This window comes from Gopherus evgoodei, chromosome 9 (assembly GCF_007399415.2).
Source record: "Gopherus evgoodei ecotype Sinaloan lineage chromosome 9, rGopEvg1_v1.p, whole genome shotgun sequence".
NCBI lineage: Eukaryota > Metazoa > Chordata > Testudines > Testudinidae > Gopherus > Gopherus evgoodei.
Genome location: NC_044330.1, coordinates 16,991,789 through 17,266,809, shown reverse-complemented (window position 1 = coordinate 17,266,809; position 275,021 = coordinate 16,991,789). Strand labels below are relative to the sequence as shown.

At 41.3% G+C, this 275,021-nt stretch overlaps 6 protein-coding genes and 1 pseudogene across 18 annotated transcripts; 6 read left to right on the top strand and 1 right to left on the bottom strand.

Annotated features, from left to right (window-relative positions):
- The first annotated feature begins 12,609 nt into the window (after positions 1-12,609).
- SAMD7 (sterile alpha motif domain containing 7) lies at positions 12,610-29,725 on the top strand. Its single transcript, XM_030575674.1, has 8 exons — positions 12,610-12,712; positions 16,331-16,457; positions 17,821-17,957; positions 19,244-19,322; positions 20,831-21,513; positions 27,394-27,515; positions 28,274-28,384; positions 29,453-29,725. Exons 1-8 carry the CDS (start codon positions 12,610-12,612, stop codon positions 29,723-29,725), a joined length of 1,635 nt encoding a protein of 544 aa, XP_030431534.1.
- A 12,909-nt stretch (positions 29,726-42,634) lies between these two features.
- Positions 42,635-76,470, top strand: SEC62 (SEC62 homolog, preprotein translocation factor). Its single transcript, XM_030574580.1, has 8 exons — positions 42,635-42,735; positions 52,842-52,950; positions 58,445-58,550; positions 64,089-64,299; positions 64,579-64,671; positions 68,131-68,191; positions 69,987-70,106; positions 73,896-76,470. The coding sequence occupies exons 1-8, from the start codon at positions 42,700-42,702 to the stop codon at positions 74,360-74,362; spliced, it is 1,203 nt and encodes a 400-aa protein (XP_030430440.1). The 5' UTR covers positions 42,635-42,699; the 3' UTR covers positions 74,363-76,470.
- Positions 76,471-94,452: 17,982 nt separating this feature from the next.
- Positions 94,453-112,922, top strand: GPR160 (G protein-coupled receptor 160). Of its 9 annotated transcripts, none has more exons than XM_030574581.1 (4): positions 94,453-94,670; positions 108,854-108,904; positions 110,751-110,858; positions 111,494-112,922. In XM_030574581.1, the coding sequence occupies exon 4, from the start codon at positions 111,548-111,550 to the stop codon at positions 112,553-112,555; it is 1,008 nt and encodes a 335-aa protein (XP_030430441.1). In that variant the 5' UTR covers positions 94,453-94,670; positions 108,854-108,904; positions 110,751-110,858; positions 111,494-111,547; the 3' UTR covers positions 112,556-112,922. The 9 variants fall into 9 exon arrangements, with proteins under 9 accessions (XP_030430441.1, XP_030430447.1, XP_030430445.1 ...); XM_030574585.1 differs by lacking the exon at positions 94,453-94,670 and adding an exon at positions 95,603-95,899; XM_030574586.1 differs by lacking the exon at positions 94,453-94,670 and adding an exon at positions 96,187-96,209.
- A 13,717-nt stretch (positions 112,923-126,639) lies between these two features.
- On the bottom strand, positions 126,640-206,995 carry PHC3 (polyhomeotic homolog 3). Of its 5 annotated transcripts, none has more exons than XR_004001898.1 (17): positions 206,812-206,995; positions 202,573-202,729; positions 199,468-199,626; positions 196,128-196,205; positions 192,946-193,104; positions 189,656-189,751; positions 156,408-156,648; positions 154,077-154,951; positions 148,699-148,849; positions 145,835-146,088; positions 144,765-144,915; positions 140,032-140,146; positions 133,451-133,601; positions 133,128-133,359; positions 132,841-132,958; positions 130,365-130,583; positions 127,226-127,305 (listed from the first exon to the last, which is right to left on the bottom strand). XR_004001898.1 is itself a non-coding variant. In XM_030574578.1 (16 exons), the coding sequence occupies exons 1-16, from the start codon at positions 206,850-206,852 to the stop codon at positions 127,284-127,286; spliced, it is 3,000 nt and encodes a 999-aa protein (XP_030430438.1). In that variant the 5' UTR covers positions 206,853-206,994; the 3' UTR covers positions 127,205-127,283. The 5 variants fall into 5 exon arrangements, 2 of the variants coding, with proteins under 2 accessions (XP_030430437.1, XP_030430438.1); XR_004001899.1 differs by lacking the exon at positions 206,812-206,995 and adding an exon at positions 206,103-206,281; XM_030574578.1 differs by lacking the exon at positions 130,365-130,583 and having other exon boundaries at positions 127,205-127,305; positions 206,812-206,994.
- Positions 161,121-163,508, top strand: AKAP4 (A-kinase anchoring protein 4). The gene has a single exon (XM_030574579.1). It carries the CDS (start codon positions 161,121-161,123, stop codon positions 163,494-163,496), a length of 2,376 nt encoding a protein of 791 aa, XP_030430439.1. The 3' UTR covers positions 163,497-163,508.
- LOC115657175 lies at positions 177,419-181,429 on the top strand (annotated as a pseudogene).
- Positions 206,996-214,031: 7,036 nt separating the features above from the next.
- On the top strand, positions 214,032-268,441 carry PRKCI (protein kinase C iota). The gene is made up of 18 exons (XM_030574946.1): positions 214,032-214,786; positions 232,093-232,214; positions 236,669-236,758; positions 238,579-238,629; positions 240,625-240,710; positions 244,596-244,736; positions 245,933-245,987; positions 248,559-248,617; positions 249,047-249,223; positions 249,514-249,611; positions 250,866-250,952; positions 252,796-252,931; positions 258,278-258,365; positions 260,058-260,183; positions 260,977-261,056; positions 263,413-263,502; positions 263,816-263,931; positions 265,523-268,441. Exons 1-18 carry the CDS (start codon positions 214,656-214,658, stop codon positions 265,608-265,610), a joined length of 1,821 nt encoding a protein of 606 aa, XP_030430806.1. The 5' UTR covers positions 214,032-214,655; the 3' UTR covers positions 265,611-268,441.
- The last annotated feature ends 6,580 nt before the right edge of the window (positions 268,442-275,021 follow it).

The following is a 275,021-nucleotide window of genomic DNA, read 5'->3' as shown; positions in this document are numbered from 1 at the left end:
AATTCTTTAAATGGAAGCTGATCTATTTAATCCATTGTTTCTTTCACCAGTGCACCATCATTGACAACCTGGTACATTTTGCAGATACATGAGCATGTCTGAAACTTAAGACACACCAGGGCAGCCTTCTCTTTTGTAATGGCTTCAGAAAGACACTCTCCTGGGTTGTCAAGGCATCTTAAAGATAACTGACTTACATTTTTGAAGACTGCTATTTTGTTTTGATAGTCCTCTTCAAATTTCTTATGATACATAATAAAGTGACCCCCCCCAAATTATCCTCTTAGATAATGGTGACACTGACATATGTGGGAGCTTACATGGAGCAGTACTGCTCATTCCATGATCTCTGCATCAGCCTTTAAAAAGTTAAACAACAAACACTGAGAATTTGGCTGTCTGTGCAATTAAACGAGCAAAGGAACATAAAAGGTAACTGCTTGTTTGCAGCATTTTAAACAAAGGCCGTAGCCTGCCCTTGGAGTTCTGGGCTAGTATTAAAGCACTCAGTTCCTACACTAACCTCACCCAGTACTCTCCCAAACAGGTGCAAGTAAGCCTTCTTAACTGGTTACTGGCCCCTGATTGGTCAGTGTCTCCTTCTGGCCCTTCTAGTCCCCTGGAGGACTAAGTCTTGTTAGTGGCTTGGCCTGAGAGAGTTTTCCTTAAGCAGGGATGTGTCAGGGCACTGATGCCTCCAACAGGTGGCAAAGATGGACTGATAGACTCAGTCACAACATGACGTAAGAGGAGATTTCTTTCCCCCCACGTCCAGCTCATGATTACATTTGGTTCCGTTAACCATAAATTCCCCTGCATTTCTTTGCTCCCTTCCACATTTCATCCCTTGGGTCTCTCTCTTCTCTCCTTGCTGCTCTCCCCACTTCCCCTCCAATGAAGATGTACAATAGGAGTAGTACTAGAAGCATAAAGAGATGTGACGACCACTGCATGATTCAGAACTCTGTGCTTCAGGGCTGGTAAAATCCAGCCACGACCAGCTAGACCTACTACTGATAGATGTGCTTAGTGACTCCCAGGACCATCTTTAGGCCTATTTTACCAATTCCCCCGAATTGGGCCCCACGCCTAAGTGGGCCCCGCACCCAGTGAGACTCCCTTTCCTGGCTAGAGGTGCCTTTTTAATTTTTTATTCACCCGGCGGTACTCCAGGTCTTCGGCAGTGGGTACTTCACTTGCTCTGGGTCTTCAGCGGCACTTCGGCGATGGGTCCTTCAGTGCTGCCGAAGACCTGGACCGAGTGAAGGACCCAACACAGAAGAGCCACTGAAGACTCGGAGCACCGTCCGGTGAGTACAAGCCCCATGTGTTTTTTTACATGTGTTTTTTTTGGGTTTTTTAGTTTTCAGTCATCCCTGCTGGGGCCCCGTCGAAACTGTTTGAATTAGGCCCCGCACTTCCTAAAGCCGGCCCTGGTGACTCCTTCAGAAAATGATGTTACCCCACTTCCCTAAAGCATGCAATAATCCTGATTCTTCTCAAGAAACCAACTCTGGATGCCACCGATCTTGCAAAGTTACTTCCCTATCTCCAGCCTACTGTTGCTAGGTAAAATCAAAGAAAAAAGTCATAATTACGTTGCTGATTTTGTTTCAGCCTGAGAGGGTGTTTTTGTCTGTTTGTATTAAACCCTCTTTTTGAAACTTGATTCATGTTTCCCAGCAAACTTTGTGAGAGCCTCTTGATGCAAGACCCTGCTTTTGATCTACTGGGGAAACCGGCCAACTTACCCAATGTTTCCTAGTTTTAGGCTGCGGCCATGCTACTTAAAAATTGCCCAATTAGGAAAACTTTTTGCAGATTAGTTCAACTAATTACATTTCAGATGTTAAGGTTTTGCATGTGGGTGCCTGGCTGGGTGGATGGGAAATCCAGGTGGGAGAAATTATTCTTGAGCATTAGGATGCTTTCTAGCACTGTCAAGGCTTGTATGGGTTGAACAACTGTATTAAAAAAAGTTTCTCAGTCTATGCCAGCTGTTGCCTGCTGGGACAATTATGTTTGTGAAATGAGTTGCAAGATCTGATACTGGAAACTGTCAGCAGATTTTGGACCTGGCCTTCATGTTCTCATTCATTGTGAAACTACATGAAATTAATCCAGCAACCATGACAATGTCCACAACAGGGAAAATTTACGTTATGCTAACCCCTAAAAAGCCTTCAAAATTAATGGCATAATACTCTTTAGGAAAAGGCATCATTAAAGGTAAATAACCTCTCTTTATTGGTGAAAACTTCTTTCCATGAGCAATGATTAGTGGGCGTGGCTCTGTGTTTTTCCAGGTTTAGCCATTAAGTTAGCAGGTTTTTTTGACATTTTACTGTTGCTTCATTTAGATTCTCTCCCTTCCCTGACCATTAATGCAAGTGCGCAGGGGATTAACAGTCACAACAATATTAGCAAGTTTCTCCTTGACTGAAACTGATATTAGAAGAAACAAGTAGATGTCTGACATTTTAAAGTCTGCCCTTTACCAGGCATTCACTCTGAAAGGTGTTAATTCACTGACTGAGAATTAAAGAGTAAACTGTCAGCTTGAGCAGTATAACCATCTGATCCCTGTGTTAGTCTCACAATATGCTTAACAGGATTGTCATCCTCTAGTTCCCCCAAATCTAATAGGATACATAATTCTGAGCTATCTGCTTGCCAAATGGCAGAAGTTTTTAGTTTTTAAAAATCAATAGGAAAAAAAGTATTATAGATAAGAGCTGAGGCAATTCTGAACCTTCTCTTGGATTTCTTTTGGGAACAGTAAGATTTTAAGTGAATGCACCAAGCATCTTAAAGGCTAACAACAGATTAGCAGGTTAACTGTTGAAATAGGTTTATCAGATCAGCATGGTGCTCTTCTTGTAATTATGTTTTTACAGCCTCTTTAAGAGATGGTATAGGAGAAGGGCTTGTGATGTCAGAGTGGGTAGGGCTTAAAAAGAGGGATGAGAGCTAATCAAGATAAGTTGAATTTGTATTTAAAGCAAAGTCAGCGTTAGTTAAAACAGTTTTTTGACGTGTTAATCTTCATGTGTTTTAAAAACTGCCAATCATGTGACTAAGGCAGCTTGAAATGAAGACTGATGGTGAACATACAAACTCTTGGATGTTCATGGTGTTCTCCTTTATCTTGAAACTAAGGTCTTCATAATAGGTGTAAGTATACATGTTAATGGAATAAAAAAATGCTAGTTGTTTTAGCATAATGTGGCAGTATAGTCATGGTTACACAATATCAGGAAATGTATGATTTTTCAGATGCTGGTATTAAATATCCTCACATCACAACAGAAAAATCGTACATCTACTTAGTCTCCTTTATGGCATATTTAAACCATGTTAACTCTAGATACAGTAACTTTAGGAAGAAAAAGGCATATATGATAGATAATACAGATGATAAATTATGTGTGTTAGGGCATTGGCTATCTGTTAGAAATATTCTCTTGATATATACTCCTTGCACATGTGGAGGGAAGCTTTAAAATTTTTACAAAATCAAATGGATCAGCTTGAAGATTTTTTCAAAATCTTTCATAAATAGAACATGTCCTGTTTTTCTAGATGGTCCATTGTTGCATACACATTTACTCTTCTAAAAAAATGCTGCCATGCTTAGCAGAAAATCTCAAACAAATACAATAGAAAATTGAATGCCACTTATCTTAACCCAGAGGAACTAAAAATATTTAATGATAAAATATTCCTTAAAATTAACTAGCTGTTAAGCAGCTACAACTTCGTCTTCATGTTAATTTCTCTTATTTGAAGTACAGTAGAAAATCTCAATTATTTGCACTAATGACTGGGAAACACTTTATGGACTATTCAGGCTACTGAACCATAAAATGTGCTTCATTGTTTTATTTTTACAAATGTAGTTTAGGTCGATCTATCTGAGATGTCTCTAGCATGTGTAGCCTCTTGATATCTAATGGGTCCTACTGCTACTATTCTGCAGGATAATCATATTTTGTACATCTTTATACATTATATTATCTTTTGTAAAAATATTGAAGTCTAAGATGAAACTTCCTTACATACAGCTATTAAAGGGAGTGTGACCACTAAAACTTGAAGAGAATTAACGGATTTGTAGACTGAGAAAGATTGAGGCTCTACTTTATTGCCTGTAGACTTAATATTTCAAGATCTCTGGAATTTCCTTAGCATTTTGGTGAACGTGAACTACATGTTGTCTGTTTTCATGGTGAATAATTTCTCTCAAGACCATGGAAAATCAGGATAGTCTCTTCTCTCCACACTCTGTACAACATACTCGTATCTTCCAGTCACCATCTTATGGAGAGAGCACTGTACTTACTAAAGACAGTGTTGACCCAAGTTACCCATATATGGGTCTGATCCTGCACAGTACTGAGTTGAAAGCCCTCAGCTTCTGCTGAAGCCACTGAATGTTGGGCTGCTTGGTACCTCTCTGGATCAGGCCTGAAGTCTGAGATTTTATGTAGTAATTTCACTGAATAAAATGTAGTTTGGTTTAAGTCTTGTGGCTATGCATATTAACTCAGAAAATAACACTAGTCATTGTGGGCTTGGATTTGATAACAGCAGCTTATATATAATCTAAGGTGATCTCCAAAGCATTTTTTGGGGGGTTGTTCCCTTTTTACTTCATGATACATAAAGAATGCCTGAAAAGTTTTTTTTTTTTTTTTGTGTGTGTTTTTTTAATCAGCTTGTTTCATCTTAGACATACAAGAAATGTCAAGTTCAGTTTTCTCTGATTTTGCTGGAGAAGTTCTGGAAGGTTTTCGGGATGTTTATTGTGATCTCTAATACCTTAATTGAAGGGGGAGAGCATTGAATATTTACCAAAGGCTTTCTTTAGTCACACTGTTAGTTTATCACTGCAGTTGAATAGGTGTATAAAAAAACCCCAAACAACGAACAGTTTTAATCAGGCTGAATAAAAGTCCCTTCCTCTTTCAGCAGCTCAGCTTTTATTCTCTTGGCTCTGGTGATGATATTATCTGCACTTGGATAAGATTTTCAAAGGAATTTAAATCAGATGCCCAAATCCCAGTGAAATTCAATGGGATTTGGGAGCCTAACTCCCTTAGGTTCCAGTCTAATTCTCCAGTTGTCAAAGAGTTTTCCAGCTTATCCAGGACCTATATTTCCAATGTTACAAAACAGACAATATAAAAAACCCAACCTTTTCATGCCAGCTTTATAAATCAAAAAAGTGATAAGGTCACTAGGCTCCATTTTTTTTCCTCTTTGCTGGTCCCCATTAATATAGTAGACCATCCACTGCAAGGTCGTAGGTCTGAGGCATTTAGTATGATGTACGAAGCCTGGTAATTATTATTAATTTGTTTTCACTGTACCACACCTTTATGTTTCTGAATAGTTTGTGTTCAGGAGCAGCTCCTTTATTGGGAGTCCTGGTGGATGCAGAATGCTAGAGAGGATGTATACACAGAGACACAAACGTACTGTGCTCTTATTTAAAATTAACTTCCATTAGAGGTCTGCTTGAGCCTAAGTCTATAGCCCAACCTGGACCTGATCTTTACCACAATGCATCTGATTGTACCCAAGTCCAAGAAGGTCATTTTTCACGCTAACCCCTGCCCACCAAATCTGAGTCAGCACCATCACTGTCTCTGCTGTGGGGTTGGCATAATGGCTGTGTGCCCCACTCCTTCCAGCCATTGTTCTTTGCTGCGCTGTGGGTGCTACAGCTCAGCACACAGAGAGGCAGAGGCCAGCAGGAGCAGGGCACGCAGTTGCCATTGTGAGAACCCCATAGACAGGACAAGGCCATCAGAACTGACCAGATCCAAGCCCGAGAGTGTCCAGTGGCTTTCTGTCCTGACCCAAACCCAAAATTTGTAGTAGGTTCCCTCTGGGTTTCAGTTGGGTTGCAGGGCTCTTATCTTGTTTTGTTATTTCCCTTAATCTAAATATGTAATTCAGACTGATACTAGATTATACACTCTTAGGAGCAGGGCTTGTGTCTTCTTACATGTTTGTAAAGTGCCTAGCACAATGGGGCCTCAACTGAAGCCTTTCTTTGCTACCACAAATAAAAATAAATATTAATAGAGCTATGGTTGTGTGAAAGATGGTCCTGTGGTTAAAGCATTAAACTGAGACTCAAAACATCTGGGTTGAAGTCCCAGTTCTGCCATGACCTCCTGTGTGACCTTGGCCAAATCACTTAATTTCTCTATACGTCAGTTCCCCATGTGAAAAATGGGAATAATAACTCTTCCTTTCTCCCACCTTTTGTCTGTCTTATCTATTATATTGTAATATCTTCAGGGCAGGAACTGTATCTTACTAAGTGTTTGTCAGTGTGTAGCACACAGGGGTCACAGCCTGATCTTGGTCATGTCTTTTAGATGCTAGTGTAATACATGTAGCTAACGGTTGCCTTAGAAGTGTGCAGAATAATTAGCCTGCTCCTACCTCCATTAACTTCAGTGGGAATAAGATCAGTCCTAATAATAACTACTATTAAAATCAGCCACAGCATATGGAAATTAAACTCCATTTACTTCAGTAGGGGCTGCACCCACTAACATCAGGGTTGAATTTGGCTCTAGAATTATTTCTTAAGGCCACTATACCTAAAAGACTAGATGAATGAACTACAGTTTCCAATTTTGGTATTCAGATGGGTCAATAATGGCTTAACATGCTGATATTTTCTACAGTTACACACATTATAAAAATATTCAAACTTCATCGGAGACAGACACAGAGTAAATATAGTTATTTTTCTTCCTTGAGGAGGAAAATTTATTCTCAATCCAGTTTTAGGACTAGACTCTAATCTCAGTCTCAGAGCAGTTTGTGCCCACGTATCTGGGATTAGAATTTAGCCCTCTAAATCTAGTCTGTCAATTTGTACCTTACTGCAATCAAAGAAGCATGTTTTATGCTGTTGTCTGATACATCAGCATATTTTTTTCTTTATTTGTTAGAACTGCCATTTATTTTGCTAAGTGTGGACTCATGAATCCAGCCCAATTTTGAATTTTAGTAGTTATAAGGCAGTTTTAAGGCAAAAACAGTACAGATTTCAGGTTTTACTGTTGGGACTAAATTTGTTTCCTTTTAAACATAATCTAAACTTGTTATAATTGAGGCAACCAAGAAAGCTTTTCTAAAAGAAGAGGCAAAAAATGTCAGGAGAAAAATATACAATATTTACATCAATATTATGTTGAATACTATTCAAGAATAAGATGTATTTTAAAAAAAATTGTTTCCCTTTAACTTACTTGAGGATTTTAAAACTACACTTATGTCCTTCAAAAAGAGTAGAGCAGAACCATTGCAATGATATATTGCAAATTACTTTTTAAATGGTAATTCTGTATGCACATGAAGTATGTCAAAGCAGTATTTAAATTAATGAAATCTTAATTTATATAACTATAAAGAAGGATCGTCTTCCAACAAGTACATATTATACATGATATATTGTGATTGTTAGAGTAGGTTTTGCCAAAAGCAGTAGATTGCTTTGAATAAATTGTCTAGATACATATGACTGCTATACACATTTTAACACTGCACATAACATGATTGAATTTGTGAGTGCTTTTAGTTCATGAAGTTTGTGTCTTGCCACCTCTTGCCTAATAATTTGAGACAGAATTAGCACTGGGTGAGTGGTTCTGCCTGCTGCCAAGAAGGGTTTGTTGAGGGTAAGAATCCAAAGCTAGAGATTAACTTGTCTTCATCCATGTAATGTGCTGTACAGCCAGGATTTGTGCAATAGGATCAGAGAAGAGTCATACATGAATGTAGCACTGGACAGCTGGTGCGTATGCATTTTTTATATGAACCCTGCTTCAAAATTTTGAGCAGCCTTTTAGTTCTCACCAATGTTCTAGCTAATATATGAATCAGAAGTATGCTTTCTGTATTTTGAAAGTGGTTTTGTTTTATGTGGCCATTTGTAATATGATAGCTGTTAGGAGGCAGAGTGAGCCTTTTAAAAGAAACATGAATTTGACCCATGATTTAGAGCACAAGCTAATTGCTGTATGGTATGGGTAAGAATTTTCCCAAAGGAAATAGCATTACTGAGCTTGCCATGTACATTGTGTGTTTTTTTACTTCTCTCTGAGGCTAGGTCACTTCTAGTCTTGAAGCAGGCTGAACCTAGACAAACTACTGTTCTCTTTCAGTAAGGCAGTTTCTGTGTTTTCAGGTCAACTGAAACAAAACATTTAAGTTCTAATCTTCCTGCAGAGAGAAACCATATGCAAGATTGTGTCCTGTATTCAAAATGAACATAGGCCAAATTCACACTAATGATATTCTGAAGTTCAGTATAGAGAATTAGATTTGGAATTTCAAAGACAAGAGCAATTGGGAAATTTTCCAAGTATAATCAAAAGAAAACCTAATGTAAATTACATGGGATTTACTGAGGCACCAGTAAAAAACAAAATGCCTTCATAGAGCCACTAACATGAAAAACTTACATATGAGTGGAATATTCTCTCCGGCTTGTAGATTTTCAAAGCCTGGTGTTTCACTAAAAGCATCAGGCTACAGCCTTTGTGGAGGAAGCCATAGATTTATAAATGCAGCAAAAAGTCCTGCGGCACCTTATAGACTAACAGACATATTGGAGCATGAGCTTTCATGGTGAATACCCAATTTGTCACATGCATCTGACGAAGTGGGTATTCCTCCACGAAAGCTCATGCTCCAATACGTCTGTTAGTCTATAATGTGCCACAGGACTCTTTGTTGCTTTTACAGATCCAGACTAACATGGCTACCCCTCTGATACTTGACACCACAGATTTATGTTGCTCAATTACATTAGTTAAGACCACAGTGACTTGATATGGACAAAACCTAAGATTCCTGTATTGAGTGTATCAACTGATACTAGTTTGGGTCTTGGTATTTGCTGATTTTTATTCAAATGATAACCACATATCTGCAAATATTTCTCATGCTTCATCAGATTAATGGAAGCTGAATTATTTGCTGCCGTATTTGGAGAGGACATTTCCAGTGGAAACATCATCAAAAACAAAAAACAAACCAACAACCCAAAACAAAACAAAAAAAAGCAAAACAAAACCCATCCAAGTTTCCCTAACAGGTGCTTCAAGGCAGTATCTGAAATAGCCCTGGCACTAGCTCACAGAACAATTGTGCTATTTGGCAACAACATGTTTATCAGCAGATTGCAACTTTCTATACAATCCATGACCATAGTTAACTTGTCAAAATCCAAATAATTTTGCGAATGACATGGAAACCAGTGCTAATGGTCACCTGCTAACTACAGTCACCTTTATCTGGTCTAAACTGAAAAGTTTTACTGGGCTAGCTATTTTGGTTAGAGATTTTTTATTTTATGAAATAGTTACACCAGTAAAAGTTCTAGTGTGGATACAGTTTATAGTTGATGTGGATGTGCCTTATAGTTATACCAATATAGCTTAGTCCTTTTCCCACACAGGAATAGCTATGCCACAATAATGCACTTTTATACCAATACAGCCATGCCCATGTTAGGGGGTTGCAATGCTTTATTCTGGTGCAGGTAAAGCAGAACAAGTTTCCAGTGCAGACAAATCTCCTGGCAGCTGTTAATATCTTACTAATGTCAGGTTTTTGTATATAGTTTTTCTGGTTTACTAAAAAGGAAAACAAAAAGACACTTCCTGGTCTCCAAGCTCTGTCCTCACACCCAGCCCTTGCCACTTCATCTCCCACCTCCAAATACCCCACAAGACGAACCCTGAGGAGGTTACGACGAAGCTTCCCCTGTAGGCAGGCTGTTTGGTAATTGCAAAGGTTTAGTGCTTTCCTCTGAAGCATCCAATCTGGCCACTGTCAGATATAGGAAACAAATTAGGTAGACCACTGGTTCAATACAGTATGGCAATTCTACATTCCCTCCCGCTAGTTACCACCTATGCCCTGAGCCATTGTAAAAATGGTTCAGTTCAGTGCTAAAGAGCTTTAGCACTAAGGCACCTTTGAAAACGCTTTAGCATCTCAGAAGCACTTTGGCAGCTCAGATGCACTTCAGCAAACATCGAGCATCCTAAACCACTTTATGACTCAAGTGCCCTAAAAAAAGTGAATGAAAACACATCTCAAGGTGCATGTTCAAACCCATATCTTGAAAACTTGAAAGATACTAAGCTATTTATCTTCAAATTTGTCTTGATTTTCCTCCTCCACGAGGACTACTGACATGGTCAGCTTGGTGTCTAGTGTTTCAGCCATTTGTGAGTCATAAGACATTTTTTTTTAAAGTAGGTCACATTTTTTCATGGTGAGAGTAATTCCCTCCCCTGCCACCGTATACCTCAAATGGCTGAATTAATTTAATTCACATTCCTTCAGTAAAATTCACTTTGGGACTGAGACCAACTATGGGAATTGTCAGATGATGGTAAGGTTTTCTGAGAAATGGGGGCTCGAATGGAATCCCACACTCATTCCGTCTCACTGAAAAGTATTTGTGATTCAAGCATGACTCAACTATGCATATACAATTTATTACAAAATAACTAAGGACATGGTTACTCCCTTGTTTTGGAATTGGTTTGGAATCCACACAAATTCCAAGGATTGATTCCCTGAAAGAATATAGATATCTGATAATGAATTACCCTTTTAAAAATATGATTTTCTGTGGAGAGTTTGTAGATTTTGGAAGCCCATGTTAATTGTCTCTCAAAAATTTCCATAGAAAGTGGGCTCAGTTTACAGTTGAACTGCTTACAGATTGTTTTTTCTTGCTTTCATGCCATCACCAGTGCTAAAGCTTCCTCCCTGGGCCAAATTCTTCCTTCAGTGACACCTGTGCAACCCCACTGTCTTCATGGACTTTGCATAGGTGTAACTGATTGGCCCTATAATTAGATTTTAGTGAAAAATTCTGTTGACGATGACCAGACATGAATAGAATACACCTCACTCAATTTATTGGCTCAGCAGGGATACAAGAATGGCAGGGGGAAGGGGGAATATCAGTAAAAAACACATTTTAATCTATGAAGTTAGCCAGTACAGCATGACTGAATACATGCAAAGGGGTAGATCTAAGTAAGAAGTTGCCAAGACATTTTTCAGAGGAGAATGGCACTTTAATATATCAAAACTTATCACCATATGCCAAAAATAAGTTGGTTAACAAGCCATATAAAATCAGATAAACCAAAGCCCTAAAATGGTTTGGGCCCTGCCTGCTTCAGAAACTATGTCCCTTCTTGTGTGAAAACATGGCGTTTGAGATTAACTGAGGTGCCTCAGATGCCAGCTCCCTGCTTAAATGGGCATGGCTGGTGGCAGAGGATTTTCAGTGAAGATTCCTTTACTCTGGGGTTTCCTTCCCCCACTTGGTCCAGCAGCACATGATCAAGAGCTATTTCCTTAGCACATTAGCACTGGCTAAATAAATAGTAATAGTGACCTAAATCATAGCTGTAGTTTGACTACCATATTTGGAGGGGCAGCTCCAGTGAGGCCAATGGGGCTGTGCATAGAGAGGCAAATTCCATGCCTGCCTAAGGCTTGCAGTTTTTTTGGAGGGGGAGGCAATATCCCCTACACTCTCCCCCCAAACTTTACCCATGGGCCCAATCCTGTTCCAATAGTAGCTATAGCAAAACTCACAGTGAGTTTAAGGAGCAGAATCCCTGCCTAATATGAGCAATACAGCATGGACTTAACTTGTCTAGCTTTGGGCTTCATTCCCCAAGGCATTGCTGTGAAGATCCTTGAGCTGAGAACTGCTGATTTAGAATGAAGTTGGTACAGTCTTGTGTTCACAGATGAGAGTTCGGTCCGCTGAGTTTTGATTCAGCACTAGTACAAACATTTTCTGTCTTGTTTTGTCTCCCAGTGATAGAGCAGAAAACATCTGATCATTCTGAAGACCCAGACCGTAAAAAACAGCTTGTGGCACTTCAGCAACAGGTAGGGACCTTAGAGTTATTTTTAAGGATAGCTTATTAGAAGTGTAGCCTAAATTTAGTTGTTTTTGTTTTGTTTTTTTCCAAAGAACAGCAACTGTTGTGCTACTGGAGGCTCAGGCTCTGAGACAGATTCTGAAATACTCTAAACTGGCATAATTCTGGGGCACCTTCCTTCACTGAACCTGATGACGATGGACTAAGTTTACCCCATCTCTGTGTGTGTTTCTTTGCTTTATTACCTATGTAAATGTCATGATGTTTTGATTCACTTCAAAAAAAAAATCAAGGGGCTTTTGGAACACACAGGAAAATTAGTGTTGGTTTAAGTTGAAATTTTAAAAGTCTCAAAGATTTGTGTTTTTTTAGCTTTGGAAGGAAATAGTAGCACTAGAATTCTGGCACCTTTGACTTGGCTATTAGTTGTGAAAAGATTCAGAAAGGCAAAATCCCACAATATCTTTCTGTCATATGCCCTATGGTATCTACAAGCATTGCATGTTGGCCTTGCAGATCTATCTGTTTAATAGAAAAACTATATGTGGGACCTGAGCTCTCTTAACCTTTTGAATATTTTATGATCTTCTTGGGCCCTTCTGACTTCATTCTTTACATTGGAAAAGGGAGGTCTGCTGCATCACCTCATAACATGACTCCCCGAGATCACATGAGAAAGATGTCTATACTTGGGGAACAAGGGATGTTGGATGAAAAGCACTTATACCGATTAGCAAGTGGCATGGCAGCAGGAGGTAAGCTAGAACTAAAACTTTCCAAGACCATGTTTATAGTATTCACAACATGTATTCAATATGTGAGCAATAACGTTTGATAAGTCTAATATTCTGGAAAGATCCCCTCCAGATTCCTGACCAGGACTTGGGAAAAACTATATAAATGGCTTTTGAAAAGTTCACAACAAATTTTATATGGAGCCCCAGTGGGTCTTTGGGAGTTTAAAGTTTGATTCTGAGGTGCTCCAGCATCTGGGAGGGCACTGCTCCTGTAACTCCCATAGACCTAGGGCCCAATCCTGCAAGGTGCTGGGTATTGAGTGGAGCCCTGATCTTCCACCATTCTGTGGCAGCTTTGTCACTGACTTCAAAGATTGTAGGATTGTGACTTACAGGAGGTACTTATTACTTTGCAGGATCAAGTCTTTAGTCAACTATGAGCAAAGCTGATCGTTATGATCCCCAGTGCACAGTCTTTTCTTTGATTCAAGAAACTCCCAGAACTCTGCGACACAATAACAGAGCATGCACAAGCTGTGTGGTACAAACTTAGCAGCACAAAATGTGCATCTCTCTAATAATTTATGGTCATACGGGGATTCTTTAATAATAAATATACTATTAAACAATGTTATTTTATTAAGATATTTTTGTTGGTTAATTTTCCAGGGATTTTAAGCATATAATCTGAGGGGCAAATTTTCAAGGAATTGGTGTCTCTTATAGGTGCACATTGTACTACACTCTGAGAATGCTCAAGCTCTGTGGGAAAACAGGCTGCTTACTGGTGAGCCCGATAAAGGGCAAGACCAAGTCCTCGATATGTACAGATGAGGGAATTTTGAAAAGAGAGTTTGTGACTGTGCCTTTGCAGCCCCATCCTGGCAGACCTAAGAGTAGCAGAAGTGTCATTCAGTTGGCCCTGTTCTCTTCCTCAATTCTCCTTTGTTCCCAGCAGGCTGGTGGGGAGCTCAAAGTTTCCATCTGTTGGAATATGCCCCAACTAACACTCTGTATATAGTGCATTTGAACCAAATCAAACTTTAATGGTCCCACTTTATATTTGGGGGTTCTGTTTATAAAGGGTTAACAAATGGTTAATAGATGTTATAAGCATGTCATAGACATGAGCAGCATATATTACAGATGGTTAAAAGCACATAGGTAGAAAGTGGTGTGGAAGGTTTATAAGCCATGGTTATAAGCAGTCTTTTGACCTGTTGGACTCTATAAAAACTGATAACCATTTATTAAAACATCTATTAATCAATTACTATTACCCCCAATGAAAGTGTGACCACTGTAATAGCATACTTCAAATGCTAGCATCAAACATTGCAACTATTGGTCCTGCAAAATAAATGAATAAGGAAAAGACCATTTCTCAGACCCTACATCTCTGCAAGAAAAAGCAGAGGAAAGAACATCAGTGGAGTTTAACATGACAAACAGTACTGCTGCAGATGCATGTCCCAGCAGCAGAGTAAAGGACAAGTTGTAATAAAATCATCCTTTTTCCCCTCTCCACTGTCATCTGAATTTGAGTTTAGTTGAAGATACTGATACTTCAGATGCAACGACTGAGGCTGATGATGGAATCAATCAAAAAACTAGCATCACTTCTCACAGGTTCTAAGGATGTGAAGGGTCCTTGGACCCGTGGAACTTTTAATTCATTTAAAATTTAAAAATAATTAAAAACAATCAAAACAAATAGGAAAAATATATTTATCTTTTACCTGACTTCAGTGGAAACCAAGGGTGCACTGAAAATCAAGTACTTATGTCCTATTCCAGAATCCATTCAAATAAATGTGTCTTTCCATTGACTTCACTGGACTTTGGATCAGACTCTTATGCGATGCTTGTATATGGAATTCTGTATTTAGCTTTCAACACCTAAATCTGAAATAGTTCCTGACTCAAAGCCCCATGCTTATTCCATTAGATTACGCTATTTCATATCAAGACAGGTTGGCGTTTTTCTTAGCTAATTAGAGTCTTCCATTTTTTCATAGATCTGCCCTATCATTAAAAATACAAATTTCCACAAACAGCACACTTCCCATACATCACTATTCCTTCATACTTTAATAGTGGTGAGGTATGCATCAACATGGACTGTATAAACTGTCACTGTGTTTACATGAGGCTTTGCACGTCTTGTTTATTTCTGGTGCAGTTAAAGATTGTATAATATTAACGCAGTTGGTTAATTGCAGTTAACTCACATGATTAACTCAAAAATATGAATTGCAATTAAAAAAATTAATCACAATTAATCGCAATTTTAATCAAACTGATAAACAATAGAACACCAGTTGGAATTTATTAAATATTTATGGATGTTTTTCTACATTTTTCAAATATATTGATTTTAATTACAACACAGAATACAAAGTGTACAGTTCTTACTTTATATTATCATATTTGATTATAAATATTTGCACTGTAAAAATTATAAATAAAAGAAATAGTATTTTTCAATTCACCTCATACAAGTACTGTAGTGTAATCTCTTTATCATGAAAGTTGAACATACAAATGTAGAATTATGTACAAAAAAAAACTGCATTCAAAAATAAAACAATGTAAAACTTTAGAGCGGGGGTTGGCAACCTTTCAGAAGCGGTGTGCCGAGTCTCCATTTATTCACTCTAATTTAAGGTTTCGCGTGCCAGTAATACATTTTAACGTTTTTAGAAGGTCTCTTTCTATAAGTCTATAATATATAACTAAACTATTGTTGTATGTAAAGTAAATAAGGTTTTAAAAATGTTTAAGAAGCTTATTTAAAATTAAATTAAAATGCAGAGCCCCCCGGACCAGTGGCCAGAACCCGGGCAGTGTGAGTGCCACTGTAAATCAGCTTGCGAGTTGCCTTTGGCACGCGTGCCATAGGTTGCCTACCCCTACTTTAGATCCTAGAATTCTACTCAGTCTTACTTCTTGTTCAACCAGTCACCAAGAGAAACAAGTTTGTTTAGATTTGTAGAAGATAATGCTGCCCACTTCTTGTTTACAAGTAGGACTGAGTGGACTAACAGGCTGTAAAGTTTTACATTGTTTTATTTTTAAATGCAGGGGTTTTTTGTACATAATTCTACATTTGTAAGTTCAACTTTCATGATAAAGAGATTGTACTACAGTGCTTGTATTAGGTGAATTGAAAAATACTATTTCTTTTGGTTTTTACACTGCAAATATTTGTAATAAAAATAAATATAAAGTGAGTGCTGTACACTTTGTATTCTGTGTTGTAATTGAAATCAATATACTTAAAAATGTAGAAAACATCCAAAAACATTTAAATAAATGGTATTCTCTTATTGTTAACGGCGTGATTAATCGTGTGATTACATTTTTTTAATTGCACAATCACAATTAATTTTAATCGCTTGACAGCCCTATTATAATATGCTATATTGATCAATGAGATGCTCAGTGTAGCTAAGCGGGGGATATAAGTCTACATTTTTTAAAATGGCAGTAACTACTTTGTGTCTAGTTTTCCTTATTAATAGGTGGAATATAAAAGATTATATGCTAACTAATTATTATATTTCTGGTAAGGTTCATACTGGGTATAGAATCACTTACTGAACTTACAATGGAATTTTATATGCTTTGTGTTAGAACTGCGACAGCGACAAGAAGTGCTAATGAGAAACCAGATGATGGCAGTAAACCCTCAGCTAATGGGAGCAGGCCAGCAGAAAATGCAGCCAATTCCTTCACAGTTTGAACCTCGATTTGTAGACAGGTATTTCTCCCCACTTCTCCATTGGATTTAAAGAACAGCAGATCACCTTATATTCATGAATATGTGTAAAGTGTAAAGATTTGAGATTATTTTTAACACAGTCTCTAGTCCCTAAAATAGCCTTAATAACTAAGGGATGGATGAAGCTGTGTGTGTCTCCTTAGCTCTCCCCTATATTTAAATTTAATATCCCTGTCTTTGGATACAGAATACTACATTGCTCCTGCTATGCTACTATCCACCTTTGTGCATAGCCCTAAATTCCACATGGACAATTGCTGAGGCAACTGTCTAATACCAGTTAGTCTGATTTGAAACATATTTATTAAGTCCCCCTCAAGTCCTAAGGTGAACATGGAACATTTTTTGACATAACTGGATGGCCTATTCCATCAGTACCCAGAAAGACCAATATTGAAAAGACATGCAATTACTGACTCCTACTGCTAAGGACAGGAAAGTGTTTGAGTTACTTCCCCAGGACATAATGCCTTTCCTGACCACTATTGGTACAGACCAATCTGCCAGGAGAGATGTCCAAAGGACCAATGGGCATCAAAACATTACACAAACAATATAAACCAAACAGGGCAGTAATTTCTTTGACAGATGTCTGCAGCCTCTACTACCTTAAGCTGTGATCTATTCTAAGGAGACTTGTGGTATGTCTACATTGCGATAAAAAAAATCCTGGCATCAAGTCTCGGAGCCCGGTTCAGCTGATTTAGGCTTGCAGGGCTCAGGCTGCAGGGCTCTAAAATTGCACTGTAGATGTTCTGGCTCAGGCTGGAGCCCAGACTCATCAGAGTCCAAATATTTACACTGAAATTTTATAGCCCCGCAGCCCAAACCCTGTGGGCCTAAGTCAGCTGACTCAGGCCAGCTGCGGCTATGTCACAGGTCTTTTATTGCACTGTAGATATACTTTTTTGAGTTGTGACTAGTCAGTACTTGCATGGGAGACCTTGAAGAAATGCAGAGTGTTGCTATATGTGGCATGAATGATTCAGTAGATCTTTCCTCTGAGTCACTTAAAAATCTGTGCTCAAGGGGAGTGTTATTGCTGATGCTGTTTTTCAGCTGAAAGGTAAAATTGGACCTGACCACTTGGGCTTGTAAAAACCCCCAAGGCCTTTTACATGAGAATTTAGGTCTTAATCCGAGTTATTTTATTACTTTATTACTTTTTACAAAAATTTTTGAGCAAATTCTGCAAATAGCATCCCAGTTCTGCCTCAGTCAAATGTGCCAGTCCTGTTAAAGTTAAAGGGAGTTGAATCAATGTATGTGAGTGTAGAACAGGACACGTTAAGTTAGAACATATACTTTACATATCTAATTGTAATTTTCTCTCTTTCCCTAGAGATTTGTTGCCTTCCACTGAAATGATGGCACCAGCTGACCCAAGACAGATCCATGTAGCTTCCCACCTTGGACCTTCAGTCCCACAGCATGCAAACATGCCAAACATATTGTCCAGTCGGGTTTATCCTGGTCCAGGTAACAGCCAGTTGAATGATCCTGTGAAGTAACAGGGTACTACTGAAAAAGTGGATACTCCTAGTTTTTCATCAGGTTTGTCACTGATGGCAATAAATAAGTTTTATTGTATTTATGTTTTGTAAAATAGCCTTGAGAAAGGGAGTGGCCTGCCTAGCAGAAATCCCAATCTGCACCAATATGAGACTTCAGACATGCAAACTAGAATTTATTAGGCACATCTCCATCCTATATGCTTGTGTGTGTGTGCACACTCTCCCCTTGCTTTTGCATTTTCCAAATAGTATGGCATTTGTCCATCTCTCTCCATATAAACAGAATGTTCTAGCCAGCAACATTTATCTGACTGGCAATGTTCTTTGTGGACACACATTTAACTCTCTGTAATAGGATTTTTTTTTTGTCTTAGCTGTTTTAAGGGGTTGTTTCACTGGTCACTCTCTTTGATCCTGTTGCCAGGACCTATGTTACCTGGATATAATTTATTCCCATAAAATGGCTACATATTTGTTTTAATAAAGTTTAGCTTGTGGTTCTCAGTCCTAAAGCAAGGGGTGGATACAGTAGCAAATTTCATGGTTGCATAATTGTGCAACACGTCATGCTGGGAATAAGAAGTTAATAATGGACCATATCTTGAGATTCTTACTCAGGTCTGAGTAAAAACTGAGCAAGGATCCCAGATTTGGTCAAAGATGAATAAAAAGGCACTAGAAGCCACTATGGTCCAGAAACAGGAACTTTTGGCTTCAGCTTCTCACCCTTCTGTGAGTCTCTGACTTTGATTTACCATATTTGGGTCTGATACAGTTCTCAGAGAGGAAATGTTATTAAAAAATTACATGTAAGACCATTGCAGCTAGCCTGTAAATAGACTTTTAAGTAGTGTTCTTACATTTCTTTTCCTTTTTTAAACTATCAGTTATTACGTACTCAGTTGGTTCTCCATGTTCTTCAAAGACAGAAGTTATCTCATAAATGTCACTACTCTCCCTTGCCTTAGAAGTATTGATGACAGGTGTTCCTATGGTCCTGACCCTATAAACACATGATACCAAGCTTAGTTATAATTACTATTAGTCCCATTGAAGAGAGAAATGTTTGCAGCATCTGGACTGAAGTTATACCAGTGACTCTGAAAAATATTCCATAGGCTACATTTTCAACAGGCCTTTTAACTGTTTACTTTTAACAATACTTTTAGGAACATCCAACTATTTCACGGAATGTGTGAAGTGTGAGTGCAATTCTAAACTTTTCTAACCATATATATTTATTTTTTCTAGGATATAGTTTTCTCCAGCCAGAATCCATGGAAGCTGTGGCCAGAAGGCAGGAGTTGGTTCAAAAACAAAATATTGCCAGGTACCTGAATGTAAATTTTGCACTGCGGTACAGGCCTGGAGTGGGGAGAAAGGAGGCAGACTGGGATGGTTAAGCTGCAGATTTTGTAATACACAACTTTTGGTGCCCCGTTAAAGGTAATTGCAGTACTTGTTCAAACCGTCCAGATATATAAAAAATCCTCTGTTTCAGGAAGCCAGGGGCACAGAAAAACTTTCTGCTTCTCTCCCTCATTCTGCTTTTAGTTTTAAATAACCGATATAAGATATAGGCCCAAGCTGGAACATCCAGAACTTGGTTAAAGATTGGATCTGTATCCAGACTTTGCAGCTTGGAACTCTAGATTCAAATACCCTTGACCTTGGGAAAACTCAGAACCAGATCTGAACTTGGCAGTTTGGACTCATCACTCATAGTATTTTTTAAATTTGGATTGGAGGATTGGAAATCCCTACACCATGTACAGGATGCCCAGATGTCCTGGTTTAGTGAAGCAGTCTTGGTGTCATGGATGATTATATGGAAATCTGGTGATTGGTCCCAGTTTCAATGTAATCAGCTGGATTTCTTTTCCCATGTAGCGAACCCCTCACCTTTATATTGCAAGAGGAACTTGCAAGAGGGTTACCATAGTTCAGTTTCCCAAAAAGAGGACACTGCTAGAGCGGGGAGGGGAAATTTGGAGAGGTACAGTTGGGGATGCTGGAGGGAGTACCTACAGTGGGGGTACTCACTGGAGGTGGGAGGGGAGCCAGTCACAGCTTCCTGCTTCTGCACTGGCCTGTCCCCCTCAGGGATCTAGTGCCAGGAGAGGACTGGTATAGCATAGTGGAGCTTCACCTGACCTTCAGCATCTACCTCCTTTCTCTGGCAAGCCACCCTGTGCCAGATACAGTGGTGGGTGGCTGGTACAGGAACCTGTTCTGTTGGCTTTATATCAGTGGGTAGTTCCCTCCACAAAGGTAATTCTCTGATTGTCATTTACTGTCAAAATACAGCCCTTTGCACCATCTGAGCATTAGACAGAGACCAAGGTGCATTGGAGAGTTGACCCAAGATCTTTACTTACAGTTAATTGGCTCTGGCAGTATAGTCAAGGCCTCGTGCATAATACGATTATATTACTGTATCAATTGCCACATAAGTGCCCTTTTTCAAGGTGTTGTATAATTTTCTGCTTGGAATCTAAGCTTTTTAAGTCTCTAGCCCTTGTGGTGGTGAAATGAGTGTAACTGATGCTGGGATGCCCGTATTATCAACTTATAAATCATGCTTTTGTTGGAAAATATTTCATCCCTTATTATCACAAGCATAATATTCTGTGAGCTTTCTTTTATGCATTTGACAACACTTTGTGTATAGTCACTTCCTCTGTTTCCTCTGTTGTTCATATGTTTCACACACAGCAACATGGGAAAGAAATATTTTTCTATTCATGTATTATATCGTTCTAGTTTAATCTGTCATTGAAAAAGAAATGACAAGAGAACTGATCAGTCCTCACTGCTAATGCTCTGTTTACCTCTTAGGATGGAAATGGAAATGAGTGCTATTTTTCAACAAAAAGAAATTGAGAAAGCTCATCGTAAAGGGCTACTGGGTTTGGAAGCACCTTTCCTCTACCATGGAATCCCAGCTAGCCCAGTTGCTTTCCGTGGCAGGCACAGACTTCCTGAAGGCCACCTTTCTAGCGACCTATATGTTCATCGAACCACCCTTGATGACCTTCATGGCAATACCATGCTCATGGCAACCAGCCCATATCCTCCAATCAGCAACCTGCAAAGGGAGAGAGGCCGTCGGCCAGGGAGAAGAGCTGGGAATCACAAAACTGGTGATTGCAATGCCAATGGTGCCAAAAGCCAAGCTGAAGACAAAAATGCAGACTCTGCTTCCACCACTGCTGATGATGAGAAAGAGGACAAGAAAGAAACAGAGCTTGAGATGCTGAACAAACATGAGCAAAGCAAAACCCATGTTGAGCCATCTGCTACTGCTGTGAAAAGCTGTAAAGAGTATGAACACAGCCTGAGAAAAAGTTGTGTTACTCATGAAATTTCCCCTGAAACAAATGGCTGCAGCAGTGCAAATAAGAAGGATCCCAATAACTCTTGCACAGCCTTTGATGACAAGTATATGTATCCTTCTGCAATCCCATTCTCAGCACTGCCATATAGCTTCCCAGTACCCAGCAATCCATTACAGCCTCCAGGTTTGTCAAGTTGGTCTCTTTTCTTTTTTTATTGATTAGCTTTCTCATCATCCTCTTTTTATTTAAACTCCACTTACAATGATAGAGTCAGGGTTTCAAAATGTGGACTTCATTAATCAGGGGCATATGCTGCAGCTAACATGACCTGATAAGTACACATCAGTGAAGGCAAACATAGTTATTTCTCCCATTTATAGAGATCTCCACATGTTATTTGCTGGCATATAAAGGTTTCATTCTCTAAGGCAGTGATGTTCAATCTTGCAGAACCACGTGGGAAGTAGATGGAGTTACAGAGGAGCAAAGTCACAGAGTAATCTCCTGATGCAAACATCACAATAGTGTGTCTTGCCATTATGTTGTTGCAAAATGATCTCATCACATGCTGGTGGGATACTAACACATATATCATGTCAGGATAATATTGTGGTTCTCTGCAACCCTATTTGATACATTCTGTCCTCCCAGCTCTTCCAGGCTGCCTGGTGGGATCCTGGCAGCAACTGCCCATTTGAGCAACAATCCTATGTATGTGTCGGGCAGCACAGGAAGTTCTCCTATCAGCTGCCCTCTGCTTGAGACCAAATTCATGCCTCAGGTTTGCTATGTACACATGACAGCTTATGTCGGTGTAAATTATGTCACTCGGGTGTGAGTAAGGCCTTGTCTGCACTACACAGTTTTGTTGAAAAAACTCAGCTTTTGTCAATAAAACAGTGGAAGTTTACACACTGAAATGTTCCTCTCATCGATGTAACTCCACATAATAAAACTACCTTGACGAACGGCATTGAGCTTTTTGCGACATAGAGTGACACAGCAGCAGTGTAGACACCTCACTTGGTTATGTCACCCTAACTCACCTCCAGGAGATGTTCCACAATGCCCATCATGACCACTCTGGTCAGCAGTTTGAACTCTGCTACCTGAAGATACATAGGTATGCGACCTTCCTCCGTTTAAAGGCCCGGGATTTTTTGAAATTCCTCTTCCTGTTTGCTCGGTGTGAACAGTTCACATAGCATCTTCTCAGGTGACCATGCCGACTTTATGCAGCAGATGTGCTCCCATGTGGAGCACACCAGAGCTGTTGGATCTGCTGAGTATATGGAGAGAGGAGGCTGTGCAGTTGCAGCTTCACACAAGCCGTAGGAATTTCGATAGCTACGGACTGATTGCTAAAGGCATGCAGGAGAAGGGGCACGAAATGGACACACAGCAGTATCGTGCTAAAATCAAGGAGTTGAGGCAGGTGTACTGGGAGGCTAACCAAGACACGCTGCTTCCATAAGGTGCTGCACGCCATCCTCAGCAGTGACCCCACCTTCACTGTCAAGAGTCCCATGGATACTTCGAGGGCATAGAGGCAGCGGCCAGCAGACTCAACTTTGATGAGGAAGTGGTGGACGAGGAGTTAGAGCTAGAGAAATATGTGGAGCACACAGCAGGGTTGTCTGATGGTGTGGTGTGTCAGGACCTCTTTTCCACTCCGGAGGGATCTAGCCAGTCCCAGCACTCCAGCTATGGCACGCAGGATGCCAGAGAGTGGAGCTCTGGTAAGTGCTCATTTTGCTTTCATACTGCACGGTGAGAGGAGATTGAGCTGTCATGTACTTTGTTATATGGCACAGGAGGGATAAGGGACAGAGATTAACACCAGAACTTGTCCATCTACGCCAGTGGTTCTCAAACTTTTGCACTGGTGACCCCTTTCACACAGCAAGCCTCTGAGTGAGACTCCCTTTATAAATTAAAAACACTTTTTGTATATTTAACACCATTATAAATGCTGGAGACAAAGTAGGGTTTGGGGTGGAGGAGAACTCCTAATCTATGCAATGAGGTCATGGTGGGAAAGTTTGGTAATATACACGGGGATGTCTCTGGAATCCTCCATAGTGATCTCTAGGAAATTTCCCTGTAGGTATTCTGCAATCCTCTGCCAAAGGTTCCTTGGGAGAGCTGCCTTGTTTCTCCCTCCACTACAGGAAACTTTCCCATGTTACCCAGCAATTATTTCTGCAGGGGCCAATGCGGCACACAGGCCAGCAGCATATGAAGCCAGTCTGAAGCCACACAAATGCAGGAGATGCTCCTTTGCAGCCTAGGTTACCCTTAAGAGTGAGATATTGGGTTTGATTACCCTAGCCTGTGGAAAAGAGTACCAAAATTCAGATTAGGCTCCCTACCACCTTATAATAACCCCCTTCACAAACCACCCTTTGTCCCTTCTTGTCCTTTCTGCCTTGCCCACCCCATCTCCCTGGGAATGCATCATAATTGGGACTTGCAGCAACCTGTGTGCTAGCCAAGAGGCAGTGAGAAAGAGGTGTATGTGACTTTTCTGATTCACAGCTGTGAGCGTACTCACAATACTGTCTCTCTTTATTGTTTCTTTGCATTCTGCAGATGTGCCCTTGAGAACACATTCCTCCATGCCGGTGGAGTGCCTCCATCAGATAAGGCAGCAACCCAGGAGGAGTAAGGAGGATATGTTTCGTGAAGTGCTGCAGTCAAGAGATGCAGCACACAGCCAAATAACAGCATGGAGGGATACAGTGAAAGACTGAGGCTGAATAGCCAGGAAAGGACACAGGGGCAGAAGCAGATAATAAAGTTAATGGAGGACCAGACGGAGATGTTGAAGTCTCTCATTAGCCTGCACTCAGAGCTATCTGTGCTCAACTCCCACTCCAACCACTACAGAACTCCAATCTATGCCCTCCCCAAACTCCCGCACTGCATTCATCATGTGCTCCCGGTCCCTCACAGTACCCCATGCACTCCATGTCTAGGGACTGATTTCCAATGAAAATGGGAATTTCACCCAGCTGTAAGAGCCTTAACCACAAGACTGTTCCTCATTTTCATCCTGTTTGTTCAAAAGTTTGTGTTTCATCTCTTTATTAAACTAGAGTCTTTGAAATAAAATGAGTCTGTATTTGTGAAATACATACATCACTCAGTGCTAACGTTGAAACACAGTGGCTATAGGTAGGAATATTTGCTCCTTGCAATTAACGCTCATGAAACAAACACTACAGGGATAATTCATGGCAGCAAGTAAACATTGCCTGGTCAAATGCATCAAATCGACACATTACTATGAATCACTGTCAAACTGCTCCTTTAAACCCTCCATAATTTGAATTGCCTCCCACTGCACCCCTCTAATTGCCCTTGTATCTGGCTGCTCAAAATCAGCTCAGCCAAACAGCCTCAGCAGCCTATTCCTAGGGAAGCTTTTCCCCCTTTGATTCACAAATATTATGGAGAGTGCAGCAGGCTGCAATAGCCATCGGAATATTTTCCTCACTGAGGTCTAACTGGCCACCAGTGACCTTTTAATCAGCCGAAGGCACATTCAACAGTCATTCGGCACTTGCTGAGCCTGCTGTTACAGCACTCCTTCCTGTTGTGTAGGTTGCCAGTGTAAAGCTTCATGAGCCACAGGAGCAAGGGGTATACAGAGTCTCCAAGGATCACTATGATCATTTGCATAGCCCGCATTGGAATCTTCTAGTTTGGAAAGAAAGTGCCAGTGTGCTGCTTTCTACACAGTCCAGTGTTCCAAAAGATGCACCTTCCCTGGCCACCCTGCATTGACATCAGTGAAATGGCCCTGGTTGATGTGCTCTGTCACGTGATGTTTGGGGGCCAAAATTGGGACATGCATTCTATCTATTGCCATGCAGCAAGTTAGGGAATCCCATTGCCTTAAAGCCATCAATTATTTCCTGGATGACAGACCAGTAGCAGTCTGGAGTTGTCAGCTTCCACACACTGATCGCCACTTGCTTGTGCACAGTGAAGGAAGCTCTCATTCTGCTGTCCTTGCACTGCAGTACTGGAGCAAGTGCCACACACAGTTCCAGGAAGGTGGCTTTGTGCATCCAAAAGTTCTGTAGCCACTGCTCATCATCTCATACATGCATCATGATGCGATCTCCAACTCAGTGCTTATTTCCCCAGCCCAACACCGATGATCCACCATGGCAACCTGGTCCATGAATGCCAGCAGCAATCTTGATTTGTTTCCATAGCAGACAGAAAGGCAGGCATCACCAGTTCACTCTCTGTTTTTCAGCTCATGAAATACTGCAGGACCAGCCGTGTTGTGTTCATAATGCTCATCACCAGAAAGGTCAGCAGCTCAGGATCCATGTCATCAGGCAGAGATGGCGGGCACACAGTTTATAAGGGCTGCTGAAAAACAGCACAAAACAAAGTAGGAAGCCTATGGAATGATAGGATGGAAAGAACTGCATCAATGGATTGCGAGCAAGTCCCCATGATGCAGTGCAATCTTTTCCCAGAGCTCCCAGTGGCAGAGGGCAACAGAGGTTGGCAAGTTTCACTGTGGGATAGCTACCCTTGATGCAATGATCTCTCTATTGATGCAAGAGCAACGACTGTGGACGTGCTCATCTGACACAAGGGCCATTGTGTAGATGTGCTCCACTGATGTTATTAAAGAGACTTATGATTGTTGACAAAACTTAAGTCAACGTAACTCTGTACAGTAGATCCCGTGAGTGATTTAAGTTACACCAACCTAAGCACCAGCATGGACAGTGCTATGTCGGTGGGAGAGCTTCACAGGATCACTGTTCTGCAGTCATTGCTAAGTTCTCTAATAGCAATGGGTCCAATCCCGACAAAACTTCCATTCACTTAAATGGCAGCAGGTTCAGGTCTTTATCCTAAAACATCCACAAAAGCCAGTTTGTATTGCTGCAAAATGAATTCATTAGCTTGCAGACTTGCGTTACGTTTGTTTCCTGTCTGCAAAATGAATTTAGGTTAATACAATGCCAAACAAACCAAACAAAAATTGCTGCAGTTTCTGAACTAGCCTATCTCTTCTGCCCATACTCTTTCTGCATGCATTTACAGCAGATATTAGTTGTGATGGGCTGAGTTCGGGTGCATATGTAATCTGTGTATAACAGCGGTTCTCAAACTTTGGGTTGGGAACCTGAAGTGGGTCACAACTCTGTTTTAATTGGGTCGCCAGGGCTGTTTTAGACTTGCTGGGACCTGGGCCAAAGCCCAAACCTGAGGCTTCAACCCTGGTGGCAGGGCTCAGGTTACAGGCTCCCTGCCTGGGGCTGAAATCTTTGGGCTTTGGCCACCCAGCCTGGGGCAAAGGGGCTTTGGCTTTGTCCCCCTTCACCCAGGGTGGTGTGGCTTGGGCAGGCTCAGGCTTCGGTCCCCACTCCTGGGGTCCTGTAGTAATTTTTGTTGTCAGAAGGGGGTCGTGGTGGAATGAAGTTTGAGAACCCCTGGTGTATAACATGCATTCTGAGCTTTGTTATATTTTTTATGAAGTGCTGTTTTGTCATTTTACAGAAGATGTCCCTAGTACAGAGCTTCACCTAGAGACTGATGTGCCTTCAAACAGTATAGAAGATGTTGCCTTTTAGTATTTACCTGGAGACTGAAACACATAATACAGTTCATGCTTCATCATGATATGAATGAGTGTGACACAGAGCACTGTTATCTGCTTGCCTGTTTGTTCACTTGAAATATTAGTCAGTCAAGTTAAAATAGCGGTAAGGTATAACAAATCAAAAGCATCAGATAATGTAGTCTTTAGAGAAAATGCTGCAGCATGGTAGGCATGTACAGTTCCATCAGTAGAGAAAATAAGAGTAATCAAATAAAAGAAAAAATCAAACCCTTCAGAATTAGAAAGTGATGAGTGACTATTTAGTATGTTGCTTAGGACTATGCTATAAGTACGTGACCATAAAGTATTGTTAGTATATGAAGTAGGTCCTGTAGATGTGTATAAACTCTTATTTTTAATAAAGTTTTCTATTGTTTTGCCTGTTGAGATGATACAAACACAACATTTTTGTTTCCTTCTCAAAGGAGTGCATGGCCTGATTTTGAGTGGAGAAGATATTTCTTCCATTGAAGATATTCGCAAATGGACTGTTGATGATGTATACAACTTTATTATTAGCCTTCCAGGTTGTTCAGATTATGCACAGGTGACCACAAGTATTAATCATACTTACATTTTTAGATGTTTAAAGATACATGCCCTGGATTTAAAGTTCTGCTAACATCATTTTATCTACTGAAATTAAATTATTGTTACTATTTATTATTTGCAGTAGAGTATCTTGAGGCCCCTTTGTGCTAGGCAATGTGTAACCATGCAGTAAAAGATAGCAAACAATGTAGGTTAATGCTCGTTTGTGGTTGTATGCTGCAATACAGTGTTCTATCATGGTGTAATATGAGAATGTTAATAGGAGAACAACTGTATAAGGAAAGTGTTTTAATACCCCACCCTCTGCCAGTATAGCACTTGCACAACTTTCAAACAGGCAGAAGCAATTGCATGGTCCTGTGATGTTAAGCAATGTTTTAAGCAATAGTGAAATTACTTCATTCAATTTCATGAAAAATCATAAGCAGTGTAAACAGCAGGCTGAAAATCTGCATATTCATGGATAAAAAATGAATGACTAAGACATGAGCTTCCCTGTAATTGATCACTTTTGTTAAAATAATAAAACTAAATGATGTTGCAACATTACACAGCTGGAACTCTGAGAGCAAGTGGATGTGCTGAAGGCACAGATGATGACAGCCACATCCATCTGCTCTCAGAGTAATATAAAGCTGAATTATTTCCATGTTACTGTTTCCTTCCTTTATTGTCTGGGTATCAGGATTAAAATAGAAGACATAAAACAGTCTGTTTTAATAAGCCATTGTGTGCATTTTATTGTTTAATAAGGTATTTAAAGATCATGCTATTGATGGAGAAACCCTGCCACTACTCACAGAAGAACATCTGTTGGACACAATGGGATTAAAACTTGGACCAGCACTAAAAATTCGATCTCAGGTACTGAAATGCCAAATGGAGGGAGAATGAAAGATTTGTGTTGCATGGGAAGGTGACAAAATTTTGTTGATTTTCTTTGAAGTTATAACACTCTTTCACCCATAAAATATCTGAAATAGTATTGTGACAGGGTGCACTATCTAGTCCCTGTGGACAGTGCATTAACTCCAATTCAGCTTCCCTTTGCTTTTCATGCGTGCCTGGGGAAGAACTATGAACAGCTGCTTGAGAGACAGTGATGGAAGAGAATGCCTTTGGGAAGGTTGGGCTCCATAGCCAGGGTCATAAGATTGGGTTGAAATTAGAAAGACTTGTCTGATCAATTAGTTCATCTCCCCTTTTTCCCCTCCCTCCCCTGACCAATAGAGGATTGTTCTCTCCTGTAGATTCTCCATGACTTTGACCTGTCCTTTAAAATAACCCAAGTGATGACGCTTCCATCACTTTCTTTGGGATAGTATTCCACACTGTTACAGATCTCACTGATAAGAAAGTTTTCCTGCCCATCAGTTACAAATGTCCTGTTCTTAATTTCACCCACTGACTTCAAATTTGTTCTCATTTCTCTTTGTCTCATCTATCTTTCTCCTAACCCATGTTCCTTTTCTTCTTCTTCTTAACCCATGTATATCTCTCATTCTCCTCTTATTAAGCCTATTACTCTCTTTCTCTTAATCATTTGTCTTATGTACCACCAATAGCCTGCATTATGCATGCTGAAGCACACCACCTACTGGGAAGAAAGGAGCTTGTTGTCTAGATTCAAAGGGTGCTTGCTCTCCTTCCCCTACAGATTGTGCTGAGCACAGCCAAACCAATTCAGCAGAAGTTGGGCATAGCTGAAACTGAGAAGCAGGGGCAGTGGAGGACATTTCTGAATTTTTGCTAACCATCCTTAGATCTGGCCCTATGAGATGGCTGGAGGCGATACAACCTGAAGGCTCTAAGGTCATGTCCCCATCAGCCCTGTGGATAATTTGGACTACATTCAAATTTAAGGTTGAGATGAGCAATTAGTTAAATTGACATTATTTGAAGTAATTACTGTAATTGCTTATGTCTTTAAAGGTGTCTCGGCGGCTGGGCAATGTGTTCTACATGATGAATCTTCCTATGTCCGTGCCCCTTCCTTCTGCTACAGGCAAACCATCAGAGCAGCCCTCTGACATGGCCTCCCCTATCCGCTGCAATAGCAGTGGTGATACACTGGGCAGTCCCTGCTCCCAAGACCCAGAAACTTCAAAAACAGTGGAGCAGACTGTTTCAGAAAACAGGGGAAATCCATGTGACACAGCTGGAGCCCAGACTGACTTTCAGATGATCAATTTTCAGAAGAGCTGAGCTGGGTCCAACATGTACAATGTTTTCAGTAATACAGTAGAACCCCTATGTTACAAATGGTTTCAAGGAACATCTGAAACCTTCATAAAACCAGGGATAGTGAAATAACCTCCAAATGCAGCAGGACTCAGTAAGGTATTTTTAAAAGCATTTTTTAAAAAGTGCAAATACACATTAGTGCAATTAATTTCAAGTGCAATTCATACAAGTTAATATTAATGCAGTTAAAGCCTAAATTTAAATCAAAACTCCAAAAGTATCATTCAGAACTGTTAGGGATTCAAAGAATACTGTCTTAGGGCTTGATCCCGTAGGTTGCTGATTGCTGAGGAACTAGCTGTGAGAGGGAAAAGAATAGCACTGAACAACTGGCTTTTGCTCAGCATCTCTTAGTGACTTCTGCTGCGAGCCCAATTCTGCTTTGCCAGTCAATGGCAAAATTCATATGGAATTTTATGTGAGTATATGGGAACAGTTTCAAACTACAGAGAAATTTGCCTAGTGCTCTGCAATTTGAGTAAATCTCAATGCTCTCCCTGAACTGAGCACTTGTGTGTAGTGGAAAAGTAGATGCAGGGTGTGGGCATCACAAACTGGTTAAATCCTGGACATTAAAATGATGCATGGAACTGCTATATTCATTATTCTGAGATACTCCTGCTGCTGCCCTTGAGTGCTGCTTTGCCTGATTGCACATATGAGCTGAGTTTAGGAGAACGTGAGAGCAGAGGCTGTCATGAAGACAAGCCAAGAAAGAAATGTTTTCCAGTTCTTGCAGCTGGCTGGCTCAATGCCTCAGAGTCACAACCAATGATGGGCTCAGAATTCCTGCTGGCCTATTGACCTGCAGCAGCACCCATTCCCCGTGTCTTAATTTACCATATTAGACCACTTATTAAAAAGCACCACGCTCAGCAGCATACCTTTTGCATATAACACATTTCAAGGGACGTCACTCATTTTAAAGCCAAAATTATCTATGTTCTGCAATAATTTGGTGTCCCTCACTTTTTCTATTGAAAATGATCTGCAACAGAACAAACAAGGATCATGAAGCTGATGTTTTAGAAAGGGATAAATCTCAAAGCATTTTGTGATGTTTCCTGCATTAATTATTTTGTGTGTTCCTCACTGTAGGTTTTTGTCACACACTTTGTCCCATATTCAGGTCTTGGCAGGCTGAGAGATAAAGTCAGTAGCCTGCTGCCTTAATGGTGGCACTGTAATGCTCTCTCCCAGTCTCATCCGCATCCCTGCAGGACTGAGCCCTTACGCCTGGAAACATATATTTTGGATAAAATGGAGTTTTGTAAATTGAGGGTTGATAAACTGGGGTTCTACTGTATGTCATTAACAAAGAGTCTCTTTCCCCTAGTCTACTTGATGTGGCCTTGAGTAATTAAACAAAAGGAAAACTGATGCTTAGGATAGTAAGTGTCTAAGTATGTTTTTAATTTACCATGATTGTAGGGGAAAAGTAATTTAACATTTTAAATTAGGGGAACCTGTTCTTTTGTTTTATCTTTAAGTAAATCATGTTATATTATGACAGGTTTCAGAGTAGCAGCTATGTTAGTCTGTATCCGCAAAAAGAACAGGAGTACTTGTGGCACCTTAGAGACCAACAAATTTATTTGAGCATAAGCTTTCGTGGGCTACAGCCCACTTCATCGGATCCATAGACTGGAACATACAGCAAGAAGATATTTATACATACAGAGAACATGAAAAGGTGGAAGTAGCCATACCAACTGTAAGAGGCCAATCAATTGAGATGAACTATCATCAGCAGGAGAAAAACAACTTTTGAACTGATAATCGAGATGACCCATAGAAGGTGTGAGGATACTTAACATGTATCCCTATAGGTCATCTCGATTTTCACTTCAAAAGTTTTTTTTCTCCTCTTCTTTTCATGTATATTATGTCTTTGGTCTTGTAGATCACACCTTTTTCATTAGATAATGTGTGAAAGATGCTAACAGCAGCAACTAAATGAAGAAGCTTATCTTACTGTATTGTACTGTTCATACTGTGTGGCCTTTAGGAGTATTCTCTTTCTGAAACAGCAAAGTTTTGGGCTAAAAAGAGTAAGGGTCTGATTCTGCTTTCAATGGGAGTTCTGTCATTGACTTCTATTGGAGCAGGATTGGACTTTAATACTGACATATTTGTGTATTTTCTCTACATACTAGAACTAGGGTTTCTGGTTTTAGGGCTAAATTAATAAAACCCAACAAACCCTATCAATGCATGTCTGATATATATAGTAAAATACCCCAAATTTGTCATTTTTGCAGTATTTAAAACTATTTATAATGCCGATAGACCCTCCAGTCCTCTCATACTCACGAGGGCCCTGATCCTAATCCTACTGAAGTCAATGGGAGTCGTTCTGTTGACTTTGGGTTTTAGATCAGATCTTTGGAGATCATCCCTGGGAGTAAAGGGCTACAAAGGGGAACAATCTTTGATATAATTCAAAGAAAACAATGTTTTAAGCAGAGATTTAAAAAAACTTCATATTGTTTACTTCTAAAATATGAGTAAAAAATTCCCTAAAATTAAACATCTATAATGAGAAAAAAACAAAATAAAAACCTGAAGCCGGAAAACCTAAGTATAACTCCATAAGGTTCTCTAAAAAAAAAACCAAAAAACAAAAAAAAAAACTAAGTAAGTGTTATAAACTTAGAATGGTAATTAGTTCGCTGTTCAATTTTTCTCACATAACTTTAGCAAGTATTGACCTCTACCCTTTTCATTAACTCTTCTGTATTTTTCATGGCTAAAAACTTTCTAAAAAAGGATTTTGGGTTTTTCTGTAAAATAATAAAAATTTACTTTAAAAACTTTTGGATAAAAAGGCCACTGTTAACTTAAAAATCACATTCTTCCTGAAACATCTTTACCTAATACTCGAGTCAGTAGTGCCTATGATTACTAAAAGTGAAAGCAATTAGAGTAAAAAATTATTCTTCATTCTTTCATTTGCGCTCTTGACAGTTCTTTATTCATAGTAAGTTTCACTGTAGTCACACATTCCCTTTTGTTTGTGTAGTTTTTCAACACAGCAACAGGAAAGACAATTAAAAAAAATGCAATTGTAAAACCACAAAAATTGTCAGGGAGACTGAGGGACAGGTGTAGTACCTGAAGCTATTTAAATTTTTTTTTTTTTTTTGGTAAAATTGACTACATTTCCAGTTGGCAGTATCCCTTTATCTTAATGAAAACAATTAATGCAATGGTCTTCCAATCCTCCCTTCCTTCTCACTGTATGGAACATTCCGTTTGTGACTTAATTTTAAGTTGCAAGACTTTCAAACTTGTATCTTCATGAAAGCCTTACTGTTTTTCTTTTTATATAAAAAGAGTTTACACAGTCCCCATGAAATTCTCCTCCACATGGGAGAGTAGAGCTCTGCTATTCTCTCAGGTCAATTGGTCACAAGATGTCACTGCAAAGCTAAAAGAGGCTAAGGTGACATCTCTTTGCAGCTGAGAATAGCACCTTTGCAGTACCTATTAAGGATAAGGATAGGAAGGAAACCAGATTTATTTTTAAAGAAACCAGAGGGGACTTTAACACAATATATCCCATGCCCTAAAATAAGATGATTTCAGATCTGGAGCTGAATTTTGGAGTTTAGGCCTATCTTTCTAAATGGGCTCACATCTGAACAACACCAAAAGGTGGGGAAAATTGGGACCTGAACTTTGCAGCTTGGACTGTGAAAGAAACATGATCATTTTGCACATATGGGTTTATTCTGCCCATAGCTGAAAAAAAGAATTATTTATCAGTTTTCTTTGCCTGAGAAATTTCACTTAGGGCAGCCAAAATATAATGAACACAGATTTGCAGGGTGGAAATCTGTGGTGGGATAAAGTGGGAAGAAAGAGGATTCGTATAAACAGACACATCCATTCTCTTTGTATATGAGGAGAAACCTCTAGTGGCGAATGTTCTCTTCCAAGAGTTCCCTACCGCTCCTGAAATAAGAATGAAAAGCAAAAAAAATTCTTCACAGCACTACTGGACAGGGCCACATATTCAGCCCTTGCTGTGCTTTTCAGATTATTCTCATATATATATAAAAACATTAGAGGCCTTATTGATTCTCAATACCTGCAAATTCTTTCTATATTTTTAACAAATATTACATGCTGCACCAAAGGTGTAACTAACAGTCTCAAATATGTACCCATATTGGCTGAGCTTTATAACTTACTGGTGTTCCAGTGTCCATGCCACCTCCGTGTTCTTTTGTTCTGATGTGCCACTGAAATCACAATTGAACACAGATGATGCACCTGACTACATGTGGTAGCATTGGACATTATTTACTTAATATATCTGCCATATTCGGCAGCAGTGAAGCAGTTAATGAAGGGGTCTATGTCTTATATGTGTTCACATTATTTTGCCTGTGTCTGCACTAGATGTGTAAGCTAGTAGGAGCAGGGACTGTGACTTTTTGTTTGTACAGAGCCAAGCCCAATGACAAGGCTTAATAAATAAAATTTAATACTGGATGTGTTGAAAATCAATCTGTGCTAGGAATAACTGAATTAGAAATACTTCTGACAAAAGAAAAAATAGAAGTTGGAAAGTCCATCAATACCAGTCTTCTCTCACTCCATATTGCAGAATTTGATTATGTTGACTATGCCCATATAGTCTTAATAGATGATTCCATTCTTAATAGTCCAGAGTAAGGTGAAAAATCTCTAAAGGAACTCAGTATGATCAGTAAGAGGAATTCCAACCTGACCCCAAACCAGATAATTATTGTAATTCAGTGCATCAAAGAAAGAACTGCCAGTTAAGAATTACCACTGATGTTTCTGGTCATGCAGTGACCAAATAATTGCCCATTTTTAAAAAAAGAAATCCTAGAATTGTGGAATAGTCTTCACAGGACAGAGAATTCAAAATGTTAATTTTTTTGAGTATGGAGGGAAAAAAAAGAATCTGAACTTTTTAACCTAAATTTGTGTTTTCTGGGCTGTTCATATATTTTCTTACTGTGGCTTAGTTCAAACTGAGCCTCACCTAAATTTTTGAGATCTCCTTTAAGTACTGTATTATGATCCTCATAAGCTTCTCTACAAACTCTATAGGCTTCTGCTCACCAACCTGCTGTCACAGTTATGACCTTACATAACTTTTATCAGCTGAGCCGCTCTCCTTAGAATCTTCTCCAGAATTTGAGCATTCCCACAAATGTTTTACAGGAGGTTACAGAAAACTGGACACAGCACTTCACATGGTACTTCCCTCAGATGCTGTACAATGGTATAATGGCTTCTCTTGTTTTGTTTGTAATACTTCTGATGCAGCTCAGGAACTGACTTGTCTTCTTTGCTGCAACTGAGTAACACCTTCCCATACAGCTGACTTGAATCCCTATCAGCATAGGCAGCTGGTGGCTAGGGCTAGAGATCAGTCCCCACAAATTGCTCTCTGCCAGGAGCACAGGATCTTGCTGCCCAGCATCTCTGCCTCTGACCTGTTTCCCCCTGGACACAGGATCAGTCACAGGGGGCAGAGCCTGGGATTAGGAGCAGGAGTCCATGCACTGTGTTGCAGTGTCATCCACATTTGGTCTGGCTGTCCCTTCAACATGACAGCAGGGAACAATCAGCCTATGGGGAGGTGCTAACTGGAGCTGGGTGGCCTGGGGCAGAGTCGGACTCAGTGCTGATGGGAAAACAGAGCTAAGCTGAATGGTCTGAGGGAGCAGCAACTTCACTAAAATACTGTGCCCCTGAGCGCCCCTGCTCAATCTGGGGTTGCGAACCCCACCCCCTTACTTTAAGCACTTTCCTGGTGCTCAGATTTTGCTGGTCCTGGGTGCTAATAGGAATGGGCCATTGGCCAACCTGTGGCTATCCCCAACTCAGACCCAACCACAAGAATATTTGCACCCGTCATCTATGCCTGTCAGTATATTCCAGCTCTTTACACGGCATCATATGAGTTGCTTTATGATTCTTAGAACCAAAATGCCTCACTTTATATATGCATACATTAAAATCCACCAGTCATTACTGATTAAATCTCATGGAATATCCTACCAGTTTTACCATTGCTTGTATGTAAAATCTCACACATGGGATGTTACCCCCAATTCCTAGTACCTATTTACTTGTTTTTATATGTAAAATGTGCCCAACACATTGTGTCCAAGTGCAAATATAAAATTACTAAAGTCATACACAATTTATTGACCAATATAAACAAAAGTAGAATAAATTCGCACCTCCACACCGTGAACTGTGACCATCCCTCAAAATCAGCTGAGATAAAAGCCTACGAAAATAGATCCTCGAATAGTCAACAAACTCTGTTTCTGTTAGACTAACAGAAATATACATATTAGAAACAAAGGCCCCAACTCCAGCTTCAAAGATTTTTAAAGCTAAGGAAGTACCTGGTTTGCCTCGACATTCTGAATTACAAATAGTACAAGGTGTCATCTCAGTTAGGCAGATCCCAAACAGGAGTCATACATGGTTTTATAGATCAGGGGTTCTCAAACTGGGGGTTGGGACCCCTCAGGGGGTCATGAGGGTATTACATGAGGGGTCATGAGCTGTTAGTCTCCACCCCATGCCCCACTTTGCCTCAAGCATTTTTAATAATGTTAAATATATTAAAAAGTGTTTTTAATTTATAAGGGGGGGTCACACTCAGAGGCGTCCTATGTGAAAGGGGTCACCAGTACAAAAGTTTGAGAACTACTGTTATAGACCATTGTCAATAACCTGAATTTCACTTGGAAGCAAATAGGAAGCAAAATCAGTCTGGAAAACTGGTGTTAAGTTCTCCTTGGAGGTGGTCAGCTGCTTTCTGCAGCTGTTGTAGCTTCTGAGTTATATCTTGAGGGTATCCCATCAAGTGCACTGCAATAAGTAATCTTGGAGGAATGGGTAACAGCAACAAGGCCTACACCACAGAAAATGGTTACAGTTTCGGTTTCCTAACCAGACTTGGATGAAAAAAAGCATTTTAGGCTGTAGATACCACGTGAGAATTCAGGAGCAAAGTTGGATCCAAAAGTTTCCTCTGCCCAAACTGCAAACCTCATTGACAAAATGTAATCAGTCCTACTCAATCACGGAGGCAGGCACCACTCCATCTTGCCTTTTGCTAGATGCTGCCCCATCCTGCCAGCATCAACAACTTGTCTGGATTGAACTGCAACCATCTCACCCTATTCACATTCAATCCTAGCCAGGCACTGGGAAATTGATACACTACTCCATCTACGCTCAACAAAAATCAGATATAGAGCTGTGTGTCACCTGAACACTGATGGCAGCATAGTCCAAAATTTTTCACTATCTTTCTGCAATGGCCTCACATATTGAACACATTAACTAGAGCAGTGACAGAATAGTACTGGAACAGTGGACCCTATATGAGAGAACTTTTAGGCATGAACAATTCTGTAACCCCACAATTTAGGATATATTTGAGAAGAATAAAAACTTCCCATCTATCCTAGCCAGTATTTGCAGATGTGTTAACAGAACTTCACGGGCACTGGTATCAAAAACTGCTGACAAATCTTTAAAAGAAAAAAATGAAAAATTAGCTAATTTGTCTATTTCTAGGAGATCATCAACCAATGAGACCACTCTTTCTGACATAATCAGGTCCAAAGCCAGACTGAAAGAGATCATGGAATCTGACACCAGACTACACCAAAGTTGCCCAGCTATAATCTTCTTAATAACCTTCATGGAAAGAGAAGGTTAAAGACTGGGCACAATAGAGTATAATTCACTTGCAGTCATGGCCTTCTCTTTATATTTGATCTATACTTGTAACGCAATGCATAATATGCATTTTAAAATATATTTCATGTTTTTTGGCAAATCTGCATTTATTACTTCAATATCAAATTGCAAAAGGATTTTTTTTTAATATGGAGGATTACTGTTCAGGTTGTCTGGATTCTCTGATTAAAGACTCCCTTTCTATACATTGATGTAATAAAGCTTTAAAAAAGCTGGTAAGGCTTAAAGTGCCAGTGATCTGCAGATCAAGTTGTCCCAAAGTATGTGTTACATGATGGACCATACTGGTTCCATTCTTTTGTCTGGGCCCTGTATTGGGTTACTGGGTGATTTCTGAATCGTCTCTTTCAGTCAATTGTGTATTATTTGTCTTACAGGATACAGAAAGCTGTGTTAGGATTTTCCTTAAAAAGAAAGACCAGTTTGAAAGTTGGTATCATTGCAAAAGCTTTACACCATGTATAATCTGTGAAATGTATTAAAAAATAGGTTTCTAACTAAAATGGACAAATGTATGTATATGTGTAGTGATAACTGTGACAGGTTAGACCCCCTTTTTGGGATGCCACCTGATGTACTGGGGTTTCACTAAGCTCCTCCTGCTCCACCAGCCTGGCTTCTCTCTCTGTTAGGCTGAATTAGGCTCTCCGGCATTTGCAGCGCACACACACAGGTAGGGCCACACCCAGGTGCAGACACAGACTTAAGTCAGCTCTGTGTGAGAGTATTCACCTAGCACTCATGTGCACACACCCTTTGGTGAATAAACCCAAAATAATATTGTCTTGCACTGTATAGAAAGATCTGCACAGTACAAGCTCATAAAAATTCACCCTCTCCCTCAATGTGAAGAGAGATGTGCACAACTTCTTGCCCTGCCCAGTTAGAAGTTGCACAAACTTGGTTTAATAATAAACAAAAATTTATTAACTATAAAAGGCAGATTTTAAGTGTTTATAAGTGATAGCAAACAGAACAAAGTAGATTACTAAGCAAATAAAACAAAACATGCATACTAAGCTTAAGATCTTAAAGAGACTGGTTTCAATAAGTAATTTCTCACCCTAAATGTTATTTTAGGTAAGTTGCAGAGTTTCTGTAGCTTAGAGTTCCGGTTATTTATTCTTACAGACTGGACCCCTGTCTGTCTGGACTCACCTCTGCCTTTCCCCTCAGGTTAGTTCCTTTGTCCCTTCAGGTATTTTCAGGGGTATGCAACGAAGGAGAGTCCAGATTAACCCCCTCCTCAGCCTTAAAAAAGATTTACCCCAGGCGGGAAACATTTGTCTGATCTCCATCCACCTACAAAGGAAAAGTATCAACAGTGTCCCAGATGGTATTTTGTATCAGGTGATCTTATCAGCTGGCCTTGCAGTGTCAAAGCAACTATGACACCAGGTTTCTTTGCAATGGCCACGGGAAGGAATTCCAGGCCTTACTGGAAATTCACATCTTCAAAGACTCATTGTCATTTTCTAATGGCCCATTAAGGCTGATTACTTACTGTCTGATGGCCGTTTCCCAAGTATAAACACAGATGTAATTGTTACATAGTCAATATTCCTACCTTTAGATACAGAAATGATACATGCATACAAATTTGATAATCACATTCAGTAAATTATAACCTTTCCAATTATACCTTATATGAGCCACCTTGCATAAAATATATCTTAGTTATGCCATATTCGTATCATAACCACCTTTCTATGAAGAATATGGGGTGTAGCGTCACAATAGCCATCTTGATTTTTAAGAGCAGTGGTATTTGTAAAATCAGAGAACCCAGTATCAGGGATTATAAAGAAGTCTGTAAACACTGGTTCCATAGTTGTGGATATTTTACAAAGACATTGTCTGTGCCCCATGCAGCTTACTATCTAAAACAGATAGATACAATACAGAACAATCTTGACTATTTGAACATCACACATCCAAAACCCACTTTGTAAGCTGCTTGTATTCCCGTTCTACTCCTAACACAATATACAAAATTCAGAACTTAATTCCTGAAGTCCTACGCAGCTGCCAGCAGATCCAGTCTCCTCCTTACCTACAACATTTCTCTATTCAACATTGCCCTAATCAAACTCCAGCAAGGCAAGAGCATGATCCCACTCTCCTAAAGACAACAGGCCATTGGAACAAGTGAGATACTCACATTATGAATTGAGCCATCTGACTCTTTTTACTTGGTGGGAGATAACTACCACCGTAAGTTATACATCTGGAATCCACATGAACACAGAACACCTTGAAAGGTTCTGCTACCTGCAATCACTCAATTCTGACTAAGCCCTATCATACTAATGTCTGGACACACCCCAACTCCATGAAGGTTGATACCATCTCTTTCAGCTGCACTGACACAGGATGTCCCCTGGCAGCACTGGGCTTTGTGACATCTGTAAAACAATCTCTTTCCATAGCCAAGTTCCACCATGGGAAATAATTGTTTTATATTCCACATATCCACCACAATAGAAGACAATTATAGGAAAGGTCAGTAGTTCCCTCCTCGATTCTTGGTATGCATTCCTATTCCTATTTGATTAATTCCTTGGAGTTCCAAAGTCACTTAATTCTTCTCTGGGATGGCTCTACCATCTATCCAACTCTCCTTCAGTTCAAGGCTGTGGCCACAACAGTTCCTCTGTTTTGTTGGCCTTCAGGTAGTCCTCGATTTGTTGCAGAGCCAAGTTCACCTACGTCTGCATTCTTCCAGGCAGACTTTCCAAGTATTGCTCCAATACTATGAATTTCCCTACTATACAGGTTCCAGAAATTGTGTAAGATGCCTTTTAATGAAAGATCAGTATGTAGATTGAATTAAGAAACTTTGCTGTTCCACTTATTTAAATTCCTAATGTGATGATGACTCAGCTAACAAGTCTGCTGTTTTAACAGCAGATACATGCTATCTCACACCACGACAGAGAGGTACAGCACAGGACATATTTTCCTGTTCCAGGGAGTGAGAGCATTTTCTTTCTAAAGTGTTTTGTGTGTGTATGAATATGTCTCTAACCTGAGTGGCCAAAGCTTTCTTGCAGTATTAGCAGAACGCTTCTCGTAAGATAGATTTAAGCATTACATCACATGCCATTTGTCATTATTCTGCATATCAAGTCATGTTTCCACTCAGTGTCCTGTTAGCACTTGTGCATTCCATCACTTCTATGCCAAGTAAAGTGTGTTATCCGTGGTCATTCAGGAGACGGGCAAAACCTCTTTCACAGGAAAGTTAAACCAACAGCCTCAATTTGAACCTACTGTTTTGTAACTTCAAGAGCTAAGCACATTAAATAATTATTAAAAGTCTCCTGCCAACCTAAAAATCACACTTGTCTGAATATATTTTATCCATTATTTTTAGAAGAAACAACTAATTTTACTCTATCTAAAATAGATTAAAACTTTATTTCCCTATATTTTCAATTTATTTTGTGTATAGTCCCCTCTACAGTCAGCCAGTTTAACTTGTAGCTTGTGTGTTGTCCAATACCAACGGAGAGAAAAACATTTAAAAACAAATAGGAAATTGTGATTATAAAATCACAGAAGTGCAGAGTGATTCAGGGGCAAGCATATCTGAAACTTTTAAAAACTTTTTACTGTTTTCAATTGACAGTATAATTTTCATTTGCGCATGAATACAAACTGAGACAGGCTGAGCGCTTCCAGATTAGCAGGAGTAACCAGGTACAACAAGGTTTGGTGTGGGTTGCATATTCTGATACAGAACTAAACATGCTTTGCTAATATATATGGCCTATTAGTAAAAGCATGTGGTGAAACAATCTCAGGTAAAAAGGTATTTGATTTTTATGTAAGATGCATATCTGCACCTATCGCTCAAACTATGGGAAAGGGTCTGACTAACCTAAACAGGTACAATGCCTTCATAACCTGTGGACATATCAACAAGCATCTACAAACGGAGGCACGGTGCATCAACTACTGTATCTTTGCTTTAGTCTAATCTCTCATTTAGGAATGTGTAGTAAATTGTCCATTCTAACTGTATGTACCTATATTCAAAAGAAAAGGTTATTACTAACCTAGTTTTGAGGCAGACTTTCAAGACAGAGAATAACGTCTATGACCATTTACAGATACTCTTTGGTTTGTTTAATCTATTGCCTGGCATAAAATAGTGTACCTGGCAGAATATACCTGGAGTGCTGCCACACACATTTGATACATCGTGACGTGCTTTGTATTGTACTTGAATAGAACACATGAGCACAGTAGGCAGAGATGAAGAAAAACACCTGAGTAAATAAAGATTTAGGAGCTTAACTTTGGGCACTCGATTTAAAATTTTTGACCAAGGACTTTGTAGCCTTTTGGACCAAACTCTGGACCTTTTCAAAACAGGATGCCTCTAGTCGATGTGCAAAAATGCATGCACAATTGGGCACTTAAATTTGTGGGCTCATTTCAAGCAATTGTTCTAAACTGTGGTAACTGCATACGTAAGTTTGTGTATGCTGACACATAGTGGTAGTTGAAGGCCAGAAGAGAACATCCCATCAGATTCTAGGCTGACCTCCTGTTTATCAGCCGCTTATCCCTTGAATTGAACCCAATAACCTGGATTTTAGACTAAAGCATTACAGCCCTCAACAGACTAAACTATTGTGTGACACAGAAAGAGACCAATGACCCTGGACACAAGCGTGAGAAAAGAACTCCAGGGATATAGCCACACTTGAATGGTTAGTTAATTAACGTGTTAGTTAAGACGTGTTAACGAACACCACTGTGAGCGCTAGTGTAGACACCACACCAGCACCTACCACCGGTGTCCCGTCCAGGGCGCTAGGTAAGATGCAGGCACCACAGCTACGCGACCCTGCCCTCAGGCGGAGCAGCGGCGGGGCGAGGAGCGGCGCGCTACTGAAGAGAGACGCTAAGAGGCCGCCTAATCCCCAGCGAGGTGCTCGCCCCGCCTGGCTCGAGCCCCGCCGGGAGCCCGCCAAAACTGCCTCCACCCAGTCCGGGGAGCCGGTCTCTATCCCAACCCCCACCTCACCCCTCCCGTCAGTCGGGAACCCCAATTTAGCTACCAGCCAGCTCCGCCCCGCTTACATAAGGGCTCCCGCGGCCTCTCGCGAGACTCCCACCCCCACGTCACCGGCAAACCAGACGGCGACAACATGGCGGAGCGGAGGAGACATAGGAAGCGGGTCCAGGTAGTGCAGCTTCCCTCGGGGACTTGTGTTCTCCTGCCCTGTCTCTGCTCCCGCTCGAGCCCCCTGCGGCTGGCCCTGCTCCCCGCCTCCGGACTCCCGCCCACTCTTGGGCCTCTCGCCCCAGCCCCGGTCTCCCTCCCGTAAGGCCCCGCCAGAGTGCCCCTCTCCTCCCTGGAGCTCCCCTGCGCGCCCCGCCGCGTGCAGAGCCCAGCCCTGCACAGCCCCCCTGTCCCCCTGCATCCTGTGAGCACGCGGGGACCCCTGTCGTGATATCGTAGCAGTACAACACCGCCGCCCTGTCCGTGCTGGCCTGGTGCACCCACCCACCTCCTGTGCATGCTCGCAAGCCCCCCGCAAGCGCAGAGGTGCACCCCAGTGCGCTACACCTGTCGCCAAAGCGACATTGAATCAATGGGAATGACAATTCCCTTCTCTTGGAGGAGGGGATGGAAGGGGGTTCCACATTCAAGAACCAGTATTTTATAAAGAATGTCTGAATTTCTCATACCTTCTTGCAGCTTGAAGACCTATTCAGTTGTAAACAAAAATATGGGGAAGGGATTTTCTTCATAATATGATCTAAAACGTTTTGTTATTTTTCTTATAGAGACAAGGTGGGTGAGGTAATATCTCTTATTGTAACAGCTTCTTTTGGTGAAAGAGATGAGCTTTTGTGAAATTTAGACAGGTAAATGATTACTTTTGTGAATGATGGGTGTTCTTTCAGGTACAGTAAATCACCTCTCCTCCTCCCAAATCCTACATATTTAAATGTTTATTTAGACAAATACTAATGGGGAGAGAGGAGGAGCTTTTTTCCAGTAAATATTCAAGTGGGGGAATAAAGTGTTTCTTACAGCTGGAACAATAAAGGCATTTGTAGTTCAGGTTGCCAAAACATGTTGGGTGGGATCCACAAAGGTACTTAGGTTCCTAAATCCCACTTTTGGTGCCACTGAGATCCATAAAACACCCACTAAATGCTGTAGGTGTCTAAACTAATTTGGCACCTAAGTTTTCAGGGTAAAAGTTCTCCTTCGTGCCTATATTTATGTCTGAGTGTGCCTGTCTGCCTTCCTCAAGGTGTTGAGACACCATCTCCTGCCTAAACCCCAGAGTGATTCACAAGTCTGGGAAAGATAGGCATGTGGTTGCCTATCTCACATGCATGGCCCAAACTGGTAGGTGGCCTCTGAATGTGCCTACCAGATTGAGTCCCATTCAGAATCTGGCCAGAGGAGGAGGAGATGGTGCCCATCTTATAACTTTAGCCCCATGGTTAGAGCATTCACCTGGGACGTGGGAGATCCCTGTTCAGTTCCTCCTTCACTAGCAGAGGGAGAGGGAGGATTTGAACAGGGGTATCCCACATCTCTCAGGAGAGTGCCTTAGTCACTTATATGGGTTTCCCTCAAAGTCTCCTGCTGAAGCTGGTCCACTGTGGATAAATAATAAGTGAATGGAGCAGAAGAACTGAAGCTGGAGTCTCTGACTTCCCAGGTGGATGCCTTACCCGCTGAACTACAGTCATTCTTTCCCTCTGTCTCTGGCCCAATGACTACACCTCTACCCCGATATAACGTGACCTGATATAACATGAATTCGGATATAATGTGATAAAGCAGTGCTGGGGGTGGGAGGGAGAGGCTGCACATGCTAGTGGATCAAAGCAAGTTTGATATAACACAGTTTCACCTATAACGTGGTAAGATTTTTTGGCTCTTGAGGACAGCGTGTTATTGGGGTAGAGGTGTATTTAATGATTTATCCACATTTGAGAGAGTGTTTCTGAAAATTTACAAGTTATTTTGTTAAGTTAGTTTAAGTTAATTAAAGACAATCCTTTAAGAAATTAAGCAGCTATCAGTCTTTTCTCTGTCCCAAATGATCTTAACAATGGAATAATGCAGGCATATCAGACTTCCCATATAGTTAAAATTAATTGAAATCTTGTGCAGGAGCACAGGGGGAATCCTGGAAGCACAGAGTGTCACTGACTAAGGGTACAGCTACACTATGGGATTATTCCGATTTTACATAAACCGGTTTTATAAAACAGATTGTATAAAGTCGAGTGCACGCGGCCACACTAAGCACATTAATTCGGCGGTGTGCGTCCATGGTCCAAGGCTAGCATTGATTTCAGGAGCATTGCACTGGGGGTAGCTATTCCGTAGCTATCCCATAGTTCCCGCAGTCTCCCCCGCCCCTTAGAATTCTGGGTTGAGAGCCCAGTGGCTGATGGGGCAAAACTCATTGTCGCGGGTGGTTCTGGGTAAATGTCGTCAGTCATTCCTTCCTCCGGCAAAGCAACGGCAGACAATCATTTCGCGCCCTTTTTCCTTGGATTGCCCTGGCAGACGCCATACCACGGCAACCATGGAGTCCGTTCAGCTTTTTTTTTTATAGTCACCGTATGTGTACTAGATGCCGCAGACAGAGGCGATACTCCAGCGCTACACAGCAGCATTCATTTGCTTTTGCATGATAGCAGAGACGGTTATCAGTCGTTCTGTACCGTCTGCTGCCGGTGTAAATTGGCAATGAGATGATGGTTATCTGTCCTTCTGTGCTGTCTGCTGCTATCAGGGGTGCCCCTGGCTGAGATCGGCCGGGGGCACAAAGGCACAACTGGGAATGATTCCCCAAGTCAATCCCTCCTTTATGATTTCTAAAAATAGTCAGTCCTGCCTAGAATATGGGGCAAGTGTACTAGAGAACCAGTGTATCAGAGAGCACAGCTGCTCCTTGTCAGATCCCGCAGAAAAGATGAGCTTCATGCCATTCAGGGGGGGTGCCTCTGCAACAACCCCACCCGTTGCTTCCCTCCTCCCCCAACCTTCCTGGGCTACCGTGGCAGTGTCGCCCCCATTTGTGTCATGAAGTTATAAAGAATGCAGGAATAAGAAACAATGACTTGTTAGTGAGATAAAATGAGGGGGAGGCAGCCTGCCCATGCTATGACAGTCCAGACAGGACATTAAGCTGTGCGGGGGAGAGGAGCCCAGCATGCCGCTGCTATGATAGTCCAGGCAGGACAGAATCTTTTCTTTACACAGGAAAGGGAGGGGGCTGATGGAGCTCAGCCCCCAGTTGCTATGATGAGGACGGTTACCAGCCGTTCTGTACCATCTACTGGGAATGACTGAGAATCATCGCTATTTTCACCCAGGCACCCCCGGCCGACCTCACCTGAGGCAAGCCAGGAGCACTCACAAGCTGATGGTGACGACGGATATCAGTCATATTGTACCGTCTGCCACCAGGGAGGGGAGAGGAGCGGATACTGCTCTTCACTGCTGCAGCATCGCGTCTACCACCAGCATTCATTAGACATAGGGTGACGTTGAAAAAAGTCAAGAAACGATTTCTTTCCCTTTTCTTTCACGTGGTGGGGGGAGGGAGTAAATTGACGAGCTATACCCTGAACCATGCTGGACAATGTGTTTGAACCTACAGGCACTGGGAACTCAGCCAAGAATGCAAATAGTTTTCGGAGACTGCTGTGGACTGTGGGATAGCTGGAGTCCTCAGTAGCCCCTCCCTCCCTTCACGAGCGTCCATTTGATTCTTTGGCTTTCCGTTACGCTTGTCACGCAGCTCTGTGTAGCCTGGAGATTTTTTTTCAAACGCTTTGGCATTTCGTCTTCTGTAACGGAGCTGTGATAGAACAGATTTGTCTCCCCATACAGCGATCTGATCCACTATCTCCTGTACGGTCTATGCTGGAGCTCTTTTTGTATTTGGGACTGCTTCACCACCCGTGCTGATCAGAGCTCCATGCTGGGAAAACAGGAAATGTAATTCAAAAGTTCGCGGGGCTTTTCCTGTTTACCTGGCCACAGCATCCAAGTTCAGATTGCTATCCAGAGTGGTCACAGTGGTGCACTGTGGGATACTGCCCGGAGGCCAATACCGTCGATTTGCGGCCACACTAACCCTAATCCGATATGGTAATACCGATTTTAGCGCTACTCTCGTTGGGGAGGAGTACAGAAACCGATTTAAAGAGCCCTTTATATCGATATAAAGGGCCTCGTAGTGTGGACGGGTACAGCGTTAAATCGGTTAACGCTGCTAAAATCAGTTTAAACGCGTAGTGTAGACCAGGCCTAAGATATGTTACGCTCCTTCACGTATCACCAGTTTTGCTAATACAGCCCTCTCACTTAATAAGTCAATTGCAAATTAAGAGTCAGATTCTCCAGTATGCTTAATGCTGCTCTGATGATGCAAAGCAGCTGTAAAATCATCTTAACTAACTGACATGCTCTGGCTGTTTTGGTGTACTGGTGAATTTGCCCCTAAATTTAAAATTTCAAAAAAAGATTTGAGGTTGATACTGCAGATCTTCAAATAATTAGAAATGTTATATGGTAATATTCTTCTTAGGTTTCTTGTTTAGTATTCATGACTGAAAATACCCTAGAGAAATTGAGACAAGAAAATGCATTAACATGGAATTAAGTTTGAGAATATATATATCAGTAACTTCTCAGTTGAAAACATTATAGAGAAGTTGTAATTCTCCTATACCCACGCATTACAAACCCAGAAAATGATGCCATGCAGGAAGGGGAAATGTGAAAAAACCTCTTCAAAAATAAATTTAATCTGAGATCACAAATATTACATTACTTCAGGACAGAGATAAGGTTGTTTAGAGTTCTTCACCATGTATTTTTTTTTTTTTTACCTGAATATGTTTGGAGTTCTTTTAAATGTAACCTTAACTCTGAATTTCCTGGGTTTGTAATGTATCTTTTGGGAATAATTACACCATCCCTATAATGTTGTATTACTGTTAAATTACTGATATATACTCTCAGCCTTAACTTCATTTTAGCATATTTTGTCTGGGAAAATATGTGTGTATGCACATTTGTGAACTAATGGATGCAGTGTTCATGTAATGAATCGTAGAGTTGTACAATACGTGTATTTATTCACTTTGATCATCTCATGTGCCCTGTGCCCACTAATCTATCACACTCGGACTTATTCTGGCATGCCAGGCCTGTGATCAGTGTCAAACAGCCACCATTAAAAACCATCACCACCCAGCAACAAAAAAACTGTCAGAGAAATGTTTTCTCTTTCTTCCTCCCAGTGTGGAATTTTCTGGGGGGGCGGGAGGGGGGGAATCATACCTGGTTTGAGGCCCAAGAAGGACAGGATTCATTCTTATGCTTGTGACCTATTCTTTTTTTTTTAACTTTTAAAAAAATTACTATTAAAAAAAGAAGAAACTGGAAAAGTATAGATAGAACAAGAAAATAATCAGGTGCTTACAAGTTAGAACTGCATCCATGGCAATAATATGGTACAATACTCTAAAGTGTCAGTGACTTGAATTATTCTTTATATAGCAAATAAAGTACAAACAGGATTTAATACAGTCCAGGAAAACACTCACCAATAATAATTTACATATGACATTTAATGTCTGGTGTAATAGCTACCTAAGACTCCAATCCTGCAAACGCTCATATGCGAATTTAAAGCATTTAAGAAGTACTCCTGAATTTAACAGGACTATTCACATTCTTAAAGTTAAGTGTGTGTATAAGAGTTGGCAAGACCGAGACCTAAATTTGTAACACAAATACATAGATAAACATATGTTGCCTTCTTAGCAGTTTCTCCATCATATATCAAACAGAATATAGGAGATGAGTCCACAAAGAAAGTACTCTTTAATTTGCAGAGTTCTTAATTGGCCAAAATGAGTCAATTGTTTTTCTTAGCTTCTTGGACTGTCTTGGCATAGTTCAATAAGGATCACCAGTTTTCAAAGTAATACTGCAAGCTGCCTCTATTAGATAGTCAATTTTTCCTTTATTAGGGTATATCAGATTTTCTGGAACCAAGGGTGGAATCCGTGAATCAATGTGGGCTCCTAACTTCTATTTAATCAGTGGAATTTAGGCACCTTAATATAAGTTAGGAGTCTATGCTGCTTTGTGGACTCCACCCTAACTGTTTATTATAGGTCAGTGTTTAAACTTCCAATTATCTGCTAGTGAATAGCTATAAAAAAGCCTGACTTTAAACTCTGGCATCTTGTGGCCTTGCTGGGCAGTAAGTAGACGCTTTATCCCATTGAGAAGGGAGAGATTCCCAGCAATGGGACATCTAGCCATGGAAGATGCAAAGGTAACAGTGTAGTCTAAACAATTTTATGTTTAGAAAAACTATTTAAAATAACTTCTTAGAGGGGTTTATGTGTCTGACATTGAATTCATGGTAATTAAGTCAAATGACTTTACGCAAGGGGAGAGATGAGATGAAAACAAGCTCCAATAAAAACTTTTAAACTTCTGTAAAATGTTCTTAAAATAGTTCTTTGCTGGTAGCTTTCAACAGAATGCAAGGGCTAATAATATATATTCATTGGGTTTTAAAGAGGAGACTGCCTGGATATGTGGCATAGAGAACAATGTATAATTAACCATGGCACACACTAAATAGATTAAAAGATGGCTAACTGATAGGTCTCAAAATGTAATTGGAAACAGGGAATCATCAAGTAGGCGTGTCTTTAGTGGGGTCCCACAGGGATCTGTTCTTGGCCCTACACTGTTCTAACATTTTTATTAATGACCTGGAAGAAAACATAAAATAATCACTAAAAGTTTGCAGATGACACATAAATTAGGGGAATGGTAAATAGTGAGGACAGATCACTAATACACAGCAACCTGGATTGCTTGTTAAACTGGGCACAAACAAACAATATGCATTTTATTAAGACTAATGTAAATGTATTCATCTAGGAACAAAGAATGCAGGCCATACTCACAAGAGAGGGGAACTCTATCCTGGAAAGCAGTGACTTTGAAAAAGATTTGGAGTCATGGTGGATTATCCACTGAATATGATTTCCCAGTGTGATGCTGTGGCCAAAAGGACTAATACAATCCTTGGATGCATAAACAGGGGAATCTCAAGTAAGAGTAGTGAGGTTATTTTATCTTTGTATCTGGCACTAGTGCAAGTGCTCCTGGAATACTGTGTCCAGTTCTGGTGTCCACAATTCTAAAAGGATATTGAAAAATTTGAGATGGTTCAGAGAGGAACCATGAGAATGATTAAAGGATTAGCAAACGTGCCTCATAGCGATAGACTCTGGGAGCTCAATTTATTTAACTTAACAAAGAGACGGTAACGGGGTGATTCGATTTCAGTCCACAAGTATCTACATGAGGAATACATATTTTTATAGTGGGCTCTTCCATCTAGCAGAGAGAGGTATAACACAATCCAATGGCTGGAAGTTGAAACTAGACAAATTCACAGTGGAAATAGGGTGTAAATTTTTAACAATGAGAATAATTAACCACTGGAACAATTTATCAAGATTCATGGTGGATTCTCCGTCATTAATAATGTTAAAATCAAGATTGGATGTTTTTCTAAACAATATGCTCTAGGAATTATTTTTGAGAAATTTTGTGCGCTGTGCTATACAGGAGGTCAGACTAGATTACTACAGTTGTCCTTCTGGCCTTGGAATCTATTAATCTAGACATAGAACAATGAAGGAGGTTAGGCTCTTGACTTAGACAAAATAAGAAAAAAATAAGTTTCTCATATCCCACCAGGATTTATTTCCTTTCCATAGTTATGTAGTCTCTCATTTTCCCCATATCTAGTTGTGGTGTTTTTCTCCCTCTTGAAATCCCACCCTCATGTCTCCCTTTTTGCTCTGTTTCCACTCAGTGATGTTTCCCTACCACACAGCTCTCTTCTGTGTAGTGTTCTGGCAGCAAGGAGAAATTTATAAAAATTTTGGTCTTTGAAGGATCAAAAAAAGGGATTTTGAAGATAAAGATTCTAGTAAATCTTATTTGGGTGGCAGTTTAACTAAGATAGTAGGAAGAGCACTGTATTAAACAAAATGTTGAAAAGAGAAAATCTGGAGGGAATCAGATTGCTAAAAATGGAGTGATACTTAGTGATATTGAGGTTTCTGAAGACCCAAGACTTTAATTTCTCTGAGAAAGCTGTGTGTGTGTGTGTGTGTATAAAATGATGTATTTTAAAAAAATAAAAATCTTTTCCTTTACAGACTCCAGGTTAACATCTGTTTAAGAAAAAGTCTAAATACATATGGTCAAAAAAGAAAAACACCACCACAATAACTTCCCCTCCCCTCGAATACCTGTTACCTAAGAAACCTGATCCAAGGTGCTCTTTCATCTCTAGTTTAAAAAACAAACATGTTTTATAGCCTACAATGAAAGTATTCACTTAAACACAAAGTCGTCTTAGTCCAGTTCATTTGGACAGGTGTTCAGTTGAACATCACAGCTGGCACTTTGTTGGCAGTTTTAGAGACTAAGCTGTTGACTGAATAGGCACTTAAGTTGAACTGCACTGGCCAGATTCTAAAGTGGATAATTATATGGTGCCTACCTAAAATTGTACCTATACTTTCATTTGGATAAATAATTAATACTTATTAAATGTCTCTCATCTTAGTCTCACTGTATTTCACAAATATTAGTAAATATGACCACTATTACATAGATGGAAAAACCAAGGCAAAGGCTGTGGTTGGCCAATGGCTCAGTGGAAGTTGGTGGCAGACATGGGAATAGAAATCCAGATTTCTTGACTTTCAGTCAGTTTCTCTAACCACTATACACAGGCTTTTGGGATTCAACTAGATGAAAGATGTTAGTCGTTATTTTTACAAGACATTAACATCATAATCCTACAGTTGGTGGTTCTACATTTGGGTTGGAATCTGTGGGTAGGACATTGTACAATAGCTTGCACCACTGTTTCCGTGGTTTACTCCTTCGGTGGATGAATAAAGGACTGGTCTTCAGAATTGACAATAGAACACGTTTTACTGAAACTAAACCAATTTTCCTATATGCTAGGGCTCTTTTCAGTTAGTTTCATGGTGATTTTTTTAAAAAGTGGTCAGATGCTGGGTGAAGAGACAGGGAGGGAGAATGGCAAGAAGAGAGAAGGGTGTGTACGAGATTTCAGATAGTAGAGGAGGAAGAAAGTAAACAGGAAAAACAGCAGAAGTAGCAAAACAGGATATGAAGACAACAATAATTTTTTCCATGATGACAGCACTTACTGTCAGTCAGACAAGTAGTACGGTCTTCAAAAAATCGAAGTCAGGTGTGGGGAAGGGACCAAATCACCTGGCATAAGGTTAGGAGAAAAAATTAGGCATGACCTTTGCTTTTAAAATGTTGTCTCCTCCTATTTTGTCATTAATTATTAATTTTGAAATGTGATGCTTTTAGTTGTTGCAAAACAGAATTAAAGCTATGACTGAATATAATAAAGGAAAAAATAGATGATTCTTTTTTAGTGAGAGAGATTTATATGGGACACGTCAGTGATCAATAGTAGAGAGAGAGGAGTTTGGTGAGGTAATATCTTCAGTTGGACCTTTGGAGCAAGGACCATGCTGTTCATTATTTATATATTGCCATAAAAAAACTTGGTGCCCCATCCAGTCCCCTTCTCATTCCTGACTGCTCTCCCCCCAGGACCCCTGCCTCATCCAACCACCCCTTCTCAGTGACTGACCCCGGAACCCCTGCACTCGACTGCCTCCCACTGCCCCATCCAACACTCCCACCTTTCTGACTTCCCCCTGGGACTCCTGCATCCATTCAACCCCCCTGTTCTCTGCCCTCTGACCGCCCTGACCACTATCCACACGCCCGCCCTCTGACCACCACCCTGAACTCCTCTGCCCTCTATCCAGCATTCCCTGCCCCCTTACTGTGCTGCCTGGAGTGCCGGTGGCTGGCGGCGCTACAGCCACACCACCTGGCTGGAGCCAGCCATGCCATAACCACTGCGCAGCACAGAGCACCAAGTTAGGCCCGGGCTCTGCAGCTCCACTGCCTGGCCAGTCAGAGCATTTGCACCAGCGGTGTGCTGCGCTGAGGCTGTGGGGGAGGGGAAATAGTGGGGGAGGGGCCGGGAGCAAGCTTCCTGGCCCAGGAGCTCATGGGCTGGGCTGGAGGGTCCTGCAGGCTGGATATGGCCTGCAGGCCATAGTTTGCCCACCCCTGGTCTTGGCTGTGTGTTTAAACCAGCATTAATTTTATATTTTTATATTATAGGAAGTTGGTGAGCCGTTCAAAGAGGAGAAAGCTGTAGCCAAATACCTACGGTTCAACTGTCCAACAAAATCTACCAACATGATGGGCCACAGAGTTGATTATTTTATTGGTAAGATTACTTGTAACCAAATAATGATACTTCATATTTACAAATATTGTACTTTTTTTTTAAATTTAGGTTACTAGTATTTTTAATTAGTAAGCTGTATATCATTTATAGCCCAGGGAAATTAACAAGGCACTTACTAGTCAGAAGATTACATTTAGCAACCTGAAGTAGATGCAGAAAACATAGTCAGGAAAGCAGAAGTGATGTCCAGAGTAAGACACCCTGGTGAAAAGCCCTATCTGTCTTCAACTCCTATCTGCTGGTAAGGGAGGAGGACTGAGATTTCTAACGGAGTTATCCCCGCACCCTGCTTGGGGGCTCTCATGTTCAGATCAGTCACTGAGTAGTAAATGTCTGATAAATCTGACACCACATCCAACCTCTAGCTGCTGAAAGGGAGAAGTAGCTTTCTGTCTCTTCCCCATCCTCTTGAGTATCCTGGTTGCTGTGAAAGGGACAGCTCTGCTACTTTACTTCCCCAGAGCCTTCAAGCTGCTGCGGGGGAAGTGGCAACAAGTTCCCACTATACAACCTCTCTCTTAGTCTCCAGTTTTTGGGTCTTTTTTCTCTGTGAATACAGAGCTTTCTCAAACAGCAGTAGCAGCATTAAACTAACATGATTCATGATAGCTTCACAGTATTCCTGTAGGTTCTGAATGGAAGCAGGAAACTAACCAGAATCTTGTTAATTTCATTGTCTTGCTGCCTCATAGAGCTATAAGGAGTAGTAGAGGTACTGTTTACAGACTTGGCAAGACAGTACTACATCGGCTATTCTGTTCTCATCCGGAAACTTATCTTTGTAATGATAAGGGTTATAAATGATCTTTTAATATGAAATTGATGGCTTAGTCTCTCGTAATTGCCAGGGAAACCATCCCATGTGCCATGGCCAGTGATTTTTTTTCAAACCCTATTTTTAGTTTGCTTTTTACTGTGAAGTAATGTTACAATAATTCTGAGGTGTTTTCTGTGGCATTAGGATTATTAGACAAGAAGTCCTACTTCTACTTATAACTTCACACAGACTCCTTTCTGTAGTTTTGGATGAGCTTCTGGACCTTCCTGCCCTAGTTTCTCTATCTGTAAAATGGAAATGAAGGTAATAATTACATACCTCATATAGGTGTAGTGAGGCTCAATTAAGCTTCATAGTGTTTTTCAGATATAAAGGGCTATGTAAGAGCTATCTACACCTCTACCCCGATATAACACTGTCCTCAGGAGCCAAAAAATCTTACTGCATTATAGGTGAAACCGCATTATATCAAACTTGCTTTAATCCGCCGGAGTGCGCAGCCCTGCCCCCCTAGAGTGCTGCTTTACCGCATTATTTCCGAATTCATGTTATATTGGGTCATATTATGTCGGGGTAGTGGTGTACTTGTATTATAGCTTTTTTGGTAGTTTGAATGGTTATATTTTATATTTTTCAATCACTTATTTCCTTGTAACTTTTGGAGATGACACCCTATCCTCCTGATCTTGTATTCACTGGTAAAATTTTATACAAAAATAGCAGTAATATAACAGCAAATTCTACTCACATAGAATGAAAACATTTCTTGCTTGAGTGTTCAGTAAGTTGTGCTGATATTTAAAATGTTTATGCTAATCATTTTTTATTTTTTGAAGGGCGTCCATCACTTCCTTTCTCCATCCCTTTCCCATCACCACCCTTAAAAGCCCCAAGTTAAGGTGACCTTCCTGGCTGAGGAGAGCTGGATTTTGTTTCCTTCCTCCAGGGGCTAAGGATACTACTTTCACTTATACCCATCCCCTGCTGGCTTAGGGTGGTGTGGTAGCAGGATTACTCCACCTGTATTTGGTATAATGGTGCTGTAATACTATAGTAGTTCAAAGTCTCAGTTTTGCCTGGGTAGAAACAAAGTGCTCTGTTGTGTATCCTTCAGTATTATAAGGAAACCTCAATGTGGGCACCCTCCTGCTTCCAACATTAGTAGCACAGGCATAGCCTGCCTCAGTTTCCATTTCAGCCACCTATGCAAATGAATATTGTCTCTCTCAGCAGCAAATTCAGACGCTTTTATTCATATCCAGTGCCACAATCTTCACATCTCTCATGGTAAAAACAGCTTCTCCCTAAACCCCAAAGTAGAACACAGTATGCTCCAGAGTTACAACATAGCACTCTTCAGTCCCGTTCAGAGGTCACCATTCTCTGGTTGTCCACCTGAGAGTCATTAACCCTTCAACCCCAGTTTCTTTATCCCTGTTCCAGAACCCTCACTCTCCAAGGCATTCACCCGAGAGTTCCAAGACGAGTTTCTTTCCCACAAGTCGTCTTCTATAGCCGCACGTTAGATGCCTGCAGCATTCCACTCCCCAGGCCTCCTTACTTATGAGTTTTACCTCTGGTCCTGCGGATCTTCCTCTAGAGTCAACTCCTTGCATCTAGGTCTGGCTTGCACTGGTCAGACTGGTTCTTTCCCTCATTCCTAAGGCCTCTGCACAAGCTTCCCTGCAACTCATAAAGGTTCCCCAGCACTAGTCAGTCCTCCCAACAGCTTTCCTCCGAACTAGTCACCAGCAGCTCACAGTTACTGTTTCCCTACTGTTGCTTCCCTCTAGCCACTATTTGCTATTCTTTCGTTTCTCCTCTGGTCTCAGGCTGCTCATGCCTGCTGCCCCTTCCTGACTCTGACATGCTCACACTCTCTCTCTTTGTCTCTGTCTCCTCCTTTTAATATGGCCCTGCTCTGAAGCCCAATTGGAAGGCACAGGTGTAGTGAGTCCCTCTCTCTCTTAAAGAGGCAAGTCTCTCTGTGACTCCCAGAATACAGCCAAGATGATCAGTGTATTCCTAACTGATTTTTAATTCTTTTAATTCTTACTGTGGGGTATAAAACAGGATTGTAAATAGTTTATAAAAAGGATTACATTAAAAAAGGACAAATGCAAAGTATTCAGTTTACGAAGGAACAATCATTTGCACACACACAAAATGGGAAATCACTGGGGAAAGGGATCTGGGGGTCATAGTGGACCATAAGCTAAATATGAGTCAACAGTGTAACACTGTTGCAAAAAAAGCGAACGTCATTCTGGGATGTATTAGCAGGAGTGTTGTAAGTACAACATGAGAAGTAATTCTTCTGCTCTACTCCGCACTAATCAGGCCTCAGCTGGAGTACTGTGTCCAGTGCTGGGTGTCACATTTCAGGAAGGATGTGGACAAATGGAAGAAATTTTTGTTACTCTTCTCTGGACTGATTAAAGGTCTAGAAAACATGACCTATGAGGGAAGATTGACAACACTGGGTTTGTTTAGTCTGGAAAAGAGAAGACTGAGAGGGGACATAACAGTTTTCAAGTACATAAAAGGTTGTTACAAGCAGGAAGGAGAAAAATTATTGTTCTTAACCTCTGAGGATAGGACAAGAAGCAATGAGCTGAAATTGCAGCGAGGGAGGTTTAGACTGGACATTAGGAAAAACTTTCTAACTGTCAGGGTGGTTAAGCTCTGGAATAAATTGCCTAGGAAGGTTGTGGAATCTCCATCATTGGAGATTTTTAAAAGCAGGTTAGACAAACACCTATCAGGGATGGTCTAGATAATACTTAGTTCTGCCATGAGTGAAGGGAACTGGACTAGATGACCTCTTGAGATCCCTTCCAGTCCTATGACTCTACGATTGACAGAATAGTTCAACAATATATTTTGCCATGAAGCTATTGTAGAGTTCCAACAAACCTGAATTTGGAGTAAGGACTTAATTGTGTTCCATGTGATTGGACTGGATTTTGGAAGTGTTTTCATGACATTTACACTTTACTGGTATGATGCTCTGGCACTGTATGGATTATAGTTCTATGACATTATGCTTTTTTTAAAAACCCTCAATAGTAAGAGATTGTAAAACAAAATATATGTAATACACCAGACTAAAGAGTGGAAAAAATCGTAACTCTTTTCCTGGCTACACACACAAACAGCTGCGTTTGTGTTTTACACTCATTCAACCTCAAACTGGGAGATCACATGGTATAATCAATAACATTAATAGAATACTTCAGTAATGATTGGCTGAAAGCAAAGGCTTTCAGTTCTGAAGGGATAAAATTGGAATCCAGACGTGCAGCCTGTTTATGCAAGAGCTATTGTGCAAAGTGTAAATATTAAAAAAAGAAGGGGGGAAAGGATGTATGTGCCAGAGCTCCAGTCAGTGCAGCTGAAGTTGGACAAAGGTAGTTCTGCTGTAAATTACCTTCTCGCTAAATGCCTGACTGCAGCAGCCCCCACAGAAGTACCAGAGCACAGCAGCACTCCAGCCAGGCCTCGTGTTCCCAAAATGCCCTCTATGATGAGACTGGGAAGCAATGCTGTGGGGCTGGCTACAATATCTTTCTGCCATCTGAATATAACACTATGCCAGAGAAATTTCCATATAACTGGTATCTGGTTAAATTGGCTTGAAGGCTGCATTGTACTACCAGTGCAAAGTAACTTTATTGGGAGCCAGGATCTGACCTGGAGCCTTTAAATTTCTAAAGTAACTAATTGGATCACGCAGAGAATTGAGTTATGGGAGTTATGGTTTTCTTTTGTTTGGTTGTTTTAAGTTTTAAAATCTTCATTATGATTTCAGACACTCTTTCTGAGCCTGTGTGCATATGCTTACATCTTCGTACGTGTTTGGACATTTGGTATCTGCAAGCCAGTTATACGGAAGGTGTGGGACAGCAATTTCAGGGAACAGGCTAATAAGAATTGTCCAGGATAAACAAATAACTCTATGCTTGTTCTTTTTATCTTATCTACTCCATGATTAGTGTGTTGCTGTTCTTTTAGAGCCTGGACATAACAATCGGTTCCATATTTTGTGCCAGATTTTTCTTTAGATAGTCACATGGCTCCCTTTCATAGAATTTGACCAAGAATATTTAAAGATTTAACTGTAATGTTAAACATTAAATAAATTATGCCTTGAAATAAATTTTAAAAATCTGACTTTTTTTTTTAAACTACTTACATGTTGTACTTCCCGCATTTTAGCGTGGATAGTAAAAATGGACTAATCAATTTAACTTTATTTTCATTCACTAGCAGCACAAACTACTGTAGAGGATAATCTCTTTTTTAAGGTTCCATTGGAATTTCTTAAACAGAAAATCCTCACACCTTAGTTTTGGAATTATAACAAAATTCTTCTTTAGGGTAGGATTTGATCTTGCAATGTTCTGTTAAAATCGGTTTGTAATATAATATTGTAAAAAGTATGCATCTGAATCTGGATTCTTTATGCAGGCAAAGTTCCCATTGGCATCAGTGGGAGTTCTGTTGCAACACCGTGTCCTCTCTCTCTAAGAATGGGGTGTGTTTGTTTCATTATGCAGGTAGGGTTGTTCCTGTATTTAGCAAAACTGAGAACTAATTACAGATTCTGTTTTTGTAGTATTTGGGTGGATCAAATATTGAAGTGAGCTCTTTCTATATTTTATCACAGGTTTGTTTTTCCCTTTTTCCTTTCAGCCTCAAAAGCTGTGGATTGCCTTTTGGATTCTAAATGGGCAAAAGCCAAGAAGGGAGAGGAAGCCTTATTCACAACTCGAGAGTCTATAGTTGAATATTGCAACAGGTATAGCCTTCTAGTTAAGAAAAATAGTCTTAATAATAAGTACAATTTTCAAAAGCATTCAAGTCCCATTTTTTGAAGGTCCTAAATCACTTGGGCCCTTTTGAAAATGGGACAGATACTTTTGAAAAGTATTTTTCACTATTTTTCTTAACCTTTTTTGTGTACATTATTGTTACTTCAAAAGAGACTGCCAAAGCTATGTATGTTTTTGATTAGAATGTTTGAAAAAATATTTGTGGCATTGTATCAGTAACATAAAAATAATGTTTAACGACTATATAATTACAATTATTAAAAATTAGAAGAACTTATTGGGCCCAATCCTGTAATGCCACTGGAGCAGCACCCCTGGAGGAAAATGGAGACAGTAAAATAATAGCAAAGTAAATATCTTTCTCCCAATTCCACAGACATTTTAATGTTTATCTAGCAGAATGGCTGTTCTTTCAGATGAAGAAAGTATTTCTTCACACAATGCACAGTCAACCTGTGGAACTCTTTGTTGTTGTGAAGGCCAAGACTATAACAGGGTTCAAAAAAGAATTAGATACATTCATAGAGGATAGGTCTATCGATGGCTATTAGCCAGGATGGGCAGGGATGGTAACCCTAGCCTCTGTTTGCCAGAAGGTGGGAATGCGCAACAGGGGATGGATCACTTGATGATTACCTGTTCTGTTCATTCCCTCTGAGGGCACCTGGCATTGGCCACTGTCAGAAGACAGGATACTGGGCTAGATTAACCTTTGATCTGACCCATTATGGCTGTTCTTATGTAAGAATTCTTGTGGGACTGTTGATCTGAAGGCCTGGGCTCTATAACCCACAAATCTCCAGGAAGATTCAATCAAGAGCCTGTCAGCTGCATTGGAGGGCAGCAAAGATAGATTTTAAGTTCCTACTTCATGACTTGTAGGAGCAAAACGAACCTTCCAGTAAAGACTGAAATTGGGAGAAGCTTTAAATGCCTTGTTCTTCAAGTGATAGTCCACATGGATTCCACCTTATGTACACCAGATTGGATTTTTTTGGCCAGCAGTGCTTGTTGGGGGTGGGCCTGTGCTCTAGATGTCCTTCAGCCCCCACACTCAAGGGCATAAGGGCAGAGTGGGCCATACAGTTCCTCAGTTCCTACTTACCAGTCACGGTCCTACTGGGTGGTCTATATATATGCAACTATATGCCCTCAAACGAATGTCCTCTGCCCTCATGTCTAGGGTAAGATTGCCTTCCCCTAAGACGGAGAAGGCTACAATAGGCAGGGGTAGAGGAACAGTTGATCCCGGCAACAATTTCATCCTCCTCTCCTGATATGGTAGCCAATCTCTCTACCTTGTCCAAAAGATGACTTTCAAGCATTCCAAAACTGAAGAAATGTATGGCAAAGGCCCTTGACATCCCGCAGAAATTACTGCAGGAGAAATTGCAAAAGCTGCTAGACATTCTGCACCCTTCCATGTCTGGTAGACGCTATGCTTATTAACAAGGGATTATAAGAACCTGCAGTGGACTTGTGGCAGGCTCCAGCATCGATACCTGCCACTTACAAAAGCGTGGATAGATAGTATGAAGGTCCTCATAAGGGTTTCAAGTATTTTTATTTGCTTCTTAATAGGCATCAGGTTTGAAACAAATATAAGGAAGTTCTTCTTCATGCAACACACTGTCAACCTGTGGAACTCATTGGAAGGCTAAAAGTATAACTGGGTTCAAAATTAGATATGTTCATGGAAGACAGGTCCATCAATGGCTTTTAGCCAAGATGATCAGGGATGCAACCCCATGCTCTGGGTGTCCCTAAACCTCCAGCTGCCAGGCACTGGGACTGTATGACAGGAGATGGATCACTCAGAATTGTCCTGTTCTGTTCATTCCCTCTAAAACATCTGGCACTGGTCACTGCCCGAGACAGGATATTGGGCTAGATGGACCATTTGTCTGACCCACTATGCCATTCCTGTAGTGCCAAATTCACTTGTCATAGTGAAGCAGAAAGGGCCTCCAAAAACATCACCAAGGAAAAAGGATCCTAAGAAACTGGATCAGTTCAGCAGAAAAGTTGTCTTCTCTTTCAATCTCCCAACTGTCAGCTTTTGGCAAAATATAACTATCTGAACTGGAACAAATTCTCTCTGTTTATGGAAAGACTGCTGCAGGAGCATAAGGAAGAATTAAAATCCATCTTGCTAGAGGTGCAGCTGATAGCTTTAACTTCCCTGTAGACTGCTTTGGATGTATCTGATATGTTCACATGCACCATGATCACATTGGTGGTGGTTCGGAATTGGAAAGGTCCAAAACACTAATAAAAAATGGATGAGGCCCTCCACTTGTTAAAGGACTCCTGAGTCAGAGAATTCTCTGGGTTTGTACAGCTCAGCCCCAAGAAGAAAGCAAACCAGACCTCAAGATTCCCACATAATCGCTCTGCTTCATACAGTTATAACTTTCTGAGGGCATTGGAGTGAGTAAGGGAGAAGCAGAGCTTCCAGAATAGACAACCCATCGCTCCTTCCTCTGCTACAATGCACTCAATGTCTTCCTCTCAACAGCTGTTTTCATGCCATAGTTGAGCCCTTCTGGAAACTGCCTTTCCTTTTTCGGGGAAGCCTGGGCTGGGATCACTGTGGACCAGTGAGTGTGAGAGATTGTCAGTGAGAGGTACTGCATGCAGTTCGAGTTGCTTACTACCCTTCAGGTACCTTCTCCATTCCTCTTCTACTGTTGAAGCAAGAGTTGGTTTTTCTCCTGCATCTCTGAACAGTGAAAGGAGGTGCCCTTTAAGTTCAAGGGAAGGAGTTCTTATTCACATTATATTTTCATTCCAAAGAAGAAAGGTGGCTCGCATCCTGTTTTGGACCTTTGATGTCTCAACAACTTCATCCACCATTTCAGGCGCAGGATGACGACTCGAGCCTCCATTAGATCCTCAAGACTTTCATGGCTCTAACCTTTCAAGACACCTATTTTTAGATATCCGTATATCTGGCTCATAGGAAATACCTCAGATTTCCAGTAGGAACATTTCATTACCAGTACAGTGTCTTGTCTTCTGTTCTTTCCACAGCACCAGTACTGTTCAAGGACTTGGCAGTTGTAGCAGCTCACTTAAGGAGAGAAGGGATCCAGGTCTACCAATATCCCAATGATGGGTTGATCCACGAAAAATCACTGCAACAAGTGACCAACTTGATTAAAGTAGCCTTAATTTTCTTTGCCACACTGACTCAAAGCAGAGAGTTCATAGAAGTCTTGTTAGATTTCTGGTCAGCAAGAGCCATCTTCTTCCACAAAAAAGATCTTAAACTATTGTGGTCGTCAACTCTCATTTCAACTAATTGGGCTGTTTACTAGGCCTGAAACCACTTTAGCTTCCTCTTATTTCCATCAGGGTTTATCTAGCAATAATATCTGCACATCACCCTGGTATCCAGGGCCAAACTGTATTTTTTCCATCCTAGAGTAGCTAGATTCCTTAATGGCCCTATTCATTAGTTTTATTTTTTTGCTCCCTCCAGTTCAGGAGTCATCTGCCTCTTGGGACCTCAGTAAAGTTTTAACAGGATTGATGGGTCTCCTTTTAGAGTCCTTAGGTGGTATAGGGAACAGGTTGCTATCAGTGAAGACTGCCTTTTTAGTTGCCATTACATCAGCTTGAAGGGTTGGAGATTCAGACCGTTATTGTGGGGACGCTTATTCCATGGTAAAGGCTTTCAGAATGGATGCGTATCTTGGTAGGGCCGTCTTGCCGTTTTTGTTTAAGTAGGACAGCTACAAGCAACTGGATTGTTTGTTACTCACCAAGTGTAGAATCTTTGTGAACAATCACTAAAAGAAAGAGAGCTTACTTACCTTACGGTATAGTAACTGGTTCTTTGAGATGTGTTTGCCCAGGTGAATTCCACACCCTGCCCTCCTTTCTTGCTACTAAAGTCCTACTCTTCTGGGATTCTGTTTTGGCTAAGCACCAGGGTTGGGATCGCATCACCCTGATGCCTCCAGGGGGGGAGGGATGAAAAGTGAGGCGATCTAGGCCCCAATGGGCACTTGCTGGCCAAAAGAATCCAGTCTTACAGGCATGAAGAACATATGCACCGAGAGTGGAATCCATGTGGAAAACACATCCCAAAGAACTTCAGTTACTGTAAGGTAAGTAACATTTTTGTCTTTCTTTTGAATAAGGGGTTGAGAACCTGATTCTCCTGCCATTTTACATTAAATATTCCTACTGGCTTTAGTGGGAGTTTATGTGCATAGGAACTGCAGGGTCAGGCTAAAAGCAGTGTATCTTAGGATCAGATTAGCAGAACTGGACTATTTTTCAAACATATTCTTAGTAAAGTTACTCTGCCTTAAAAAGGAAAAAAGAATGAAACCATGCTTTTTCTTTTCTGTTTAATTTTTGTTGTGCCTCCAGCTGTGTGTTTTACTTTAACATCATTCTGCATATATTTTTTCCAATGAAGTAGTTCAGCTGATTTCTTTCCTTGTAAAATATTTACGTAAATAGTTCTGACAAAGGTACCTGATCTGTTGTTGTTGTAGTAGTAGTAGTAGTAATAATAATAATAATTAATAGTTTAAATGAAAGGACGAGAATCAGTTACTGGGTGAAGCAATGGCAACAATTCAAACTAACTAGACCACAAAGTAAGGGCCAGATTCTCTGGTGTTTTAATCCCTTCCTCCTGCAGCCCCAGCCTGACCTGCCCTTGTCATGGCAGAGGCCATGACCACAGTATTTTATGCTCTGGCTAGCTCAGTTGGCAAATACACCTCTACCCCGATATAATGTGACCCAATATAACACGAATTCAAATATAATGCGGTAAAGCAGTGCTCGGGTGGAGGGTTGCTCACTCTGGCGGATCAAAGCAAGTTTGACATAACGCGGTTTCACCTATAACACGGTAAGATTTTTTGGCTCCCGAGGACAGCGTTATATCGGGGTAGAGGTGTACTTGGTTTCTCAGATGTAAAAGTCTCCCCAACACTTTTCCCCTCACTTGGCACCAAGTTTCTGTTTGGGACTGCACAGAATGTGGTTGTCTTAAGTGTGTTATCTTGGTTGCATTAGTACATCTTGGGTCAACCTACAGCTCTGAACCACACAGCCTGGTAAGTTGTATGTCCACTTCCCGTATCTCCTGCTGCTATGAGAAATGTTGACATGTAATTAAAGAGAAATATTGAAAGGAAGTGTATCAAATGAGAGGATGTAAGAAAAATAATTTAAACAATGTACCCGATTTTCCTCTCTCTTGCTCCTGGTGTTGTCATTTACATCTCTGCAAAATGCAGCCAAATCAGGAAGGTAGAGGTTTTACTCCCACTTTGCACAGGCCTACAAAGAAGGCACACAGGTGTGAGGCAGAGGAGAATCAGGCCCACTATGTTTATTAATAACCAGTCCCGCTTGGTGTGACACCGTCTTTGCATCATGCTGTCGCAGATATCCAATAACATAATTGTGTTCTAAACATATAACCACACCAGTAACTCCTAAATGATTTAGTAATATAACCTTTTTATTGTAAGACTCCTAAAGAAACAGTTCTTTCACCGAGCACTGAAAGTGATGAAAATGAAGCCTGATAAGGACACAAAAAAAGAAAAAGAGAAAGGAAAGACTGAGAGTGGGAAAGAGGATGAGAAAAAGAGCAAGAAGGAAAGTGGCAAAGATGAAAAGACTAAGAAGGAGAAAGAGAAGGAAAAGAGAAAGGATGGTGAGAAAGAAGAGTGCAAGAAGGTAAGTGCAACCCAAAAAAAAAAGACAATCAAATCTATTAGCAGATACTACTAACTACTGGGGAAAACCTAGTTTTTAAAGGGTAAGGTTGTTCGATTCAAAATGGGGAGTGCTTCTGCAGTAGTATTCTTGTTGTTCAGCACTCAAAAGCAACTTTTGTAATAATGATATATGGGCAGCCAAAATTTCAAAATGGGACCTATGAATCTGGGGCCTTTTACAGTCTCTAAATTCATTTTTAATTATTCCTTCTGTTTCATTATTGATATATGTTCTTAGGATGAGAACCCAGGAACACCCAAGAAAAAGGAAACCAAGAGAAAATTTAAACTTGAGCCCCATGAAGATCAAGTTTTTCTGGATGGAAATGAGGTGAGGTTTGTGTGTAACTTTTATTTCTGCACTTCCTGTATTTATCGATGACCAGTACATTGACAATAAAATACTGAAACGGATTAATTTCTCCAGACTTTTTCCTTCTGCCCTTTTAATCGTTACCAGCATGGGTGGAAACTTGCTGGCCTCTCTTGCTAGTAGGGCATATTGAAGTATTTTTAAATACTTCAAATTCAGTTACAGGGAAGGGAGTCCAAAGTGGTTGCCATCTAGAAGCCTCATAGTCTGAACATGGGACTGGGAGTCAGGCACGCCTGAATTCTAAACTAGACTCTGCCACCAACTTTCTGTGTGGCCTTAAGTTATTTAACCTCTCCGTGCCTCACTTGCCTCTTCTTTAAATCAGATGATTTACTTCTCTAATGATACCATACCGTCTGGATTCCTGCCCTTGCACTTCTATCTTGAGACAAGAGGGAATTTCTGTACTTCTCAGTGATTTTACCCATTTAAACAGAGGGAAATGTGTCTCATACATAGACCAACTGCTGTGTCTCATTGGCCCCTGGAATATTTCCTTAAATTCCTTTCTGACGGTGTTCAGCAAAGGAGTGTCCCATTAGGACTGTGACTGTTATGACTGGTTCCAGTTCTCTGCCTGTCCTGCATACTATACATCGAGAGAAACTTTCCTTACAAAATTGGCGAGTACCTACAGTAGTGGGTTTGTATATGTCTGGTATGCAGTTGACGTAACGGTCACCTTCTTTTCAGCTGTGAAGGTCACCAGTTACTGCTGTCAGGTACTTTGAGTCTTCACTGCTAGATGAAGATGCTATCTGGCTTTAATGGCATTCATTAATCACACTAGTTCAAAGTATTCCGCACTTTGATAAGAAGCTTTTTCCTCAGAGTGAGTGAATTCGGGGTTCAAGTGGATTGTGTAGTTCCCATGAACACCTTTTGGTACAATGTGATGCAGCTGTGGGGATTAAGATGACACTGTACTGGGTATAAATTATTACTCCTAATTGCCATTTGTTTGAGCTTATCAAATAGAACTGATCTCCCTTACCTTACCTTCCTACATTTGTCTTCTTTTTAGCCTCCTGATTTGATGTCTGTTTTCCCTTGATCTCTTTCTCCTGGGTGCCTCTTGGCACCTAGAGCAGTATATTTGTTCCCTTTGGGAACATGAGTGAGTTTGTTTTTTACTGGAAGTTATGGCTTCCTGGCCAATACCTCCAAAGCTCCATAAACACTTTGATTTAGTATTATTTCTGGGGCTCTTTCATTTCCATGAGTCTGTTACCTAATGTGAACTCCTAGAGAAAACATCTTTCATAAATTATTGGCTAAAGCTTCTTTTAAGAAGTAACACTTCTAGGAATCCATTCCGGAAAGTGATTTTGTTGCTTAAAAGAAGGGGAAATTATTTACCTGTAATTCTCTGAAGATATCCTTTGATGTGTTCCTACTTCCTTACAGTTGGGAGATGAACCCTTGATGACTTACCTTTTGTCCATTTAGCTAACTTTTTGCTCACAAATGATTCTTAGAGGTTAGAGAACTCCATGCTTCCCACTCATTAAAGCATTACAAATGAATGCTCAAGTGGGCCATTGAGGCACCAGTGGTTGTTCAGTAAATGAGAGAACTACTAGCACTGGAAAATGTCAGTCTTTGAGAGCTAGGGAAGTTTATGCCAGTCTCATGCTAAACTTCAAGCCCTAAATAGACATATACAACTAAAATGGTATTTTCAACTAAGCCAGATGAAAGTAACTTTCCTTTCTTTACCTCTGATGGAGCTGTGAGGATTAATATTTGTAAGATGCTGAAAGTGTAAAGGGCTATGTATTATTAATGGGAAATAATATACTCCTGGGGGAATTCTGTGCCACTGCACATGTGCAGAATTTATGTCCCCCGCAGATTTATTTTCTTCCTCGCAGAAAAAATGACTTTCTGACAGGGAAGCCACAAGAGCGGTCATGCGACTCTCCCCAGCAATATGTTTTGGGTACCCAGGGCAGCTGGCACAGAGGTAAATCATTGTGGGGCAGAGGGTGGGACTGGGGAAGACCCCAGCTGGTGGCTTTTACCCTGCACTGCGCTCAGCTGTTAGTCCCAGCTGGGCTGGGGAGGACTTCCTCTTCCCCTGCATGGCATCTAGGGCTGTGTTAGACCCACCCCCAGATTTCTCCCCTGGCTGTAGGAAGCTCTGCAGACTCCCTGCTTTCTGCATCCATTGCTCCTCAGCTGCAGAGGGAGAAATCCCTGTACAGGGAGCTGCTCCCACATGCATCCAACCCCCATGCATCCAGACCCCCTCATACCCAGACCCTCCTGCCACGCCTCCTCCCCCCACACCCAGAATCCCAACAAGCCCCATTCCCCCTGCACCTGGCCTATCCCAACGAGCCACCTGCACCTGGGTCCCCACCTTGCTGAGCCCAACCACCTTCACCTGGACCCCTCTGCAGACTCCCATTACTGTTGCAACGAGAACCCCCCTCCCAACAAGCGCCTGTGCACCCAGGTCCCCCACAGAGCCGCCCACACCCACAGTGCCTCCACACAGAACCCACACCAAGCCCCTCCACACTTGGATCCTGCTTTGCTGCGCGTGCCTGCCTGCTCACACCTGGTGCACGTGGCACTGAGAGGCATGGTCCTGGGATGTTTCTGGGGCAGGCCCAGTCCTTGTGCAGTGTCAGGGTGGGGTGCAGCCTCGCAGCTAAGTCTGTGTCCTGGGTGGGACTGCACAGTGATCTCCCACCTCTGTGCAGCCAGTGGCCTGTGCTCCCCAGTGCCGTGCTGGAGCCTCCACATTTATCTGACAAATAAAATTTGCAGAATTTTAAAATACTGTGCGCAGAATTTTTAATTTTTTGGCACAGAATGCCCTCAGGAGTAAATAATACTAGTAAGTCATTAAAATCATTAAAATATTTTAAATAAAGGCACCAACACATACCAGGGTGTGAACAATATATTCTAAAAAGGAGCATTTATCAGATGCTGGAAGCTCCCATCCTTCATCCTTGTGCCTGACAAGATATGGCACCAGTGTAATATTAAATATTTATATTATACATCCTTCTCCAATAAAAGTACTGTGTTAGGCCTTCTGCTCACTGAGTCAGATTAAGGTCAGTGCATTGCCGAGGCAATTTGTGTAGGCTTAAAGGGGTGGTATATATCTGCTTCTGCAGCTACTTCACTGAGCAGAATTGACATAGACCTTGGCTTCATGTCTCATCCAAAAATACGGAACCTCCAGCAATGCAGTGCCCCTCACCACAATGCTGTACCATGGTGCAGTGCTGACTTGGAGGGCAGAGTGGCACCTGGTGGTGAATGTAACATAGTACTAGAGTAATATGGTAATAAAGAAACATGCAGATGAGGAAACAAATCTGAAAGCTTTCACCAAAGATCTTTATTTGGGAATATCATTTGTTAATTTTAACCTGATTATTCTTACTGCAGGTGTATGTGTGGATCTATGACCCAGTTCATTTTAAAACATTTGCCATGGGACTTGTTCTTGGTAAGTAAGAATAGATGTTAATGTTCCTCAAGACATCTGTCTCTTTCCCATGGACAAACCTTTTAGTGTTTACACTTTGCTCTAATTTGATACCTGCTTCAGCCTGGGTACCAACAAGAGAAAAGGTGCATGCAGTAAAAACCTCAGAATAGTGAGGCTCCTTATTATTCTCTCAGATTCAGACACAGAATTAACATTTTTATCAATTTGCATCTCACTTACAGTTACACCTACTAACTGATCTGTAGATTTCAATTACTTAACACTAATAGATTGTGTCCTTAATAGGTACTGAACACTCACCATTGATACCCTTGCCCTTCCACCTCCCCTTATTATTTATGTAGATCACTGGCCCAAGCCTTTTTTTTTTTTTTTTTTTAACAGTCTGGATCAATTTTAATGTTTACACACTGGTCTATTCTTCTTCATTAGCTGCTGCTGTGTAATGGGGAAATGGAAAAAGTTACGGCCTAAAAGGCACCCAACCTCCTTGATTTTAGAAGTCATGGTAGCACCTTTCTAGAGAATCGTGTTGACACTTTATGCCTAACCACTATGGTGATGGGCATCTTGGAAATACCTAAGGTAGATGGATAAATATTTTTGATCAGTACATAGAGGGCCTAATCATGTTACATGCTACAGCTGGTGGGGATGTTGTCTACAGTATGCTTTGTATATTGGATTCTGTCTACACTTACCAGGGAATACTTACTACTTATATGGTGTTTTTTATCTTGAGAATTATACAAATCATCTTTTCAAACCCTCCCTGAGGTAGGTAAATATTATTTAATCCAATTATAAGATGAGGAAAACTGAGGCAGAGAGTTGAAGTGACCTGCCAAGGCGAGGCCACATGGGTAAGTCCGTGTCAGAGCTGGCATTAGAATGTAGGAGTTGCTGGCTCCCAGTTATGTTCATATCATATCTATCAGCACAATTCTCTATGGAGATGATATAATTTATATGACCATGATATATTTAGGACGTTGAAAGGTAATGTGCTTAGCTTCTAAAGTGGTGTTGGGAGCCAGTTACGTGCTTATGCAATCTTGTAGACTTCAGCAAATAGCAGGAGAGCAGAAACTGCATAACTCTAAGGAAGACAAGGGAGGTGAGGGTGGGGACTGAAAAACAAGCAAAAAATGAAAGGGTGGGAATATTCACTTGCTCTCCAAACTTAAGCATGTTCTATTGGGCTTTTATGGCCTAAGCTGGTCATTGATATATGTGTATTTGTGGGCCAAGAGAAATCCTACTCTGTTTCTGAATGGCAATCAAATAATGGGAATGCCTGGCAGTGGTGTAGCCAGGTGGAGGGAACGGGGAGTGATAAAAAAAGGTGCCACCCACTGCGGCGCTTTTACTTACCCAGTGGTGTGCTGTATCTTCGGCGGCAGGCCCTTCACTCGCTCTAGGTGTCTTCGGTGGCACTGAAGGACCCGGCACTGAAATGCTGCCGAAGACCCACGGAGCGAGTGAAGGTCCCGCCGCCGAAGACACAGAGCGCCGCTGGGTAAGTAAAATAAAAGCGCTGCAATGGGTGGCGTCTTTTTTGTTTGTTTGTTTTAAATTGCTCCCCCGGGTTAGTACAAAGGCACCAAGAAATTGACAAGACGCCACTTGTGCTCAATGGGGGAGTGGCCACTGCCCCGTTCGCCCCTCGCTATGCTACTGATGCTTGGTCAAAGTGCTGTACAAATGTTACTACAGGCAACAACACCAGACCACTATAGCCCTTTAATTGGTATCTTATCCATGTTTCTCAAACTTTTATTTTCATTTTTAGTGATTGCGGTTATAGCTGCAACTCTCTTCCCGCTTTGGCCTGCAGAGATGCGAGTAGGTGTTTATTACCTCAGCGTAGGCGCAGGCTGTTTTGTAGCCAGTATTCTCCTCCTTGCTGTTGGTAAGTGTCATTTGTTATCAATAGAAATTAGATGCACAGGACAAGCAGGGTAGAATTTTCAGAAGTGTCCAAGTGACTTAGAACCCTGTCTAACCTGTAAAAGTGGAATAAGTACTTAGGCTCCTAAATCTGTCAGTCAGTTTAACTTTTGAAAATTTTACCCCTATTTTTTAAAATAGCCATAGACCAGTGGTCCCCAATCTGTGAGGCATACACCCCTTTGGGGAGGGCAGAGGAATGTCTGGGGGAGCCCAGGCCAGCTCCCACAGGGAAGAAAGTGCCTCCCAGCCCCACTCTGCCCTCAGCTCTGCTCCCAGCCCCGGCTTGACCTCCCCACCACAGCCCTGCTCCTGGCCAGGGGACTGTGGACACATTTCATTACTGGTAATGGGGGGGCAGTAAGAGAGGAAAAGTTTGGGGACCACCGCCAAAGATTAATCTTATGTAATTCCTTAATGGCCACTATATGTCACTATTGTGGCACTGGAAAAAAGTGTTCCTCAGGGTTCATTTCAGGCTGCAGGCTTACACCAGGGTGTGCACTCTTGATCTTGCATAGTGGAGATCATAGTCCTTAGGACAGCACAATCGCTCTGTCTTATCAGAGCTCTCTGGTCCACTGTTCGTGTTAGACTTCTTTTGCTGCTTCACTCTTGTTTTAGGCACTAGATAGTAGCAGCGGCTCTAATGTGAGACATGTTAGTAAGGTTGGGAGATGAGATAAAGGCGGTCATGGTGGGTGGGGTCTTTAAACTGGAGGAGAAACAGTGGCCAAGGTGAAGAGAGAAAGTTTGAGACAACAGGGAGGAGGGAAAGGACCATCATCTACAAATTAGAGGCAGTGCTTCTTGTTGGCCACAGAATGTCCTTCCTCCTGAAAAGCCAGTTCAGGTTTTTGGGAGAGGTGGAATCACCCAGACCTAGAAACAGTGTGTTACTTATAAACTTATGGGGATTGCTTGTAGATAGAATACAAAGGAAAGTAAAACAGCTTGTCACATTCGGGTATGTGTTGCATCTTGATATCAGAGGCCTGCATTTTGGCCACCTGCCTTCTAGGCAGAATTAGATGCAATACCATAAAGGAATAGCTCAGGACCAACACATAGGCACTTGCAAAAGAAATACCCTGAGTCATGTTCTCGGTTTTATGTCTACACTATGGGATTATTCCAATTTTACATAAACCAGTTTTGTAAAACAGATTGTATAAAGTCGAGTGCACACGGCCACACTAAGCACATTAATTCTGTGGTGTCCGTCCATGTACTGAGGCTAGCGTCGATTTCTGGAGCGTTGCACTGTGGGTAGCTATCCCATAGTTCCCGCAGTCTCCCTCGCCCATTGGAATTCTGGGTTGAGATCCCAATGCATGATGGTGCAAAAACAGTGTCGCGGGTGATTCTAGGTAAATGTCATCACTCAATCCTTCCTCTGTGAAAGCAACGGCAGACAATCATTTCGTGCCCTTTTTCCCTGGATTGCCCTGGCAGACACCATAGCATGGCAGCCATGGAGCCCGTTTTGCCTTTTGTCACTGTCACTGTATGTGTACTGGATGCTGCTGACAGACACGGTACTGCAGTGCTACACAGCAGCATTCATTTGCCTTTGCAAGGTAGCAGAGATGGTTACCATCCCTATTGCACTGTCTGCCATTGTAAATTGGCGATGAGATGATGGTTATCAATCATTTTGTACCGTCTGCTGCTGTCATGGGTGCTCCTGGCTGGCCTCGCTGAGGTTGGCTGGGGGCACATGGACAAAAATGGGCATGACTCCCCGGGTCATTCCCTTCTTTATGTTTTGTCTAAAAATAGAGTCAGTCCTGCCTAGAATATGGGGCAAGTCTAGTAGAGAGCCAGAGAGCACAGCCGCTCTGGGTCAGAGCCCCAGAGATCCCACAGAAATGATGAGCTGCATGCCATTCTACGGGGTGCCCCTGCAACAACCCCACCCATTGCTTCCCTCCTCCCACACCCCTCCTGGGCTATCGTGCAGTGTCCCCCCCCATTTGTGTAATGAAGTAATAAAGAATGCAGGAATAAGAAACACTGAGTTTTTAGCGAGATAAAATGAGGGGGAGGCAGCCTCCAGCTGCTATGGTAGTCCAGGGAGTACAGAATCTTTTCTTTAGACACGAAGGCGGGGGGGAGTGGGGGCTGATGGAGCTCAGGCTCCAGCTGCTATGATGAGGACGGTTACCCAGCATTTTGCACTGTGCCAGGAATGACAGGGAGTCATTCCCATTTCTACCCAGGCGTCCCCAGCTGACCTCACCGAGGCCAGCCAGGAGCATTCATGGGATGATGATGGTTTTCCACCATTTTGTACCGTCTGCCATCAGGAAAGGAAGGGGAGGGGATGCTGCTGTTCAGCGCTGCAGCACCGCATCTACCAGCAGCATGCAGTAGACATACGGTGACATTGAAAAATGGCAAGAAACGATTTTTTTCCCTTTTCTTTCACGGGGGGAGGAGTGGTAAATTGACAAGATATACCCTGAACCACCTGGGACGATGTTTTTGACCCTACAGGCATTGGGAGCTCAGCCAAGAATGCAAATGCTTTTCGGGGACTATGGGATAGCTCAAATCCTCAGTCCCCTCTCCCTCCCTCCATGAGCATCCATTTGATTCTTTGGCTTTCCGTTACGCTTGTCACGCAGCACTGTGCTGAATCCCTGCTGTGGCCTCTGTCTATCATAGCCTGGAGATTTTTTCAAATGCTTTGTCATGTCGTCTTCTGTAATGGAGCTGTGATAGAACAGATTTGCCTCCCCATACAGTGATCAGATCCAGTATCTCCCGTACGGTCCATGCTGGAGCTCTTTCTGGATTTGGGACTGCATCGCCACCTGTGCTGCTCAGAGCTCCACGTTGGGCAAACAGGAAATGAAATTCGAAAGTTCGCAGGGCTTTTCCTGTCTACCTGGCCAGTGCATCCGAGTTCAGATTCGTTTCCAGAGCGCTCACAATGGTGCACTGTGGGATACCGCCTGGAGACCAATACCGTCAAATTGCGACCACACTTACCCTAATCCGACATGGCAATACTGATTTCAGCGCTATTCCTCTCGTCGGGGAGGAGTACAGAAACCAGTTTAAAGAGCCCTTTATATCGATATAAAGGGCCTCGTGTGGATGAGTGCAGGGTTAAATTGGTTTAACGCTGCTAAATTCGTATAAACACGTAGTGTAGACCAGGCCTCACCTGTTAAGGATTTGGGTCCAGATCCTCACATCTGAAATCAGTGGAAGTTAGGAGCTTAATTACCTTTGAGGAGCTGGATGCAGGTAATCAAGCTTGCTTTTTGACTTGCATGGCGTGTAGCTGAGCAAAATAGTGCTTAAAAATGCAGATGGGAAATCACTGACCCTCTTATTTTTCATGGAGACTTACAAACTGTAATAGAGAAAACTTGGTCTTTGGCTAAGATCAAATGATTGTATCCCATTGCAGAGGAACAGACTTTTCTGTCTATTAGCTGTTTACCGTTTCTAACTTTTATCATCCAACTTCGTATCAGACTTTTATTTTTGGGAGGGTGTTGAAAGATGGCACCTTTTAATTTCCGCCTTTGCCGCCTTCTTGGTCACCACCACTAAGTATCAGAACATGCTGTTAGACCCATCCTTCTAGCTCAGGGATTTGGTTTCATTTGTATTTTGTGTGTTTTGTCTGTCCTCAACTTGATTTTGAGTACAGCAGGGGAGAGGCATCTAATGAACACGGTTATTATATGTTGTAAATATTTATATAAAATATTTGGGCTTTCTCTCCTTACAGCCCGCTGCATTCTCTTCCTCATTATTTGGCTGATAACTGGAGGAAGGCATCACTTCTGGTTTTTGCCAAATCTGACAGCAGATGTGGGTTTCATTGACTCCTTCAGGCCCCTGTACACACACGAATACAAGGGACCAAAAGCAGACTCAAAGAAAGAGGAGAAATCAGAGTCCAAAAAGCAGCTGAAGTCTGACAGTGAGGAGAAATCAGATAGTGAGAAAAAAGAAAATGAGGATGGAAAAGTCGAAGCAACAGGCAACTCAGGAGCAGATGGCTCTGGAGGAGAGCGGCATTCAGACACAGACAGTGATAGGCGTGAGGATGACCGATCCCAGCATAGCAATGGAAATGGAAATGATTTTGAAATGATCACAAAAGAGGAACTTGAACAGCAAACAGATGAAGGAGATTGTGAGGAGGAGGAGGAAGAGGAAGAAGAAACTAGGCCTTTACATGAAAAATCCTAACTCACTGTAGTTTTGAGACTGAATATGTGCAAAACAATTGGATTTTCTTCATTGGCTGATCACCAAAATGTAGTTACAGTAACATTCTTTCCATTTGTTTGAAATACACGTTATCCAAACAGTTTTATATCTAGTTTCTTCATTTTTAAAAAACTATTAGCTTGATTACTTGGTACAATCTGAAGTCATTAAAACACATTTACAAAAGTTTTTTGTCAATTTGACAAGTTTTCTGTCAGATTCTATAATTTGTCTAGATAGTTGTCAAAACATACAGAAGAACATAGTTTCCCTATTGTCATTTTCTGGTACTTGCATAACTTTTCAGTAAGTATAGCCTACTCAAAATAGCTTTGTAAAATGGTAAAAGTTGAATGACCAAATCTCACATTATTCCTAGTATATTCATTTGATAGCTAGTTAAGTAAAGCACTTCTTAGCTCATGGCTCTCTTGACGTTCTTCTTGATTTTTATAAAATTGTAAGAAAAAACTTTAAGACAACTAGTTTTAGCAGAAGGTAATTTTAAAGTATTTTGCTAGACATACAAGCTGGTAGTGCTTATTTGGCAGCAGTGTTTTCAGTTGTGTACAAATTGTGTACCACCAACTTAAGAAATCCAAACTGTTTTGTACATCTGGTTCAGAGAAAGATGTCATCTCGAGGAGGCAAAGGGAACAGCATAGTTTGGAAACTATGGCTGTCGTCTTTTCCCCCTCACTTCCCCCACTATCATAATTCAAGAAGAAATGATTCTGTACGTAATTTTAAAATAAAGCAACCCTTTTTATTTTAACTGTTACTTATTATTTAGAAGTTTTATCCAAATTTCAATTTGTATAATTGAAACCATTTCAGGGTGTATTTATCAGAGAAATGCAAGATGGAGGACCTCACAGAATCTGTTTGTGATTGGTAGATTTGTCCCAGGAGCTTTAGTTTCCTGCCAACATTCCATGTTTTTGAGTGAGTAAATTGATCCTTATTAAACAGAAGCAGATAACAGCAGTCTGTATGCCTTAATGTTAATCTTAACATTTTCTATATTCAGAAACTGGAGTACTATATTAACTGATGAGTAGGTACATCTTGAGAGTATTCACTTGTTCAGAAGTACAGATAACAAAAAAGCTAATTCAAAAGATGACCAAGATCAAATAGTTTTCAAAACTGTTGAAGCAATTTGAATGTTCAGTTTGTCTCACACATCTCTTATTTGCTAGACTGTTGGAGGACATTTTGTGTTTAGTTATATAAGCATTTTAAAAAGTTAAGATGACATAATTCCTCTGAATCATTCAATTTCAGACCAATTGAAATAGTGAATACAGATGATATTCCTCCCTGACATCACTGTGAGGAAAGAATGCTAGTTGTTGCTTGAATTTTCAATAGTTGACAAATTTTTTTTTCTTGAATTGCTCTTTTCCATTACCAGTGTTTTGAATGAAGATGTTAATTTTTCTGATTGTGCAAATATATACATTTTACATGTGCATTGATATGGTCTAATCTGCATACTACTTCTGAATATTTATTGTATGGGGAACAGAGATTGGATCTGTTATGCATTTTTCTATTGATACAGATGAAATTTTTATTAACCTGTTCCCTGGCAAACTTTGACATTTGTGTGTTTCTGGTGTTTACAGTGACTTGTTTTAACAGATCCGTCACTACCATCCATTACCTTAGATGTGCATGTGTAATGGGATAGTACACTGGCTCAAAACTCCTCTCTCCACTCAGTTTAGCAACTCTTTTCAACACCACACTGCCTTCAGGCAGAAGCTGATGTCTGCCATGCTTGCAGTTCCAATCTCCGTTGCTAGCATTGGGAACTGAACTGCAGCCTTTGTGTACAACAGTCTTTAGCTATTTGGTTCTGTGTTGTATCTCAGTGCACCCCTAAACACCCCCTATTATCATATATAAAATGGTACACATGCATCTTCCTTTCAGATGAGAAAGAACAGCACGGAACCCTTGCTTTTACTATAAAATGCAGGGTGGTAAAACCATTTTGTAGTCTACGCTGAAGCTAAATTTTGTCTTTATTCAAGTGAAACTCCCATTGAGTTCAGTGAATTAAAATCAAGACAGACTGATATTTGGCCTCTGTCTAGTTTTTAAAAGCCAGTTGGAGAACAGCACCTGAAGAGTGTGTGTGTGTGGGGGGGAAGTGTAATACTTCAGCTGAAGATGGTTTTACTAGTATTTGAAAATAAGGTCCAGCATTTTTCCAAGTAATTGGGCTATCCCTGTTTTGAAGCCTTTAGGGCAATGAATGTATCTCTATTTCCCCAACTAAAATGAAATGACATCTTAATAATCCTGTTGAGAAAATTAAGTTTAATCATTCTAAGTTGGAATAATATTAAATACCTTTTTAGTAAAGCGGTCACCTGCTGTCTGTGCAGTGACCTATTTGAAATGAGCTTGTGATGGCAGGCCATTTCCTAGTTAGACAGGTGTCTAGATCTCAAAACCCTTACCAACCCTGGCAGGAGAGTTCATAGTTCCATTTCCGTGCCTAGTTAAGCTATCTTCTAATCCACTGGCTCCCAAACTTTATTGGTTCATATATCACCTTTTAAAAAGGAACTTTGTGAAGTGGATGGAACATCCAGCTCATGTACACATTGAACCCCTAATTACCCTTAACCCTAATTTGCAGTGCTCAGCTCTGAGACACATTGACAAGGTAACATGAGAAAGGGTGCACTATTGGTGGGAGCTGTTCTGTGGACAGAAAGCATTTCACTGCCCAATTCTATTAGACATGTCCACAAATACTAAATTCACTGTACTTATTTTAAAAATTATTTTAGGGTTAGATAGGAGATGCTGGCATATCAAATTGTAGCCACTCAACAACAAAAAAGAAAAAGAATCAGTGGACATGTGACATTTTGCATACACACTTCCAAAACAGACACAGGGTCCAAACATAGATATGGAAATAATGAAGGTACTGACCAGCATTCAGTTCTCTTAAGATATGTGGCTACTTTTAAAATCAAAGTGTTTCAGAGTAAGTTGTTTTTACTCCCCTTACTGGTTTTGACTTAAACTTCATAACTTATATGCCTGTCTAGTAGGATGACTTTAATGGGAACAATTTTATTTATATTTAGTGGAACATTTAAACAGTTACTCTATTAAAATTTCCTTATTGCAATAAAATGTTAGTGGTCTCATTGATTTTTCTCCCTATAGCTATATAACAAGCATAATAAAGTTACTCTTTTCTGATAAAATGTGATTACTATTAGTTTAACCAGTTTTGAAAATAAATTTATTAATTTTAAACTTAAACAAAACTGCAGGTCAACATCTAGAAGTAATATTATACTGAAACCTGCTCTGGGTACAGGGTAGACTGAAATTTTCAACCTAATTTCTCTATCAACTAGTGCACATTAATTTTTTCTGATCTTTATCTGGTAATGTATAAAAGACTCAAATATTCTTCAGCTCATTCTCAAATCAGTATTGTATGCATGAGAGAGTATGGCAGTGGGGAGGAGGCTTACTAGTAGCTGTGGAAACTGAGCAAATATACGATTACTAGAAATTTAGTAGAATTTTAATACATTAGACAAATGGGACCATGACCATCCTGTGATGTCTCAGATTTTCTCATAAATATTTTAAATATTAAAGACTTTGTTGTTGCCCCATTTGAGGCCTGATCCAACTTTTAGTGAAGTCCATGGGAACTGGATTAGATCCAGAGTGTAATGTAGCTTTAAGAAGAGACAAAAGGGAAGGGGAATGACTCAAATGACTGGTAAATTACACTTTAGTTATGATCCTTTTTTATGTCTGATTAGGGAAAGAGCGTAATGGCAGAGATGCTGTAGGAATACAACATTCTGACTCCCTGAACCTACAAGTTCATAATCCAGCTGTCTTGACTTATCATAGGGGTAGGCAACCTATGGCATGCATCCCAAAGGCGGCACAGGAGCTGATTTTCAGTGGCACTCACACTGCTTGGGTCCTGGCCACTGGTCTGGGGGGCTCTGTACTGTAATTTAATTTTAAATGAAGGTTTTTAAACATTTTAAAAACCTTATTTACTTTAAATAAATTCTAAAAATGTTATGTATTACTAGCACACACAACCTTAAATTAGAGTGAATAAATGAAAATTCAGCACACCACTTCTGAAAGGTTGCTGACCCCTGACTTATTGCCTCAGCCTCTGGAGACAGTTAAGTTACTTATGCATTTTACCATATTATGCTAAAATCCAGAAACTTATCGCAAGTAACTTAATTGTTCGTCATTTCCCAATGAGATTTCAGACTTGTGCTGCTATCTGTGGTGAGGTGTTAAAAGTACCCATGCCTTGTTTCAAAGAAAAGGGAGTCACCCAGTGTCTTAACCAAACTATCCCCTCTCCCTCCCCACTGCCATTGTGCAGACCACTCAGACTTTCAACCTATTTTCAGATGTGTTTCAGGAGTGCTGTATTGGAAACCTTCCCGTTGAAAGATTTTGTGAGACTATTGTTACTGTCAGACATCTGGAAACCCCACATGCTTAACTTTTTACATTTCTGTTAATTGGAACTAAACTGAACTTGGAATCTCACTGGTATCAATCCAGAGTAGTTCTGCTGTCTTCAGTGTAGCTGAGATCAGGCTCTGCATTTGCTCCTGCATCTCAGCAACTCTGCCTCCACCTGTGATAGACAGTCAGTGAATGCTGCTTTATAATTGGTCAGAGATTGGTGCCAAAACTCATTTCTCTTGGAGGCAGCATGTTCATTTGCTAATGTGGCTTTTTAAATAATTCCCAATTACATGTTGACTTGAGTTTCATATCTGATGCCTTTTAGTACATCTTAACAGCAATCCCAGAAACACTTGCAGAGGTGCTGGAACAATTTTTAATAGTATGGTGCTGAAAACCATTAGACAAAACTGTAACCCCCTGTGCATGATGGAAACCATGCATTGAGTTGCTGCTATTACTTCAAGCTAAGGGGTGCTGTCACCCCCCCCCCCCCAGCCCTCTGTGATCTTGGGGTACTTGGAACTGTAAACTCTCACTTGTGCTGTCCTTATTGAGGAATATTTATCAACCATCCAATGTAAGGAGAGTCTACAGTTATGATCCAAAAAACTAAAATCTACTAGCTACTCCAGGCTATAATATTTTGGATTATCAATGAACATTGTAGAATTATGTTTTGTGGGTTTTGTTTTTTAATTAAAGGGTTCCTATCTCCATTGCTAGCATTGAGAACTGAACTATAGGCTTTTCTGTTCAACATTTTTCATCCACATGGTACCTTACTATTTAAAGCAGCTGTCAAACCTTTTGAATCCACAACAAAAAGGAGATAATTTCTATTCAATGTACAGAACTGGGAACTAGAAACTCCTGTATTCTAATTCCAGCTTTGATACCGACTCATTCTATGGCACCAGTTAAACTACACAGGGACAAGTTCTTCTCTGTCAACCTATCTGATACCATTGCAAGTTGGAGGCATGAGTTGCAACTCCATTCCAAGTCATATGATTGAAGGAGAAATTGAGTCTCAACCTCTCTACAACATGAGAGTAATATAGTAGTTATTCACCTGCCATAGAGGGGCACTGCAGTACGAATCATCCTTTGTAAAATACTTGGAAGTCAAAATTCATTTTATTGCTGTGCACATTTTTATTTCAGAATTGGTATGTATGTGCTTTCCTGCTGAACTCAGTTTATCATTGATTTTGATCATATGCCTTAAAGTTTGTGAGGACAATGGAATAAAATAGTGCAAGGCTGCATTGTACACTGAGTTATACTGTAGCTTTCTTATTTACAGACAAAGAGCAGGACAAAATAACCCAAGCAATGCAAATGAACAAGTCTGTTTTCAATAGACTTCCAGTAACAGCTGGTATAATTTCACAGTTGCTTCCTGCTTTACTCAATGAACATTGGATGATTTTATTCATAATGTAGCAACTGAACAAATACGAAAAGATATAGCTGCTGATTGTGTATGCAGTCCATTATTCCATTGGTTGATAGTGGTCATTAGTGCTGAACTTATGTTTATTTAATGGAAGAAATGATTTCAAAGAACATTTATTACCCCTGCAAAGAACTTTAGAAAAAGTGTTAGCATTGGTGATAGAATCATGAAATAATTCCAATATAAGTCTTGAGGGGGGGAGGGGGAGAAGTACTATACAGTAGTCATGTTTCAGAGAGAGATCAAACCACCTTGCAAGAGATCATAAATGCCACTATCCTTATTTTACAAGATGGGGAAAAAAGGCACATGGGGCAGATCCTTAGGCATTGCATTGCCTAAATCCTAGGCAACCTGCCACTCAGTGGAATTTTCAGGGCTCAACTAAGCCATTGTTGGGCTCCAAACAAAGATTTTGAAGGGACGCCCGAGGATGGCGTACCCTCCAATATCCCAGATCCTTCCCAGTGCTTCCTGAATCGTCTGTCCCACTTCTACCATGCTTGGTCACAAATAATATTGGATTGCTGGGTGCTTCGCATGGAAGAAGTGGGATATTCTCTCCAGTTCTGCTCCTCCCCTCCCTCACCCCCCTTCTCTGTCACTCTTCAAGGACTCATCTCACGAGCAACTCCTTGTTCAGGAGGTGCAATTGCTCCTTGCCATAGGGGCAGTGGAGGAGGTTCCTCAGGAGCTAAGGGGCAAGAGATTCTACTCCAGATACTTCCTTATCCCCAAGGTGAAGGGAGTTCTCAGACCCATTCTAGACCTCAGAGGATCCAACCAGTTCATGGTGAAGTTGAAGTTCCGCATGGTCTCTCTGAGCATGATCATACCTTCCCTGGATCCGGGAGACAGGTACGACATGAAAGATGCGTACTTTCACATAGCCATTCATCTGGCCCAGACATTTCCTGAGGTTTGCGGTCAGCCATAAACACTATTACTTCACGGTGCTCCCATTTGGTCTATTGACGGCCCCCGCAAGCGTTCACCAAGTGCGTGTCAGTGGTTGCGGCCTTTCTCCCTACCTCAATGACTGGCTGCTGCGGTGGTGCTCCAGGGAGAAGATGGAGTCCCAAGTCTGGCTACTCAGAGACCCCTTTGAGAGACTAGGACTCCTCAACGTGAACAAGTTCATGCTTTCACCAACCCAAAGAATAGAATTTATAGGTACAGGACAGAGCAATTCTGCCAGAGTCCGGATTTCTAGCAGTGACAGATTATCCAGACACATTATCCCACCACAACTGCAAGGGGATGCCTGAGTCTCCTTGGTCGCATTGCAGCCTGCACCTATGTGGTCAGACATGCTGGACTGAGGCTCAGGCTGCTCCAGGCATGCTCGCCTCAGCTTATCGTCCAGGTCAAGACAGCTTGGACTCGGTAGGGACAGTACCAGAGCAAGCTCTAGAAGCCCTTTGCTGGTGGCTAGACCCTCGCGTGGTCTGTGAAGCGTCTAGCATCCCTCATCCCTGCATGACCCTAGTAACAGACATGTCAGTTCTGTTTGGGAGGCCCACCTAGGAGACCTACAGACACAGGGTTGGCGGCCACAGGTCGAGCTCTCACTCCACATCAATATCAAGGAGCTCAGAGCTGTATATCTAGCCTGCCAGACCTTCCAGGCCAGAATGCAGGATCAGTGCGTGGCAATGACGACCAACAATACCACCACATTTTACATAAACAAACAGTGCGAAGCCCACTCCTCTCCTCTGTCGGGAAGCTCTCCAGTTGTGGGATTTTTGTATAGCCCACTCCATTCACCTGGAGGCATCCTATCTCCCTGGAGTACGGAACAAGCCTGCGGACCACCTCAGCAGGTCATTTTGCAACCATGAGTGATCCATCCATCCAGATGTCATACATTCCATCTTCCAAAGGTGGGGGTTTCCCCAGGTAGACCTATTTGCCATGAGGAGCAACAAGAAGTGTCCAATGTTTTGCTCTTTCCAAAAACCACAGTCCAGGCTCTATCTCAGATGCATTCATGCTACCCTGGGGAGACAGCCTAATGTATGCCTTCCTGCCAAAACCACTTGTCCACAAGGTGCTGCTCAAGATCCGCAGGGAGAAAGCAGAGGTAATTCTGCTGGCCCCAGGGTGGCCACACCAACACTGGTATACCACGCTTCTGGAGCTGTCAGTGGACACCCCGCTCGCACTGCCGCTCTACCCCGATCTGATCACACAGTCCCTCTATCTCATGGCTTGGAATCTTCATGGTTAAACCCAATGGAGCGTCAATGCATGGAATGGGTGAGGGAGGTGCTGCTTGGTAGCAGGAAACCTTCCACCAGGGCCACTTACCTAGCTAAATGGAAAAGGTTCTCACGCTGGTGTAAGCAGCGTCACGTACTTCCACTTCAAGCATCTATACCATTCATTTTTGAGTATCTACTGCATCTGAAGCAGCAAAGTTTGGTGGGATCATCCATCAGGGTACACCTCGCAGTCATCTCGGCATTCCACCCAGGAGAGTTGGGGCATTTGGTATTCACCAAACCTATGGTGGCCCGTTTCCTGAAAGGCTATATCCACTGTCCCAACCACCAGTACTTGCTTGATACCTCAATTTGGTCATTTCTACACTAAGGGGGGCCCCATTCAAACCACTGACTATACATGGTATCCCTTCTGTATCTCTTGTGGAAGGTGGCATTCCTGGTTGCCATCACATCAGCCAGGAGGGTGTCCGAGTTAAAAGTGCTAACCTCTGACCCCCCCTACACACAGTCTTCCATAAGGACAAAGTACAACTCAGGGTGCACCCAGCCTTCCTGCCCAAGGTGGTATCCCAATTCCACATTGACCAAGACATTTTTCTACCAGTCTTCTACCCCAAGCCGCATGCAAATTCACAGGAGCAGAGGCTTCACTGACTAGATGTCTGGAGAGCGCTAGCATTCTACACTGAGCACACAAAGCCTTTCAGGAAGTCGAATCAACTGTTTGTAGTGGTGGCAGACCAGGTGAAGGGGCTTCCGGTCTCCTCATAACGCATTTCTTCCTGGGTCATGGACTGCATCCGCACCTGCTATGACATCACCAAGGTCCCAGCCCCAGCTATTACCTCCCACTTGACACAAACTCAAGCCTTGTCCGCCATTTTCCTGGCCTAGGTGCCCATCCAGAGAGCTGCAACATGGCAAACTGGTCTTCAGTGCACACGCTTACCATCCACTATGCCATTACCCAGCATGCTATGGAGGACACAGCTTTCGGCAGAGTGGTTCTCCAATTGGTGATTCCTTAACTCTGACCCTACCTCTGGGGGAGAGCTTGGAAGTCACTTGATTGGAATCTACATGAACAAGCACTCAAAGAAGAAAAAACGGTTACTAACCTTCTTGTAACTGTTGTTCTTTGAGATGTGTTGTTCACGTCCATTCCAATACCCACCCTCCTTTGCCTCTGTTGAGTAGCCAGCAATTAGGAACCGGGGGAGGGTGGGTTGGGTCGGCAGGGTCATATATTGAGCCATGAAGGTGCCACTCCAGGGGGCTTCCTAGCCAACCCGACGGGAGCTACTAAGGGAAAAAGTTTCTGACGACCATGCATGCGGTGCGCGTGCACCTGATTGGAATGGATGTGAACACCACATCTAGAAGAACAGTTACAAGAAGCGGAGTAACCATTTTTTCTGCTTGCAGTGGGTATAATGCAATAGATCTCAAACCAATCTATCATCAGACAGCAACTTCAGAAACAAACAAGGAGAGAAAAGTTATTGGTAAACTAGTTATTTGAGTTAATGCTCCAGATGCTGAACAAACAGCATTATAGATAACTGCACCTCTCGTTTAGGCCTTGTCCACCTGCCAGCTCCATCTGTGTTTACCAGTATGATTCTCATTGCAGGGGAGGCAGAGACTTACAGTATGCACCTCTGCCTATCCATCTACCAAAGCAGTTACGACCAGATAAAGACAAGCGGAGAAAACTGCAGTGTCATAACATATAGGAGCAATGGTTACATCACAGATGGGGAAACATGCTGCAGTTATAAATGTTAAGGAAGCTTGCTAGTTCAGTAAATGAAATACTGATCATGATTCAAGACTGGATTTGAATATCATTTGTGATTTGTGTGAAAGATGAGCTGCAACATGTGGCAGAAAGATACACCGATGTACAGTAGGGTTTACTGGTCTTCAACTGAGTATCTGGAAACAAATTACGACAAAGAGAAGCTTTTTGAATTAAAAGTTGACAAAGGAAATTGTTGAAGTATCTACTTAAGAAAAACAGCCCAGGAAGAAATGGTAGGAAATAGGTCTGAACAGGAGCCCTAATTAATAGCAATAAGGAATCCCTTAAGAGACAGATTATAAGAAACAGAAAACATCCATTAATGGAACAGTAGTGCAGGTTTTTTTTTTATAAACACATGGCTCTTTTTTCCTCTGTCAAACAAACAGTTTATTAAGTTTACATTAATACAGTAAAACCTTTATCACTGCATACTATCTCAGCCCAACCATTTTTTTTTTTTTAAACAAACATACTAGTTTCTCATACAATACTCCTGATAGAAGTTCTGCCACTCTCTGGTCCTTTCATTTCTCTCAGTACACACTTACATTATTAATCCCTTTGGAAGCTTGAAGCTTAGATATGCTTCTGATCCTATACCTTGCTCCCTGAGGATCAGATTGTAAGATGTCCAATTGCAGGAAGAAGACTCTGTGAGCCTATGCAGAGGCCAGTCACAACTGCACTTACTGTTCTTTTCTGGGTGCAAGAACTGTTATCAACTAGCCCTTTGAAGCACAAGACACCACAAAAGGAGGGGAGGGGAGGGAGATGAGGCAGCTATGAGGAGAAAACAGCTTGCACCTTTCTAAAGCATGGCACTGCAGCTGGGCTCTTTAGGGAGTTTCAGATGTAGGGTCATAGTGCATGGAACTATTCATTACCTCCAATGTACCCCAGTGCCTAACGAGAATAACCTGGTCTGAACCAGTCAGAGCTGGGGATGATGCAGAAGCGGCACACAAACTTCTGATCATGAAAGCAGGGAGTCTGTTCTGTTTTTCTACGCTAGTCCTTCTGAGCAATTTCAGAACAGTCTCAATGAGCTGCGAAGGGAGTCTCATCAGACCAACCATCTTTTGCTGGAAAGTTGGAGGCTGCAATATAGAGCCTGGTTGGTGGAAGGGTTAAAGGGGTTGAAGACATGGAAGATGGAGCCTACTGGATAGACTTAAGTCTTGTTTCTTTTCCCCAGCGTTTTTCCTCCACTGGGGCTGCATGCTGGTTTGCTATTTGTTTAGCGGGCGGGGGAGAAGGAAGCAAACAAACTCAAAGGACTGCATGACTAATGCAGAGAAAACCTTGACTGCTTCCAAGATGGAAGGCAGAGTTCCCTGTCCATTCCCCAGCATAATCTCTAGTTCATTCCTGGGAGAGGAAGAAACATCAAGGACTCAGCAGCAGCAGGGAAGTAAACTCATTTCTACACAATGGTCAACAGGAAGCTGATCAACCACCAAACCACAGCTTTTCTCTTTCAACAGCCTGTTGTGCTCTCTGCACTCACTGCAGGACAATGACAGTTTTTAAACCACCTAAATTTGAAGATGCTGTGACATGAAACGCACTAGGGCCAGATTCACTGCAGAACCCAGGCTGCGAGCTCCCAGTAGCATGGTGTGCACGCTAACTGCAACCCTGGCTCTATCAGGGCCCTGCCTTGAGCCAGTGCAACAGTACCTGGATGATGCACTGATTCAGCACATCCCCTACTCTGCGGCTGGAAGGGTATCTGCTATGAAGCTCCAACCAACATTTAAAGCTGCTCTCCCCTGGCACAGGTGGCACCACTTCCTGCATGCCATGGGTGAATTCCCTCTCCTGTACAGCTACCCCTAACTGCCACCACCCTAAAATGTTTCCACAGTTGCAAGCAGGTGTAAATGCCAACATCCTAAATCTGGAGAGGCAATCCAGCCCATTATTTACAATACTTACTGACAAAAAGCTTGTGGGCTTTGTTACATAGTTAAAATCAACATGTTGCTAAAGAAAAGATAGTGAGGAAGGAGCCAGTCCTGTGCTACACTTAGGGCTCTCATCTCTCACTGCAATCAAAAGAGGCTAACAGAGCTCAGCTCAGCGCTTCACAGGATAGGGCCCAAAATGACCTCTCTTCTCAAGTGCAAGATATTTAGTTTTTGAGAAACTTTATTCTGCGTGATCTATTTGTTTGTTTTAAGCACTCTGACATGAGATGCTGCATTTGGAATAATAGCAATTACCAGATTAATTCCAGGGAGCTTAAATAATGAGCAATAAACAAATGTTCAAGCACCTACCACACTAACAGTTGCGGGAAGCGATGGATAGAGACCCGTGGGAAGCAAAGTGGAAGCAGCCTTGATGCTGCTGCAACCCATACTGGGGCTATAGCGCTTCCAAACAGCCCCAGAGTACATGAAATGAAAATGTGGCTTAAAGCCATCCTCCCTTGCCCCCAGCCACCAATCCATTCCTACACTCAGTACAGAGGAGGAACTGGGACCCACGTCTCTTATGTAAGTTTTATAGCACACATTCTAAACACCTATACAGGTCTCATGGATATTTCTCTCTGCAATACATAAGTGCCAACTTGTAGCAATGCAAACCTCCTGCTGGTTTCTTCCAGGAATTAGCTCTCCAGCCTCCAGAGTGCCCTCTGCAGGCCAGTGTCCCACTACTGCTTACCCCCCCCATGCCCCTCCCAGGACCCAGTGCCCCTTTATCTGGGGCACTGCCCCCTGGCAGTAACCCCTCAGTCTTAGGGTCTCCCCTCCACAGGGAACCTCCACCATCCCCACCTCCCATCAGTATACAGCTACTGCCAGTCATTGTCTAGGCCCCATGCCCTGGGGCCAACTGCAGTATCAGCCTACTCATCACTGGCAAGGTTGGGTTTGGACCTGCTGCCTTGGCCTACCTCTGGGCTGCCTTCTGCAGCCCCCAGTACCTATTTGCATTCTGCTAGGCCGCAGCCTGGGGCTTTCCAGGCTGGAGCTCCGTGGCTCCTCTGCCTTTCCCCAGCCCTGCTTCACTCAGATACCTTGTCTCTAACTCCCTGTGGCCAGGGCCATCTCCCTCTACAAACAGAGAGAGAATGCTGAGCTTCTGTATAAAGAGTGTATAAAGCACTCTTTATACAGGCCAGCTGTGGCCTGATTGGGGTATGGCCCAGCTGTGGCTGTTTCCCCAATCAGACAAGGGTTTTCTCTCTCAATCCCAGCCCTTTCCAAGGGCTGTCTTTAAACCCCTCAGAGCAGGAGCAGGTGACCACCCTGCTACACAGGTATACACAGTTAGCTCCTAGTCAGAAAATCCTCATTTGATTCCCAACTCTGTCAGTCTCCTAGTCCAGGTGCTGTGTCCCTATACCCCAATATTACATTTTCTTCCTTTCCACAATGACTGCAGCCTCTCTTAGCATGTAGGGCCCTACTTGGTTCTTATGATGAGGCACCTATGAGCTACATAGAAGGAGCATGGCAGTTGTGTGTGATTCCACAGAAATGCTGCCCACCAAAGCTCAGAGCCAGGGTATCAAGCTAGAAGCATTAAACTGTCAGAACACTCTTTGGCTGTGATTTCCCTGAAGATATCACACTTCTGCTAGCTGCCTGTGTCAGATATAGCCTTGTATAAATTCAGCCTTTGAGATGTCACCTATGCCACATCAGATAGATCTAGAGACTCAGGAGAAAAAGGAGAGAGTAAAACAAATGTCCAATATAACATTTGGGATTTTCATTTATACAGACAGCAGGGCTGCCCAGAGGGGGAGGCAAGTGAGGCAATTTGCCCCAGGCCCTGCAGGAGCCCTGCAAGCCTTGGCCCAGCAGCAGTCCGAGTCTTTGGTGGCATTTTGTGGCGGGGGGCCCTTCAGTGCTGCCGAAGATGCGGAGCGACTGAAGGGCCCCCAACTGCTGAAATGGTCCGCAAGCCCTGGCCTGGCAGCAGTCCGGGTCTTCGGAGGCGGGGGGCCCTTCGCTGTTGCCGAAGACCTGGACCGCCGCCGGGTGAGTACAAGTGCCGCAGCTCCCTCGCTTTGCCCCAGGCCCCCTGAATCCTCTGGGCGGCCCTGACAGATAGTGACATTGAAAGGTCTGAATCTTCTCTTGATTCCTCACTGAGAAGCAAGTTTTAAAATAGACTCCTGTAAGTAGGGGAGATGTCTTGGTACCTTCCCTGTTTAGGGAAATAGAGCCATTCACGAGACCGGTAAAAAAGCCACATCCAATTTTTATAACATTGTTCCTGAGACATAACACTCAAAAGCTTTAAAGGGAACCCAGAAGCCTTACGAGATCAACTTATGGAAGCACGTGGCCTATATGGCGATAACCAGTTCACACAATGAGCTGGGTCTGCATGCATAAATGAGCAGAGAGGATACCTTTTCCAAGAGGTTATCCATTGAGATCTAAAAGGGAGATGGGTCAGTAAGAATCTAAGTGATCCTCAAGATTTCTGTCTTTACAGAATCAATGCCTGACTGCAGGAAATGAGTAATGAGCAACTATCCAGAGACAGAAGTACATTTAGCTTTTGTATTTTTCTAGGTCAAAGCTATCTGTCTTAGGTACATTCCTTGATTTCAGTCCTTCAATGACGTGAGCTCTCACCCCCACAGCTGAATAAGTTGCAAGGGACCCACTAAAGAAAAATCCAAAAAAGACACACAATCAAAGAAAGAAAATCATTTTTGTTTTAAGTATAAAGAAATGCTCAAAAATAAAAAAAATCAAACATAAGAAACCAGTGGGTCTCACGTACGTTGCATTTTATTTCCCTAGAATGGGACAACATCCCAAGGTCTGTCCATTCTGAGAGCACAGTTGAGCAGATGGGGATAGAAGCTCAAGAGAGTCAGTCATTGACAACAATAGTAAGACAGAGTGGAATATGAACTTAGTTCTCTTCCTTCACGCACCAGTCCACGCACACACTAGTCCAGCCAAGTCACTAACTCAGTTGGAAGGGGGTATCTTCACTTGAGATTCTTTTTAAGGCAGATTTTAAGTGCTTCCTTATTGAGAGGAAGGATTTTGCAACACATTCCAATGAGACAACTAAAATCTCACTCATTCCAATTGTCATAATTCAATACAATAGCACACGGGTCATATTGTATGAGTACCTAGTAAGTTATAAGATGGATAATGCATGTGGCAGATCCACTGATCTGTTCCACTGGAAGGTGCCTTTCCTTTAACTCATTCCTCAGTGTACTGCTTTGTTACATTTTGAGATTTGGTAATAGGAAGCAACAGGAAATGTCACAATGCAAATAAGTCAATGTTTCAGGTGACAACAAGAAAAGCCCCACCAATTCCTGAAAAGCAAAATATCACCTCACAAACTTCCTCTGTAATTCAGTATGTTTTGTGAATTCAAGAATACAGAGAAAAAGAAACGGCGGTGAAGAGGTTTATTTACCCATCAGGGGATTTCAGCAATTTATTTACCTATCAGGGGATTTCAGAGTTCTAATCACTGATGTTATCCAGGTGTGTGCGTGCAGCCAGTTACATTCTAGGAGCTAACCCCCTAGAATGGCATGCAGCTAATAATTTCTGTGGGATCTGACACGGACCGGCTGTGCTCCCTGGTTCTCTGATGCACTGGCTCTCTAGTATACTTGCCCCATATTCTAGGCAGGACTGACTCTATTTTTAGATAAAACATAAAGGAGGGATTGACTCGGGAGTCATTCCTATTTTTGTCTTTGCGCCCCCGGCCGACCTCCGCAAAGGCCAGCCAGGAGCACCCATGACAGCAGATGGTACAGAACAACTGATAACCGTCACCTCGCCAATTTACAATGGCACAGCAGATGGTACAGATCGACTGGTAACCGTCTCTGCTACCTTGCAATAGCAAATGAATGCCGCTGTGTAGCACTGCAGTACTGCCTCTGTCAGCGGCATCCAGTACACATATGATGAAAGTGACAAAAGGCAAAACAGGCTCCATGGTTGCCATGCTATGGCATCTGCCAGGGCAATCCAGGGAAAAAGAGGGTGAAATGATTGTCTGCCGTTGCTTTCACGGAGGAAGGAATGAATGACGACATTTACCCAGAATCACCCGTGACACTGTTTTTGCACCATCGTGCATTGGGATCTCAACCTAGAATTCCAATGGGCCGGGGAGACTGCGGGAACTATGGGATAGCTACCCTGAGTGCAACGCTCCAGAAATCGATGCTAGCCTCGGTACATGGACGCACACCGCTGAATTATTGTGCTTCATGTGGCCGTGTGCACTCGACTTTATACAATCTGTTTTACAAAACCAGTTTATGTAAAATCAGAAAAATCCTGTAGTGCAGACCTACCCTCAGCCTCTCCATTCACTCTCGGTTTCTCTGTCCCGGTTTCCCTCTGTCCAGCGCCTCCCCTCACCCTCTCAGCTACTCCCAGACTGTTTCTCTCTCTCTCTTTCAGGCTCCCCCTGCTTGCCTCTGTTCCTCAACTGTCCCCTTTCTCCTCCAACTCACTTCCCCTCCTCCTGAGGGGAGGGGCCACCTCCTTTCCACAGAACAATGACATTGCATTTGCCCTGAACACACCCTAAATCATATATTCCCAGCTAGAGTCAAGTCCCATCCCTTTACCATATTTACATTCTGTTAACAGAAATATTCCTGGGGAAAATACCTTCTCACTTGTATACACAGTATTGTTACATGTAAGGGGTTACCAGCTCGATAAGACGTTCTCCTAGGAAAGAACAAATATGGTTATGAGCTTAGATAACATTTGAGCTGTTCTATGGATATGAAAACATTCTATAAAAGCACTAAGTAATGTTAATAATTTAATGCCATTGTAACCAGGACACTAAGTAGAATGTCCAAATTTGTTTCCTGGTTTTTTAATCAGTCTTAAGTGTGGAAACATGGTGCAAAAAGGTTGACTTTGTCAAGTATTCAGAGGCTTTACTCTGTAATGGGGAATAGACTCAGGGCCCGATCCTGCCCTCTTCTCCATGGCTCTAATTCCCATTGACTACACAAGAATGACAACCTCATGATCATCTTGGTCCAAATATATAGGGTGGGAACCAGTGTTATGCATTCTGGAAATCTTCAGTTAGATTTAGTTACAATTCCTACCCAACACGCTGTAGGAACAGAAGTCCCTGGCAGTCGAGCTGCCACAGGTTCCCGTGTGCTGAGGGCAGGGGGATGTGGAGAGCCCATGAATGGGATAATCACCTCATGTACCAGTAAGCCCAGTTGCCACACAGGCGCTTGGGTTTGAGCAGGCAGATTAATTGTTAATCACTAAGCAGATCCATTGGCCATACCCACTGTATACAAGACTTTATTTATGGCAACTTATTTTAAAAAGCACCTATTATGGGCTCCAGGCACTAATATTTTATAAGGGGTATGTCCTCCACTTTGATCAATCACTGTGGGGTTTTAAATTGGTCTCTTTTCATTGCCTTTAATGGACTTTGGATCAGGTTCCTACTGTGCTTCAGTAATTACACTTTCAGGATAGGAAGCAGCTTTAGCAACATGGCAAGGACCACTGAGAATTGTCTTTCCCATGTTTATGGCATTACAAAATTTTGCATTGAAAACATCAACATTGTTTCTTGCACATTCATCTACTCTTACTACAGTGTTTATTTACCATTTCAAGTTGGAATATTTTTGTTTCAAGAGAAACACTCAACCATCTGAAAATCATACAATTCTAACATCTGGATTATAGAATGCTTCCTAAAGTGTTGACAATGAGATTAGATTAAGGCTAATGGATACAGTTGACCTAGAGCAGACTGCACTTATTCTGCAGACATGTTTCTGATAATAAATTCAAGATGTGCAGATGCCTAAGCTGAGCAATTAGAGATTTGTAATTGTGGAGCTGCTAGTCTGTTTTTGAGGAACTACAGAGAGCTACCACGGGGCTATTGTGGCTGCCAGGGATTGGCCAGTCCTAACGACTTTCTGGCTACATGCTTTATGCTGGAAAGAAGCAATGGGACTTGAGCTGCTACACTGGCTTTATGTTTCCTGGTGATTTACCCCACCCTACTTATGACAATTTTTTTGCTTACACTGCGAGAGCAAGAGCCGGGCTCTGGTGCCAGTTTTTTACCCGTAAGCAGTATTTGTAGCTTCATCTTTTTAATTCTATGGATCAATTTATAAAATAAATCTTTTCCTGGACCAACATCCTCATCCCTCACTGTTTGAGTATCAACATGTTTCACTGACAAATGCTGGCAAGTTGCCTGCACTATGCAAGCTAAGGATCACTGTAACCCAGTAGGAAATAGTATCCACATTCACCTGGAAATATCTTCTCTATCAGCTGAATGCCTAGAAAAGGAATATAACAGCACACTAAATATTTAAACTCCAACAAAATCATTTCAAAACAAAACATGTACACTCCATATTCCAAACTTTAAAATTCCTGGAGCCTGATGCTGTAGGTTGCTGATTTCACTTGGACTTGACAATTCATGGGCCCCATGACTGACCCCTAGCCCACTGGTTCCCAAACTTTTTACTAAGGCTACCCCTCACCTGCATTTTGTCTTTTATTGTGGCCCAACCAGGGTCCAAATTCATAATGGTGGCCCAAAATCATAGGTCAGCCTCCTTTGCCTACTCTTGCTCCTTATCCTGTCAAGGGAGCATCCACCATGCACAACAGCACCCTGTGACTCAGCACTGCAACCCTAACCCCAGCCCACCACAGAGGGGAGGCCCCTGTATGTGGGGAAGAGAAGTGGGGGGAGAAAGTGAGCTCATCCCACAGCAGCACTCACTCAAATGTGGCCTGTTTGCCCCTTCATCATCACAGAGGGGCAGTAGTGTAACCTTGTGCTTCAGGTTGTAGTACCTGGAGTGGGGAGCAGGACTTAGACCTCAGGACTGGAGCAACTGCTGTGGGGTGAGTGCAGAGCAGTCTTATTCTAAAACTCCCCTCCCCTCCCAGTTCTCTCCTCCTCACTGGGCCTGTGACCTGTGCAGACCTAGTGCCTTCTGCAATCCACTGGTGGGTTAGGACCAACCTTTTTGGAAACACTGCCCTAGACCAGGGGTAGGAGTGCTTGGTTCCCATCTCCCACTCAGGGAGCACAAACACAGTCCCCAGTCTCTAACTTCAATCTATACAATAATACCTCCATCAGGCTCCCTTCACAATCTTCTCCTCCCAGCCCAGTAGCTTCAGCAATGGCTTAGGGTCTCCCCAAAAAGACTGCAGCTCCATGAACTCCACCCTCTGCCTCCCTGCGTGTACTTATTGCCACTGCTCTAATGGCCCTGGCTGGGCATCGGAGAGAGGGGTCACCACTACAAGGGTAGTTAAGCTCTAGAACAGGCTTCCACCGAAGGTTGCGGAATCGCCATCACTGGAGTTTTTAAGAGCAGGTTGGACAAGACCCAGAGCAAGGTTGGTCGAGGTTTAGCTAATTCTATTGATGACTTCTGCAGGTCCGGCCAGCCCTACATGTCTAGGAGTCTATGACTAGAAATAGGACAGCCCAGAGCCATGTACCCAAACACCTCTATGCTCTGACCTTTGGCGCTTGCTGGCCCTTTGCTGCTCCTGGGACCTGAAGACGTGCACAACAGTGGTAGGGTGACTAGATAGCAAGTGTGAAAAATCGGGACAGGGTGGGGGTAATAGGGGCCCATATTAAAAAAAAGTCCCAAATATCGGGACTGTCCCAATAAAATCGGGACATCTGGTCCCCCTAAGTGTGAGGAAGTTGGGCGCCTGTTTTCCCAGCACGGGGCCCTGGGGAGGGGAGAAACTAAGCAAACTATCTTTCCAGTCTGGGCCCCCACGCTGTTGACGCCGGCCGGCCGGCAGGACTGCTGCTAGCTAGGGAACGGCGTGTAATGGGTCTCATCCCCGCCCCGGGTGCAGGGGGCGTGCGGAGCCAGGGGCCCTGCGGTTCGGCTACACCCAGTTCTCGCCAGCCCCAGCCTGTTGTGCGGGCCCGCCCAGCGCCGCGGGTGCTAGGCAGGGCAGTGCTGTGTGCGCTGTTCCGCACCAGCAGTCACCTCCCTGTGGGCGGCTGCTCCTCCGCCAGGCCCGTCTCACTTCCCAGGGCGGGGCCCGGGGGGACCCGGTCAGCCGCAGCGGCCCCCCCCAGGGAAGCTGGAGGAGCAGCCCCGAGCCCTCCGCGCGCGTGGCCAGAGCGGCACGGGACAGCGCCGACCGGGGAGCTGCGCGGCAGCCCCGTGCGGGGCTGAGGGGAAGGAGGCTGGGGCGCAGCGAGCCACTTCTCCCGGGCTGCCCGGCGAGGAGGCAGCGTCTGCAGGTGAGTTTGGTTCCTCCGAGCTCAGCGAGCAGGGGCTTCCCCCCACCGGCACAAACCGCCCCTCCCAGCCTTGGGCAGCCCGTCTGCGTTCCCTGCCCCGGCCGGCTGCGGGAGAGCCCGAGACCCCGCCTGGGGTGAGACCCCCCCCGCCCCCGCATCACCCGCCGGGGGAGAGACCCTCGCCCCAAGAGCCCGCCTCGCCCGCCTGAGGAGAGATCCCCCTCGCCCTGAGACCTTGCCCCAGGACCCTGCCTCACCTGCCAGAGGAAAGACCTTCCCGCCCTGAGACCCCACCTCACCCAGCAGGGGACCCTGTCTCACCCCGGGACCCCACCTCACCCACCGGGGGACAGACCCATCCCACCCTGACACCTTCCCCCTCGCTCTGAGACCCTACCTCACCTGCCAGGGGAGAGACCCCTCCCACCCCAAAACCTGCCCCCTCGCTCCAAGACCCCACCTCATCCACCAGGAGACCCCGTCTCACCCTGGGACCCCACCTCACCCACCGGGGGAGAGACCCATCCCACCCTGACACCTTCCCCCTCGCTCTGAGACCCTACCTCACCTGCCAGGGGAGAGACCCCTCCCACCCCAAAACCTGCCCCCCGCTCCAAGACCCCACCTCATCCACCAGGAGACCCCGTCTCACCCTGGGACCCCACCTCACCCACCGGGGGAGAGACCCATCCCACCCTGACACCTTCCCCCTCGCTCTGAGACCCTACCTCACCTGCCAGGGGAGAGACCCCTCCCACCCCAAAACCTGCCCCCTCGCTCCAAGACCCCACCACATCCACCAGGAGACCCTGTCTCCCCGTGGGACCCCACCTCACCCACCGGGGGAGAGACCCATCCCACCCCACCCCGAGACCTCCCCTCTTGCTCCAAGACCCCACCTCACCCATGTGGGGAGAGACCCCTACCATCGCAAGACCTCCCCCCTCACTCTGATACCCCATCTCACCCATTGAGGAAGATACCCCCTCTAACTAACCTGCTGTGGCCAGCTCTTCTCTCTTCTTTGTCCACAGACCTCAGCTTATCTACTGTGAGAGAATTCTATCCCCCCACAACCCAGCTCACCCAGCATGAGATGCCCCTTTCCCCCAGGTCCTAGTACAGCTGCTGTGAGAGATGTCCCCTTCCCCTCCGCCCCCAGAACTCAACTCATCCAGCTGCAAGAGATGTCTCCTACCTCTGCCATGGACTTCAACTCACCCTCTATGGTAGATGTCCCCTCTCTCCTCAGTTCCCAGACCTTAGCTCACCCACTATGAGGAAGGACCCCAACCCCTTCATGCACCTCTGCCCCAGCCCTCAGCTCACCTGCTATGGGGGATGCCCCCTACCTGCCACCTTCCCTCCAGAACTCAATTTTCCCACTGTGGGAGATGTCCCCTACCTCCCACCAACATCTCAACTCACTCCTTGTGTGAGATGCCCACTGTCCCTTCCCCTCCCCCCTCACCTCCAACTCTCCTCTCTGTGAGGAAGTGGAAGGAGGGCTCTCTGATCCCCCTGGCTTGGAGAAAGCAGGTGTGTGAGACTATCAGCCCCCATCTGAGGATGAGCACGGGGGCTGGTGCAGCCTGGCGAGGAGAAGCATTGCTGGGTAGTAGGAGGGAAAACAATGGCACCAGGCAGAGAACAAACCCCCAACCAACACTCAGGCTTGTGGTGGTTCTGGGAACTAAAAGTTCAAGTTTAGGTCAGATATGAGGCTGACTAGCTGTGAGAGCAGGATGCCAACATGCTGGGGTTAGGGAACTTCAGAGCATAACTTCTGACCCCTAGCTATTAAAGTAACATGGGATTATCAAGAAACACAGTATATGGGTAGCCCAATGGTATAAAGGCCCATTAAAATAATGTTTCCTATTCTCAGCTCTGAGCTCCAGACTTTGGTCCAGTTCACTCATATAGTATGATAAATAAATATATTGTCCCGTCTGCAACCTGTTTGGGTTTCAGAACTCACAGTTATGCTGAATACAGACAAATCCTCCACATTCCAGTCTGGGCTCCTTTCTTATAATGTTGGTTATTTGCTCCAGAAAAATTTCTTTCCTAAAATAGCAGATAATTTGCCCCTCTCCATTATCCTCTGGCTGCACTTTCAGACACAGCCAATTTGGTTTGTTGTTTAAGGGGCATCTGGCTTTAAAAAATCACACTTAGAAAGATTTGTTTACCCATTTTATTTTTAATATGCTAGATTAGTAAAAAGCAATTTTATAAATATTAATTTTTTACCACTTCTGCTGCTCTTTCTTGCTTGTATTTCAGCACAGATGTGAAAATAGACTTGTTATTTCATATACTGGTTCTAGGCTTGATCAAGGATGTCTGAGTCCATGGCAATAGAAAGTTTACAAGGTTTTAATTTACTATAATGATGTTTTTGCATTAGGACTTGTAAAATATGTAATCTGCTTTGGTGGCACACACTTCAAGGGACTATTTGTTAATATTTAATTTAAAATGAAACATTTCTAGTATATTTTGAAAAAGATTATTTTTACAAAACCTAAAGTTTGGTTGGTCCATGGCTACAACATAGCTTAATTTAGGTAGTGTGAAAAGGAATTGTTTCCCCATAACTGGGCTAAAACCTTGCTCAGTCATGTTTGATAGCCAAGTTTGATTCATACTATGAATTATAACAGTTCTGTAATGTTATCACCTGACTTAGTTCTATTTGTAGTGTAGATGGGGCCTCAGAGCATTAAGGTAAGATGGCAAGCCAAGCTCTTTGCCTTTGGGCTGAATTAGAGAGGCAGACACACACAGGGTCAAGGAAACTCACTGTTGTTTCTAACTTCTCTCTAATCTTTTGATGCTGATTCCTTCCCCCTCTCCTCCAAATGTGGCTGCATCTTCCTAGTAAATGCAGATCTAATTCACGACTAGTACAGCTCCACCAATTGTCGCATTGGTGGAAGGTGTAGTTCTGTGTAAAAACACCGCAGTCCTGTTGATTCTACAGTTTCTGCTATTGCAGAATTACAGCTACAAATCTTGTTTGTGTAGATGCAGCCCTGAAGACTGAAGTCTATCTCTACAGTATAGATGCAGTACAAACTTTGTTTTGCACTTGTGCATCTATGCTGGACCACACCTTATAGATGGAAATATCTTCTAGTACCTGTGATTTCTAAGAGAAGCAATGTGTTTAACAGTCAGAACAGAGTATGCAATGGAACTCCAGGGTTTTACTCCCAGTTCTAGTGTTGATTTTCTGTGGCCAGTCACTTACCTGTGCGTTGGTTAGTTCACCCATTGTTTCTTCCCTAAACAGTCTCTCTGACCCATTGCTCTCACTCCAAGGGCTTGTCTACATCACAAAGTTGCAGCGCTGGTGAGGGGGTTACAGCGCTGCAACTTAGGAGGTGTACACATCTGCAGGGCATCACCAGCGCTGCAACTCCCTGTTTGCAGCGCTGGCCGTACTCCCGTTTTGTCTGGGGTGTAGAGGATCCAGCGCTGGTGATCCAGCACTGGTAATCAAGTGTAGACACTTACCAGCGCTTTTCTTGACTTCCGTGGAATAAGCAGGTATCCCAGCATACCTGAGGAAGCGTCTGGTAATCAAGCAGGTCTCCTTCCCCGGTTTGCAGGGGGGTTCGGGGAACGCGAGAGCAAATCGCGGCGAAGCTGGTCTCCTTCCCCGGTTTGCTCTCGCGTTCCCCGAACCCCCGTGCAAGCAGGTCTCCTTCCCTGCGGTTTGCAGGGGGGTTCGGGGAACGCGAGAGCAAACCGCGGCGAAGCTGGTCTCCTTCCCCGGTTTGCTCTCGCGTTCCCCGAACCCCCGTGCAAGCAGGTCTCCTTCCCTGCGGTTTGCAGGGGGGTTCGGGGAACGCGAGAGCAAACCACGGGGAAGCAGGTCTCCTTCCCCGGTTTGCTCTCGCGTTCCCCAAACCCCCCTTGAAGCCGCCCAACAGCGCTGCAGTGTGGCCACATCTAACACCACTTGCAGCGCTGGTTGCTGTAAGTGTGGCCACTCTGCAGCGCTGGCCCTATACAGCTGTACTAATACAGCTGTAACAACCAGCGCTGCAAAATTGTAGATGTAGACATACCCCAAGACCAAGAAAAAGAAAATATTAAGCTTTCCTATTCAATGCAACCTTCATTCCTTGTCTCAAATATATCTTAAAAAACAATGTTGTTTTGGTGGCAGTTATAATACAGTAAGGTTTGTTTTAAAGTGTTTGGCAAGCATAAGAGGGGAGGACTTCTGCCTCATACTGAGAAAGCAGGATGATCAGCGAGTTATCTTAATTGCCTATACACAAATGCAAGAAGCTTGGGAAACAAGCAGGAAGAACTGGAATTCCTGGCACAGTCAATGAATTATGATGTGATTGGAATAACAGAGACATGGTGGGATAATTCACATGACTGGAGTACTGTCATGGATGGATGGATATAAATGGTTCAGAAAGGACAGACAGGGCAGAAAAGGTGGGGGAGTTGCATTGTATGTAAGAGAGCAGTATGACTGCTCAAAGCTCCAGTATAAATCTGCAGAAAAACCTGTGAGTCTCTGGATTAAGTTTAGAAGTGTGAGCAACACGAGTGATGTCATAGTGGGAGTCTGCTATAGACCACCAGACCCAGGGGGATGACGTGGACGAGACTTTCTTCAGGCAAGTAACGGAAGTTACTAGATCACAGGCCCTGGTTCTCATGGGGGACTTCAATCATCATGATATCTGCTGGGAGAGCAATACAGCAGTGCACAGACAATCCAGGAAGTTTTTGGAAAGTGTAGGAGACAAGTGAAGGATTCCTTCAGATATGTTAGCAACAAGGTGGTCAAGGAAAGTGTGGCTCCTTACTGAATAGGGGAGGCAACCCAGTGACAAAGGATATGGAAAAAGCTAAATGTACTCAATGCTTTTTTTGCCTCTGTGTTCACGAACAAGGTCAGCTCCCAGGCTACTGCACTGGGCAGCACAGTACAGGGAGGAGGTGACCAGCCCTCTGTGGAGAAAGAAGTGGTTCAGGACTAATTAAAAAAGCTGGATGAACACAAATACATGGGACCGGATGCTCTGCATCCAAGGGTGCTAAAGGAGTTGGTGGATGTGATTGCAGAGCCATTGGCCATTATCTTTTAAAGCTCATGGCAATCGGGAGGTCCCGGATGACTGGAAAAAGATTAATGTAGTGCCCATCTTTAAAAAAGGAAGGAGAAGGATCTGGGAGGAGTATACCTCTCGATAGCATTCACCACCATGCATTTTTTTGACATTATTAGAATGTTTTTGTTTTTACGTTTGCAACCCATGTGCTGAGACAAAGGTACAAGCTCCTGTGTTTGTTTTGGGTTCATAGATTTTATTAAAATAATACAACACAGGCTGGAGCTGGAGCTTTTTTAACATTTTAAAAACAGATAAGACTAATTAGGCTAGCCAGTGCTTCATGCACTATAGTCTGCCTTAGCAAGGCTCTAGGGGTCACTCCTTCAGTTTGCTTGTTTTTTTACACAGACTTTTTTCCTAACTTTTTAAACACTGTTAAAGTTTAAAAAAATGGCAGGATTGCATTGAAAGATACTTTATGAAAGTTATAACAAGTATGTTATTCCATTTACTGATTGTAAATGACAAAAAACACCGCTTTGTGACTGCATGAAGCTTAGAGAGAGCCTATCTGAAGACTACCCTCACCCTTTGACTTTCCCCCATACTTTTAACACTTGCTAAACATAGTGTTTCATTATATAAAGGTTTTTAACATTTAACATGAAAATACAGAATTGACTGAGATGTAACATAACACGACCTTTTAAAAGGATATTCTGTATGCAGTGAGGCCTATTTGAAGCATTATGTTTTTTTAAAGCAGTGGTCCCCAACCTTTTTGGCTGGCAGGCGCCAGCTGAAGGACCACTGCGGCAGTGGAGCACCTGCCGAAATGCCGCCGAATCTCGGTGGTGACGCCGCTCGATGATGTCGCTTGCCGTCGACAAGTGATGTCATCGAGAGGCGTCCCCACCGAAATTCGGGAGCAACGCCTCTTGATGACATCACTTTTCGGTGACAAGCATCGTCATCGAGAAGTGTCCCTGCCAAAATGCCGCTGCTGCATTTCGGCGGGTGCTCTCCCAGGGGCCAGGATGCGGGTGCGTTAAGATGCCCCCATGGGCGCCATGGCACCCGCGGGCACTACGTTGGGGACCCTGTTTTAAAGTTTATTATGAAAAAGCAGTATTGCCTGAGCTGTAACAAAACAAGGCCCCCTCTTAGGGATATTTTGTAGAAGTTTAGTGAAGTTCTACGGGGAGTTTAATGGCTCCAGGCTCTTTGGTGGCGGGTCCCTGAGTCCCTCTTGGTTATTATTGCCGCCGAATAATGAATGAAGCGGTGGCGGCAGGTCCTTCGCTCCAAGGAAAGAAGAAAAAAAGCGGGGGAGAGAAAAGTGTGTGTGTGTGTGTGTGGGGCGGGGGTGAGGAAGGCTCCATATCTCTGGTAAAAAAAGAGCTAACTTTTTTTACATACGCTATTTTTTCTTGTGTTTTTTGTATAAATCCAAACTTTAAAAAGCAATCTTGGGTTGGTTTTTTTTTTTTTTTATTTTTTTTATTAAAACACTTGTGTAAACTCCCCTCAATTGCCAGTTTTCATATTCTTACCCAGTTGTTGTTTTGGTACTTTAAAAACACTATTTTTAAAAGAACAGGCTAGTATCTTAAGCCTTTTTAGTTCTTTTACAAAATATCCTTAAGAGGGGGCCTTCTTTTCAGGCAATACTGCTTTTTCATAATAAACTTTAAAAAAACATAATGTTTCAAATAGGCCTCACTGCATACAGGATATCCTTTTAAAAGGTCATGTTGTATTACATCTCAGTCAATTCTGTATTTTCATGTTAAATGTTAAAAACCTTTATATAACGAAACACTGTACGTTAAGCAAGTGTTAAAAGTATGGGGGAAAGTCAAGGGGTGAGGGAAGTCTTCAGATAGACTATCTCTAAGCTTTATGCAGTCACAAAGCGATGGTTTTTGTCATTTACAATCAGTAAATGGAATAAAATACTTGTTATAACTTTCATAAAGTATCTTTCAATGCAATCTTGCCATTTTTTAAAACTTTAACAGCGTTTAAAAAGTTAGGAAAAAAGTCTGTGTCAAAAACAAGGAAACTGAAGGAGTGACCCCTAGAGCCTTGCTAAGGCAGACTATAGTGCATGAAGCACTGGCTAGCCTAATTAATCTTATCTGTTTTTAAAATGTTAAAAAAACTCCAGCCTGTGTTGTATTATTTTAATAAAATCTATGAACCCAAAACAAACACAGGAGCTTGTACCTGTGTCTCAGCACATGGGTTGCAAACATTTAAAAATATTCTAATAATGCAACAACAACAACAAAAATCACACTTAAATCTAAAAGCCCTAGGAAAATAAAAGCTTACTATAACTTTCACATAAATTTGTTAAAAAAAGTGGGGAGGAAAATAAATTTCTCTCTAATCCACTGGATTACAAAATAAGGGGAATATAAACTAGCTGTTACTAAGATTCTGTGGTTTTCACTCTGGCGGGTTTTCTGCATGCTCTCTTTTTTTTAATTGAAACGTGCATTGAAAAATGTTAAATAAAGGGCTATGTCTTCATATAGGCTTGTCTTTTAAAGTGTTTGTTCCTTTACAAAACTTAATATAACTTTCACTTGTATTTGTTAAAAAGCAAGCAAAGAAGCAGCCTTCTTATCTCTGATCTGCTGGCTTACAGAGGTTGTTTTTGCTGACAGCTGTTTTGCTGGAAAAGCCTTCTGTCCTTACTTAAAAAAAAAAAAAAAAAAAAAAAAAAAAAAAAGACCAGTGCTAGCCTAAAACCTAGGGGAAAACTTTTATAAACAGGCTTTCTGTGTTTTTAAGCCTGGGTTGTTTCTGCAGGCTTACACGTTATTGAAACACCTATGCATAAGGAACTAAATGAAGGTATGGGTCTTCAGGTAGGCTTGTCTTTTCAAGTGTTTATTCCTTTCCAAGCCTTTCACCTCTGTTTGTTAAAAAGTGGGAAAAGAAACAAACCTCTTTTCTCTAAGCCAATGGTTAATGAAATAAGGGGTATATAAACTGTCTGTTACTAAAAACCTGGCGTTTTAAACCTGGGGTGCTTCTGCATGCTCTTTTTTATTGAAACACTTATGTCAAGGGGGCTAAATAAAGAAATGTGTCTTCATTTAGGTATGTCTTTTCAAGTGTTTATTCCCTTAAAAGCCTTAATATAACTTTCACTTCTATTTGTTAAAAAGTGGGGGAAGAAGCAATCTTCTCTCTAATCCACTGGTTTACAAAATAAGGGGAATATAAACTGCCTGTCACTAAAAACCTGTGGTTTTAAACCTAGGGTGCTTCTGCATAATTTTTTATTACAACATATACAAAAAGGGTTATGTCTTCATATAGGTTTATCCTTTCAAGTCATTATACCTTTGCAAAACTTAATGGAACTTTAACTCGTGTTTGTTAAAAAGTTTGGGAAAGAAGCAGCCTTCTTATCTCTGATCCGCTGACTCACAGAGGCTGCTTTGCTAACAGGCGCTTTGCTGCAGCTTCACATTGTTTTTACTAAAAAAATAAGCCTTTAGTTTAAAACCTAGGGGAAAACTTTAAAAAATTGTTTGTTACTAAAAGCTTATGGTTTTAACTTTTATAAAAATCCCTCTGCTTGCTCTTTTTCATTGGAACACTTATGCCAAGGGGGTTAAATAAAGAAATGTGTCTTCATTTATGCGTGTTTATTCCCTTAAAAGCCTTAATATAACTTTCACCTCTATTTGTTAAACAGTCGGGAAACAAGCAATCTTCTTTCTAATTCAATGATTTACAAAATAAGGGGTTTATAAACTGTCTTACTAAAAACCTGGGGTTTTAAACCTAGGGTGCTTCTGCCTGCTCTTTTTTTATTACAACACATACAAAGGGGATGTGTTTTAGGTTTGTCTTTTCAAGTCATTATCCCTTTGCAAAACTTAATGTGACTTTAACATGTGTTTGTTAAAAAGCAGGTAAAGATGCAAAGTCCTTATTAAAAAGCAGGTAAAGAAGCAAACTCCTTCTCTGTGATCCACTGACTCACAGAGGCTGCTTTGCTAACAGGAGCTTTGCTGCAGCCAGGGGCAGTTCTAGACATTTCGATGCCCCATGCATGGTGTCATGCTGCAGGGAGCGCTCTTCCGGTTGCTGGTCCTGCGGCTCCGGTGGACCTCCTGCAGGCATGCCTGCGGAGGGTCCGCTGGTCCCGCGGCTTCGGTGGAGCCACGGGACCAGCAGACTCTCCACAAGCACGTCTGCGGGAGGTCCACCAGAGCCACAGGACCAGAGGACCCTCCGCACGCATGGCGACTAAGGCTGCCTGCCTGCCGCTCTCCTGGCGACCGGCAGAGCGCCCCCCGCTGCATGCCACCTAGGCACGCACTTGGCGTGCTGGGGCCTGGAGCCGCCTCTGGCTGCAGCGTCGCATTGTGCTTACTAAATATATAACCGATGTTAGTCTAAAACCTAGGGGAAAAACTGTTAAAAATTGTGTGTTACTAAAAGCTTATCGTTTTAACTTTTATAAAAACTTCTCTGTAAAAGGGCTACATGGTGGGAAAATGCTGGGGGTCTGTTTCTTTAGATAAGAATAAAACAGTTAGTTAAAAGGGAGGGGGGAGAGAGAAGGGGAAGGGAAAGGAGGGAGTTGGCTATTGTTTAAAATCTTGGGACTCTAGGATTGGTTCAGGAAAGTGAATTCTATGATGCTGCTGTAAAACAACCTCTAATTGGGTTGATCCAAAGGCGGTGATAACAAGTGTGAGGGGGTCTGAACCAGGGACAGAAAGACTTAAAAGGTGAGAATTCTCTCTCTCTGACTCAACCATGTGCTGTCTATCTTTGCTCTTTGCAAAGAGGGCTCTATTTTTTCTTTTTTCTTGTCCTGTTCTTTCTTTTAACCTCTCTTTTTTCTTAACCTACACTGGTATGCCTGACTAACCTAATTGCCTTCTATGACTAGATAACTGGCTCTGTGGATGAGGGGAAAGCAGTGGATATGTTATTTCTTGACTTTAGCAAAGTTTTTGATACAGACTCTCACAGTATTCTTGTCAGCAAGTTAAAGAAGTGTGGGCTGGATGAATGGACTGTAAGGTGGATAGAAAGCTGGCTAGATAATCAGGCTCAGTGGGTAGTGATTAATGGCCCCATATCTAGTTGGCAGCCAGTATCAAGTGGAGTGCCCCAAGGGTTAGTCCTGGGGCCAGTTTTGTTCAATATCTTCATTAATGATCTGGAGGATGGCGTGGATTGCACCTTAGCAAGTTTGCAGATGACACTAAACTGGGAGAAGTGGTAGATACTCTGGAGGGTAGGGATAGGATACAGAGGGACCTAGACAAATTAGAGCGTTGGGCCAAAAGAAATCTGATGAGGTTCAACAAGGACGAGTGCAGAATATTTCACTTAGGATGGAAGAATCCCATGCATTGCTACAGAATGGGGACCGAGTGGCTAGGCAGCATTTCTGCAGAAAAGGGCCTTGGGGTTACAATGTATAAGAGGCTGGATATGAGTCAACAGTGTGCCCCTGTTGCCAAGAAGGCTAAAGGCATTTGTGTTGCCAGCAGATCGAGGGACGTGATCATTTCCCTCTATTTGGCATTGGTGAGTCCTCATCTGGAGTACTGTGTCCAGTTTTGGGCCCCACACTACAAGAAGGATGTGGAAAAATTGGAGAGAGTCCAGCAGAGGGCAGCAAAAATGATCAGGGGGCCGGAGCATGTGACTTACGAGGAGAGGCTGAGGGAACTGGGGGATTGTTTAGTCTGCAGAAGAGAAGAATCAGGGGATTTGATAGCTGCTTTTAGCCTTTCAACTACCTGAAAGGGGGTTCTAAAAAGGATGGATTTAGACTGTTCTTAGTGGTATTAGATGACAGAACAATGAGTAATGATCTCAAGTTGCAGTGGGGGAGATTTAGGTTGGATATTAGGGAAAACTTTTTCACTAGGAAGGTGGTGGAATCTCCTTCCTTAGAGGTTTTTAAGGTCAGGCTTGACAAAGCCCTGGCTGGGATGATTTAGTTGGGGATTAGTCCTGCTTTGAGCAGAGGGCTGGGCTAGATGACCTCCTGAGGTCCCTTCCAAGCCTAATATTCTGTGATTCTATGAAAACAAAATGTTATGACTACATGAATTGAGTTTCACCCCTCAGTGAACTTTTTAGGCCTTTTGAAAATAGTTGTTTATAATAGAAATGCTGACAGTACTTAACTAGTAGCTGGATAGTTGAAAATGACAGCAACAACATTTGGGGCATGGGTTATGGGCAAAAGGTCTCTCTCTTTGAATAGAAGACTCTGGTATTATTGTTCAGGAGTTAATACCACTAACCCCTTTGATGCTGATTGACCACAGGTCCTTCCTCACATGTTCAGCAGGTAGGAGAATTGATGTATGCAGAATAGTACACATTATTTTTCATCCATTCATAAGTGCTTTAATTTATATTGTATAATGTTCTTTGCCTACACAAAATTGCTCCTGCCTGACTTGCAGAGGCGGCTCTAGGCATTTTGCCACCCCAAGCACAGCAGGCAGGTTGCCTTCAACGGCTTGCCTGCGGAGGGTCCGCCGAAGCTGTGGGACCAGCGGACCCTCCGCAGGCAAGCCGCTGAAGGCAGTCTGCCTGCCGCCCTTGTGGCAACCGACAGAGTGCCCCCACTGGCTTGCCGTCCTAAGCACGTGCTTGGCGTGCTGGTGCATGGAGCTGCCCCTGCTGACTTGTGCACATGCAACAGCCAGTACACAATTACAGAGTGAACTCTTGCATGATGTGCACTTTTGAAAATGTGGGCCATGTTGCACACAGTAAATTGAGTTAAAGCCAAAAGCAAAAGGAGCTGTACAGTGAAAGGAAGCTAACAATGCTACCAGATGAGATTAGAAAAGAGGTGGAAAAATTCATGGGGTGAAGTTATAGATCTATTCCAGATAACATGAACTTCAGCAAAAAACCTCTTGCAACAACAGTGGCCAAACAGGAAGAAACTGGTACTCAGAGAGCAGAGGAATAGGAAGGGAAGTTCAAAAGACAGACTGCAGCAGAATCATAATTCTAGAATCAAAAGCAATATGCTGCGTGTGTAGTTTAAAACAGCTGAGCAACTGAAGTTCCCAGTGACTTCAGTGAGACTTATGGGTAATAAATAGTGCTGTCAATTAATGGGGGTTAACTCAAATTAACTAGATTAAACAGTAGTCATGGTTAATCCCAGATTTAATCACACTGTTAGCAATAATAGAATACCAATTTAAATTTATGATACATTTTTTGGATATTTTCTACATTTTCAAATAGTAATTTCAATTACAACACAGAATACAAAGTATACAATGCTCACTTTATACTATTATTACAAATATTTGCACTGTAAAAACCAAAAAGTTTTTTTTCAAATTGACCTCATACAAGTACAGTAGTGCAGTCTTTTTATCGTGAAGGTGCAATTTACAAATGTAGAATTTTTTTTCTCACGAATGCACTCAAAAACAAAACAATGTAAAAATTTAGAGCCTACAAGTCCAGTCAGTCCTTTTTCTAGTTCAGCCAATTGCTAAGACAGATAAGCTTGTTATATTACGAGAGAGAATGCTGCCCGCTTATTTACATCACTTGAAAGCGAGAGTAGGTGTTCGTATTACACTGTTGTTGCTGGTGTTGCAAGGTATTCATATGCCCCTTCATGCTTCAACTTGCACTATCTTTTTACAGTGCAAATATCTGTAATGAAACAAAGTGAGCACTGTACACTTTGTATTCTGCGTTGTAATTGAAATCAATATATTTGACAATGTAGAAAAATATAATAAATTTAAATTGGTATTCTGTTTAACAGTGCGATTAATTTTTAATCTTGTGATTAATTGCAATTTTTAAAAAATCATTTGACAGCCCTAATGAACATTTCTGAAAATCAGGAGAGTTATACTTAGGTGCCGAAGCATGGCTTTAGAGCATAAGTTTAAGCACTCATCACTGAAAATTTTGATCTGAAGGGTAAATTTTTCAATAGACCCAGCCCTCCTAATTTTGTGCATGCAGTTCTGAAAACACTATCACTTGTATGCACCAGTGACTAAATTTGCGCATGCAAACAACATTTATAGGTGCAGGTGATGGTGCAAACAAAATTAAGAGCCATTTATTAAGATTGGACCTTTTTTTGCCTCCTGATTTGGCAGATTTTCAGTTCATCTGTAAAGTATTTTCACTGCTGTTTGATTAAACATGGAAAGATCTGTCCAAGTGTAACCAGGTTAAATGTGTCCTGAACTTGACAATATGCTTTCAAATGTACAATTATTTTTAAAAGTATAGTATAAATGTGTGTATAGTATATTGAAAGCCTTAGGGCCACCTTCTAACCTGAGGTATATATCCACTAGCTATCACTAAAGTGGGAGACATAGTAAAATTCAAGCTCCAGATAACCCTGTCTTCTCTTCCTATTGAGAGCAGTATTTAAATTACACATAGTTCACATATGTTGTCTATTTATGCAAAATGGTACCAAAATGTGGATGGAGATTTAAATATAAATAAAGCAGGTATAAAAGAGAAAATGGAAGAATAATTCTTTATCTACCTTAATAGCCATGGCCTGAGTTCTGGGGTTTTCCCCTGCAACAGCTGATCACACCATGCTAACGCAGGGTGAAAGCTTGCAGCGCTTTTTTACCTGAAGCAGGTGAAAGTACTGACAGACAGATGAGTTTTGCAAGAGGAACATGTTACACTGACTAAAGTCTTGGCAGGTAAAAAGTTTTTCAACTCCCCTGGAAAAAAATTTGTTTTGGACAATAAATTTTTCAACTTGTTAAAAATAGAATGTTGGAAGCAGAAGTTGGTCTGTGGCAGCTGAAAAAAAATTGAGAACTGAAGAAACAACCTCTGAGGGGACTATTGGGATAAGGAAGAAGAGAGAAGGGTAAAGTGTAGGGAAGATGAATGAAAATGTTTCATGAAAATGCCTAGATTTGATATATGAAATTATATTAAGATAATTATACGTGTTACATTCGCAGTATAAGAGACTGTAAAGATTTTCTTATTTCTGGAAAAATGCAAACTGATCATTCTTACTGAATGAAAAGACAACTTATGTTCTTTCTCTCACAGGGCAACTATGGAGCATGCTTTCAAGAAACAGGAGGCTCTTTAATAATGATGGTACAGTATTTATAACCCCCTATTGCAATTTAGTAATTCAGGATTAAGTTAGAAGACTGCATATCACAGTATCTAAAAACCATGACAAATTAATGGGATCCAGAGATGAAAGTAAGCCGGTACGCCCCAGGCAGCAATTTAAAGGGCCCAGGGCTCCCAGCAGCAGCTGGAGCCTCGGGCCCTTTAAATTCCCACTGGAGCCCCGCTGCCAGCAGAAGTGGCTAGGACCGCCGGGGCTTTGGCGGCAATTTAAAGGATCTGGGGCCCCGCTGTGGTAGCGATGGCTGGGAACCCCTGGCCCTTTAAATTACTGCTGGAGCCCCACTGCTGCTACCCCAGGGCTCCAGCAGCAGGGCTCAGGTGGCAATTTAAAGGGCCCGAGGTGGTAGCAGCGGCTGGAGCCCTGGGACCTTTAAATTGCCGGCCAGGGCTCCAAGCTCTGAAGCTAGTAGCTCTGGCAGTGATTTAAAGGGCCTGGGGCTCTAAAGGTCCCGCCCCTTTCTCAGGACTCCGGCTTACCGGTAAGTCCTTTAAGTTACTTTCACCCCTGATGGGATCCTACATAGGATGAAGAATGGGATTAGATTAGTTACAATAGGGAGAATATAAAACAATCTTGGTAAAGTGGTATTTAATTTTTGTGTAAAAGCTGAGAAAGATATGTTTAAAGATGAGTTTAACTATGGAACTGGTAGCATACAAGTTCTCTAAGGAAATCGAACCACTGTTTTTAAAGGCCAAATCCTACTTACCTTACTCAAGTGAGTATTACTGAAGCTAATTCAACTAAAAAGTCCAATTCAAAATTAATTGAAATCAGTGGGAGTTGAATTGGAACCTCACTCATGTGAATATGGCACACACAATTTGGCACTAATATATGCCCACCTTTGCTGCCTCAGTTTTTTAACATGGGAAAATGCCAGTTTTCAAAATGGCCACAGCCTCCAACTGTCCCCAACAAAAATGAAACCAGGATTCCCTCAAAGTGATGGTGGACACTGACACCCTTGAGGACAGTGGGTGGCTTTAGTCTCATAGTGAACAAGAGGAGGAGATGGCTGCCATTTTGAAAGAAGGCAATTCTTTGTAGAATTCTCTATAGTGGAACATTATTCGTCCGTCTCTGCTGAAGGAGAGACTTATGAAGAATAATGTCAAAAAGTTACCATTAATCCTCCCCAAAATTCTTCAGATGTAGCCAATGCACAAAATTGGAGTTTTAATTGTTTGAAGTGTCTTAACTCTGTTCTGAAACCATTAGACACAAAAAGTCTGACACCCAATGCTAATTTTTTTTAAAGGACCCACTTTTGATTACTTAACCTAATTAATGGATTTACTTGTAAATTTTCAGAAAATTAATTCTATATTCAAAGTACTGTAATTTAGGGAAGGATACGCTCTGTTCTTCATATGTAACAAAATAGTTGAACATTGGCTGAAAGTGCAAAACTTAACTCCACCTTAACTACAACTGGTACTGCCATACTACACATGCCTCTGTGCACAAGAGTCTCAGAGTGCTCTAGACTCAGGCTGCTTCAATCTGCAAGGCTTCCTCGGCAGATCAGGAGGAGCTACTCCTGGGGAAACTGTGGCTTAAAGCACCCCACACCCTATTTTCTCCAAGAGGCAGGCAGAGGAGAAAGCAAGCGAGCAGACATCACTCACAGGGTTGTAGTGGCTTCTTTGTAGAAGACTGGGTGAGGAGAGAGAGCCACTTTTAAAAAAAAAATGAAAAAGTGATAATTATTGGCTTTGTGGGATTAGGAAGCAGATTTTTTAAATTATATTAGGTGGCAATCTAATTCATTTACTCTTATTCACTTCTTTAAACACACAGATAAGGACAGTTGATCTTACCACATCCTGATTATCTAGGAACAATGGAGGAGAGCTAAATGACTTCTTCCAGAGGACAGCCTAAGCATGAGGATGTTACCATGCCGATGTAGGTGAAGCAGCCATCCCAGGCTCACTTTGTATAGAAATGAATGTATGCAAACGAGTTATAAAAAGAAACCCAAAAAATCCAAATGGAAAACAAATAGTGAAATTGCTCAGTAAAAATAAAATTTAAATTACTTCAGATGACAGATCTTTTAATTCCCAAAACTAAGAACATGTACAGAAGATAAAGGAACTTGCTGTCAGTAAAATGGTCTTTCATTTAAGCTTTATTCACAATCAAAGACTTGTGAAAATTCAAGTAGGAATTTTATAACTGCTCGACTGACAACGGAGTTATGATAGTATGCAGTGTGGTTGTAGCTGTGTTTGTCCTAGGAAATTAGAGAGACAAGGTGGGTCAGGTAATATCTCTTTTTGGATCAATTTCTATTGGTGAGAGAAGTTTTGAGATTACACAGAGCTCTTCTTCCGGTCTGGGAAATGTACTAAGAGCGTCACAGCTAAATATAAGGTGGAACAGATTGTTTAGCATAAGTGGGTAACACATTTCAAGGGACCATTGAAAGTCAAGTGGCTCGTAACATCCCTTCCAGAGGGGAAGTTATGATTGGCTGGAGAGTTACAACAGTAATCAGTTAATATACATTCCAAGACTGTCATTAACTCTCTTTTCAGGTATGAACAACTGTGTCCTGTAAGATTTATTTTGCTGGCTCTTATCCTTGAAGAATGGCTGCCATGTCTTGTGCAAATTGTTCCCTTCACTATTACAGCCAACTCAATCAACCTCTTGAAGCTAGCTGTATGCTGCTCCTGATTATGCTTGGAAAAGTGTCGCTCAATCTCTTCATGTTGGGAGTTAGAAGATGGGATGTAAAACAAAGTTTTATGGGATATTTCTGTATTTCACTGGCACTCCTTGACTTCACACTTCTGGTGAATATAGCTTTCATCTCCTATTTTGAGGACTTTGCAGTTTGGGGTGTGAGATTTACCAAGTACCACATTTGTCTGTTCACTCAGATAATTTCCCTTATGTATGGTGTCTTGCATTACCCAGTTTGTCTCGTGTCTGTTCTGGATTATTACATGACTATAGCTCAAACCCCTAAACCTGTTAGCATAGGTCAAAGACTACTTTATATACTTGCTGTGATTTTTATGTGGATTTCAGTCCTCTTTTATATTCTGAAAGTTCCAGCTGTTTCTGCTGAATTAGAAATACAGAACCACTTTTTTACATGCCCTTTCTATATCAGTGTTCAGAGCTACCGGCTATCATTAGCCATCCTATTTGTTATAGGTGTGGCTCTGGTGATTTGTTGGTCGGAAGTTGTAACTATGGTGCGGTCTGTCCGGATTATTTCCTTTACAAGTGTGACTGTTTTAATCTTTTCATATGCATCTGACTGTGATTGCACTGTCCGTAAAAAGCAGCTTTTGACAAGACTCCTCATCTGCTTTCTTGGCACTTGGACACCTTTTGTTTTCCTTCAGATGATCATCTTGTTGCTTGGTGCTCAGATTCCAGCCTACATGGAGATGAATGTCCCCTGGCTATACTTCATAAACAGCTTTCTAATCGCAACAGCATACTGGTTTAGGTGTCATGACATTCAATTGACAGCGGGGATGTGGTCTGCAGATCCATTTGTCAGCTGGAAATTCTGCTTCATCCCATTTAACAATCAAAATACAGAGCAAGCTGAAAAGCCAGGCACAGTAATCATCTGTTAATGAACTGCTGTGTGAAAAAGATACAAATAAGAGCTGTGTATCAGAGGTGTCTGACTATGCTATTTTGATGTCCTCTGTGAACACATGTAAATGGATTATACAAGGAAATTCCTCAAACTACAATATGAAGAAAAATTCACCAAAATTCTCCAATGTATAATGGAATATTGCACTATAGTGTGGAATACTGAACTGTTTTCCAAGCTAGACTTCAAATAAAAATGGGTGCTTACTGCACAAAATATTTTAATGGAATGTGTTATATATTCAAAATATAGTTGAAAACAGATAAATAAAAATGTCCAGTACTTCTGCAAAAAACTGCCTGATTTTAACATTAAATGCTAATAAACAAAGTTGAGATTGTCTGATGCATGAACTTGAAAAAAAGAAAAGAGGAGTAAAATCTTTAGCTAACCTTGAGACTTCTACAGCTATGTACAAGTATTATTAATTGTCAAATGTTTTAGCTTTAAACACCTCCTTTATAATTTATCATCAGTTCTAAAAAGGTTTTACTATTTCCTATTAAAAATTGAAGTTTCCCTCTTTGCTTAAGGAAAGAGAAACTGTCTAAAAGGAATGGATATAACTTTTACTACCTTCTCCCTCCAGAAAGTAAATATCATATAAACTATGTTTAAAACTGTCTACAAAAAAGGAAAGGTAGGTGAGGTAATATCTTTTATTGGACCAACTTCTGTTGGTGAGAGACAAGCTTTCGACTCACACAGACCTGAAGAAGAGCTCTGTGTGGCTCAAAAGCTTGTCTCTCTCACCAACAGAAGATGGTCCAATAAAATATATTATCTCGCCCACCTTGTCTCTCTAATATTCTGAGACTGACATAGCCACAACTACACTGCATACACAAAAAAAGAAAGACCAATAAGATGCACAATTACCAGGGTGACATTAAGTGTGACAATTTAAACTTTTTGTAAGCACTAACTTATACATTCTCATCATACAATTTGCACTGTAGAAGCGTTATTTATTTGTGTTACTTCATTTCAGTCTTTACATTCCATATTTAGCGTTGCAGTAACTTTACCAGTAACATCAGAATGCAGTGGCTTTCCTTAGTGGGCAAATAAATATAAAAATTTACTTTAATGTCAAACGTTATCTTGTTTTCCATACAGTTATTTGGTACAAATAAATTAAACTGCTGATAGTATAAAAAATGTGAAAGAATGACGTATCAAAATGCATATGGTTGGTGTGAAAGATCGGCAGCTGTATGTAAGTCTCCAGAAAGAATCAATGGATAAAATAGGAGCTTTAGCAGAAAAAATATTCTTCTGCACATTGTGTTGCTTAAGTAATTAGGTGGCCAGTGAGAAAAGATAAATGGAATATCTTCACAGAACATTAATAAAAACAAAATAGTGGTCAGTGGATAAAACACATGATTCACCACTATACGATAGTAGTGCTTAATGATACCAATGGTGATTGTTCCAGGCACTCTACAAACACTATGAAGAACATCATCCAAATAGACTTCATGGACAAAGGAAGAAAGAGAAGTGACTTGGTTATAGTGACACAGTAGGTAGACCAATGGCATAGCAGATACTTACCTAATGTAAATTGTCAGAGCTGAAGATCTGGCCACTGGTGTCCTGACTCTCAGTCTAGTGCTCAACTCACTGGACAACACTGCTTCTTTGTACTGGTGAGTGGAGTTGACATAAACTTATTCCGCTTGTCCTTTACATGCACAGTAGGTATGTGTGGGATACTGTTCTGGGAAGGAGGAGTGCTGGGAAAAGATGGGGTCCAGCTAAGAAGGGGAAGAGCATCTTTCCATGGTGTGAAAGAATGAATTATATTGTAAAAATAATGGATTACAGAAATGTTGTATGTACCTTTAAGCAGAAATAAGAAATGTTGAAATACAGGTGTCAGGAAAAGAAACATTAGGCATAAACAATGAGTCCACTTAAGCTAATGGTGAAACATTAACAGAAGATCAGTAATAGTAAGGAAATCAGATATGCACGTCTAGCCCAGGTAAACTTATCAGATTCTGTTTCCTTTGTTATCTTGTTGTTAAGTTCTCACCCTTTTATCTGTATAAATAAGATAGTTTGTGTCTTGCATGGTGCTCACATTATCTGGGTGTTATTAGCAGAGCGCTGTGCTAATAAAACAGAGTGGTCTGACAAACTGAGTCCTGAGTCTAACTTTGACAACAGTGACTCACCAAGCTAGTGAGAAGGAATGTAAATTACTATAGAGTTGTATAAGCAACAGGATGGAATTAAGTGAAGGAATCTGCTCTACATCTTAGATGTATATACACAAATGCAAGGAGTATAGGGAACAAACAGGAAGAACTGAGGCCATGTCTACATCTAAAATTTTGCAGCGCTGGTTGTTACAGCTGTATTAGTACAGCTGTATAGGGCCAGCGCTGCAGAGTGGCCACACTTACAGCAACCAGCGCTGCAAGTGGTGTTAGATGTGGCCACACAGCAGCGCTGTTGGGCGGCTTCAAGGGGGGTTCCGGGAACGCGAGAGCAAACCGGGAAAGGAGACCCGCTTCGCCGCGGTTTGCTCTTGCGTTCCCGGAGCCACCCAGCAAACCGCAGGGAAGGAGACCTGCTTGCTCGGGGCTCCGGGAACTAGAGAGCAAACCGGGAAAGGAGACCCGCTTCGCCGCGGTTTGCTCTCGCGTTCCCGGAGCCACCCAGCAAACCGCAGGGAAGGAGACCTGCTTGCTCGGGGTTCCGGGAACGCGAGAGCAAACCGGGAAAGGAGACCAGCTTCGCCGCGGTTTGCTCTCGCGTTCCTGGAGCCACCCAGCAAACCGCAGGGAAGGAGACCTGCTTGCTCGGGGTTCCGGGAACGCGAGAGCAAACCGGGAAAGGAGACCAGCTTCGCCACGGTTTGCTCTCGCGTTCCCGGAGCCACCCAGCAAACCGCAGGGAAGGAGACCAGCTTGATTACCAGAGGCTTCCTCCTTCCACGGAGGTCAAGAAAAGCGCTGGTAAGTGTTTACATTGGATTACCAGCGCTGGATCACCAGCGCTGGATCCTCTACACCCGAGACAAAACGGGAGTACGGCCAGCGCTGCAAACAGGGAGTTGCAGCGCTGGTGATGCCCTGCAGATGTGTACACCTTCAAAGTTGCAGCGCTGTAACTCCCTCACCAGCGCTGCAACTTTCTGATGTAGACAAGCCCTGAAAGTTTTAGTGCATAATCTAAATTATGACTTGTTTGCCATCACACATTGGTGGGGTACATCTCATGAGGGGAATGTTGGTAAACAGGGGTATAGCTTGTTCAGGAAGGTCAGGCAGGATAAAACTGAAGGAGGTGTCGCATTATACATCAAGAATATGTACACTTGTTCTGAGATACAGAAGGTGAGAGGCAGACCACCTTAAAGTTTCTGGGTTAAGGTAAAAGGGGGAGAAAATAGGAGTGACACCATGATAGGGGTCTAAATCTGGAAGAGGGGGTGGATGAGGAATTTCTAGAATAAACAGAAATATCCAAAAACACAAGACCTAGTAATATTGGGGAACTTTAAACTACCACAGATACCTGTTGGAAAAGTGATACTGGAAAACATTCCAGAAAAGTAATACTGGAGACATTCCAGAAGACTGGATAAAGGCAAATATAGTGCCCATCTATAAAAAAGGGAAATAAGGACAACCCGGAGAATTACAGACCAGTCAGCTTAACTTCTGTACCTGGAAAGATAATGGAGCAAATAATTAAGCAATCAATTTTCAAACACCTAGAAGATAAGGTGATAAAATAATAGCATGGATTTGTCAAGAACAAATTGGATCAAACCAACTGGATAGCTTTCTTTGACAGGGAAAAAAGCCTTGTGGATAGGGGGGAAGCAGTAAATGCAGTATATCTTGACTTTAGTAAGGCTTTTGATACTGTCTTTCATGACCTCAAATACAACTTAGATGGAGCTACTATAAGGTGGATGCATAACTGGTTGAAAAATTGTTCCCAGAGAGTAGTTATCTGTGGTTCACAGTCATGCTGGAAGGGCATAATGAGTGGGGTCCTGCAGGGATTGGTTCTGGGTCCAGTTCTGTTCAATATTTTCATCAATGATTTAGATAATAGCATAGAGAGTACACTTACAAAGTTTACGGACGATACCAAGCTGGAAGGGGTTGCAAGTGCTTTGGAGGATAGGATTAAAATTCAAAATGATCCGGACAAACCGGAAAAATGTACTGAAGTAAATAGGATGAAATTCAATAAGGACAAATGCAAAGTACTCCACTTAGGAAGGAACAATCAGTTGCACACATACAAAATGGGAAATGACTGCCTAGGAAGGAGTACTGTGGAAAGGGATATAGGGGTCATAGTGGATCACAAGCTAATATGAGTCAACAGTGTAATGCTGTTGCAAAAAAAGCAAACATCATTCTGGGATGTATTAGCAGGAGTATTGTAAGCAAGCCATGAGAAGTAATTATTCTGCTCTACTCGTGCTGATTAGGCCTCAGCTGGAATATTGTGTCCAGTTCTGGGCGCCACATTTCAGGAAAAATGTGGACAAATTGGAGAAAGTCCAGAGAAGAACAACAAAATAATTAAAGGTCTAGAAAATATGACCTATGAGGGAAGATTGAAAAAATTGGGTTTGTTTAGTCTGGAGAAGAGAAGACTGAGAGGGGACGATAACAGTTTTCAAGTACATAAAAGGTTGTTACAAGGAGAAGGAAGAAAATTTCTTCTTCTGAACCTCTGAGATAGGACAAGAAGCAATTGCAGCAAGGGAGGTTTAGGTTGGACATTAGTAAAAACTTCCTGTCAGAGTGGTTAAGCACTAGAATAAATTGCCTGGGGAGATGGTAGAATCTCCATCATTGTGGATTTTTAAGAGCACGTTAGACGAACACCTATCAGGGATGGTCTAGATAATACTTAGTCCTGCTTTGAGTGCAGGGGACTGGACTAGATTACCTCTTGAGGTCCCTTCCAGTTCTATGATTCTATCAAAACAGAATTCCCAATAAGTTCTTGGAATGTATTGGGGATAATTTTTTTTTTTCAGAAACTGGAGGAAGTAACTAGGGGGATAGGCATTTTAGACTTGATTCTGACCAACAGGGAAGAATTAGTTGCAAATCTGAAGGTGGAGGAAAATTTGTGTGAAAGTGATCATAAAATGATAGATTTAATGATTCTAAGGCAAGGAGGGAGTGAGAGCAGAAGAATAAGGACATAAGACTTAAAAAAAACACTTTGTAAAGCTCAGAAAACTGGTAGGTATGATCCCATGTGAAAAAAATCTAAGAGATAAAGGAGTTCAGGAAAGCTGGCAGTTTCTGAAGGAGACAGTATTAGAATCATAGACTTTAAGGTCAGAAGGGAACATTATGATCATCTAGTCTAACCTCCTGCACAATGCAGGCCACAGAATCTTACCCACCCACTTCTGTATCAGACCTGTGTCTGAGCCATTGAAGTCCTCAGATCATGGTTTAAAGACTTCAAGGTGCAGAGAATCTTCCAGCAAGTGACCCGTGCCCCACGCTGCAGAGGAAGGCGAACCCCCCCAGGGCTTCTGCCAATCTGCCCTGGAGGAAAATTCCTTCCCGACCCCAAATATGGTGATCAGCTAAACCCTGAGCATGTGGGCAAGACTCATCAGCCAGACACCCAGGAAAGAATTCTCTGTAGTAACTCAGATCCCACCCCATCTAACATCCCATCACAAGCCATTGGGCATATTTACCACTAGTAGTCAAAGACGAATTAATTGCCAGCACATCCCTCAGCCTGCACCACTTCCCACCGCCCCCATTGGCCTGGAGCAGCGAACCGTGGCCAGTAGGAGCCGCAATCGGCTGAACCACGGACGCGGCAGGTAAACGAACCAGCCTGGCCCACCAGAGTGCTTACCCTGGTAAGCTGCATTGCAAAGGTTGTCGACCCCTGGTTTAGATGATACTGATTTATAGATACGGGGAAGGCAGGCAGGCTGATGTAAGGATCTTGGTTGCACAGAATGGGTAAAGAAACTAGAGCAGTGTTTTGTTATTTATGCCTTTTTTAAAACAATGCTCTCAGTGACATTTTTTAAATGTTCCATGATTTGCCAAGGTGTGTCAATATGCCTAGTTTATATGCACCAAAAACAACAGATATGTGCATACATTTAAAAAAACTAAATTGCAATCTGATAGTCAGAAAGGATAGTTACTTCCTGGTTAAAGCTAGAAGGAATATGAAAGCAAATGTTTTAACTAAAATTTATATTTTAAAAAGAGCAACATTAGTGGGAAAAATATTAACTTGTAACTGCCAACCCAACTCAAGTGAATAGATATTATTTGTTCTTCTCCTGTCCTTAAAGCTTTATGTAGCATTTGATTTTTAATTTTAAAGTGAAAAAGTAAAACAGATTAAATAAAGTAAACAAATGGAAGTAGCTTTTATTTCTGAAGCACTGAACTCACAATACAACATAGTATTGAAATATACTGATATCAGTAAATGATGCTGTAGGTTGGCTAATTTTCCCTTAGACCCACAGGGAGCAATGTTATCACGCAAGAATGTTCACAAGAAAATATGTGCAGATAACAAAAGGTGCAATTACAAACAAATTTAAGCAGCATAGTATAAGGTGCTTTGATTCAACATTTGTATAATCAGATTACCATTCACAGACATGTTGTTAAAGGTAAATTTTACTTCACTCTGTTACAGACTAACAAATATGAGAATCTATAATTCATTCACATGCTAGCTAATAGGAAAGTGCTTTTTCTTTAAAAATGATACACAAAGTGAAGATAATATTTTATATAGATCACTGTGCTCTTCAACTCTAAAATTTCTTTAACTTAATTTTTAGATTAACATTTACATTATTACACTTTAATTACAGACACTGATATTACACTTTAATTATAGACATTGATCTAGGTTTTGAATGTGATGCTACATATGCTAAAACTTCTGGGTAAAGAAGAATCCAGTATGATATCACTCCATGATAAGAACACATTATTCTTTTTATATATATTAATCTAAAATTTGTTTCTGCAAACAAATTCCAATTGTCAGTTTTAATACATGACTTTACCTTGTGTAAAGCTTCTCTCATCCACTGCGTGCCACATCTTTCTGAGGTTTCAATAACCAAAGTGTCCTCTTTTAAAGATGTAACTAAAAGGAGCAAAATTTTAAATATATGCAAAATGGCTGGGGGAAGTATGGTTAAAAAGCAAGTGAAATGACTGGTGTCATTTGCTAAGTTACCAACAAACAGTTGCATTTTAAGAACTAGTGCAAATAGGAAAAGGCAATATTTAACAATATGTAGTTTGAAATGTTTGGCACCACAATCACAGCTTCATCCCTTATGCTGGCTTCCACAGCATGGAAACATTATTGTATTTGATGTTAAAAATAGGAAAATAACTAAAATACCTTCAAGAACAACCCTGAAAAATACCAACCAATACACTTAATTTCTAGATACTATTTTCAAAGATATAGGGCAAACCTTGCTCTAATACATTTCTGAACACTGTGTTTCTTCAGATTCTACAAACTGGATACACATCTAAAAGGGCTGATACAATATTTACAAAAACCCAATGGAATTTAAAAATCAGCATATATCGCAAATGTATTCATGCACCAGGCATTTAAAAAGATAATGAAATAGGTAAAACTTTACCGAATCTATAGGTATATGTATGAAAATACTTCATTTTAACTTCATATGACAATAGATGGAGATTATAAGGTTATGTCCTGTCACATCCATTTTAGTAGCTCCTGTTTAATGAGGTTAATCTAATCTCTAGTCCAATAAGAATTCTGATACATCAACTTCTCAGATGGAACTGGAACTATAGATGAAATCGTAAAAAGTTAGATAAGGTTGCTAACATATTGACAAGTCAGATTTGGCTTTTAAAATCTAGATCTAATAATACATTACACACATTTTTTCTGTCCTGAGATGGCAGCATTCTTTATATTTGCTGCAATCATTTTAAAGCTAATGGTAATTTTAACAGGAAAATGTGACATCAAAGCAAATCAATTTCAATTCACAAACATTATATTACAAAGAAAACTTTTAAAGCAAGATTTGGAAAACTTTAAAATAGACTAGTTCTTTTTATTTTACCCATACACTTTGGGAAAAGGTATCAGATAGGACTTCAACCTTCAGGCTGCTAATGTATCCACTGAACAGATAACAGCAAGAAGACAAACTTCCACATACCATCCTCCTACTGTGCTTTAACCCAGTGTTGGAGGAACCATCTTTAAATATGAAATGGCCATTTTCTCTTTATGCCCATTTAATCCTTGTATTCTTATTTAAAGAAAGCAATTAGAATGTGGAAACGTTGTTCACTAAACCCTTGACTGAGATCATAGACTCATGTCATTATGATACCAGCTAAAATAATGATTTTTTTTTTAAATCATAGTTGAACCCTAGTGACTTATGGTAAAACTATGTGTATGCTATTACCCTTCCACAAGATGTGTGTGTTCAAATGAAGGATCTTGTCTCTATAGCCCACCTTCTCTTAGCTGATACTACAGCGAAGCTACAATGCTGCATCTTTAATATAACAATACAACTGCACACCATGATATAAGCAGGGCCGGCGGTAGGTTTTTTGCTGCCCTAAGCAAAAAATTTGCCACCCCAAGCTTAGGTGGGCTGGGGCTCGCAGGCGGAGCTCGAAGCGGAGGGAGTGATGTCACTTCCTCCCAGCGCCTGCAGGGGCTTTACCCTCCTTCCCCGCCCAGCCATGCAGAGAAGCCCCGATATAAGGGGTGGCACAAGGCAGAGCAGCAGCCAGTGTGCACATGAGGCGGCATGGCCCCGGCTCCCCGGCAGGCCTCGCCCTCCCCAGGTAGCAGCTGGGGCTTCCCCTTCTTGCTGCAGCCAGGGGGCACAGCACCCTCACACCATCTAAGTGGCACAGCTTCGAGAGTGCAACTGCCCCGAAAAAAAGGATGGCCAGAATGGCGCCTCTTTAAATAAGCCACTCCAAGCGTGTGCTTTCTTTGCTGATGCCTAGAGCCAGTCCTGGATATGATTAACAGGATTAATCAGATTCACTGCAGATTCCAATAGGAACAGAAACTATGCTGAGAAGGTGGTAACTGCAAATATTTTAAATACTGGCAAAATAACAATAGAAAAATCACTGCCAAATAATGTGCTTTGTGCAATACTTTATGTGCATGCTTGTGTCAGCATTAAAGTCCTCCTTTAACAGGCCACATGCCATCCAAATGCTGAATAGTCATCTAGCCATCATTATTATAAACATCCAATAAATTCATGATGATGAAGGGGCTACCCTTATTAAGAACCTTCTGTACCTATGTCATCTTAGATTCCATTAAGAAACCCACGAATTGACTCAGATGAGACAGACAGTGTAAATCTGCTCTTTAATGAGATATTCTATTTGCTTTTTAGCTCCAAATGGAAATATTAGGTATTTATTAATAAGCCTTTTATTTTTCTTACTAATTTCATCTGCAGTGCAGTTGTACATAAGAGACCATTCTATACTCGTGTCAATTATTTTTGTGCTTCTATTCATACTTCCTCATCAGGAGGCTGAAATATGCTGATTTATTATGTGTGAACAATGCTGTACTTTCCCACTACAGCTATATGAGAATACAGTTCTTAAAAAATGTTCAAGTATGAATTAAACATTGTACTTATTTAATATTTATTATCATTGTGCTAATATTTCTGCTCAAATTATCATTCAGAAAAAAATCTCTTCAAAAGGCTCCATTTCTAGATGTCTATTTCATATCTACATGCTATTTTGGATAATTTAGCAGCAAGCAGCTTGCACTGGAAGTCAGTCTAAAATTTTCACTCATCCTCGCAATTTCTCTTGAAATATATTCACACCACTGATTCTTATGCATGTGTTTTAGGAAAAGCTGAACTCATATCTATGTCAACTCCAAGTGAACTGCAAGCTTATTAAAAATTTAAATAATATGCTGCTTATATATTACCTTTCATCTCAGAATTTCAGCATTTCAACATTAATTTGCCCCATGATAGCATATGAGATGTATAAATATTACACTAAATTTATAGAAGGGTGAAAACTGAAGTCTAGAGACATTAACCAAAGTTACACAGTGATTTTAATGTAAGGGATTTGAATAGAACCCAGAGATCCTAATGATCAGTCCCTTGTTCTAACCACTACACAAGAGGCACTGGTGCACAGAGCCTACACTCATGATGTAAATATCACATTTTTTAATCTCTATGGTGATGCTTGGGGAGGAAATCTGGCATAGTTTAAAACTTCTCCTTAAGATGTCTGTTACGAGAAGACAGCACTATTTCTCTCACTCAGATATAATTATTTCTTAGACTCCAGAACATTTTAGTATTTGCAATGCAATAAGAACACAAATTAAACAAAGAGAGAGTCAAATTCTTCTCTTCCATAACCAGGTGCAACTCTATAGAGTTGAATTTGCTTATGCCAGCATTGACTAATTCACTTAATCTTTCAAGACAAATATAATGTATCTAATTTGAGTCACTTTTCCCATTAAAAATAGTGAAATTCCCCTCTCTGTTTAAAAACATACTTGGCCACGTTCTCTAAATTACATTTAAAACAAACAACGGGGGGGGGGGGGGAGAAATGACCTTTTAATCATGTTTACAAAGACATTTTTGGCAAAACTGATAAAATGTTCTTACCTTGTGGCTCAAACTTACCTGATAAGCACACTGCAAAACCTGGCTCAAACTATAACTTATTTCACTATAAATATATATACAGAGAAATCTTAACAATTAAGAGAAAAGACTTGCAAATACTGCCAGTGAGATTTCTTGACTTACTAAATTGAGGTTATTTGGTAGTGCACAGTTCAGTAGCACTTTCAAATCCTTCTCTGTTTAGCCTCAGTGAAGACCTGATCCAGCACCCATTGAAGTTAAGAGGAATCAACTTTCAAAGAGTGCTAGGCCAGCCCCTAAATGCCAAAAGGTACATCCTTTTAGCAAAATAAAGCACAAAACAACCAACTCATAAGTTATTGCAATAGTAAACAAACAATACTTGTAAAAACCCTACTATAACTGTACTCACAACTTGAATGTAGGTGTTGACAGGCCCTACTGCATAATGAGTAAAAAATAATATTAGAGTATGTCCAAAAATGTATAGAGCCTTTATAACACAAACATCTCTCCTCTGGTTCCACACTAGGCTCAATACAATTTCCCTTGTCTCCAGCGATAGTTGGATCAGGCCCTGTTACTCTTAATTTGTAAGTCATTGGTATTCTAACACTTTAACCGTTTTTTGATGTACAGTGGAAAGGTTTTAGTTCATGTGCATTCTACTGCTTTCAATCAAAATAACGGAGTTGTCTTTTAAAAGGCCTCACACATGATAAATCAATAAAGCTTTTGTTAGTATGAAGATGCAACAACACCCCTCAAACATGGGTATAACATTTCAATGTATAGAAGAATCTGAAAATGATACTGGGATTAAACTTTTTTAAATGCCCCCACATTTTCAAAGCAATCTGCAGGGATTTAACCACACAAAGTCTACTGGCGCTAATGGAAGTCACATGACTTAAACCATATTAATTTCTCTTAATATGTAGATATTTTAAATCTCTTTAAAATATTTCCAAACTGAAACTATAGCTTACTGTGCAAAAGTGACTTTTTTTAAAATTACAATTACTTCTGTAGGAACAATAAACAACATCGAAGACTGAAAAATATGAATTTAGAGCTCTGTTCAGCCCCATATCCCAATCAACATTCAATAGTAATGATTAAAAAAAAATACTCCAAAACCATACATATTAGAGAAAGCCATAATCATCTCTTCCTTTTTGATCAACTAGTTTTGAAGCAGCATCAATTAAAAAAAAAAAAAGGTCTTACTGAATACATTGTGCCAGGAAAAGCCCCAGTGTGTATGCAGTTATAGCAATATTAACTACTGTATTCCAAGATATCTTATTTCACTTTGCCAAACCAGAATAAGCGATATTTTTATACTAATATAACTGTATCTACACTAGCCTTTTTTTGTTTGTGCTGCTTTAATTATGCCAGCATAGTTAAAGCAGCAAAACTTAAGTGTGGACCAGGCCTACAATCCCCAGTTCTCTAATCCATGATATTTTAAAGTATACATAGTGTTTTGTGGGTCTCCCTGCTCTATTAGGAATTATGTATAAAAGTGTAGCTCAGCAAAAGAGCTAGAATGAACGTGTACAGAAATCTGGGTTACTTTGAGCTCCTGGCAATCTGTCAATAATTCGTCAACAAGGATTTATACATATAAAGGCTAATATATATATAAAAATCCTTGTTGACATTATATATATATATATATATATATATATATATATATATATATATATATATATATATATATATATATATATATATATAAATGTCAACAAGGATTTTTATATATATATTAGCCTTTATATGTATATATATATATATTAGTCTTTATACACGTATATATTAGCCTTTATATGTATATATATATTAGTCTTTATACACATATAACAGCTAACTGTAGAAGTGTTTTTTCTGAAAACTGTCCAGCAATTCAAGATTAAAACAATAATGAAACTAACACTACAAACAACTGTAGATCTAGGATATCAGCCTCACAATATAAGATCACACTTTCTAACATACCGTAGGTCATTATCAATTACATGTGTAACACATGTACTTTCTACATTGCCAAACAAAAAACACAATAATCAGATAAAGATTAAAAAATAACCAAGTAGTATTTTTGCATAATCAACCCTGTCTAGTTTTGACAAATCCAAGAGATAACTTATCAACATATCTTTAGTCTTCTATTAGCTTATCAAACCAGCACAGATAAGGATAAAAAAAAAAAAAAAAAGGCAGCTAAGGAGAACCCAAAGTATCCATTATTTTACCACTGAAATGAACATCGCCAAATATCTGTACAGTGCACATTCAGTTAAGGAGTTTGATTTAACCACACTGTGATTAACCAGATTAGACTGTCTTCCCCACACCATGAGGTGTGCAGAAAAAAATAAATCTAAAAGTGCTTAGCAAAAAACCCCAGCTTTTGGCTGTGTATTTTTCAAAATCTTTTGGTGCCCCACAGGGTGTTAAGCTCTCACCATACATGTTGCATTAGTAGGTAACTTTGGGCAATCCTAACTTCCAGGTTCAGAGGCTGATAGAAAATATCAGAACAGAATCTTTTGAGAGAGTCAGTTCAAGAAGTTGTAATTAAATGCAGTGGTTCTAATGCTGAGTTCTGGTAGATATCGACAGAAAGTCTGCTGATGGAAACAAAGTGTTATGTCTACTGAAGGAAAGGGAAGTAGACATTTTTCTGCAGCTCCAATTTACTCTTCAAGGTCATCTGTGAAATAGGAGCCAAATATCAGCACACCTTTGACTAATTCTTTTCTTTTAACCAGCAAGTGTGCATTGGTCTAGGTTAACTAGCAGGAAGCAAACTAGAAGTATAACAACTTAATGCCCTCTCAGTGCATACCAGCATACAAACAACAAAAGTGATGTATGTGCTTCAGTACTCTCTGGGAAGAGTGTCATGCCATCTGCATGTCAGTAGCTCTACCATTGCGAATGTAAGGATTATGGACATCCTACATACATTTTACAGAATGCTTCCACACGAAAAAAAATACTACAGTGGCAAACAGATAAGCTTTACGCTATAAGAAGAAGAGGTTTGTTACAAATTCCCTGCAAACGATATGCTCAAGTCTAAACGAAACTCAGAGAGCATGCCTAAATGCATAGCATTTTACCATAAACAGTGCTTCCACACACTTTGGCCTGGTCTACACTAGGGGGCGGGGTTGATGTAAGATATGCAACTTCAGCTACGTGAATAGTGTAGCTGAAGTCTAGGTACCTTATTTCGACTTCCCTCCCATCCTCATGGCGCGGGATCGATGGCCGCGGCTCCCCCTGTCGACTTTGCTACCACTGCTCGCTCTGGTGGAGTTCCGGAGTCAACAGGAGCGCATTCGGGGATCGATATATGGCGTTGAGATGAGATGCGATATATCGATCCCCGATAAACCGATCGCTACCCGCCAATCCAACGGGTAGTGTAGACTTACTCTCAGTGGACTCTTCTGTTATTCCATAGTCTAAAAAATGCTTCTGTGGGAAAATCTATTTTTCTGAATATATGAATATAATTTAAATGATGATCAGATTGTGTTAAAAAAACCTTAATCTTGTATGATACAGACCATGGGGTTTTTTGGGGGGAGAATAGTATCATCTACCACAACATATTACATTTTATATGTGCCATTCATCCTACTTCACCCTCTGCTTTATTCTAACGATTCCCCAGCATTGCATAAATCTGCTAATTACTGAAAGTATTGGAGGATTATATGATACAGCTGGAGGAGTAAATTTTAACGTCTTTATGTGGAAAAAAAATATTTAACAAAACATCACAGTAATAGGTATGCCATAGTGTGTATCAGTCTGTTAGAGAGAGAGGCTACTGTCTAAAGCGTCCCACTAGGACTCCTTCAATGAGTTGATTCGTGCACAAATTTTCAGTGCAGGTCCCAGCTTAATGTTCATTGCATTCATAAGGTGATCTTCCTTCAACAAGAGAAGGGCCTGTCCATCGATCTCTTGTGCTCTAAATTCATCTGCAATATCTTGACAACCTGCAATGGAATAAGAAATAGTAGGTTAGAAATAAATGCTGACAGATGCAATGGCCTTGTATACACTGGAATTTTTCTGATTCATAATTCCCAATGGCTGTATTTTTTATTGGTGGAAGTTGTAGTGTAGATGAGAATTAGACAATGATTGCAAGAGCTCCTGAGTTCAGCTGAGTTCTACCTACAGTACATCATTGACTGGTGCTACCAATGGTGCAACTGTGCCCATTAGAAATTAAAAATCCTAGTATAAAACAAGGCAATTTTTTCCTATTTTATTTACAAGAATGATTGCCATGATCTCAGGGTCCTTTGAAAGGATCTGAGATGCAGACTAAAGAAATGCCTATTAGATGAAAACACAGAATACATCTGGGTTCTCTCCAGCAAGAAAAGATGCATATTCTGCAGGTGCAAACAGCTCAAATCTCAGAGGCTCAGAAAAAATTACTTACCTGTAATTTCTGAAACATCCCCAGTTTGAGTTCCCGTGTCCAATTTTCAGAATTTTTAGCTATGAAGTTTTACTAGAACTCCCTCAACAAAAATCATTAATATTACAGGCATTGATCGAAGCGCATACTCTATGTCCGAAGGAGGAAAGATACACCTCTACCCTGATATAACGCAACCCGATATAACACAAATTCAGATATAATGCGGTAAAGCAGCACTGGAGGGGGGGGGGGCGCTGCACACTCCGGCGGATCAAAGCAAGTTTGATATAATGCGGTTTCACCTATAACGCAGTAAAAATTTTTGGCTCCCAAGGACAGTGTTATATTGGGGTACAGGTGTAGAAGATTGGCACGTCAATGGAGGTGAGCTAAGGTAGTTGGGTTCCTTGTTTGAGGAGAGCCACATAATGATGCATTTCCCATGTTTCTGTTTTGTTTTTTTTCCTTCCTTGACTAACGTTCTTGAAAGGTAACAAGCACTCAGCTCACTGATACGCGGCTGCAATCTTAACACAGAAAATTGGGCTGTTCAATGGGACAGACTGTTTCAAATAACCAGCAATCTCCCCCACAGATTGACACTGGGGGAAAGAAAATGATTCTCTGAGAGATGTCCTGATGAACAAGTTTCCTAAACCAATTAAGTGGGGAATTCTGTTATATTTCAACCTGACCTGCAACATCCTTGCTATTTCCATTCCAGCCCAGGCATCTGTTAAGCAGAAACTGTCCACTATGCCAAACTGTATGGAAGCTGTGTCCTATGGAGAATGTATAAATGTCCTCTAGCACCGAGAAGACCACTCATTTTCAGCTGTGGCTTGAAATTCTCCTTTCCCCTATAATGCATATTTTGTTTTTAAATTAACATACTTATTTTCTTAATCCACTTGTCTGACATGTATTCTTCTAGTCTTTCAGAAGTTTTCTCCCTTAACCTTCCACCCCTCCTTCCTGATTTTAAATTATTACTCATTAAGTTTTACTTTCTTGATTTCATTTAATGTTTTTGGCCTTTCCCTTTTATAAAGAATCTGTACAGTTAATGGGGAAATCCTCAACATGGAAAAGTTCCTCTTTGTGTTCCCAACAGAACTGGGCACCATTGTCCCTAGGATGAGAGGAACTGACTAATTCTGGATTTAGTTGTAACTTCATATTTAAATTCTATAAAATAATGAATATTGTCCTCTTTTCAGTCTGATTTATAAATGAGCAAAGGACAGGTAAATAGAAAGTGGTGAAGAAGTGTTAGTTCATCTAGAGTGGAGTGTTATTGCATATGAAAGCAATAAAATTCATGAGTTGAAACAGGAAGCCCTCTATGAAGAGTAAACTCACTTTCTACTTCCTTTTTAGTACTCTGTACACAGATTTGGTTATGTACCAAATCAACTGACAATTTATTAAGGAGATGAATGAGTTATGGTCCAGGGTGATGCAGATTTTAGAGGATAGTTGAGTTAAATAGTTAGGAAACAGGAATGTCTTGATGGGGAATTCCATAGCATAAACTATGTCTTCAGAAACTTCAAGATACAACTCAGTATCACAATAATTAAGATAGCTACTGTAAAGTGGCAGACTGTCTTCTGTGTTAACTGTTTGTATAGCACCTGCACAATGGGGCTTTGATACCTGATTGGAGTTCCTGGACACTAAAAAGTATAGAGTGGCATAAAAAGGGGAAAAGAAAAATTAAGCATCTCATAATAAGGACTTGTAAGTCACATCAGAGAAAGGAATACATATTCTATTATGTGCATCAACTGATAGAACAAGGGGGTTTTTTAGGCTTAGGTCACAAATTTATTACATAACTTCTGCTACACCATTGAGCATTTCACCTGTAACACAGTGATGCTTTTGTGGGCCCTATCTGACTAACAACTAGATCACAACTTGTATGCTAAGAACCATTGATGTAGTAATAACATACTTTTGTCACGGATTCTTGATGGCACAGACATATACAGAATAAAAACAACTTTTAAAAGCATCAGAAATCAATCTTTCAGCTATGAATTGAAGACAATGGCCTCAATAAGCAGAAATGAAATTAAAACAGCATAGACTACTGGTTCCCACACAAATGACTGCCAAACTCACACCCGTGAGGATACAACTATTGCAGACAGATGTGATGTTTTAGACATCACTATAAAGTTCTTATTTATTGATTGAATGCAGCTAAAACTCTCACAAGTAAACACTTCTGTGAAAGGATATCATCCTATGTCTAGCATGGGATCTGAACATGGCAGTTGACAAACATTTACATGCATTTACAGAGATGGACAAGAGCAAATGATTATTTTTTAAAAACAAAATAAATTAATCCAGTTAGAAGAGATTACCTGTTTTTTTTGTTTTTTTTTTTAAAGAGATTAGCTTTACCAGGCACCTAGAGAAGAGTTTCACTAAGAAACTTGTTTTAAAGTCAGTTTTGGAAAATTGAGGGATTGGAGTCTGGATTATTTCAATTCCCTTATTCAAATATATACTAGTATTCACAGCTACCAAAAGAGTGAATATACTATATATAGTTTGTATTGCACCAAGCTGGTAATGAGCGCTTGGGGTTATATAAAGACCACTAACCTTGGAACAGTATATGAAAGTGGAACATCTCTGGAGGAGCACAGCAGATCCAACAGTTCTTCCTTTTCTCCAGGAGAAATTAGTGGCAGTAAAAATGTCACAGAAACCAACAGTCCTTAAAAAAGCTCCAAGGGAATTCAGGAAAAGCTATGTATGGAGACCAGATGAGGAGACCCTATTCTGTGCTTAGATTTCAGTTCATGGATTCTATTTAGAAGGCTGTAAACCAAAGGTATCGAATGGATTACCAAAGACAGAAACTGACAAATCAATGCTATATAACAAGACTGATGGCCTGTATGGAGTGCATTAGATTCATAATCCAAAATAACATTGTCATAAACAGATAGTTAAGGGTTAATGCCTCTTTTACCTGTAAAGGGTTAAGAAGTTCACCTAGCCTAGCTGACACCTGACCAGAGGAACCAATGGGGGAACAAGATGTTTCAAAAGGAAGGAGGGAAATTTTCCTTTGTTTAGAGTCTCAGTTTCAGCTGGAGTGAAAAAGATCAAGGAACCAGCCTCTTATCAGAGTAGTAAGTTTTAGAAAGGGATAAATAGGTTTATGTTTATTTTCTTTGTAACTTGTCTTGGTACCGTTAAGGGAATTATCAAATTTGAGTATTCTTGTGTGTATTAAAGTTTTTGCCCAGGGGAACATCCTCTGTGTTTTGAATCTGTTGTCTGTGAGAGTAGCTGGTATGCTAATCTCTCCCAGAGGGTTTTCTTTTACCTTTCTTTTCTTTAATTAAAAGCCTTCTTTTTAAATATCTGATTGATTTTTTCCTTGTTTTTAGATCCAAGGGGATTGGATCTGGATCTACCAGGAGTTGGTGGGAGAAAGGAGGGGGGATGGTTAATTTCTCTAGGTTTTAAGATTCAAGGGGTTTGGATCTAGGTTCACCAGGAAATTGGTGAAGTCTCTCAAGACTACTCAGGGAAGAAAAGTAGTGCTTGGGGGTGGTGGCAGCGATACCAGATCTAAGCTGGTAATTAAGCTTAGAAGTATCCATGCAGGTCCCCACATCTGTACCCTAAAGTTCACAGTGGGGAAGGAACCTTGATACATATGCAGTCCAATTACTACCCCGATACTTTCCTGTACAAAGGTCAATCACCTCTGCTAATTCTGTTTGCAATCTAGGAAAACATCTTCTAGAATACTGCTTGAAAACATACTGAAGGTCTGATGAGAACCTGGAAGTGCCCAAAAAGGCAAGAAATGTAGCCATATAGTAATAAGGAGGCTTTTTGGTATGTTGGGACCATTATCTGGATATCTAGAAGACAAATAAATTTCCAAGGGGGGCAGAAAACAAGAGCTTAGACTGGACTGAAATCTAATGTTAACGCTAGAAAAAAAATTCTGAACAAGTCTCATTTAAATTCAGAAATCAACATGTTTATCAAACATATATGAGGAACAGATTCAGTATCCTGTGGAAACTTCCTAAGGTAATTGTTTCAAAGTAGAGAACTGTACATTAGGATTTTAAGAACAGTGTCCTTGTTTAATACAGTTGTACAGGAATTTCTCATGCCTAGGCTGCTCTGAATGTTTTAAACACATACTGTAGGGTGATCCAAGGTAGATAATGCAGCTTAATACACATCCACATATTATAGTCACTAGATGGAATGTACATCAAGGGTAATTTCTGTGGATTTAAAACTTCCACCTCTTTATAGAAGTGTCACTTACTGTCAGAGATTAAATTCTTCTACTAAATTCGATTTACTTCATAAAAGACTAGTGGCAAAAAGGCAAGTTTTATCACCCAGGGATGAAGATACTTTCCCACAGAAAATCATCCTACTAAAATGTTTGTGTTTCAAGAGAAATTGTTTGATATCACTATAAATCCCAGAAGCGAGTAAGCCAATAAGAACAGAGCCAACCTGAGTTTCAATGCGCGTAGATGTAAGTGGCATGTTTTGGTGAGAGAAGAATCTTAGATTGCTTCAGACAGTGAGGTAGGCCTCACCACCCGCAAAGGGAAAGATATGTGTTTGGGGAAAATGACATTCCCAAAGGGGGAAGCAGATATGGGAGCTAGTCACGGAAGAAAATGCCAAACAAATGTAAAATCACAACTATGAACACTGAGCTAAAAAGAGAAAATATGTAAATAACGAGACAGGAGACCCATCCTAGATATTAGAATGGAATATTACAATTGTCTGTATGATTTCTAATACATGCATTCTTAGAGGCTACATAGAAAAACGGCTCTCTGTATTTCAGGTCCTCTGAAAAGTCATACAAACTATGAATTTAGTTTTATATAGGAAAAAATTTAAGTCAGTCTTTTATATTATAAAAGATCTTTAATGTTAATCTTTCAATAATATATAAGGAAAGAAGAGCCCCTTTCTTGCTTTCTCTTTTAAATGAAGAACGAGTAAGGAGGGAAGAGAATAGAAAGAGAGAAGCATAAAAGGGAGGAAGTGTGTCTGATTCAATCTCTCTACTGACCTCTTGAGAGAAATCAGACTGAAGGGAGGAACACCTTTACTCTCCATCAGCTGGGATGCCACAGCAGAGGTGGGGCTAGTTCTATCGACATGGGGCTTGGAGGGGAAACCCGGTTGTGCTGAGGGAACAAGCAAGAGGAAACAAATCACATTCCAGCCTCTACTACCAATTAACTAGCATCTGAGTGCTGTTACAGTACCACTCCATCATAACCATTCTAAAAAAAAGCAAAAAGACCTTTATTGTTGCAAAACTGTAAAAAAGTGAAAGTACTCTACATTACATACCAGGCAAAGAACGTATGAAGGCCCAAACTTCATCAACTGTCCACACTGATGGGTCAGCTTGTACAGATGGTAGCAAGTCAACATTCTCTGGCATTTTCCTAATTTTCAGTTCCCTAAGTTCACGTTCTCTTTCCCTCTCACTTTGTCTTCGCAGACGAGTGGTCATGGCAGCTGGCACACCATCATCATGAGAAACCAAATCATCTTCTGCAGATGGATAAGTAATTGGAAGCTGGAAAATGTAATACAAATAAACAACAGTATTATATTCCTTTTGCAATTCCTAAAATGGTGCTCTAGTTTTAAGCAAGTATTCCACAGACCTGTCTAAGGAAGTGCTCTCGTGATGACCCATCAGAGCCACTTGGTCGACGTGCACGTCGCCCAAGACTTCGGCTATCTGACTTCCGATTCCAATGACTGTTCTTGTCTGATGTAAACAGCCCAAATTTTTTAGTGCAACTAACGTTGTGCCTAAGGAAACAAAATGTATTCAGTAGTGTCCTGATAACTCAGTAGAATTAAGTTAAAAAAATATATATATAAACAACATTTTATGCTTCCTACGGAAATGTAGTCTGCTTGGTGGAACATGTTTGTTCCAATCCTGTTTCCCTAGAAAAGTTGGAGAGCTGTAATAGGGCGTGGTCTGCATGCTAATGCTTCAGTACTCCCTGAGCCAGCAGTACCCATTATTCAGATTATTCTTAACTTTTAGTAGGTGCAGAACGCCCATTGTGGCTGTACATATAATTGCTACTATCCAGATTACAGGCACGCATTAGCACTGATTTTGCAGTGTGTACATTTTGGGGATAACCACACCACTTTTTGCTCCCTTATCAGAATTTGGCCATATTAAAAAACAAATCAACAAAATAATATTTTGAACAGGTGGCACCAAAAAAAAAAAAAAAAAAATCATGCCTTGACAACTTATGACCAGAAGTGATAGGACAAGATTACTTACCAGTAACTGAAGATCTCCAATATATTTTCTCTGCAGAGCCACACTGTAGGAGCCACAAACTTACTTCACAGATCACCGAACTATTGCCAGCAGTAGCAAAAATCATCAGTGCTCAGTGCATTTCCCACCCAGAGATGTTCTGGCAGGTAAATCTTGTCTACACTGGGAAATTTACAAGATTAACACAAGTGGGAGAAGTCCCAGTACAGACAATCACTGTCTACACTGGGGCTCCAACTGACACCATCTTTGGGTTTGAAAGGTCCTGCCTGATAACTGTCCTTCTGTTTCTCTCAATTCAGAAGAGCCTACCACAAATTCTGAAGGTGGAGGGGAAAATGTCTGGGTTCAGTATGGAGTGGCAGAGGTAATATAACTGGAGAACTTCTGTTACTATTATAAAACATACTTTTTTCACCCCTCTCATGAAACCAGCTCCACAGATCAAACAGTGAATCCTCAGGACAAAGGCTACATGGTACTACATGAACAGAGATAAAAGCACTAGTCCCCTCACATGAACATCCAACCTTGTCGCCAAATAGAGGCAATTCTTTGTAAAAGCATGAACTGAACTTCACATGGCAGCCGTGCCAATTTTCACAAATGACGTTAGTTTAGCCAAAGACCAGTGGCTACCATTCTTCCAGTGAAATGGGCTCTAATGAAAAAATGGACTCTAAGGCGTGTCTTTCCTGTGGAGGTAACTGAATTAGACACTCAAGTTGCTTCTACTGAATTAATTTAGCATGAGTGAGAGTAGCCATACTGCAAAATTAATCTCAAGTTGTTGTGTCCATATTAGCATTGCACTCGTTCACGTGTTGCACTAAGACTTGTAGAGGCATATCCCATGGTTCTTTGCACTGCATAAAGCTGAGCTGCTCTGTGACTTCTTTCCCAAATAATTGTGGGAGAACAAGTCCAGTCTTTCTGGGCACAGGAGGAAATTATGGGATGCCACTGAGGACTAGTGACACTGAAGTGCAGTATGGACTCAGACTAGCTCCAGAATGGTCATTTTAGCAGCTGTTGTGCTAACTTGAGCTGTAGCATGAACCCCTGATGAGTCAGTCAATTCAAGTGAAAAGCACCACCACACCTGAGTTTAGGGGGTTTTGTGTTTGCGCGTGGACAGGAAATACTCGAGTTATAACTCAAATTAACAGCAGTGAAGACGAACCCTAAGTCATTCTGGCACCAGAACACAACAATTCTGAACACATAACTTGATCCATTTTGATGATTTCTAAACTTCAATGGAGACTAGGTTTTCTCACCAATGCCATGGACAAATGAGGTGACTTATAGAAAGGTTTATATTTCTATCTAAATTTAAAAAGAAAGAGACAGCATCCTTGTAACATCTAACCGATGGATTCTGCATCTGGCCTCTCAACATAAATCAGAAGGTCTAGGAAATTAAAGGTTACAAACAAAATAAATGGTTTGGGATGAAATTTCCTGTAAGGTATCATAAAAAAGGATCAGCCACAAGGGCATGGATTTATTGACCATTCTAGCAGAAGTAATGGCAATAAATATGCAAGCTTCAAAGGATAAAGGCAAAAGCAGCCACTTAGCAGAGCTGGTCAAAATAGTTCAAATTTTGATGAAAAATGGCAAAGAAATTGATGAAATTTTTGTGGTTCCTGCCCCCCACTTTTTAAAAATAGCTCAATTTATCAGTACCCAAAAGAGTTGGTCGGATCAAATTGAAATCCTGAAGACTTCTACAGTTAAAAGTTAATAAATACAAGTGTGACAGCCCCTGAAGGAACAGTTTTTCAGTCTCTTTTCACCCCCTTGTATAGTAATCCACAGGTGCATGGTAAACTTAAATGACTGCCAGATATACCTTAGACAGAAATCATACCATCTTCGTCATAAAGAGAGAGTAACCAAAAGTAACTGTGACTGGACAAGTAGCAGGATCAACATTTTTAGGACCTGACTACTCCTTTAAACATTTCCACTTGGAAGTACAACAGTGCCTAATGAAATGCTTTCTGGATTTCAAAATAAACTTTCCAACCTCTGTTGAGACCAGAGATGGAATTCTATGCAGCCTATGAATGATTAGATTGTAAAGAGAATTTAGCCAAACCCCTAAAGCAGATGCATAAGAAGTCGCATAAATGGCATTATGAAAGTGCATGAAGCCATCAGTCCTATCACTCTCAACAGATGCTTACTGGGAAGTAGTGATACAACTGCCTTTCGTAGAATCAGCCTTGAACCAGACAAGCAGGGATCCTTCTGGAATCCAAAGGAGCTCCTATGAATTGTTGCATTTGAGCTGGACTTAATCCAGACTTTTCTAAATATATCAACCCAAAAGGGTTGAAGAAGCAGCATGTTACCTTGCTGATGTGACTCAAACCTGCTCTGACAGAATTCTTATGAGCCACTTGTCCAAATAAGGATACATCTGTGATCCTCAACAACAAAGGCAGACAGCCACAACTGCTCGAATCACTAGGGTGAGGAGCAGAAGGCTTTGGAGCCTCCTCATCATGAGGCATCATCTGAGGTCAGCAGAATCAAGAGGTTGACAAATATTCCTCCATTAAATGGACTTTGAGCCTACAAGTTCCATTGCCTCTAGCTTGGGAAGTAAAACCCCAAACAGACGTAGAGTTATAGTGTGTACACGCCTCACACAGACACCAAAAGGTAGCATTAGGACCTAAATTGACAAAAGAGAGAAGTGGAGGTCACATAGCAACCCCTGATGACAGAAAAAAGAACAGAGGGATGATAAAGAAGCCGGGCCTTTTACCCATACTGCTGTATTTCAAGAAAGTCTGGGATACCCATGCCCCTTAGTTTTGTTTCTACTGAAATGATTCAATGGCTTGTAAGACAAAGCAAGGCACTCCTAACAATGGATATCAGCACAAGTAATTTCAAAAGGAGACCTTTCTGCTATGAAATTGTTTTTCCTCACTGGCAAAAGCTTAGTAGGGGGCTCAGCCCAGAAGCTTTTTGTGAATGTTCATATGAATCTTTTATCAGAATCTAAACAGAATGATTGAAATTAGACATGGGAAAATCTATCTCCCACCCAGTGCAGGACTATTCCTACAGTACATATTCCAGTGCCTTATTCTATATATTTTTAAATAGCTCAAGTACTGAGGCTTCATTCAGACCACCTTGGGAGACTATACCACAGACTAACAAACCACACCACCAGGCTATTTCCCTTGACATTCAAGATTTCTTTTTTACTTTAATCTCATAGTCCCTAACTATGCCCCCTTGAAGAACATCAAATAATTTTTCTCCCTCTTTGGCTTCAAATATCTGTAACAGTTATATTCTCTTCATAATCATGGGTTAGTTAGCCAAGCTATACATGTTTAGTTCTTTTAATATTCCATCATTAATCATTCTGGTCCAGCTCCTTAATAATTTTTGTTGCTCTTCGTTCGTTTCTCTCCAATCTATCAATTCTATATCATTTTGGTAATGTTATGCTCAGAGTGTCTATTACTGCCTTGTTCCTCTGTGTACACAGCCCCAAAAGTACATGGGACATTCTTCCTGCCACATCACATTTGTAAACTCATTTAATTTACTTAATAAACCAAGTTCTCAATTTAACCTAAAGGGTTCACCCTTGTTCCACTGCTTAAGAAGGCAGACAAATAATGGAGACTGGACTTTTCTACTTTCAGCTCAACTATAAAAAATAATCACTAACTGGAAAATTTAATTCCGAGTATTTTCATTAAATTCTTAATGCTCTTTACATAAAAAGGAGTTTAAATTCTTAGCATCATGCAAAAAAAATTCTTGCAGTATTGTAATGTCTGTAGTTAGAAAAAGAAGATATTTAAGATCATCTAACATTTCCCTTACAAGTGAAGGATTGTTCCCTACATTATGGGTCAGATTCTCAGATGGTGTAATCAGTGCAGCTTCATTGATTTCAGTTGAGCTACATCGATTCACATGGACTGAGAATCTGGTCCTATATTTTCTAATCTGACAATCACGTTCTTTAGATGTAGGGTTGCCAACTTTCAACTGGCACAAACCTGAACACCCTTGCCCCACCCCTCCTCCAAGGCCCTGCTTCCCTTTTCCCATGTCTAATTTCAATCATAATGTAGGGTGCAGGAGGGAGCTCCAGGCTGAAGCAGGGGGTTGGGGAATGGGGATGGAGGGTGAGGGCTCCGGATGGGGGTGCGGGCTTTGGTATGGAGCCAGGGATGAGGGATTTGAGGTGAAGCAGGGTGCTCCGGGCTGTGGCTGAGGGGGCTCCGGGCTGGGGCAGGGGCGCGGAGGGTGAGCACTCTGGGGATGAGGGATTTGGGGGGTACAAGTGGGTGCTCCGGGCTGGGATCAAGGGGTTTGGAGGGCGGGAGCAGGATCAGGGCTGGGGCAGTGGGTTGGGGTGCGGGTGTATGTCTGTGTGTGCAGGCTCTGAGGATGAGGGGTTTGGAGTGCAGGAGGCGGCTCCGAGTTTGGGGGGGGGCTCAGGGCTGGAGCAGGGGCTTGGGGTGCAGTCTTACCTCGAGTGGCTCCCAGTCAGCAGCACAGCGGAGTTTAGGCAGGTCCCTGCCTGTCCTGGCTCGGCGCTGCATCATGGAAGTGGCCAACAGATACAGAACTGGCTTCTGGGTTGGGGAGCCAGGAGGCTCTGAGCTCTGCTCTCGCCCGCAGGCCTCCCCCCACCCCCCCGCAGCTCCCACTGGCCGCAGTTCCTGGCCAATGAGAGTGCGGAGCCAGTGTGCGGAGCCCTGTGGCCCCGACAGCCTCAGAGCCAGACTTGCTGGCTATGCCAGCACAGAAAGGGACTAGCCTGTCTCAGCCCCGCAGCACCACTGACTGGACTTTTAACCGCCCAGTCAGAGATGCTGACCAGACCCGTCAGGGTCCCTTTTTGACCAGGTGTTCTGGTCAAAAACCGGACACCTGGCAACCCTATTTAGATGCCTCTATGCCTAGAATCCTGAATCCACCAGAAATCAAAAAGGGTTTAAGTTCTAGGAAAAGTAGAGTCACCAAATCTCATCTCTCCTTGGATCTATAGTACCTATGCCTAGCCTTGAGTTTAACAGATTCTATCTGTTTACTCAACTAATTTGTGACCAGAAACTGCCTGACTTTTTTGACTCATGATGATCTCATTCCATCTTCAACTATTTCAAAAGAAGATCAAATTGGAGAAAAATTACACATACTTTTCGGTTTTAGAATGGTCAGTAGATAAATCATGCTTTCCTCTCTATGCTCTGGAATTAATGAGAGTAGTTCTATGAAAACCTGCAGTAAAATGAATTTAGCTTACTTTTTCATTTTAAATTAAAACTGGGTTTTAAATATTCAAGTCAGCAAAGAACACAAGATAAAACTTCTACAGCAAAAGATCACTAAAAGATTAATACCTCTAGCTAATTAAGTATATCTGTAGACTTCAATATTAAATTTTGAAGACCTCACAAATGAAAGTTTGATTTTTTTTAAAAAACAAAGTCAAATATAATCAGACCAGACAAGGACTTGAAACCACCTGTTTCTTTGTTATTTAAGTAAATAACTGCTGTGCAGCTTGGTTTATTTGGAGCATCAGAGCAGCTTTAGAAAACAATAACTAAACTATACTTGCTCAGTACATTTTTTATTTCCCTTTTATGTATATAAGTAAAGACTATTCCAGCTCAGTCTAACAAACATCTAAAGCCCTACCTATTCTGTGCAGCATTTCAGCTATGCCAGAACACATCACTCTATTTTCTGAATTGCTTTTTAATATATACACTGTATCCCCTCATCACTGTAGATTGTAAAATCTTTGGGGCAAAGACCCTGCTTGTTATTTAGCATGGAGGGTTTAACTGTTTTTCAGGGCCATATACAATTTTTAGTGTTATACCCTGATTAAGAAATAAATACATTAATAATAATAATAATGCAGAATACCTTTTGGCACAGGACATGGAGCAGAATCGCTTTGACCGTAGGAAATTATTAGCATATCCCATTTTTCCACAAAACTCACACTTCAGGAGATCATTTTCCATTTCATCTAGCCCCTCTAAAGAAAGGAGTGACACACATAAGAAATCAGTTTGAACAATTTAAATATGATGCCATTTAATTTCTCATCTCTTAAGGAGGCACAAAGTAAAATTCAAATATCAATATCAACACATTTAACTGAATGCCTTTAGAAAGGTAAACAGACAATTGATGCCAAACCAGTAGATTATACAAATCATTGTTAGACCAGAGTGAAGTGTTACTTAATTTATCTAATGAATTTACCCTCTCTTGTTTTGTTTCCTTTCATGAGCAGATAATGTCCTCAAATTTAATCAAGCTTTTTTCCCCCTTCTATGAACTGATCATAAACAGTTCACTGTGAGCATTTGACAATCCATATTCAAAATTCAAGCTCTGTCACATAGCTGTAATATGTCATATTGTTACAAAGTACTATTTCTCTTCCCTGAATGGATGAGAATAACTCTTATAATCAGGAGCAGGATTAAGGAAGCCACTTAGACACTGAATCTAATCTATGGAACAGATAGCAATTTAAGAAGAGAATAAGCCTACAGGAAGGGAATTATTATTATTAAGTTATTTTTCTTTTTAAGCCACACAGGTCGTGCCCAAGCCAGGATTCCTAAAAATATTAGGCTATTGTCAGATGTATTGCCTATGTTTAGTTTATTTTTTCTTTTCAGATTGCATAATGTAGTGACATATGTGATCAAATCTTTGTCAGGCTCATTTGATTGTCTTTGTGCTCTGACAAGTGGTTCGGGGAAGCCTGTTCTCTCCTGAATTAAGCAGTGTTCCCATCTTATATAAAATATACTTCATTTGCTGTTTTAATAATATTATTACTTCGCATATTTTATCACCATAGTTATTAATGCACATTGATCACCACATTCAGATCATTATATGTGAATGCGTGGTCCTGGTTACAAAGGGAGTGGTCAGAGCTGCTGAAAATTTAAACATTTTTCAGTACTATACTTGGATTAATTTCAACAGCAAATTTCCAATTTACTGACACACAAGAAAACTTAAGGCACAGAAATTATCCTTCATTATCCTTTAACTCCCCAAAATATTATAAAAGAAATCAGACTTTAAATTGTGCCTGGAAAGTTAACAAATCCAGGTTATGCTGGAACCAGGAGGGAAGCAAATTCCAAAGATGAGAACCTGTCATGCTTTAGACACTATTAGGTTGACCTAGCTACTGCCTCTTAAGGGGGTGGGTTTACTTCAGTGATGAAAAAATCCCATCCATTGCGGTACCAAGTGTCTACACTATAGTGCTGCTGCAAATGTGCTGCTGTAGCCCTTGTAATGCAGACACACCTAATGATGTAGTGACATCTGCCTGCTTTTGCAGCATTGGAAACAGCTTTTAGAGGTGCAATCTGCTCCATTCATCTCAATGGTATCCTGCAGCTTCTGGTCTCCACGGGCAGCGGGGGACCCCGGGAGCTGCAGGTGGCAGGGATATCCCACAGCCCCCAGCTGCTGCAGGAGGCTCCTAGCCCCTGCACAGCTGCCCTGCTTCAGGCAGTATGGGGACCCACAGATCCCCAATTTGTCCAGGATATTTTTAGTAAAATCACAGACAGGTCACAGCTTCCATTAATTTTTCTCTTTTGCCCGTGATCTTTTACTAAAAATATGTGTGACAAAATCTTAGCCTTACTTATTGTTAGTACGCAAAGAACCCTAGAGAGTTCTGTGAAAAATGAAACAGACAGTATTCAGTGTAACTACCAAATTTAAGATGATTTGCTAATTACTCCACTGAAACTGCAAACACTCTAAAGCATACACCAAAAGAAAAGTAAAAGCCCATAATATTTTAAAAATATCTCACATGAAGTAAAAAATTAGTAATTACTGATGAGTCAGATAATTGCCATCTTGATAGTCTAACACAGGGGTCAGCAACCTTTCAGAAGTGGTGTGCCGAGTCTTCATTTATTCACTCTAATTTAAAGGTCTCGCATGCCAGTAATACATTTTAACGTTTTTAGAATGGCTCTTTCTATAAGTCTATAATATATAACTAAACTATTGTTGTATGGAAAGTAAATAAGGTTTTTAAAATATTTAAGAAGCTTCATTTAAAATTAAATTAAAATGTAGAGCCCCTGGACCGGTGGCCAGGCCCCGGGCAGTGTGAGTGCCACTGAAAATCAGCTCGCATGCCGCCTTCGGCACACTTGCCATAGGTTGCCTACCCCTGGTCTAACAGCTTAATATAAATCAAGAAGTAGAGCTCTCCACACACAAACATGAGGTAGGAGATTTACGAAGTTGTTACAAGGTAAGTTTTGTCATTTATTTATCTAGAAGGGTACTGTATATAGTATTCTTAAATTAACAAAAAAAGTCACAAGTAACAGAACTTACCACATAACAACTATGAAAGCCTCCTGCCTCTCTTATGATGGCCAATCAGTAAAATGGCAGCTCTCACTGAGAGCTGTTGGCACCATTCACAATTATGAAGACAATTAAACAGTGATACATCTTTCTAAAAGCTTTTGTAAAATATTCTGTCACTTATCTTTTCCTTTACCATACTCCATATCCCTCAACTGTTAAGGGACATGCAAGCCAAGGAGTTATGTCACTTTCTCAGGGAAAAAGACTGGGCTCTGAAGAATCTTGCCTACATATGACACAGAAAGGCCAGGGGCTCAAATCTCATTGGTTGTACACCTTATAGAGTACAGAATGTTCCACTGATGACTACCAAATAGCTGAACATGGTGAAATGCATGTGTTTTTTAATTTTTATTTTTAAAATATGTAGGAAATGTAATTTAAAAAACAGCATTGAAAGAATGTTAAGGTTTCAAAGTGAAGTCCTCAAACATCAGGAAATTACTAAGTAAAGCCTGTCCTTGAAAAATGCAAAAAGGTTTTGGAGGACTTATGAGCCGTATCAGCAATTGTGATTTCTCAAACTAAAATCAGAAAACCCTGGACTGGAAGCTTAAAATTAATTTTGTATTTAATTTTTAGCTACTATCTCACATGTTTTGATTTACAACAGGACTTCAAGCTACTATATCTCATTTCAATAAAGTGTTTCCAAGATAAGTAAGTTATCGATGTGGGCCTGTTCCAATGTGTTACTGACATTAACTACTAAGATGAGAATTTATATGCAACTGGAATCTCAAGGCATCTGGCCCCAAATATCATTTGAGCTGTGACCTGAATCTCAGGTTTAAATAAAAATCTAATAGTGATTACATTTTCTATTATGTCACCATCAACAAATATTCCTCTTAGCTTCAGAACTGTTAGAAACACTATGCCTTTTCCCTACCCAAACACCTGCAATTCTCCTCTCTTAAGCAGTGGCAAACCATGATAATAAAAACAATTCTAATTGCTAGAGAGGTCTCTGATGCATTTCTGAGGAAAGATTAGAAAATGATGCACATATGGCACAGCTTGACTAACTAACAACTCATTTGGGGCAGAAGGGAGGACAAGGTAACAATATATGGATATTTGAAGGGCAGAAAGGAATTATGGTACAAGGAGGTATAAACTAGAAGCTGAGCTGGAAAATTAAGAAAATCATACGCTGAGTACCGAAAACAACTTCCTGATAGGGTCAGCTGTATTAGACTGTGGAAGAGACCCCCCCCAGAGGAGATGGTGGAATTTGGAACTTGAAAATTAGACTGAAAATATAAGGCAGAGAATAATACACCATTGACTGGGGCCTGGACTAGGTGGTCTAAATCTCTTCTCTCTATATCATTTATTATGCTTTCCATACTAGGGCATGAACACAGAATGTTAATGAACTGGAGAGGGTTCACAGAAGAGCGTCAAGATTGGTTAAAGGATTGGAAAACATGCCTCAGTGATAAACTAAATAGACTGAACACCTGGAATCTAATAAAGAGGAGGCTCAAGGCTGACTTAATCACAGGCTACAAATACCTATCATGGGCAACAAATATTTGATAATGGGATCCTCAGTGTAGCAGACATATGTGTAACAGGATCCAGTGGCGGGAAGTTGAAGCTATATAAATTCAGACTGGAAATAAAGCAGCAGTTTTTTTACAGTGAGGGTTGTTAATCATCAGAGTAATTTAACCAGGGCTGTAGTAGATTCAGTCTTGATTTAAAATTTGCCAGTGATGGAGAATGTTTTTCTACAAGATATGCCCTCATTCAAATAGGGATTATTTTGTGGAAGTTTTATGGCTTGTGTTATGAAGGTCAGACTAGATGACCACAGCGATCCCGTCTGGCCTTTGAATCTATGAACCATGGTAGTAAAATAATCCAAGTTAAAAAAAAGTTTGATTACCAGGCTTCTAACAAAATTGTCTGTAACTGTTTTGCAATGAAGCTATTGTCAGTGTGGTTTCTTTTTTGAGAATGGTGCTAGCCCAAGCTATGCTATATTACTTAGGTAAGTCAATGACATAGTTTCTTAAAACAGCGTGCATCCATACTGAACACCATTACAATCTGTGTTTGGCTATAACTGTTTGAAAATAGTTTCAAACATTATCACTAGATAGAGTGTCAAAAGGATCTAAGAGAGAGAAACAGTCCTGATGTACAGACTGCACAGCCTATGCCATAGCATTGACTGGAATAATGTGTATTAAATTAAATCTACAAACCTTCTGTAATTATGTCTTCTATCTCTGTGTCTGAGGAGTTCTCTGCATGTTTTGTATTGTTCTGCAGCTCTGACTCAACACTCATGACCTGACCCTCCATTAGGAGCCTTTTTTTCGCAGGCTGCTCAACCAGAAGAGATGAACGACTTACCTGTTACAATAAAAGCAGAGCACTATGAAACAACAATTAGAAGAAAATGGCACATGGTATTTAGCTGAGCCACAACAACAGTGTTTGCATCCTTTATCCTGTTCATCATTATGATACATAGTGCCACACGTGCACACAAATAAAAGGACAGGTTCCTGCCCTACAGATCTTACAACCAAAACTAGACTTAACTATAGTAAACAAAGCGAGATGAGGAAGGTGAATGAGAGCATGAGAGTTATCCAGTAAGGTGATTAGCAATGCAGAAGACATCACACTTTTCAAAACTACAGAAGTCTGGAACTGGCCATTTCTGGCTTTAAAAGTTTCCAGTGGTTAGCAACAATCTGCTCTTACAGGGCCAACTCCTGTCAGTGTTTTGTCAGTGACTTCAATGGGATCAAAGTTTGTCCAACACTTCTTAACACTACATATCTACACGCAGTAATTTTTCTATAAGATGGATAAAAGTAAAGCTAAATATTATAAACAATAATACTAAAATAATTTCATCTCACTATACACATGTCCTCACAAAAAACATATATACTTTTTAATAGCACTCTTTTTTTTTTCAGAAAAATTTTCTGCTATGGTTCTTTAAAAACCAGTAACCTGCCATTCAGTTATACAGCTGGATGAAAAAGTAGCATGAATTTGAACTATACACTTAAGATAAACCTGATTCACATATGCTGTAATACATGTAAATATGCATATAACATATGCATATATAAAATATGCTGTAAAAGTGCTGTAACAAATTGGCTACAAACAGAAGGAAAAGAAGGTCAATCCCAAAATTCTGAAAAGGTATTCAGAATATAAGGAACTTAACTATGTAATAGCCACAAATAACTGAACAAGATTTGTTTGTCTTTTAAAACGTATGTTAATAGCTTTTAACTTTTACACTTACAGGAAATGGCTCTAAACCCTCCTGAATCACAAAGCCCTCAATAACATGAGTCAGGATCTGTGGTTTAACGATAGCCTGTGGAGGTTTGTTTTCTAGGTTAGGAATGCTATTAGGCATTGATGTGATGTTACTCCTTGTGGCAGCTGCTGGAAGCAAAAGAGGAGGTGGTGGAATAGAGGCATGTGAAGGGTCTGATGGAGATTTAATTACTGAGGCACTGACTGATGATGCCACTGCAGGTAGTCCCACTTGTTCTGGAAAAAATAATTTAAAATATATTATACTCTTAATCACTGTGTCCAGATATTTTCACAGAGTAATTGAAAGCAGGGATGGAAAACACCTACATTAATGTATTCATGGTCTTGTCAATGAAGATTTTTTTCTCCTATAGTTTATATTATAAACTTTAAATTATACCAATGATAGGACAAGTTTACTTTCCGTGGAACAGTCTTCCAAGGAAAGTAAAGTTATCCTAATAGCCTGCACCATTAGGACATTTTTCCTGACATTCAACCTAAATTTCCCTTTGTTAAGTATCTCCCAGCTATACTCACCTTTGTCCACAACAAACATCTTTCAAATATTTGTATCATATAGCTCTTAGCCATCCATCTAGATTATAAATCCACAAGGCAGGAACAGAGACTAACATTTAAAACTTGGAAGTCTAAAGCTGGGCTCCTAAAACCATATTTAAGCACTTCAATAGAAATGGCCTGATTTCCAGTGCTGGTGAGCAAACCCTGTTCCCATTGAGCTGCAAATTCATAAACACATTAGAAAGTCAGGCAACTTCTATTTAGGCACCTAAATATGGATACAGGAGCCCAACCGCAGGCACCTGGATTTGAAAATTTTGGTCTGTCTCCCCCAGTGGCCATGTAAGATGTCATGCATGCTTATGGTATATAAATAAATTCACTATTATTACTCTAATCTTCATCTCAGTGGGTTAATTACTTGTTATAGTGCATCAATAATATTTACTTCTTGTCTCTTATTTTATACAAAAAAAACCCCAAAAGTAACTCAAAACCAACAAGGTGTGCATATAGCTTAAACTGAAAAATCACTAGTGCATTGCTGTTTCCTTCGTGCTTCCATGCCCTAGTCCCTCTTTACTTGTTGTCACCCACTCGCTAACTCCCTGATAAATTCAGAGGTGTAATGGTCCCCTTGCCAGATACTTCGTCTCATCTTTCCAGCCCAAGAAGCTGATTAGATTGATACAAATCTCTTAAGAGGACTTAATTAAAATAGTAGAATAACTTATAGTTAAACAGATTTGTAAATGTGTGATATATATTTGGATTTATAATTTACTCTGTGTTTAGAATAAAAGTGTTTGCTCCGAAGTTTCTCATCAAACAAATGAAGGCCTGGGATAAGATAGGGGTTGAAAGTAACAGGAAGTAAGTTAGGTGTTCTGTACCGTAGAATACTGACACCTGGCTTGATACTTTTTGAGGTTCTATAGTGGCTCTATGCGAGAAACAGACTTGTGGCTCTGAGGAAGAACACAAAGAAATAGCTGAAGGGTTGGAACCTTCTGAATGAGTGGCACTGCAGGTTTGCTTATGTAATTAACTCTTGTGTTTGCTAAAACTTGAGGAAAAACACGTACCTGAGACTATTTGGATTCCTCCAACAGACTCAGGCATGTCTGAGCTGTTTCATGACAATTATTCATAACAGTTATACAATACACACAAAGGTTGCTTTAGTTGGAGTGGGAGCAAAACAACAATAGGGCAGCCTGTGCAAAATGACTTCTTCAGTCCAGGCAGGATCTCTCCTCGCTTTCCAGGAGGGCATACTATGCTGGCTCCTCCAGGTAGGAGTAAAGTATACTTGTACCTGATGGTGGCCAGTATTTGCTTTGGACTGAGTAAATATAGTTACTGATCCTGATATCAGTCAGCATTCTCTCCTGGCATGTGGATGCAATAAATAAATCCTGTCCTGCTGCCTGAGGGAAGAGACTTTCTTATGCCACCTTCTCCCTGTTCTATTCCAAGACCTGATCCTACAATGTGCCGAGCACTTCCTGTGATGTTCAAAATGCTCTGAACTCTCTCTGATTTAGAAAGGAATTGAGGGTACTCAGCACCTCATAGGAGTATCCATCTACCTGCAGGATCAGGCACTAGTGCAACACACAAAGTATATTCTCTATAATTAAACTAAATAAAATTATTTATTGGTTGCTATTGTCTCACAATACACCATTCTCATGACCTACCAAAAAACGAAGTGAATTGTAATAATTACAATGCAGCTGATATCCTTATAGCATTTTCCAACTAGAGACCTTAATCCTGCAAGAAGATCAGCTTGTATGATCAGGGCTGCAGTGTGTTGGGGGCAGTTCACAAACCAATGAAGATTGCTACTGTTATTAATTAATTAATTCTAGTAGTGCTTATGGGCCCCAATCAAGATAGGTGTTCCATTTGCTAGGTGCTACCAAAGCGCATGTGGAAGCAGAGTCGCTGCCACAAAGACCTTGTGTCTAAGAGATCAAATGATATACAAGCTGTAAGTCATTTACCTTTGTTTTTAATATAAAAATCAATTAAATTTAATCAAAAACATTCTCATTATATAAATAGTTTTCTTAAAAATAAATATTATTTTCATATATTTCTTTATAACTGAATACATCATTCTACCATCCTGCTTTCTCGTATATTTCATGAAGCTTCATTAATTGGAGAACTATCCCATTAAACCATAAAAACAGGTGAAAGTCACATACTTTTGCTTTAAATATTTCAAGCTAGGAAAAGTACCTGATCAGAAAGAGATTCAAGCAGAAAAGCTGACCTAATTCCAACAGTCTCTGCACTTGTGCTCACCTGACAAAGGCGCCTCTGAAGCAAGCTCCTCGCCATTCCCTAAGGTTATGATCGGTGGAGACAAGGTTGGTGGGGTAGGTGTTCTAACCATACGGACGCATTCAGACTCCTCTGGCATCTCTTCCTCACACACATTCTCCACTTGGTAAATCTGCATTGAACAGATCATTGCTTTAAGAAAGATTTCCATTCTACTATAACACCCCAAAACAGATACATGAATGTAATCTTGACAAACAAGTTGTCAACTGATTTTTAAAAATATATCATCACTTATTAATAATATATTTCAATTTTTCCACACTACAGACACCCCTCACCCCCATATATCCATGACTGAATTCTGATGATACAGTAATAATGAGAACAAAACTACAGCATTTGTAATATCAGCCAAATTCTAAGACGTGTACCATTCGCTTCACAGACAGGTGGTCCAGCCCTCCCTATCTTTAATCGCAATAAAACAGAATGGCAATTCAGTACAGAGGACATGGATTGAAGTTGCAACACTTTACATTATAAGATCCCTATTTTCATTTGTTTATAACTTTGCCAAACTAACTGTTTCAGCTGAAATTTAGTGTGCCAGGTGTGTCTGCCTCAGACTGAATGTTTTTGGAAAGTTTCAGCAAACACTGTTCACCTATTTCTCAGAATGAGTTTTGCTCGTGTTAACAAAAATAAAAAATAAAAATAAAATCTTATAACTGCTTCATTGAGAAGTTCTAGCATCCCTATGCTTTGGACCAGAAGTACTAGAAATTTGGCAGGCAGGGTCACCCAGGAATGAAGGACATGACTTTTACCATCCTCATCAATGTCCAACCAAATTTGGTCAGGTTATAAACCTCTGAAAATTGCAGTTCGTACATGGCCAGTGAAGATTTGTTAAGAGTTAGGTATCTAAATTCTCTGAAGATTCTGTCTGTACTGAGCATGCTCCATCCTGGGTCTACAGGGTCTGAGTGAGACCTTCCCATCAATTTCTCCTCCCAGCTGTTGGGGCACCAGGCACAGGAACGAGCAGGATAACTCTCTCTCCTGTGCTCACAATGCTCGCCCTGTTGGCGTTCAGGATGCATAGAAAAAGAGGGGTCTTATGGGAAAAATGTGAGATAATTCCATTAAAGACTATCATAATGCATACGCACAAGGGGGTGAAATTAAAGGTGGCACAGGCAACCTTAATTCTGCCATTTCCTAACTTATGAGTATTTGACTTTGCAAATTTAACATGCTTTTAATGTCTTTTTTTGGATACAATTTTAGGTAGAGTTTACAAACGATACCTTTTCATTAAAAATACAGAGATTCACAGTAACCTATAAAAAAGGCTTCATGTCAATAAAGGAAGTTATATTTTACAATCAGTATTTCTGAACTGAGAGCAAGAATCACTTCAGTTTGGAGTCTTTAATGTACAAGGTCTCCAAAGTTATGTGCAAACACCAGAGTGCTTTTCTTCTCATACAACTGCATACTACAGTAAGCAAAACAAAGATTACAAGAGAACATGCCAAGTTTATCAGCTAAAGTTGTTATAAATGATTTTCTCCAAAACTATAATGTAAATTGAAGTGATTTACTGACAGTCAACTCAGCAGATATGGGAGTTCAACGACAAGCTGTCAAGAGACACCTTGCTTCCATCGGCGGGCCTTGTCCCTGCCTAAACTAACAGGGGACTGGGATTAACATTTTCTTCCAAATGCGTAACAAACAATAACTACAGTAGTGTTTTCCTCAGTTGGGTGATAGCCTGAAAGAAAGCCTCTGAAAGGTGTGAATTCCTCTGCACCGTTAATCTCATTGGGGTGTTATGTCTAAAGCCTAATGATGACGCTTTAAATGTCAGTATTAGCTATTTCACAACTGATCATTTTAGTAGATGGTGAGAGTGAAGATCTTGAGGGTAGAATTGAGAGTTGCTGCAGAGATGAAAATCCGGAAGAAAGAAAGAGACACGGAGTTGCAGATGGAGAAGAGAGAAAGAACAAAAACAAAAACAAAAACAGGAGGATAGAGAAACCAAAAGGAAGGAATACTGGTGGTCTTGAATACATAATCCTGAATACCTAATAAAAAATAATAATTGGTGGCCCTCCTCTAGTAACCTCCTTGGAATAGGATTTTACTCTATAAGTAGTCCTGTTAAAATCAATGGGACTATTCATAAGGAGAATGGGCACCAAAATCCAGTCCTAAAAGTCTAATGCTATATAAAGGTCATATTCTACACTTGATCTTTGTGCTAACCTCCCATTCACATTAAGGAGTTCCACTGATGGCAGTATACGGTCCCACAGATTATAATTAAAAATGGAATTCAGCCCTCCCCATGGAAAGAGTCTGATGCCCCTGTTCTGGCTTCAGGAATATTGAGCACGGTCATACAGACAGACAATAGTCCTTTTCCACATAAGAGGTCTGTAAGAAAAATGCATATAGTTTCCAAATATTTGTGGGCAAGGAAGAGGGAAAGAATTTAGACAAAGTCCACGGTATAAATAATACATGTCTGAATACATCAGAATAAAAGATCAGAAGCAAATAATACATAATCTTGTTCACATTACAGTTAGGACTATCGATTAATTGCAGTTAACTCACGCGATTAATTTTTTTGAGTTAATCACGATTAATCGGACTGTTAAACAATAGAACACCAATTGAAATTTATTAAATATTTTTAGATGTTTTTCTACATTTTCAAATATATTGATTTCTAGTACAACACAGAAAGTGTACAGTGCTCACTTTATATTATTTTTATTTCAAATATTTGCACTGTAAAAATGGTAAACAAAAGAAATAGTATTTTTCAATTCACCTCATACAAGTACTGTAGTGGAATCTCTTTCTCGTAAAAGTGTAACTTACAAGTGTAGACTTTTTTCGTTATTGAGCAGAACCTGTCATCAGCATGGATGCATGTCCTCTTGAATGATGGTTGAAGCATCAAGGGACATATGAATCTTTAGCACATCTGGCATGTAAATATCTTGCGACTTCTGCTACAACAGTGACATGCCAATGCCTGTTCTCACTTTCAGGTGACATTGTAAACAAGAAGTGGGCAGCAAATTGTAACTAACCTTGTTTGTCTGAGTGACTGGCTGAAGTGGGACTGAGTGGACTTGTAGGCTCTAAAGTTTTACATTGTTTTATTTTTGAATGCAGGGTTTTTTTGGGAACATAATTCTACATTTGTAAATTCAACTTTCATGATAAAGAGATTGCACTACAGTTCTTGTATTAGGTGAATTAAAAAGTACTATTTTATTTTTTACAGTGCAAATATTTGTAATAAAAAATATAAAGTGAGTACTGTACATTTTGTATTCTGTGTTATAACTGAAATAAATATATTTGAAAATGTAAAAAACATCCAAAAATAAGTGGTATTCTATTATTGTTTAACAGCGTGATTAAGTTTTTTTTAAATCGCTTGACAGCCCTAATTACAGTAGCACTAACTCTCTTTGGAAATTTACTTTGGAACAGATATTGTTAAATTGCTGGGCCATCAAAACTCAAGCTGTGATGGATACAAGAGACCCCTACTGAAAAACAGCTGGTCAGAGAATAGGACGCTGGGGTGGGGACAGAGGTGGGACATCTTATTTTTGTATGTATATTGAAATCTAATCTTGTACAATCCAAAGAAATTAAACACAATTCTGGTTCAAGTCAAATATTTTTCACAAGCTCATTGGGGATGATCCCAGCTGGCTGGCTGCTGAACAGTAATTTATAACGCTGCCTCTCTTACACATAATATTTAAAAGGTAATGAAGATTGTCACAGTGTTTCCCTTATATATTTTCACCATTTGTTTCAAGTATAAATAAGCTTAGGAACATTATTTATCTAATAAACTTTCTCTAAATTATCTTCCCTCCTCCACCATTATATGAGCATAGAGGGCTTATTCATTTTCCTTATGTGTACAGGTAAGCATAGATGTCTGACTTGACTTCCATTCTTAGTTTTTCACTTTTGATGCTCTTTTTGGTGTAAATCCTCACCTGTTTAATATTTCTAAGGACACCAGTTTGAAACATAACACCACGCTCTCAATATTTAATAGATGGACACATGCAACACCACAAAGAACATATAGTGTGTGAAGAAATAAATGCATTTATGAATAAATAAGAAAAGATTCCTGAATGAAAAAGAATGTTTTGTAGGTGCGAATAAGTGAAAAATCAATGGAAATGCATGGGTAGATGGTAAGTGAGTGAATGAGCAAATGTTTTAATTATGTTAGCAATAGGAGCCGTCAAGTAGGCGCACATCAGGAAAACCACATGAAAAAGGCTCTAATCCAGCAAAACACTTAAGTATGGTCTTATTTTTAAACATGTGAATAATTCCACTTTCAGTGGGACTACTCATGTTTACTGTTAAGCACATTCTTAAGTGCTTTGCTGAATCAAGGTCCAAACGAGTGAGCCACAACTGAAAACAACAACTATTAAAATAATAATTGCTAAGACTAGCAAAGAACTACTTGGTTAGGGCAGTGGCTGTGAACACAAAGGGGGCATAAACGTTCCTTAAATCTCTCTTGGTGGAGAGGCTTTTCAGTTACAGTACCAACTGAACTATCCAAAATTCAGTTACCCATAAGTTCTTTTTATGTTCCCTGAAAATTCCCAAAGCCTTGATTAGACAAATGTATTTGAATATTTAAAATTGCACTGTATTTAATATAGAAGGCCAAAATTTCATAGTCTGGGGGGGAACTTTCCACTGGCATAAACCTGGTGGAGGAAGCTCTTGCACCAACTGTTCCTCATCCTAGCATAAGGGGAAGAAGGAATTATGTTAATAACTTTCCATGGGTGGAGCTACTGATTCCCTGAGGGAGCTTATGTCAGTGGTGAAAGTTACAGCTGCTCCTGCTGTGCAGTTCTCTGTGGCCCTCCACCTCCTTCAAATGCACTCAAGTGGAATTTGGGGCAGGATGGAGAATACGCTCCAAAAAGCTGTATGGCATTTGGCTCGTATTCCTGGACTTCACTCAATTTTCACTTGGTTTTGAAGAACAACAAAACATTTTCTTCAAAGGATACAGTTTCAAAATGGAAAAAAGTCAGTTCTGCAAAGATAGTAATATTACTTGTTTATCCAGCAATAAAATGAGTGTCAGACTGGGAGCCAGCTTTTCAACCCATCACTTTGTTTAGATGCCATGCAGCAATGCCAGTTTTACTAAACCTGTAAATGATTTTGAGAACAGATTCTTCTTTCCTTATACATACAAGAGATTTTTGTCATCTATGGCCATAATAGAATGTTGTTGGAGAAAGCGTTTTTCAACTTTTAGTTAAATATCAAATCCAAAAAGAAAATTTCTGAGGGCTTACCACAGGGGTTTCAACAGGTACCGATGGTTGTACTTGAAGGTTTACTGCAACAGTCTGTGGTGGCGGAAGAGTCTGAAATGGCAGTTGGACCAAAGCTTCTGCAGCAGGAAGCTCCTCCTCAGAAACCAAAGTATTTTGCACCAAAACCTGGCCCTGGGATAGAATTTCAGGCTGCATTTGTAAAGATTGCACAGACTGCAAGGGAAGTTGTTGAATCTGGGTTGGAGATGTTGACAGCTGTGGAGGGGTTGCAACCGGGATTGGCACGGACTGTAAGGTCGGATATTGCTGATGTGGTGTTGGAGACATTGTCTGCTGGCCCGGGGACATCAAGTTCGGCTGATCTACTGGCCCAATGTGTACTACTGGGGAAGGTGGAACTGTAAGATGGGATGGAAGATTAAGCTGTTGTGCTACTGGTCGTACTTGACTAGTAGTGGGCTGCTGTGGATTCTGCTCTGACTGTACAGCTGATGGCATAAGAGGATGTGGTTGTGACTGAATAAGTGCTTGTGGATGAATGATTATGGTGGGCGACTGACTAGGTGAGTGAGCAGGCGTAGGAGACACCACTACTGACTGCTGAGCTGATGGGGATGGAGTAGGAGATATTGTTAAAGGAGGAGGATGGATGTGAACAGGTGAGCAATGTTGTGACTGGACACTATTAGGAACTGGAGGAAGACCATGGCTTTGGAGTGGAACATAGTGTTGTGATGGAGGTGGTTCCTGATCAGGCGGAGTCTGAAGTGTGATTGGCTGAACTTGCTGCTGTTGTAATATCAGCTGATGATGGGAAATCTTTGGAGGTGGTGAATGAAGAGGTATCTGTTGATGTTTTATTAGAGAATGAGGTTGAATTGCAGAATATGAAGCTGTGAGGGGGAAAAAATGACAATTAGTATTTGTTTACTTAAGTTCAAAGAACATTTCAATAAATGTTTAAATGAGGAAAATTTTCACATCAGATGACTAAAGTCTGCACAGAACTTGACCAAGCCTTTCAGACCAGCACAACTTAGAAATGCCTTAGAAAATACCCTCTTCAACCATATACAGTATCCTAAATGTAACACACAAATAGAATGCATTTATTTTGGTAAACTCCAAAGTGAAATATAGCACTGAACAATTAAACAAAACATGCTTGTTTTAGATATACAAATGCTTCTAGCGAAAGACATCTATCTTTCTGCCACTCGTTCTAAGACTATGGTTAATAAGACTTCTTTTAGTTAAAAATACTACCCTCAACTTTGAAAAGACAGCATTTGCCTGCTTTAAAATAGTTATAATATAAAAGAGGTAAGTACTTTAGAGTCAATAAGGTTGGATTAAAATTGCTAATTTTATGTCAGTCAGTGCTATTTAAAAATAGTTTTTTAAAAATAATGGACTCAAAAAGTTTTAAATTGGAACATTTAGACTAAGCCTGTAAAAACTAAGTGCCTAAAGTTATGCAACCAATGAATAACTAGGAACCTAAAAAGTGGTCTCATTTTCAGAGATGTACTCCCCTTCCTCCCAAAGGAGCCAGTGACTCCTTGTCATAACTGCCTACAAAGGGAAACTGAAATGCCTGAGATTTTCCTCTGGGGCATACCTTTCCTTATCTCCATCCCTCCTCCCAGCCCTACCTGTTTTCTCTTTCATTTGAAAAATAATCATTTGATAGCTAATTTTTTTTTTTAAGTAGGGGATGGATTACTTTCCGTTTAACAATGGGGGTCAAAAATTCAAGAGCTGTCTGCCTTGCAGCCTCTCTCTCTTGAAGCCTGAAATTAAGCAGATGTGGCTGACCAGGCCTACTCAGCCCACTTACCAGGCAAAATTTCTACTCTTTGAACCAGCAGGAATTATTAAATTATGCAATAGCCAACCTAAGTGCATAGTCTTAGCTTGGTTAACTTTATCCTCTAGCTCCCCACTTTTTTTCCTTTTGTTTGCCGCACTCATTTTCTTGACTTCTTGTAAACTAGATTATAAACTCTATGAGGCAGGCAGAGGTCTACCTATGAAGTTTATGCGCTGTTGAGCACAATGGTGTCCTGATCATGACTGGGCCTGTGGGTGCTAATGTAAAAGAAATATCGTAACTACCACCACTCTGGACAACACACAGACACACACACTCCTTCTTTAATTCTTTTTCTTTCTCTCCTGTCCTTCTCTCTGAAGGCATAGGAGAATTTTAAGATACAAATATTTTAAGCACCACTGAAAATAATTATTTATTTCCAAATGATTTATTGAGGCATTAGACACCTGTTTGTGGGCTATAAATGACAGGGTGAACTTTAACAACCTTTTTAAAGCTAAGATTCATCGCACCTGGCGCTATTAACTGATGTATACTTGATGTTCGTGTGACAGATGTACTTCGACACTCAGATGTTGGGCTCTCTCCTTTTCGGTTGCTGTCTGGAGAATCAGATTGGCTGGCCTTGGTACCGGTCACAGTTTTATTAGTACATAGAGCCAATGACTGAGCTTGACTGCTGCTCTTTGGTGGGCCATTCTGTGAACTACACAATACGCCCAACTTCTGATGGCGCAATGTTAAGTTCTGAACCTGATAAAAGAACCAAATATTAAAAGTATAGATAGAAATCTAATACATTAGAGACGAAGATAATAATAAATATTGACTTTGTATGATGCATTTCATCAAATGATACCAAGATATCTGTAAAAAAAATAATAAAATAAACTACATAAGTTAGTATCAAGGTATTTTACAAATCCCATAATTTCAGGTAAGTAAGACTACCACCATTCAATTCAGCTTTAAACCGATGACAAAGGAAATATCTTCAAAGTGCTGATCTTTAAAAGCTTTATAGCAAAGGCCTCCATTCTTTCCAGTCTTTTGAAAAGAAACTGTAATGGTTGAAAAACAACTTTACTCTAATTTGAGTTGGAGTCTGACAAATTGCTCCAATATTGCTGTTTCTTTACAATTTAAAGAGATACATTACTGCATTTTCTTGATACTGTAAAGATGCAATCACCAACATGCGTACATTAAGAGAGGTTGTTTAATTTTAGTCAGGGTCCTGTGTCACACAAGAAAACCATATCCTTCTGAAAGTACCCTTAAATTCGGCCATAATGAAATACCCTTTATTCCCAACCCAAACCACAATATACACAACTATGTCTCATGAAACATAAAATTAGTCAATGATTGTTGTCAAAATGACTGGTTTTGACAATGGATTTTTCTGTTATGTTCTCTAGTGGCCCTGTCTCCGCACAGATCTCAGCTCCCAGAATGTTATCCAGGCAATCCAGCTCAGAAGCTTTTTCTCTGCAATTAGTGCTGGAGAAGGGAGAGTTGGTAGCCAGCTTCAGTAGCTCAACTCTCCAGTTGTTGGTTGCTGTGCCATTCTCCAGGCAACCCAGCCAAATGCTCTCTGATTGTAAACTGGACTAACCTGTCTCCTCTATCCATGGCTGCCTGGATACATGCAACAATGCAAGGAACGTATTCTGTAATCCAGAGGGAAAGCTAGAAATCAAGAGGCAGCTACAGGAAGGTCTAGGCAGGGCTAGGAGACAGAACAATATGTCAGGCACATGGCTGCAGCAAAGTGGCCAATTCCATGACAAAAATGCCAAATTTTGTGGCATCTTGGAAAAATATCTGACTTTAAGGCTATGGAATCATAGAGGCCATAGCACCCTGACTGAGATTAACAGTCACAGTTCTGTAACCCAATGGCAGTTCACATTTCTCATAGCTATTTTTTCAGCCTCTCTGCAACAGACAAGCATCGACTTTAATTATTCGCTATTTTTGCCACCATGAAGGATAGAAACCATTTTAAAAAAATGAAGACAGATTCTGGAGCACAATGCTGCAAATGCCACATTTGCAGAACTGCAACCTTAATTCAGCCTTCTTGCGCATATGCGTAACAATGCACTCTTTAATTACTTGGTCACATACTATTTTTCTTCAGGAACTTGTTTCATTCAGTGCACGGGAGAGATGGTACTCAGTTAAAAAGCAGCCTTTCAATATTTTTTTCTTCTCATTATTATTCACTGTGTGGCCCCCATGCCTGAGTTACTGCACACTATTCAAACACTGCTCTGAAGAAAGAATTATTAATTTCCTCCTGGGCTTTTCTATGGTGTTCATCACTATAATATCTGCATGCTTCACAAATGATTAATCAATCTTCACAACACCCGTATGAAGTGAAGGGGTGGTGGTATCCCCATTTTACAGGTGAGGAACTGAGGCACAGAGAGATTAAGTTAAGTTTCCATTAATTTTGGGTGCCCAATTTGAGACACTTAGGAGTTGTGGTGTCAGTACCCAGCCCTGCCCACAGCAACATCCCACTCCAGATTTGCCCCTTCAATTCTGCTTGGAGCAAGGAGACTTTTGGGGGAATCTGGTTGAGAAGCTCTAGCAAGTCTCTAGTGAGAAAGTGAAATTGGGATTATTTTCCCCAAAGGTTTATACTTTGGCCAAATTTGAGTGGATTTTCACAGGGACAGCAAAAAGTTACATCCCTGATATAAAGATTACCTCTCAAGTCCCTGCTCCAAAGCATGTGTACTCTAGAGCATCTCAAAGAAAATATTTCTCAAGAATTTTTTTTACCGTTTGGACTGAAATTTCAACGAGAGCAAGAGAGAGAGAGAGAGACACACACACACATACACACACACCATGGAACATTTCAGCTCAAATGGTTAAAGTTTCGCAAAAGTTATAAGCAACTGAAACCAGGGTCTTAAAATGGGAAGTGTTATGCAACCTCAACCACAGGCAACATTACATCCCTACCTGTAATATCCAATCCTTTTGTGAATCCTATAAAGCCCTTAGCTTCAATTATATCTCATAGCAATTTTGAAGTATTTTCATTTACCTATTTCAAATGTGTTCTTTTAAACTCCATCTAATGTCTCCTTCACACATGATGCGAAAGAATAAACACACGTGACCAGTTTATCTTTGCTAAACAGTTCACTATTCTATACATCTCCATGTTCTCTACTATTCTCCTCTAAACAATCCCAAACTTTTCAATCTCTCATCCTTCCAAAAGCATTTCCATGCCTGCAGTCAATTTGGTTGCCCATCTCTGAACCCTTTCTGCTACTGTGATATTTGTTTTGAGATTCATTATGAGAACTAAATACAGGATCTCAAACAATTAGGTCACTTCTACCTGGATACCTGTACCAAATTTTATCAGTTTGACATCAACCTGAAATGGATACATGCATGGTTACCAGGCAACAAGAGGCATTTTCCACATACGCAGTGAACTAAGGTATCAAAGAAAAGGAAAAAAAATACTACTTCAAAATATAAATAATACTTCATTTAATTTCAAAGAATATTCAGTTATGTTAGTGCTCCCAGAATTTTGTCAGCTTTTAATTCTTATGGAGGCTTTTATTTTTATTTTTTTATCTCCTGTGTCTAAACTACTCTACTACCTGTACTTGACTAGTGTACCCACTGTGAACCCTTTTTCTGCATCATCGACACCTGTTATCTGTCAAATGAACTATAATCCACATATTTAGTTGGTATCTGGTACTATAGACTGAAAGTAGTTGTGAAATATTGGGCAATATTTCTGCACAAATGTTTTATACAAGGCAAACGGAGCTGGAAAAAAAATCACATAATGGAAGGAAAATTGCTGCAGTGATGAATATTCTACAAAATACTCAGCTGCAGACAGACAGTCACAGAGATGTATGTATGCAAGTATTATTTGTAGTATAATCATACCTAGAGGACCCAACCTAAATTGCAGTCCCATTTTGCTACGCATGGTACATATACGTAGCAAGACACAGCCCCAAAGAGCTTACTATCCAACTAGACAAGACAGGCAAAAGGTGAAAAAAAGGAAGAATTATCATCCACAATTTACAGATGGGAAACTTGGAATTAAGAGTCAGACTGTTTAAGTGACTTGCCCATGATTTAACAGGAGATCTGTGGTAAAACTGAGAACTGAACCCAAATTTCCTGAGTACCAGTGCAATGATTTAACTACAAAACAATCCATCTTTTCCAGAGCTACAAGGTATGAAATAATCTACAAACAGAAATGTCATCTGGAAGATTTAACATTGATCTCACATGCCTATGCTAAATATTTTATAGGAAATAATCCTGCACTGGCAGAAAGATCGATCAGATGACAAAAAGTCTTTTTTATATACAATTTCTACGATTTTATGATTTTTCAACCATCTGATAATAGGAGGTTAGGAGCTAGTTTGGTTTTATAATCTGTCACACTGCCTGTGCTTAGATTTACAGATTTTATTTTATTTCAGAGTAGAAGGAAAGAGATAGATACATAGTCCAGTCATAAAGAGAAAAAGGAAGGAAGAAAACAAAAGAAAAAATGGGGAAGAGAAAAAGAATAAGAAAAAGAGCAGGGAATAAAGAGAGAAATAAGGCTTTTCAAGTCTAGAGGTTTTTTGTTCAGCTGTTATTGGTGAGTGCTGATCTTTGTGATGTCACCACTTCAGAGAGAACATCATGAGACTACTGCCATCTTCATTCCCAACTTCCTCTTCTAATAAAAGGGTAACCTCTGTCTTATACTATCAATATATTCACTGTATATCCAGAAAATGCAGTTTAATGCTAGTTTCTTTGTTAAGTGGTGCTGACTCCTTGTTTATGAGAAAATGTTTTTGTTTATATGGAAAACAAAGACAGAGTCTCCATTCCCTCAGACCACCTATTGGAAAATACCCTCCAGATCCAAAGGGCACAGATTTAACACAGGCTAAAGGAAAAAATGTAAAGAGGCCAGTGCTAAAGCATTGCCAACACATCATAGGTTGTTGGTGAAACTGGTTCTTTGTGATGTCACTGCTGCTATAGAAACCGTGAGTCAACCCAGGTGAAGAGCCCATCTGGCAGTAGAAGAGCATGGAAAGCTGAGAGAGGAGGCAACATCGAGTCTGGCAGGGTCATCACAGCAGCTGAACTGATAAAAGAACACTCTACGGTCCTGGGTACGGTCCTATTATCAACCTGCAAAGATGTCTCAGGAAGTTGACTGGTTACACAGTCAGGCAGGTGTGTGTAAAGTAGACCTCTACAACCCTGATGAACAGAAGGACCAGGACCGGAAAGTGATCTGTTTTGTTGATGTCTCCAGCCTGAATGTAAAAGACAAAGATTCAAAAGCAAAGAAAGCTGCTAGCCAGTCCAGCAGCATCTCTGAACCTTCAAATGAACTTGACCTGGGGAATCTGGAGGAAAAAGAAGTCATTGTTATAAAGGACAATGAGAAGCATGACCATTCTAAAACTGAAGGAGCGGTATGTCTTTTCAAACAAGGCTCAACTGATGAACTCAGCATTGTGAGCTGGCTCAACAATGACCTTCAGAAATATGCAGTTGGATTCCAGCATGCACTGACCCCTTCAGATGCCCCTCAGAAATGCAAAGTTAGTGAAACCTTCAATGATCCATCGTTGTCCCAGAACAGTGACACATCTTTAAAGTCTACCGGTGCCCAAAAGGGAAAGAGAGATCCAGATGATGTTTCATACTATGTAAATAAGCTCTGTTCTTTGGTTGTTCAAATGGCACGAAAAGAGATCACAGAAAAATTGGAAGGCACTGCCAGTAAGTTTATACGTCAGGGGATTCATGGTTCAGCTGGTGAAGGGAAAAACAACAATTCCCGTGGTTCTGTGAGCAAAATCGCATCACAAATGGTGAATGAAGCTGTTGAAGCAAGCACACAGGACCCCCAGGGTAAACTACCATCCCCAAGACCATCTCAAGAAAAGACTACCAAGAAGGAAGATACTTCAGGTTCCAAGAGAACATCACTCTTCTATGGTGAGATGTCTAATCAAAATGGTTGTAAACAGGGAGGAAAGCCTGGAGATAAACAAATGTGTCAGCAAGCAAAACAGTCTGGGCAGGATGATTCTGGTACTTCTGTAAGCAAAGGGTTAATGGTTTATGCAAATCAGGTAGCTTCAGACATGATGTTCTCATTCATGAAGACCATGAAAGTCCAAAGAAAGGATGGTAAGACAACCCCAGCTTGTGTAGTTTTGAAGAAAGTAATCCTCAAACATACCAAAGATGTCATATCAGACTTGATAGACTCAACCATGAAAAATCTGCATAATGTCACAGGGGTGCTCATGACAGATTCTGATTTTGTTTCCACGGTGAAAAAGAATCTATTCAACCTAGGAAGCCAAAAGTCTACTGAAATTTTGGAAGCAATGGTGAAACGCCTGTTTAAAGCCCTAGCAGGGGATGATAAGCAGTCCAGGTCTCAAAGCCTAGCATACACATCACTTAAAACAGGCTCCCAAGACAGCAAATCTCAAGGCATGCAATTTACAGCAATGAAAAGTGAAATGCATAATCAAGGGAAGGACAAAGACCGAGGAGCCAGCAAGTGTCAATCATCATCAAGCAAAGATTCGGAAAAGCATTGCTCAATGGATAAGTATGCAAAAGACCTCATTGTGACTGCATTAATGTTGATACAACAACATCTATTACAACAGACAAATGGTAAAGACTCAGCACGTGAATCAGGCGCCACTTCATTTGGATATGTTTCTTGTGATTCTCATTTTGAAAAGGCTGGAAGCAGCCAAAGTTCCAAGTCCCTTTCAATGGCTACTGGACCAAGGAACTCAGGGGCAAAGAAAGAGCACCAACAACTTGACTCCCAAAAGGGGGACATATCAAGTATCCTGTTATCAATCATCCAGAAGGTCTTACGTGAGGCTGGTTTCAATATAGATGACAATTCCAGTGAAACACACAGGAATCATAGAGATCCTGCCACCACTGACAGCAAGTCCAGCAAAAAGTCCTTATCTAAACAGCCCAGTTCAGCCATGGATCAGTTTGACAATATGGATCAGGTGAACAAGCAATTCATTGATCAGCTGGTGGAATCTGTGATGAAGTTATGTCTATTCATGGCCAAAAACAATAGCCCAGATTTAGCTATGGGTGACCTGTTGGATGAACAAAATACATTTGGTGCTACATCCTCAAAAACGCCAGCAGTACCCAGGAGAACTTCACAATCCAAGGGTAATGGAAAACAGCTATCAGGTTCATCATCTGGTTCTGAAGTGATAGTGAACAACCAGAATTCCAACAGCAGCTTATTGAACAAAGAACTCCAGGCTATCCTCCAGTGGATGGCTGCTTCCCACTTCAACGTGCCCAACCTGTCATTCATGAATGAAAACGAAGGGGATTTGAAGAAGCTTCCTCTGTTGGCTGAAAAAGCAGCCAAGAAGGGCTACAGCGTTGGGGATATTCTCCAAGAGGTAATGAAGTACTTCGAAAAACAACAGATGGCTGCTGCTGTGGGAAACATGCCTCGATGTGGGCTGATGGACTGGTTGCTTGCTAACCTGTAAGCAAGTGCCGACTCTTCCTCCCTCTCATGTTACTGTGACCCAGCCCATGCGTCCAAATCAAATCTTTGCTGGCGCAACAAGTAAGAACATCACAACCCATTTGCAAGAGACAACACTGCACTGAATTCAACAGGTTGTTATACACTAGCTGGGCAAGATCATCAATAAAAAAAAATTTAAAAAGGAAGACTATTTTATTAAGTACTTCAGCAGTATGTGAGATATACAAGGCACTAGTCAAAGCAATAAACCTGCTTCCCCACAGGTAGATATGAAAACTAGAGTAGGGTGAAGAGGAAATGAAAAGATAGAAGGCAAAGAGAAGCAGTAAGCGGGGAGGGAGGGGGGTCCATCAGGGAGGTCCGTTGTTAGAAGCCTTTCTAGAGTAGCTTGAAAAGGATAAGTGTTGTGATTTCTATCAAGGTGTTGTCTTTGGACACTGATTGGACATTTTATCTTTCATATCAACCTGTGACTAGTAGGTGTATGATAGACTGGAAACTCCGCCCTCATCTTAGACAGAAAAGGAGCTTTCTGTGTTTTCTCCCTTTCAAAAGACTACTAGCTCCTGCAAAGAATAAGGGGAAAATGTCTCCACTTCTCTGCCACTCTCCCAGACTATTTTTTAAATTTTCCTTCCTTAACCCCAGTGTTTGCCTGTGCTGTTACTCAGAGCTCCCTCAAGCAGTAGCAGCATTAAATTAACATCATTTTTACCAATTTTACTGCTGTCCACTGTCTTCCAAACAGTAGTAGTGAAACTGACCATAGTCTTATTAATTTCGCTCTGGTACTGTTTAGCAAAGTACATGTCTTCAAAACTTAAAGAGCTACAAATTTCATTATTTGAAAAAATGAAAGTTTAGATTCTGCGGAAGATGGTATAGATCCCTTCACAGTAAGCTGCTCACTTGCTCTGGTGAGTCTCTATTTCAAAGTTCTTACTTTTGTAGATGGCATTTATTGTAAAACACTGCAAAAATGGAGTTTTGAAACACATCTGAATATTAGGAGAATGGAGAGATGAGAGAATGCAGAAACCGATTCCTACAAATCTTTGACGATTTCCCAAGTAGGAAATAATGCAAAATAAGGATTAGCTCCTGTCTTGACTTTTAAAACTAGTTTATCAGATACTTTCTAAATACTGTTCCCTACCCTGACTACTGCCTTCAAAAATCCCTTCCACTGTGTTAAAGCCTTTTTTGTGTCCAATTTTAACATTTTCTTAGCACCAGAATTTCTTTTTTATTAGTTAATTATGCAATGGATATTATCTAGTAGGCATCCAATTGGAATAAACCTGGAATACATGTTTTGCTTCCTTTTTTTTGAATATTGCATAGTTGATATTTAGGAATGAAATTAGCCTACACAGTTTATATTGTCTATTATTATTTATACTGTGGCAATACCAAAAAATGCTGGCCACTTTGCAAATACGGAGGAAGAGATAGTCCCTACCCTTGAAAGACAAAGAAAGTGTGGGGGCATAGGATATATATCATGCAAGCAAAACTATCAATGGGACAATAGGTACATGTCATATTAGTTAAAAGTTTTGTTTTCTAAATACTAAACACACTTAAATTCCCCTCCTCTCTGTACCAGTCAACCTCTTTCTGATGGGATATATACCTCACACTTGCACTAAAAAAAGTTAACTGGAGCTAAAAAGTTCAATTAAGGTACTTGGAGGGTGGGCCAGGCCAAATTGAATATGAGGCTCAGCGGGGCAGAAGTTGGGTGGTGAGCATAAAGGAAGAAAGATGACAAGGAAGGTTACAGGGAGAGAGGAGACAAATTTTGCAGTTCCTCTCTGGTTGCTAGAAAGTAGAAGAAAGATCTAAAGAAGCAGACACCAGTATGCTCACGGTGTGACTATCGGAAAGGGCCTGAAGACAGGCCAAGGTAGTAAGACGTCCAGGGAGGTAGAGAGGAGTTTGAGTGAGCAGAAATTAGTTATTTGCCACAGGTTCCTGGACCGCGACCTGAAGAAGAGGGAGGGTCTGGATTTCCCTACTTGTTCACTGGAAAAGATGGTACAGAAACACCCTGGTGCAAAGGGGAGGACGACTACTGAGTTTGGAGCTGGGCCTCCTAGGATGCATTGCTCTGCACCCGGCAGAGCCTGGGAAAGGGTGAAGAGTCTGCAGGGAATGAGCCCAGACAGAGGAAAAGAGCTATATTGTCTTTCTTTGAGTTTATTGGACTCTGTTTACCCTGGAAGGGGTCAGATTAAACATGACATGGACAGAGGGCTGAGTCATGAGAAGAGGCAGACCACCACAGAGCCAAAGCAGCTGTTGGCAGAGGAGGAAGCCTACAATGCCACTTCCAGCCACAAGGGGGTGCATCAGCAGTTAAGTCCATACCTCTACACTCCTCAAGTTCCCTCTCACAAGTCCCCATGGTCATGTCCAGTACCCTTATGCCCTTTCTCTCCAAACAAACAAGCAATTCACTCCTAAAATAAATAGATTAAAAAACAGAGTCAAGATGATGAAATATCTTGTAAGTACTGTGAAAAAAATGGGACTTCTGGAAGGATTTAAATGAGGAAAGTGGTGGTGCTCACAAGAGACATTCCATATATAGCAGTAGATATGGACGTTTTAACTTTTTTCCCTCCTCCAACGGGCAGTGTACCTTTAAAAATTACCTTTTAAAATTATAGGAATCATATGTAAGTGCAAGCACCATACAAAAGTTTTAGGAAAATGACAAGACAACCGCTTACTGGACCCTGGTTTCATAACAAATTCCTTTATTAAAGCAATAGAATATTGATCATGTTCTCTTCTGTCTGAGAGATATCAAACTGTATAATGGGGCAAAATCATTAACTTTATCACCTGAGAACCAAAGTAAACACTCTCTCCAGCCTAACAACCATAAGTTATCTCTGTAAATATGATTTTTACAACATTTAAACTCTTAACAGAGATTGAAAGGAGAGATGCTAAAGGAAAGTTGTCCTGGAACTTGAGATATTTTTCAATCCCATAAACCAGGATTTTAGGAAAAAAGTAAACGATATATTAACATTCATCTCAAAACTAATGTTAATGAAATAGTTTTAAGAAAGTTGTCATTTAAAAGCTTTTCAAATCTGTATACCAAAGGGATACTTTCTTCCCAAACATTCAGAACTACCCTCTCCCTGCCCACCCCCTCAATAATTTCAAGTAAATTACACATTTGCTTTGGTTCTGACAAGTTACACCAGTATTACCATTAACTTGACGCTATACTTAAACTACTATTTGTCATTTGGAAAGAGATTAGAATAGTACTGTTTAGAGATGTTACATATGAGGAATAGTTAGCAAACATATTAATAAAGGTTGTTTAACTTTGATACATTTTTGTCCAAGACCTTTAATCCTACTTTAAAGAAAAAATATCTCCATTTAATTAACTCCCTTTATTCTCATCTTTACGTTGCAGTACAAGTTGCTTGTCTGAATTGCAGGGAAAGAGAAACAGCAATAGTAACAACATTTAATACAGCAAAAGCTCTTAGTTATACATTAAGCTGTATTTTCAAAATGTCTGCATACTTAAATACAAAACACAAGTGTGAAGTATACCCACTGCACATTTTCAAAGAGAAGTACAATCAGAGTGCAGTCAGAAGCATCTGGTCAGATGTGCTCACTAGGAAAGGACAGGACAGGTAAAAACATTGCAATGAGGTTCCTACAGTAACTCCTCATTTAACGTCATCCCATTTAATGTTGTTTCAATGTTATGTCCCTGCTCAATTAGGGAACGTGCTCGTTTAAAACTCTGCAATGCTCCCTTAGAACGTCGTTTGGCTGCCTGCTTGTAAGATTCTGTGAAAGAGCAGCGAATTTACAAGGGAGTATTGCACAAGTTCTGCTTCGCCATCTCCTCCTCCCTCCCAGTGCTTCCCCCGCCACCAAACAGCTGTTTAGCGGTGCTTTGGATTTTCTGGGAGGGAGGGGGACGAGTAGGAAAGCGCAGCATCTATTCTCCTCCCCCTTCCTCCCAGAAAGTCCTAAGCTCTGCCAAACAGTTTGGGGGAGGGGGGCAGGGCGGGAAGGATGTGGCGTGCTCTGGATAGGAGGTGAAGTGGGGATGGGAAGAGGTGGGCGTGGAGTGGAGTGGGGACAGAAAGAGGCGGGCCTGGAGCATTTCTGACAAAGTCCAAGCCTGCCCTTCTCCGGGGAAGCTGCTGCTGATGCAGCGAAGGTGTTTCCTAGCGTCCTTGCCTGCAGTGGGCTGGGTACTTCCCAAGTACAGTACTGTACAGTATATAATGCCTTTTGTCTGCCCCCAAAATATTTCCTTGGAACCTAACCTCCCACATTTACATTAACTCTTATGGGAAAATTGGATTCGTTTAACATAGTTTCACTTAAAGTTGCATTTTTCAGGAACATAACTACAACGTTAAGTGAGGAGTTACTGTACTTAGTGACCACTTCAAACCACCGGCCTTTCAGTGATTTATTAGATTAGCTATTTTACACACAAGTCAGACACACAATCATCTGAAAGCACATCATGGCTGCTGGGCACAGCACCAACAATATCTTTACAGCTTACATGTGGGCCAATCCCTAACAGGACCAGAAAGGAAGCAGAGATGAAAACTCAGGTCTTGAATTTGGAACAACATCCAAACAAACTCCTAGCAAGAGTCACCAAACACAAGCAAGCAGAAATAAAACCAGTTAAACTGCCATTCTGAGTTTCCAGGGGGCAGAGACACACAAAGGATTTATGCTATGCCAGTCAGGGGGAGAGAAGGAGAGGAGCCATCACTGAATGTAGATAGTGATGAGAAATATGACTAATATGTGTAACTAGATGGGAATTTGCAGGAAACACTGTTTGCATCAGAAACCATTTTATTTCCTTCATCTGCCTAGAACAGTTCAGGAGTTATAGTCCAAAGATATCAATTTATTAGGGGAAGTGTGGAATACGCTTCTCCAGTTGTTACATAGCATTGTGGACACGAGTCCAGAGTGAAGCAAAAAAAGTCTCCCCCATCTCTTCCAAATTCTCCTTCCAGCAAGCAGCTCAGGTAGGTGGCAACATCTTGGTTGGAGGGGGTCCTGGTGATTCACTTCTTGATGACATCCTGCATGGCACTTTCTGCGATGTTCCTCACCACGGCATCCGGGCATGTCAGAAGGCAGAAGGTGAGAGTGATCACTGCAATGTCGCACAGATCACCCATACGAGGGATGTTGCTGCTGCCCTACCTGTGCGAGATGTACACCAGTTCATTGCTGGCTCTCTGGGGAAGAAACATCCACTTCTTCACTAGCTGCCTGATGGTGTTGCTGCATTGTTCAGAGGTACCTTCACCATGGCAGATCCTCTCAGGATGAATGAGATACGGGGGATCAGGAAGGTGTTCAAGGCATTGATCGTCTGCCATGGTGTCAGTAGGGAGGAGTCGATCCTGGCCACATCTCACAGGATCTCAGCAATGGTATCCTCAGGTGTCTGCTGGACGCGCAACTCGTGGGCATGCTGAGATGTTGGTATTCTGAGGCTGGAATTGGTCCAGTGTCTTAAACCTTGAAGATGATGGTCCCAGTGACAGTCATCTCCTATGGTTCCTATTTGCCAGTAAAATGGGAGAAGTACTCTGGAAAGGAGCCATCAATTAAATCCCCTTGGAAAACAAAGGGGTTTCAGATACTGGTCTAAGGGAAACCTCCATAAGAATATGTCGAGGGTGCTCTTCATGCAGCTTCTTTGTCCTGGTCTTGAAGCCCTGGCAAACTAAGCATCTGTCTTACATGGCCATCATCCAAGCACTTTAGACAGCAGGAATGAGGATCACTGCCAGGCATCAGCTTTCAGCAACCACAACAAGGCTTGAAACCTGGGGATGCTGGCATGGGATCCCTCGGTACAGGGCAACAGCCTGAAGCCTGCCTTACTCAGAAAAATTAACAGAAAGCTTCTAACAAAAAGGAAAATAAGAAAAATGTGCAATGAACAAAAACAGAACCACTGGGAAGAATAAGTATGTATCCATAACTCTGTTCTCAAAGAACAAGGCGGTAAACATAGACTGCTCGGAGTAGAAATGGTAAGAAGGAACTGAAGGAATGGAAGGGTGTCACCATCCTTTACCATCCATTTGGAATACAAGGAGTCTTGGTGTGGGTGGGACTGCCTCTATAGCAACTGCTAGGGAAAACTTTCTGGCACAAGTCATGTAAATACTTCCAGTGTAATGGACATATGCAAGCACTCAAAGAAAGTATATTGGATTGCACAACATATGTGACAAATTGGGTTGGAAAAACAGCAAAATAAAAGGAAAAATACTGCAGTATCTGCTGTATGATACAAAATACTTAACAGAAGTACAAAATGGGTTATTGATACACAAGAATTTTTTAGTTCTGGGCATCTCAGAATCTGGAAGAATACTGACAAAATGGAAAGAGTTCGGAAAAGAGCAAATTATTGGAAGGCTGAAAGAAATGATTTATGAGGAAAGATTAAAAGCACTAAATATGTATCTCTTGGCTACACTAGACATAAGAGGAACATGTTGTATGCATTGTAGTTGTCTCTCTAATATACTGGGACAGACATAGCAACAAGGTGGGTGAGATAATATATTTTTTTAATCAGACCAACTTCTGTTGGTGAAAAAAAAAGCTTTTAGACCTGAAGAAGAGCTTTGTGTGGCTCAAAAGTTTGTCTTTCTAACCAACAGAAGTTGGTCCAATAAAAGATATTACAGAGACAAGATGGGGGAGTTAATCAGAGGAACAGAACAGTTTAAGTGTAAGAGTGTCAACATCAACAAATGGAGAAGAATTATTTAGTGTGATACAGTGCGGACTGGAAGGGATTATTTTAAGAACCGTCCTAGATTACAGTTTTTGGTTGTACTGTAACTCGAATTAATTGGTTCCAGCTAACTCAAATTAGCATTATAAATGCTAATCTAGACACTCACAAAGTATTTGTTTTTGGTTAACCTGAGTTACATCACAAACAAAATTGCAGTCTAGAAAATGGTGGAAATAACTGGATAAAATTAATAAAGGAAAACTCTAGTAAGATAACTAACTCCCTGACAGTGGCAGGTATTAGAATATGAAGTATGTATCCTAAGCTAAGTGGTATAAGCCACAGCATTTGAGACATTTAAAATGATCACTGAAGAGAGTACTACAATCAATAAGGAACAATCATGCATTGACAAAGGAAAGAACTAGATAATTGAACAGAACTAGATAACAAAACAGATAGTCAAAACCTATCTGAGATTGCTGTGATTTACTACACCAAAAATATAACTTCACCAAGGGTCACATAATCTTTCTTACGCTATGTCTACATAGCAGCTGGGAGATGCGATTCCCAGCTTGGGTTAACATACATGTGCTAGCTCTTCTTGAACGTGTATGCTAAAAATAGCAGTGTGACCACAATGGCCATGGCAGTAGCTCCAACTAGCCACCTGAGTACAAACCTGTCTGACGTTCTAGATATGTACTTGAGTGGCTAACCTGGGGTGGGGCTGGGGATGAGGAGTTTGGGGTGTAGGAGGGTGTGCTGGGCTGGGACTAAGGGGTTCGGAAGGTGGGAGGGGGATCAGGGCTAGGGCAGGAGTGTTGGAAGGGATGCAGGTTCTGGCTGCAGGTGCAGGCTTTGGGTGGGGCTGAGAGGTTTGGGGTGTAGGGGGTGCTCTGGGCTGGGATCGAGGGGTTTGAAGAACGGGAGGGGGATCAGGGCTGGAGCAGGGGGTTGGGGTGTGGCGCTTACCTCAAGCAGCTCCCGGAAGCAGTGGCATGTCCTTTCTCCAGCTCCTAGGCAAAGGCATAGCCAGGTAGCTCTACACACTGCCTCCTCCGTAGGCACCGCCCCTGCAGCTCCCATTGGAGCGCATAGGAGCCGGGGCGGGGCCATGCTGTGGCTTCCGGGAGCCGCGTGGTGCAGCCCCTGACTCAGCGCCCCGGCTGGATGTGGATCGAGCTGCGTAGTGTGGCTTGTGGGCCAGCTTAAAACAGCTCGCAGGCCGGATCCAACCCGCAGGCCGTAGTTTGCCCAACCCTGGGCTAATCCAAGCTGTCATCTGTGGTGCCATGGCCAAACTTCTGTTTTTAACATACTAGTTTGCACAGAGCTAGCACATATATGTCTAGCTGATCAGAGGATCACATCTCCCAGCTGCCATGTAGACATACTCTTAGGCTTTCCAGGACACCAGAACTTGATGAGCCAGACATTTCTGAAAAAACTAGGGAAGATACAGCAGTTCACTGTAACTGTGTTCACTGTTGCTATGGTCACTAAGAAACCAAATGATCTAACTCCCAATGTTCTTATGTCATAAAGCCAAATCTAACAGGAACTGGGCTCCCTGCTGGTAGTCTAATGAAGTCAGTCTTGATAATCATCATCTTCTCTATGATGGAGGGAACAGATTACTTTCCTGCCTCTTACTGCTGCTTTGTATTGTATCGTAGGGCGGCATGGGTGAAGACTGAGTAGCAAAATTCTCTAACATGGTGAAGATGAAGAGCCACAATAGCTTCATGCTGGGCCTGTCAACTGAGAAGAAGATAGTGGAAGTTGCTGCATCACAGCCAGCATCATGTGCTATTTTGTCTCCACATTTGTAGCCCTGCAGTGGTAATAGGAGCTGGGATACTTTCTCACAGCCTGTTACATTATTCACTTTGCTCACTCTGGCATCACTCAAAATGCTACAGTATTTATTATCTTATGTCACTGAGAAATTGTTAGGACTTGAGGATTGAGATCTAAGGATGTGACAAAGGGTTTTTACAGTTGCAGTCTATCTAATACATGGGCTGACATATCCATACACCTTTGGGCACTGTAAGAAAGAGTTTTAAAAAATTGTGAGAATATTTTATCTTGTAAAAACAAACAAATGAAAGTCTGAAGGATGCCACCAACATGCTGTGTGGCCTGTATGGAGAGAGACAGTATTGAGTCATAGGCCTCTAACAGAAAAGGCCAAGACTTCCGTTTGTGCAAGATTTTAATGTGGGAACAGGGGCAGCTAGTAAACTGTCTTGTTTTTCTGCAGAAAGAAACAGAATGGTGTACAAGGGAGGAAGCTAGAGGAAGGAGAGAAGAAAAAGGACCAAGTAGCCACTGTGCCAACTGGAGAGTACTACAATGGGCAGCAGCAGGAGGGGCAGAACCAAGCAAGTGATGCTTCATGGTCTATGGCCTTCAAGGAGAGTCAGCAACAAGAGTCTCAGGATCACTCAGCCCTTCTTCTCCACAAGGACAGCCACCAACACAGTGCATCTCAGGCTGTGCCCAAAGAGGGGGGGGGCGGGGGAGAGAAAAGAAAGAAAGAAAGAAAGAGTACCAGGCTTGTACTGTGTCTTCAGAGGAAGAAGAGGACCTTAAGCAGTGGCAGGCAACTCCAGCTACCATCACACCCTACAGGAGTGAGGTAACAGATCCTCAAACATTTTTGCTGCTGTACTCTATCGGGAGCACTGCCGAGCAGTTGGAGGATGAAGTCTGTCAGAGGTGGAGAGGTATAGTTTTTACATATTCAATAAAAAAGGGAATAGTGGATTTAGTGGATGAAATTAATGTAGTAAATGGAATATATTTGGATTTTATACAGTTAAACAATCATGAATTTGATATTCTCTCCTGAATTCATACTCAGAAAATTATGAACATTAGTTTGCAACAGACAGTAAAAATGGTGGAATTTGGTACTGTACACTCAAAAGCATCAAATTACAGAGATATAAATAGCTAAATAGCTCTGATGAGACAGCTAAATTCTGTACTCAGTATTGAGAAGATATTGACAAACTAGAAGGATTTCAGAAAAGAGCAACAGCAATGAATAAAGGATTAAAGGGAGAGGTTTATGAGGAAAGATTTAAAAAATTAAATGTATATAATTTGGCTAAATGATTAAAAAGGACAAATAATAAGGATATAGATTTTCTTGCATAAATATAACTAAAAGAAATTAGATAATATTAAAAGAGAAAATGAGGTCACAAACACTTCCTGCTAGTTAAATGATCTTGCAAGGGAAATATGGGAAGCCACATAAACTGAGAGATTAAAAATTATCCTGGACAAAGCCCTGGAAAATATTCTGAGGGATCAATTCTATTTTGACAGAAAAATGGACCAGATCACATCATCTCCACCTCTAACATTTGTTTTTATGACTTTTCAGTAGTCTGAGAACAGGTATCTAGAGAATAAGATAATTTAGTTTAATGTCCCAGTCATTGTTCCTCCTTCCCTTTAATACGTATCAATTTTATTTTGCCAGATTAAAATATAGAGTGCAGACAGTGGAATTGCATTGTTAGGGCCAAAGAAATTTCTCTGAGATGTTATTTTTGAGGTTTTTGATAAGGCACTCTGTCCACTCAGAGTACGCCTTCACTGATGAAAGCAGGAGGGAAGGGGAGGGAGGGAGTGTGTTCTTAACTAAGGTTAGCTAATCAGCCAACTCAGGTTTAAAACAGCAGTGAAGACATGGAAACTCTGCTTTTAACTTGGGTTAGCAACTCAAGTTCCATCCCAGGCTCCCATATAGGTATTAACTCAAGCTGCTAACTTGAGTTAAAAGCAGAGTCACCGTATCGTCACTACTACTGTAACCCGGGTTAGCTAACCTGAGATGGTTAAGAACATACTCGCCCCCCACAAAGTGAAGACATAACCTAAGAATCAGGTTTTACTGAGATGTCTTGTTCTGTGTATCATCATCACTTATTGGTGTTTGTGTTTCCCCAGGCACAAACCAGGAAGAAGATAGGAATAAAGAACTTGACCAAGAAAGCTTTCCAAGAATGGATGACATCAGCTCTGTGGATGGAGAACTGAGACAAGGAATACTCAAGGAAATGCGGGGGATCAAATTATTCAAGTTGAGAGGTTCCTAAGCATGTGCTATAACTCCCAACATGAGCAACACCAAGAAGAGGTCAGTTCGAGCCACACAGGAATATCCCCATTAACCTTCAAGGAAGGATGCTCTGAGGGCATAAATGAGGGGTACATCCCTCCTAAGGAACAGGAAAATCACCCATGCTCTCCAACATCAGTCTAATTGATTCAAGAGAGGAAGCTTGCTGCACTTTCCCACCATCTAACTTCCTTTCCGGTCTGTCAGAGCAACCCAAACAGTAGACTGCAACAAACAAGCAAAACAAACACCATATCATCAGAGCCATTTCTGGATAAGTGACAGAAGCAAAAGTAGAAACACTGAGGAGAGAGCATATGGTGCACTCCCAAATCCAGTCCTCACACAAGATGAATAAAGAGGATTCAGATTAATTTGGCCTTTATCTGAACAAGTTCAGATAAACATGCACTAGGGCCTGCTTCTGAAGACCATATGCTCAGTGTTTTGTATATGCATGCTTTTTGTATTTGCTATATTTTGTTTATTTTAATGAATGGCTGTCTCGCCACATGGTCTATGAAGAAGCAAGTATGCCTACCAGCAAGGACACAGAACCGCAAAACCATTCACTAGGGTCCCAAATCAGCAAAACTTAAGCACATGGGTAACTTTACACACAAATAACCCCATTGACTTCAGTGGGACTACTCATGGGTTAAAGTTAATCACTTGTTTAACTAGGACCTAGAGCAGCAATCATCTCGGTGGTGGAAAATTGTGATAAACGAGGCTTGCTATGCACATCTCTTCAAATGCCACCACAGGAATGGGTTTGTATTGGCAGATATCACTTAGTGTTATGTATATCCCTTCACCATCCATAATGCCTTAGACTTGTCATCCATGAGGCTGTCACAGCATTAGGCACACCAAGTGCATTTGGTGAATGAGGGTAAATATCACTTTATGATAGAAATTTATAACATCACAGTAGTATTATGACATTGGCTTTTCCAACACACACAGATGTCCTTTGTGATTCAGGTTGCATCTGCAAATGCACCTTTTTACATTTTGACAGTATATGACAAACGCAGCGAGAAATCACTGAGTGCTATTATACCTTGCACACGTTTTCTTTAGATTGCTACCGCTTCTGCAAATGCAGCCTGCATCACAAAGTGCATTTATGTGACATGTGTTGTTCCTTATGAGATTATAAATCCCACATAATGTAATTCACTATTATTCAGCAAACACACAGTGTGTGTGTGTACATGTTGCTGCTGCAGGCATCAGAGATATGTACCTTGTGATCAGGTGAAAGGAGAGTGCTCATTTTCTGTTGCCAGTATGTTTCACTACAGCACCCAGGCCATTCCACATAGTTTAAGAGGCTCTGTCGGGACTGTGCAGTTATCACACAATATATTATTCAGCAAACATGTCACTACTTATGTGGGCATTGCTGTTGCTTCCTGCAGCAGTGTGCCATCTTGTATAAGTGATGATGACATTGTTTCAGACTTGCACAATAAAAATTTTGGCTTTTTTAGAATAGGAAAAAAAGTATGTCAGAAAACTGTTCATCATTTCATCCTCCTCCTCTACAAATGAAGTGTGTATCACTGTGAATGAATGTTTAAGACTACACACACCATCTGAACCCTGTAAACAACAAATGCATGTATTTCTGGATGTACATTCATGAAAACAAATTGACTATTACCTTCTATTCAGATGATAGTCATAGGCAGGTATTACATAAAAGTGAATAAAAGTATATTCTGGGTGTGCTGCAGTCTTTCCCCTACCAAAAGCTTTACCCTTTCTAAACATTTAATTTCATAACACATTGTACTAATAAGAAGATATTGCATAACTATGGCCAATTTAACTGGCACTTTGTCTTTATGTACTCTGCACAGAGTACCTTCCCTCAGCAGCACTTATAAAACACATGAAAAAGCAGACTGATCAAGCCATCAGCAGTATGAGATGAGGGATACCCCATCACAAGGAAGACCCTTGCCAGAATCTCCGCTAGCAGCTATGGCGGCCTCAGCCAACTCCATCTCAGTGGGAGCAGGTGCATCCATGGCATGGTCTTCCTCCCCAGCCACATCATGAACAGGAGATTCTCACCCAAAATCAGAAGCAACCTATTCTTCCGAAAACCCAACAGAAGAAGGAGATTTGTCAGCACAGTCTCAAGGAACAATGGCTGACCATTGACAGAAACATTCAAATAATCCAGAAATGCCTCTGACTGGTCCTCTGTCTACACTTGCCCACTGCCTGATATCTTCAGCCAGCAATTTCTGTTTCCTCTCTATTTGCCACCTGAAATTTGAAGTCACCTGAAGTCTGCACTTCAAGTTGTGCTGCGACCTTGCAAAATAGCTATTCAAAGATATGCTATGTAATATGATCACTCCACATACACATCAAATTACGGTCCCAGAAGTTGATGGAAACTTCATCACCTAGAAAATATCTAGCCTCAATCCTCCTCTTGACTGCTGATCAGTATGTGTCTGCTGTATGAAACTGAGTGACAAACAAGTATACTAGTTAGCCACAGGAAGAATTTCTTTCAGTCTCCCTTAATAACTTCCTATCTAAGTAACCTTCCTACTCCCATACTGTTCTTAGACAAAGACTGTATATATACACAGGGTGGTAGGAATGGAACTCCTCAGCAATGATAAAATGAATATGTTCATATGTAAACAAGCATATGCATAGTCATATTGAATCTATTCATGCACACTGGTATTCATTTCAAACAACACTGTTCCCTTTCAGAACTTTATATATTTATGACAACTAAAGGGCACTGATTCTGTTGAAATAAACCAGAGCTTTAATATTGGTAAATATCATATTTTAGTATTGGCTCAGCTCTATAAGTAGTATGCTCTACCTTGAAAAGTGACTATGTAAAAAGAGCACCTTCTTAATTTATGGAAAAGCCAGTGTGTCTATTCAGTCACATCAGCTGACTTCAGTGAAAAAAGTAAAGGTTTGAAGGGTTGGGGTTTTCTTTTTGTGGTTTTCCCCCCCCTCAACTTTTTACATACATACACACACATACTCCAGAGCCTTGCAGAGGCAACATAACTAAGAATAAAGATTCCAAATGTAAAGACCCCAACTGATTTTAACGGGATTTTACTCAGACCCCATGCTATCTTCCTCATCATTATAATTGTTTACCAAATTCAAAACAGCTACACCTGTGCAATCATTAGAGGCAGAGAGGCTGCACAAGGCATAATGTGAAGATTATGGGGTTGCATAAGCATCACAGAACATAATTGACTCTTATTACCAGTTGTAGTGATCAGGAAAGAAAGCAATCAGCTTGACTCTCAGATTCTAGACTCATTGCAGGACAGACAGTTAGGAAAAAGCTTTTTACTTGGAAATTGAGCACATTTCATCTAGAATGAAAGTAAAACAAGAAATATAGAATCCCATAACCCCAGTCTTACAAAGTAAGTTTCAGAGTTGAACCAGATATTAATAATGTATGGTTATTCACCATGTATTTTAAGGTAGATAAAATGAAAGCTTGTGTTTGAACATGCCAAAAGTGCTAGCATGTCTCATGAACATTTATCCTTTCAATACATACAGGAAAATCCTTAATACAACTGACTCCCTGTTAACACCACAGCTACTACAGCAACTAAACTATCATGAGCACTTGTCCTAGCTCCCACCACCCACTGAGTAGAGTAAATAACAAGTAAATTTTGCTTTACTTTTTGGGACTAATAAAATTTTTTTTCGGACTGGACAGGACAACAACATGTGTCACATATTTTAAAACATAGTCTCAGAGTGGCCTCCAGAAAAATATCTCCAAGGTGTTTGTCTCCAGAGGTCTCTTCTCCTTTAAAGCTGAACTCTGTGTTGTACTATCAATATACAGATCCATATCTCAGGTGAAAGCATAAATATTTCCAGCAAAAATGCAGCTTAACGCTTTTTTTGTCAAGTCGTGTTGCCTTCTTCCTTGGTTATGGTTCTGATAAGTGCTTCTGTTTATATGCTGAAATAGACAAATAGACCACCCTCTTCTCTTGCACCTCCTGTAGCTAAATCCAACTTCCCCACAATGCAGGACAGACTTCTCACAAGCTAAAAAGGAAATAAAAATGATAGCAGCTCCTTGTTAAATAATTGGAAACACACCACTAGTTGTTGGTAAAAATCTCTTCTTTATGATGTCACCACTACTATAGAAACGATGTGTTAACAAAAGGTGAAGATACCATCTGGCAGTAGAAGACCATGGAAAGCTGAGAGAGGAGGCAACATCTTGAGTCTGGCAGGGTCATCATAGCAGCTCATCTAACACAAGAACACTGGTTACAGTTCCATTTTTAACCTGCAAAGATGTCTCAGGAAGTTGACTGGTTACATAGCCAAGCAGGTGTATGTAAAGTAGATCTCTACAACCCTGATGAACAGAAGGATCAGGACCGGAAAGTGATCTGTTTTGTTGATGTCTCCAGTCTGAACGTAAAGGACAAAGATTCAAAAGCAAAGAAAGCCGCTAGCCAGTCCAGTAACATCTCTGAACCTTCAAATGAACTTGACCTGGGGAATCTGGAGGAAAAAGAAGTCATTGTAATAAAGGACAATGAGAAGCATGATCATTCTAAAACTAAAGGAGCAGTATGTCTTTTCAAACAAGGTTCAACCGATGAACTCAGTGTTGTGAGCTGGCTCAACAATGACCTTCAGAAATATGCAGCTGGACTCCAGCATGCACTGACCCCTTCAGAGACTCCTCAGAAACACAAAGATAGCAACACCTTCATTGATTCATCATTGTCCCAGAACAGTGACACATCATTAAAGTCTACTGATGCCCAAAAGGGAAGAAGAGATCCAGATAACGTTTCATGCTATGTAAATAAGCTCTGCTCTTTGGTTTTTCAAATGGCACGTAAAGAGATCACAGATAAATTGGAAGGTGCTGCTAGTAAGTATATACACCAGGCAATTCATGACTCTGCTGCTGAAGGGAAAAATAACAATTCCCGTGGTTTTGTGAGCAAAATCGCATCACAAACAGTGAATGAATGCACTGCAGCAGGCACACAGAAACCCCAGAGTAAACTACCATCCCCCAGGCCATCTCAAGAAAAGACTATCAAGAAGGAAGATACTTCAGGTTCCAAGAGAACATCACTCTTCTATGGCGAGATGTCTAATCAAAGTGGCTATAGACAGGGGGAAAGGTCTGGAGATAAACAAATGTGTCAGCAAGCAAAACAGTCTGGGCAGGATGATTCTGGTACTTCTGTGAGCCAGGGGTTAATGGTTTATGCAAATCAGGTTGCTTCAGACATGATGTTCTCATTTATGAAGACCATGAAAGTCCAAAGGAAGGATGGTAAGCCACTCCCAGCTTGTGTAGTTTTGAAGAGAGTAATCCTCAAACACACCAAAGACGTCATATCAGACTTGATAGACTCAACTATGAAAAATCTGCATAATGTCACAGGGGTGCTCATGACAGACTCTGACTTTGCTTCCACAGTGAAGAAGAACCTATATAACATGGGAAGCCAGAAATCTACTGAAATTTTGGAAGTAATGGTAAGACGGCTGTATAATGTCCTTGTAGCAGAGCATAATGATAAGGGACAGTCCAAGTCTCACAGCCTAGCATATACCATACTGAAAACAGCATTCCCATCAGATTCAAAATCTCAAAGCATGCAGTTTGCAACACTGAAAACACAAACACAAAAGAAGGATAAAGAAAAAGCAAAGCCAAAGAAATTTACCTGTGCTGAGAAAGTAAGTGAACAGATAATTAACGAGGGACTAACCATGTTGCATTCCAAACAAATGGCAAGCAAAGCTCTAGAAAAGGTAAGAGGGAGTCAAGAAAAAAAGCCAGAAAAGATCAGCACCGCAATAGAGTCACTAGCAAAAGACCTCACTGTGACAGCATTAATGTTGATACAACAGCACTTAATCCAAAAAACAAACAGTGGCAGAGATTCAATCACTCATGATTCGGGCACTTCTTCACTTGGGTTTGTTTCTCGTGAATCTCATTTTGAAAAGGCTGGGAAAAGCCAAAGCTCCAAGTCTCTTGCAATGACTGGTGGGTCAAGTAATATTCCCCAAGAGGGCGATATATCAAGTATCCTCTTATCAATCATCCAGACGGTCTTACGTGAGGCTGGTTTCAATATAGATGACAGTTCAGGTGAGACAAACAAGAGTTTTAAACAGGTTGCCACTATTGATAGTGAGTCCAGCAAAAAGTCCTTATCTACACAGCCCAATTCAGCCATAGATCAGTTTGACAACATGGATCAGGTAAACAAAAAATTTCTTGACCAACTGGTGGAATCTGTGATGAACTTGTGTTTATTCATGACTAAATGCAACAATTCTGATTTAGTAACAGATGATCCATCAGATGAGCAAAATGTAACTGGTGCCTCATTTTCAAGAAACAAATCCACAGCTTTGGATAAGGAAGGGTCAAGGGAAGCTTCACAAGTGAGGTCAAGTGGAAAACAGCTATCAGAATTATCATCCGGTTCTGAAGTGATAGTGAACAATCAGAATGCCAACAAAAGCACACAGAACAAGGAGCTCCAGGCTATCCTCCAGTGGATGGCTGCTTCCCACTTCAATGTGCCCAACCTGTCATTCATGAATGAAGAGGAAGGGAATTTGAAAAAGCTTCCTTTGTTGGCTGAAAAAGCAGCAAAGAAGGGCTGCAGCGTGGGGGATATTATCCAAGAGGTAATGAGGTACTTTGAAAAACAACAGATTGATGCCGCTGTGGGAAATGCGTCTCGTTATGGATTGATGGACTGGCTGCTTGCTAACCTGTGAACAAGTGCCAGCTCCTCCCTCTCACGTTACTTCAGCCCAGCTAAATGCCCATCTTAACTCCCTGCTGGAATAACAAGAACAATACAACTGATTTTCCTGAGACAACACTGCACTGAATTCCTCAGGTTGTTACACACTAGCAGGGCAATATCATCAATAAAAAAATACCATCCCTATTGCCACTAATTCTTTTATTAAGCACTTCATCAGACATTTAAAAACTGCCACACACCTACTAGCCTGAAGACAGTACTGGAACAAAGGTAGATATGATAGATAAGGTGAGGAAGGTATCTACCGGCAAGATGCAGGGGCAATGCCCTAATGAGAAATCTAGCTCCCCTGCCATAAGCTGCTGGGAAGTACAGGTTTGTCTTTCACAGCATCCTCAGATTAGCAGGTGTCAGATAAAAACTTATCTCCATCCTCCATTAGTTTCTGGAAGGAGCTTTCTGTCTCTTCTCCCTCCTCAGAACCTGCTGGATGCTGCAGGGAGTAGAGAGTGGGATTGAAGAGATCTGTGTTCCTGTAGCTACTTCCCAGTCACATTTATGTGTCCTCTCCATTAAGTTTGCCTCTGCTCCTGCTTAGAGCCTTCTAAAACAGCTGTAGCATGGAATTAACACAATTCTTGTCAGTTCTGCTATCCACAGGGTTCAGAACAGTAGCAGTAACAATGAGCAGAGTCTTGTTTATTTCACACTGCTGCTGTTTGGCAAAATTACCAAAAGCAGCAGAAGCTCTGGAGCCATCTCTTTGCAAAAAGATGAAGCAACAATAGTTTATGCTCTGTCCATATTTGAAAGTTTTTTTTCACAACTGGAAAGATTGGTAATTTTAAAATAAAAATTTAGATTCTGCAGAGGTTGATGGCTCCTTCTTGCCCAGAATGAGCAGATTTTCCAAGCCCTGTACTTCAAGGGACACAGTCAACTTAAAAATAAAAAGCATAAATGTATCTGTAACATATATGCAACATTACAATAACTGAAAGTTTAGAGATTTTTTTCCTATGTATTTACTTAACTGTACAAAAATGGCTGTCAAATGAAGTTTCACTATAGACAGTTCCCCATTTGTTTAGATACAATGCAACTGTAAAACTTCAAACCAGGGTGGCACAAAGACAAATGTAATCCCTAATATTACTTTTAACTTTCTTTTCCCCTAAACAATGAACTGATTTCAAGTTGGCACTGTCCTTTAAAAGCAGTACTGACATTTGCCCTGAGATATACACCAAACTGAAAAGAGAGATAAGGACTATTAACCCCAGTCTCACTGCTTGTCGTGATACTCTATACCATACATGACTATCGAAGGAAACATTCCCCATGCCAGAGAAAACAAGCTATCACAGAGGAAATATTAGGGAGTATAATCCCAGAATTTAGGATCTCCAGGTATTTTTCAGTCCTATAATTCCAAGATTTCAGGAAAAATAAGGAGAGATAAATAACTATTGTGATCAGTTTTCATATGCACAAAGAAAATAAATTCATGAAAGGTTTTCTTTACAATCATATCACATTTCCAAACATTTATAGCAATGGCCTCACTTCTTCCAAATCTTTTGGATAGAGAATACCTTTCCACATTTACTGTGGTGGTTCACAAATTACTCCAATTTTGTTGTTTCTTTATGACAAAATATTAAGATAAATGTAGTATCCTTTTAAAAAAAAGGATTCAGAATTGCATTATGTAGAGATGCTTCAATGTTGCATTTTAATGTTTAACTTGGATTATTATAGGCACAGGTGGCTACAGCATCTATTATTAAGGTTGCCCAACACTTGCATTATAAGCACCTTATTTTGAGTTGCATACAACTTTGTCAAACTTTAAACCGTTTGAGCTAAATTTTTTGATGCCAGGTGTGTGTCTCTGATTTTTTGTTTTGTTTTGTAAAATGTTAGCCAAAATGGTTCAGCCACTTCTGAAAGCAAGCCTAGGGGAAAGAAAATACATTGTTTTGCTTAAGTTAAAAAATTCTGGCAACTTTTTCTTGGAAAAACTCTAGTGTTTCTGTGCTTCGGAGCAGATACATGAAATTTGGCTAGAGACTGGACTTTGTTTCAGAGTTGTGCCTTGTGCCCAAATTTGATCAATTTATAAGCCTCTGAGGAAAAAAATTACAGTTTACACATGCTCAGCTGATATGGCTTAGCTTTTATCAGCTGAATTCCTCAAAGATTCCATAGATACTGGGCATACTCCAGCCCAGGACTGAGTTGTAATTACGCTGCAGTTATAGCTCCGGACTGCTGCAGGTTATGCCAGGTCCAGAGCCGAGCACCTGAGCAGAAAGCATGGAGACTGTCTCTCCTGCACTGTCATAGACTCACCTGCTGAGTCCAGGCAGGTTGGAGGAATAAGTTGCCTGGCTCAAATGCAGAGGAGACAAGAGCCAGACTTGCAGGAGGACTGAGGGAAGAGACTGGAATAAGGAGCCTGGGGATGGGGGAACAGAAACTGGGACAGAATGAGAAAGGTCGGGGAATGAGATGAAGACAGATCTCACAATGAGACAGAATGATGGGGAAAGAACTGGGAATGGGTGGACAAGGAGCTGAGGGAGGGCATTCAAACTGAATCAGGAGCCCAGGGAGGACGAATGGGACTAGGAGCCAGTGGGAATGGGGGCAGGGGGTGCATGTGAAACTAGAGTGGGGGAGAGACACAGATCACATGTGGGGCCGGGAAGGTGAAACGGAAACTGGGAGTGTAAGAGTAGGAGTGGGATGAGAAGCCTGAGGAGTGGAGTTTGGGACTGGCTAGATGATGAAAATGAGACTGTGACAAGGAGCCAAAGGGGCAGGAAGAGACAAGACTGAAACAGTGAGACTTTAGAGAGGATGGGCAGAAGGGATCACAGTGAGGAGGAGATCAGAGTCTGTGCCCACTGGGGAACATTCCAGTCCAGAGCTGTCAGTAAATATCTATGAAACTCACCAGCTAACTCCCCCCCTTCTAGTGCTGCTCCACGTAGCTGTAATAGGTTGTTATCCTCTATCAGTTACTCCTTAGCTCAACTGGTTGAGGTTTGTGTGGCGAATCTAAAAGTTCCATCTCTACTGACCACCAATGTTGCCAAAATGATAGGATTTTTTTCCAGTCTGTTTTTTTTTTAAACTAGGAAATTACATGCACAAACTACATTAAAAGAACATTAAGACTGCAAAATCAAGCACTCAAGTTAAAAAATGCCAGTATTAAGGTTGCCTGTGCAACCTTAATTCAGCTCCCTTGTGCACATTCATTCTGAGAGTTTTTAATTACTTGATCACATACCATTTTTTCCAAAGGACTCATAGACTCATAGGTCAGAAGGGACCAATCTGATCATCTAGTCTGACCTCCTGCACAAGGCAGGCCACAGAACCCCACCCATCCAATTTTATAACAACCCCTATCCCAGGATCGAGTTATTGAAATCTTCAAAATTGGTTTGAAGACCTCAAGCTGCAGAGAAACCACCAGCAAGCAACCCGTGCCCCACGCTGCAGGGGAAGGCGAAAAACCTCATTCAGAACACAGTGAAGTGAAGGAGACTGTTGAGGCAGGCATCCTACAGACATTTGTTGGAAAAGTAGGAAGGTGCGTAGTGAATGAGACAGGGAAGTGCAGGAAGAGAAAGGATGATCTCACGATTAGGGCAGCATTCAGCTGCCTTACAGAAATAAAGTCGATCCCTGCCTCTACCACAGAATTCCTATGCGATGCCATCAAATAACTTAAACTGTACTTTTCACAGGTGGTCACTAGTTGTAGGTTCCTCATTTTCTGGAGTGCTAGACTTAAGACCCTGCAGTCTGATCAGCAGAAGTGCTGAGCACTCTCAGCTGCAAGTGAAGTTAATAGGAGCTGTGCTTCAAACATATGAAGTGTTACATAATTAGGCATGGCAGAACTTGATTTTTTAGAATTGCAATGGATATATCAATGTTTATTTTTAAAAAACTTTTTCAAATTTGACTATTTAAATTTTCACAGTTGAGGAAATTTTAAGGCAGGTCAGATAATTATTTAATGTCAGTAGATGTTGAAATTCAAAAAGTTAAAGCTCTATATCATCAACACACAAATTTTCAGCATCATATGTCAAAAAGGTACAATGTAAATACCCTTAAATCACACTCTCAGAGAGGGGCTCTCAAACTGAGGGTTGCGAGGTTATTACATGGGGGAGTTGTGAGATGTCAGCCTCCACTCCAAGCCCCACTTTGCATCCAGCATTTATAATGGTGTTAAATATATAAAAAAGTGTTTTGAATTTATAAGGGGAGTTGCACTCAGAGGCTTGCTATGTGAAAGGGGTCACCAGTATAAATATTTGAGAACCACTGCTCTAATAAAGTTAGCAAGCAGCATTTTTCTTACTTTAGTTATCTGCAAATTTCAATTACCAATATAAATATTTTTGTTGGTTTGTGTGTGTACAATGAAATTGACATTTACCAATAAAAATCTAATCCTTCCAAGCCTTATTATAATGCTAAGCATTCTGAAAAATTACCAACGGGCACTCAAAATAAATGGATATTTTTCACATAAATGAAGGGCTGGATGGCAGCTTGAGAGGTCACCTAGTCCAGTCCCCTGCCCTGAGGAAGGACCATTCCTGAGAGGTGTTTGAGTAATCTGTTTTAAAAACCTCCAGTGATGGGGGATGCTGCAACTTCCTTTGGAAACCTATTCCAGTGCTTAAGTATCCTAATAGTTAGGTTTTTCCAAACATGTAACCAAAATCTCCATTGCTGCAGATTAAATCAAATACCTCTTGTCCAGCCTTAACATATTTGAAGACTTACCAGGTCTTCCCCCACAATCTTCTTTTCTCAAGACTAAACATGCCCAGATATTTTACCCATTCTTCATAGGTCAGGTTCCTAAGCTTTCTATCATTTTTGAGGCTCTCTCTGGACTCTCAGTTTGTCCATATCTTTCTTAAAGCGTGGCATCCAGAACTGGACACAGTACTCCAGCTAAGTCCTCACCAGTGCTGAGCAGAGTGGGACATTTACCTCTCATGTCTTACATACAAACACTTCTATTAATATATTAGCCTTTTTCACAAGTGCAGCACATATCTGAATCATAATCAATTTGTGATCCACTATAACCCCAAGATCCTTTTCAGCAGTATTACTGCCTAGCCAGTTATTCCTCATTTTTTAATTGTGCATTTGATTTTTTTCTTAAGTGTAGTACTTTGCACTTGTCTTTATTCAATTTCATTTTGTTGATTTTAGACCAACGCTCTAATTTCTCAAGGTCATTTTGAATTCTAATCCTGTCCTTCAAAGTGCTAGCAAGCACTCACTGCGTGGTGTCATCTTGTAAATTTTATAAACACAGTCTCCACTCCATTATCCAAGTCATTAATAAAAATGTTGAACAGTACCACAATCAGGATTGACCCTTGCAGAACACCATTAGTTATGTCCCCTCAGTTTGACAGCAAACCACTGATAACTTTGGATATCATCTTTGAACCAGTTTTGCATCCACCTAATAGTAGCTTAATCTAGACCACATTTCCTTAGTTTGCTTATAAGAATAAGGATGTCATGTGTGACTGTCAAAAGCGTCACTAAAAATCAAGATATATCTGCTGCTTCCACCCATCCACCTCTCACCTGCCATACCCCATCCCAGAGAGGAGCAGAAGAAGAGTCCCCCAAGTGGCCTGGAGTGGCTGCAAGAGTGGCCAGTCAGGGGCCAGGAGGGCCACATAAAAAGGAGCTGCAGAGACAAAGGCAGTCAGTTGCTGCAGGAGCTGGAAGAGAGAGAGAACTGTGTTCCTGGCTGTTGAAAGTGCAGCAGGACCATGGACAGCTCAGTGCAGGCAGGGACCAGGGGAACTAAGAAGGGAATCCTGGCTGGCTGTGGGGACTGAGCCAGGATTGAGCCTAGGGAGGACTGCAGGAAGACAGAGTCTCCAAGGAAGAAGCCTTGGGGGTATGGCCCCATACTAGGGCCAGGAGAAGATGATAACTGTATACTCTGGAGCGGGTTTGTTCTGTTCCACCAACAGACAGTGTGTGTGACTCAGCTGCAGGGCTGAGTCACTGAAGACCCACAAAAGAAACCACTGACCAAGGATGGGAGGCAAGCACAAGATCTGGGTGCCACTCCATTCCACAAAAACTGAGAGACCGCACGTGCATGCATCTGACCAGGGGGGCACTTGTGTGAGGTGAGTGGTGATCCAGTTACAGTAAATTAATCATTTTCAGGCCTTGAGTACTGCACAGTAAATAAGACACAGGCCATACATTGAACAATGAGCAGAAAATAAAATATTGAATAGCTGCTCATTAAGTGAGTATTATCCACTCTGGACTGAATGATGCAGAAGTCCTATGGAAAAATAGAATGTGATCATGTAATTAAAGACTGTATTATAATGCATACAGATAAGAGGGTTGAATTAAAATTACATAGATAACAAGTAACCTTAAATTGTGGGATTTGCTAACCTTTGGTGATTGACTCTGGCACCTTAATGTTCTTCTCACATAATTTTGTGTGTGCAATAGGTTAATACAATTTTTTTTTCAACCTTTAATGAGCTTGAATTGCACACAGTGCATAGAATGAAAGTGTTACATATCCCCAAGGACAAAAGCCTTTGAGTCACTGTGCTTCCACATTCTTTATCATTGAATTCTGAGTGTGCGTTGCGGGTTTTTTGAGAGTCTGAAAAGGTCATTGTGGCAAGTCCATTGCAACATCAGAATATTCTGTAATTGAAAACAAATTTTTATTGACTATTGTTGAAACTTGAATTTTTATGTTCATTGTATGGTAAAATTATATCTAGACACCCCTGAGCAGAATAGGCCAAACAATAAAGCTACCATCATGAAAGCAAGATCTTCTGGACATTTTCTCCAACTTGTTAGTAATACCCCCATCTTACTCAAGATTAGTTTCAATCAGCTCTGCCATTAACTCATCAACCTTGATCAGACAGGGAGAGGGTACTGAGGCTGAATCCTGGGATCTGAAAGGATGGTCTGAATAGATCCAAGTTCTATTAACATATTGACATTACTGAAAACCCTGCCACTTCTCAGGGCTTGTCTACATCAGAAAGTTGCAGCGCTGGTGAGGGAGTTACAGCGCTGCAACTTAGGAGGTGTACACATCTGCAGGGCACCACCAGCGCTGCAACTCCCTGTTTGCAGCGCTGGCCGTACTCCTGTTTTGTCTCGGGTGTAGAGGATCCAGCGCTGGTGAGCCAGCGCTGGTAATCAAGTATAGACACTTACCAGCGCTTTTCTTGACCTCCGTGGAATAAGCAGGTATCCCAGCATACCTGAGGAAGCCTCTGGTAATCAAGCTGGTCTCCTTCCCCGGCTTGCTCTCGCGTTCCCCGAACCCCGAGCAAGCAGGTCTCCTTCCCTGCGGTTTGCAGGGTGGTTCGGGGAACGCGAGAGCAAACCGCGGCGAAGCTGGTCTCCTTTCCCGGTTTGCTCTCTCGTTCCCCGAACCCCCGAGCAAGCAGGTCTCCTTCCCTGCGGTTTGCAGGGTGGTTCGGGGAACGCGAGAGCAAACCGCGGCGAAGCTGGTCTCCTTTCCCGGTTTGCTCTCGCGTTCCCCGAACCCCCGAGCAAGCAGGTCTCCTTCCCTGCGGTTTGCAGGGTGGTTCAGGGAACGCGAGAGCAAACCGCGGCGAAGCTGGTCTCCTTTCCCGGTTTGCTCTCGCGTTCCCCGAACCCCCCTTGAAGCCGCCCAACAGCGCTGCAGTGTGGCCACATCTAACACCACTTGCAGCGCTGGTTGCTGTAAGTGTGGCCACTCTGCAGCGCTGGCCCTATACAGCTGTACTAATACAGCTGTAACAACCAGCACTGCAAAATTTTAGATGTAGACATGGCCTCAGTTCTCTGTGGCTTCATACACACTGAATAACAGTAACATATGTACAATATGTAAATTAAAATTTGTAAGATGTAATAATCCTATTAAACTTTTTTAAAAATTAGGTCAGAAGTTACTAAATGATACTATGGAAGTATGAAGAACTGTCAAATGTAAACATGAGAATCAAAGAGTAAGGGCTTGATCTTTAAAGGAATGCATCTGTTGCACAGCAAAGCAAGACAAAACAATGTAACCTACAAAATAACTATTACTATGTCAGTTGTGGAAGACTGCAGTTAACTAATTATTACTGTAACAAAACAGCTTATCTCTGGTTTGTAACATCTTCAGAGCCAAATATATCAATGTATTATGTTATGACATTAAAAGAGCACATTAAGGACTTATAGACACTATTACAATATAAACATGGAAAACATATGCACAATGATATTTCACTTAGAGCTCTAGCTCAGTGAAGTGGATATACAATAAATCCAGGCAAGCTCACCTGAGTAGCTGCAGACTGACAGGAAGAGGAACATGATGAGACAACAGGAATGTCAGACGGGACAGCAGCCACAGTGGTAGCAGGAGTGAAAATCAGCTGGGAAGACAGAAAAAGAAAACTAAAGAAGACACAAGTCACAGATAAAAGTAACAGTAAAACCTTGAAATTTATCATAGGGAGGAAAATGTTACTTAGGGGCAAATGAATTCTAATTTAAATTCTTGTTGCCTTTAACTCAACTTTATTTTTTTTTAAACAAATGTTTGTGGGATTTCAAACAATATACATTATATAAACATAAGTATTAATTTTAAAATGTTCTGCATTTTAAGGATAATACTTTTGCATTTATGTTGCTTTCCATCCAAGTGTCTCAAAAGAGGCTTACTTAATCTTACTTCCATTTTACAGAGCAGAGGAGGGGGGTGAACAGAGGCATATTGTCAAGCAACCAGAGCCAGATAAAGATATGGAATGAAGCAGCAACAGAACCTGACATATCTTGACTCCCAATAGTCTGCTCAGACAACTGGACTACACTGCCTCAAAATGAATTTTCAAATTAGAGAATATCATGTTTAGCAACACAAACAAGTGACATTTTCTTCTTTTTTTCCCCCAAGTATACAAATTGAGTGTTTTGTGAAAACTGTCACAGCTAGACCCCGAAATCCTCTGTTCATTAACATACCATACCATACAGGTAACACCAGTGTATGCTTCCCCAAAAAACACCACCAATGTGTTTCAGTCATAACCTGCAAGGACTTTTTAGGGACAATTCAGACTCTGTCCATTCAATCCTCTCTATACCTAGGTGCTGAGATTGCCAACAAGACTGCAAATTAGTTCTAATGGTGGTGGGATTTTGGTGTGGTATATTGTCAATGTTACTTTAAAAATATTTCAGTTCATCTCACTGAGAGAGAGAATACTTTGTAGCCTAAAGACTAGACTTGATACATGTGTTCCTCAGAATTACTCTTGCAAAAGGCAAGAAAGAATGCTTTAAAAAGTTAGTCAAAGAGGTAGAAGAGGATAACCGCTCTGAACTAAGCAGACTACATGTCTGTTAATTCAACAAACAAGATTTCGTAAATATAAACAAAAATATAAGGGCCCAAATCTGAGATTATGATTCAGGAAAAAGTCTTCAAGATTGGGCCTTGCAACAAAGTCCTGGCCCTTTAAGGCCAAAGGAAGTAACGTGAAAGACCAGTCACCCCATTCCATGTGTCTAGAGATGGCAGAGGAAGGCCGAAGGAAATCCAAACAGCCACTGGGTCAGAGGAAGATAGTCTCAGAATAATTAGTGTCTGAAGGGGACAGGGATAGGAAAAAACTCAGGTCATTGCTCTCTATAGCAGCAGGAAGGCCCAGGACCATGAGCCTTGCAGAGGGGGAGGAGCAGGGCTACCCACCCAGGTGTTTAGGATTAGACCCACATGGGAAGGGTCAAGGGAGTAGTCATATGATGGCGATGGATGACTCAAAAACAAGGTTCCAAGCCCAGTCAGGGAGAGCTTACTGAAGGGAGGATTTAAAGGACATAGTTCTACAAGGAAGGTTGTGAAAAGCCCTGAACTAAACAGGTGAGTTTGCGGATGGAGGAGGCCAGCACTTGAAGCACATAGTCCCAGAAAGGAGGATTTTGGGGCCCTGAACCTAGGGTTGGATGAAAAGGCACCTCTTTTGAGAGCTGGATTATGTTTAATAAATTAGAACCCAAAAGAGTGAGAATATTGTTCCCAAAGATTTTGGAGTGTAAATTAATTATATCCAGAAACTGAGGTAGGGGACTGTAGTAGCAAGCCATGCGGCATGAGGGTGTGCTTGGAGACTGCACTCTCCAACAGGTCTTTATACAAACAAATATTTTACATTATAAAGAGAACTGGATGATAACTAAAGAGACATGAAAGTCATATGGCATCAGAATATCTTCTGCACTTTCCACATCACTCCTGAATCTCCCAAGGTTCAGTAAATAGCTGTTTTCAAATATCTAAAAGGGAACTGAAATGAAAAACTGCTGATATTGCATTACTGCTGTATACTACAGTACATTACATTATTTACTTGAATTGAGTGCCAAATGTTGAAATACCACTATCCAATACCCTTTATTTTTTGGAACACTGGAGACAGATCTTTCCAGGTGTCCACAAAACACTGGTAGCATATACTAGATTGCTGCATCTACAGTTTTAACTACTTTCTCAATAAGTATGTAGGAAATTTAATAGGATAAGAAAAAGCTCTACCAGTGTATACCTATATTGTTTTACAATTCTCAGGGGGAAGAGGGGATTTTCGATAAATATAATTATAGGTCCCAATTGTGCAAGTCTTATGCATGTACTTAATTTCATGCACTGTCAGAAGTCCCACTATTATTAAGCCCCCCCCTCTTATGGAATGAGATCTGAAGTCAGTGGGGAGTACTCAGTGCACAAAGCATATGCATAAGTCTTTGTAGGACCTGGGCAATAGCTTGCAGGCAAACAATAGAAATATCTATGGCCCCACACCAGCACTGAATACCACTTGGATGGATCTGTGCACTTCTGCAGAGCCCCAATGCCCTCAGTGAGGCTCTGCCCATGCAAAGCTCATTGCAGGACAGGAGCCTGTGTTTGCACTGTGAACAGCATTACATTTTTTAAATCTCTATAATTAAGGTTTAACAACAGTCATTTTATTTTACTGTAGAATTATTCAAGCTTTGAAAAATACCCTTTGTTTAAAAACATGAAATACAACACTGACCAGAAATTGCAAAAATCAAATGAATCCTATATGAATTTTAACAGAATGAAGTCTATAAGCCCAACTCAGTCTCCAGAGGGAATACTCCATCAAAGCATATTCTTAGTTAAATGTGAGAAAGCTTTAATCAAGAGCCTGTCAACTCTGATGTTAGAAACACATTAGAACATTCTGCTGGGAATACAAACTGCTACAGTATGTCTTGTCACACATCCACTAAGCAAGGACAGATGTTCTCTTCCTATTTTACAAGTGTTCAATCATCTCATTAATTACAATATGTACCAAATTAATAACATTGAGCTGTTTCTAAAGCAGAATTTCTTTTTTCTGCTCTCAAAGGACTAAGCAGCCCCTTTGTCTCTGTGGCTCACATTGCTCTAAGAGCTATTTATGTACAAAAATAAGCTACCAAATTCCCAACACTGCTTGAAGCTAAAGATACCTGAACCATTTACAAAAACACAAAACAGTAAAACTTTCAAAAACTAATGGTGAACACGGCAACTTGTGAAACTTACCATTTGTGCTCGGAGGTACATTTGAGCCTGGCTTGCACTCAGGGTAGGAGAAGTGCTCCCCAGCAACATAGTCTGTTGGGTTATACTGCTGCTAGTAGTGTTGGAGGTCTGCGAACGGCTTATTAATTGTGGAGGTGTAGGAGAGGTGGAAAGGTTAATCTAAGGAAGTAAAAATGTTACTTTGGTCACGGCCCTTCATCCTGGGTTTTAATGTCAATCAGCCTTACCAAATACATCAAGGCAGTTGAAGCATCCAAGCTGTAAAGACTTCAACAATATTTTGATCTGAAGTCTATGACTGCTACAGTTATCATCAAAATAAAGTCAGCTACTGTGTGAACGCTCATACAGTACTTTTTTAATAAGTAGCAATATTAATGTGGCAGTATTACACATTTTCATTATAACAACGCAATTTACATGCAGCCATGCTTGGGCAGTTCAATCCATGAATTGAAGAGTTACTTGTCACCATAAGTTTTATTCTTAGTTTTGCATTGAACATGAAACACAAAGAGCTAAAGCATACACAATACAGAAACGTGTGTGGTCTGTCACTAGTTTAAGACACCAATTCAAATCAGTGGCATCAGTAATCCACACTGCAACACTATCTACTCCTTTTCTCACACCTTAATACTTATCTGCTGCCCCATCTAAATTAGGATGGAAAACAAGTTGTTTACATATCACCATGGAGGTGCATGGTGTTTATATAAATGAAGTAAACAACAAAAGAAGAGTTCCGATAGGTACATTTTCAAATGAAGAAATTCACGGTATTTTTGGTAAAATTGTAAACTAGTGAAGATAATAAGGAATGAAATTTTAAGCCAACATTTTCACACAGTGTCAAAGATAACTGGCTTCGAAGAACTGTGCGTTGGCATAATTCACCAGAATACAGGTTCTAAATAATTAACGATTCATGTGTACATAGGGTTTAGGTTGCATGAACGTCATTTGGAGGAACCCAGACCAAGGCCAACAAATCCTTAAATACCACTGCCAGTTTAAAATTTACACTGTGTATTGTATTCTTCACATGAAAATGCATAATTCCCCATAATGACTGTTTGGTTCAATGCAAAGCATTCTTAATGAACGATAAACTTTGATTGTTGGATCAATAGGTGTTTTGTTTCTGTGAGTTGTGAATGGAAGTTCTAGCTAAAGAATGAATGCACTGCAGAAGACAGCAATTAATTTATTATGGTTGAACAGAAACAAAAGTAACTAATGAAAAGGTTATTTTCCTCTGGATAATTTACCAGAGTTACCATGAAATGAAGAAATGATAGCATAGTTTTCATCTGATGATTCCAGTTGTTTGAACTATCCAAAGAATTAATTTATTTTATGCTAAATGGCCACAGAACATTAAAAGTCAAAGACTTAGTGTGAAGTGTAATTGTAGCTATATCAGTCCCAGGATATTTAGAGTGACAAGTTTGGTCTCTCTAAATATTTAGTAATCTATTATAATTGTTAGTAATCCTACCAATTACTATAAACTAGTTTAATATAAAGTGAGTTATTACAAAGTGAAAAATAAGATTAGCGGCTCAGAATTAATTTCACAACTATGAAAAATATTAAGATACAAATATTTTGCAAGCATAATAATCTGTCACATCTAGTTTTTCAAAGCTATTCCATTATACAATATTCCAAAGTGGAACCTATTAAAACAGTTAAATCTGTCTTCCTGAGACTTATGATGTTTAGACTTTGAAGATGTTACACTTTCCAGCATTGCCACTTTAAAATTTTGTTTCATTGGCTTTCAAAGAATCAGTATCTTAAAATTATGTATAATAGCTTGTCTGATTTCTGTATACAGTTATCATGAATGCATACACAAATCACGTATAAGAAGATGGCCAGAAAAGCTTAACTGGCCAATCTGTATACCTAAATGCTCAATTTAAATTCACAATGACAATACCTAGTGTTACAAAATTAGAAATGTGAAATTTGATGCAACAGTAGGCTTCTGAGATTTTGAAAAATTAAACCTTATGTTTAATCAGTCCTCAGCATTTCCAATTAACAGATGCAAGTTAATAGACTGACAAGCACTTGTGTAATAGCTCCCTATTAAACACGTGTATTTTATGAGAACGTAACTGCAAAAAACCATATATCACACAAATAAGGTGTGGTATTTTAAAGGAACAGCACTGAAAATCTGTAATTGTAGAGGCCAAAGTGCTTCTATTTCTGCACTACACCTTATCAACCTCTGGGGGTCCACAGACTATATCTAAGGGTGTCACAAAAGGTTGTGGTTACCATATAACAGTGGTTTTCAACTTGGGGTCCGCAGACTGTCTAAGACTTCTAAATGGGTCCACACCTCCATATGAAATTTTTTTAAGGGTCTGCAAATGAAAAAGGTTGAAAACCACTGCACTACACATAGTGGCCTGTAATTAATAAAAAGTAATTGGGTATTTGTGTACTTTAACACTGTCTCAATCAGAATCTGAAACAATAATTAGAATAAAGGGTAATGTTGTGGAAATGGATTAAACAGCTACTACGAATAGATACTTACCGAACGTGGTACAAGCCAGCAATTAATACTTTAAGAAAAATATTAACTTTTGACACCCAAATGTTACATGCCTAAATCCATATTTAGGCACATGAATAAAAGTGGCCTGATATTTTAAGGTGCTAACTTCTCACAGCTTGCTCGGCAGCTCTGATGATCAAGCAAGTAACTTTTATCTACCCACAAACAGGTTGAGTTGCCTAATTTTAGATGTTCAGGTTTGAAAATTTGGGCCAATAACTATAAAATATTATGCAACTTAATGTTAAATTTTGCTTCCTGGAAATTGTACTTAATATTTTTTTAAGATAAAGGTTGAGATTTTCAAAGGGGAATTGGGCAACTAACTACTTTGGATTCCTTTGAAAATCCCAGACTAATCGGGGTACTAGTTTAACACATGACGTCCTTTTAGAGGAGAATCCATTCATTACTATGATCTAATACATCTTTTAACCTCTAACTACTACAGCCTCATTATGTACCTACTTCTCATTATGTTGCAATAATTTTAGTCAGATTTATTTATTTTAAACATGAAAAATGTTTTTTTCTTTACAAGACGTTGTATTATAGCCATTGAAGGCTAGGATGGGATACAGAACCTTGTTTGATTACATACCGAGGTCTGCGATATGCTTGACTGCTGAGTGACGCTCCCAGTAGGGGATGAACACTGCCTTCCACCTGACAGGCTTGCCTAAATAGCAAGAACAGGTGTTAAATATGTCATCTAAGCGGAAATAAAAAATGTTTAAACAACACTGATATTACATGAGCCAACAGAAACCTACTTCTAGGTTTACCCTTTCTCCGAATAACCAGTAAAAATGAATACATTTTACCCAGTAGAGTTAGGGTATGTTTACAGCATAGCGCACTCCAAACTATGGGCCCTAAACTGCATAGTGCCCAATGTCCTCAATTCACATTAATATGAAAGCACTCAGAACTTTGCAGGCTTAGTACCTTTGAGGGGAACACAAACTAACAGAAAAGTGTTAATGATGAAACTGGGTGTTTAGTCCACCACATACAGCATTGAAAACTTAAATGACAGGCCACTGATGTTAAAGTGTAAAAATCAGTCCTCACTAAAATCCTTATGAAATTGATTTGCACTGTGATAAAAATCCTCATAAAATGCCTTCCAAAGGTAATTATGCATGCTCCAAAAACACTTTTCAGAGTTAAATGTTTGGTCATTTCAGTTATTTTTTTCAAAACAGAAAGCAATACAATAATTGAATGGCATAAACTCTGAAACAAGTTTCACCCTTCATTTTTGTTTAGCACCCAAAAGTACTTGATCATTTTTAAATGATAAATTCCAAAACACTCAAGGTCAAAATATTTTGAAATTTGAGAGGAAAAAAGTTTATTTCCAGCAAGGCTTTGCATTCCTGGTTGCAGCAGGAACCAAAATTTTTATGGCAAAGACAAAAACCTCTCACAATATGGGGTTGTGAACATCAGCCTTTCCATTCTAAATTATAAATGCATACACATTTCTGCAATTGTATTCTGGATGATTTTTACTGCCATATAATTATTAATACTAAAACTAAATCCTATGGAGACCCATTTAATGGACAAAATACAAAATTAAGTTTTTCCAATAGCAGATCATGTAAATAAATGACGGTTTCCCTCAATTTTTACAGCTTCTGCCTGTCACAATTGCTTAAAAATTTTATTCGTCTCTCTATTGTTGGCTACCTTTGAATTTGTTTACAAATATTCACTTTTATTTGCACGACAATCTTGCTTTGCTTTTGGAGGTGAGAGGAGGGTTACCTGCAACGTGGATAACAACCTAAAACATACATGAACAGCAAGGAAACAGGATCCACTTTCTAATTAAGAATGCACTCCCACTATGCTTAGTCACATGAGACTCCCCTCATGTATGTAATATGTACTCACATGAGTAAGGATTACAAGGTCATGTCCTGTGTGGATTATATTTAATTGTCTTAAATTCAAGGTCCTTTATTGAACATGGATGCAACACCAGTTACATTCTTCTGAGGCATCTCAATTTTAGGTTGAGATCATGTGACTAGGCAATCAGCATGATCCAGTGGAAGAGGCACATGACTGTGATCCAGCAACTCCCACGTTCTAATCTTATGTCTGACAAAATGAAGCTGTTTAGCCTTGAGGTCTTTAACTCTTCATGTCTCAGCCTCTCCATGTGTAAAACAATAATAACTTCTCTCACCAGGATACAGTTCACTTTCCAATAACTACCGAGGTCAATGGAAGTCTTTATATTGACTTTAATGGGCTTTGGATAAGGCTTATTGTGATGATTAATGCTAAAGCCTTTGCAAATGGGAACAGAATATGGCATTGTCTCGTACCTTCTTTTCCAATTTCAGAATCACAACTAAGGTTTGTTGTAACTTATTATGTATCCATATTCCTCAGCATGATTCACTAAAATTAAGTACCAAAATAAGATATAAAACACTAATTATTTTTATTTTATCTGTATTGGGGAGTACTATGTTCCTTCCCCACCCCATCCATATTTTGGGAAGGGGGATTGAGGGTTGGAGAAGTTTGGATTTTTTCTGTTAACATCATTAAGTCCTTTATTGTACCTTTATTGTATATAAGTATCTGTATAGTTTATTTTAATATATGTAATGGACACCCAGAGCATTGGATGGGAACCTACTGAGATTCTTAGAAAACTAAAAATATTCAACTGGGCTTGCAGTCCACACAGAGAAAATTAAAAGAATAAAGTCACTAAAATACTACAATGAATTACTGTGAGATATTTAGACATGCACAGTAAAGCTGTTATTAGGTTTGGTAATGGTTAACGTTTTTCATCCTAGAACATTAGTTTTTACACATGTGATCCTGGGAACCCTCAATGCCAACTAACAGAGGGCCCATCATACTGTAGTTCATATCAGGCCTGACATACACACAATGCACTGTTGTCATAATATGTATCAAAATGGTGTCTTGTAAGGTATTATATGTAAACTGATGACACTCTGGTTCCAAAAATCATCATGTGATATATGTACAGTTTGTGTACAAAGAGTTGTGTGTGTGTATGCTAGAAATGTGCGCTTTGGAGGCAGTGCATTCACTAAGTTGACAGCCTAAACAAAGGAATGTGGATTTGCCTGTCTGACCATCTTGACTGCAGGCAAAGGACGATGAAAGTAAATTTACATATAAAGTAAACAAAGCCATCAAGCTAACAAATGGAAGGAGGCGGTTAGTGAGCTCACCAGGGACAGAACCTGTACCCAGGATGCCTTCCTGGCTCTTAAGGCAGAGATAATGGGCTTTGGGTAACATATGGGGAGCAAAAAGACCTTTTAGCTATCCATTACTTAGGGGACATAGCATACAATATATTTTCATCCTGTTAAAATTGGATCCTGTCATCTGAAAGGCTGGGGATGCTGGTAACCTGATATAAGTAAGAAAACTACTTAGGCAAAGATTGTATCTTGTTAAAATTAAGTTTTAGACAATAGAAAGTATATTTTGTTTTGTATATAACCATACCTGTCTCCTTCTCTTGCTTTAGTACCACTGAAATCTCTTTTTTAATAAACTTTTTCTAAATTTTACTAAGAATCATCTCAGTGCCATTATACTGAAATAAATGCAAGTCTTCAGCTAAGTTAACAGAATATATACGCTGTCTCTTTGGAGGGAGAAAACTTAATTTCTGTGGGTGTCTAGTGAGAGACAGCAGACACTGAGAGAGGAACTGAGGTTCATTGATTGTTACCTGCAAGGCAAGATTAATGCTGGCAGAGTCCTGAGGAGTTTGCTGGTGAAGCAGACAAGTTGCTTTGGCAGGAAGAGGGAACACAGTTTAGTCTCCAGCAAAACTCACTCTTGCTGAGGCAGAGGGATAACATGGTGGCTCGCAGTTCTGGGTGTCCTAAGCAGAACATCACAATATATTGAAGTCTCACCTGTGGAACAGCTGCCAGACTCTGAAACTGGGTACTGCTTAAGTGCTGCTGTTGTAGAGCGGCAGTCTGCAGCATTAAATGCTGTTGTTGGGCTGCATACATCTGCTGAAGATACTGAGCAGCTGAGCTGGGGGGACGATGCAAGGCTTGTTGAATAACCTGCAATATACCAATAAGTAACAAATCACAATTATAAAATACTAGGGCTGTCAAGTGATTGACAAAGTTAATCACAATTAATCGCACTGTTAATAATAGAATAACATTTATTTAAATATTTTTGGGTTTTTTCTACATCAAATATAATTATTTCAGTTACAACACAGAATACAAAGTGTAGAGTGCTCACTTTTTTATCACAAATATTTTGCACTGTAAAAAAGAAAGTATTTTTAAATTCACCTGATACAAGTACTGTAGTACAATCTCTATCATGAAAGCAGAACATACAAATGTAGAATTATGTATAAAAAAAATAAATGTAGACCTTTAGAGCCTACAAATCCATTCAGTCCTACTTCAGCCAATCACTCAGACAAACAAGTTTACTTAAAATTTGCAGGAGATAATTTTGCCCGCTTCTTATTTTTAATGTCACCTGACAGTGAGAACAGGGGTTCTCCTGGCACTGTTGTAGCTGGCGTAGCAAGATATTTATGTGTCAAATGCGCTGAAATTCATATGTCCCTTCATGCTTCAACCACCATTCCGGAGGACATGGGTCCATGCTGATGATGGGTTCTCCTCAATAATAATCCAAAGCAACCCAGACCAATGCATGTTCATTTTCATCATCTGAGTCAGATCCCACCAGCAGAAGGTTGATTTTCTTTTTTTGGTGGTTCAGGTTCTGCAGTTTCGGCATCGGAGTGTTGCTCTTTTAAGATTTCTGAAAGCATGCGCCACACCTCGTCCCTCTCAGATTTTGGATAGCACTTCAGATTATTAAACCTCGGGTTGAGTGCTGTAGCTGTCTTTAGAAATCTCACATTGGTACCTTCTTTGTGTTTTGTCAGATCTGCAGCGAAAGTGTTCTTAAAATGAACAAGTGCTGAGGTCATCATTCGAGATTGCTATAACATAAAATATATGGCAGAATGCAGGTAAAAACAACAGGAGACCTACAATCCTCCCCCAAAGAGTTCAGTCACAAATTTAATTAAAGCATTCTTTTCTAAATGAGCGTCATCAGCATGGAAGATCGTCCTCTGGAATCGTGGCTGAAGCGGCATATGAATGTTTAGCATATCTAGTATGTAAATACCTTGCAATGCCAGCTACAAAAGTGCCATGCAAATGCCTACTCTCACTTTCTGGTGACATTGTAAAGAAGAAGAGAACATTATCTCCTGTCAATGTAAACAAACTTCTTTGTCTTAGCGAATGGCTGAACAAGTAGTAGGACTGAGTGGACCTGTAGGCGCTGAAGTTTTACCTTTTTTTTGTTTGTTACATAACTGTACTCAAAAACAAACAATCTACATTTGTAAGTCGCACTTTCATGACAAAGATTGCACTACATTGCTTGTATGAGGTGAACTGAAAAATACTATTTCTTTTATCATTTTTACAGTGCAAATATTTGTAATAAAAAAAAGATACACTTTGATTAATTACAACACAGATTATATATGAAAATGTAGAAAAAAATCCAATATTTAATCAATGTTAATTGGTATTCTATTGCTTAATACTGTGATTAAAACTGCGATTAATTTTTGAATTAATCACATGAGTTAACTGCGATGAATCGACAGCTGTACAAAATACTAAACTATATTAATCTTGATAGTGCTATAATGGAAATTCACCATTGCACGAAAATTGAAAAAAAAAACAAAAAAAAAAAAAACACTCCCTCCACCCCACCCACCAACACCTGTATAACACTAAACTTCCTACATAATCTTTGTTCAAGTGAATTATAGATTGTAACTAACACACACATTCTGGTCTACAGTATAAGCTTGTTCTTTAACAATCCACATTATATAGCGACTTTCAACTCAATTGTTCCCAAATTATTTTACAAATAAAATACATACTATACAGCCCTACTGAAATGCTGGTTCTTCTGAGGTGAATGACATATAAGCAAAGCAGATAACTGGCACTAAGAAATGTTACACAACAGCCGGGATTGGAGAGAAAAACAGACTGGAAAGAACACCGCGGCAACCTTCTACACCTACTCTTCGAAAACATGTCACAGGACCTTTAGGATAAAATTCTAGCTCCAATGAAGTCAATGGGAGTTTTACCGCTGACTTCAATGAAGCCATGATATTATTAATGTCTATGCATATTGGTTTTTAAAGGTCTCATCAGAAAAACCTCACATACAACCTTACAAAATACATGGTACGCAATTTATCTATGCAAAAGACCGGTGAGCTGAGCTGACCCTGGTCATGACAAGGCTGTAGTTCCAGAGATTCTAGATATTTCATCCACTCCACTGCTTCTGATTGTGATAACAGTTCTAGTCTGTATATTGTAAGATTCAAGTCAGCAGCAATGTTTCTACCACTGACAGTTTTTGTAGACAATATTTCATGAAAACACTCAAACAAGCCAGACAGTAAGAACCAGAAGGGAAATCAAGAGTGAAACTTTTAATTTACTAGTATGCAACACTGTCCAATTTATTTTTATAAGCTGGTACTGTTGCCTATTTTTGAGTTTTTAAATCAGTAAACATTGGTTATGAATTTCTTTCCATTCTTCTGTACCCTACATCAGAGGTTCTCAACGTTTTCCTTTCAGATCCCCCACCCCCAAACACACACATGCTATAAAAACTCCCCAGTCCACCTGTGCCCCACAAATGTTTTCATCTACTGGATATGTAGAAAAAGCCAGAGCCGGCGTTAGGGGGTAGCAAGCAGGGCAAGGGCCACAGGGAGCCCAACCTGCTTGGGTTTTGGCTTCAGCTTCAGCCTCGCATGGCGGGGCTCGGGCTTCAGCTTTTTGCCTTGGGCTCCTGCAGGTCTAACACTGGCTTTGCTCTCTTATTTTGGAGGCCCCCCTAAAACCTGCTTGTGGCCCCCCAGGAGGCCCCGGATCCCTGGTTGTGAACCTCTCCACTACATCACAGCCCAGTACCTGTACAGCATGTCTGTCGGATCCACTATAGACAGATATCTGTGGTGGTTGTGTCCGAGAGGAGGAGGAGGTGGTGGTGGTGGTGGTAGTAGTTGTACATGCGGAACACGTCGTTGCATTTGATTCATTCTCCATTGCAGTGCAACGTTCTTTCAGTCTGGCAGAAAATTTAAGCAGTTCATTTATACTAGTACATGATGTACTGAATTTAAAGAAAAATTTTAATTATTCCAAAAAAATAATCAAGGACAATTTATGTTAATTCCTAAGAAAAAGACTCATTGTATATCACTTGTGGACAGGCAGACATAGTTCTAAGCTTGTGAAGGTATTCTATTTCAAATTATTAGGTATAATACACGTAAGCTACATCAAAAACTACATCAATAAACTACAAAGAGTCCTGTGGCACCTTACAGACTAACAGACGTATTGGAGCATAAGCTTTGGTGGGTGAATACTCACTTTGTCAGATGCGCGTAGTGGAAATTTCCAGAGGCAGGTATAAATACGCAGGCAAGAATCAGTCTAGAGATAATGAGGTTAGTTCAATCAGGGAGGATGAGGCCCTCTTCTAGCAGTTGAGGTGCTCACACCTCAGGAGGAGAAACTGCTTTTGTAGTTGGCTAGCTATTCACAGTCTTTGTTTAATCCTGAGCTGGTGGCATCAAATTTGCAAATGAACTGAAGCTCAGCAGTTTCTCTTTGAAGACTTGCCTCTGGAAATTTCCACTATGCGCATCTGACAAAGTGAGTATTCACCCACCAAAGCTTATGCTCCAATAGTCTGTTAGTCTACAAGGTGCTACAGGACTGAGTTACTTTTTACAGATCCAGACTAATACGGCTACCTCTCTGATACTTGACATCAATAAACTAGTACTTTAGGAATCACCATCAAAACTGAATACCACCAAGCTACATATTATATCACCATCCTCCAAAGAAGCATAGTGCGAAAGCCACTGGCTACTCAGGCCATGGCTACACTGGCACTTTATAGCACTGCAACTTTCGCGCTCAGGAGTGTGAAAAAACACCCCCCTGAGCGCTGCAAGATACAGCGCTGTAAAGCCTCAGTGTAATCGGTGCTGCAGCGCTGGGAGCGCGGCTCCCAGCGCTGCAAGCTACACCCATAAGGGATGTGCTGGCGCTCTGATTACACTCACACTTCAAAGCGCTGCCGTGGCAGCGTTTTGAAATTTCAAGTGTAGCCATACCCTCACATCATGCATCTGCACTAAGATAAAGTTTCTGAAACAAAAATCATTGGTGGTTCGCTTTTGCCCTCAGGAGACAAGACAGTGGGGAAACTGCTTTTACTTCTCTGCTGCCTTATAAAGAAGAGTAGTATTGTACAAAGGGAGTCTTCTTATCCATTCTGGCCTCTCTTTACCCACTACATGAAATAGCAGATTCCATTCACTCAATGCAGATCTCCTCAGCTTTCCTAACCAACCTTTCTTTCTTCTGTAGAAGATGACTTCTCTTCATAGAAGTCTTGTTTAAAATTTAAGTAAACTCACTATTGAATTTCTGGTGGAGTTAACATTTTTGTTCCATTTTCTATTTCAGTATGGTCAGAGCAACAATAAAGAGCAGGGCTACTATTTTTGGAAGGAGCAGGATCATGGAAGAACACACTTTCTTTTACTTTATGTTTATAAGAGAAGGTAGCAGAGCACAGAAAGCAGTCCTTTAAAAAGTTGCAGACAAACTGCATTCTAAGAACATAAAAAGCTCTGTAGAGTGCTATCTTACAGCACATAACTTGTAATAATCAATAAATTCTAACAAACATGATAATCTAGGACTTCACACTTGTCACTATGCTGCTTGCTATGGCCATTGGGAACCTCATGACAGCAGTGGGAAAATAACTCAGAATTCTTGCTCCAAAAGCATAGGCCTCCTACCACTTGAGCTAAAAGAGAATCTCCATCTGTAAAATGGGAATAATGATACTTGTTTGCAAAGCACTTGGAGAGCTACTAATGGAAAAACGATATGTAAGAGTTAGGCACAGTATCATCATCAAGTGTAATGTGTAGTGCTTATGGTACAAAGCTGACCAGTTCTGATACTCTCCAGCAGAGGACAACGGCCCTATGTGCACATGGCAGTATCATTCAACATTAAGAAAAAAATGTAACAGGTAAGAAGGCAATTAATATAAAGGCAAACCGTACAGTATTGTATCTCCCTTCCGTGAAGGATCTTGGGTGCACTTAAATCAAACATTTACATTTAAAATTTCTCTTTCTGATTTGAGCAGAATCTTGTATAATTCAACTAAGTTATCACGAATATAGGGAATCACTCGATGTTTAATTTTCATAATTGATAAGTATTTTGGAGGTACAACACTGGCTGTGTGTGTGATGCATCCACATCTAGTGGCTGATCCACGAGAGGCCAACAGGCTACTATTTCTGCGAGATAATAGTTACTCCTTTATCTTAAATTAGAGTGACCAGATAGCAATTGTGAAAAAAATGGGATGGGGGTGGGGTGGTAATAGGCACCTATATAAGAAAAAGTCACAAAAAATGGGACTCTCCCTTTAAAAATGGGACATCTGGTCACCCCAGCTTAAATGGTCCCACTTGCTCAAAAAGATCTTTATTATTCTTCCAACTTTCCCTAGCATTAATTTGTTGAAAATGAATTGAATAATCATATGAAGAAAACATATTATAATTATGCACAGTTTTTGTTTTGTTTAGTTTGAGATCCAATCTTAAACCCACTTGGCACATAACTCACTCAAATCAACCCTGCTCTTGTGTTTTTGCCAATGATTGTGTGAACAGGGCTTAACAGAACAGGGTCCTTCATTGGTGGCACCTAGGTGCTATCACATTACAAACAATAGTAATGGAAGCAACATTTGGACATTTTGTGTGTGTGTGAAAGAAAAAGAGAACACTATCTTCTCTATTGATTGGTTGCAGCATAGAAAGAACTACAGGTATTTCATTAGGCGACAGCTAATAGATCTTTTGTTAGCTCAAGTGACAGTTGAAACCAAAGTCCCTTTATAAGACTGACTATAAGTCCCGGTCGCATTGAGTAGCTACATGAGAGAACTTACAGTGGCACAGCTGCCTCAGTACAAGTGCAGTGGTTCTCAAAGCTGGTCCACCACTTGTTCAGGGAAAGCCCCTAGCAGCCCGGGCCAGTTTGTTGACCTGCCGTGTCCACAAGTTCGGCCAATCGCGGCTCCCACTGGGTGTGGTTCGCCACTCCAGGCCAATGGGGGCTGTGGGAAGTGGCACAGGCCAAAGGATGTGCTAGCCACCCTTGCAGTAGGCCCCACTGGCCTGGAGTGGAGGACCGCGGCCAGTCAGAGCCGCGATTGGCCGAACCTGCAGACCCGTCAGGTAAACAAACTGGCCCGGCCCGCCAGGGTTTTCCCTACACAAGCAGTGGACCGGCTTTGAAAACCACTGCTCTAGTGTAGACATAGCCTTAGACTAGAATTTGGAGCAACCCAAGCAACAAACAACTAAGTGAACCCATAAAATTACCAGATGACAAAGGCATCAAACACCAGGAACCAGTAGAACCACTCTGTTAAGGGGATAGAGTGAAACCTGTTTAGTTATATCCGGTGGCATGTCAGTTTTGCCAAGAAGATCCTATGCAGGTTAATCACAAACCCAAGTAAGCTTAACAGAGTCCATGAAACTGCCTGACGGGGCCTAGCCACCCCAGCAGTCTCCACCCTCCCCCACCCCCATACCGTGCCCTCAGCAGATTGCCCTGTGGTAGAAACACACACACATACCCCGCCACTGCCCTCCCCGTGCCACCACCCACTTTAAGACACACCACAGCGCTGCCCTGAGCCGCCCGCCCCACGACCCCAGCACTATACAGCCTTCCACCATGACAGTGCCACCTGGGCCAGGCCACACACCACCGCCCCCTCATGCCACCCACTGTGCCACCGTCCCCTCAGTGGGACGGGCTGGCCAAGATGGGGCCCTTGGTGGGGTCAGCCTGGCAGGCAGGAGCCCTAGAGCCAGGCGGGGCCCGTGGCCCAGCGCCCGGCGATGCCCTGCCTGGCACCCGCTGTCAGACGGGATAAGAGAACAGATCCCTGCATGAGAATGGCCCAAGGTCGCCGCGTTATCAAATCCCAGTTCCCGGCTCGGCCCCGGCCCCGCCTGCAGCCGTTTCCCCCTCCCCCATCCACCCCAGCAGGACCGGATTCGCCTCGACCGAATTACTCACTCCGCTTCCGCCATCTTCTCTCCTCCCTCACGGGGAGGCATTGCGCATGCGCCCCGCCGCCGGGCGCTCGGAGTCGGGGGAAAGGGGGAGTTGTGAGTCCCCGACTCCAGACGTCCCGCCCCACGGCGGCAGGTACCTCACCTAGCACCGCGGGCCTCTGATCTGTGTTGGCGCCATAGTGTGGCAGACAGCTGCTCCTCCGAGTCGTACGCCCCTCACGCTGCCCAGCCGACAGCTTGTGTTATTAATAAGCTACTCCTGAGTCGCCACAGACTTAAAGGGGGCTTGAGAGGCGGAGGGCTAATAGCCGTGGCCCAGGATCATGGGAGTTTTTAGGGGACTGTTACCATTTTAATTAAGTCCCATGCCCCAAAATTGCTTCCAGCCAGGGCCCATGAAAGGTTATCGGGGTCATGGTAAAATGGTGGCTGTGCTTTAGCCCAACACCATCACACTCCCTCCAGTCCTCCTCCCCAATGTTTGTTTTTGGGAAAATCTAAAGAGGGCACAGGAGACAGGTTTCAGAGTAGCAGCCGTGTTGTTCTTTTTGTGGATACAGACTAGAAGTACTTGTGGCACCTTAGAGACAGGAAAGCTTATGCTCAAATAAATTGGTTAGTCTCTAAGGTGCCACAAGTAGTCCTGTTCTTTTTGCGGATACAGAGTAACCTGGCTGCTACTCTGAAACCTGTCATTAAGGTGCCACAGGTACTCCTTTTTACAGGCGACAGGCTGGTCAGAATTGGAGGGTAGCTAGAGCTTGGGACTGAGACAGGGAAACCTGGATTCCATTCCCAACCCTGCCCTTGGCTCACATCGGGCACGTCACTTAAGGCCTGATTTTCAGAGGTACCAGCCTTCACATCTCCCCCTGAAATTAATGAGACCTGCAAGAGGTCGACAACTCTGAAACTCTTTGCACTCAGTTTCCCCATTGTTAAATCTGTATAATTAAATGTTCCTCTCAGAGATGTTGTGAGGGGTAAATTAGTTAACATTTGTAAATCACTTTGTAAGTGTTTTAAGATCCTTGGATAGAAGGCACTATAGAAATGCAACTAATTTATTTTTATTGTTGAACAAAGGTATATAATATATTCATTTCCCCTTTGATATCACACATTCAGTGATGATATTATTACTCATGTCCACAGAAGGGGGTGCAGAGTGCGGGAGGGGGCTCAGGGCAGGGAGTTGGGATGCAGGCTCCGGCCTGGCACCACTTACCTGGAGCAACACTAGGGTGTCAGTGGCACGCACCGGGGACAGGGCAGGCTTGCTTCCTTCCTGCCTGCCTGCCTGCCTGCCTGCCCCCATGCCGCTCCCAGAAGCAGGCAGCACCACATTCCTGCACCCCTGGGGGAGGGGCCGCAGAGGGCTCTGTGTGCTGCCCTCCCTCCCATGAGTACCTCCCCCAAAGCTTCCATTGGCCACGGTTCCCCGTTCCCAGCCAATGGGAGCTGCGGGGGGCGGTGCCTGCAGGCAAAGGCAGGGTGTGGAGCCCTCTGCGCGTGGGCAGGGACATAGTTCTGGCTGCTTCTAGGAGCGGTGCAAGGCCTGTGGTGCCATGGGGCTGGCAATCACGGGGGCCTGATGGGCTGGATTCGGCCTGCAAGCTGTAGTTTGCCCAACCCTGTCCTACAGATTCCAGGAGCCCTTGATTTTCGCTGGCTAAAATCCAAATGCCATGAAGTCAATGGGAGTTTTGCCATTTATTTCAATGGGGGGGTCAGGATTTCACCCATTCACTTCAAAAGGAGTTGAGGGCATTCAGTACTTTCTAGGTGGTGCTTAGCATCTCACAGACCTGGTCCTCATGGGCCTGATTTTGTACCCACTGATGTCAAGGATGAGGGGGGTCTTTTCACTGACTTAAGTGGATGCCTGGATGGGCCACACTGAGATTGTCACACTCAGGGCAGACTGCAAGAAACAGGGCAGACAATCCCCAAAATTGGTGGTTCTATAATTATATTAGCCAGGCCAGTAACAAAATAGCTTGTGTAATGCCACAGTGGTTAACAAGAAGCCAAATACAGTCACCATTAGGCAATCCAGCCCCTGGATCGCATCTAGACAGCCAAGTCTAATATAGAGAGGGGTTACTGAAAACCTGATTCACCTTATGGGAGAGTGGTCCTTTTGGATTGGTTAGGTACTTATCCCCAGGTCAGTAAAGGTCTCAGATCTTACCCACTAATCATACTGGTGCCAATCCTTTAGTAACTAAAGCTAAAGATTTAATAATAAAAGGAAAAAGAAAGCAGAGAGTTACAAAGGGTTAATAGATCAATATACATACAAGTGACTTCCAGTATTCATAGTTTAGGATCATAGCAGTGATGGAATAAACTGCTGGCTTGTAAAAGTCTCTGTGGAATCTTCCCAACAGATCAGAAAGAATCCAAAGGCAGCTTAGATATAAAGTCTGTTTAAGTCTTTCCATGCATTTTCCAGAGTATTCCGAATAATTATTTGGAAGGTCTCCATCTTACAGCTTATACTTTCCCTGTTCAAAGTTTAAGCATACTTGACATGGCAGGATCAGGCCTTCGGCCTGTCTTTTAGGAACCTACCAATTTCATGGCCAAGGAAAATGTGTCAGACTGTGAAATAAGCCCTGCCCCATGAAATCTGATCTCCCCATGCTGCTGGGAGTGTCCCAGCTGGGGATCTCCTAGCTGCTAGTCCGCCAGGCCATGGAGGGACAGGACTTGTCACGTTCCCTTAAAAGCAGCAAAGAGTCCTGTGGCACCTTATGGACTAACAGACGTATTGGAACATGAACTTTCGTGGGTGAATACCCACTTCATCAGGTGCACGTTTCCTTGCACTTCTGCTTTTGGTGGGGAGATCACACCCACCTCCAGAGGCAGTGCAGAAGTGAGGGTGTCCTCTGGAATCATGGCTGAAGCATGAAGGGTCATATCATTGTTTAGCATATCTGGTACGTAAATACCTTGCAATGCCAACTACAAAACTGCCATGCAAATGCCTGTTCTCACTTTCTGGTGACATTGTAAATAAGAAGAGGGCAGCATTCTATCCTGTAAATGTAAACAAACTTCTTTGTCTTAGCGATTGGCTGAACAAGACATAGAACTGAGTGGACTTGTAGGTGCTGAAGTTTTACATTGTTTTGTTTTTGAGTGCAGTTATGTAACAAAAAAAATCTACATTTGTAAGTTGCACTTTCACGATTGCACTACAGTACTTGTATGAGGTGAATTGAAACATTTATTTTATTTATAATTTTTACAGTGCAAATATCTGTAATAAAAATATACACTTTTATTTCAATTACAATACAGAATACAATATATATGAAAATGTAGAAAAACATCCAAAATAAAATTTGTTTGTATTCTATTGTTTAACAGTGCATTAAAACTGCGATTAATCTTGATTAATTTATTTAATCACAGTTAATTTTTTTGAGTTAAACGCGAGTTAACTGCAATTAATGAACAGCCCTAATTATAGCGTAGTTAAACTGAAGACAGTGTGGATAATATTATTTTCCTGCAGTATCCTACATGTTTGGTCTTAAGGTTAACTGGACACAGCTCCATACATAATTAAGGTAATTAAGTAATGAAAGGAAATTAGCATCTACAAGCTAATCCGATTACATTGTTAAACTTCTAACAAGATATAGGTAAACACAGGCCTGGTCTACACTGGAGCGGGGGTCGATCTACATTATGCAACTTCAGCTATGTTCTTTACGTAGCTGAAGTCGACATACTTGGATCTACTTACCATGTTGTCTTCACTGCAGTAAGTCGACGGCTGACACTCTCCTGTTGACTCCACATGCGCCTCTTGCCCTAGTGGAGTACCGAAGTCGACGGGAGAGTGCTCGGAGGTTGATTTATCACATCTAGACTATACACGATAAATCGACCCCCGTTGGATTGGTTGCTGCTCACTGATCCAGCGGGTAATATAGACAAGCCCATAGTCAAATACATTTAGTGTCTACTTTTGATTTCTTTTACTACAAATGAATGAGTTGATGATTACTAGTCTAGTACAGCATTTCTCAAATGTGGCCACCAGGGGCTTTTCTTGCAGCCACAGCCTCTTGGATAGCGATTAGCCGGTGGGGGTGAGGTGCAAAGCAGTGGCCCCTCCCCCAGGGCTATCAGCAGGGGTTTGGCACTGCCCCTCCCTCTGGAGCCACAAACACCAGAGAAACAGGCAGCCAATGTGCAATGAGGCTTGGGCTTCAGCCCTGGGGTGGCAGTAGCAGGCTCTGGTTGTGGGGGTTTGGGCCCTAGCCCTGGACCCTGGCGGCGGGTGCCAGCCCTTGGCTCACCCCAACACACACTACCTCTGGCCTCCACTGCCTCCCCTGCTCCCCATCCATTGCCCTTCGCCCCTGCTGTCTCCTTACCCACCTTGCCACCCATTTGTCCCCTGGCTTGCCAGGGCTGAGTAAGTCTACTGTGAAAATTGATATTTGTATGTTTGTTAATATCACTTTTCCCAGCCTTCCAGCTAGCTGGTAAATCTGCTGTGAAAGTTGATGTACAGTACAAATTGATAACAAATATTACTTTTTGCAGCAGCAGACTTACTAGCTAGCAAGTCTTTTAAAATAGCAAACAAAAAGCAAAATAAACAACAGAGACAAGAATGTGCAAAACACCTAATTTGTGTTTATATTCTGTTTAGGTCCAGTAAAGAACAGAGACAACTGTACATTATTTTTAATTATTGAGTCTGCAAAAAAAGCCTTGCATAAATAATTTACATTGATTTGGACATGTATATATGCATATTTATTTGTTTTTCCTGAAGTTAAGTATTTTAGGAAAAATTGTCAGAACGGCCACCAGCAAGAGTTGGTGGCTGTACTCTGAGGCCACCAAAAAATTTATTGTGAGAACCCTTGGTCTAATACATCTTGAAATTTACATACAAGTAGATTGACTTGATTACAGTTGTAATGCCTTCTGTTAAATTGTTATGGATCATACAATATGGGTCATCATGTTGGTTGGTCTGTCAGTGATACAATGACAGAGTGGGATAATTTAAGATTTTGCATTACAGAAGCATGGCAGGCTGATTTTGTCTGGTGCCTGGCAAGCCAAGGGTTAAAATCTTGTGCCAGGTAGTTAGCAACTAGATTTGTAACCATTCTCCAGGAAACAACCGTTTTCTTATCAAAGGTAATTGGCTACAGTCACTTGATTCCCCTCACAGAAAAGGTAGTAAATTAACAATAGAGAATGAACTATAAAACAACATACTGTGAGCTTGAAGAAGCAGTAGATGAAGAACGTGTTTGACTAAGGGCTTATCTACACTGGCAATGAACAGCACTGCAACTTTCTCATTCAGGGGTGTGAAAAAACACCTCCCTGAGCGCAGCAAGTTGCAGCACTGTAAAGCGCCAGTGTAAATAATGGCTCCCAGTGCTGGGATCTATGCCCCTCACTGAGGTGGTCTTTTTTAGAGTGGTGGGAAAGCTCTCTCCTAGCGCTGTGCCGTGACCACACAAGGTACATTAAAGCGCTGCCACAGCACTGCTTTAGCATTGCCTGTGTAGACTAGCCCTTAATTACAGGTATTGTTACCCTATATTATTTGAGGTCTAGTAAAGGCAAATCTTAGGGAATGGTGATACTACAGAGGCTATACCAGCATAGCTAAATTGCTGCTGTTATACTGGCATTACCTTGTAGTGTAGATGCAGCCAACACCGAGGGAACAGCTTTTTCCCATTGGTGTAGGAACACCACCTCTCCGAACATAGTAGCTACGTTGACAGAAGAAGACATAGCTGTGTCTACACTGGCAGTTAGGTCAGCATAGCTACAGCAGTCAAGGAATGGATTTTACACACCCTTGATCAATGTAGTAATGTTGATGTAATTTTTAAATGTAGACCAGGCCTTATTTGTTTGTTGAATGATGGTGAATAGAAGTTCTAAATTAGGTTATGTCCGTAGTTGAATGTGTGAATTCCCCTTTGTTTTTCCTCTGGAGGTGATTAACAAGTGCACTGACTGGCTTGTTACAAACTGTTAAATTATCCAATAATATTTCACTCCACCTACCTAAAAGCAGTGGCAGCAGGAACAATGTCTGTAGCTGATTGTCAGGAAAGAAAAACGGATCTAGAAACCTCTAATGGTAAGATTGCTTAAAAGAAATAATTTAGACAAAGAGCTACCATAGCTCTATGTTTCCTTCTGGTAAATTATTGATGACCTATTTTGCTGACTACAGAAACAAGTTTAAAATTACACCCATATTAATGTGTGTGTGGGGGCGGGGAATTGGGAGGAATGAGAATAGATCACAGAGGCTTCCTGAGTATTCTACAGTACTGCTGAACATTCCTCACCAAATTACTTGTCTCCCTTGAAAACTTGAGATTATCCTAGCAAATTGTTGCTGACACTGTATCCTGTTGCACCTGAATGCTGCAGTGAACAGTGTGAAACCTGCATGCAGGTTTCAATCATTTGTTGAATTCAACCCCCCATTAATTAACCATAGCCTCAAAACCATGGTAAATCATATCAGTGTGCTAAAAAAGGATTTTTGCAGTGAGTTTCAGCAAGTGCTGCTCTAGGAGTCACTTCTGCTCCCAAAACAACAGATATATTACCATTAAAATACACAGAGAAATACAGGGCTGGTGAAGTAACATCTTTATTGGACCAATTTCTGTTGGTGAGAGAGTGAGCTTTCAAGCTTACACAGAGCTTGACTCTCTCACCAACAGAAGTTGGTCCAATGAAAAAATGTTACTTCACTCACTTCATCTCAGTAGTATTCTGGGACCAACAAGGCTACAATGACACTGTATTAAAATAAGAATTGGATTAGGCTCAAATCCAGCAAAGCATTCAAGCATGTGCTTAACTTTAAACAACAGAGTGATCCCCTTGACTTCACATAACACATGAGTGATGAGGCGGAGGAGGAAGTAGCAGTTGTTCTGGCACAACCTACCAAAGGTAGCAAGCTCCCCATCCTTAACTCCTCCAAGTAGGGAAGAGCACTACAAAACCTTAAGAAACCTCTAACAGACACTGCTAATCCACCCCGGCAAATCCTTCCCTATAAAATCCCAACACCCTCTACACACCTCACCTACACACACTACTCTACTATGGCAAGGGTAGGGGATAGCCACGGCGCATGCCCCTTGATTCTGAAGCTTAGTGACTACAAGCCCCAGAATTCCGTCTGGATTTTGCCCGTTCCTCTGTAATACTCCCAGAAAGCTATGGACGATACCAACTGCGGATAGTAGAGACATCAATGCTGTTGCACGCTTTCACTTTACAGGATGCGAGAGAAGGTGGTGAGAGCTCCTGTCTTTTTCTGCACAGTTGGTCTCCGGATGAATCGCTTCGGTGCCTGTTTAAGAAGATTTGTGTTTGTTTTCCCTCCCCCTTCCGTCCTAAGAGCGTAGAACAGTCCCCTCAACAGGAGCGCACTGGAGGAGACGAAGGAGGCAATTGATAGGGGGATTGGGTGGGTGGTCTCTTCCTGCTCTCTCCGGAAGTAGTGGTGTGTCCCTCCCGCCCCATTGCTGTGGCGTGCAGGCTGTTCCCGTCTCCTCCCCTCACCAGACTAGTTTCTCCTCATCTTGCTTCCCTCCCTTTGCTCCGAGAAGTGGTTTGTCCCTGCCTCCAGGTATGGGCCCTTGGCTCGGCCCGTCACGGGCGGGGCTGACTCTGAGGCGCTCGGTAGCGGCTGGCCAGAGGCGGCACTGAAGCCTATGCCGTGCGCTGTTTGTGCCACTACGGGGGCCGCTCTCGGAGTCGTTCGTTTCCTCCCTTACGGCTCCTCTGGCGCCTCGCGGGGCCGGGGAGATGCCGACTCAGCGGGACAGTAGCGACGGCAGCACCAGCGCCACCACCATCATGTCCCACCCGACGCTGGGCGGGAGCAGCCTCGGCGGGGATAGCGCCCACCAGGTCCGGGTGAAAGCCTACTACAAAGGGTGAGTGACACGGCCTGGGCGGGGTGCCTGGCGGAACGGAGCTGGGGGGTGCCCGGGTGAGGTGTCGGGGGTGGGGAGCTCGGTGGCTGGGGGGAGCCCGGGTGGGGTGCGGGGGGGGGGGAAACCCGGGTGAGGTGTCGGGGGTGGGGAGCCCGGGTGAGGTGTCGGGGGTGGGGAGCTCGGTGGCTGGGGGGAGCCCGGGTGAGGTGTCGGGGGTGGGGAGCTGGGTGGCTGGGGGGTGCCCGGGTGAGGTGTCGGGGGTGGGGAGCTCGTTGGCTAGGGGGTTCCCGGGTGGGGTGCGGGGGAGGGAGCCCGGGTGAGGTGTCGGGGGTGGGGAGCTGGGTGGCTGGGGGGAGCCCGGGTGAGGTGTCGGGGGTGGGGTGCCCGGGTGAGGTGTCGGGGGTGGGGAGCTCGTTGGCTAGGGGGTTCCCGGGTGGGGTGCGGGGGAGGGAGCCCGGGTGAGGTGTCGGGGGTGGGGAGCTGAGTGGCTGGGGGGTGCCCGGGTGAGGTGTCGGGGGTGGGGAGCTCGTTGGCTAGGGGGTTCCCGGGGGAGGGAGCCCGGGTGAGGTGTCGGGGGTGGGGAGCTGGGGGGTGCCCGGGTGAGATGTTGGGGATGGGAAGCCCGGGGTGGGAGTGGAGTCTGGGGGGCAGGGGCTTGATTGCGATAGGGCGGTGCCGGGGCGGTTGAGGGGGAGGTCCTGGGAGAGAAGCAGCCTGAGAGGGGATGGTGGGGGGCGGGGAGCTGAGGGGCAGCAGCAGTAGGTGATATTTGTAGGGCCTTGGAGTGGTGGCTACCGGCACTGAATGGGCAGGTAATGGAATAAGGCCTCAGGGGAGAGGGTGTCTGGAGGGGATGAGCCTACAGAAGGGAGTATCAGCAGTGTCTGAAGAAGCTTGGAGTGAGGGGAAATTTGGGTTGTCAGCAGTTGCCTGCAGTGATTATGGTGGGATTCCAGAGTTGCATTAGAATGGAAAATCAGAGGATACAGGAAGGAGTATCTGCTGAAACTGAAGGGGATCTAAGGGAGATGGGGCTGTGTGGGGGGCACCTGTGTTAGGAGAAAACTGTGTTCACGCTGACTAGATAATGTGGACTTTTGGGCTGGCTGGCTTTTTGAGTCAGTGCTGTGAAAATATTCACATTTCACCCCCCTAACAGTTGGTGAAATTATGTGAATGCCTCATTTTTTGGAATGTTGCTCTTGACTGGGAAGGAGGGGAGTGTGAATTCTGCCCATACTGTTCCTTGTAACAATGTTCGAGGTGGTTTTCGATGCTAAATTTATGTCCCTTAGCTTATGCAATACATCTATAGACAGTGTTAAACTGTGCTGCAGCACTGGCAGTTGTGTATTTCTTTTAATCATCCATAAACCGCCAAAACTTGCCAACTGCAGTATTTTTCAGAAATAGTTCTCAAGCACTCTTCTGAACACAGTTGTAACCAACAGGGATTGTGCTCCAGGGAACATCTTGGGGGTGGTGGTGTCAGGTTTCATGAAGCTGTTTGTGGGAAGAGGCAGTCAGGGGAGAAGTGAAGAGATGAACCCATGCTGGCTCCAGATTCTCAGCTCTGCTCATTGCAGTTGCATTACTTACAAATATGAATTTACTTGTGATAACCTTTCCCTTTTGCCTCTTCCCTCCCAAATACTCTAATCCATTTTACAACAGCTGACAACTGTTCAGAATGAGCACAGTCTGCTTGATTTACTTACAGTAGTTTTGGAAAGATTTGAATAATTTATTTTATGTACTAAGGTAGTAGTATAGGTCCCAACAGAGATTGTGACCCTATTGTGCTAAACAGTGAACAGACATGTGCCCCACAGAAATTACAATCCAAATAGACAAAACATAGGTGAAAGTTCATTTCAGATAAAGGTACACATGGAAAGACCATCACATTTCTTGACAGACAGCTGGATGAAGGTATAGCAGCAATTTTGTTAAATTTGTAGTGATTTCCATCCAAGAATAGTGAATATTTAAGGCATGTCTGCAGTTTCATAATTTTAAAGGAAAGTTTAAAAAGTCATGTGTAGACTGAGAACCATAAACCTTTTCTGCATTTGTTAGTTATCACTCAATTTCATTCCTGACCTAATATGTAAAGGAGTCTGTTTCTGGGCTTCTCTTGACCAAGGTCAGTATGTATTATGCCAGTTGGTGTGATTATTTGAATTGGCATCACTAACAATGAAATTCTTCTTTTTTTAAAGTTGTGTTTATTGACTTCTCACCTGAGTGGTGTTAATACAGTCAGTAGTTCATTACTAAAACTGGAACTAAAATGACTCACACAGGAAGTTGGTTATAAACAAGCTATCTGACCAGAATGCCTTAGTCATGATTTGTATTAAGGTCTTAAATTCTGACAGGGTTCTTTCATCATGGGATCCCCTATTTTGATTTCCCCTTCCCCACAGCCAAAATACTTTTGGCTAACCTGGCAGACTTTTCACCTCGCGCCATTAAGAAACTGTTGTTAACATGCAAGATATTACCTACTCCTACTCCAGGCCTCTGCAGGCTTCGGAGCTGAGGACCTGAAACTCTGAACTCCTGTGTGGCAGCATAGCTTTCTTCAGCAGTGACAGTAACTCAAGAGAAAACAGATCTTTTACTCAAATGCTCACTCACTAGAGTGGTCATTGCAGTTAGAACATAAAATAAATTCTTAAGAGTGGGAGGTGGCAAAAGATAAAACTGTTACTCATAGGACTATGTGGCTATGTTAGGCACCTTAGCCATTTTCTTATTTATTTACTAGTAAATTTTTTTACATAGCACTTGCACAGTGACATTCATAAGGAATTCAGCAACAACAAATTAGAAGAGCCAGCACCCATCAGTATAAGCATGTGAGCTCTCATGTACATTTTCACCACTTTGTGTTTGGAAGTTTCTTGTGATGGGCCCATACTTTAGTACTTGACCTAATCTATGATAGCAGTTATCAGTGCTGTACAATAATAAAACTATATGATCTCAGTACTGTAGAAGTAGATGAATAAATTATTAGTGGCATGGTTTAGAAGAGCTAGAAAGAGGTAATGCAGTAATTATGCTATTGTATGCAATGATAAAGGCAAGTCCTGAGAAGGAACCATTATCCATCCAGCTTAAGATGAGACGGCAGGAAGTGCTCAGTAGTGCTTACCTTTAATGACTGGCGTAGATGGAGTGTCAGAAAATTCTTTGCCTATTTTTCAAGAGCATAAACTCTAATTTAAACTAGGCTTCGAGCACAGTTAGATGACAGGGTAAAGATACTTTGGCCCCTCTCAACTGTATAGCTTATACCAATGATGAAAAGTTAGATTCCCAGGAAAATTGGTAGTCAGTTTTTAATAGATCATGAAGATCTCTAAGTGAATGCATAGTAAAATAAAACTGAATTCTTGTTCTAGTATGAAGATTAATTCATCTTTAAATATTGGGGATATTGGAGGGCCACAGAGCATAAGTAGTCTTGTCCCAAGAACAAGCAAGAAAATATTTGTATCATGAGCTTCTTGGTATGTGTTAACAACTTGCCTTTTCTTTTTTACATTAATATAGCAGCACTGAGTAGGAAAGGGAAATAACTGTTTAATATATAACCAGGGAGCCAAAACATAACTCAGCAGACACTTGAAATTGATTTATGTATCTTTATTTTAGAATTATTTTCTGGATTTTTAGTGGTATTGGGCAAATTGTAGTACAAGTTAGTAGCCCAGAAAGTTTTTCTCCATTATCTTGACCAAACTTCTTATGGTCTTTTGTGGAGGAATATCTTAAGAGGAGTAAACCTTTTACGCTTTCTTATCATAAATATCTGTCTGTGCTGTAAATACTCCACTGTAAAAATTAATCTAGGTAGGAGGATGACTGGGTTTTCAGGCATGGTTAGCAATTAAATCTCACTGTGCAGGAGTGGGTGATCTCCAGACCTGAAAGTGTCCATTATGAGAAGAGTCACTTTAAATCATGCTCTAAAAGAGTTCTGATTTAGTACTTGATGAGAATATTGAAATAGCACGCTCATTCTGGGAGTCAAATATTGTGTGACTTTCTGAGTGATGTAATTAGACCTCATCAAAAGCATAAATGTTTGACGTGGGAGCATGATAAATGTGTGGAGGAGTTTTTTCCAAAGCATCTAGATGTAAGATTCTGAAGAATTTAGTCTCTCTTCCCACTGTGCATAGTAGTTAATCTTAGGCTTCTATGGGAGACCAGTGGTATAATAAACAGTGGGATAAATGTATCGATTATATACATCCTTTGATTTAAAAAAATTAAAAAATTAACTGATAACATTGATTTTTTTTTAACTAATGCTTTTTTTGTGTTTATATACATCCTTTGATTACACACACAGTGACCTTTTAAGGATAATGAAGAAAAGCCACTTGATCTCGATTGTAAAGTGGGAGGGTAGCGACAAGGTGTACAGCATGCCTTTTTAGATACTATAACAAATTAGTCTGTTTTGAGTCTTTACTGCACTGAACTGCAGGAAAAACAATGGTGATAAACACAATTTTGCTGTAGCTCATGATTTACTAACTATTGGAGAGGTTAATCATGTGAAATGTTGCTTTAATTTTTTCTTCCACGGGTGGAGCAGGTCTTTTATTTACTGAAGGAGGATCCTATTATCTTAAATGTTTACAAAGAGCTTTTGAATATTTGTTTTAAATGCAAGGTATTCAGGCTAGGGTTGCTCTCTGACTCTCTCCATACAGGTCCCTGTAAAATGAGGCCTTGATTTGGGCTTATGGATACTACTGAAATTAAAATAATCTCTGAAAAACAGAGTTTTTATAGTGGAGGTGTTTGCACCACCATTAAGGGTTAGTAAATAATAGAAATATAGGCCTCGAAACTTGAGAAGTCAAGTCCAGCCCCCTAAGCCATGGCAGGATCAAGTAAACCTAGACCAGTGGTCACCAACCAGTCGATTGTGATCTCCGGTGGTGTAGCAGGGCTGCTGCTAAGGCAGGCTTGCTGCCTGCCTGCCCCAGCCTCATGCTGCTCCCGGAAGCAGCCACTGTAGCCCTGGGTTCGGGAGGCAGGGGTTTCCCTCTGCACGCTGCTCCTGTCTGTAAGCACTCCCTTCTATCCCCCAGCTTCCATTGGCCACAACTCCCCGTTCCTAGCCAATGGGAGCTGCGTGGGCAATGCTTGCAGAGAGGGGCAGCATGTGGAGCTGCGTGCCCCCTCCCCAGGGGTGGCAGGGGTGTATTGGCCTCTTCCGGGAGCGACATGGGGCTGGGGTAGGCAGGGAGCCTGCCTTAGTAGCAGCCATGTTGGGCTGCCAGCTTGGAGCTGCCAGAGGTAAGTGCTGCCTGGCAGGAGGCTGCACCTCAGGCCTGAGTCCACTCCTGTACCCCAAGTCCCCTCCTGCACTCCAAGCCCTACCCTTGAACCCCCTTCCAGAGGCAGCACCCTGTACCCCCTTCTGCACCCCAACACTCTGCCCCAACCCAGAGCCCCCTCCTGCATCTGAGCCCCCTCCCAGAGCTTGCATCCCTCACTCCCTCTTGTGCCCGAACTCCCTGGTCCAGGTTCAGCCCAGAAGCCCCTTCCACACTGCAAACCCTTCCCGAACACCCTACCCCAGCTCAGTGGAAGTGAGTGAGGGTGAAGGACAGCAAGCGATGGAGAGAGTGGAGGATGGAGTGAGTCGGGAAGGGGCAGGGTAGATCCTGTGTTGCCCTTAAATTCAAAAAGTGATCTTGGATGTAAAAAGGTTGGAGACAACTGACTTAGACCATCCCTGACAGGTGTTTGTCCAACTGTTTTTAAAAGCTTCCAATGATGGGAACTCCACAATCTACCTTGGAAGCCTATTCCAGAGCTTAACTTTATAGTTAGAAAGTTTTTCCTAATAGCCAACCTAAATCTCCCTTGCTGAAGATTAAATCCATTATTTTCTTGTCCTATCTTGAGTGGACAAGAGGAACAACTGATCATGGTCCTCTTTATAATAATCCTAAACATATTGGAAGCTCCCTTCTCAGTCGTCTTTTCTCAAGACAAAACATGCCCAGTTTTTTAACCTTTCCTCATAGTCAGGTCTTCTAAACTTTTTATCATTAATTTGTATACATTTTTCCTAAGTTGTGGTACCCAAAATTGGATACAGTATTCCATCTGAGGCCTCAGCAGTGCTGAGTGGCGGGGGGTGGGGGGCGCAGTTATCTCCCGTATCTTACATACAGTACTCCTGTTAATGCACTCAAATTAACCTTTTCAACTGCATTACACTGATGACTTATATTCAGTTCATGGTCCACTATAACTCCCAGATCCTTTTCAGCAGTGCTACTGCCTACACAGTTATTCCCCACATTGTAGTTGTGCATTTGATTTTTCCTTCCTAACTACTTTGCCCTTGTCTTTATTGAATTTCATTTTGTTCAGTTCAGAGCAATTCTCCAATTTGTCAAGGTCATTTTGATTTTTAAACCTGTACTCCAAGGTGCTTGCAATCCCTCCCAGCTCATTCTCATCAGTAGATATTATAAGCATATTCTCTATTTCATTATGCAAGAATTTAATGAAAGTATTGAATCATTGAACTGAATATCTAATACCGGGATCGGCAACCTTTGGCACATGGCCCGCCAGGGTAAGCACAGCCCATGCCACTGCCTGCCTCCCCCATTGGCCTGGAGCAGCAAACGTGGCCAGTGGGAGCTGAGATCGGCCAAACCTGCGGACGCAGGCAGGTAATCAAACCAGCCCGGCCTGCCAGGGTGCTTTACTCTGGCAGCCCACGTGCCAAAGGTTGCCTATCCCTGAATAATACATATAGTTTTGTTTACTTGGAGCATCTGCAGGCATGGAGCCCCTGAGCTCCCTGTGGCCGTGGTTTGCTGTTCCCAGCCAATGAGAGCTGTGGGAAGTGGCTGGAAACAGCAAACTGTGGCCACAAGGAGCTCAGGGGCTCCATGCCCGCAGACGCGCCAAGTAAACAAAAAGTCCAGATCTGCCAATGGCTTACCCTGACGGGCCAGGACCCACAGTTTTCCACCCCCTGAAATATAGGGCTGGCGTATGAAAGGGTTATACAGTTTTTGCTGTTTTTACCTATCCATTTTGGGGTGGGGGGGGTTGGCTTATAAACGAACGGGCTAATGAGCGAGTATATACGATACTCTTTGATATGGTTGTTGAACCATTTGTGCACTCATTTTATAGCAGTGGTTCTCAAACTTTTGTACTAGTGACCCATTTCACATAGCAAGCCTCAGAATGCGACCCCCATCCCTTATAAATTAAAAACACTTGAAAAAATATATTTAACATCATTATAAATGCTGGAGGCAAAGCAGGGTTTGGGGTGGAGGCTGACAGCTCACGACCTCCCATGTAATGACCTCATCACCCCCTGAGGGGTCCCGACCCCCAGATTTGAGAACGCCTGCCTTATAGTAATTTCATCTAGGTCACATTTCCCTTGTTTGCATATAAGAATGTCATGCAGAACTGTTTCAAAAGACTTAAATCAAGGTATATCATGTCTACTGCTTCCTCCTAGCCATTAGGTCAGGAATCCTATCAAAGAACGAAATTAAATTGGTTTGGCATGATTTGTTCTTGACAGATCAATGCTGACTACTCCTTATAACCTGGTTATAAGGTGCTTACCAACTGATTGTTTAATAATTTGCTCAGTATCTTTCTAGATATTGAAGTTAGGCTAACTGGTCTATAATTTCCTGGGTCCTCCTTGTCCCCCTTTTTAAAGATAGATACTATGTTTACCCATCTCCAGTCTCCTGGGACCTCTCCCATTCTCCAGGAGTTCTCAAAGATAATTGTTAATGGCTCAGAAATTGCTTCTGCTAGTTCCTTAAGTACACTCAAGACAAATTTTTTTGGTGGCCTCAGAGTGTGGCCACCAACTTTTGCTGATGGCCGCTCTCACTTTTCTCTAACATACTTGTTTAACTTAAGGAAAAAAATAAATATGCACATATACACGTCCAAATCACTAACTTATTTATTGCTAGCTAATAATCCTGTTGTGAAAAGTGATATTAACAAACATGCAAGTATCACTTTTCACAGCAGACTTACTCAGCAAGCCTGGGGACAAATTAAGCTCTGGGTGGGGGAGGATGGCTGAGGGAGGCAGCAGGGGGCTGCAGCCTGGAGCCCCGTGGACAGAGCCCAAAGCTGCACAGCCAGGTGCCCAGGTCTGGAGCCCGAAGCCCTGTGGCCAGAGCCTGTCCCCCTGCAACCTCAGGACTGAAGTTCAAACCGCTCCTGGGAAGTTGGGGAACTCACCAGGCTGCCTGCTTCTCCAATGTTGTGTCCCAGGTGTCTTGGGAAGGGGACCCCTGCTGGCAGCCCCAGCAACCAGCACCAAGGTGGTGCATCTAGGAAAGAGGTTCTCAAACTGGTGGTCGGGACCCTTCAGGGGGTGGTGAGGTTATTACATGGGGGAGTCGTGAGCTGTCAGCCTCCACCTCAAACCCTGCTTTGCCTCCAGCATTTACAATGGTGTTAAATTAAAAACTCTTTAATATATTTATAAGGGGAAGTCACACTCTGAGGCTTACTATGTGAGAAGGGTCACCAGTACAAAAGTTTGAGAACCACTTATATAGGAGCACTAGGCAGGGGAAGGGGCTCCTGCTTTACTCCCCTGCAACAGTTCAGGAGGCTGTGGTGGCAAGAAGAGCCACTGGTGGCTGCATGTAGCCACAGTGGTAGCATTTGAGGAACACTTCCTTAGGATGAATTTCATCAGGCTCTGCATATCTAAATATTCTTTAACCTGTTCTTTCCCTATCTTCACTTGCATTCCTTCCCCCTTGTTAGCATATGTGAGAGGTGCTGCCTGTACTGGGGGGCATAAGTTAAAGAGGAGGACAAGTGACCACCCCATATGTCTCCTCCCTGCCCTGCCCCCAGCCTGGGGCACTGTGCTCTCCCTGCCGCCTCCTGTCACACATTACCTGCTGGGGAGTAAGGAGGGCCTCTGTCCTCCCGCGGCATTGGCTTCCCCATCCCCACCACTTGTATTCAGTTGCAGGATGGAGCTGTTCCTGGTCACTGCTCTGTACAGCGTAGCCAGCTGCCTGGTTAAAGCCTTCCTGGGGAGGGGTGTCAACAGCAGCCTACTGCCTGGGCTCACTCGGCTTTCAGGGACAGGGGCTGTGTGTGCCAGGAAGGAGAGGGGAAGGGCTCTGGCTGGCTTGGCCACTGCCCTCAGAACTTGAGCCTAGGCAGTGGTGCGGGTGCGGCAGCCTGCCACAGCTGCAGCCAGGTGCTGTCCCAGGTGGCTGGAAGAGGCTGTGGCCTGGCCCCACCCCTTCTGGGATGGCTGCTGGGGGGGTGAGGGGAGATTTGATCCTGCATTCCCTCCTGCCCCATGTATCACCTCCCTTTGTGAGTATTAGTTGTGTTCAGTATCTGGTCATCGTTGACCTTTTTAGTGAAGACTGAAGCAAAATAGGCATTAAGCACCTCAGCTTTCTTGATATCATCAGTAATTAGCTTTCCTTCCCCAATAAGTCAAGGACTTTTCCTTTCTTTCTCTTGCTCCTAATATATTTAAAGAACCTCTGCTTTTTGTGTCACTCATTTTGTGGCTTTGCCTTTCTGATTTTATCCCTACATACTTTTGCTGTTCTTTTGTACACCTCATCAATTTTACCATGTCTCCACTTTTTGTAGGATTCTTTTTTGATTTTTCAGGTCTTTAAAGAGCTCCTAACGCAGCCTGCTTTAATCAGGTCTTTATTTACAGGTTTCATGTTCAATAGCACCACAATTCTGTAGGAAAATGTTCCCATTTCTAAAGCACCTAGCCTATAAGTCCTGCCTGTAAACTATTTTGAAAAAATACTCTCAACATTTACCTTGTTGAACAAGATAGCTGAAGGAGTTAATCATTAAAATAGCGACAAAGAGTCCTGTGGCACCTTATAGACTAACAGAAGTATTGGAGCATAAGCTTTCATGGGTTAATACGCATTGCATCTGACAAAGTGGGTATTCCCCCACAAAAGCTTATGCTCCAATACTTCCATTAGTCTATAAAGTGCCATAGGACTCTTTGTTGCTTTTGACAGATCCAATCATCAAAATGTTCAGTATCTTTTAACAGATCCAATCATCAAAATGTTCAGTATATCTTAAATTTGTGGACATCTTGTCAGAATACTTTTCTCTGTTTAATGTAAACTGCAGTTACGCTAATCTGAGTTTTTTGGATTCTTAACCTCTAATTTTGAGCTGCCTCATGCACTCTTTCAAATGGAGTGTCTCATCTTTGCTTCTAAATAATCCCTTTCCATTTCCTGCTTTTCCTGTTGCTATTGATGGCTCTAATATCTCAGGTTCAGCATCTCATCTAAACTTCTTTGCATTTCACTCTCAAACATCCAGTTGCTCAGCGACTCTTGTCACTGCTTTAATATTAGCAAAGAGAGAGTAGGTTTTGAAATCTCCACAACTTAAATCCTTAGTCAACTGTAAATCAATTAAATGCCATCAAACTTTGTTAACACAGAACTAATGAAGTGCTCAGTGGTGCCCCTTGCCCTTCCAGAATGCACAGAGCTGCTCAAGTGTAAACCAGGAAAGGCAGAGTTGAAGCATACGCAACCCCTGCAACGCAACTTTAACGCTGCCCTTTAGAGTTGACAATAGCTTTAGAAGTGGTTAAGTGAGGTTGGTGCTATAAGTAGTAGACATGAAGCACTGTGACAAGGTATCATTGTTTATATTACGTTCCAGATTAAAATTGCAGCACTTATTTGCTTGCACTCTTGCAGCATTCACTCTTGGGTGTAACTGTCATAAATTGTGGCAGGATTAGTTAGAGCAGGTTGGAAGATTCCTCACTGTGAAGAGGAGAGGTGCACCTGTTACTTTAGGACTTAACTATGCCTCACTTTAGCAGTGAGTTCTGTAGTTTGTGGTTCACAGCAATTGTCTTGTCATGGAGAGTGTCAGCAGTGTGGTGGCATTACATGGTCCCTTTCCACCATCCTTATCCCACCTCCACAAGTGGGGGAGTTCTGGGTTCTTTCCTCTCATTGGGTAACAGCAGAAGGAAGGGGACTCCTTGAACCTCCTTCCTTGGCCTGGTGGGCAGTTGAGGGAAAAGCTGCCACAGATGAAGGGTATTTGTGGGTGAGAGGCGTGGTTCCACAGACGTGCCACTTCCCTGGTCAGCCCCCCCCCATGTGTCCTTGAATGGGAAGTTGCCCAACTTTTCCCGTTTATAGTTCTTCACTTTTGAGCTCCTAGAAAGCAAAGATCCCTTTTGAGAGCAGTCCCTCATTTATCATGGGAAAATCTATGTTTTTGGAAACCCAAAGCTCTAGTAATCAAGCTGGGTTTTGAAAAAAAAAAGTGTCTGAATGATCCCTTACATGTAGAATCATTGTTTAGGGCTGTGCTTGCCCCTCTATAGCAGTGCCAGAGCACAGCCCTAGGGGGCATAGGGTTGGAGTCCCCGGCCTGCCCTGGTCCAACACCACCTCACGCACGTTTCTTCCTCACTGCTGTAACCCCTACCACAGCCTCTGCACCAAAAAAGCAGAAAGATGTGAATTTTACACAGCCCTCCTAACATGAGCTGCTTATATCCGAAACCCCTCAACCAAATGACCCAGTGACTTGCTTTCCTTTGGTCACACTCAGTTGCATTGTTCAGGGAAGTGTTTAAGGACCAGGATTATGTTACTTCAATCAATTTCCTTGATAGGGCTTCTAAAATAAAATCTGTCTGCTTGGGGATTTTAGAGTTCCTTAAAATATTGTACTTAAACCAGAAAACTTGGTCTTGGGGCCAAACTTCCAAAAGGAATCCTGGAAGAATGCAGGCAGGAAAGCTGACAACACGCTTTCTCTGAAAAATGCCTAGGATAGAACTCAAAAGGACAGAACATGGATGGATGGTAGTTGAGGTTCAGTGACCACAGCATGTCACCTTGAGCCCCAGCTTCTGTGATAAGGCTGTCTGCAAATCTGCTGGTTTTCATAAAGCCTACTGTTGCTGCATATGCTTGTTTCATTTCATTTGGTTCATCAGTTTAGGTCCTGACCTGAATTTCTAAACGTAACCCTTTAAATATTATTTGATGATAATGAAAAGTTTAGTGGGTGCTGTGCAGAGAAATCCCGCTGCCTACCAGATAGACAAAAAGCTACTGGAGGAGGTTCCACAGCTATATCAAGTTGTTTCCATACTTTTTTTCTTCTCTGACCTTGCTCCTGAGATCAGTTGCAGTGTGTATTCCTTTCCTCACCCAGGAACTCAAATATGGCTCAGCACTGAACATTGTGAGAGACAGTCCTACCAAGCTAATGAAAAGTAGTGTTGATATGGCCTGCACTTTCAGAGATGACTGCAAAGGAATCATGATTATGCTCATGTGCGATAAACCCCATTCACTTGATGTTATCGATAGATATTGATTAACTTTACAAGAGATTTTACATGAGCTGACATTGCCTTCTGGTGACAGTACTTTTACTCTCTGAACCCACACACTATCGCTCTCATATCCAGTTGCAACCTATAGGAAAGAGCCTGGACTTCACACTCTCCATGGAGTATGTCGGCATCCTGTGGCTAGTTCCTAGCATATAGAAATTTGATAGCAGCAAGTTGCTCATCCGTTTTGTCTGAGCCTATGTTGCAAACTTCTGTAGAATTGGGATTGGCTGATTGAGGTGATGCCTTGAAATTCCATCACAGCTTCAGCTTCTCACTCAAGCCTCTCTTGCTCCCCTGGTGCTTGTACTCTTTGCTCAAAAACACGAATCTGCCTCAGAATTTTGTCTTTTGGATGTTGATTTTTTGAGGACTGAGCTCAAGTGACAGTTCTACTAACTCTTGTAGAGTGTCAGAAAATATGCCCAGGTTGAGTACAAATTATGTAGATGTCAGGTGTTTCTGGGGTCCTTTAAGCATGTTTTTCTTTTTTTTTTGTGTGGTGTGTTTTTCTCCTCTTTACTTTGTGCTTCTGCTGACTGCTCTAAGTGAAGAAAGAGACTAATTCTTCCAGACCACTTTCACTGCACGGCTGCTTGATGCAACCCATCATGTTCCCAGAACGGGCTCAGTTTTCAAGACTTCTACATGCAAAGTTGCTGCACATTCTTGAAGTTCCTTTGCCTGTTTAGGGGAGGCATGGTACAGAGTACAGTTTGTCCATAAACACTTTAAAGTGGTTGACTCCATGAATATCCTGCATGGCGATGTAAACAGAGTTCCAATCACTGGGCAGAGCAATGCAAGACAATTTGGGAAAATGCAGCTGTATCAGAGTAGCCACTGTGTTTTTCTGACCTAGCATGGCTGCAGCTCCATCACAAGCAAGAGCCACTAAGTGCTCCTTTAGGTAAGCCTCTGTGAATCCCACTGCATCCAATTTTTGTAGCAAGATTCTGGCAATGATAGGGGCATCAGTGGCTCAAAGTTCAATTAGGTCAACAAAACATGTTCATAGGCTGCTCCATCTCCTCTGTTGCAAATCATATGTAGAGGCTAAGAGTGGAAGCCTGGCCCAAAGTGAATGACTCATCAATCATTACTGTGATTTTTCACTTACAAGATATTTTTAAATATTTTTTCTTCGTTTTCTCCACAATGTGCTGGTGCAGGTGACATTTGAATAGAGAATGTGCCCCATATTTAGTCTATAACTTCTGCAGATCAATTTGTTTTAAAATTAGAGGAGGGACAATTTTGTTTCACCAGTTTATACACAGTATGGAGTACTTTGCACATTGGTTCAGTATGTTGTGACTGCCCTTGCACTTGACATGCTATCAATTTATCTTTCTCTGCCTCACTCTGAATCCTGTCTGTGGCTTTGTGACTGAGACTTTGAGGCAAAAGATATATGAGCACAGAGACCTCATTTGTTTTAATTTGCTGTCCCCATAGCTTGAAATATAAGAATTAGCCCAATCTTCAAGCCATGATCTCTGCTCATAGCTCTGAGGAACTGTACTTTTGTACAGATACTGCCACCCAGTTAACCTTTTTTCTAACATTTACTCATGGGTTTACCCCTTCCCCCCCATCTTTCTCTTGGTTGTCTGACCAACACAGCGGTATGTCACTCCCGCCTCATTCCTGTTCGTCATAGTGTTGTTCTTGCTCATGAGAGATGCTCTGCGCTGCTTCTTCATCCTGATGAACAACAGTGCCACTGACTTCTCCACTCCTCCTCCTTATCAGACCATTTCCTCTTACTTCTTCGACTTCTCACTTTAAGTCATCCTGATTAACGTTGTTTCATTGTTACATTGCTGATCAATTAGGGAACATGCTCATTTTAAAGCTGTGCAATGCTCCACTCTTACGTTGTTTGGCTGCCTGCTCTCTCCACAGCTGGCAGCCTCCCTGCGCCTCACCTCCCCACAGCGCTGCCTGCCTGCAGACCCCATGGATCAGTACCTTCCTCCCCTCCCCCCCCCACCCGCAGCAATCAGCTGGTTTGTTTTGTTTTGGGGGTAGGGTGGAGGAGTAAGGACTCAGCGCACATGCTTCCCTGCCTCCCCAACACCGCAAGCCAGCTGATTGCCAGGCAGGAAGGGGAGGGGAGGAGTGAGGACTTAGCATGCAGGCTACCCCTACCTCCTCTGCCTCCTGCTGGTGACAGTCAACTGGCTCGCTATGTTTAGAAGGGTGGGGAGGGTGGGGGAGGAGCGAGGATGCAGCATGGAAAGTAAAGGGGGAGGAGGTGGCAGGGGAGAAGAGGCAGGTCAAGGATGGGGGTTTGAAGTTGAGCGTGTCCCCTCCCCCCTGCCCCTGGTGCTTGCAGAGTAGGGGAAGCTGCTGCTGCTGTGCAATGTGCTTCTCCTAGCCTACAGCCTTCAGCCTCCTTGCCTGCCTCATCTCCAGTGCAAGTGGGCTGTGCCTGTGTAGGGTAAGGCAGGGGCACCTCCCAAGTATAGTACCGTACTGTATGTACAGTATGTTTGTAAACACACAGTATGTGCACACTGCTGCACCCCCTCCCCCGGCGTAGTATTACATTGCTTATTTAAAATTGTTTAAAATGTATATAATGCCTTTTGTCTGGCAAAAAAAAAAAAAAAAAATTCCCTGGAACCTAACTGCCCCATTTACATTTATTCTTATGCGGAAAATGGATTCGCTTAACGTCGTTTCACTTAAAGTCGCATTTTTCAGGAACATAACTACAACGTTAAGTGACGAGTTACGAGTATATAGAAATTAACCATACATACAAATCAGATATGATTACCCACTGACTTTTGCCCTCATTGATTACCTCAGAAAGACGCAGTTGTTTACATTCTGTCAGCCACCCATCTCTGTGTTCTGCCAGCCTATGAAGGGCTCCTGCTGCTCTCCATATACAGTATGTAACTGGTAATTTGTCATAATTACCATGAAAGTATATTGCACAGTACTCATGAAAATTGTCACAATTTTTATTAAAGCTGCATTTTGTATTGTTTACATCAGGGGTTCTCAACCTTTTTCTTTTTGACTCTCTCCGTCCCCCACCCCAACATGCTATAAAAACTCCAGGGGCCACTGGGATCAGGGTGGCCTCCTGGTTTCAGCTGCTGGGCTGGAGGAGAAGGGAGCTAAGGGCTTCTGCCCTGTGGTGGGACTCTGGGCTCCAACTGTGGGGCAGTGGGCCTCTGGGCTTCTGCTCCACAGACCCCTGAAACTGGCTCATGGATCTCAAGAGGGCCGTGGATTTCCAGTTGAGAAGAACTGGTTTACACCACACAGCATCAGGCTGGAGTCAAGGTTTGAAAATATTTACTGACACTGCACTCTGAACAGTCTGGCTGAATTTAAGCCCTGATTATACCAGTATAGACTTAAACTGAAAAAAGCCAGTCTTATGTCCTTTCAGAAGCAGTTTAAAATATTCTGGAATAACTTAAACCAGAAAAGGGCACACTGTTTTATACCAGAATAAGTGTGTCCTCTCGAGCATTTGTACCGGCATAACTTCAGTGGTTTAAATGTGCACCCTACTTTGTACCAGTATAACTTTTCTGGGTAGACAAATCCTCAGACTGGGGCCACGTTGTGCTAAGTACTATAGGTTGTTCCTGTTGTGAAGAGCTTAAGGTCTAAACAAGGCAGAAAAAGTTTAGCAGAAGGTGATGGCTTAAAAATTTCATGTTAGATCATTAATATATAGAAACCACTGACTTACTTCCACCATTTATGTTTGTGGTTGCAGTGCTATTAGTTGCTGGTCATTTTAATAAAAATACTGTGGCTTCTCTGGGATTGCAGGAAGAGCCTTCTTACAGTACCACCACTGTTTCCTATCCCAGCTCTTCACTGTCAATGACTCATGTAATTTTTTTCTTGCATCTTTTTCCTGCTACTCCCTTTTCTCTCGAAACATGCTTTTTTTTGTTCCTCCATCTGTGTTCCTGTTCTTTGCTTCACTGCTTCATGTTCCCCCCCCCCCCAGCTGCTTCCAGTAATTGAAGTTGGTTTCCCACCTATCTGATAGGTTACCCATTTCAGATACCTTCTTAGAACCCACTTACTTCACGAATCCTTCCTTTGCTGGCCTCTCGCCTAGTTATTACCGGAACTGTTAATGTTTTGTTTCGCCTGTCAGTATTAGCTCAAAAATTAGGGGCAATGATTTCTTCTGTCTTGTCAATTACCATGTACATCTACAGATTGCATAAACATTTCATAACTTATTACACATTTATTGCAGAAAGAATTTATAGATTTTATTTCACTTACAATATACATTCATGAAACAAACAAGCTTCTTAATGTACTGCTTACCTAACCTTAACAGAGTGGGGTTTGTTTTTTTTTCTTCCTAGCTATAAATTTTAGCATTTCCCTCTTCTTAATCCGGCTTCTGTTGATACTGATTACTTGCATGTATAGCTAAAATCTGTTTTGTTCTGTTGATAAGTGATTGATGTTTTAATGATGTAGCATGGCGCCATACATCTTAATATTTCAAAAGTAGATTATTACTCTTTCAGTTTTCAAACTGGTAATAAAATCATTTGAAGTCCAGGTTCTAAATTGCAGAAAATAAACTGGAGTGTTTATTAATTCTGTTTTAATGGCTTACAAAGGCCAAATTATTTCCCTAGCACTGGGTGTATTCATGTTACACATGGATTATAACAGATAAGAGTACAAGGAAGCACTTTAGTATAATCAATTTTTTGGGGAGACTTTTGGCATTGGCAAACAAAAAGCAGTAGAGTTCAGGAAATGAACATCTCTATAGTCCTGCATACGACATTATAGTTTCTGAGTTTGAATAATTTTGTTAAACTTATTTCTCATTCAGGGACATCATGATAACCTATTTTGAACCTTCCATCTCGTTTGAAGGACTGTGTAATAAGGTTCGAGACCTGTGCTTCTTTGACAATGAACAACTCTTCACTATGAAATGGATTGATGAAGAAGGTAAAGTGACATCAAGTAGTTTTTATCTTGTGGAAATTTAGATCTCCATCCTTCTCCTACATAAATTAAGAAGGTGTAACTGAGTTCAGAAGATAACCAATCATCCCTTTCCTCTGTAAACTTATTTTCTTAATGAAAGTATTTATTTAAAAAACATCCATTATGGTGGTATCTGGATTCTATACTAAATAATTAGTTCCAAACGAAAAACATAGTAACCTTAAATTCATAGCTACCACTAGGATTTATTGTTGCAGAACCTACCCACCTTCCTTTCTCCAATCCTAGTCTTAAACTATGGAAATGATCTTAAGCACCTTATCCACAATGTCTTAATGCAACGTATAAATGCTACTGAAGTCAAAAAAGAGACCGCTCCCCTCATTGTTTTCTATGAGCTGTCAATCAGACCCTTTGACTCAAAACCTTATTTCTTCAGGGGAGAGGACTGGTGCTGTAGAATGAAGGAACATTAGAAACAGTTCAGCACATACATCTTTCTGAGGAGCAGACTTGTAGAGCAGTAATATACCTCTACCATTATGCTGATGTGGAAAGTTTTGAGTGCTGCTTCCATGCTGGGGACACTAGTGACTATGATTACAAATAATTTTCCATGCTCTTTTTAAAGAGAGATGGACTCTGTGCACAGATATCTACAGCTGTATGTACAAACTAAATAGATATTTCCATTTTGAAGAGAGGGCCTAAAAACACAACTTTTTTTCCCCCAAAATGTGCAATGGGAATAGTTTAACTTCTGCATATAAGGAACTTACTTGGAACTTAATTTTTGTACTCAATCTGAATTGTAATATCGGTATTTTCTGCCAATGGTCTTTATCCCTATCCTAAGTTAGAGAAGGGTGAAAAATTGGGCTTCTTAATGATGCTGTGGTTATGTTGAAATCTTTTAGTTTCATGTTATGTACCTTAGTACATATAGGGTGGGTTTTTTCAAAAGCGTTCAGCATTGGCCTGACCACTGACTTCACTGGGAGCAAAGTTCGTCCAATGCTGATTGCTTTTGAAAATCTCACCCATATGTACTAAATATAGCTGTTCAGTACACATTGTTTGCCTACCTGCCAAAGAAAATCCTTAGTCATGTTAGTTTTCCTAGAAACTTGTAATTTTAGTTTATTGCATAAAAATTCCTTTCCCAAAGCTTTTTTAAAAAATACAGCTTGTTTATACTAGTATGTAAACTGACAGTTTATAATGCACATGCTTTTACTTTCAATTCTTTTAGACTAAATTATTTATGCTTGTTGGGAATGTAATACAGGAAATATAGCGTTTAATAAGCAGCAGTGAAACTACGGCTTAAAACTGCCTGTTGAGTAAAAAGTTTTATTGGAGTCATGCATACTTATGCAATTTTTTTCCTTTTGTTTGTTACTAGGTCTAATTTTTTAAGCTCTTGTAAAATAAAAAGCTTGATGCATTGTAACTTCTATTTTTTTCACACAGGAAGCTAGACCTACCTTAGCTGCTAAATGAGGAATTCAAAATGACTATTTCTAAAGGGTTTATGAATGCATACTGTTATATAATTCATTACTTCCAACTTTCTTTGAATGCATACAAAACAGCAAATGTTGATGTTACTCCAACAAAGGATACTTGCTGCTTATTCCCTGTAAAATCCATCTCCTCTTTTTTTTTTTTCCCCCTCCTCCCTTCATGGCTTTGTTCATATGTGCTCTTACGAGATTTCCTCTACTTACCTAATAGCACTTACTTGAATAACCTGCCATGATTCTTAGTGTTGGGAGCACACAGTTGAAATCTGTAGGCCATGTCAGAGCTAGCATAATTTTATTTTTTCAGAAAAATTTACTCACTGTTAATGCTCTGTTTAGTCTCTCACTCTAGACCTTAGGTGTATACGAGCGGACGGGTGACCTATTTATGTTATGGTAGAATAAGTCACTATGCCCTTTTGTGAATGAACACTTTTATTGTTCCCTTTAGAGTTTAAAGGAAAGATTGTATGTGAATGTGATGGGGAGGACAGCACATTAGCTTTTTCTGGGTGTGCCAGGGAAATACATCAGTACAGGTTTCTAGAATGAAACCTCTATCTCAAGCATTATAGGCATTAAATCTCCTTAGAGATATTTAATAGCATCTGCCCATTTTCTTTTTATATTTTTGAAACCTGTGCCACAGTTCTCTGTTCCTGCTTGGTGGTAGAAAAACTGGTTTGGTTGGTGTTGCAACACCATTGAATAAAAATAGTTAGTTTTTTTTTTTTTTTTAAAGCTTCTGGAGCACATGCATTTATGCAGTGAGTGGGCAGTTCCATGTCCCACAGAACTAATTTCTCACATTGGATGTAGTGAGATGTGACAAAATCTGGCTTTGAAGAGCGTATACATTATTTTAGTCTTGACAGATCATAGCTTGCAGGAAAGAGAAAGTTAAAACAGAGCTTAAACACTTGCTGCCAAAACATTTTAGTAGGTGATCACTAACAACAAAAATTGCAAAGGGTAGGGACATTAAATGCTATATCAGTGATAAAATTACATGATCATGAGAACTAAAATTAAAATATAGTCAAATCCACATTTTCTGTAGGTAAGTGTAAGGCAAAAAATGGTCAGGTCAGTTCTGATGTCTTGCAGTGAATGATTTATGCCTTTTCTGTTCTTTTACAATAGCTAATTAGTCCCTGTCCAATTGTGTTAAAGTTCTTATTACTGACTTGCCAATGACATTGCATTCTCACACATTTGAAGCAACTAGCCATGTTAGTAATATGAAATTTTATATAGCTTTTCTAATCTTCAAAACATTTTAAAAATGTTAACTGATCTTCACAGTCTCCTTGAGAGTTAGATTAATGTTGTCCATATTTCTCAAATGTGGAATCTGAGATAGAGAGCCTATAACTTGCCTGTACTTCAAAAAGAAATCTGTCAGAACCAAGGCCAGAACTCAGGAGCTCCTAGCTCAGAGTCCTGTACTTGGCCTATCTAACTTGATTTCTCCCATAGTGTTAGGCCTTAGTTATAAGAATTTCGATAGTTTAACTTAAGATGTTGGCTTAGTCACACTGGTGCAAACCTCTGTGTTGGCTCTTATTTCTTTAAGAGAAAGCTAAATCAAAATAAGCAATCTCTGTATATAAATAAGAATATGCACACAGGTATTTGCACCAGGGTAAGTAATCTATCACTTTTAGTTAAACCAGTGCAACTTTACCATGTGGGCAAGGCCTTAGATTGGTTCTAAGTGCTGGTGTGCGATGATTATTCCTTTTCAAAGCTTTAGAAAAGGCTGCCTTTATTAAGAATAAACTTCATTCAGCTGTGATTCATGCTGCAAAAGTTAGGGCAAATAGTCCCTTTTGGGCAAAGGGAGAGAGAACAACTACACATTTATCATCCTTCAGATTTGGGTTTAAGACTATTATTCATTTTATAACTTCATCCAAGTTAATGTGAGGAAAGTACTAAAGTGTTAGCAGCCTGTTTTGTTTTTTTTTTGCTTTAAGATTGTGTCCGATAGGACGGATGGAGAAAATATAAAGGCAAAGTGAACCCAGTTTTAACATTGTGCATTTATGGAATATTTGTGTGAAATCTTGAACGAAATCTTATTTATCTCGTGGTGAAATAGTACATACTCAAATTTGTGAACCCCAAAACCAGTCAATATTTGAGAGCTTTAGTGTGCCTGCCTCTTACTGGGCATCCCTTTTGAGGCTGAGGCAGCCCTGATTCTGATGGAAGTTGGAAATGCACATACCTGCTGTAGGAGATAGTTCAATCTTGGGGGAGGAGGGAAAAGACACCAATTTGTTGAAGAAAGAGCTAGAGATAGGAGACAGCCTTCCTATGGGATTCATAGCTTCCTTGAAAGTAATGCTGTGCTACAGGTACAATAATCTTTTCTGGCATCATAGACAACAGATGTATGTGCAAGAACAGCATGATGTTTAAGAAAGAAACTCAGGGTTTGTGTACGCAGTGCCAGTACTGTTTGTAACATGACCATCAGTGCGCACTAGGGAACTTTTAGTGTATGCCAACAGGGCCCACATGTACAGTTAGTGCATGACACACTGGTGCACACTGAAGTTTACATCCCAGTTGGTACACACTAATGCACAGTGTAGACAAGCACTCAGATCTGTAGCTCACATTTAGTCCTACTCAGTCTGAATGGGTGTGATGACAGGTCAAGTCTGTAAAGATTTGTAAGTCAAAATAGTTACTGCGTAAATAGGTCTTAACTCCCTCCAGGATAAATAAGAATTTCAGATGCTGTGTCTGGAATATGAGTCTTTCAAAATGACTGAAATATTAATATTACAGGCTAATATTAATCTAGATACTAGCGTAAATATTCATAGTATTACTGTGCTTTGAAATTAAGTGTCATTATCTTGGGAAGACTCCATAACAGTGCTGTATTCTAAAATTGAGTTGATTCTTTTTTAGGAGACCCATGCACAGTTTCTTCTCAGCTGGAGTTAGAGGAAGCCTTTCGGTTGTATGAACTAAACAAGGATTCAGAGCTTCTAATTCATGGTAGGATAGAACTTTGTCTTTCTCCTTACATGCATGGGCCAGTACATATTCTTTTCTATATACGTTGGTATTTTATGGATTCATACTGTTAATCATCTTCACTATGTGAAGGCATGGGGACAGGGAAAATTCCATGTACTTAATGTAATATCTGGCATTCACTTCTGAGAGTGTCTGCAGGACAAGAAGTAATGGGCTTAATCTGCAGCAAGGGAGATTTTGGCTAGCTATTAGGAAATTGCGAACTGTAAGTGCAGTTAAGCTCTGGAATAGGCTACTGGGGAGGTTGTGGAATCCCCATCATTTACTGTTTTTAAGAATCTTTCAGAGATGGTCTAGATTTAATTAGTCCTGCCTGAATAGAAAGAGCTGGACTTGAGGACTTCTCAGGATCCCTTCTAGTTTCCACTTAGTTCAAATATATCATTACCCAAGTCTCTGCGTACATGGTGACATACTGTATTCAACTTTTCCAGACTACTGTACCCTTTTCAAGAGTCTGATTTGTCTTGTGTACCCCTGAGTTTCCCCTCACTTAAACTACTTGCTTACAAAATAAGATATAAGAATACAAAAGTGTCACAGCGCACACTTACTGAAAAATTGCTTGCTTTCTCATTTTTATCATATAATTATAAATCAATTGGCATATAAATATTGTACTTACATTTTAGTATATAGAGCACTATAAACAAGTCTTCTGTATGAAATTTTAGTTTGTACTGACTTCGCTAGTGCTTTTTATGTAGCCTGTTGTAAAATATATATGTAGATGAGATGACATACCCCCAGGAGTACACGTAGCCCTGGTTGAGAACCACTGCTGTAATATGCTTTCCCTTCTGCCTTGACTCCACTTCAGTTGTGACAGGCTGAAGTGATTAAACTAGCACCATGTCTAAGTCTACTCAGTGGTCTACACTAGCGCTTCCTCTGTTACTACTTCCAGTGTAGAGTCCTTGGTGCTAGGCAAACTGAGAAAAGTACTAGTGTACGCAAGACCATAAATGCCTGGTTATTAAAGCACCATAACGTGGGGTATTTATGGTTGAGGTTTCCAAACTCGGGTCCAGGGCCTGTGGGTGGTCTGTAGAGAGCTGGCTGGTTATATGGTGCTTGCTTCTCAGTTACTGTTGCTCATTTACCTTATTTGACATATAAAAAATACACTGAACAGTTTCCTATCTTACTTTGCCATGTAGGCAACTGCTGTCGCTGCTGCATGGACACTACAATTAAAAATGAGCTGAGAAGTAGCCATCAAAAATCTGTTACAACATAGTTCATCTTATAGAAAAAGTTTGGAAAGTCTGATCTATAGATTTGGTAGCAATACAGCTCCTCTGATGAATACTTGAAGCCAGTTTTTGGGTCCATGATAATATCCGATGAACAAACTTGCATTGATCATTCATGTTCTTGTGAGGGAGATGTTGTAATCCCCATTTTACATGAGGAAATGAAGCCCGAATGGTGGTTACTGCCAAAGGTCACAGAAGAAGTCAGGATAGTCTTAGAGTGTGGAAGTTCCTGGCTCCAATTCTTTGCTTAAGCCTAGCCTCTAGCATAGCAAGAGGTCTGCATTGAACTAATTCCGTACTGAGTGGCTTATGGAATGCAGGAGACCTCTCAGGCAATTGTTTAAAAGAGCCTTTTTCAAGGAACCTCATTGGCAATACACCATAGATCTTACCTTGACCTTGACATCTACTTTCTTCCCAGATGATACAAATATTTTTTGTAACTGTTGTATATCTTGAAAATGTATCTTTATATCAGAAGTAAAAGATTAATCTGGAGCATTACTGTTTACTTTACAGTGTTCCCTTGTGTACCAGAAAGGCCTGGCATGCCTTGTCCAGGGGAAGATAGTAAGTAGGCATTTTTGTAAAAGAAATACTTTCTGTAAATGGTCATTGCACGGTTATCGAATAACGCAAGCTGAACTGATTAAAATAGTAGCTTTTTGTATGTCCTGTTGATAGGTTCTATATCAAAGCTTATCTAAGAAATTGAAACTGAAATGTGGCTATTACTCTTCTCGACTGGCTGTCCGGTTTTCCCCAAGGGTGAATAGCCATGACGACTAACAGTGCTGTCTCATCTTATCAGCTGAAATGGCCAAAAATCAAACTAAGTTTCGGGACCTTTCAGGCCCTCTCCCATTGCTGTTTTTCCATGGACTCTAAAAATTGTATATAGTGCTGAAAATGCTTTACAATTCAATGAAATGGTGGAAGAGGGAATTACTGTTACCTCTTAAATTATACTCTTGGGAATTCCTAGTCATGCCAATTGAAATTACTATTTCTATTAAGATTGGATTTGCCCAGATAACTTTTGAATGGATTATGCAGCTCGGGGTGGCAGGGGCTTTCCTTCCCCATGCTCCCCAATATATTTTATTTTAAAATGGTTTGCATTCAACTGTTGCTTGTAAATTAAGGTTGCAAACCTGCCCATTTATCCTTGGATGTGGTCCCACGACATCACACTTTTCATGTTCATAAGGCAGTGTGAGGAATCTTGCAGTGTTGCTATGATGACATACCTCTTCTCTGACACTACAGAAGACACGTCTCCCAGAGATTGGGACTTCCGCACACATTCCTACACAGATTACAGAAAACTAGGAGTTTCTTGTAATTTGCAGTTAGCTTCCGGTGCTGGGAAACTCTCATGAGAACCAATTAAAACCTTTACAACAGAAGTAAATACACTTGATGCAAGTTGCATGTTTTCACATTGAGTTAATATTGTAGGTCTTGCTACACTCAAAGTTGTGCTGTGTTTTATCACTCCTGGATAAGCATTCATCTTATTTGTAACCACTCATGCGTCTTTTGTATTGCTTGCTCCATAACATGATGATTTTCTTTTACATGTCAGCTTCTCTTAGACAGCTACCATTTTGCTGGTTGACTATTTGTAGTCCTCATCAGAGTAATGAAGTGTTGTTTTTGTCTTCCTGGGTACAGCAGTGGTTGTCAATTTATAGACTCATTTCAGCTGCTGCTCTTGAAATTTGAGGTCATGTTACCCAACTGTTGTTGCTAACTGTTAGTTTTCTCCTAGTCTTTAAGAAAAGCCTCAGCTTTAGCTTGGGTGCTTAAAGCTATAAAAAAACATGCTATTGTTACAGATTTTGTATAGAAAAGTAGCTATATTTTTAGCTATCAAGATATTGACACTGCATTTGTTAGCATGGTATCTGAGTCCCTGATTGATTGAAACACATTTAAAATAATTTGATTTGCTTGACTATACACTTGGAGACTAAGTGTGACACCAGTCAGTTTTTAAAAAACTGGCATTGCTAAACCATAAGTGGCTTTGAAAAACAATTTAAGGTGCAGTTGTATGTGGTTCAGTATTAATCCATTGAGTTCCTAATGTGGTACTGCCAGTGCAAAATGCGTTGTGTGGTGGCAGATGTGGGCCTAAAATATCAGGTGATTATAGTGCAGCAAAGCAAGTGTAAATCAAGGCACTCCTCTTTTTTATTCTTTCAATTTAAATAAAATTAGTTGTTTTTTATCAAATATTTGTAATACCTGGACAATCTCCCTTCTCTTGGCTCAGTCTTGAATGCTTTTAGACAATAGCAATTATTTGTAATTACCATCAGTGTTTTGGGGGTTTTGATTGGTGGGGGCAGCACTCAACTCAGTGAAGAGGTTTTAGAGTCCCGAACTGTAGTTTCTGTTCATGGCAAGACATTCTCATTGACATAAAATTCTGCTGGAGTAGAGAATTACAGGATTGGCCCTTCATCTGTAAATTAGTTTGTATAATGTGTCCATGAGTATGTTGTATGGTGTAATGTTCACACTTGCATGGATATAATTATATTTTACTTTTCTTAGAATCCATTTATCGTCGTGGTGCCCGGCGGTGGCGGAAGCTGTATTGTGCAAATGGTCATACTTTTCAAGCTAAGCGATTTAACAGGGTAAGACTTTCTGTGAGTAGTTGAATGCAATGTTAAAACCTTTATGCACTGCCCGTCTCTTCGGCAGTTGTACTATTACTGCCTCCAAAGATTAAAATGTAGATTGTCTGGAGAAAATGGACTTTACCCTCAGTACATCAAATAAAGTGGTTCTTTTTATACAAGTTCTGATAACCAGAAAGTATACTGAAGTAACTCAAGTTGACATTTCTAGCTTCAATACCTCTCATTTATTTGTTTATAGTATAAGTAGTTTGTTTTTTATAACTTATTCTATAGCATTTGGTCTTTTGATAACCCTGTGCTTTCAGTAAAATTTGCCACTTGGGCTATTTAAATGTCATGCACTTGAATAGGTAAATTATAACCCAAATTCACTGATTTTTTTTTTTTTTAATCCAAAGCACACCACAAGAACTACTACGTATATCAACAGTACATAACACTGATATTCTTTTAATTTTGTTTGCAGAAGTTAAATTTTAAATGGTTGTGAGCTGGCAGAGAACTCTGGGTACTGAGCTCCCAATAGGCATTGTCAGTGTCTTGAGCTCTAGGAACAAACAAAGTTGGCATCCGATGAAGTGGGTATTCACTCACAAAAGCTCATGCTCCAATACATCTGTTAGTCTATATAAGTAACACAGGACTCTTTGCTGCTTAAACAAGTTTGAGTCACTAGTGTTGCAGGGAATTCTCTTTATGGTTTGCCAGTAAGAACTGAGGTGTTCAGCCAGCCTCCATATGCTGGAATAGGAGCAGTCAGAAGTAACAAGCATGTATTTGTCATATTAACTGTAAGAAATTAGGTACTTTTTAGGTACTTTTTTCAGATTTGTTTAAAACATTTAACAGAGTATAAGAAAATGTGCAATGTGTAATGAGTAGTATTTGTATAATACAGGTCCATACACAATATATCTTCTCCACCTTCACCACTGGGCTCATTAAAAACAAGGAATTTCTCTCCAACACCCTCCTTGACCATCTCCAAATCTGGTTTCTGGTTTTCGTTCCACTGAAGCAGCTCTTTCCAAAGTCTCTTGAGTGACCTCTAACTAGCCTCCTCTATAGTGGTTTGTCTCCAGTTGCTTTGTTAGCATCATTTGATGGATTGTCATTTTGTGTATTGCCCAAAGCTCAGTCTTTTGAGGCCCTCCTACAAACACCTCTAAGTGTACTGAAACTGCTGCTTTATGTTAAGTTTTATTGCTACCTTGTGCTACTCCTGGGGGAGGGGGGAACCCTCTGTGCACAGTATTTTAAAATTCTGCATATTTTGTTTGCCAAAATAACCGTATAATTATGCTGGTTTCAATTATTTTGGTAATTTTATTTCAAAATACTTGTCAACAAGTATGTCTATAATAATACAGACAACAAAAAATCAGGAAATGTTTTTTGACAGTTTTCTTACTAGTCATATTAATACAGAACTTTGAGTAGTAATTCATTTAAACTACAATACAGAAATGTATTTCCTGCACTCCTCAAAAGCAGTGCAAAGGGAGTCAAGGATAATGAGGGCTCTGGCTTAGGGTGTGGTCTTTTGGGTGGGGCCAGAGATGAGGGGTTCAGAGAGCAGTAGGGGGCTACGGGTTGGGGCCAAGGGGTTTGAAGTGTGGGAGGTGGCTCCAGGCTAGGGCAAGGGGTTGGGGTGTGGAAGGAGGTACAGGCTCTGAGCTGGGGCCAGAAATGAGGGGTTCAGGGTGCAGGAGGGCCCTCTGGGCTGGGGCAGGAGGTTGGAGTGGGAGAGGGGAGGAAGGCTCTAGGGTGGATCATGGGATGAGGAGTTTGGAATGCAGGAGGGGACTCTGGGCTGGGGCAGAGGGGGTTCAAGGTGTGGGACTGGGTTCCAGGCTGGGGCAGAGGGTTGGGGTGCAGGAGGAGGTGTGGGCTCTGGGGTGGGGCTGAGGCAAGTGGTTGGGGTGGAGGAGGGGGTGTGGCCTCCGGGAGGGAGTTTAGGTTTGGGAGGGGGCTGAGGTCTGGTATTGTCTAATGTGTGATTTTTTTTTTAATTATTTTTTATTTATTTATTTATTTATTTTGGGTGCACGCTCCAGGTGGTATTTACTTCAGGCAGCTCCCATAAGCTTCCAGCATCTCCCTCTGGCTCCTAAGCAGAGGCATGGCCAGGCAGCTTTGCACACTGCCCCTGCCTGCAGGCACCTCCCCGGCAGCTCCTGTTGGTGGCGGTTGGCCAATGGGAGCTGCAGAGCTGGTGCTAGGGATGGGGGCAGCACATGAAGCCCTGGTGGCTGGCCCTATGCCTTGGAGCCAGAGGGAGATGCTGACAGCTTATGGGAGCCGTGTGGAGCCATGCAGGCACCCTGCCTGTCCTGCTGCGGCCAGCTCACTGGACTTTTAATGGCCCTTCCAGTGGTGCTGACTGCAGCCATCAGGGTCCCTTTTCGACTGGGCATTCTGGTTGGACATCTGGCAACGCTCTGAAGGAGAGGGAAGTAATTTCTGGGAAGGAGCCTGGGAGTGGACCTGGAGAGTGGTTGGTTGTAGATGGGAGAAGTATGGAACAGTATTTTTGGGTGAGGGAAGAGGGATTGTTACAGAGTTGGGGTGCCTCCCCTATCCAGACCCTGACTGACTCCTAGCCTCTCCCATTCAGTTAGGTTCATCAGGCCTTGTCTCCATGTGTCCCCTCCTCAGTCTATCTCCGCCCCCCTCCCCACTAGCTCTCCGTATGTGTCCTCCTAGCAGTCCCATGTGACTTACTCTGGTTCTTCTCTCCCCCGCCACACACATCCCATGCCGCCTCACCTAGCACTGCAAACAGAGCATGCTGTGAGGAACGCAGTCTCTCCTCCCTATTGGCTGGTGACTGCTGTGGCTGTCTGAACCAGCTTCCCTTTGTTCCAATGCTACAGCCAGCTCCTGCTGGACAAAATGCGTAACTGCAGCTCCTCTACAACAGAATATATTTTCTGCGCAGAAAAAAAAAAACTTCAAGGGACATGAATTCTGCCCATCCGTAGTGGTGCAGACTTCCCCCAGAAGTATCACTTGTTTTCTCTTGTCATATACTTAGATTGAAATCTGTTTGTTGCAGAGATCATCTTTTTTTTTTTAAGAGTACAGTGGCAAGTCTATGGGGCCCTGATTCGGGTTTGTGTTCTACTGCAGAGGTTCTCAACCTTTTTCTTAGGCGTCTTCCCCCCTGCCCCTTCCCCCAAACATGCTATAAAAACTCCACTGCCCATCTATGTCACAACTATTTTTTCTGTATATAAATGCCAGAGCCGGTGTTAGGGGGTAGCAAGCAGGTCAATTGCCCGCTGAGGCGGCTCTAGGAATTTTGCCACCCCAAGCACAGCAGGCAGGCTGCCTTCCGCGGCGTGCCTGTGGATGGACCACTGGTCCTGCGGCTTCGGTGGACCTCCCGCAGGCGTGCCTGTGAGAGGTCCTCCAAAGCCGCGGGACCAGTGGACCCTCCGCAGGCATGCCGCCGAGGGCAGCCTGACTGCCACCCTCTTGGCGCCGGCAGAGCACCCCCCGCGGCTTGTCTCCCCAAGCATGCGCTTGGCGTGCTGGGTCCTGCAGGCGCCCCTGATTGCCCAGATCCCCATGGCACAGAAGCCCCAACGAAGCTACAATGCTCAGGCTTCAGCTTCAGCCCTGGGTGCAGGGCTCAGGGCCCCGGGCTTCAGCCCCATGCAGTGGGTCTTAGGCTTTCTGTCCTGGGCCCCAGCAAGTCTAATGTTGGCCCTGCTTGGCAGACCCTCTGAAATCTGCTCGCAGCCCCCCACGGGGGCCTGGACTCTGGTTGAGAACTACTGTTCTACTGTAATATAAACAATGAAAATGCTGCTGGTCGCTTTCCTGTTTCTAGTGTTGATTTTTAATCTCAATTTTGTTGATTTGTTCTCTTAGCGAGCTCATTGTGCCATCTGCACTGACCGAATTTGGGGCCTGGGGCGTCAGGGATATAAATGTATCAACTGTAAACTCCTTGTTCATAAGAAGTGCCACAAACTTGTCAACACTGAATGTGGCCGCCACGCACTACAACCAGTAAGTGAAATTATCTAGTAACTATTCTGAAACAAAACTTGATAGCGTAGTGGAATGGTAACTAGGGCAATAGTCCCCAGAGTCTGCAATGCTGAAGACCTCAGTGGCAGTTGGACAGGAGCCTGATACCTGCACCCAGCTTGCATATCTATATATCAAAAATAAATGTACACTCCTGCTTGTTGCTTGTATCTGTATCTTAATTGATGCTGCTTACTAATTGTATAATGCTCTATATCTTCAAAATGCTGTGGGGGGGGGGGAAATGGTTCCTCGCATATCACTGAGTGGGAGAGTATAGCTCCCATTTTACAGATGGGCAAATCTGAGGCACAGATGTTGCAGTTTGGCCAAAGCCACACACTGAGTCAACTATGCTTAGCCCATTATATCATAAGTAGGATTACCTGTCAGACATCATCAAAACATTGCAGATGAGTTTGTCTTCACTCTGCTGTTAAAAAGGAGGCAACTAAAGCCACATCTTAAGAATTCAATAGGCTGTATTTTGGTCATCCCTGAACTAGTCAAATGACTAGTAAGACCATTTGAACTTTTCTTTGTCTTTCCCATTCCCACTGCTGTAGTTTTTTTTTTTCCTACTGAAGTGGGTTGCTATTTCAGTATCTCTGAAGTGTGAATAAATCTAGATCTATGTAGAATAGGTCCCAAGTCGTTGCCTTCTTCATGCATTTCTGATGTACATTTTTTGTAGTGAGGATAATTAACCATTCAAGCAATTTACCAAGATTCATTGTAGATTCATCACTGACAATTTTTAAATCAAGATTGGATGTTTTTTCTAAAAGAGAGGGTACTGGAATTATTTTGAGGATGTTCTATGGCCTTTGTGTACAAGAGATCAGACTATATCACAATGGTCCCTTTTGGCCATGGAATCTATGAATCTGATAGCTATTTGAGTTATGCCAATATGAATGGTGTTTAGTCTAACTTTTTAAATTAACTTGATTATGTTAATAAGATAAAGATCGTATATTATGGTAGTGTAGTTTTTAAAGTAAAATGTGAAAGGAATAGGAACTGGATTCGCCTGGTTCAACTTGGCTCTGTCTGAATTTCAGACTTGAAGGGACAAATGCCTCTACTCTTCCATGTTCAGTCATAAAGATATAGTTAATTGTTAAAAAATGTAATAGGCAAGAAATGAACCATTACTGTGAACATTTTTGCAGGAGCCTGTAATACCTATGGATCAGTCATCAGTGCACCCAGATAACATAGAACCAGGTAAGATGAATAAATGTATTTTTATGTAAAGTTTTTGCAATTTCAAGTACTTTAAACTGAATTAATATATTATTTCAGAGTTGATTATGATTTTGTTAAAAAATTTAAAACATTTCATGTGAACAAACAGAATAATTTTATGTAGTGTCATTGTAGCTGTGTTGGTCCCAAGATATTAGAGACACAAGGTAGGTGAGGTAATATTTTTTATTGGTCTAACTTCTGTTGCTGAGAGACAAGCTTTTGAGCAGTGTTCTTCCTCAGGTGTGGGAAAGGTACTTAGGGATTTTCTTCATGTATAGCTGCACAGCTACACCAGTGGACCTGCGCCACTGTAGCTAGCACTTTAGTGAAGATGCTACTATGCCTACGGGAGAGTTTCTCCCATCAGTGTAGTTAATCCATCTCCCTGAAGGTGGTAGCTATGTTGACAGGAGAAGTTCGCCCATCAACATAGCACGGTCTACACAGGGGGTTAGATGGTATAACTACGTTGCACAGGTGGGGGGGGATTTTTAATACCCTTGAGCGAAGTAGTTGTATCGCTCTAGGTCTGTAGTGTAGATCTGGCCTTAGAATGTTACGGCTAAATACAAGATCAAACAGATAGTATAGCATAAGTAGTTAAAATGTGTGCTAAGGGACCATTGAAGGTGAAGTGGCCTGTTAACACCACTGTAGTCATAGGACGAAAGGGAGGGTTAACTGGTTACAGGTTATTGTAAGAAGCCATAAATCTGCTGTCTTAAGACCATGCTTCTTTAAGTGTCTAGCAAAGTTATGAATTTAAGCTCCCAGGCTTGTCTTTTGAAAGTGTTGTGCAGGCTTTCCATTCAGGATGAGGACTGATAGGATGATCAATTTGTGAATTGTTCACCCACAGGTGATACGATGGTTTTTGTGTTTTATCATTTCTTGTGATAGTTCATTTGAGAGCACAGTGATTGTTTGGTTTCAGCCAAATAGTTGTTGGGGCATTTAGTTCACTGGATGAGGTGTGCCACGTTGTGATAGGCATGTTTAGGACCCATGGATCTTGAAAGATGTGTTGGGAGTGGTGTTGATTATTGTAGCAGTGGAGATGTCTGCAGGTTTTGCATCCGTTCTGGCAGGGCTTGGTGCAGCTTTGAGTTGGTGTGTCCTGGTCTGTGGGGAGCTTGCTTCTGATGAGGTTGGGGCATTGTTTAAAGGCCAGAAGAGGAGGTTCAGGAAAGTGTGTGGGTTTGTTTGTTTTTGTTTTTTTTCCCAGGATGGGATTCCCACCATATATGGGTTTTAGCTGTTTGATTTCCCCATATGGGTTCAAATGTGGGGTGGAAGGTGACAGCTAGGGGTGTGCATTTGGAGGGGTTTTTATTTCTGAATTGAAGCAGGTTGTCTTGGGGTATTTCAGTGGAGTGTCCTTGTTTGGTAAAGGTGGCTTTGAGTGTATTAAGGTGTATTCCCCGGACTTTCTCCTCAAAGCATATTCTGTGGTATCTGAGTGCCTGGGTGTAGATAACAGATTTCTTGGTATGTTTGGGTTGGTTACTGGATCTATGAAGGTATGTCTGGTGTTGTGAGGGTTTCTTGTATGTAGCTGTCTATATGGTTCAATTGTTGAAGCTCATTGTGTTGTCCAACTTGATGCTGGCATGGGAGTGTTCCAGAGACAGTGGGTGAGTGGTAGTGGTTGAAGTTGTAGTGGAAATTTGAGGGAGTTTGTCATCTGTCCAGAGCGCACACATATTATCCATGTATCTCAGGTGTCTCATTGGTTTCATGGTACATTTGTGTGGAGTATCATAGCTTGTAGTTTGATACTTGATTGGGACCCCATTTTGAAAAGCTATTAGGAAAACATCCCTTACTCTGTTCTGTTTAGGGAAAGAGGCCTATTTTAAACCTGTTTGTTTACATGCATGTGCACAGAACTTTGTATTACACCTTAATCTCCTATCCTGCTGTTTAAATCAAAAGTTACAGGTGGAGAACAAATATTTCCCTATGTTTTAGATTTACACTTCTCTGTAAATAGGGTAGCTCTTCAAAAGAACGCGGTGGTTGTGATTTGATTTTATACAAAAAACAGAATAAAGTTAACTATTTAGCATCATGGCAATGTCTTTTATACAGAAATCAAGTTGGAGGTAGCTAAGCAGGAATAGTAATCTTCACTTTCAAATTTGGATCTAGTCATTATTCTTACCAGTAAAATAAAAATTTGCCAGACACTGTCTGTTTTTTTTTTTTTTTTTTTTTTTCTTCTCTTTATCATTATCTGTCTGCAGAAATCACAGTTTGCATCATCTGGGCTGATCTCATGCAGTCATATGTTTTAGAGGTTCAAATTTTTAACTTGCAGTCTTGTATTCATAATGAATACGAGATTCTTAAACAATGTGGGGGTGAAATAGTGTCCAAAGCTTCTTAGCTGGTAAACCAACTTTTAAATCAATATATTCTATTTATCTTGGAATATTTGCTGAAATCTTTCCTGCTACACTGTAATCCTCTATTTTTTAAACTCCCTCATGTCTGTCCTTCATTTAATAGTGAACACCTTCATTTTTTTTTCGCTTGTTCTTTTAGTGATTCCATATAATCCTTCTAGTCATGAGAGCTTGGACCATGTTGGTGAAGAAAAAGAGGTAACATATTTTAAAGCAGTACGCCTAACTATTCAAAAGTCTGGAAATGTATATCAGTCCTAACTTTTTAAAATCTTAGCAGTTTTAAATGATACTGAGACTTAGCATATAGTGACCTACATACAGATTACCTAATTTAACTCCTGTACAAACTCAAGTTAGTCCATTTGTGAGACATAAAGTTTGTGATCAGATACAGATTTCAATATGTATGTAAAACTTTAATATGAAACTGACAGGAGAGATGAAACATTTTAAAGTACAAAGCTGTTCTTAAAAAAAAAAAGGGGGGGGGGGAGGGATATTTATTACTACTGCAGCAAAGTAAATGAGCTATTTGAATCCTCAATATCCTAAAAAATCTGCAGTTACCAATATATTATAATATTGGCAAGGTTGCTCACTTGCGTTTAAAATCTTTATTTATAGGCGATGAGTATTAGAGAAAGTGGCAAACCTTCCTCCAGTCTGGGTCTTCAAGATTTTGATCTGCTCAGAGTTATAGGAAGAGGTAGTTATGCTAAAGTACTACTGGTTCGATTAAAGAAAACTGAACGCATTTATGCGATGAAGGTTGTGAAAAAAGAACTAGTCAATGATGATGAGGTAAGCAATTGTTTCTACCAATGGACTAAATTCTTCCTTCAGAACGAACTTGCATATAGTACCCATAAGAACTAGATTTGAAACCTTTCTGTAATCACACTCTATATTATGCATAAGGCTGCAAGTTTGTCACTGAGGTAGATTGATACAAGTCTGTCTTAATTTAGCCTAAAACTAGATGTAAGATGTAAACATTTCAGTGTGTCTGACTGATACAGTTTAAATAGTATTTCACCTAAGAAATGCAAAGACGACATTGTTTTCTAAGCTTGGGATGTTTTTATAAATAGGATATTGATTGGGTACAGACAGAAAAACACGTCTTTGAACAGGCTTCAAATCATCCTTTCCTTGTTGGACTACACTCCTGCTTCCAGACAGAAAGCAGGTAAGGTCAGAAACTAACAGAGTGTCTATTTGTGACACTTCTTCATGACATTTTTTTATATTGGTAGGTATCCCAAAGGGCTATCCAAACATTGAATGCAGAATAATTACTAAAAACTATAGCACCATAAACGTCTGTGGTGATTTGTAAACAAAAGGATTCTGAGAAGAAGGGAATTTGAAGGAGGCGTGCTTCGTGAAGAAGGAAACTAACCTAAGCCCAGGAGACAGTATGATAGAAGAAAAAGCCCAGGATAGAAGAAAAGAAGTAGAAGCATAGAGGATGAGAGAGAGTGTGAAGAAATGAGAATAGATGTAATAGGGGATGAGGTTACATGAGGCTTCGATGATGGAAAGGAGCTTGAATATGATGCAATTTAAATAGGAAGTGAATGAAGAAATTCAAAAAGGAATGATGAGGTGGCAGGAGAGATTATTTTAGTAGTGGTATTTGATAGCTTGGATATGAGAGAGAAGGTTTAAAATAAAGGCAAAAGATGGCCTAAACAGCAAGGATAGTGAGGAAACTGCATTTTCTTTATATAGTATTAGAGAGACCTTGTGGGAGACTGGATATATGGGTGGGGAGTAGTCAAATACAACACTGGATAAATGAAGGATAGTTGGGTTGTCAGTGATGGAAATCATGAGGAAATAAGTTCAGCTTTGAAGTTTGTGATTGCCTCAGACATCTCAAAGGTTATCAGAGGCACAGCTGGACTAAGTGGTGGGATTGGGTGTAGAGAGGTAGATTTGGGAACAATTCACATAATTGCTGGGAGTGGGTAGTTCAGACAGAGCACTGGTAGAATTCTTAGTTCAGAAGGAATTATTTTAGGACAGTTCTACAGGAGGTCAGACTGGATGCTCACAATGGTCTCTTCTGGCCTTGGAGTCTGATTAACTGTTTTTGTATAACACTTATAAATGTTGTTAAAGAAACTTAGAAGCCCTGGTGGTTTGGGAACCTAGGAAGGCTTAATTACCTTCCTTTAGTAATAAAGGAAGGCCCAGGACAAATTTTGTTTCTCTATTGAGAGAGGCCCTGAAATATGGAGACCTGAACATAAGGTGTTGGCATGGGAGTAACCCATTCCAATCCATATTATGAGAGATGGAAAGAAAGTCCTTGCTAGACCCTGTCAGTTCTACTGTTGAGAAGTGATCAAGCTCCAAGGACTCTGAGGGTAAACGGGAAGATCAAATGTAAAGCTGAAACAATCCAGTTTTGTATAATATACCTTTTGTGTTTCAGATTATTTTTTGTAATTGAGTACGTAAATGGAGGCGATTTAATGTTTCATATGCAGCGGCAGAGGAAACTGCCTGAGGAGCATTCCAGGTATGTTTAATTTGAGAGAATATTGTTCACATGAAATCTGCATTTCTGACATGATGCATCAGTGTAAAGTTTATGTTGACACTGGCCTCCCAACTCTTGCATTCCCCATATGGGAAGGAGTTAAGAGACGGAGATATTTGGGTCAAGAAATTCTCCTTTTTCCGTGAGATGAGTTCCTATAATGTAGCTATTTAATTTTAGTGCTGCAAGCTACAGATACCTTTTTAATTCAGAATAAAGACAGTAATATTAACCAGAAGTACTTGGTCCTGTTCACACTAGAATCACCCTGAAATCTAAAGAGTGACTCTGTAATTTAAAATTTTAGACAACGGAATTGGAGAAATGTAGTGCTAGAAAGGACCTTGAGAGGTCATCTAGTCCAGCCCCCTATGCTGAGGCAGGACCCAGTAAACCTAGACCACACCTGTTTGTCCAGCCTGTTCTTAAAAACTTCCAAAGATGGGGATTTCACAACCTCCCTTTGAAGCCTATTCCAGTGCTTAACTAATTTTAAAATTACATAGTTTTTCCTAATATCTAACCTCAATCTCCCTTGCTGCAGTTAATCTTTCAATTACTACTTGTCCTATCTTCAGTGGACACAAAGAACAGTCAATCACTGTCGTGTTTGTAACAGTCTTCAAATATGTTAAGAGCTATCATCAGCTTCCCCCTTGCATTTCTTTTCTCAAGACTAAACATACCATTTTTTAACTTCTCCTCTTACATCAGTTTTATCTAAACTGTATTGGTTTTTTCACTCTGCTCTGGGCTTTCTCCAATTTGTCCACATCACTGCTAAAGTGTGATGCCCAGAATTGGACACAGTAGTGCAGGTAAGACCTCATCAGTGCCAAGCAGCGGATGACAGTTACTTTGGGTCTTAACTCCCCTGAACATTAGCCTTTTCTGCAACTGCATCATGTTGTTGACTCTCATTCAGTTTGTGATGCACTGTGATTCTCAGAGATCCTTTTCACATTACTACCACCTAGCCAGTTAGTTCTCATTTTGTAGTTGTGCATTTGATTTTTTTTTCTCCCCTTCCTATGTGAAGTGCCTTGCACTTGTCTTTTATTGAATTTCATCTTATTTATTTCAGATCAATTCTCTAATTTGTCAAGGTCACTTTGAATTCTAGTCCTGTCCTCCAAAGTGCTAGCAACTGCTCCCAGCTTCATATAATTTTCAAGTTGTGTGTGTGTACTCTCCACCCTATTATCCAAGTCACTAATGAAAATATTGAATAGTACCAGACCCAGAACTGACTCCAGGGGGATCCCACTAGATACACCCTCCCAGTTTAAGTGTTGCATATAGATTGTATATTGATAAGATAAATTTGTTCCCTTTACGGTCAAAGGTGTGTGTGTGTGTGTGTGTGTGTGTGTGTGTGTGTGTGTGTGTGTATCTTCTCAGCTTCCATCTCCGTAAACCTCTTCTGTGATCTGAGGATTCAATGGAGCTCTTTCTGTTTATGTATCATCACTACTGAGAAAATTCTTCACCCCAATTTACATCTGTGTAGCTTCAGTGGGATCACAGGTGTGATTGAGGTGAGGTCAGATTTGTCACTGCAGCATGAACTTGGTCAACAATTTTGATGTGCAAAAGGAATAGAATCCAATTCACTCTGAGCCCTGCAGAGCCAATACATCTCTCAGCAGTGAACGTATTTTTGTGCTTATAAGCAGCTATGACTGAATAAATAGTATTGGTTTTCAGAGTAGAATTACACTAAGGACACTTCATTGCTGCACTATTTATTATGCTGTAGTTGTAAATCTATTTTGCAAAACTAAGGAACCTTGTGTCATCAATGTATCTTATTTCATTCTAGGTTTTATTCTGCAGAAATCAGTCTAGCATTGAACTATCTTCATGAGCGAGGGATAATCTACAGAGACTTGAAACTCGACAATGTGTTACTGGATTCTGAGGGGCACATTAAACTCACAGACTATGGCATGTGCAAGGTGAGGGAGAATTATTTCTGAACAGATAAAATGTGAAACTTCCTGCTTGGGTACCTTGTAACTTAAGTTAGTTTATTAACTGACTCAGTCTGTTATCAACTTGTATACACCTCATGTGGAAAAAGAAGGCTTTGTCTCATCTGCAACTAAAATGAAGAAGGAAGAACAAGAAATGTTGAACTACTCAAATGTGTAAAAACACTCCTGCCTTCTGGTTCTACAACCCATTGTAAATTGGGATCTAAAGCTTATTGCAGAATGTAGCAGGCTAAAATAATAAACTGAAAATGGAAAACCTAAAATGAGGGAATTACCTCAACCCTCTGCCCATGAATGTTTCAGCCTTGTGTTATTTTAAACAGATGAACCCTAATACATGAATTCAGCGTACATGTAGATGGGAGTAACAGCTTTCTGTGTCTCTTAGCCAGGAGATGTGTCCATTCAGTCTTCTGAGAATGGGAAAGAAGTCCAGTTCTATAAAGGGCCTTGGCTGTCTCTCCCATATCCCAGTGTGCCTCAGCCCAAACAGAAGGGACAACCTTTTGATATTTGTCTTGGAGGCAGGCTAGGAGCAGGGCCCTTTCTAAAATGATCATCACTAGGCTGCTGGTCATTGCTTCCGCACCACAAGAGAACTGCCTTGCGTAGTTTTTCCCCACATTTTCCAGAGGAGTTAAATATTCAGACCAGATTGAAGATAATTCCGGGGAAAAAATTAAGGCACTACTTTGCTTGCAGGCAAAGCAGACAGATAAGTATGCTTGGGCTACAGAATGAGGATAACAATTCTTTCAGATGCTGGATGGGAGAGAGGTCTCACCCTAAAAATAGCCGGAAAATAGGTCATGTAAGGAATATCAGCATGTTTCTTAAAGACTGCTTTGCTCTCCTCTTTCCAAAATAGCATTGTCCACTTTCATACTGTGGCTGTAATATTGAAACATGAACTTGTCTTTCCCATGTTGTGCACTTTTCAGTTGTAAGCTGATTGTTAGGCATTGGAGAAAAATAAGTTGCATGTCAGGTGCTTGACAGGGAAATACAATCACAACTCATTACAAAGTGTGGAATTCAGCTTTCAAAATGGTCTAGTTTACTTCTGATTTAAATGTTGTTCTTACAAAATGTTTAGGATCGAAAGCCTATGTCTGCTTGCACGAATTTGCTCATTCAATTAAAGTGATGGACAATTAGAATTTTCTCATTGAGCACCATAATGGGTCAATTCTCCTAAACTGGATCCTCATCTCAGAAAGTTTTACTTGTGCTTTCCAGGAGCTTCAGTTTTACGGGTAGAGCATTCAAGTTTCAACTATCTTATTAAAGGCCAGGAGTGGAGCTCTGCATATGTGCCATTTAAGCTAGGCTCAGTGCGTGTGTTCAGGGAAGAGTGAGAACTACATTGTCTTAAACATAGTATTAAAAGCTTTTAAGATTGGCATTTGTCTTCCAAATCTATGGCAGTTTATAAAAGTGTTCTTTTGGCTGCCAAGTCATCGTTTATGGGATATGTCTCTTATTGTGGTGTGTCGATTTAATGTGTATATAGAATCTTCCACCAAATCTAGATATATGTAAGACAAGCTTTCCTAAAAGAGTCATGAGAGCCTTTCCTTCATCTTTTTGACAACTAAGCTGCTTAATTTTTTTCAGAAGCTTTTGTTTCAGTGGTATGAAAGGTAGGTGCTTCCAATAAATTATTGAAATTTGACTAGAACTGCTACTCAGCTGTTAACTTTTCAGAATCACTATAAACTGTTTGACCATTTTTTCCTGCATTTTGACTGTCTATTAGGCATTAAATGCCTGTTGAAATGTTTCACTCCCTTACACTAAAATCCTCCTCCTGTTTAAGAAGTGTAGTTGTGAATTCCTGTTCTAGTGCTGTTTCTTGTTCCTGTCTTGTTTAGGCTTTTAGTGTTCCTTGGGTTGCTTTTTAAGGTCTGTTAGAAATTTGCCAGAGTTCATCACACACACACCTGTTCTCGCTGTATTCAAATTTATTAATATGTGGGTATTTGAGAGAGCATCCCTATAGATCATTAAATGTAGTAACAACCTCAAGAGAGTAAAGGACGACTACTTGAGGTTTTTTTCAAGTCTTAACCTGGTTAATAACTTGAAATAAAAAGAGCAGCTTATGTTTGTGTTGCAAGCACTCAGGTGAATCTTTGTTTAAATCCAGACATTTGTTCCTGAACTGCGGTGAGTCTTCAGGAAGCCTAATGGATTATAATGCAGTATTATATAACACTTGGACACCTATGAAGACTAACTTGATTTTCAGCATCTGTAGAAAAATGAGCCAACTCAACACTTTGTCTTGTTTACATAGTAAAATTGTCAGCCCTTTGTAAAGAATAAAATACAATGGGGCAGATTGTAAAGGGGCAAATGGCTTACACAAAGTAAAGAAGCTCACTCTGTGGGGCCTATTTAAAATATCACATAACTATTAAATAAATTATATATCACTCTTAAGGTATTTCAGTAGTAAATCTTGCATTTTTTATATATAAATAAAAACAAAGCCACAACAGAGCAAAGTAAGCATGGAAAGCAGCTGCGTTTAAGAGGGTTTTTTATTTCTGTGCCTGATTGTCACAGGGCAAATGCACCCCGTACCCACTTGGGGTAGAGTGAGGGTAATTACTTCCCCACAGCCACATCTTTACAACCACTCCTTGTCTTGAGGTAGCATGGCCTAGTGGTAAAAGTCAATATGGCTGCTCTCTCAAGGTTGTATGGACTGATGGCTGGAGTCAGTATAACTGCCCACTTCAGTAGGTCTGTGTGGCCTAGTGGTCAGTCAGGAGAGTGGACCACTACCCCAGCGTGGATGGCAGCCGGGTAGGGGGATCCGGGCCATTCCCTGTTCCACTGGCTCATAGCTCAATGCTTTATTACTGGCATGTATGTCTGCCACTGAATCAGTGGGGAATCTACCAAAAACACACTGACCCCACTCAGCACAATAACTAGGCCCCCTGAGCTAATTCCTACCCTGTCCCTGGTGCAGCGGTTCCACAGTCTCTGGGCTTCTTAGTCTGTTTGGTTCCCAGCATTTCTGTCATTCCTTGGGCATCCTGAGTCTGTGTCTCTGGCTTCTGCTGTCTGGGGCTTCTATGGTTCCTGAGCTGGAGCTCGCAGTGTGCGTCCTCCCTCTTCGGCAGTCAGCCCAGAGTGAGCAGAGTTTCTCCCTTTTATACTTAGTCTCGAGCTGGAGCCTGCCTAGCAGGGCCAAGGGGGCCATGGTCTCCTCAGACCAGAGAGTAGAGTTACCCTCGCAGTACCAGTGCAGGGCAAATGTGCCCCTCACACTGATCCTCAACCTCGGGTACAATTTCAAGTTTAAACTTAGTTTTGAAACATATCAAGTGTTTTGCCCACATAATGTAGTTCAGAAAGTGAATGTTTATAATATGGAGAAAATAGTGTCTGAAACTGGACGTGAAAACTCTTTAAAGGATTAATTTTGTCTATGACTTCAGTGGACTAAAGTATTATGCTAACTCTCTTACACTTCCAAGAGGCCAGTTGCTTAGTGTACCCCATATTTGGAGTGATCTTTTAAAAGTTACTTAGTATTGCTGTACTTTTCTAGAAATATGGATAATGTTTGACTGCTTCTCAGGAGTTTTGTGAGGATTTGAGCTGCAAGGCTCAAGGTGAAAAGATGTATTAAGTAGATTATCGTACCAACTCTAATCGCAGCAAAAGTGTAAATGACTGACACTTAGAGCTTTAATTCCATGTTTGTTAGCATAGGATTGCCCCAACCTCAATACTACTGCAGGTGGAATCAGCAAAGAGAGCACATCGAAATTTTTAAGAATCCAAATGATAAAATATTCAACTTTCTTAGATTTTTGGTCCTTTGGAGAAGTTATTGGTGACAAACAGCTGTGCAGAGCAGCCTTCCATCTACTTGCCTTCTCTAGAGCATAGTCCAGTGAGCATATTTGTCTTCAGATTAAGCAAGTTTCAGCCTTAGGGTCTTTCCTTAAGGCTATTGGATGCCCAAATAGCCATGGCAGCAAAAAACACCCTGTCCGCGTGTGACTGACTAGAGAATTGTGTTCCAATCCATTGGACGGAAATCTGGACATGGCAATCAGGGCTGTTGCCTTCAAAATCCTGAAAAAACGCTACTTTTTTTTTTCTTAATTTTTTTCTTCAGTTGGGAAAATAAAAGGCTTTATGAAGTGAAACACAACACATACTGTGACTTAATGCCATACATTTATTTATACATCAAATGGAAAAATGCATGCACTTTCTAAAACAAAAGATAATTCCCAATCTATTAACTAGTTAAATCTGCCACTCTTTTGTATCAGCTCTTGCATACCAGTACTTTTCTATTTATTGTTCAAACAGTAGGCTGTTAGTTTCACCCAAATCAGTACAAATGTGCTAAAAGCACACACTGATGCTGAACTGGCTGGAGAACAGTGCAGGTCCTTTTTTTTTTTTTTTTTTTTTTTTTTTTTTTTTTTTTTTTTTTTTTTTTTTTAAATCGTCAAAATTCTGAATTCCGTGGTGGTCTGATCAGGAACATCACTTCTACAATTTCCCACCATTTTGATGCAACCAATTGTGATATACCACTTCTGCAAACAAAGGTTTGGGATAGGAATCTGGAGTCTGTTTTAAATGCTAGAAGGAGAGAACAAACTCATTACTTTCCCTCAGCCATACTTCAAGATGTTTTGCCTGTCCTGGGCTTAACTTCTGACCTTCATTGTTTGGATCAGTCATGCTGACTAGTAATAGGAATAGAAGCTTCTCTGAATTGTTTTGACTGTCGTTTTGTGGTCTTTAGCTTTTTTTTAGATTAGATGAAGCCAGATTTCCATTGACACTGCAATTGCATTAAATTGTTTTAGATCTGTGTTGCGCCTTGCATGCCATGGAAAGCACTGCAATCCATTATACCTAAACACAGATTCTGATTGGTAATTAAGGTATTGTTGCCTAAAACATGACTTGGTTTTTTAATGAATATGCATTTAACATAGTAGTTTTTTGTATCTTAAACAGCTACTGTGCTATAAAGAGAATATATAATTTCATTCTTTGACCATTATCAGGAAACAGTGAATGTAGACAGGTGCAATGAAGACATAGCTTTTCTTAGTGCACTGTACACTCTGCATACAGATCTATTTTTGTAGAAGAAATATAGTGCTTTGCATGCAGATTACATGCATGAGTCTGGTAGTTTATTTTGGTATGGGTCACTTCACAAAGTATAGTTGTTTTATAATGTGACAGCAAGTAGAAGGAATTTTTAGCAAATGTTGTAAAACTTTTCCCCTCTGTTTTCTTTTCCTTTTTTAGGAAGGATTAAGGCCTGGAGATACAACCAGTACTTTCTGTGGAACTCCCAACTATATTGCTCCTGAGATTTTGCGAGGAGAAGATTATGGTAATTTGATTTCAGTGCTGTGTCATAAAATACTTGAGCTGTAATAAATTTCTGTTAAAACTTCCTTATAAAATGATTTGTGGAAGAAAATAAGAATCACCATACTAGATCAGACCCATGGTCCAGCTAGTCCACTATTCTGTCTCCAGCAGTGGTCAGCACTAGATGTTTCACAGGATGGGGCAAAATACCTCATTTTATGCAGATATGGGACAGTCTGTTTCCCCCCATTAGGTAGTGGTTTAATCCTTTATAATTAGAATTAAACCCTGAAGCATGAGGTTTTAATATCTTCCACAGTTTATTAACATTAGCTATTATAACTTTGGATTGTTATCCATATAAATGTCCAGTCAGTCTCTTTTCAATCTTGTCATTGAGGCCAAGAAGTTAATGTTTTGTGACAGAGTTCCATAGTTTAGTTGTGCATTTTGTGGGAGGTGTGGGGGAATTCAGTTTTGAATTTGCCACCCTTTAATTTCATAGAATATTCTCTTATTGTGTCATGACACAAGGAACAAAAATTCCTCATCTACCTTCTCTATACTATTCATTGTGTATTTTCATTACATCTCATTTTATTCATCTTTCTTCTAAGGTAAAGAATCATTCTTTTCTTGGTCCGAGATAAATTTGCCTCTTTCCTATCTCTGTGGTAAATCATCTGTTAGCTTAGAACTTGATCATTTGTTCCCTTTTTCACTGTAGCTCTCTATCTTATAAATCTAAGTATTGGGTCGCAGATACTATCAAGTAAACAGGTACTTAAGCATTTTAAAATGCTTTATCCATACATTTTCTTTGTTTATATCTAGTGACTTGTAATAGCTATTAAAATTTATTTAAACACAGAATGTACAAGTTCTCTTGTAGGTTTAACACTTTTTTTTTTTTTTTCAGGATTAACTTGACCACTTTTAGTTATACAAATGCAAAAGGGTATTTTGCTAGTTAGTTTGCAGATAGTTCTGGAACATTGCATTACTTGGGTCTTATATTTATGGCAAAAGCCTGAGGCTCACCCTATGACCTATCACAGTTGCCTTTCCTCCAGAGGAGGGAGATGGCTTAGTATTGTCTTCAGAACTAGTTAGGTGTGCTTAATTTTCAGTGATACAAGGCCCCTTTCTCTTTTCTGCCAGATTCTCCGCAGGCTAAGCAGATTATCTTTATAGCAGTCTCAGCCTTGAGGAAAATCAAGCTATTAGAACTGTTAATTGATCCCTGTCTTCAGCAGTGAACACATGTGATGTCACCTGCATAAATAACAATTTTTATTTATTGCAGTGTTTGACACTAATAACAGTGTAGCCTGCCACCAAAAAATGCTGTTAATACACTGCTGAGATTGAGTTTTTTATTCCCCCTTAAATACTAAAATTACTGTTTAAACTTGAGAGGTTCCAGCACCAACTTTTTAAGTCTCCATTCCTTCTCCTTCCCGAGTACTGCCTTCCATCCTGCACATAATGAACAAGAGGACTTCTGTTGCCACTGTCACACCCATCTTAAACGTACAGTAGTCTTTAGGTCATAACTTGACCATTGCATGCCTTACTGACAGTCAAGATATCTGATTATTCATTAGTAAAATATACCTTGTTCTTCATATAGTTAGCACTGATACTTATTTTAATAAGTCCTCCTTGATAAAATAGCTTATATTCTGATTTGTATTCTTTAAAATCCTAGGCTTCAGTGTTGATTGGTGGGCATTAGGTGTACTTATGTTTGAAATGATGGCTGGCAGATCCCCATTTGATATTGTTGGAAGCTCCGATAACCCCGATCAAAACACAGAAGATTATCTCTTTCAAGGTGAGTAGTGGTGAGGTTTTAACGTACAATAGATTCTGCTTATTGGTAATCCTTTGGCTGACAACAGAAAGTTACCATTACTTGGCAGTTGCCAAAAAGAAGTTAGGTTTGCAGGGCTGCAGTTGGAAGCACTGGAACGTGCCTTCCCTGGCTGCAGCCCTGCAAATCTGTCTGTGAGGAGGATGGATGCAGCTCAGATGCCAGGGCTTTCCCTGGGGAGGGAAGGCTGTGGCTAGGGCAGCAATGGAGGGCCACTGTTCTGCACAGTACCTGTCTCCACTGCTGTCCTGCCCACAGCCTCCTGTCCCAGTCTGCAGCACTGGGTCTCTGGCAGGGTTGTGGATGTGGGCATCTCTGCCCCTTATCTCCTGTGCAATCCCTGAGAACAGGCAGGTTTGCGGGACTGCAACCAGGAAAGGAAGCACTGGTACATGGCAGTACCAGCTGCAGGCAGCTTTTTTGGGGTTGCTGCCAGGAAAGGCACCTTCCTGTGCTTCCTTCCTGGCTGTACAAACCAGCCCCACAAACCTGCTTGTGGCTGTGGCCTTTCTACCCCTCACCCCACCCAAAAAAAAAAAATTCAGTAAGTGGCATGTCATTGCCAGTATCCAAATCCCATTAACATTAATTAATAGGATGGGATTGCTTCCAGGAGGTTGTTTATATTGGGGTTGCTATTAAGTGGCATCCACTTGATTTAGTGTTTTTGTTTTCTCTACAAAACATTGCTTTACAAAGAGAAGAAACTTTAACCATACAAAGTGCTGATGTCTTAAATTCTCTATTCTTCTAGTCATTTTGGAAAAACAAATCCGTATTCCACGATCCCTTTCTGTTAAAGCAGCAAGTGTTCTAAAAAGTTTTCTTAACAAGGTAAGAGCTAAAGCCCTATATTTGGACTAAGGTTTTCAAGAGCTCCCATTGTCAACTTACACTTACAAGAGTATAACTGAAATTAAAATTGCCCCTAAGCTGAAGCTCAGCAGACAAGGTCTGGGCCTGGGATGGGCTATTCTAAAACAGAATTCTTAATAGATAGAACTGACATATATTTGGCTTTTTTTGTTTTTTGTTTTTACTGTTTAATTGTTTTTAAAACCTGAAACTTTGCAGATATTCAGAGCTAATGGGTAAACCACAAAATAAAAGGCCTAGAAATGCACAGAATGGCCATATTGACCAGGCATTGGGGAAACAGATGTTTCAAAAATTATGGTAAAAACATCACTTCTGAAATTCTCTGGTACTTTATGGTTTGCTAGATCATAATTATTTTGAATGGTTGGAAGTAGGTGGACTTGATGTGTGTAGAATTTTGCATTGAAACAGAATTGCCAGAATATTTCAGAAAGGAACTTCTAAGAGATCACTTAAGACTTATTTCAGAACAAAATGCCTCACCCCATGTTAGTTAGTGAAGGACTTGAATGCTTGTTTCTGGGCTTGACAAACTTCACTTTCAAATGTGACGACACAGTCTATCTCATTCAGTGTCTTTGGTATTTAAAAATTGCTTGAAAAATTGACATGAACTGGCTGCAAATGCTTATTAATTTTTTCAATAAAAGTTAAACTTGTGCTATAGCAGAGGATCTCCCAGTCGATCACGATCTCCAGCAATGTAGTGTGACTGCCGCTAAAGCAGACTCCCTGTCTAACTCAGCCCCATGCCACTCCCGGAAGCAGCCAACGCAGTCCCGGGGGCAGGGGTCTCCCTCTGCGCATTGCTCCTGCCTGCAAGCACTGCCCCCACAGCTCCCATTGGCCAGGAGAGCTGCAGGGGCGATGTTTGCAGAAAGGGGCAGCATGCAGAGCCACGTGCGCCCCGCCCCGTCCACCATAGGGGCATGTTGCTACCGTCCGGGAGCAGCGTGGAACCAGAGTAGGCGGGGAGCCTACCTTAGCCTTGCTGCACCCGCCACTGACCGGGAGCCAGCAGAGGTAAGTACTGCCTGGCGGGAGGCCACACCCAAACCCCCATCTCTGAGTCCTCTCCCAGAGCCAGCACCCCAAGTCCCAGCCCTGACCCCCCAGAGCTCACACCCTGCACCTGAACACTCTGCCCCAGGCCAGAGCTCCCTCATTCACCCAAACTCCCTCTTAGAGCTTGCACCCTTCACCCCCTTTTGCACCCCAATCACCGGCCCCAGGCTCAGCCCAGAGCCCCCTCCCACATTGCAAGCCCCTCAGCCAGATTGCCCCCCTGAACCTTAACCCCCTGTACCAGCCCGGTGAAAGTAAGTGAGGGTAGGGGAGACAGGGGATGAAGTGAGTGAGGTGGGGCTTTGGGGAAGGGGTGGGGAAAATCCTGGGTTCCCCTTAGATTCAAAAAGTGATCTTGGGCATAAAAAGGTTGGAGACTGCTGTGCTCTAGCATTGCTGCAGCTGACCTACAACTAACCCACAGATTTGTTCACAAACTAGGCTTGTTAGGATTGCTTCATTTAAATTTGGAGTGTTACCACCTCCATCTGAGCCATGGACATTTTGTTATACAAAAATGACTGTGGAAACCTATAAGAAAAACACACCTTGATCCTGACTTTTGGTCCTTTTTTTTTTTTTTTTAAATGATAAAAATTTCAGTGGTATTACATTGGAGGTAGCCATCCGTAACAGTACCCAACTAAGCACTACTTGACTTAAGTAATGAAGCATTTTTCAAGGGTTGCTATTATCCTTTGAAGTTCCATTGTTCATCTCTTTCCCTCCTCCTGTCCTATTACACTTGCTGTAGCATGGTTGTCTCCGAGCCAAGGAAGTCTATAGGAGACGCCCAGTGAAGTCAGCAATATAATCTTCCATCAGTTAACTTTATCTGTAAGCTGGGGTCTTCTGATGGGATTATCAGACATTCTCCACCTATGAAAATTCCCAGATTAAACCCAGTTGTGACCTGAGTCCCAAGCATGCAATATATTTTGATGTTTGCACATCTTAACTAAAAAAAAAAAAGGGGGGGGGGGCCTATAACCAAATACAGAAGCTTGTAACTGAATTACAGCGTATATTAGGCAATTCTTCTTATTTCTGAAAGCGGAGTAAAACACTTGCTAATTTAAATTTGAGAATAGGGTTACTTTGGCCAGTGCATTAGCCTAATACACCTTACAGCTTTGACATGAGTGTGTCTTATGAAATCTATAATGAGTAACTTTATCATTGTGTGCTAGAGATCACACATTCTCCAAATTATTTTTCACTTTGAAACATTTTCATTCTTCCATAGGATCCAAAGGAACGTTTAGGCTGCCATCCTCAAACAGGATTTGCAGATATTCAGGGACATCCATTCTTCCGCAATGTTGATTGGGATCTGGTATGTAAACACTGATGTGTGTGTTCTGTTATATGCAGTATAACCCTGATAGCTTGTCTTAAGTGAAAGTTAAAAGGGATGCCAAATTTGATAACTTCATAATTTTTTTAATTATACTGTGAAGAGAGGATGTGGATTCCATTAACCCTTTTACACACAGTAACCATAGACATTAGATTGATTGATTTGCTGGAATATATGTAAGAGGTACAAATGAGAAATTTAAGTAATCTTTTCAGAACTCAGTTTTTTTTTAAACATAAATATAATCTCTGATAGGCTGTTACTCATACTTACTTTAAATTATTTGTAGATGGAACAAAAACAGGTGGTTCCTCCATTTAAACCAAATATATCAGGTGAATTTGGTCTGGATAACTTTGATTCCCAGTTCACTAATGAACCTGTCCAGCTCACTCCAGATGATGAGTAAGTAACTCAAACTTAAGAAAACCTTTTTTCAAAAAGGTTAGTAAATTATAAAGGTGCAAAGAGACATTTTGCTAACACAGGCACAGGTGCTGACTTTCCAGTGTGCTGGGGGGTGCTCAACCCCTGGCTCTGCCCCAGACCCTGCCTCCATTCCACCCTTTCCTCCAAGGCCCTGCCCCTGCCCCCTCCCCCAGCACGTTGCTCCCTCACTCCTTCCCCTCCCTCCCAAAACCTCCTGCATGTCACGAAACAGCTGATCATGGTGGGGAGAGAGGGGGAGGTACTGATCAGCAGGGCCTGCTGGTGAGCCACAAACACTGACGGGGCAGGGAGGGAGCCGATAGGGGGGCTGTCAGTGGGAGCTCAGCACCCACTGAGTTGGTGCTTATTAACACAAGCCATATTTTGCAGTCTAGTCCATCTTTAAAACCAAGATTTTGGGGTTGTTTTAATTTCATTATTTGATTTCTTGGGACACTGCAGTCTAAGAATTTGTGTCTCAGACACTCTTGGTATTTGACAGGAGAAAAGGGTGGTGGTTTGTTTTATTTCCAGTTGTGTTAGATTTAGAGTTACCTTAACAGGATTGAAAAGTCCCATTCAGATGCTGGTTAACTCAGATGAAGCTGACAGTGTAGCTTAGACATCCCTGCTGTCACAGTAGGGCCTGAGGGAGAAAATTCAGTCACAAGTAAGATTTGCCTTTCCTGCCTCCCTTAGTAATTAGCTTAAAACAGACTGCTCTCTTTATTTTAGGAGCTTGAGGACTTTCTATAGTATTTAATGAAATAACTTTGGAACATTATGCATGAGTAACTTGTAAGCACTATCAGCTGATACAAATGTTCCATAATGATTATTGTTCAAATATTGAGGATGTCTTACACGACTTAAAGACTGACAGCCTGACTCTCCCCTCACGCTTATTGTAAAGAAGTATCTTGCTTGAGATAGTTAAGTGAAGATACACTGATGAGAGGAGTAGTAACTAATTGCTTAATTTTTTAAGACACCATCCATTCTAGAAGGGTTTAACCTCACAGACCGAGGAAAAATGCTGTGCCAGAAGGACCTAAGGGCAGGAGAAACCAAGTCAGCTGTCCTAAATGGAGTCAGCCTCATACCTTCTTTCCTTGAAGTTTGGAACACCACCTCTGTATGCAGTGTCCAGCCCCCACCTCTCTTTGGTAAAGACAGGGACAGCAGCAGCCACTGGGAGGGCAGAACATAGTTTGAAGCCAGAAGTAACTTTGTGTTTAGAGGCTGGCAGAGAAATAAGTTAGTGTGAGACAATTTTGCTGCACTGAGATTGAGTGGCTGGGCCTAGTTTGGTGCCTGGATGAAGACCAGAAGAGGGCTGTTGCCTGTTCTTTTATGCATTTGTTTGTTGCTCACTTCCCTGCAACTTCTTGACTCCAGTTCCTCAGAGCACTGTGAAAGAATGTCCACCTTTGGGTTCTAAAGTTTAAGACCAACTCTTTATGCTTTAGTTTCTTAATCCTTTTTATACAACTTTGATATTCTGAGTAATATTGCAAGGAGCAATTTTGTGTTAACGCAAGATACTAACTAGTTTTTATTTTAACAGTGATATTGTGAAGAAGATTGACCAATCTGAGTTTGAAGGCTTTGAATATATTAATCCTCTTTTGATGTCCGCTGAGGAATGTGTCTGATCTTTCGTTTCTGGACTGTGCCATATATTGCATCTCACTTGTTTTCTGCATGGATAAACAACTTGCCATTTGGTTGCACTTGTATCAAATGAAAAACATTTTACGTTTGCCACCAACTGTGGAGTCAGAGATTTTTAATCTTGGTTGTTACAACTTGCTATCATGCTGAACTTTTTGTGTTAGGTTGCAAAACAAATTGAAACGTTAATCTACCAGCAATCTTGCCAAAGTCTAATTTTAATATAGAAGCAGCCATTGGTTGCTAACTCTCAGCTAGTGGATTTTTCAGTTTAAACTGCTGTAAGTAATGTAGCTGTCTGCTTAAAGAAAAATCTTCTTACTGCTTCAAGAGCATGTGTTGCATTAGAGCACATAATGAAACAGCATTAAAAGCCATTAATACTTGCATTTTAACAGCAAGACTGACAAGACTTCAGTTTCTGGTAACTTCTAAAGCCTCTCTCCTCCAACCTTGCTATGTACACTGATTTTTCCACGTTTACAGTTGAACCTGTAGTGTTTTCCCCATACACTGAAATGACAGTAGGACAGCAGTTCTTTAAAACGGGTAGAGCGAAGGAGAGTGGCAGCGTTCTTGGACTACGGAACACTGATTCTGTTCCAAGAGAAGATAATGCTCACGTAATTGAATAGATTCCACTCCTGACCTACTTCTGATTTATAACTGGGGGTAACGCGCACACACTTGGGTATGTGAAAAGTGAGTGCCTGTCCCTTTCAGCAAGGGCTGTCAGTGATGTAATGTATCAGTTTTAAATGAGTGGAACTCACTTCATACTTGTTTTTTTTTTTTAAAGGAAAAAAAATCTGCATAAAGAATTCTTTTTAGCAGAAATGGGCAGCTAATATTCAAGAATGTAGGACCTCATGCTATTTGTTCCTTAAGTTTTGGTAGATCTTAAATGGTTACCTTACAGCTACAGCTTAGCTAAGGAGAAAACAGTAAAATTAATAGAATCTTATTGCCATGCTGTTGGAAAAGCGTTCCATCTTCCCAGTGGAAAAAAGAGTGCATGTTTTTTATTCATGTAACCCAGTATCTGAAAAGTGGAAGGGCTAGCCACAGTGACTCCTGAACTTTTTTTGGTGTTTTTCAATTATGAATAATCTCTTCCAAATCTTAGGTCTTCACAGTGGACTCAAAGTAACTGGCTGAAAAATTGGAATAAATGAAAGTAATTTAAACAAGAAGTGACTTGATCAGAAGTGATAAATGTCCGTATGGATAGCTAAATAATCAAATTATTGTTTTGAATATTTGAGGGCTATATTGGCTGAAGAGATGCCAAATGTTCTTATGTTCAAATATATTTTTAAGCTTGGTTTTAAAACATTTGTAAGGAAAAGGGATGTTAAGAGACAGTGAGTCAAATCTATATAAATTCTCCTATAAAAGGCTTAAGCTAAACTGCTAAGTATTAGTAAAAGCAGACTTAATAGAACACTATTCTGAAAACACAACACACCTTTGGGCTTGTCTACACTATGCTGGCAAAGCACATTGGGGGGTGATTTGTATAGTGCACTAATATTCTGTACTGTGTACACCCTGCTGGCGTGCTCTAAAAGGTACCTAGTTTGCATTGATGTAGTTGCAAGAGCCATGTAGACAAGCCTTTAGCAAGAGTTACCTAAGGTTAGTGAGCTTCCCCTCTGCTGCTGTTTTCCCTTGAACACTATAGTGCATTGACACTATAATTTCAGTTTTGGTGGTATGAATTATCTTCATTTGCATACTTAAACTGTTTTGGACACTGACTTAGTAGCTTTAATAAAAGAGATGGACACTACTTGGTACATGCCCATAGTACAGTACCTAGGCCACTTTTGTTTACAAGATACATTGTAGGACTAAATTTTAAAAAATATTAGGCTTCATTTTCAAAACAGACAAGCTGTTTTGGGTGCCTCAACTTTTGGGAAATACTGAGTTTGGCCCCCCCCAAGTCTCATGCAAATAATGTTCCTGTAAGATGTCTCAAATTGGGCTCTTAAAATCAGAAGCTGCTATTTAGGCTTTAATCTATTTAAATCTTAAAGGTTTTTTTCACTACACAAGTTAAATTTGGGATAATCTTGACGTATTTAGCCTTTGACTTGTAAAATCGTCATCTGTATAGAAGTCTGGAATTTGTTGGTATTAAACTCAGGCTGCTATCAATAAGGAATGAACTGAGCTCTATACAGTGACTTAAATTCATAGGATATTCAGTGCAAAACAGTTTTAGATAGGGAATTGTATTTTCAGATTTTCATCATGTATATAAAGATAAATGGAATTCTCACTTTGAAGTTTTTGTGCTTGATGCAAAAACATTTTTTATAGATAATGTTACAGAAGATACACATCTTTTTATTTATGCATTTTAACCTTAAGATCTGCCTTCTGTTTTAGTATCAACTTAGTTAACAAAAAAAGTGATAAATATTTTAAATGATTGTCACTGCAAGTCTGTTTACTTTCTCTTCTAAATTCTAAGTGCCATGACATTAACTGTTAATTTTGTTAAATGTGTAGAGACTGTCTCAGCATATTTAGCAGGGAAATCAGGCATGGGCAGTCAAGTACAGTAGGTTATTATATCTTGTAAAGATAAACTGTCTACATCGGGATCATGTGTTTATGTGGAGTAACCTCATTTTGTATACAGATTGGATTCTGGGTACTCTTCTAGTTTAATACTGTTGCTATTGTATTTTTCTGCTTCACCTAGAACACTATTTTGAACATTATACTGTGTAATCATTTCCTGTATTTGTGCACATACTTTTTTTTACTTTAAATAAAAAAATTATATTAGGGCTCTGAATATTGTATTAACACTAGTATAACTCGAGGGATGATGGATAGTTACATGAAACTGGACTGTATGCTGTAGTTGGAACCTCCCTATAGTTTTATCCAAGTCTCTTCTGCAAGCAGTCCCACAGCACACTGACTTGCATTTCAGAATTATGTAGCCATAAACCTTCACTCAGGGAAATCCTGAAATAGTGACCCAACAAAAGAATCAAGTTTGTGTGCAAGAGGAAGGAGCAAGGCTTAGGAGTACTTAGTGATACTAGCCAGTGAATGAGCTGCTGGCATATATGACAGGTTTGGGGATAACATTTTGACAGTTTACAGTGCTATTTCAAATCAGAAAGAATGGATAATTTTGTAGCTCTAATATGGAGATCATGTAGCAACTGTAACCAAACAATTGATTAGTGCTGTTTACAAAACTATTACATTAAAAGATATTATGGCAAGGATATTGTGTTTTTTAAGACTGCCAGATCATATTCAGTTCAGCCCAATTGTGTGCTTGGGTACATCCAAGGGCCCCAGCAAACAGGTTCCATTCTGCTACTAAGAAAACATCTTTTTCTGGTTTCTGTGCGGACTATGTTGCAATAAGGCCCTTGGAAGATTTTACTTCCCCCTATGTGAGTGCCTCAGCCACCTCCTACACCACCTAACTCCCTCCACTAAACACCATAAAAGCAAAAAGTGTTTTTTCACCAGGAAAGCATCTCATTCTCAAGATAGGTCTGACTAGCTTCTCCTAACCTGTGAGGCCAAAACATTGTCCAAGCCTGTGTTCCCCCTACCCTCAGAACCTGTCACTTTCCAATATTTGAAGTTGAACTTTGATGCTGGAGCATTCTCCTGAGTTTTAATGAAGGGCTCAGAAGACACTTGCCCTCCTTGTGTGATCCTATGGTTGATTTCTCTAGAGCGTGAGGTTGTCAACCTGGGTCTTAAGACCACCATGCCTTTCCCACATTATTAAATGGAAGAGGGGTTCTGCAGGGGTCCTATTGTGGAAAAAGTTGAGAACCATTGCTTTTGAATTTCTTTCTAGGTGTGATTTTGAATTGCTGTGACATGAGCTATCCAAGGATAGGTGAAAACACAGATTTTCTTGCAAAATTCTATTAACTATATTTTGCCATGACATACTGGTGCTGAGAACTGAAGCAAGTATCAAAAAAGCCTCTGTGTTTCACATTGATCAATTCCTTCTGTCCTTGTGTCCCATCATGAAATGAGATAAAAGGATATACATAGGTATCTAAACTCAGGCTTCAATCATTTTGATAAAAATAACTTATTGTATATGATTCACATTGATACAACCTGACATTTTCTCCTTCACAGGTTTTTTAAGTCTTTTTAGATTGTCAAATGGCTGACACGATTTTATATGTACATTATAACATTCTAGTTACTATAATTTATCAAATATTTATATTGTGTGAGATGTTACATTGCCTTCTGAGGGGTGGCTTACGAAGCATATCAGACTATACGTTGGAAATGCGCACAACAGAAAACGAGTAATGCAACTGTTCCAGATTTCTATTCTAGATGGACTTGTGAAGATTTGTGCATGATTTGTCCTCAGAATATTCTGTCTTCTGCATAGATATATTGGCTGTGCTATCATTTTTCCACAGATGAGGAAATTGATCTAAATGACTTGTAAAGGAAAAAGAGGCTTCTATTTATTTTTGCTGTATCTAGAAGAAAAAATTACCTTCAAGTTTTGTTTACTTTAGAAATTCACATGGACTATCCTTGAATACTCCTATGGCTGATGTAGTAAGATTGACATCAAATGTCAGCACTACTAATTAAAACACATGGAATAATTGAAGTTCTCTGAGCTCAACACCTGTTTTTCAATTCAGGGCTGCATGTTCCTGCACACATTTGAGATATCCAAGAGCCCTCCACTAAGAAAGATAACACTTGACCTTCCTCATATTTCAAAGGGGAAGAAAGACATGTAGAGCAATCTTCTGGGGGACACTAACAAAATGAAAATGCATATTTTTGTCCTTTGCCTCTGTTCAATTAAATTTTACTTTTTGGCAGTTTCAGAGACTATGTATCAGAAAACATTAGCAAATGCTAAATTTCTCTGTAGAAAACTCCCTTTGTTCACAAATGTGCCACTTGAATGGAATCAGATTCAGAAAACACAGTGTGACAAGATTTTTTTACACATTTAGCAGTTTGACAAACAGTTTTAGTATGTGTGTTAACCAGCTCACTTGAAAGATTCTTTTATTTTAAGTCTTAGTACAACATTAATTGACACGTCACTTTGCAGGCAGTAATTTGGAATTAAATTTTTCACTTACGCATTAGAAATGCAGATCAGTTGTCTCACTCTCTCCTCTTATTGCGTGGGTGAGAGGTATCGCCCACCCGAGACTACATTAAAGAATGTTAAAGGTGATCTGTAATGGATTTTTTAAAAAGTGTCCTTTTTTACTTTATTATATTGAAGACCTAAATTTTTGTGGGTGTGCTCTGCTTATTTTTATTTTAGAAATAGCAGGAATGTCATCTCTTGCCTTTATGGCTTTTGTGGGACCTGTTGGCTATCTTAAACATGGATCTGTTATCCCACTTCAACTGAAAAGTAAACACCCCTTTTAGGCTATATCGGTACATCATAAAATACAGAAAAAATCCCCTTTAGCTATTGCCTTTAAAGGTCTCACGTAAAAACAAAAAAATCGGTTGAGGCTGCCTTAGACTTAAACATATCAATATTTTGAATACCCCAAAGTGTCCAATTTTGCATTGCACTGTAAGACTGCCTTAAATATGAGTTCTTCGAGTGATTGCTCATATCCATTCCAGTTAGCTGTGCGTGCTGCGTGTGCACGTTCGTCGGAAGATTTTTACCCTAGCAACTCCGGTGGGTCGGCAGGTCGCCCCCTGGAGTGGCCCCGCTATGGCGCCTGATATATACCCCTGTCGGCCCGTCCACTCCTCAGTTCCTTCTTACCACTGTGTCGGTCGTTGGAACTGTGGAGCGCAGCATAGCTGTCCTCCACGTACCTAGCTTCTCCTTGTTTACTTGTTTTATATAGTTATCGTTAGTGTATAGAGTAATTAGTTCATAGTTGTCAATTAGTTACTGTATATAGTTTAGCGGGTTCGGGCTCTAGCCCTTCCCCGCACCCAGTGCCCGGTTCACCGGGATTCAAGCCATGCTCGGCCTGCAAAAAGCCAATGCCCACGAGCGATCCCCACGATGCCTGCCTAAAGTGCCTGGGGGAATCGCACATATCTGAGAAGTGCCGCATTTGTAAGGCCTTCAAGCCGCGGACCAAGGAGGAGAGAGACCATCGCTTGAAGACTCTCCTTATGGAGGCAGCTCTTAACCCTCCTTCCTCGGCACCGAGTACCAACACCGCCCCGGCACTGTGAAGACGCCTCGGCACCGGCCGGCACCGGCGCAGGGTCCCGACAGAAGAACATCAGCTGCCTCTACTCCTGCGAAGCAGGCTCGTGCGGACCGCCCGGCACAGACTCCTGCTGCGGCCCCGACGCCAGTGATACCATCAACTCCGGGCCCGAGAGGTCCCTTGAGTCCGGTCTTGGTGAGCTCCCCGGTGAGACCTGTGGTCGAGCTGACGGTCCCCTCTAGGCCAGAAACATTCTCATCGGCCAGGGACCTTATCGCAATGACTGAGTCTGCTCTGCCTCAACCCCCGGCACCGCCAGTGCGGGCTCTTCAATCTAGAGGCAAGCCAGCAGCCATGAGACCTCCGTCCCTGGAGTTGGCGGGCTGGCACCGATCTCCACCTAGGTCCCAGCACCGCTCCAGGTCCCGTGGAAGATCTCGATCGAGGCTCCGCTCGCAGTCCTGGCACCGCTCACCACGGCGGTACCGGTTGTACTTGTGGCGCAGATCCACCTCCCGGTACTCTCGGCACCGCTCCGGTTCTAGTCATCACTACCGGCACCAAGACTCCCACAGCCGCTCGCGCCGTCGGCATTCCTGATCCCGGTTGACCTCCCGGCACCGAGCTGGTGGCAGGTCCCAGTCACGATCTTGGCACCGTTATGACTCCCGGTACCGGTCTCTGGCACCGAGAAGGTCTCCACCAACGGGGGCGAGGGACCCATACCAACCTCGTTCAGCCCCCGCCCCCCCCCCTGGCCATCCCGCCAGCCGTCTGTGTCCTCTCAGGCGGATAGCCTATATGCCCCGGACACAGATGTACCTACTACCTTGTTCCACAAACCCCAGCCTCGAGCATGGACCGCAGCAGTGGGGGTTCTGGACGCCTTGGGCGTACCATCAAGCCCAGGGCCTTCAGCTGGGTCCCTCACATTCCAATGCCTCAGAGCACAGGGTTCCTGAGGCTACGATTTCCCGTCCTCCTCCTCCTCCCTCTCCCATGGAGGAAAAGTTGTCCCAGCCTCAAGACTCCGAACCCCCTGCGGAGTCGGATGCAGTTCTTCAGCCAGAGCCCTCCGCAGACCCACTCCTCCCAGGTCTCTCCTCTTCATCCTCTCCGGATGAGGCTGTGGCTGGAACATCATCTACCAGCCCGCCTCCACTTGACCTTATGGCGCACCAGGACCTCCTCGGCGTGTTGCACAGAACATGAACCTGCAGGCCGAGGAGGTCTTGGAGATACAAGATCCAGTGGTGGACATATTGTTAGCGGATGCCCCCACTAGGGTGGCCCTTCCGTTTATTAAAACTATTCAAGCCAACACCACTACTATCTGGCAGTCTCCGGCTTCTGTTCCCCCCCCGCTGCATGAGGGCTGGAACGTAAATACATGGTCCCCTCAAAGGGGTATGAATACTTTTATATGTCCACCCTCCCCCTTGTTCCCTCGTCGTCCAATCTGTGAACGAGAGGGAGCAACATGGTCAGCAGGCCCTGGCCCCAAAATCCAAGGAGGCGAGATGCATGGACTTGGCCGAAAAGTCTACTCTGCGGGGGCCCTCCAGCTCCGCGTCTGTAATCAGCAGGCCCTCCTTAGCCGCTACAACTATAACACCTGGGCCACAGCGGACAAATTTAAGGAGCTGCTCCCTCAGGAGGCACATCAGGAGTTCTCCGCGATCCTTGATGAGGGCAAAAAGGTTGCGAGAACTTCCCTGAAGGCTGCCGTAGATGCCGTGGACTCAGCTGCACGTACTCTGGCATCTGGCGTTACCATGCGCCATATCTCATGGTTGCAGGTCTCCGGCCTCCCCTCGGAACTCCAGTATACCATCCAAGACCTCCCATTTGAAGGCCAAGGCCTGTTCTCCGACAAAACTGACCCTAGGCTGCAAAGCCTAAAAGACAGTAGGGTCATTATGCGCTCCTTGGGGATGCATACACCCATTACCCAGCGCAGACCCTTCCGGCCACAGCAACAACACCGGCTTTACCCCCAACCCTGCCAGAGGCAGGAGTTCGCCAGACGGCGAGGCAGGAATGGTTGCCGCAGACAATCTGGCAACCAAGGAGGCCAGAACCAGAACCCCTCCAAGCCTTCTTCAGGGCCGAAACCTTCCTTTTTGAAGGTGTGCCCAAGGGCGTTGTACCAGTTTTGTTGATGGATCCATCCCCTCCTTTTTCCAACCATCTTTCCCTTTTCCTCCCTGCGTGGTCTCAGCTAACATCGGACCACTGGGTCTTATGCACAGTGGAACTTGGATACTACCTGCAATTTGTTTTAAACCCTCCCTCCCACCCCCCTCGTCCCTCTTCAGGGACCCCTCTCACGAGCAACTTCTCCTACAGGAGGTGCGAGCGCTCCTCGCCAAAGGAGCCATAGAGGAGGTTCCCGAGTTCGAGCAAGGCAAGGGGGTTTATTCCCGCTACTTTCTAATCCCCAAGGCGAAGGGAGGTCTCAGACCTATTCTCGATCTGAGGGAACTCAACAGATACCTAGAAAAGTTGAAGTTCCGTATGGTATCCCTGGGGACCATTATCCCATTCCTGGAGACTGGTACGCCGCCCTCAACATGCAAGATGTCTACTTCCATATTGCCATCTTCCCATCCCACAGGAGGTTCCTCCGGTTTGTGGTCAACCGGCAACATTTCCAATTCATGGTCCTCCCGTTCGGCCTATCTACAGCCCCAAGAGTGTTCACCAAGAGTGTGGCTGTAGTCGTCGCCCACCTTCGCCGCAGTCGTATACACGTATTCCCATACCTAGACGACTGGCTTATCCGGGGGACTTCCGAGGTGCAAGTCCTCAGGCACATCCGCATTGTCAAGAACCTGTTCTTAAGCCTAGGTCTACTGATCAATGTGGAGAAATCAATGCTAATCCCCACACAGAGGATAGAGTTAATAGGCGCCACCCTGGACTCCACCCTTGCCAAAGCCCCTCTGCCTCTGTCGAGGTTCCAAACTATGGCAGCCATCATACGGAGACTGCAAGAGGTGCCCCTGACCTCCGTGCACACCTGCCTTACTCTCCTGGGCCACATGGCGGCCTGCACGTTCATAACGAACTATGCAAAGCTCCGCCTAAGACCCCTCCAGTCCTGGCTCAACGCACAATACCATCCGGCCAGAGATCCAATCGACATGGTTGTCACAATTCCCCAGGGCGTCTCGGACTCCCTCCAGTGGTGGCTGG

Coding starts and splice junctions, on each gene's coding strand:
- SAMD7 (XM_030575674.1), top strand. CDS start 12,610: ATGACTCCCCGAGATCACATGAGAAAGATGTCTATACTTGGGGAACAA. Junction 19,323..20,830: donor CAAAAACAAAATATTGCCAG/GTACCTGAATGT, acceptor TTTACCTCTTAG/GATGGAAATGGAAATGAGTG. Junction 21,514..27,393: donor CAATCCATTACAGCCTCCAG/GTTTGTCAAGTT, acceptor TCCTTCTCAAAG/GAGTGCATGGCCTGATTTTG.
- SEC62 (XM_030574580.1), top strand. CDS start 42,700: ATGGCGGAGCGGAGGAGACATAGGAAGCGGGTCCAG. Junction 64,300..64,578: donor AGAAAGAAGAGTGCAAGAAG/GTAAGTGCAACC, acceptor ATATGTTCTTAG/GATGAGAACCCAGGAACACC. Junction 68,192..69,986: donor TGCCATGGGACTTGTTCTTG/GTAAGTAAGAAT, acceptor TTTCATTTTTAG/TGATTGCGGTTATAGCTGCA.
- GPR160 (XM_030574587.1), top strand. CDS start 111,548: ATGGCTGCCATGTCTTGTGCAAATTGTTCCCTTCACTATTACAGCCAA.
- AKAP4 (XM_030574579.1), top strand. CDS start 161,121: ATGTCTCAGGAAGTTGACTGGTTACACAGTCAGGCAGGTGTGTGTAAA.
- PHC3 (XM_030574577.1), bottom strand. CDS start 206,852: ATGCCTCCCCGTGAGGGAGGAGAGAAGATGGCGGAAGCGGA. Junction 196,206..199,467: donor GTCTGGCAGCTGTTCCACAG/GTGAGACTTCAA, acceptor CTTGCTATTTAG/GCAAGCCTGTCAGGTGGAAG. Junction 140,147..144,764: donor AGAAGACATAATTACAGAAG/GTTTGTAGATTT, acceptor TCCTTTCTTTAG/AGGGGCTAGATGAAATGGAA.
- PRKCI (XM_030574946.1), top strand. CDS start 214,656: ATGCCGACTCAGCGGGACAGTAGCGACGGCAGCACCAGCGCCACCACC. Junction 244,737..245,932: donor GCCGCCACGCACTACAACCA/GTAAGTGAAATT, acceptor ACATTTTTGCAG/GAGCCTGTAATACCTATGGA. Junction 249,224..249,513: donor AACTAGTCAATGATGATGAG/GTAAGCAATTGT, acceptor TTTTATAAATAG/GATATTGATTGGGTACAGAC.